Source organism: Ictidomys tridecemlineatus, chromosome 10 (genome assembly GCF_052094955.1).
Source record: "Ictidomys tridecemlineatus isolate mIctTri1 chromosome 10, mIctTri1.hap1, whole genome shotgun sequence".
NCBI classification, from domain to species: Eukaryota; Metazoa; Chordata; class Mammalia; order Rodentia; family Sciuridae; genus Ictidomys; species Ictidomys tridecemlineatus.
Genome location: NC_135486.1, coordinates 12674135 through 12949262, shown reverse-complemented (window position 1 = coordinate 12949262; position 275128 = coordinate 12674135). Strand labels below are relative to the sequence as shown.

The following is a 275128-nucleotide window of genomic DNA, read 5'->3' as shown; positions in this document are numbered from 1 at the left end:
CTGGGCAATTTAGGGAGACCCTGTCTCCAAAAATTGAAAAAAAACAAAGAAACAAAACGTTGTAGTGTTCTTCAAAATGGCCCAATCTCACTTTGTCCCAAGGCGCTATAGGTCTATGAATTGTTTAGATTTGGCAACCAACTGAGGAGCATATCAAATTAATTCTGGGATACCAAACACTAAATAACTCTAACATACACCTAAAATACATTGACAAATAAATTTTTTTAAAAAGAAACTAAAATTAGGTTGCAGATTTTTCCAGTATATTTAAGAGTGTCATGTAACTGACTGTTTTGATATATTAAGGGGAAAGTCACACACAAAAAAGTTAAGCCTAACAGTCAAAGTAATAATAAAAAAGAAAATGACGAGCCAGGCATTGTGGCGCACACCTGTAATCCTAGCTACAGGGGAGGCTGAGGCAGGAGGATGACCAGTTCCAGGTCAGCCTGGGCAACTTAGTGAGACACTGTTTCAAAAAAAAGCACTGAGATGTAGCTCAGTGGTGGGGCACTCTAGGTTCAATACCCAGTACCACAATAAATAATTTTTTTAAGTGAAAAAAAAAACACAATTTTTTTGTAGTTGTAGATGGACAACATGCCTTTATTTTTTATTTTTTTTTATGTGTTGCTGAGGATTGAACCCAGTGCCTCACATATGCGAGGCAAGCACTCTGCCACTGAGTTATAGCCCTAGCCCCAAACCACAATTTTTTAAGTGAAAAAAAAAAAAAAAAAAAACTGAAACAAAAACCAAGGAAATAGCCCACAGTCCACCAGGCTTTCTCATAACTCTCCCACTCTCAGCTCCTAATTACATTTTCCTTTTTCCTGATCAAAATCTGGATTAAGGAGTGTTCCAGCTGGGTGGATGCCCAGGGCATCAATTAATAAGTAGGCAGTGAAACATCAATAGAATACATTGCCTATACGGTGTCAATTAATGCAGGTCTCCACAAGAGAATTTCTTATACAACGGGCTAAGATGTAGCCAGTTGTACTCCCATCAAACTAGATAGTGATCTGATATGTGAATTTGAAATATTCCTCTCCCAATGAATAAATAGTGAATAAATATTTCAAAAGTATTGGTCTAAAGAGGGGCTACCTTATTAGCTTTCCAGACCTGTTTTGGTCGAGTCCTGCCCACCTGTCCCTGTCAGCATCATGGTCCTCAGCTGGCTTTCTCCATGTCCCAGCTATTATCAAAATTCCTCTGAGTTAATCTCTTTTTCATTTGATGTCCTGGTTAATACTCAGGAGGTATTTAAAGTAACAGAACATAATACATGGAATTGGCCTAGTAGAGTTTCCCAGTGCCCCCTCTTGGGGAAGATGGCCACCGTTTTAGAAGGAGGCAAGGCAACTGGTTAGATTTTTCCATTATCTTATGGGACTCAGACAATATAACCTACAAAGGCTGGAGACTTAGAGCACTTTGTAAAAATTTTCAGGCAGGATTCTGCACATGCTGGCTGCTTCTTGAAGCTTTAATAATGTCTTAAAAAGAAATGAACTTTCATTTAAGCTGGACCATCTGAAAGCAGAATGAAAAAACAGACAACTTTAAATTTAGACTTTTTTGCTTAACTAAAAAACCATGCACCTTTCCAGGCCAGTGGTATGCTCCTCTAATCCCAGCAATCTGGGAGGCTGAGACAGGAGAATTGCAAGTTCTCACTGTCAGCAACTTAGCAAGGTCCTAAGCAACTTAATGAGATCCTGTCTCAAAATTAAGAAAAAACAACAACAACGATAACAACAACAAAAAACAGGCTAGGAATGTAACTTAGTGGTAAAGCATTCCTGGGTTTAATCCCACTACAAAAATATAAGATGTATCTTGCAGAATTGTAGCCAAATGGTGGCCAAATCAGCCAAAATTTCTGGTTTAATCTAAATGACTGTGAATAAGGTCAGCAGAGATGCTAGATACAGAAGAACTATAAGACTAAGGTTTGGAAAAGCCAAAGTAATAGAAGGGAAATGGTTGCCTATGCCAATTCTAGGTAGTCACAGGCACCTATATAACATAGTGTCCCTGTTGTGTTAAAATATATGGAGTGGGGCTGGGGATGTGGCTCAAGCGGTAGTGTGCTCGCCTGGCATTCAAGCGGCCTGGGTTCAATCCTCAGCACCACATACAAACAAAGATGTTGTGTCCGCAGAAAACTAAAATAAATAAATAAACATTAAAATTCTCTTAAAATTATATATATATATATATATATATATATATATATATATAGAGAGAGAGAGAGAGAGAGAGAGAGAGAGTGTAATGGCATAACTAAATATTATAGTACCAAATGTTATATATAGTACCAGGGAAAGGGTAGTGAAGCAGACCACTGAGGGTGCAGGCAATAAAAGGGTGCATTGTCAGTAGAGAATTTTAAAATATTAACAGAAATCTATACCAGTTTGACATCATCTATGCTCATATGCTGTAATATAGACTATTACTATAGAAATTGTAAAAGTCAAGGGAAGAGAATTTGAGTTTCTTGAATTTTGTCATTCTATGTAATGTTTTGGGGTGTTTATTTGTGCTTAAAATTGAGAAAATAATGAACCAGAATGAACAGCAAGTGTAATATGATTGTTGACAAGTAAAAAGTTTAGTTCATACATGAAATGTTATAGATTTTGAAAATTTTTAAAACTGAAATTTATAGGAAATATTAGTAGAACATAGTGAATAATAAGTTTTTCTATTTTATTCTGTATTGTTCCTGCAGTGGAAATGAATAATTTTTGTCTATCTGCTTGGTGAGTATTCAAACAAGAAACTGAAGCCAAATTGGAGTATCTTAGCAGTTTTGTCTGTTTAACCTCACCTCCTATATCTTGCCTCATTCTTCTTTCCCTACTCTCTGAATTAATTAGGCAGCATGTAGTTTCAGTTTTAAATAAATCATGTATTTCTACTTTGAAAACATTATTATTACTTTTTGCTCCACAGTTTGCTTTGCTTTGTAGAATTTTGACCTAATTTTTTGTACCTTTCAGAGAAATCACAAATAAAAATGATTTTGGTTTATATGTAAAAAAAAAAACAAAAAAACTGAAATTTATTTTCCATTTTTGATTATTAATTATTTAAAACTGAAAAATAAATCAAGATAATGAAAAATGACATTTTAATGATTTAGCAATTTAATAATTTAGCAATGTCTCAATTAAGCCTTTTGTAAACATTTCAGTTTTATCCATGTATTAGTTACTAGACAATTATGTTCATAAAATATTATTTATCAAAGGATCAAAGTATCCTTTGATAAATAATATCAAAGGATCAAAGTTTAAATTACCAGATAAATATAAACACTTGTACCATTTTATTTTTTGGTACTAACAACATTGTATTTATTCATTCATTTATGAGATGGGGGTTTCACTATGTTGCCCAGGCTGGCTTTAAACTCCTGGATTCAAGAGATCTTCCTACATAAAAGGCAAATGTTTTCTGATAAAAACAAATATTTAGTACAGATTCTTGTCAAAATAATTACAAAATGAGTGTTGTTTGTAAAATAACAAAATAAGCTAGAGAGATAAATTTATCATGTTTTAAATTAGGTTTGTGAGTAGACAGATATAAAGTTCTATTTTAAATACAAAATTTATGAAAATAAATACTTTTGTATCAAAAAGAGAGAGAGAGAGAGAGAGAGATCTTCCTGCCTCAGCCCCCTGAGTAACAGGGACTACAGGTACATGCCACTGTGCTGGCCTCACTTTATTTTACATTTTTACTGGTATGATTACATCTATGGAGTTCAACAAAGAAAAATTTTACTTCCTGCATTTGTCTCCTCCTCCTCCTCCTCCGCCTTCTTTTTGGTACCAGGGAGGGAAACCAGGGACATTTAACCAAGCAGCCAACAAGTACAGAATCCTGCCTGAAATCCTTCATAAAGTGCTCTAAGTCTCCAGCCTTTGTAGGCGTTTTGTCTGAATCCCATAAGACAATGGAAAATCTAACCAGTTATCTTGCCTCCTTCTAAAACAGTGACCATTTAATCACTTAATCAGCCCTTTTAAATTTTTTTTTATTTTGAGACAGGATCTCACAAAATTGCTTAGGACCTAAGTTGCTGAGGCTGACTTTGAACTTGCAATCCTCCTGTCTCAGCCTCCTGAGCCACTGGGATTACAGTTTTGCATCACCGCCCCCAGTTCACTTTCTGCATTTCTATTGTGATTATCATTACTATTTTTTAATTTCACAATATTAATAAAACTAATGTCATTGTATAGAGGACAAGAATGTTTAGAATAATCTGGGCTTCAAATTTAGTTGTGTGTCCAATAAGTTGGTAACATGGAAACTCAGTGATAGGTACATTGGGATTTATTAAACTATGTTCTCTACTTCCCTAGGTTTTTTTCATAGTAAGATTTTTTGTTGTTTTTGTACTGGGGATTGAACCCAGGGGCACTTATCCCCTGAGCCACATTTCCAGCCCTTTTTTGTATTTTATTTAGAGACAGTGTCTTGCTGAGTTGTTTAGTGCCTCACTAATTTGCTGAGGTTGGCTTTGAACTCGTGATCCACCTGCCTCGGCCTCCCAAGCCACTGGGATTACAGGCATGCGCCACCACACCCAGCTCATAATAAAAATTTTAAAAGTGAAATTATAAATGTCTGAAGTGATAGATACACCAATCTCTCTGATCTGATTTTTACACCTTGCATAAGTGTATTGAACTATCACACTGTGTCTCATAAATATGTACAATAATTATTTGTGAATTAAAATATTCTTTAAATAGGAAAAGAAGCTTTAGAAATTGCAGAGCTGGGCTGGGGATGTGGCTCAAGCGGTAGCGCGCCCGCCTGGCATGCGTGCAGCCCAGGTTCGATCCTCAGCACCACATACCAACAAAGATGTTATGTCCGCCGAGAACTAAAAAATAAATATTAAAAATTCTCTCTCTCACTCTCTCTCCTCTCTCACTCTCTCTTTAAAAAAAAAAAGAAATTGCAGAGCTCACATACAAGCCATGAAGGGCATGTATCTGGAGGAGTTTGAGGGCCAGGATTATGAAGGTAGTCAGCAGTGCGATGAAACAGTAAACAGATGAGATCTGAGTAAATTCCTGGAGAGGTGGCATTTAATGGACCTGCTCAAGTGTGAGAATCTGAAGAAAGCTACATTCAGAGGTTCAGGGATGGAACAGACTCAGGGAAATTTGTAGCTGTCAACATGAATTTTAAAATGGCAAAATAGCTCTCAGGTCTTTATTACTATTGTGCATACCCTTAGGGACCCTAGAATAAAAGAATCTAGAATAGAGAATATATTGTGATTTTCCTTTGTGGACTATACCCGAGAAGTTAATTAGGGTAAAGGGAATAGCAAATAACTGAGGCTCACTGATAACAGCAAGAACTAAAGAGTCCTGGTGGTAAATAATCTTCCTCTGGAGCCTGCTTCAGTTAATAAGATCCTTTATTATCCTAGGAATTACCAGGTGCTGGTAAAATAAAATTCCTGGATCCCTAAAATAAAGAACAAAGGACCAGGGCTATAGAGTTCAGAGTAAGGCCAGTCCAGGCAACAGTGATGATTTTTTGCTTCCTCTAAGCGACATTGTGCCATGGTGCAGTAATTTCCATGAACCCCCCTTTGCAGACCTGAGTGCTAAACCCAAGGTTTCCCACCGACAGTTTATAGAAGTGTAGTCATCTTGCTTTGTTTTTTTTTTTTTTTTTTTTTTTTTTTTTTTTAGAAAATAAGCTATGTGTAAGCGCATTTCAAATGAGTGGGTTTCGGAGTCGCTTCCTTATTTAATGTTATCTTTTTTAATGTCACGGTCATCTTCCCCCCATATCGTTTCTGTTCTGCGGTCAGTTGGTTGTCGACCAGGCGCTGGAGGATCTCACCCTGGCTGCCTTTCCTCTACAGAGCTTGGCTTCCACATTATTGGTTAGGCTTTCTCTGCATCTCTCCGGTCTCCCCCACTGTTGTATTGAATAGTAGCATTTTAGAGGCTAAAGTTGCTTTCGAGCTAATTTAATGCAAATCGTTCATTTCATAGATGAGAAACAGAAGTCCCATGAGGTTGGGCAATTTTCCCAAAATAGCTCAGCAAGGCCATAGCAGAGCTGGGCCTAAAAATGAGGTTTTTGCCTCCTAATCTGGGACTCCAGCACAAAACTATGCTGTTGCCATGGTTCTACAGCTAGCAAGTCAGACGGATCTGAGGTGCTTATGGATGGATGAATGCACAGCATCAAACAATAGCTCTCCCGGTGAAAAGAAAACCTGGCTAGTAATTGAGCCCTCAGAACCACAAACGTGAAGAGAAGTAAAAGGCTCTGTAGGCTGCAGCCCTGCTTGGGGTGGGGGCAGGCAGAGTTGAGGGTGGGTGGACCGAGACTTGGGCTCAGCCCTGGCTCCACTATGTCCCAGATGGACCATGTGGGAAGCCCTTTGGCTGCATGACACCGTTGTAGGCACCCTGTGGATTTTACATCACCCAAGGCTATAAATGGTTCTGCATGAGGAAAAAAAAAAAAAAAAAGAATTACAGGTCTCCCATAGCCCACAAAAATATGCTCCACCTAAAAAGAAGCCCATAATTTGGCTGCATCCAGCTGGGTTAAACAAAATCGGAGCCAAGGTTGCCCTGTATTGTCCAGAGAGGTGGCCTAGCATTAGCAGGAATGAAAGAAATGTAAAATTGCTCACAATGGGCTAGCTTTTTTTCACAGGGAAAGCTCTCACTGAGCAAGACCTTGGCGTCAGCCAGGTTAGGTCTACTAGCTCCATTAAAATCACTTCCAAGCTATTATTTATAATTTTATAGCATCTCACATTTGCAAATTGCCTAGCGATGAATTGAAGCAGTTTCTTACAACAATTCTGAGTGGGAGGTTGGGATTTTAACCCTTCCTTTACTAACACAAGGAAATGGAGACAAATAAAGTATATCAACCATGATAAAACCTGGAAGGTTTATTTATTTTGGCCATGGCCAGAGATCTGTGACTTGGCCCACTCAAGGGTGATCAAATGTTCCCATTTGCCTAGGACAGAGGGTTTCCTGGGATGTGGGACTTCCAGTGCTGAAGCCAAGATGATAGTCCTGGGCAAACCCAAGATAGTCACCCCTACCTCCTGTGCATGGAGGAGCTAATTCCTGGCCATGTCTATCTGCATATCTTAAATGAATATGGGCTCCTTTTTGGCTTTTATCCTAATTTTCCTTATCTTGTGTGTTCAGAAGACAGAGTCTAAAACTGAGAGGATGGGAGGGGCTGTTGCCTTTTCATGTAAGAATTCCTTAAAATGGTATTTACCAGCTGATTGTTTGTGGTTGTTCCATTTCAGAGGGTACAGATGCAACCACTGGCCTCTGAAATGTTCCTGGCATTGTGTGTCCAAAAGGTGGCTGAAAGCAAAACACAGTAAGAGAATATGATTTTGTTTTTATATTAAGTAGTCCAACTCAGATAGCACTCTGTCTCCCTAGAATACCTTGGCCAAAGGTCACACTTTGTGTCTGGTTTATTTTCTTTGACAGGAGAACGTTTAAATGTATAAAATTCAGATGGCCGCCAGGATAGATAGAAAGAACTAATTTACCGCTGGCTAAGAAATCCCTTGAGTCAAAATCATTTCCAACTAGCATTGCAGACTATTGTATCACCAGCCAAGAGGATAAGAAAGGGCCATGCATGCCAACATTTTTATAGTGGGATGTCATAAATTGGATAAAGCTTTCATTAGCATTACAGGATTCAGAATCCGGAAGGGTCTAAGTGAGACAATACAACTACTGGCAGGACCTAGTGACGTGACAGGTCAGTAGGCAGGCTGGCTCCAAAAGTACTGAGGGTAACAGTGACAATTGCAGATTAGGCTTTATCTGCAGAATTCTGTTATTAATACATTCCACTGCCTTCTGGTGAGAGATAGCATGACCTATTTACAGAAGGTAGAGAAAGCACACAGGGTGCATAGAAGGAATCCCACCGATGCAGAAACGGAGCAGGGGACAGGCTGGACTGTTGCCTTAGGTACCCCTTTTTTTCCTTTTCTTTCTTTCTTGTTTTTTTTTTTTTCTTTTTGGTACCAGGGATTGAACCCAGAGGTGCTTAACTGCTTAGCCACATCCTCAGCCCTTTTTTAAAATATTTTATTTTAGAGACAGGGTCTTACTAAGTTGCTTAGGACCTTGTGAAGTTGCTGAGGGTGGCCTTGAACTTGCAATCCTCCTGCCTCAGCCTTTTAAGCCACTGGGATTACAGGTGTGTGCCACCATGCCTGGGCTGAGATGCCAATTTCTAAAGAGTAGTTTCCAGAATAAGGTACAAATATGGTGTCAGGTAAATTCAACCCACACCTCTACATAGAACTGGCTGAAGTGTCAATTGGCCTGACTCCCATGAACTGGTTAAATGTCAATTGGTCTCACTCCAGTACACTGTGTCTTCCAGAAAAATTAACACCTTTCCCCACGGCCACCTCCCACCAGCTCAGCCTATTTGAAAGGCACTACACTCTCAGTCCACCAGGGATCCCCCTGTTTCTTGGTCTGTCCTATTTCTAACACCAAGTACATGCTAGTCCAGAGTGCCCCGTCTCCAATTCTGGATATGTTGTCATGGACGAAACTGTAATTTTCTGAAGCCTTCACATAGAAACAGTTGGGATAAACACTGTGGGCCTCAAGAGAGGTACTTAAAAGTTGTGACGGCCTAAGCAAAGTGTAGAAGTAACTTAAGGTCATCCTCTGCCTCTCTCACAGAGCTCCTCCCTGGGGTACATCTCTTAGCCTGGACAAAGGGTAATGCTGGTCTTTGGGGATCTGCTGAAGTCAATCCATGTTCCTTTATATCAAGGATCTTTAGGTCTTGGCACAAAACTTAGGCTTCTAGCCTCAAATCTTTCTTCTTTGCTGGGGAGTTTCTCTTTGAGGGTTGTGCAGGAGAACCAAACTGGTTTTCTCTCCACTCACACTCAACACAGAGGAACACTTCTGAAGCCAGATGTGTGGGATTATTTTTCCCCTCACTAAGCAGCCTCCTACTTCTCAGCAGGCACTGACCAGGCATCCTGTAATTTCACTCATTTTGACACTACCTACCCGGAGTTAGCATCGCATCTCACAAGTGAAGGCTTGGTCTGGCAAGGCCGCTTCAGATCTCATTGCAAATAGTGGGTCCCTAGGTCACCCACAACTTCTGTCTGACCTGGCTACAAATCAGAGTTACCCTGGCTCTTTCCTCAGATTGATCATATGCTCCAACAGCTCATATAACTCAGGGAAACGGCTTATTTATTAGATTACTGGTTTGTTACAAAGGATACATTAAAGGATACTAATGTATAGCTTCATAAAGAAATAGCTAGGGTGAGGTCTGGAGGGATCCTGGGGATAAGAGCCTCTGCTCCTGTAGTATCTGGGGTTATGTCACCCTTCTGGCACATGGATGCATTCTTGTCTGCCATCCTAGAAGCTCTCAAACCCATACTTCAGGCATTTGCATGGAGACTTCATCATGCAGGCATGATTAATATCAACTCAATCTGCTCCTATCCCTTCTCTTTCCTGGAGGATGAGGTGGGGCTGAAAATCCTGTTTCTTATCATGGGAGGTGGTAGGCAGAGATTATTGGTTCATCCCAACCTCAGCAGGTCCAAAAGTATTGCATGAGCTCTGGCTTTGACAGACCTCAGGAGGTTCCATTTTCCTGGAACCCTGACCATGTTCCAGTCAGCATAAGACTGGCTGAGCATCAAGAGTGCAAATGTACCTAGAAGCCAGCCAGGGGTTATTATAGCAGGGAGCTGGGCCAGTGGAAACATGGCTGCAGAGAAAACTAGCTCTGTTGGATTGTGTAGTCCCAGGTTCTGAGTGTCTAATTGACCTACTTGGGCCATTTGCATACCTCACATCTGATGACAATGGTCAGAATGATGAGCTTGATCAACGTGGGTCACCATATTCCCCAGTGGAGCCAGGAGAGGGATAGGATACTGTGATTGACAGCTTCCTAGGGACTTGAGTAGGCAAGGGGGAATGAATTGCCCAAAGAAAACAGAGAGCATATTATCAAACAAAAGGGGAACTAGCAACTCTGGGTGAGCTCCTATTCTTTCCATGCTCTCACTGTCCACACGAATCCATTGTTCTTGCAAGATTCCCATTTCTTGTAGTCAATGGAAGATCGACAAAGAGATAACACATCCCCCCTTGTTCCGTGTAAAAGATCAACGTTATTTCACTACGACCCACTTGGAACACTGCTCTATTGAACTGCTAGTGGGAATACAACTCAGCTTTTCTCTAAAAATAAGATTGAGTCAGAAAATAATATAATGGACTTAAATAGAGGAGAGACTTTTATGCTTCTCAAAAATCAGGTCATTAATGGAAAAGATAACTGAGTAAAATGTACAAAGAAATGGCATAATTCCTGCTACACATAAAGGGACTGGGTGCAAATAACTAGTTTATTAATTCTTAAGAAGCCCAGAGTGGGAAGAGGTAAATGCAGAAGTATGGTGTCTCTCCCTGGCTCTCTCAATACAGTTCAGAAATTCAGGAACCGAGGTTGAGGTGGCACCAAGGTGATCTCATTTACTATGATCATGGTAAGTATCTGACCTTTTTTTCTGAATAGGGCATGAGAGAAAACAGCCATCTTGGATGCCTGGGTCCTGAATGAACTGTAGTCCTCTCGAGTGGTCTCCTACAGGATCCCTCCGAGTGATGTCTGAGAATAGGCCTGGCTGCACCCTCCAGCCACTTGAATTTGTCCAGTAGGTATTTGTTCTCAGCCACATTGTAAAATAGGTAATTTATTAGTCTGTCTTCATCCTCCCTGTGCTGCCTCTGGTTTTCCCCAGCAAGAGAGAGAAGAATGTGGTCTTGGTCTTTTCCTCTTTGGGTGAATGCATGACAGTCACAGCCTAAGAATTTAAACACTGTAAACCAAACTCCAAAGAGGAAAAGAAAGAGGTTTCTTCACTCTTTATCGATCATTTTAGACAGAGAGGAAGGGGAAATCTTCCTGGAGCAGAGGCAGCCTGTCCCGAGCCTTGCACTTTGCACCAAGCCAATTCAGAAAAGTATTGCTCAGAGAACCTCATTTTAGGGCATGTGGACTCTAGGGGAAACAGTAATTGGTTTTTTGGTGGTTTTTTTTTTGTTGTTGTTGTTGTTTGTTTGTTTTTTCCATCCCTACATGTTTTCTGTTTCCAGAGGAAAGGCTAGCAAAAGTCGAGTCCCATGCTGCTGGAAAGAGGCTAGCACATTCCAGGGTGTGCCTAGGGGCACAATGGCCTGGACGCCACCTGCGGGCAGCCGTGTTTTTCTACCATCAGGACCTCTTGCCTCTTTGCCCGGTCTTTGCCCCAGAACGGGTCTGCCTCCTGCCCACGCCCCAGAGTCTAGAAATCAGTTCACCAAAGCGCTTGACCCCTTTGACCCCCGTGCTTTTGCTTCTGGTCCAGGCATCACCATCCCTTATTGCATCCTTTGCCATCAGCTGCTCAATCCCTTTGCTCACAGCCTCACAGCATCAAAAAAAAAATGGTCAGCAACACCTTTATCGGTTTTTTGTTTTTTGTTTTTTGTTTTTTTTGGCAAGAAGGCCAACTTAGTAAAGCAGAGAAAATAATAAACTGCCATATGCCAATCACCCATGTTCAATAATTAACAAGTTTTTGTGTCACTGACTTGATCTGTTTCTCCCTTTTCTGTTTTTTATTTGCCGAGATACTTTAAAGCAAATTCCAGACAACATATTATTTCACCTCTGAAGTCTCAAAATACTGACTTAAAAAAAATCATAACCACAATGCCATTATCCCACCTAACAAAATTAACAACAGTATTTTGGTACCATTGAATACCCAGTCTGTAATTAAGGTTCCCTGATTGTCTCCAAAATGTCTTCTTATGGTTGATTTGTTGGAATCAGGACCCAAACAAAGTCCCCACATTATATTTGTTTAGCATTTATGATTTAAAATTAATTTTCCCACCCCAGAGTAGTTTCACTTTGAGTTAATGTTTTTAAAAGCAACCTAAACAACACACGGTGGCATATTTGATTAGAATGCTTATTTGGGTTTTTTATTGTTGTTGTTTGTTTTTCATTGAGTGGAGACCTGGTGGTGACAGTGATGGCCAGGTGGAAGGTGTTATTAAGACATTGGCATCTGAAGAGACAAATGGCAGTGGCCTCATCACATACCAGAGACAAAAATAATAATTATAACTAGCATACATTCAGTGCTTAATGTATGCCAGGCATTGTTCTGAGAGCTTTATATGTAATGATCTCATTTTCAAAAGATAACCCAGGGAGGTTTTTGGATGCTGGTGAAACAGGAGGAAAGTGCTGCCTGTTTTGGTGAGAGGTACCTAAGTGGGTCACAAAGCTTGTGAGTGAATCAGGAGGCTGGATAAATTGTCCCCTCCACTGCCACTTGTAAATAATGTACAGGAAATGTTTTGTTATCACTGCTCTCAGGAGAGAGAGGAATACTGGTAACACTTTAGTCCTTTGTCCTGGACAGGTCTATATCTTTCTCTCCCCATTGTCATCTTGTGTCTTAAGTCATATGTGCATGGTCTGAAAATGTCACATCCCTGGCGTTGGCCTCTGTGATTCATTACCCACGGTGGCGGCAGGAGTCTGCCTGGAGTTACGTGGCCTGGCAAGGCTTTCTCAATGCTCCCGTGAGTAAGTGGAGTTCTGTTCACTGGCTGCAATGGTTTTGGTTTCTGATCCCTGAAATAGGACTTCAGGGCATATTGCAAAGATTGGAGAGCCCTGTGTTGTCAGACCCTGCTCTTCACACTCAGGGTGGTCCAAAGTCTGACCTTGAAAAGATGAATAGACAGCTTAGCCAGAGTTGCTGCCTATGGACTCCAGGCAGAGGCCCCATGGGAGATGGGACAACATGCAGGGAAACCTCTGCGACTGAGGGGAGGCAGGGTAAGGGGCTTTCTGGGAACCCTAGTTCCTGGGACACTGTGCAGATAAAGTCAGGGGCAGGCCAAGATTAGCGCTGGGAATAGCTGGGTCTGGACACTAGAATCTAGTCTGGAACCAAGGAAGGGTTGAGGCAGTCCAAGTTCTGGTACCTGCTTACATTAGAATCCCAAGTGTAAAATCTAGGGTATATCTGAGAACCAAGTTGGAAGAAAATGTCAAAAAGATAAGACATCAAACTAGAGGCGGCAACAGTCAGACTACAGACCTGCTAGATTCTCTTCAGTTTGGCCCTTGTTGAAAATGACCTGACCCCACAGCAAATTGACATCCACCGTAAAGGTGGATGAACTCCGTGCCGGCCCCACACATCTGCCCATGCAGGGCCTTCCCCACCTCCTCCTGCCATAAGTGTCTACACAGAGCTGAGCATTGCAGTGTGGCCAGGTAGGTGACTGAAGGAAGGAATTCTTATCTTGGACAGTCCCTGGTCATCTTAAATAACTGAGAAATAAAGCAAGGAGTCATTATTCTGGCTCAATATCTGGGTGTGAATTTCCACCACTTGTTGAAGACTCCAAGTCTTCAAGGAAAAAAAAAATACATTTTTAAGATCCATAAATGCCATTATCTTCTTTTCTGCCTCAGGGACAGAAATCTATATAGAGATTCACCACCAAAATAAATAGAAATTTAAGGCCAATGGGCTTGCACCACTAATGACCCCCTTCAGAGGTAGAAACGTTTAATGATAGTTTAGCTTATGGAAACCCCAGCGACCAGGTTCCAAACAGTCTCAGCTGGGAAACCCAAGTCTTTTTCTTTTGGATATTCTCAATGATAGGTTTTCAAAACAGCTGATAAAAAAGTTAATTATAGTGAGGTGTCTGGCTCCCCTGTAACATACACTTTCTCCGACTCTATGATTGGAGCTTCTTGTCATGTACCCTAAATAGGGTTAGTAATGCTACCATCTATTCCCCACCCCTAGTCGCTGCCTTGGGCAAGAGACTCCTTAAATTACAACACAGGTAGAACTTCAGATCAAAATGCAAAATCTAGCTCCAGAACATTCCACTAAGCCTCCGGGAGGGACTTCACCTCCCCTTCACTCCTCTGCTACCTCGGGCTTGTTGCACTCTATGGTCACGTTGGCTTCTTACACAAAAGCTTTCACACAAACCAAGTAGACCTTTGCTCTAGCTTTGAGACGCTCCAATTTTAGGGAACATCATGATCTCCTAAGGGGGCTTGTTAGGCCTCTCAGAATTCTAAATGGGACCTGAAAAAGGTGCATTTCTAAAATATTCCTCACTGATGCTAATGCTGCAGGTCTGGGCGGGACCCCCACCTCACTCCTGCTTCTCCTCATCACTCTGCCCTGCTCTGCTATTTTTCCATAGCGATTACGGCCTCTTAACATTCTATATAATTTATTAATTTTTTGTACTGATTGGTAGTCTTACCCGCTAGAAAGAAACCCCTCAACCTTTTAATTTTTCACCAATGTGTCCCCAGCACCTAGATCAGTGCCTGGCACAAAGAGGTGTTCTGTGACTATTTGCTGCATGAATGATCCAATAGTTACTGTTCCTATAAATTTGCAAAAGCAAGAACCTAGTTTCTTTACAGGCTCTGAAAGATTTTTCTTCCTGCCTCTGTTCCTATTTTCATACTATTTTCCTTATATAAAATGGCTCCCTTCTCTCAAGCTCTTCCTCTTAAATCTATCCTTTAAGCCAGATCATTCTATCTCCTTTCTACTACAGCAGTAGCTCAGCTCTTTCTAACTATTCCCATTAGCTTCCTGGGTGTTATTTTGACGTCCCTGTTTATAAAGCCTCTGAGCACAGAAACCATTGTCTGAACATAGCCGAATAGTAGGATCTGAATAAATGCATGTGGGGGTGATTGAACATTCTTTTCACTGTACAACATAAAGAGTATTTCATAAGACAATAGCTATTATATTCGAATTTATAGGAAATGGCAATTTGCAAAGTCCTTTCACATTAAATTCTTTTAATCCTCATAAGAATTCTTTGGGCTAGGTAGGAAAGATATTATTAAGTTCCTTTTACATTGGGGAAAAGTGAATTTAGGTTAAATTTAGATAACAGCAACTGCTTCATAAATTAAATGATAAAGTCATGGAAATTTCTGATATGAAGCTGAACCTCAAGATTTATCAGACTCCTCTCACCAAGCTATTTTAGAAAAGCTACCGAGATAAACTAATATTTATTGTGTTTCTACAATGTGTCAAGAGCTTAACAAATCCCGAGCTCTGTTTCTCTAAATCTTAAGCTACAATCTTGTGAAATATAGTTTATTCTCATTTGCTGGTGAAATAACAGCCTCTGAAAAATTAAGTAGTTTGCACAAAGTCACCCAGCTAGCAGTAATGGAACCAGAATTTGAACTCATCTCCCAAATCACAATTTTTCCGCTCCTGTAGGTGCAATGCCCAAAGAGGCTGTGAGTCAAAATTTTTACTGTGACAAAATCTCTTTGATAATCCATTCATTTGTTAATCAGCTTGAAAATAGAAAAGGTTATTTTGGCTCCTGGCATCAGATTCAATATTAATGTTCTTGTAAATTACAAAGGCAAGAATCCTAACTTTATAGGTTTCGAAAAGAGAATTTTGTCCTGTCTCTGTTCTGATTTTCATGCTTTTTGTTTACACAAGATGACTCCCCTTGGTTATTTGACCTGGTGGCCTTTGGGTCTGTGACAAGGTGAGATCATGTGGCAGAGTAAGCTGTTCCCTTCCAGGTTGCCTGGAACAACAGAGACCCAGAAGTGAGGAGAGCCCCAAGTGCCCTTCAAGGGCACGTTCCCCCCCTCCTCCTCGCCCCCGCCCCTGCTCCCCTCCCCTTTCCCCTTCCCCCCTCCCATCCTCCTCATCCCCTCCCCCCCCCCACCCTGGACCTAACTTCTTTCTACCAGGCTCAACCCCCTAAAGGTTCCACTACCTCCCAATAATGCCATGGCTGGGGACATTTAGCACAATGGCCTTTGGGAGACAATCAAGATCCAAACTACAGCAGGTGCTTACAACTCATGATGTTTGATTCAGAGTCCAGAGTTTCTCTGTGTAACCAAGCATTCATTGTTATGCTGCCCCGGTACTAAATGTCTGAAAAATATTAACACTGATTCTCTTGGTTCAACTACAGGGCAGTGACTGAATAGCTCCAGCCGGATATAGTTCTCTTTGACTTTTATATACACAGAATCATGAAAAGTTAGAGTTGAAAAGAACATTTAAAGTCATTTGTCCCCCCCCTCACCACACTTTATTTTTTTTTTCAAATAAGGAAGGATAAACGAATTGCTTAAAATCAAGATTAGGGACAGGGGTTGAGGGAGTCAATGTGTGTTCTTCCCTCTGCATACTTTGATGTTGGCAGCATGCCATTTTGAAGGTCTGTGATTCGGGCTGGATGGACACGCGGGTTTGGGTTTGCATGTAAAGCTGACGGCAGTGCTAGTGGTGTGGGGTGGCCCTGCTCTTTCCTCTTTCAGTCACTGCCGTGGCTGCTCTGGCCTCCTGTCACAATTGCTGCGTGATGGTGAGGAGATCCGGATCTGCATCACAGGACAAAGTTCATGCCTGAAGAAATGGTAGATAGAAGCAGCCAAGACCCTCACTGCAGCAGCACCCAAAGGACCATGCTCAGAGGAACGGGAGGCTGCAGAGATGGCTGAACAATGGCTGCTTATAACAGGCAGGTGTGCTAGTACTGTGTGCACACGTAAGATCCCAGGCACAGCCTTCAGACCTCGGAAGACATGTTCATTTGAGATGGAAATCCTAGGACCCTTTAAAATGCCCTCAGGGAAGGTGTTCTTGCCATTCACTAGTAGTTGCGAACACGGAATCCACAACCATCGTGCTGAGGACATTTCTGTTAAGCAGATCACACAGCACAGACCATGACTGAGACTCCCATTGACCTGTATCATCACAGAGACATTGAAATGCAGTTAGTGGGGCATTTCTCAGAGCAGGTTGTGGTGTTGAGAATAGGCAAATGCTTAACTGGCCAAAAGCCTGAGGTGGGGGTTTACCCACCTGCTCTATCCTTAAAAAAAAAAAAAAAAAAAAAAAATTCCTGGGAAGGTTTCCAGCAAATTCCTTAAGTTGTTCTGTAGTGGATTTAAACTGTAACATTGAGTATGATCTTGGGAGCGGTACTAAAAGCAACCCCCACCCAGCCCTACACCCACCAGTACCTTATCTCTTTTGCACTTCTGTATAACTTTGATTATATTATCAATGAATCGGGGACTAAAAGCTACTTATCAACACCGAAATGTATCCATATTTCAATTTGGAGCCTTGAAACTTGTCAAGCATTCCCATGGCACAGAGTAGAAGCTCAGTAAGCCTTTGTTAAATAACCTCTTAAAAAAAACTTCTTTATTTGAAATAGAAGCTTTTCCAAGGCATAAATCTTTTGAACAAATCATTTAGAAAGCTTATTTCTTAGACAAAACTGTGCTCCGTGTTGAGCATGCAGCAGAGAGTCGGCACACCTTGATGACTACCCGGTGAGCCGTGGGAACTGAGGAAGCAGGAATGTTAGCGTATGTACCCTGAACACCTTGTCCTCATGGTCTGCACTCTCAAGCTGGCCCTCCCTCCCCAGCTCAGGAACTTGCCCATGACGTACACCTTCAACACACACCCTCTGCCATCCATCCTGTGCCCTGGCACGAGTGAGGGCCACCTGAGTACTTCTTCTATGTAGATTCATCTGAGGGTAGATCTCTGCCAAATCATTACTTTCCAGGAAGCTTACAACTCTGTTCTGTTTCTGTAATGCAGCCAGAGTGATGTGCCAAAGCGCTCTGTGCAAAGATGGATCTTACTCGTTAATGCCATTGTATCAGAAAAACCCACCATTGGGCTGTTTGCCCATTAATTAAATTGCCTAGCGGAAGGGTGGAGAAGGGATCTAAGCAAGCTGTTTATTCCCATGTTTCAACAAATGTACATTAAACTTTGAAAGGGGATTATGAGTCTTTCATCCCTAGGAGTAAAACCATTTTATGAGTAGAAAGAGGAAAAGAAATGTGATTATGTGATTTCCTTTTTCTATTGAATTATTTTTACCGCTATTTGTCATTTTAATGTCTTCATTAGAAGATGATCTTCCTTCAGAATAAAGGCTGGGTCTGATTTCAGGATGGTTAGAGTGCACTGGCCATAAGGGCAGAGGGCCTGCCGCTTTAGAATCATTTGAGGCTTCAGGTTGGATTTCACCTCTCCAAGCCAAGGTGGCAATTCTATAGAAAGGTGTTCGGCAGGGGTCTTACTCCTGAATGCCCCTTGAAAACTGTGTGAGTGCAACGTATTGTTTTTCAACCTGTTAAATATGTGGTCCTTGGTTTTCTTCTTAAGAAACTGCTGCGATTGGTAATGAACATTCTATTGTAAGAGGGACCAGAAACCAGGTCAACAACTTGAGAATCCTGAGGGGAAGGCAGGCGCGAAGATGACATGGAATGGGATGAAGGCATTAGACTGCCCCCTAGTGGCAACTTGGGCATGACACCTGGAAGGCGGGAGGGGGCGACCACCCTGCTAGCAAGGCCTGCAGAAAAAAAGGAGCAATCTAAAGAGGTCATGGTCGTCTCTCATAAGAACATTTCCATATCATAGAGAAAAGCAGGAAATAATAACATATTTCACGCAAATGGTGCTGCAACTCGCTGACTTCCCTTTTAAGGCCTCCCACTTGATATTCAATTCACTGCTCTGGTGAACACAATGAAGTGTTTAGATTCCATTAAGAAACCTCAAAGAAAACAAACCTCGGGCCTTTAGAGTTAGCAGGAAAGCACTTTAAAAGCTTCACACCAGCTCTCATTTGTGCATCCAGTAAACTATTAAGACTTCCTCCTTTGAAAATATGTGTGATTCTTTAGCTTTTGATTTTAAACATTAATATTTGCTTACAGTGACCCTGATCCTCAAGAGTGAATTTCCCACGCCTCACCAGACAACGCAATCAATTTCTGACATGTGGAGATTGTGGGCCAGACTTCTAATACTAACGTGACCTATCTGACGGGAGGAAAATTGGAGTCAGAGTTGGGATAGTGGAATGCAAATGTACCCTGAATGCGCAGAGATGCAGAGGATGTCCGGGGGCTCTGGAAGAACAAGGTGGCCGGGAAAGGTACCTGCCAGTTAGTGATGGGGATACCTGATGACCAGACTGATCATACTGCAAACATCTCCTTTTCCCTTCTAATGCTCTCAAGAAACAGGACGTGGGCACGTAGTAGCTGCAGAAGCATGTATACACTAGAGCAGACTCCTGGTTTGCACCCCAGCTCTGTCACTGCTCGACTGGCCAGGCATCATAGTACCCTATCTCACATATTAAGGATGAAAATAATAAGCTGCCATTTATTGAGTGCTTACTCTGTGCCAGAGGAAGAATCTGGGGGAGAAAGTTGCCACTTAACTAGTAGGTGGTGGGATTGGCATTTGAACCCGGGCTGGCTGGCTCCGAGGCCCACACTCCTCACATCTACATGAACTTGAGCATCATGGCTGCATAACCTTGAAAAGTAAGAGAGGGGTGTCTGCAATAGTCCTGAGAGAAAAAATTCAATGTAACTCAAATTGAATTCCACAATCTTCTATTTAGCAAGACTCATATCCCCTTCTTTACCCATCAAACCAGGTTTTACTGGAATGTGGCTCAAGCGATAGCGCGCTCGCCTGGCATGCGTGCAGCCCGGGTTCAATCCTCAGCACCACATACAAACAAAGATGTTGTGTCCGCCGAAAACTAAGAAATAAATATTTTTAAAAATTCTCTTTCTCTCTTTTAAAAAACAAAACAAAACAGGTTTTACTGAGTTCACGGATTGGATCAGCCCTGCCTGTTCTCCTTGCAAGGGAGAAAGCAAGTGCATATGTAGATGTGAGGAATATGGGCCTCGGAGCCAGGCTGCCAGGGTCCAAATGCCAATCCCACCACCTACTAGCTAGGTGGCCACTTCCTCCCTCAGATTCTTCCTCTGTACCTGGCACAGAGTAAGCACTCAATAAGTGACAGCTTATTATTTTTATGTTTTATATGTAAGACAGGGTATTATGATGCTGGTCAGTTGAGCAAGATTGGGTTGTCAAAATATCACTTGTCTAAAGGTTTAAATCACAAAGTCTTTCAGCGTATTTGACCTTCATGTCTCCTCTTTTTAAAAAGCAGATTTAGTAGCTTCTATTCCTAATTACAGCAGTGATGCATGAACGCAATATAAAATTTAGATATTTTAGAAAAGAACAAAAATAGCTATTGTAATTATTTGATATATGACAGTTCTTAAATATGTAAATATATGCATGTTTTGAATAAAACTAAACTTCTACTATCAAGTTTTATAATCAGCATTTTTTTTCATTCAACAATATGGTTTGAACATTCTGACATTTATTCTTTTTTTTTTAATATTTATTTTATTTAGTTCTCGGCGGACACAACATCTTTGTTGGTATGTGGTGCTGAGGATCGAACCCGGGCCGCACGCATGCCAGGCGAGCGCACTACCGCTTGAGCCACATCCCCAGCCCCTGACATTTATTCTTTATGAAAATATGATGTTTAATTTCTGTGTACATTCTACTGATGAACATGCAATGATTTAATCAAGGCCATAGCATTGAACATGTAGACTGTTTCTAGTCTTTATCTATTATAAATTATGCTGCATATTTCTTAAGTTTAAAAATCCCAGTAGAGAAAGCTATGATCCTTCTAATTAAGACTTTCGATCATATTGTCTGGTGTCTCACCTGAGAAGTAGGGCCACTTCACATTGCTCTAGTACCATAAAAAAGTGTTCATTTTTCTGAATAATTTAAAAAGTTTATCAATTTGATAAGTGAAAGTGAGATCTCATTCACTATTTTACATTAGATGTGTTTATTGATCACTTGTGTTTCTCTTTTGATGACTTCTCTGTCCATACTTCCTTTCCCAATTCTATCAAAGTGTTCCATTTTTCCTCTTTAACTTGTAAGAGCCCTTATCTATAATAATATTAATCTTTTATCTTTCATGTATGTTGGAAAGTCAGAAAGGAAGTGAAGACTTCCTTTGCCAATTCTCATGGCAAATAAGACTAAGTAGAAAATGAACATAAAATTTTATACATATTATACCAGTTTTATTTTTTAAAACTCCTACAAATGAAGGAAAATACTTTGGGGAGCCCTATGAAAAGTTAAAAGTTTTTTGATACTTTTTTTATCTTCCTCTAATTTTCTACAAGGGACATATTTACATTGCAATTATTATGTACTTTTCCTCCCAATTAGACTATAAGTTCCTAGGGATTCTTCCACAGTGGTCGATAAATATCTGTCAAATAAATCAAGGAAATAATATTTTTATTGTATTTGATCATAAAAGCTTTATTCTATTTGATATCTTCCTGTGGAATTGCCTTTGCAGTATTATTTAGTTGACTAAGGAGGGAAAGAAATTAGCTTAAGAAACTCATTTTAATACCACACCTCAGTGTTTATCCAAAGAATTAAAATCATCTTACTGCAGTGATATGTGCATTCCCATGTAGCAACACAATTCACAATTACCAAACTATGGAACCAGGCTAGGCCTCCGTCAACAGCTGAATAGATAAAGAAAATGTGGCCTATATCCACAGTGGAGTTCTATTCAACCATAAAGAAAAATAAAATCATGTCATTGATAGGAAAATGGATGTAACTAGAGACTATCACATTAAGTGAAAAAAGTCAAAATCACAAGGTCAAGGGTCATATATTTTTCCCTCATGTGGGAGCTAGAAAGGAAAAAGGAAAAGAAAGGTGGGGGTGGATCTCTTAAAAATCAAAGGGAGATCTTAGAGGAAAGGGATCAAAGGGTAGAAGGTAGGGAGAGAGGGGAGAAGTGCTGGGGAGTGATATTGGCCAAATTATATTGTTATATATTGTGTGAATGTACAAATATGTAACAACAAATCCCATCAATATGTATAACTATAATGCACCCATTAAGAAATGTGGAAAAAAAGGCAATTGGTGGTGTTCAGGCTGCATCCAGAGAAGAAATAAGCATCATCAGTTTTGAAGCTTTCAATAGACATCATCAACGAACTCCCTTCTCTCCAAAAAGGTTTATCCAGGCTTGCTCACACCTATGACAATGTGTTGACACAAGCAGGACACAGTCTATAGCTAGGCAAAATCCTGCTCAAATAAAAACTTCCTTCTCTACCTTTTTAAGAGAAAAATCAGTGTCAGAGCCATCACTGGTAATGATAAGACCAGGATTTGTGACTTCTGGTGGGTAAGAGATGCAGCCGCAAGAGATGAGAGAGAGTGTGAGTAGAGAAAGTGGTACTTGAACAACACACGGCCCTCCTGGGTCACATTGCTACTTGGCATTTCCTCCACCACACCCATTTCCTCCACAAGGAATTGGAAGGAAATTTCTGGGGTTACTTTGTTTCTCGAAGGGTTAGGACTATAGCAACTGGGAGCCACAGCTGGGTGATGAGGAACTGGAAAGTTCCACAAAGAGGGGTCAGGACCGGCGTTTCTGCAGATGGGTGAAGGTATTCAAGTAACACTGAAGAGTGTCTGAGAAATAATATTGCATTTAGCAAAACTGGGGCCACAGTTGCAGCTTATTAGAACCAACTAGTGCAGTGTTTTTGCCTCAGGTGGAAATGAGTTAGAAATCGAGCTCTTTGAGGATAAGTTCCAGGTGGGGACAGTGAGCTTTTGGGTATTTCGGGCACATCACGCTTGAGACAGCAAAGCTACTCCTTGGGAGACTGGGGTGTTGTCATTGCTTTGAAGACTTCCTTCTTTTCTTGAGTAACAGATCATGGCCTTCTTAGAAAAGTGCTGTGACATTCTTATCCATCAACCTTCAAAAAAGAGTGGATGGGTGGGTGGGAGAGGTGGGCCAGGCTCCCTCAGTCCTTCCAGCCAGGCTGAAGCCAGACACCTTCCCAGGCTGCGGTAGACTTGCCAAGCACCATACGACTGGCGGGCCTTGTTGATCTGACTACATTTCTGAAGATGCCTCCTATGGTTGCCTGATGCTGCTTCTCCTGGTCTGCTCCTCTCCATCTTCTTTTCTCCTTCTCCTATATCCTCTCCTCCACCCCGCCCTCCATCTGACTTGCTGCAACACCCTCGTTTCCTTGCCTTGTGTGAAAAACATATTATATTGTCAGATAAATCACCAGGCTCACCAAGCACACTGCACTGGAGGTAGAGCCGAGAAAGCCCTTTGTCTCCAGACAGAAGACACTTAGAAAAATCTCACCCCATTATCTTCCAGGTGATTTGTCTTGTAAGTACTTTACTTCAACAGAGAGAATTCCAAATGACAAGGACAAAGAGAAGTAGTTCCTTTGGAAGGCATAGTTAGAGCGTAACAGTATTTTCCTAGGATATTAATTAATGATCATCTAATTGCTGCATTTAAATCACATAAAATGGTAGATATACTGTCACATTTTTTTTTAAAAAGAAGCTTTGTACATCTCTCTTCCCCCACCTCCCCAAATAGTCACCTCTGTGATTCCTTAAAGTGTTCTAGGAAATACTTGTATATACATCCTCAATTTGGTCGTTATGTGTCAAGGCACAATGGGTATTTTCCCCTCATTTTCTAAATGAAGTTGCCAAGACAGGCTAAGGATCTAGTTCAAGGTCGCCCAGCTCCCTGCAGCCCACGTTTGCTCACTACTAGTTCTGGGCAAGTTCACAGGTCCGAGCCGTTTTGTTGTTTAAAACAAAATGGAAACCAGTGTATTAGACTTGGCACTCTTTCGTGGCTAGGTTATACTTGGCTTAGCTTTGCACCTAGGTACCCTTTGAAATATGATTCTGAACTGGGAAAAAGGCTATTTTAATACACCCAAGTGAGGCTTAGTTGAATTTTCCCTAGTATGTGCTTACGACTAAGAGAACACAATGTCTCTAGTCAGTCGCTCTTTCAGTACTCTGATAACATTTGTTTAGCTTTTTATTTTGCTAAAATCATGAAGTGAGGAATAATTGCCTTCCTAAATACTCTGGAAATAGAATGTCCACTTAGGAAAGTTAGGTTATTTTTAAAATAGTTTTAAAAGATATTTTTTTTAAAAGGAGTTTCCTATAACTTTTAAGTTAGAGGCTGCTAGTATTCTTCAATAGAAAGGACTGGGATGACTAGTACATCCTTAATAGAAAATACCAGAAAAGCAAAAATCTCCTATTTCTCTCTTGGAGGTGGCTGACTCAGTGCTGGCTGGGGAGCCTCGCCCGGCAACCTGTCAACTGGCCACCATGAATACCTTTGGAAAGACCAGGCTGCACCCAGAGCAGCCCTCTAATCCTCAGGAAATGCGTCCTAAAACATATTCCACCACAGCTGTGGATGGGAAATGGCTAAGACGTTTGTGTAGCAATGTCACCAGGATTAATTTCCTCATAGAGACCTTTCCTGGCTCCAGATCTCGTGTTCAAGTATTGCAGACTGTGGAAAAGTTTGTGATCAATGATGACGAAGGCAAAATAATTGCTGATGCCACGCTTAGTAATTCAGAAAAGATTTAACCAAGTTATTTTTAGGTCTTCCAAAGGACAGACTCCTGAAACATAGCACTCAATTGACAGAATTCCCAGCAAATGAGGGTGAGAATTTTGTCGGGGTTCAAGTTCACCTTGGGCTCAGGAATTCTCACCTCCTTGGAGTCGCTGACATCACAGGTCTATTTCCTAAATTGAGAATTTGGGTCTCTTGCTTTATTTTTGACATCTTTAAAAAAAGAAAATAATAATAACCTGTTATATGCCTATTATTATGTGGCAGCTGTAGAGTACAGAAAGCCAAGTGAGTGACTCATTGTCCCTTAAACACATCACTCACTTTCTGACCCCCGGAACCTTTGCTTCTGCCGTTTTCCACCTCACCTCTGCTCACCCATCCCCCTCCTGGCCTACAGGCACACCAGCCTCCACGCAGGCCTAAAGTCTCCCTTTTCAGGTCAGGACTGTCTCCCTCCTCTGAACTCCTGGATTCTGTGTCTGCCCAACTTGGTATGTCCTCTGGTTTGGATAATTACCTTTTATGTCCTATCTCCAGGAACAGCCTATAAGTTCCCTTGGTGCAGGCACATCTTTCTTTCCTTCCTTTTTAAAATTTCCCTGACAAGGTGCCTCATACCAAATAGGTGCTCAAAAAAAAATCTGTCGGTTGGTTCATGACTCACAATCTCTGGTGCTTCGAGAGGGGACTGTGCACTAGTTAGGGGTAGAGCTGTGGTTCTCGCTGCTCTCTGGTTAAGGCCTCTGTTGGATTACGGATTGGCCTTGTTACAATGTCTCAGAGCAAGGTCAAGGAGGAGAACCAAGTGTTCATATTGTAGTTCCATTTGAATATCCGCTCCTTCTTATCTGTGGCTGTTATCCCAGCCAGTGGCAAGGACATAATTAAGAATTATGAGACTTCAAGAGGGCTGAGGCTAAATCAGAGTACCAAGCCCAGTTCCAAGAAGGCCAAGGAGATAAGAGGAATAAAATACAGCTTGGGGGTGGGGAGGGGCTCTCCTTCTCTCCCCCGCCACTGGAAGAAATCACCTGTTGTATTCTCTGTGTCCTGTTGCTGCCTTATTGATGGGAACTGATTCACCTGCTTCAAGATGTGGGTGGGACATATGGATGGGGCATACAGATCTTACCGTCTAATATTAAAGAGGATCTTTCCTTAGGAGAGCTGACAAAGCAGAGAAAATGGAGCAGGGGAATAGAGACAGCAGAGAGTTACATAGAAGAGTCAGTGAGACTACTCAGTAGAAAGATCAGAGCGGATATGAAAGTTATCTCAGGGGAGGGAGGGCCATTTTTGCAAATGAGCTCTTGGAGAAAGGATTCAGTTGCATGGGAGAAAATGTTAGGGGAATTTTACCTGACTCCACAGAAAGCTTTGCTGAGATAAGGGTAAGTAAAAGATTAGAATTCTGCTGACCTATGGAATACCAGACTTGGACTATTCAGGGAGGCCACAAGGGAAGCAGCGAGGAGTGCAGGTTTGGAGTAGAAGGAGCTAGGTTCCAACCTCAACTGTGTGCCTCTGGCCAAGTTACTATTTGCAAGACTCAAGTTTCCTCAACTGCAAACTAAGAGTGTCTACCACAAGCAATTGCACAGAGAGGATTAAGTGAGATCATGTAAGCAGTTAGTTCAGACCCCCAGCACTTAATAAATGGCAGTTCCATCTCTATAGAAAAATGGAAGAGTTCTTGATTTCTTTTTAGGCAGCCTGGCTTTGGAGTGCCCTGAGGGGTGCTAAGATGAGACACAGACAGAAATTCCTCCTGAAGGGAATGGCCCTTGAATTTCTAGGAACACTGACGTCTGATCTTGTATTCGAAATTATTTCCTGCCCCAAGCAATAATAGCTCTGTCTGTTCTCATTAGCCTCAACATTTTCCGAAAAGTCTGTTCTGCGCAACTGCTTTGTGTCAGTGGTGTTTTACAGCGGAGATGAGACAGGCTAGGTCTGCTGCAGCTACCTCAACTGGGACGAAAGAGAGCAAGCAGCAAGGAAGGAGCAGCAAGTGGGGTCTCCGAACCAGGGGTGAGACAGGCTCATTAAAGAAGCCAGCAGTGTTTCCAGGGTGAATAGCAGAGACGAGTGGCCTCAGAAGGGAAATGGACTTGGTGACATCCAGGTTGCCTAGCACATTCACAACTGTCATTGGTAGAAGAAATCTGGAATCATGTTTGGTTATTGAATTAATCAATCCAGAGCTGAGAATTGCTAGGAAGGCTTTCTTGGGCCCTCTGCCCAGTGGCAGTTTATCACTTCTGATTACATTAGATGACTCACCTGGAGTTGTTCTAGCACATTCTAATTAGTCTGTCCCCGCTGAGGTTATAAGACCAGCATCACTGAGCGTCAGCTGTGACTCCGTGCATTTTTCCATTTCCCCTATGTGACAGGAAGTTCTCCCCAGGTCGCCAGCCTCAGGTACAGGCTAGATATGAATTAATAATTGCAAAATATGAGTTGGCTCAAATGAGACAAGGCTTCCAGGAGGGCTCACGACTGCTATCCGGTTGCATCCTGGGCTGTGGTGTGTCTCCATGACTGGCTCTTCCAGCACGCACCAGGGAAATCAGTCACAGAATCCCTTGGATGGTGCCACCCTGGCCACTGCCCTCTCTCGAGTCACCTCTAGGCAGTGCCCTTGTACACATAGGCTTCCTCTGCCTGTGCCCAGGGTCTGAATAGGAGATTCAAGCAGGAACAGGGCTCCTGCTCCTCCAGGCTCTGACTTTGTTCCATGTCAGTCTTCCCTTTGCCATGATGTATGTTTTCCTGGAGGCAAGCCACCCTGCCAAGGGCAAGAGCTGAGTGGCTGCCAGTCATCATTTCCTACCTCTTTAAATAAACCTGGGTCACCTCACCAGTGGCTGGGGGCAGGCATCTGTCCAAAGTCTAGAATTTCTCCAGACCATCTCCCCCTTTTCTGCTTATGTTATTCTTAGCCTCCCTCCTCCCCCCTACTCGTGCTCCACCCCGACTTTGATTCCACACTTCAGCTTCTGTCCTTCCTATGGGAACAGATCCCTCTGGCTTTGACCCCAGCACCCCTTTGGACAGAGCTGCAGATTTCCTCCACCTCTAACACCGAGGGCTGGACCAACCTGCAAACTAAGTGGTGAGCAAGAGATGAAATCAAAGCAATTTAAAGCCATGTGATAAATATAAACTTAACAAATTTAATAATCATCTAAGCTTTTTTTTTTTTTTTTTTTAACTGTCAAATGCTCTTCCTGCCCAAATATTTTGGAGGCTCTACTTGCTGGTGCTCATAGCCTCTGGTGGCCGCTAGTAGGGAGGCCGCGTGGCCCTCCCCACTGCATGCTCAACTGAACCCCAGGGGCCTGAGAGGAGGGATTTAGCTTGCCCTGCTGCTTTCAGAGAGTGAGAGATCAGCACAGGCCTTGCTTCCTGCTCCTGTCCCCAGCAAACCCATGTCTTCTCTCCTATCCATGGAAGGCACCATGTATCCATTTTGTCTCTGGCTCCCTCTCATCACTACTCACTTATTTCCCCACAAAGACAATTAAAGCACCTGGTGATAAGACCACTTGGAGGAACAAGCTGACTCTACTGATGTAATGCTCCCAGAGAGAGCAATTTAAAGCTGACCTGTGTAATCCTAGTGACTGGGGAGACAGAGGCAGGAGGATGACAAGTTTGAGGCCAGCCTCGGCAACTTAGTGAGACCCTGTTTCAACATCAAAAATTCAAAAGATTGGGAATATAGTTCAGGGGTAGAAAGCCCCAGTATATAATACTCAATATACCAAAAAGAACTAGGCAAATAAATGAGAGAGAGAGAGAGAGAGAGAGAGAGAGAATGAATTTGAGCAACAGACTGAGACCGTTGTTCTGAACCCAAGCAAATTTGCACGGGTCACCAGAACATCCATCATTTCTCACTGCAAGTGTTCGAATGCCAGTGGAGACTGTTATGCATAATTTATCATCTAATTGATGTGACCAAAGGCCATGAGAGAAATAACAGGCACACACAGATCCCTCTCCCTTCTCCCTGTCCCCCAGTTTCTTTCCTTTTTTGTCAGAGCACATTCGAATGCAGGCTTACTTTGATGCATTTTTCCAAGCCTTTATCTCATGACTTCATTCTCTGTGGCACCATCCTCCCCAACCCCTTCCCAGTGCTTCCTGTCAATCAAGTGGAACTACAGGACTATTTAGGGCTCTGTCTTTAATTATTTCCTCCCAACAGCTTCCTCACAGATAGTCTTGCGAGCACGCAGAGGAAGCGTGTTTGCCAGGAAACTCAGAAATGGTGGATCCTTCCGTACCAGGGTGGGCAGCCCTTCCCAAGCCCTCACGCTGCCAGCCAAGCACTTTTGTGTTCTTGGCACCTTGCCTTATTTCCCCCATGGAGTCTCAATGCCCCAGGTGCTTTTTCTCTAATTTACTCATTTAAGTCACTCATTTTATTTCTTTTAACTAACATTGATACCTTTGAGGCAGTCTCTTTGGAATTTTTGCCTGTTCATTCCTGTCCATTCTGTGGTAGATAAAAGAACTGTGGAAGATAAGAGGAATTATCCAGTCTAATATTTTGAAAGGATTTAGATATTTTACCCAGAAAGATATATTTTTATTGTATCACAATAAGGAGGTTCTCAGATAAACAATGGGGTTGGACCACATAGAGGAAGCAAAACACGTGGACATAAGGAGTGTATCGGTTTCCTATAGCTGCTATAACAAAGTAACACAAATGGAGTGGCTTCAAATAACAGAAGTAAATTGTCTTCACGTTCTGGGGGCTAGAAATGCAAAATAAACTTGTTGGTAGGCTGTTCTCCCTCTGAAACCAGAAGAATGCTTTCTTGTCTCTTCTAGCTACTGGTGGTTTGCTAGCAATCTTTAGCATTCCCTGGCTTGCAACTACAGTCTCTGCCTCATTGTCACATGGTCTTCTGTGTGTCTCTCTTCACATGGCCATTTTCTTATAAGGACACCAGTCATGTTGGGTTAGAACCTTAATGCAGTTTGATCTCATCTTAACTAATTACATCTGCAATGACCCTGTTCCTAAATAAGGTCCTATTTTGAGGCACTGGGGATTAGGACTTCAACATATCTTTCTTGAAGGGACACAATTCAACTCATAGCAAGGAGCATGCCCATTCTCAGAACAGTCAATAATTAAATTTGGCTTGAAAGTTGGTTATCACTGGAGATTGGTAGGAGATGTGCATACTCTAGCAAGTGAAATAATCGGAGAGCAAGACTATGAACTTATCAGCTTAGTTTAACGTGGCAGTCATTACAATTCTCATTCCAGTGCAGTGGCTTACAAGTTTTTGCCATTGGTCAAAAGTAAGACAGAACTACCACAGAGGTGAATCAATAATGTTTCCTCTATCTGTCACTCATTCATTCACTCAATGATATTTATTGAGTACCATGTGCCAGAACTTGTCCCATGCAATAGGAATCAGTGGCAAAAAGACAGACGTGACTTCTGTCCTCCAGGAAAACAACTCTAAATGTTTGCATTCCTAGTCTTCAGTCATGACCTTCCTTATCAAAATGTAACAGTGTCTAGAAGGGACCACAAGCTAGAGAAATTTAAAACAGGTGGAAAAATTGTGAGACAAACCATGAAATATTCTTTTTTATTTTAATAGCTTTATTATTTATTTATTCATTATTTTTATGTGGATTGAACCCAGGGCCTTGCATGTGTGAGGCAAGCACTCCACCGCTGAGCCATAACCCCAGCCCCAGGAAATATTCTTAAAAGCAGAAAATAAGCAGACCCTCAAAGCAAAGCTCTTTCTATGCCCTTTGTGGTATCAACTACCTCCTCCAAACTCCTAAATCAAGCTGCTTGTTCCAATAATGAAAACAGAAAACTCTCAAATGACCCTTCTGGAAGGTGACAATGTAACACATTGCCCAATATTAGCCAGAGCTGGAGTTCAAGAGAGAGTGGGAAACTTGCAGCTACTTCTCTGATGCATTAGGGATAATTAAAACAGGCATGGACATGCAAAATGGGTTGGAAGCAAGCCTTCACCTCTAATCTGGGCCTCAGAATTATTGGTAAATTGCAAAATAGCCTTTGTTTCCATGGAAAAGAGGGTGCTCCTGACAAGTGACTCAGTGCAATTATATTCACTAAAGTTAATATTTTCTATAAACTACAGATGGTCTCTGAATTAGAGGTACATTTACAGAAATTGTGTTTTAGTCCATAAACTATTGCATGGAATAGACTTTCAAGTTAATAAGTAATTTCAAAGTAATAATGTGCATTGGGCAGCTCATTTCTTCTCATTCAGCAAGTGATTCTATCCTGGGAGTTTTCCATTAAATAATAAGTCTATAAATAATAGGTAAGAAGGATGGAATAAGAATAAAATAGCGTGAATGTCATTAGAGATGTCCACAAAGAGTTGGATATGACCTTGTTGACTTACCTTGGCTAATAAAATGTGTGTATGTGTGTGTGTGTGTGTGTGTGTGTGTGTGTGTATGTGTGTGTGTCTTATGTCACTCCTGTGTGAAAGGTTTTCAGTGCATAATTTGCTACATTCTCCTTTATTGCTGTCTTAGAGATTGTGGAAGCAGGTGTGGCAATGTCCAGGGGTAGAGATTTTGGGAATAACTGGATCATGAGAACTCTGATCTAATCTGTGGATGAAGCCGTTGATGGATATAGTTTGAAGGGACTATTGGGAGGTGGGGGAAACTGTAGGAAGTAGGGCCTAGTTGAAAGGATGACCTTGTGGACTCTATCTTGTCCCTGGCCCCTTCTTCTCTCACTCTTTGCTTCTGGCTGCCATGAGGTCAACAGCTATGTTCTGCCACGCCCCTCCTCCATGGCCCTCACCTCAGGCCCAGAAACAGTGAAGCCAAGTGACCATAGGCAGGAAACTCGGAAGCCATGAGCCCAAATAAATTGTTCCTTCAGAAAGCTGACTAACATACACGCACACTGCCAGGTGGGCATGTAAAGGTGGCCAAGATTGAGCTCCAGATAGGGCATAAAGGTTTTAGTAGGAAAGTCCTAGAATACATTTAACGACTCAGTTGTAATAGATACTTTGTGTAACTATGAAATATTTCAATATGATAAAGGTTAAATTAAAATTTTACGTAGTCAATATTCAGCAAGGGGGTCCTAAGGATGTTATGAAGAACCAAGGGATAAAGGAAAAAGAAAGAATGGAAACCAAGTCAAATGAATGTCACTTGAGTAGATTGTAGCCACCAAGTTAAATTAATGTGAAGCTTTATCCATCTTCCTGTGCTCAACTCCTTAAAAACTTGACAGAAAAGGTGAAAGATTTCTATGCTCTGAAGAGAAACCAGAGTGGTGGCTCAGAGGTAGAGCACTTGCCTGGCTTGTGTGAGGCCCTCGGTTCCATCCTCAGCACCACATATAAGTAAATAAATAAATTAATTAAAAGATCCATTGACAACTAAAAAAATATATTTTAAAGAAACCATTATGTCATCACCTGGTATCATCTCACCCTTCTACTTCTAGGCTTCATAATGACTTCCAGGCTCCATTAGCTATGAAAATAATTTTATTGGACAAGGTGGGTACAAATGGAAGCACAGGCCACACCTTTATTCTGGGAAACCTTGAGCTTTACTGGTATGTCTTTATCACTTTGCCCCTGCTTCCTGATCCATTCCTCTTGCCCCAAACCACTGCCTTGCAAGTGTGGCAGAATGGCATTTCTCACAGGGTGTCACTCACCTGCAAAGCCTTCCTTTTCCCTTCTTTCTGTTCAAATATGACCATCTCTCAGGGCTCAGCTCCCATCTCCAGGAAGCATTTTTTCTCACCCCTGATTTTCCTCCATCCTGATTTCCTGGAGCAGTAACAATTCTGAGCACATCCTTTAGTGCTTATTGTGTAATGATTCACCCCTCTTTGGGGTGCATCAGTCCTGTCCCCCAATCACTACGTGGCTGTGCACCACTCAGGAATTCTCTTCCTTTCCCATTCCTCCTTCCCATGGTTTCTTCATGAACAATTCACCCAGCACCCTGTCCTGAAGCAAACCTTACTGTTAGGAACAAAGGAGCCTAACAACTCGACATGCCCAGAATAGCTAAAACGCTGCCTTTGCTTACGATTGATAAAAAAAAAAATTAAAATAAAAAAATAAAATTTGGAAAAAAGCTAAGAAATGGAAAAAACGTAACTATAAATGGCTACATTTGGACAATGGCTATGATATTGGACAGTGCCACCATTTGAGTCTCTTCTCCTTTTAGCCTTAAATATGAGCATGACTCCGGGCTAGTTTTGATTTCCTGCCTTTAAGCTTTCCTTTGAAGCCCATCTGCTGGTTTTTAAATTTTTTGTTTTTGCCTTGTTTTTGTTTCTTTGTTTAGTAATGGGGATTGAACCCATGGGTGTTTTACACTAAGCTAAATCCTCAGCATTTTTTCTTTTTTTTTGTTACTAGGGATTGAACTCAGGGGCACTCAGCCACTGAGCCACATCCCAGCCCTATTTTGTATATATGGAAAGGGTCTGACAGAGTTGCTTAGTGCCTTGCTTTTGCTGAGGATGGCTTGGAACTCTTGATCCTCCTGCCTCAACCTCCTGAGATGCTGGGATTACAGGAGTGGGTCACCTCGCTCAGCTTTTATTTTTAAACAGTGTTTTACAGGGTTGTTAAAATTCTAAATTTCCCAGGCTGCCCTGAAACTTTCAATCTTCCTGCCTCAGCCTTCCCAGTCCCTGGGGCTTAACTTTAGAGAGGTGGGCTGGAATTGCAGGAATGTTGAGCTTCCACATGAGCCTACAAAACCCAGTGTGATGGTGCTTACCTGTAATCACAGAGACTCAGTGTGCTGAGGCAGGAGGGGTCACAGTTTGAGGCCAGCCTCAGCAATTTAGTGAGAACCTTTCTCAAAAAGTATAAAAAAGGTGGGTGATGTAACTCAATGATAGAGCACCTCTGAGCACCCAAATCCTCAGTATTAAAAAAATAATAATAGAGTTGGTAATTGTATTAGGTGGTAATTGGCCCTGCTAAATTTTATTGGTATGAATTTCATAGTCCTAAGGGTAAACATGTCTTAATAAGATAATAGCTACAGATGCTTTTTTGCCAAATAAGCATAATATTACAGGGCAGTGTTCAATACACATTTTTAATAAAATATTTCACAGTATGCTATCTCTATATAAGAAATCGCTACAAATTTTTTGGCTTAAAAAATTGTGCTGAAAAAATTGCGGTCTAGTCAGGAATTGACAGGTGGTGCTTCTCTAGTCACCTGAATTTCATTAGGGAGGGCTTGACTAGAAATGGAATATCTGCTTCCAAGATGGCTGACTCATGGGTAGCACATGATGGTTAGCACATTGGTGCTGCCTGTTACTGGGAGACTGAGACTGTAGACCTGGGATTTTAGTTCTACTCTAGGAGGGCTTTTAAACAGAAATGTTTGGACTTTCTTACATAGTAAGTGTTCCAAGAGACAGCAAGTGGAGGTAGCTACAAACTTAATACCCGGGCCCAGAAATCGACATGATACAGCTTCTACCATATGCTATGGGTCAAAACAGTTAAAGAGACTGTCCAGATAAAGAGAGTTACTTTTTCAACCACTTTTTGATGTGATGAGTATCAAAGAATTCATGTTCTTCTTACTTCACAATAAGCCAGCAAGAAAGATGACTTATGGGTTTGATTCCCAAGAAGTCTTTGGGTGAATATGTCAGCTGTAGAGATTCTGAATTGGAACTATGTTCTGAGACTGAAACAAAATAAAACACCACACAATGCAAAACAACAAAATAACTTAAATGAGCAATAAGACATTTAGAACAAAGGAATCTCAGAGGATACAGAATGAATAGAAGACTAAAGGCCAAGTGACCTTCCCCAACCCTATAAACTCCTAGCTTTTGGCCTGTGTACACTGTAAAAAAACTTAGTTGCTTTACAGAAGATAAAAAAATGAATCAGTTCAGTTGCTTAATATTAGAAGTTCTGTCTCACATAAAGGCATTTCAAAACGCAGCTTGACAAAATCTAGAGATTCCGGCACCAACTACGCTCCCTCCACATACCATGACTAGTGGATCCTATTCAAGACTCGGCCTTGGACATCAGACCCTGTTTCTGGAGACTCCTTTCAGGGAGAAGGAAAGCAGGAGGAGATGTACAAAACCCTTGGATGTGTCACGCTCTCTCCTATGATCCGCCTCCTGTCTGTGCTTCACTGTTCATGAGGCTAAAGTGTGGGTCCTGTTTTGTCACAGGGCACAGATATGCTTTCATGAGTGGTGGGATCCTGGGGCAAATCCCAAAGACAAGCATGTGTAGACACACACAACACACACACACACACACACACACACACACACACACACACACACACAGAGGCACAGTAGGCGCTCAATTAGGCCTCTGGAATAAACAAGAACTCTAAGGCTTGCAGAGTTCTGTGACATGTCCATAGTAACTCAAAGGGTCAGTGGAAGAGAATGGATCTGAATTGAGTCTTCTGACCCCATGGTCAGCCTCGAATCCATATTCAAAGCACAGTCTACACCCCTCTTGTTCTGCTCTGAATCTTCCAAGTCCCCAGAGAGCTCCTAACTTGAAGGCTTGAACCTCAGGGGAGCAGTACTCTCTGTTGGGGTCCTGGGGTAGGTGAATGATCAAAGGCGCTGTAAAAGGCGCTTTGAGTTCACGAATGGATGGAGACATTGGTGACTGTGTGTCTTGGTGGGCTAGGGGTAAATGGTAGAGATATTAGTAGGATGTGGGTCCAGCAGGAGGAGATAGATCACTGAGGACATGATCTCTGGGTGCATGTTTTGTCCAGGGCACCTCCCCTTCTCTACTCTCTCCATCAGGGACCAGCAGGGTCAGAAGGTGCCCCACAGGGTCTGCACTGCTGGCCCCCAGGCAGCTCAAGAGCCTCCCACCTTCCCAAGTACTTGAGAGTTCTTGTTTGCCCAGGGGACCTCCAGAGGACCCAGGAGTCCCTCTTGCCTTGCTCTATTCCCAATACTACAGAACCACCCCTTCGCTCTAATGGATGGTGGCCCAGCCCCAACTCAGAGCAGGATGCGACCCAGACAAATCTCCCTGGTCCCCCTGACAGCATCCAAGCAAGGAGATCCGTGAGGAAGAGAAATTTATTGAGAACCAGCCATGTCTGCCATGGCAGAAACAGGGGACAGAGGAGAGCACAGCGGGGGGAGGGGCATCCCAGGAAAAGGATTCCCCAGTCTTTCTTGCAGACCAGGGAGGGGGTTGGTGGGAGAGCACTTGTCTCCAGGCATCCTGTCCCCAGCAGGCCCTCTGGACTGGAACTCACAGGAAGGAGGTGCCTGCAGGTGGCACGCCTCTATGGAGCACCTGCGCCATGCTGATCAGATCCTTGCCAACTGGCTGAGGGGAAAGACACGGACTGGCCTGAGCCTGAGCGCATCAGGCCCCCTTCTCGGTACCCACCCAGGGACAGTGGGTTATGTCCTGGGGAAGGCCATCAGGGATGGCGCAAGGGCCGCATCAGGCTGCACCCACCCACCTGCTTGGCTGCGCCTCCATCTCAACTGGCCACCGTCTCAGGAACCACTTTGTTTCGCCTTCTGCGTGCCCGCCCTTCTGGGGCCCGAGCCACCCCATTTTCCTGCCTGGGCCCTGTCCTGGGGGCCCCCACGCAGCAACAGCACATTCGTGTGAGGCAGGCGAGGATCCTCCTGGCCACCCTCCGCCAGGCCTTGGTGCCTTCCTGGGAGGAGCCCGCTGTCCCTCCTTGGGCTTGCTGCCTGGGGAGGGCTTGCTCTCCTCTTGACACTCCCTGGGGGCTCCTGCTACCCTCCACCTGTGGCCTGTGGCCTCCAGACCCAGGGCCAGGAGGCAGGGCGGCAAGGTCCTGCTGCGGGGCCCTGCCGGGGGCAGCTGGGCTCTGGGCCTGCAGGCTGGGGAGGGCCAGGGCAGGCAGGCTGCCTCCCTTGCTGCCCCTCTGCCCGGGCCGCAGGTGCTCCCCACGCGGCTGCTGTACAGCTGGCACGACCCGCCTGGAGGGAGAGGTGGGCTTGCTGGCGCTCCTCTGGCGGGGCAGGGTGGCTGGGAGAGAACCTGCAGAGGACCTGGGCGGGAGCCCCGAGTGCACAGACCTCCTCTGGACCGGGAGGCCCACCCCCTGCGTGTGCTGGTGCCTGAGCAGGAGATAGGTAGCCATAGCTGCGTCAAATTTTCGGCCCTTCAGGGACGTCCAGGTGTCAGTGAGGTCAAAACCCAGGTCAAGCATGACCTTCACTGTGGAGGGATCTGGGCAGAAGCGGCGGCGGGACCTCCTGGCAGCAATCTCAAAAGGCCACTGACCCCATTTCAGCCACTGGTGCTTCGCGACTTCGGCCATGCTGGACCTCTCCATGGTGTCCACGGTCAGCATCTCCGCCACCAGGTCCTGAGCATTGAAGGACACGTGGTCCGGTAAGACGCAGGAGCGGTGCAGCACCTGGTCCCTCAGCTCCTGGAGGGTGTCCCCTTCAAAGGGCAGGTGCCCGTCAACATCAGTTAGAGGAGGACACCCAGGCTCCACACGTCCACCTGGGGGCCGTGGTACGGCTGCGGGAGGAACATCTCCGGGGCCCAGTAGGTGATGGTGCCGCACACCGTGTGCAGCAGCTCTCCCCGCCTGAACTGGCCGCTCAGGCCGAAGTCGCACAGCTTGATGCGGCCTCGCGCGTCCAGCAGGATGTTCTCCGCCTTCACGTCCCTGTGCACGATGCCCTTAGCATGGCACGTGCGCAGGGCGCTGGCCACCTGATCGAACAGTCCCCGCACCTCCCGCTCCGGCAGGCCCACCCCCTGTGGGATGTACTGCAGCAGGTCGCCCCGACCAGCGTACTCCATGACCAGGTACACGCGGTCAGCCGTCTCCATCACCTGGAACAGCTGCACCACGCTGGGGTGTTCCACGGCCTTCATGATGGCCACCTCGGCCCGAAGGGAGGCCGGGTCCAGCTTGCCCTTGTGCACGGTTTTCACCGCCACCTCCACCCCCGTCAGGATGTGGCGGGCCAGCCTCACAGTGCCAAAGGCGCCCTGCCCGATGCACCTCAGCACCTCGTACTGGCCCGTCAGGGCATCCTCCGAGGACGAGCTGGCCTCCAGGCCCCGCTGGGGGCTCCTGGGCGCCCTACTCTGACTCTCTCTACTCTCTCTAGGCATTAGGAGCGGCCACGCCACCCGAGGACGCTACCTTAAAACAACACAACAAACAAAACCAACAAACAAAGCAAGACTAAAACAACAAAACAACACAACAACACCCCAAATCAAAGAACCAAGACACAAACCAGAACCGCCAACCACCAACCACCAACCACCAAACGCACTAACTAGCTGGGAGTCCGACAGGTCACCACCAAGAGCTTCCTGCACAATGGACGAAGCCCAGCTGTCTCCGCTGCCTTTTATAGAGCCCCGTGGAATGCCCTGACAATCGGTCACGGCCACAAATGGCCCTGTGCGCCCTGCCTGGCCATGGTGCTCCTCTCCCTGGGGGTTCTGGCCCCCAGGACCTTGGTACTGGTCATGATGTGAAGATCAAAGTCCACAAGCTCACAGATAGGTGCGTCCTGCCCACCCACAGTGTCTTGGGCACCTACCAAAACCTGTAGTGGGCTCCAAGGCCCTGGCGTGTCTGGCCCCAACACCCACAGCTCCTTTGGCCTTCGGCCCATAGCACCTCCACCTTCCTTTGTCTGCCGCCTCAGGGAGGTTGGTGTCCTAATGTGGTGGCCCTTCACTCACATCACCGCACCCTCACACAATGCCCTGTCCCCTAAGACACCCGGGTCTAGCTTCTTCACTCCAACAAGGCTGAGAGCAAACGAGCCTTGGTCCACATTTCCCCCAGAATTTCTGAGATACTTCCCTCTCTAGGAACCCTGGAACCCCCAAGGCAGTGGTTTCAACTAAAAGCGATCCAGGACACACTTGTAGGCCACCAATGGGTCCTGCCTTGGGACAGAGAAACACAGGTGTGCCCAGAGGCCTTGCCCTGTCACACTCCTGCCCCTCGCCATCCTAGGCTAGCTCATCACAATAAATCCATGGGTTCATCTTCTGGGTTTCCCGGGGTCTGATGAATCCAAGGTCAGGTGGCCAGGAGATTTGGTGTGTGCACAGAACTAGCTTCCTTCTCCCTCACTTAGCTTCCTAGCTTTGTCCTCAAGAGGAGGAGAGGAAGAAGGAGTAAACTCAACTCTACCTCCTCCTTCCCCCAGCTTTCCTACTACCACCTTCTTTTTTTTTCTATCTTCCTTACTTTTTTTTTTTATCCCTCTAGTTGTGGACACCGGAGACTAATATACCACACAAGAACTTGACCCCTTAGCTCTACACTGTTCCCCAGATGAACTTCAAAATGGTGCTCCCAAGTCCTCAGTCTCAACATTTGAAGGCATTTCAAGTGAGCACCATCTTACCAGGCTTCATAATTGTGTCTGCATGTGTGTGTGTGTGTGTGTGTGTGTGTGTGTGTGTGTGTGTGAATGCATGGGCACAAGTGATATTGGGCACATGTGATATTGGGGAGCTATCTAGAGTGTGCCTGCTCCCAGAGTGTGCCTGCTCCCCGAGTGTACCAGAAAATGCCATAATTTCTTCCTTAAGGCTGAATAATAGTCCATTGTGTATATATGCCACAGTTTCTTTATCCATACATCTGTTGGAGGGCACCTGGGTTTGTTCCATAGCTTAGTTTTTGTGAACTGAGCTGCTCTAAACATTGGTGTGGTTGTATCAATGTAGTAGGCTGATTTTAAGTCCTTTGGGTATAAACCAAGGTGTGGGATCGCTGTGTCAAATGGTGGTTCCATTCCAAGTTTTCTAAGGAATCTCCATACAGAGTTGTTGGATCAATTTGCAGTCCCACCAGCAATGTATTTAGTGAAACTTTTCCCTGCATCCTTGCCAATATTTGTTGTTATTTGTATTTTTCATAATTGCCTAACTAGAGTGAGATAAAATCTGAGTTAGTTTTAATTTACATTGCTCTAATTGCTAGGGATGTTGAACATTTTTTTTTTACCAGTTTTTGAACAATAGTATTTCTTATTCTGTGAAGTACCTTTTCAGTTCCTTTTCCCATTTAATGATTGAGTTATTTGGGTGGGTTGTTTTCTGGATTGTTTTTGTTTTGTTCTGTTGGTGTTAAAGTTTTTTTGAGTTCTTTATATATACTGGAGAGTAATGCTCTATCTGAGGTGCTGGTGGTAAAGATGTCCCCTTCTGTAGGCTATCTCTTTACACTCTTGTTTCCTATGTTGTGAAGAAGCTTTTTAGTCTGCTATCATCCCATGTATTGATTCTTGGTTTTACTTCTTACACTCCAGGAGTCTCTTGACTCCTAAAGCCAAGATGATAGAGAGTTGGGCCAACTTTTTCTTCTAGTTATGGCAGGGTCTCTGGTCCATTGCTTAGGTCCTTGGTCCACTTTCAGTTGAGTTTTTGCACAAGCCTTTTGGTGCTCACATCATACCACCCTGTGACATAGATGTTGAATATGGACCTACAGGAATTGATGTTGACCCTGGGAGGATCTGGTCTTGCTTTGAACTATTCCTCTTTGTCATTTTCCTACTCCTTCCTTTGGTAATGGGGACATTTATCCTGTGTGTGTGTCTTGGGAATGTGCAACTGTTGGTTTGATTTTTTACAGTGGCTCACATCAAATATTTATCCTGAGTCTTGAGAGAAGACTCTGAACTTAGATGTTTGAGCCATATTGGAACTATTGACTACAGGAACTCTTGGAGATTAACAAATGCAATTCACATTGTTTCACAGACAACAGTTCTGGGAACTGTGGGCAGAATATTATGTTTTGGATCTTACATGTCCTCATTAAGCCCATGTGTTAAAGACTTGGTCCCCAATGCAGGAGAGCTCAGAGATTAGGCCTTGAGCAGAAGACAGGATCATAAAGGCCTCTAAAATGATTCGGGAATTAAAGAATGACCTAAGTGAGCAGATACAGGCAAAAACGGATCACTCCAACAAAGAGATGAGAGCAAATACAAGTTGCAGGAAAAAAGAGAAATAATTGAAGTGAAAGAAACAATAAAAAATATGAGGCATGTAAGATGACTAGCACACAAAAGCTATTTTACGGGTTTGAATTAGAAAAGGACAAACTATTTATTTAGGATATAGTGTCACAACTATATTTCATTCTATCTGCTGGATATTTTTTAACATCTGCTGGATATTTATATTTTATATAAAATATGACTCTTGGAATAATTTAGATAATATGTCAGTTAACAAGAAATTTTGGTATGTTATGTTTTTAGTTGTATGAAGCCCAAGTTACAGGCTTGGTACCTCTGATGCCTCTAAACACACACAGTCTTAGAAGTGGTCATAAGCTCAATTGGTCATAAGATCAATTGTCAGTGAACTTTTGCTGATTATTTTACCTTCCCTACAAAATGATCTGATTTTGACCAAGTCTTTTAGAACTTGAGGCTTTTACATGCTAACTTTCACTCATGCTATTTATACATCCATGTATTTTAGTCTTATATAATCTGAGTGCGGATGTGTATGTGTGTGTGTATATTTTAAAAAAGATTTTTTTGGAAACCTGAGGAAATTTGAATACAAAGCACTGCATACTAGGTGATATTTATTAATTCTCATAGGTATGATAACACATTATGGTTTTATTATGTAATTTCTTTATTTTTAAAAGACATGCTATAGTATTCAGGCTTGACATATTGAGATGCCTGCAATTTATTTTCAAATGGTTAATAAAAAAGAGATTAATTTATAGAGCAAATATGGCAAAATGTAAGTAACTAGTGAATCCAGAAGGTAGATATCTGAGTGTTGATTGACAATTCTGCCAACTTTTATGTACATTTGAAAATGTTCATAATTCGAGCTTGGTTAAAAAAAGAAATTACCAGAAAAAAAAATCAGAAATGAAAACATGAATATTTAGACCAATTAAAGTGACTGGTGTCGTGTTTGTTTATCAGTATATTGGTACAAATGTGCAAAGGAATCTCTTTCTCTCAGGTTTACAGGGCTGTTTTTTCACAGCCATATTTGAGGCACTCAAATAAATGTCACTATTTTCTGACTCATTTGGGGGTTGAGAGAGGAAAGGTTTAATTCGACAGTCAAAATAATGCCTAAAGGCATTCACAGTCATTTGACATTTGAAAAGATGGAAGTTAAAAACTTATAACCAGATGTCAACCAAAAAAAAAATAGGTAATTTAATTTTTAATATAAGACATTTCTGGAAATAAATTACTTTGTTCAAAATAATTTGAATGAGCAGAATACATCAGACACTAGAAAAGCAATATGTCAATCAATGGAAGGGTAACTGATGTGATACAGCAATCTGTATACGGGGTAAAGTTGGGAGTTCATAACCCACTTGAATCAAACTGTGAAAGATGATGTATTAAGAACTGTGTAAGGTTTTGAACAACCAACAATAAAAAAAAATAATAATTTGAATGTTATTTCCCATTTTTAAGTAATACATCTGTTTTCATCTGATTCTGTCTGCCTGACCAGGTTTTCTTGATGATAAAAATCATTCCTGGCTTTTGATTACTAAGGTCTGATCAACTCTTCAAGCATAAATGCCACAAAATTAATGAAAGTCACGTTTTCTTCCAGGATGATTCTCAGCTGTATACATTGAATAGCAACAAAAAAGGGCCATTTTTACATCATGTACAACCAGAAGAATGAGAAGCTATACTCCATTTACATATGAAGTGTCAAAATGCATTCTACTGTTATGTACAACTAATTAGAGCAAATAAAAATTTAAAAACCCATAAAAAAAGAAGGGCCATTTTGATGAATGTAAACTTAAAAATATTTAGCACATAAAAATTCTAATTTTGGTACATATTCATTTGCTGTATTTTAAACTTAATAAACATACATCAAGATACAAATGCTAAACATTTGATCTTTCTGTGTGTGTGGTACTGGGGATTGAGCCCAGAACCTTACACATGCTGGGCAAGTGCTCTGCCACTGAGCTACATCTCTGGCCTTCTTAAATTTTTCCTTTGAGACAAGGTCTAGATTGCCCAGGCTGGCCTCAAACTTGCAACGCTACTGCCTCAGCCTCCCAGATAGTTGGGATTACATACAGGAACCACAATGCCCAGCTAACACTTTATCTTTTTTTAGGTGGTGCTGGGGATTGAAGCCAGGGCCTTGTGCATCCTAGGCAAGCACTCTACCAACTGAGCTATATCCCCAGGCCCCTTAACATTTTATCACTTATTGTGCATTTCAGAATGTCAATTTTTAATTTAAAGTTTCCCAAAATATTTTGGAGAAAAGTGTGAGGTTTAAGGACTTGGAAATGGCTGAAATGTTAATTCACAAATAAGGAAATCTAAACAAAAGCAAAATAACAAACAACAATCAAAAGGTGGTAGTAATGTAGATTCAGAGCTATGTTTATCTCAGTCTACAACATAGAACCCCTATTTATTTTTTTTCAGGGGTGGGGTTACCTGAGATTGAACTCAGGGGCACTCAACCACTGAGCATATCCCCAGCCCTATTTTGTATTTTAGTTAGAGACAGGGTCTCACTGAGTTGCTTAGCGCCTTGCTTTTGCTGAGGCTCGCTTTGAACTTTCGATCTGCCTGCCTTAGCCTCTCAAGCCACTGGGATTACAGGCATGTGCACCAAGCCCGGGTGGGACCTCTATTTCTTATTGTGACATTCAGAACAATAAGTGAACTTATGAGAACATTTTTTTTAACCATGCACATGTTAACAAAGTCTGTTTTCTCCTTTACTCGTCCTTGGGTGATAAGTGTAAAGAAGCAACAAAATTAGAATTTGGATGCTGTTTTAAATAATTATATAGTTATATAAACAATTGTTCCATTCACTGTGCCATATGAAATGCAAGGTCTGTGTTTTTCCTAAACATAAGGACCTAAAGGACAAAGATAATCCAACTAGACCTTCACACTGGCAGAACACAAACATAGCTCTATGTCGCCACCATCTGGCCAATAGATGACAGTATACAGTATATTACATGTTCACTTCACCAGTGCCTGCAAGATGTTCATGTCTGGAATTTTAAACAATCTTAAGAAGGGACTCAAACTCACTGGACTCGTTTTCCATATCAAGAAATTATGTTTTATAAAACAACAATGTATTATTTATTTATTATTTTACTTTATAGTCTTATTCTTCAAAGCAGTAATTCAAACTTGTTTTTTTTTTTTTAGAGAGAGAGAGAGAGAGAATTTTAATATTTATTTTTTAGTTTTCGGCAGACACAACATCTTTGTTTGTATGTGGTGCTGAGGATCGAACCTGGGCCGCACGCATGCCAGGCAAGCACGCTACTGCTTGAGCCACATCCCCAGCCCTCAAACTTGTTAACATGATATAGATAGGTAAGAAAACTTTCAGTTTTTGAGTTTCAAGTTCAGTGATACTTTCTTTAAAGATCTTTACTTTTAATCATCTAAAAATAGCTCAATATTAGTTTCTTCTGATTGTTTAATAGCTTTCTTTCCATTTAATGAATTCTGAGCAGAGTGTGTGTTAGTAGATCTGAACTGTCCAAACTGCTTACAAGAGCTGACAGTTAGATCCACTTGGTCACTCACTTCAATGGAAGGCCTAAAGCAAGTAATTTAACACTTATGGAGTCTCTTCTGGAAAATAATGGAACTCAACAGTTGAATTTTGTGGGAATGATGTCTAGCAAAAAGAACTCCTATCATTACTTGACTTCAGTTTGAACCACAAGATTTACCATTTAATTTTACTCTCCTTTGAGTTTCTAATTGTTTCTTGAGTATTCATCTTGTTTCTCCAACTAAAATTCAGTTACTTAATGGCAAGAGTGATGTTAAACTCCCCACATTGTGTACTTTCTACTGCATTACATTATCTAAAATATGAAGAAATTAGCATTTAATAACTTATTATTTATTAATTCTTAGCAAGTTGAAATGACAATATGAAATTTAAGAATCTTCATATTTACTAAAAATAATATTCAGCACTAGTAACCTACAATAATAACACTATAGTAATAACAACAAAAATGTTGCAAATGTAGGCAGAAGTCAGCTACCACTCTACCCTTGAGTCCAGATTTATGTAGAACAATGGAACTTCTTTAGGACTAATATCAAAGAATAGAGTAGGCTTTATTTTATTTATTTATTTATTTTTGGTGATGCTTGGGATTGAACCCAGGGCCTTGTACATGACAGGCAAGCACTCTACCACCTGAGCTATATCCCCAGCCTTAGAGTGGGCTTTTATCATCTAATCCTATTTTGCTTTGTGGCATACAATTTGCCTCTGTATTTGTATCCATGTAATTATAAACAATGTTACACAAGACACTACTGTGAAGTTAATTTCTAAATTCACAAACCCACTCCTCAGAACACTCTTATTACTCATTTTGAGTTTAGTTGTCATTTGTCATCAAATAGCCTCTAGTAAGGTGGTCTCAAAATTAATCACATTTTTTCTTCTTAATTTGTAGGAAGAAATAGCTATTCTTCAGATCTTGAGATGAATTCTTTTTTTCCATTAAATTTTCCTAATTATACAGATTTCATATGCTCCAAAGTCCTATTCTGATTTTTTGCATAAAATAAGATCTGTAGATTTTTTTATTTCTAGGGGTCATATGAACTTCAAGATTATGCAAATTAACAGGCCAGTTGGCTCACACCTCTAATCCCAGAAACTCCAAAGGCTGAGACGGGAGGATTGAAAAATACAGCCTCAGCAGCTTGGTCAGACCTTAAGCAATTTAACAACACTCTGTCTCAAAATAAAAAATTAAAGAATGGGTTGGGGATGTGGTTCAGCAGTAAAGCCCCCCTGGGTTCAATCCTTAGTGCCAAAGAAAAAAAAGATTATGCAAATTAGACAATAGGTCTAGTATCTCTACCTTCTTATCATCCTATAATGCTAGAGAGTCTTGCTAATGAGCTTAAAGAGTTGGATTAAAGGGCATAATTTCCTAGATTATGTCCTAAGTGAATACTGATAATTGATTTAGTGACATAAAAATAAGCCACTGTTCTATAACAACTCTGTTTTTTTAGATATCTGCAAAAAATAACACAGACTTGGGTAAGCAAGGTTTTTTTGTGTGCTAGTAGTAGGATGACATATGTTCTAAATTTTAGTTTATACTGGGTAAGAGAGGACCAATAGCTAACATCATTTCTGCTGTTCACTCACTGACTCTTACTAGGTGAAAACAAATAGCACTGCTTGTTATTTTTTGTGGCCTTGCCTTTGCCCATCTGACTCGTCTGCCTGAGATGCTGGTCTGCCCACTATTTGCAATATTTCATTCATTTGCTATCTGTAAATCCTTAAGGAACAATGACTGTGTCTTTCATATGTTACATTTATTGATTCCATAAAGTTTAACTATGTGCCCAGCTGTGGGAAATATAGCCATAAGTTTTTAAAAGTCCCTGCCCTCATGGAGCTTATGTAGGTTAGATGTAATAAATGAATAAAATACATCGTATGTTAGTTGGTGATGAGTGCTAAGAACCGGAATAGAGAGTGGGTGGAGGTGGAATTGCAGTTTTCAGAAGGGTGGTCAAGAAGGTTTTGACCAAGGCGACGTTTGGCTGAAGACCTGAAGGAGGTGAGAGCAAACCGTGTGGATATTTGGGAAATAGTGTTCCAGAAAGAGGGCATTGCAAGTGCAAAGACAGTAAAGAATGAGTGTGCTGGGTGCGTTACGTTAGCTGGTTTTGTGGAAGAGCTACAAAGAAATCCATATGGTTGAACAGGAGTAAAAGAGGGAACCGAATAATGTTGTTCATCTTTCTATCCTTAGGTTAGCACCATGTCTGAAACATTAATTCACATACATTTTATGAATTAATGCATATTTTTGTCATAATGGAAAGAATGTCAATATTTCACAAAATCTGAATTGTGCTAAATTCAATCCAGTTAACTTTTGTAACAATGAAAATATTTTGTCTGGTGGCCCTGACTTTAGTTGTGTCACCAAAATAGGTATGATAGTTGTGTTCATTCACGATTTAGATCAGTTCAGGATGTCATGTTGAAAGTATTTCTCAAAACTCATAACTGTTTCTCTTTGTACTTCTGCCAAATTCCTTAGAATTGTAGTGTATAGTGAATACAAACACTGAGAGACTCCAGCAAATACTGTGGTCTCACCTACGACCTGCACTGACCAGAGGAGCTGGGTTTAAAAGAGCAGGCTGCAACATTAAGCTAAGAAAGAAGGCAAAAAAAAATCCCATGACACAGACGGAAGTTTTCAAACTGAGGGAGGGACAGCTCTGCAACCTTATGGATCAGCTTCCACATTGGAAACAACGCTGGAAAAGAGAGCGTGAGCTCAGAATCCCTTTATTTTATAGTGGGGGCATCAGAGGAGGTTAAGGTTTCAAGGGTGGAGTCTTGCTTCCTGATGTCTCTCATGGTCAGCAGATTGATTGACACCTTGGTGAGTCACACCATCTCAGGTGCTGTGTGGGATATTAAGCAGAACTAGAGAGATCACCTGTATCATGAGATCAATCCCTTTACAGGGAGTTTGCAGAGCCTGGCCTGTTGTGGTGTAAACTAATCAATAAAATCAGTGAGACTGTGAGTTACAGGTTATAAATTAGTAAAAAAATATATATATATAGATTATAGATATATTAAGTGAGATAAGACAATTATAAAGCAAGAACTGTTCTAGACAGGCCTTAGATTCCTTCTATAAGAAAACTGTTAAAGAGCTGTTTCTGAGAAACTGAAATGAAAGCTGTTTTCTTATAAAAAAAATTGTTCTTCTGTATTTTGTAACCTGTAAATTGTACCTTACTCAGGATGCCTTTGTGGTCATGGTGAGCTACATCCTGGGTTTGAGTGCTCTTGTGGGTCTACATGACTTTGAAATAGATTCTCACCCCACCAACCCCAGCTCAAACTTAGGATACTGATGTCTAGCACCTGCTTGAATCTGGAAATGTGGTTAACTGAATTGCAAAGCGGATTGCCTTTTTTATAGCTTCTGTACTAGCTTGCTTGCTAACTGGAAAATTCTAGTCCTGCTTAGGGCTTGCAGGTCCCGATTATTACTGTTTTAATTTCTGTGACTGGCTTACTTGCGTGAAGCTAAGGAAAGCCCTTGAGTTGTGATTTTCATCTTTAAGTTCCCTGCTGCAGGTGTCCCTGACTCAGTCAGGCTAGGTGGGGATCCATAGCAACCCCCTAGCAGCCACCAATCAGCATGAGACAGGGAAATACCTAGGATGCCAGATATAGGTTAGGAAGTTGCTGTTCTCCCACAGAGCTTCAGTCTCTGGGGGTGGGTGACAGTCCTGGGCCAGGTAAATAAAGCTCTTTTTTATTTGAATTTGGACTTAGAGTGTTTTCTGAAGCAGCTCCCCATAACAGGCCTATCCCCTCAAGAGGCTACTATGTGCAACATAATCCACACACAACCCACAGATGGCTTGTGACACTGTGGGATAGTGTCTAATAACTACATTCAGATGTAAAAGGTTCAGAGCACTGCTCAGAATCACCTGAGGAAATGGCCAGTTTAAGACTCATTTTGTTTCCCAAGCTTGTTATTTCTTAGAATTTTGTTTTAAATGTACTGTGTGTAAGGTCAGGCAGTGGCAGTGACCAAAAGGAGGCAGATTTAAAAAGGCTGCTGAACAAGGCTTTATTGAGACCCCACTCCCTATCAGACGGACAGAGTGGATAGGAAGAGGGTCTGAGGAGAAACCCTGTGGGGACTCTACCAGACTGGAATTTTATGGGGCTTAGGGCAGGAAGGGAAGGGCTTGGGACAGGAAAAGGTGTTTTTAGAGTCCCTTGTCCCAATGGAGTTGGTTGGGGGAACTGGCTGAGATCCAGATTGGCCAGGAGACCCTGCTGATTGACAGGGGATTCCGTAAGTGCCTGATTTGTTTCTTTTGCCCGAGGGCTTAGGAACAAAGCACTTAGGAACAAAGCCACTTAGGAACAAAGCACCAAGGATATGCACAGACCTGACACAGTGTATATCCTCTTATCAATACTTGTTTTATCTGTAGGAATGACTGATCATTAGATGGGCCATGAACATGGGTCCAATATGGCAGCCATCAAAAATTGGGCCTGTTCCATCTGGACCACTTCTCTCCTGCCTGCTCTTTTTTTTGGTCCACTTTAGACTCCATGAGTTAACATTTCCTGCTACTGCTTTCTACTTGTGGTTTGAATCAGTAACCTCTCTGTTGACTGTTAAGCTTTAATTCTAGCAGGAGAATTATATTTTTTTCTGGCTGTGATGCTCGAATTCAGGACCCCCCAAAGACCACCAGAGACCCAAGATCGATGTAAGCAGCAAAGAGGTGTTTATTGCGAGCTAGCTCCGTCCTCCGCGCGCACACACAGCTACTGGTGACGCTGAGAGGCCCTGAGCCCAGGGTTTGCAGCAGTTTTATACATTCTTTGGAGAAGGCAGGGACTTCACATACATCATAGCATCTCTTAGCAAATCATCACACACCACCGCGGGAAAATCAAATAACAACTCTAAAACATGATTAGCACATTCACTGGCGGGAACAAGTTGGGTAGAGGTGATTGGTCAGTACAAAAGGGGTATTCATTTGAATTGATTGGTTTAAGCCAAGAGGGGTGTACGTGCTGAACTACATGGTTTCCCAACATGTTATCAACCACCATAAACTACTAGGAGGGTCATCTGGAATCCCAGGTATTTCCCTGTCTCATGCTGATTGGTGGCTGCTAGGGGGTTGCTATGGATCCCCACCTCGCCTGACTGAGTCAGGGACACCTGCAGCAGCAGATCTCTCCTGTTATTTATAGATAAACAACTTAGCAGGATGGGAATGTGCCTAGGAGTGCTCTGTGGGTTTTTCCAAGGACAAAGGTGATGTCCCTTCCTTGGACAGGCTTTGCTCTGAGGTAGAGGCTGGTTTTTCATGGCTTCCTTATCTTGGCTAATATTTCTTGGAATTTATAAAAACATTTGCCTCTCCCATGAAATGCCCGATTTGAAACACAAGATCTATCTTCTCAAAGTCACCAGATCCTGATAATTTGGGGGCTTTAACCAAATCTTCAAGAAATAAAACATTCTCATGCATCAGGGCCTTTTAGCCAGAGACCTCCAGGTACCCATATAAAGTTTACCAAGTTGGAATTATTACTGTTACCGCTGTTTACCAGTGACTGAGTCCTTGCTTCTTCGAATGCTAAAATATAACACCAGAGAAGCACTCCGAGACAAGTTTAGAGTAGAAAGTAGAAGCTTTATTAAGGCCAGCAGAAAAGAAGAAGGGGACCCAAGAGGTGGAATCCGTGGAAGGGGGAGGTCTTCCCTCTTTTATAACTAAGGTCTTCTCTCAGCTTTCCCGCATTCCTGTTGCATTTCTGTCCTTAGTTCTGTTATCTTGCAGTGATGGAATGTAGGTGGGGAAGGCCCAAAGGGTTGGGGACAGGTGGGCTGAAGAAGTAATCTAGGCAGGAAGGACGTTTGGATTAGCATCTGCTTGTTTGCTGGGTGCTGCTTCATTAATATTTCGTTGGGATGGGCTCTGGGCCTTGGGGACATTTTCTTTTTCTTTTTTTTTTTTTTCAGAGTAGAAATTAGAAGTTTATTAAAGGAGAGCAAAAAAGACTTCTCCCGGAGGAAGAAGGGGACCCAAGAGGTGGAATCCCCTTGGGGACATTTTCAATTCCCGTTTTCCTGTACTCCATTCTCACTATGGCCTTTGTTTTTGATTTTACTCCATATTAGACCCGATTTACCTAACCACACTAACTACCTACCTGTAAATCTGCCTTCATTACCTATTGCCACAAGTAGGAACGTGGGAGCTCGGGAGCCATGGGCTTGTCTTGATAAGAATGTGTAAAGAAAAAACTTTATGGGATGTGGGCTTTGGTTGGCAATTTGAAGGAGGGTCTAAAGAGGGAGAGATTTGTTCTACATCTGATCTTGTTATAAAGCATTTCTATGCCTGGGAAGTTCAAGCTTGTCTGTAGGAAGAAAAGACTTGCAAGAAAATAAAGCTGTAATTTATAAAAAAGTAGTAGTTACTCATGTTGGCCAGGGGAAAGGTGTTGGTATTTGTAATTACAGACTGACCCTGTTTTTGTCTGTGCTTAGACAAACTTAATGGAGTGCTTTGCTTTGTCTCAGTTTATCAGAGGGACCCAGTCTGAGGTCAGTATTTTGTGAGTTTATTTCTATCTTGTAGGCGAATAATATAGCCTTGCTATAAGTGTCAGGCCAGCTTCTGAATGAGAGATATAAAAGCCCGTACATCTCCCTTTCAATATCTCCTTTTCTGGTTCATTGTCTATTATTACAACACATGCAGGCTAACCTCTGGTTTACAGCTTTAACTTTTTCCTTGTTTGTGCATTTATTGCCTATGCACCCTTGGGCAAGTTGCTTAACCTTGTGTGTTGATTTCCTATGTGTAAAATGGAAATAACAGTAGCTACTTTATGTAGTAAGGGCTAAAACCCTTAAACAGTAAGAGACTCAAGCTGTTATTATTATCATTTTCTCCCAGTACTGGGGTTTGAACCCGGGGATGCTCTACCACTAAGCTACAGCCCCAGTCCTGCTTATTTTAAGCAAAGGTCTTGCTTGAACTTGGGATCCTCCTGCCTCAGCTTCCTTAGCAGCTGGGATTACAGGCATATGCCATCTCTCCCAGTTTTGTTACCACATTTTAATTAAATAATTTGGTCATTAGTCATCCCTTCAGAGTGGCAACTGATAGTGGAATCATTCTCCACACTCAAGGTTTGAATTCTGATGCAAGCTGAATCACCTTCTATTTTTTTCTTATTGTTCCTTATCCTGTTCACTCTTCTGCCTAACTCTTTCTTCATACCATTCTTATGGTTCTCATTCTTACGTTTTGAAGGCTAAATGTGTGTATTTACAACATGTAGGACATAATAATGCCTCATGTTACCCCTTAAAAAATGTTACTTTAAAAAATACACATAGTTTTCTAAGTTCCTTTGGGGGAATGACAACGTGCTTTTCGGTTTCACTCCAAAGTGCCCGCAAAGCACAGAGGGGAGGCCTAGCTCGGTAGACCCTGCTAACGAAGCTCCAGAATCCTCTTCTCAGAGCCCCTGAAGATGCGGGGTCCACAAGTGTGTAAAACAAGCCACAGAGGGGAGTCATTCGACCCATCCGTCATATCGTAGACCAGCGAAGGTCCCATCACCTAGCAATTCACTCAATGCACAAGAGCCAAACTTTCAGGGCCTGGTTGCGCACGCGCGCAGGAGCACGCCTGTCTGGGGGCGCCTGGGGCACACCATCCCGGGTAGGCGAAAGCACGCGGAACCTTTATCCTCGGCTACGTGTTTCCCGCGACTCCGCTCAAATCGTTGCACTACTAAATGGACGGCCTCCATCCCCTACCCCCAGGGGCCTCTCCCGACTGCAGGTTCCCGCTGATTTCAACGAAATGATAAACGGACACCCTGACGACCCAGGACGGCTTCTCCAAGCCACGTCCCGCCTGCGGCCCCAGGAGAACCTGTGCGGGAGGCGTCCGCCGCGGGACCGCCCATGCCGCCCCTACCAGCGCGGAGCAGGCGCACGGCGGCCGCGGCGCAGGCTGTGGCGCGTACCGCGAGCGCGAGCCCGAGCCCAAGCGCGCTCACGCCGCCCGGCGCTCCGCCCTCCCCCCCCCGCCCGCCCGTGGAGCCGACCCCGGAACCCCGCGCCGTTGGAGGGACCCCGAGGGAGCCCGAGCACCCTGTTGGGTTTGAGTGAAGCCTGAGGAGAACGGGGTAACTGGGGAGAGCAGCGGAGGGCAACGGAGCTGGCCCTGCACGCCCGGGCAGTCGTGGTGGCCAGGCGGCGAGTTGGGTGAGCGAGCGCGGAGTGAGCAAGCCGGGGGCGGAGTCGAGCCCGGCTGCGCTCCCAGACCGGTGGGCCCGGGCCCCAGCCGGCCTGACCTCGGGTCTGAGCCGGACGGCCCTGCCACAGAGGGACGCACAGAGCGAGGAGACATGGCCACACCATTCCTGCCCGCGGGGGCCACCACGGGCGACAGCGGTGGAGAGCTGAGCTCAGGCGACGACTCCGGGGATGTGGAATCCCCCCAGAACCCCGAGACCGAGGCGTCCAGGAACCTGGCGGAGCTGTTTGAGAAGGCTGCCGCGCACCTCCAGAGCCTGATTCAGGTGGCCAGCAGAGAGCAGCTCTTATACCTGTATGCCAGGTACAAGCAGGTAAAGTTGGGAAGAGGTGGATGCAAGAGACACAGGGGGTCCTCGTGTTCCTCCCAAAACTGAAAGCCAACATGCATGATTAATGTCTAGGTGAAATGAAGGGTGTGTGTGTGTGTGTGTGTGTGTGTGTGTGTGTGTGTGTGTGTATGTGTGTTTTGATTAACTGCTGTCAGTTAGCATCATTCTGGACGTGGAAAAGATCTGTCTGCCAGGAGGGCTATTTACTTAGCTGGACATAGAATGACAGTTTTTCTGTATCTTCTCTTACTCAGTGACCTTGTACTTTACCAGCCTCGGAACCTTTTCAAAATGAGGATGATAAAATAAGATTTAGCATTCATTTACTCTTGCCAAAGGGACATATTGAAGTAAATATGGTAATGTTATTAAAAATATTTTGAGATCTAAGGGAATAACAGGATTGTAATGAATAAGGTGCTTCAATACAAAGTAAAATAGTACTACATTTATTGTGATTTTTTAAAAAACCTTAAATATAATTTGAATTATGTTTTGGCTGAATGTTTCTGTTAGATAAAATCATAAAAATTTTAGAGCTATAAACACCAGATAATTCCCTTCATTTACCAAAGAGTAGGCTCCTTGCCTAGAGTCATATAGACACATCTGTCAGAACTATATTATAACTCCTAACTCTAAGGTTCTGAACTTTACCTGGAAATATGGAAATGTGTTAGTACTCATATAAGACACATTTAAGCCAGGCATGGTGGTGCATGCCTCTAATACCAGCAACTTGAGAGGCTGACACAGCAGTTTGGTAAGTTTGAGGCCAACCTCAGCAGTTAACAGGACTTCAGCTGTGGAGAGCAGTAAAGAGAATGGATGAGCAGTGACTGAGATTGGGGATCTCTGATGACTTCATGGCTGTGGCACACCTGCAGCCTGGGAATGTTTGTGCAAGGGCACAGGATGCCTAGGTGCTATGGTGATGCCCTGCCCGAGGAGGCTCTGTGCGAAGGCCTTATCAGCTTTCACCTTGATCTCAGGCATATAGCTTCCAGGGATAGAGGAATTCTCATGCTAGACAACCTCAATATTTCACCAACTGTGCTACTCCTGAGCCTGCCTGTTTAACAGTAACTTTAAACAGTGGGCCTCATTGAGCAATACACAAAGCTCCTGACATTGTACATTGTAACTGTGGAAAAGCTGCATAGATGTTTCCAGTTCTGTAACTTTCCTGAGTACAAAGAATAATGCTTGCATAGTCTTTAACCTGATAATGAGACATATATAAATAAAAATTGCTGGCTTAACTCTTAGATCTGCTTCTCCATCAGGGAGCAGCGCTCCACCATCAGGGAGCAGCGCTCCACCTGATCTCAGCTATTTACTTCATATCTGTGTGTGAGTCTTTCTTTCCTAATTTCCCATTGTCCCTCCCTGGTACCACCAGTTTGGCCATGCTGATTGTAGCATCCAGCAATTTAGGGAGATCCTGTCGCAAAAATAAAAATTAAAAAAGGATGGGGATATAGTACAATGGTAAAGTACTCCTGGGTTCAATGCCAGTATAACAACAACAAAAAAAGACATTTAGTTTCTTATTCAAATAAGTCATTGATTGGTTACCAGAAGGAAAATTAATCACTTTCTCATAGTCAACAAATATTAGTTCAGCATCTTTTTGTTTTTGGTACCGGGTATTAAACTCAGGGGCACTCAACCACTGAGCCACATCCCCAGCCCTTTTTTGCATTTTATTTAGAGTCAGGGTCTCACTAAGTTACTTAGTGCCTCATCATTGCTGAGGCTGGCTTTGAACTCATGATCTTCCTTCCTTAGCCTCCCAAGCTGCTGGGATTACAGGTGTGTGCCACTGGGCTGGGGTTTATCTTTTTTAATATATGTGTGTGTGTGTATATATATGTGTATACATTTATTTATATACATATTTTTATATATAATATACACACACGTTGTAGATAGACACAGTACTTTTATTTTATTTATTTATTTTTACGTGGTGCTGAAGATCAAACCCAATGCCTCACATGTGCTAGACAAGCTAGGCAAACGCTCTAGCTACAACCCCAGCCCTTTTCAACATCTTCATGTCATGTCTACAGATAATGCAAAGAAGCAAAAGCATCATGATGCTTGCCCCTAAGAGGCTTACAAAGTACTTGAGGAATCTAGATTTAAACACATGAAAAATGACTGATAATGAGTTAAATTACAGCTCAGGAAAACTCTGGATCTTTGAAACTCTGGATGAAATGAAGTTCTGGATTATAGCCTATTTTATTTTTATTAAAAGCAACTTAATTTTCTTTTTGCATCTTGGTATAATGACATATTTTTCCATGTACCCTATGTATTGTTTTTAATAAAGTAGTTAGTTGTAGAGGGTTCCCCTGTTTTCTTAAACTGAATGTACTGAATAGAGATGAATGATTATGAATGTTTATGGATGATTATGAATGTTAGTTTATGTGACTTGAGAGATATAGGTGCAAATGGTATAAATTATAGTATTGAATGAAAATTGTCCTACAATTGGCCTGCCTTGGAAGTAGCTTTCTTGCAAGAGTTCTGGATATTTATTTTCTTTGGGGGCATTTACTTTATCCTAATAACTTTAGAAAGAAACTATTGAATAAATTTGACAACTATTTACTAAACATTATGCTAGGACCTATATATAGCATGTCTGACAGATGTTTCTCTGGGCAGTGTAAAGCTAATTTTCTCCAGATTCCCTAGGAAACAATCTTTTTCTTTCTTTGGATATATATTTATTGTCATTATTGTTAAGTACTGATTTCTAAGTCATGAGTGAACAATAGACACCTGTTAGTTGGCCACCATTTATCTCTGTTGTATTCAATTCATCCTGATAGTCTGAAGGAATATTGTCCTTCATTCTTCCAAGAATGTAATCTTATAGTCTATGTTTAGGTTATTTTGTATTTAAAATTCTTCATTATTAGAGAATAAGATTATGCATGTTAGATCTGACACTGGACCACATATTTTTAATCAATCTCTCCTAAATTTTATTTCTAGCAGAATTCTGAGACAGTGTTAAAAATGGCATCTTTGGCCCAGTGGCTTGGGAGGCCGAGGCAGGAGAATCAGTGCCAGCCTCAACAAAAGCAAGGTGCTAAGCAACTCATTGAAACCCTCTCTCTGAATAAAATAAAAAATAAAAAAAATAGGGCTGGGGATGTGGCTTAGTGGTTGAATGCTCCTGAGTTCAATTCCCCCATCCCCCCAAAATAGCATCTTTGGTAGAATAATGAAGTTTGAAGTCTGATACAGTGTCTGCAAGATGGATCGAAATTTCTTACAAAGTTTCACTTGGATTAGCATCCTATTTTGGAGGCTAAATGAGGTAAGATTGTTGGCAGGAAGATGATAAAATAAGCTAAGAGATGAACCTTATTTTCTCAGGCAGAGATCTAAATTAACCTAGTTAAAATATTAACTCTTTTAGTCTCAGATTAAACTATGACTTCAAAATTATCTTTTTAATTAGATTTCAAAAAGATCAAATCATTTAACAGTTTTTTGCTTCCTCTGTGTATTAGCCTGCAGTCTCTCAACAGAAGATAACTCATTGATACCTGTGAAATGAAAGGCAATGAAAATTTCAAATTCCTGTTGGATTCATTTGATAAGATTATTTTAGACAACTAGTTCTCTTTTGCGAGTAAAAGATCTGACCAGAACAATTTTAGGGGAGGAAATGTTTATTTGGGTGTTCACAGTTTCAGAGGTCTCAGTCCATGGACAGCAGGCTCCATTCCTGGGGGCTTGAGGTGAGGCAGGACATCTTGGTGGAAGAGTGTGACAGAGGGAAGCAGCTCACATTATGATCAGGAAGAAGAAGAGCTAAAGAGAGATCTCTGCTTGCCATATACAAATATATACCCCATAGCCATGCCCCCTATGAATCACTTCCTCCAGCCACACCCCATCTGCCTCCAGCCTCCACCCATATAATCCCATCAGGGATTAATTCACTGATTAATGTTATACCACAATTATTTCTCCTCTAAACCCTCTTGTATTGTCTCACAGGTGAGCTTTTGGGAGATACCTCATATCAAAATCCCAACAAAGATCCTCCATTACTAGCAGAATTGAAGATACTCTGCATATCCTCCTTTAACTTGAGCATACTCGATTCCCTGGCATTTGTTCTTGGCAACTTTTGTTGAAATATTCTGCTTCAAGGGCACTAAATATATTTTCCTCCTTTCTTTCTTCCTACCTACCTACCTACTTATCTATTTATCTACCCACACACCTACCATACCTACCTACCTATGTTAGAGAACAGAATTTTGATACTCTGTTAAAGTGGTGCATATCCCTGGTTCATAAATGATTCAGAAACTGCTGTTATGTTTTCTCAGTCTTCTAGATCCAGAACTATTCTTTAAACTTGGGAGTTAGAAAAGTTTCCATGTCAGTTAGAATACAGGGTCAATTGCTGAGCCTTTGTTTATCTCAGATAATAATCTAGAGATAGGTGATCTAGAGTTGGTAGGGTGGCTTTCTTTCATGAGATCATCCAAGGACTTCTGCTTATTGTCTTATAGCTCAATCATCCCCTAAGGCAGCAGTTCTCTAATTGTGGTCCATGGACCCCTGTGAATTCCGGAGACATGCTCTGGGTTTCATAAGATCAAAATTATTTTCATAATAATACTAAGACATTGTTGAATTTTTCCTATGCTGTCATGTTGAATAAAACAGCTGATTCCTTAGTATGAATCAAAGCAGTGATAGCAAACTGTTATCAATGGTCATGTGTATTTTTTAACCACCGTATACTCGAGTATATTATTTGTTTTTATTTAATATTAATTCTTGAGGGGCTGGGGCTGTAGCTCAGTGGTAGACCACTTGCCTACCACGTGTGAGGTACTGGATTTGATCATCAGCACCACATAAAAAAATAAATAAAATAAAGGTATGTGTCCACCTATAATTTAAAAAAACATTTAGTCTTTTTAAAAAAAATTAACCCTTGAGTACAAGTCTCTTTGACATTGTGTGTGATGAAATGGGAGGTACACCCAAGGCACCTCTGATGCATCAGAATATGTTGCTGTTTGGAGGAAAAGCACTTATGTGATTTCTGAGTTGCAAACTAAACTACCCACTTTTTACCATGGAAAATCATTTTTACTTAACAGAACAACTGACAGATAAACTGTGTATTCATATTTGGTTATTTGGCATATAGTTTCTTGAAAATGAGAGAAATGAGCCCTTGCCTTTAAGGAAAACAATTGAAAATATTTGTTGCCAATGATAACATTTAAACCCTCTAGAAAATTAGAAGTTTAGAAAATCTGCTGCCATGAGCTTGACAGCATCTAGTACTTAAATTTTTTTATAAGCAATGAGAATAATTAATGTGAACTTTTTTAAAAAAATATTTATACTTTAGTTATAAGTGGACACAATATCTTTATTTAATTTTTATGTGGTGCTGAGCATTGAACTCAGTGCCTCACACATGCTAGGTGAGCGCTTTTCCTCTGAGCCACAACCCCAGCCCTGTGAACTTTTAATGTACAAAGAAATACATCAACATTTGGAAAATCTGCGTAACTCAGTGAACTATATTTTTTAAACATTTCACAGGGCAGTGTTACAAAACACGTGTGGGTAAAAGATCAATTCAAAAAGTGCACATCAGACCAATGGTTTTCAGTGAGACAGTGTGAAAAATTCATTGATGTAAATCCAGATTCCACATTGCAGCTAACCTTAAAGGAATTACTATTGTTGAATTTTGGTGTAATATCAAAAGAACAATATCCACAGTTACCTGAAAATGTGATCAAAATAACTTCTTAGTATTCTAACAACATATCTATGTGAAGTTGAATTTTCTTTATAAACTTCAACCATAGCAACACATAACAATAGATTGGATATAGAAGTAAATATGAAACTACAACTAAGCCAGACTTTAAAGAGATTTACAAAATGTAAAACAGTGCCATTTTTCTCACTTTTTTTAAAATTTAGTAATATGGAGTTATTCTTCATAAAACATTTTTTATTTTGTTGACATACAGTGGGTTTATTGTTATTTTCAAATGAATTAATATATCTTAAGTATTTTAACTTCTAACATGGCAAATATCAATAGATATAATCCACATGAACAAAAGCTCCTTGGGGTCCTTAATTTTTAATAGTGTAAAGGGATCTTAAGACCATAAAGTCTCAAATTAAGATTCCTCTTCCCATGGCCAGAGAGGGTCACCATCACCATATACATGTTCTAATCAAGTCAAAGGGAAAGGGGATAACAAGCCCCTTTTCTTTATAAGGAAGATATTTTTATAATTTTTGTACACATCCAGTTCCCAAAACCTAGACAGAAGTTGCATGGCCACATATACTATTTCAGTTGGATGACTATGTGTCTAGCTGAGACTAATACTGTAGGAGAAAGAAAGAACAGATAACTGGCATTGGTTTCTGTTTCTGGATGACATCTAGACAAAAATGTTAAAATATTAATAATTGTTATTTTTAAGATGTTTTATAGTTTATATAGTTTATCTTATCCATATTTCTGGCAATCCAATAATTCATTTGATTTTAGAGACACCAGAACTGAAGCCTCATTTCTGTAACACCTAAGGCAGAATGATGTAGTGAAGGAATATTGGATTTTGCAGTCCAACAGGCCAGGATTCAAATCCTGACTATTTATTCAGTATTTGCTAACATGTGAATTTAGACAACCCCCCTGAGATTCTTTTTCCTCATTTATCAAATGAGTTTGTAATGTCATTCCTTGCAGGATTATCGTGTGGCTCACTTATAATAACTCAAGTCAAGTGTTTGGTCTATGGTGAGACTGTTCAAGACAGACATTACTTTCTCACCTTTTCTTCCCTCCAGCCTATCATAACAGGGCTGCTTCTATAAAATCATACATTTTAATAACAGCCAGAAGGCCATGAGATTAATTGCTCAGGAAATGAGAGAGGTGATAATTTTTCTGAATTCAGAGGTGGATAAGATCATTGTACACTGAAAAGGTTCTTAGAATCTGAACCTTGAGCAAGACAGAAAGGAGATATAGCATTTTGAAAAACCTAGGGAAGAAGAGAAGGCATTTCAAAAGATTGAAATAATATGAGCAAAACACAGAACTAAAAATCCCTAAGGCAGTGAGTAGATCAGTATGGCTGGGTAAAGGCATCAGTTTAATTTTAGCAAAATGCAACTATGCAAGAATAATAGAAATATCAGGAATGCCTCTGAGAAGTAGATAATTGCTATGGGTGAGTTAAGAATAGTTTCTTAGAGGTTGTGTTCTAATAAAAAGACAAGACTTTATGCAGAACTTCCTAATGCAGTAGAAAATGTCAAAATGCCACAAGAGATATACAGAATAAATGATATTAAGAGTTCATAAGGAAGGGAGATTCTGCAGTGGCAGCCATGGACTGCATGTTGAATTCTGCATTTGTATGAATTTCATTTGTGCATATTTATAATGAAAATAATCTGTAATTTAGCCATTGATGTCATTTGAAGACCAAAAAAATAAGTATTGACAAGATTATTGTGGAATAGATAGAATTTATAGCGTTGTTGTTGAGAACACTTGAAATTTTTTGCATGGCTTTTGGCACTAAATTCATATTGATGAATTTCATAATAGGCCATTTTAAAAGTAGTACACTTTATCCTGGAATTTGGGAGAGATGGGATGCAAGTAGCATTATAAGAATCAGCATAAAGAAACAATATTATGGATTCTTGAAAAACTGAACTTTAAAGTTTGTTAATTTGTTAAAAGTTCTTTATTATAGTGTTGAGAAAGACTATATAATCTATTTTATAATTTGCCTTATAATTGTTCCACTAAGGAATGAAACTCTGTCACCCACAGTTTTTTGTAAATATAGTATTAGATAACAATTTTTTTTATAGTAAGCTAAAGCTATGTGTATTTTTAAGTTTGGTTTGTTGTTTGCTTTTGCAAAGCAAAATTATATATAGATGCATATTTTCTAATCCATAGTTATTAAACAAATTTGAAAAGAAAGTTTTTGACATTTCTTTGAAAAATAAGTTCTTAATTGTTTTTTAATCTCCTCATTTAGGTCAAAGTTGGAAATTGCAATACTCCTAAACCAGGCTTCTTTGATTTTGAAGGAAAGCAAAAATGGTAAGAAATTCTTGGACTCTTTAATGAGGCTGATGGAAATGATTTAGGTGTTTAGGAATTAGAAAGTAGTGAGCAGATTAAAGAATTATTTTTATATTAATCTCTCTCAACTGTAGACTGTGATAATGACAGGCAATTGGGAGAGGGATTAAAAGAATCTTCTTTTAGCTAAGACTTCTAAAGGATTCTTATGCAGTGACGTTGGAATATAAGTAGTTCACAACAAATGTGCTTCTGTCCATAGGAAATGTATGTATGAGAATATCTATCAGAGCTATTGCGTAAGATTTTTTTGCTACTGTACAGCCTCTAAAGGGTCACCACTCTGCCCCTCTGGAGGCATCTTTGAGAGAAAGCCAAGGGGATAGCCTTGAGGAGAATAGTAGGATCAATCCCCATTTTGAACTCTTCTCCCTTGTATCAGTTTTAACCCCTTGGCTCTCTTGGCACTGTTCTCTTCCTTGTCCTACCTATACTTTAGGAAAAAAGTTTTTATCATAATTTTTTTGGAAAGAAGATGGGAATCCAAAGCCAGATCATGACTAACTCCACTTTTCTGAATAAATAAAGATCATACTCATCCCAGGTTTTTGTCCACTTTTTTATTCAGTGGTTTTCTTATATGAGGCCTTATTTTTTCTTCGCTGGTTTATGTGAAAAAAGAGAAGTTGCATATATTAGAGAACCTTAGTTATAGAAGGAAAGGCTTTGGAACATCAGCCCTGGAATTAGAAGAAGCATCAAGGATAGAGTTAGAAAAAAAAAAATAAGATGGAATATAGTTGTAGAAAGAATAAGTGCTCAAAGGTGAATTCTGACTTTATATTCTAACACAGTCCTGCTCAAGACATGGTCCTCTGGACAAGTTGCCTATCTATCAACTGTTTGTTACCCAACTGTAAGCAAATATAGAGCTGAACCTTGAAATAAATCACTAACTATATTCTTCAAATCAAACCTTTTTTTTTTCTGGTAGAATATTTTAGATCGCTTTTTTGGGGTGCAGGGTGAAGGAGGAAATTTACAATAAAGGAAGCAGTGCTTTGATTTACATTCTGGTACAAGTTTTCTTTGCTTATGACAAGCAGTTCCCTGGCAATTTACTACTGTTCTAGGGAATACCTGATAAAACTTTTATTGTGATTTTTTTTGTTTAAATTTGTGAAATTTTGTAACTTCACCATTATTTTTCTCTACATATTGCCTGTTTGACCATTGATTTTAGAATTAAGAACTGTTTATATTTTATAGCTATCCTAATAATTAATTCAGGCAAGAATCATCATTGATGCTAAAACATTATATGGAAAACTATTGAAGAACAATATTTACACAACCTGACCCACAGTTTACTTATTAATTATGAAGGAAAATACTTGTATTTACTAATTATAAGAGAAAGCTTGTGGATATTGCCATTACTAACTCATTAATCTTACTAGTGATGGGACAGGCTAACATCATGTTTTCCCCAAGGGTGATACATTGTAAAGGACATGTCACCTATATATTGCTCTTGCTGAAATACTAAACCTGATTATAATCATGATTAATCATTTTTGTAAAGGAAACAATGAGACAACCCAAACTGAGGGGTATTTTACAAAACAATTGGTTTTAAAAATTTTTTAAATTGGTTCTGAAACATTTTTAATTGGTTTTAACTTTTAGAAAATGGTTTTTAAGAAATGTCAACATCACAAAAGACAAAAAGGTTAAAGTAAATGAAATTCATTGCTCTTTGTGAATCTTGATTGCCTCCTGGTCTGGGTGAAGAAAGTCATAAAGGACATTGTTGAGACAATCAGGGAAGTCTGACTATTTGTTTTCTGTATTATAGTATTGATGAAAAATTTCCTGTGTTTGACATAAGCTGATACTGTTAGGGGTGAAGTGTTTCAATGTAAACAATTAACTCTGAAGAGATTGAGTAGAAATAAACTTAGAAAGCCTCAGAAAGATGTTTCTTCATCATAGGAGCAGGAAGGTCATGACAAAACTGTGGGACTGGATTGTTTTTCAAAGGATCAGGAAAATTAAGAAACCGTGGTTGGATGTAGAAAATTGGAGGGTCAAACCAAGAAGAAGGACTGTCTTAGCAGCCTGCTTAAAAAAAAGAAAGGGTTGACTCAAAAGGATACTCAGGACTAAAATGTTACTCTTGGTGTTTATACTATCAGAAATTCCTTCCTTTCTTATCATTAGTATTCTTAATTCTGCTTCACCTCCCTTCATTTTTGAAATCTCCAACCAAGGCCTCAACATCAGATTGTGGTAGCTTATGGAAAACAGAAGGGGAAGGTGATTTCTTGAATCTTAACTAAGAAGCTTGATGCATTTTCCGAAGAAATATTTTTTCTTTTGTGATGATTTGTTTCTATACTGCCAAATGCCATAAGCATATTAATTCATAAGATGGGAACTACTTCTGTTGGTTTATAGGCCATATGTTCTTAATAAGGGTGAAAATTGTATTTGGAGAAGTGTTTAAAATCTTAGGTTACAATGGTTTGTGATCTTTGAAAATTCAACAGATACTCAGTTTATTTCATGGGAGAAGGCAATTAGGAGAAAAATTTCCAAGAAGTCTCCTTATGTGGAGTGATAAGATTTGTATTGCTGTTGGTCCATATAAATGCAAAAAGAGAGGGCTTCTCCTTTATGCATAGCTTTTTATCTCTATTTACCAGACCCTTGAAATGTGTATGAAATTTTTAATAATAAATAGTAATATGCTTTGCTTTATTCACATATTTAATGATGGGCCATTTTGGATTTTCTGTACCGTAGGGAAGCGTGGAAAGCACTTGGTGACTTGAGCCCCAGTCAAGCAATGCAGGAATATGTCGCAGTGGTTAAAACATTAGATCCAGGTTGGAATCCTCAGGTAAGACTTAATTAGACATCATACTTGGCAAAACCTTATCTTTCTCTCAGATAAAATGTTTAAAAACGAAGCTTTGGGTTAAGTAATGTACTGAAATTTTACTTCCTCAAAAGAGTATAGTTATTGCAGTATTTTCTGAGAAAATTATTGCTTAAATATTAACATAATCAGCTACTGATTCTGACAACTTCTCTGACATAGAATGGAGTTTTGTTTTGTTTTTTATTTATTTATTTGTTGTGGTGCTGGGGATTATCAAACCCAGGGTTTTTATGTGCTATGCATGTAGAGAATTTTTTAAAGTATAATAATTTTAGTCAATCATGTACGAATTCAGTTCATTTTAGAATTTGAAAGTGTTTCTCTTGAGGTCTTCATTATTATCTTGGGGAAAGAAAAATTTCTCTGAGATTGTTTTTTCTTTTTCTTTTTTTTTTTTTTTAGAGAACCCTTCTGTACTCTATATTTTTTGATAGGAATAAAAGACAAATAGGACATGTTTTCTCTTATTATGTAAAGTATAATGGAGACATTAAAACATAAAAAAAGTTTAGTAGTATAGAGAAACAGAAATACAAATGATAGGGAATCCAGTGGAATAAGAGATTGTTTTGAGCTTTGGGGACATTGGATATTCACTATACCCTATCTTTCCAGTGTTCTTATTGGAAAATATCCAGAAAGAATTTAATAAAGATGGATTGCTATTCTATTTTTAAAAAATATTTGTTTATTTATGTAGATATAGTTGGACACAATACCTTTATTTTATTTTTTAATTTATTTTTATGAGGTACTGAGGATCGAACCCAGGGCCTTGCACATGTTGGGCAAAAGCTCTATCACTGAGCCACAACCCCAGCCCTCTATTTTTAAATATATTTTAGGGCTGGGGATGTGGCTCAAGCGGTAGTGCGCTTGCCTGGCATGCGTGTAGCCCGGCTTCGATCCTCATCACCACGTACAAACAAAATTGTTGTGTCCGCCAAAAACTAAAAAATAAATATTAAAAAAAATTTCTCTCTCTCACTCTCTCTTAAAAAAAAATATATATATATATATATATATATTTTTTAAAAACGTGGTTAATGGGTATTAGGCATGATAGAGGTTGCTTGGTAATGAAAACAAGTGCAAATTAATTTTTTAAATGAAAATATTTAGGCCAGACATTTTAGTGGTGGATTAATTCAGTAATTTTCATTGTTTTATAATAATTAAATTCATGGGTATGTAGTTGTTACCTGTATGATGTTTTTGTTCCAGCAGTCATGGAATCTTAAACTCTCAGAGTTGCTAGGAACCTTAAAAGATTAGGTAGTATGACATGTTAAAGTGTATCTTAATTAAGAGTACAAAGAAGGAGCCAGCTTAAGATATCTTGAATGATATGACTGCCTTTTGGAAATAATTAAAATCATCTAATGTTTTTGATATCCATTGAGTGTTTAGTCTTAGAAATTTTTCATTTTATCATAAAATACCACAGATAGTATATATTATAAATGCCCTAAAGACTTCATATCTGAAATTCAGTGGTCAAAATACATGCCCCCTGAGCTGAACTCAGCTTGAACAAATGGGGCATGGTGTTTAAAAAATGAGACAAAAACTTGAATATGAGTGTCTTTAGATAGAATACTTATTAGGTCTAGTCAGTGATCTCAGTTTTTCTTGATTGATTTATGACTTGGTTCTTTCTGATCCTTGGCCTCTGAAAGTATTTGAGTATTTAAATTCTGATAAATGAAAGAAGTTATAATTTCTTACCTTTATTACCTTAATTACTCAGTTAAATCCCATTAACTATGACTCTTACAAATGTTTTCAGATTTCATATGGTCAGGTTGTTCTTCCTTATGGAAATCCAGAAGGTATTAAGGACTCTTTGTAAAAGCATCTAAATCTCACTTATTGAACATATACTTGAGTAAACCACACAAAACCAAAGGCACATTAGCATTCTTTAATGAATTACTTGATTCATTAAGTAAAATAAAAATGAAATTTAAAAATTAATATGTTGTTTAAGGGCCGGGATTGTGGCTCAGTGTACACACACACACACACACACACACACACACACACACACACACACACACACACATATATGTTGGACACAATACCTTTATTTTATTTATTTTTATGTGGTACTGAGGATCGAACTCAGTGCCTCGCATGTGCTAAGTGAGCACTCTACTGCTGAGCCACAACTCCAAGCCAATGTCGAATGTTGTTTTTTTTTTTTTTGATATGAGGAGGCTAATTCATAGTGGGATAGGGAGAGGGAGCATGGAAGGAATAGACGAACTCTAGATAGGGCAGAGGGGTTGGAGGGGAAGGGAGGGGCATGGGGTTATTAATAATGGTGGAATGTGATGATCATTATTATCCAAAGTACAGGTATGAAGACATGAATTGGTGTGAATATACTATGTATACAACCAGAGATATGAAAAATTGTGCTTTATATGTGTAATAAGAATTATAATGCACTCCACTGTCATATATAAATATAAATAAATAAATAGTTTCATAGATACAAAGATCTTCTGTATGGCCTTTACCTACATTCATCAGTTATATTTCCTTTATCATTCTCTCTAAACACATATATACATAATATTTCTAAACTATTCAAGATAAATTGGAAATATCACATTTCTTTACCACTAGATATTTCAGTATTTCCTAAACACAAAGGTCTTCTCTTATATAAATGTCTTTATTGTCAAAATCAGGAATTTTTAAAAAATATTTATTTTTTAGTTGTAGTTGGACACAACGTTTATTTTATTTATTTATTTTTATGTGGTGCTGAGGATTGAACATAGGGCCTCGCACGTGCTAGGCGAGCGCTGTATTGCTGAGCCACAATCCTAGCCCTCTAAATCAGGAATTTTAACTTTGATTCATCATTATTGTGGAATCTAAAGTCCATATTCAAAATTATCATTTACCTTAATAGTGTCCTTCATAGTTATTTCTAAAATTCTGGTCCATGGTTTAACTCACCTGTATTTTTGTTGTCCTGTCTCTTTAGTCTCCTTTAATCTGGAATATTTCTCCTGATTTCCTTTTCCTTTTTGACTGTGATATTTTTGAACAATATAAGCCAATTTTGGACAATGTGTCTCATTTTGGATTTGCCTGATATTTCCTTATAATTAGATCCAGTATATGCATTTTTAGGAAGAATATCAAAGCCTCATGTCCTTAGTACCTGTTTGTCCTAGTATTGGTGATGTTAATTTTGATCACTTGGTTAATAGTGGTGTCCAGGATATCTCTTCTGAAAAGTTCCTTAGTAATTGATGAGTAATTTGTGGGGACACATTTTGAGACTATGTAAGTATCCTTTTTCCCAACAAGATTTCATGTATTTTTTTTTAAGAGAGAATGAGAGGGGGGGGGGGAGAGAGAGAGAGAGAAAAAGAGAGAGAGAATTTTATTATTTATTTTTTAGTTATCGGTAGACATAACATCTTTGTTTGTATGTGGTGCCGAGGATCGAATCCAGCGGCATGCCAGGCGAGCGCGCTACTGCTTGAGCCACATCCCCAGCCCAGATTTCACGTATTAATTCACCTAATATTCACAAATGTTTTTCAAACTCCATTATTTCTTCTGCATTTATTATATAGCATTCAACTGCAAGAGTGACTTTCCCTTTTACCTCATTCATTGTCAAGAACTGTGAAAGTCCGACATTTTACTCTGTTTGTAAGCCTAGTTAGCCTGTTACTGTTTCTTAAATGCTGGCAGAAGGTACATGACTCCTGGGTCCCAGCCAAAGGACTTTATTATTCATGACTTATGGCAAGCTGTGTGAGCTTCATTTGGTTTGCATTGATTTCTCATGTCCCCCAAGTCCTTCAGGGTCTACACAGGTAGGCCTGGTTGGTTTCCTGCATACTCAGCAGTTTATGCTATAGGGAAGGAGCACTGAGTTGTGGAATTCGCCACTTTTAGAGCTGGTGGAAGTAAACCTATGCTTTGTCAGGGGTTGAAGAGGATTACCTCATCCCTGAAGGTGGCATGCTATACACACAATCCTGAGAAATGGCCCCGGTGGTAAGTGGTAAGGGCCTTGTTACTGAATAAGAATGTGAAGGGACAGTCAGGTCCCATGGTGGATTGCCTTACCCAATATTCATGTATTTATGAATTTACAATCATGGATTTCTATTTTATTCAATGGGGTATAATCCATTAAAATAATTTATTTGACCACAGGATACTTTTGAGATGGTTCCTCCCCATCCTTTTGATCAATGTTGACATTCTTGGAGCATTTTTTTTGCTTTCTGACTCAAAATGTGCCAGGCTGTATTAGTTTCCCGCCACAACTGTAACAAAGTACCATAAACTCACAACAGAAATATATTGTCTCACAGATCTGGAAGTCAGAAGTCTAATGGAAGGTATTAGCAGAGCTGTGCTTCCTCTGAAGGTTATAAAGAATGCTTCCTTGCCTCTTCCAGCTTCTGGTGACCCTACATTCCTTGGCTTGTGGTTTAGCTCCAGTCTCTGCCTCTGTCTTCAAATGGTTTTCTTCCCCATGTCTGTGTCCAAATCTCCCTCTCCTTTCTTTTGTAAAGATACCAGTCACTGGATTTGGTGCCCTCCCTAATGAAGTATGACCACATTCTACATCTATTTATATATGTTTCATTATCAGGTTAAAGACTATGCAAGCATTATTCTTTGTTACAGAAAAGTTACAGAACTGGAAACATCTATGCAGCTTTTCCACAGTTACAGTGTACAATGTCAGAAGCTTTGTGTATTGCTCAATGAGGCCCACTGTTTAAAGTTACTGTTAAACAGGCAGGCTCAGGAGTAGCACAGTTGGTGAAATATTGAGGTTGTCTAGCATGAGAATTCCTCTATCCCTAGAAGCTATATGCCTGAGATCAAGGTGAAAGCTGATAAGGCCTTTGCACAGAGCCTCCTCTGGCAGGGCATCACCATAGCAGCTAGGCATCCTGTGCCCTTGCACAAACATTCCCTGGCTGCAGGTGTGCCACAGCCATGAAGTCATCAGAGATCCCCAATTTCAATCACTGCTCTCCCATTCAATGTCACCACTCTCCTAGATAAGCATCCTAGATAACTCTCTCCTAGATAATTCCTAGATAAGCATCCATTGTATTTTATCTGAGTATTGTTCAGGAAAATAAATAGCATGTACAGACACATACTCAGAAACTGTTGCATGTATATTCTATACAAATACTTATATATTAATCTTCTTACTTATTAAAAACCATGTTGATACCTTTAACTTCCAGCCCAATACTGTCAGGTATGTTCTTGCCTTCTTTCTATATTTGTAACTCATTTCTTTAACAAAAACCTGGCCTCCAGTATCCTCAATATATTAACTTATTTGCTCCAGCCTAGAAAAGAAAGTAGTTTCAGAATTGCTAACCTTTACCACTGTGAAAGGCAGATTTACTAACTGAAGTTCTCTGTTTACAAGAGTTTATATAGACTGAAATGCAAAAATCTTAAATGTATAATTTCATGAGTTTTGATGAATATGCAAGGGCAGTTTTGTAAAAACCTTGGTGAAATTGGAAAATAATTGCATCCCAGTCACCTTGTTTTTACTGCTACTTAATTGACTCATTGGTCCCTTGGGAGATTAAGATTCTTTTAATGTGAATGTCTTGAACCATGAAGTAACCCTGTGCTAAAGTGTCAGCCTTGCCTGTAAATAAATAGTATTGACACATACAGTAGGACCACTAAGCTGTAAGCCGTGTAGTAAGTTTAATGTATTTTCTACTCTGGAAAATAATAAATAGCCTGATAAATATAATAACACTCTGGAAGAGGAGAATGTTTTCCAAATTGAAGAATCAGGGGTTTTCCTGTAGTTCCTAGATCATACCTGATAATTTTCATGGCTTTTTTTTTGAGGAGGTTGTTGTTCCATAGTGTGATGACTTCCAGTTTTGGTAGTTGTTGTTTGTTTGTTTTGGTTTTTTTAGTGGTTGTTTTCTGGAGATCTGACTCAGGGTGTTGCAAACACTCTCCACTGAGCTGCACCCCCAGCCTGGTACCATTTTTTTATAAAATTTGATCTTTCCAGATTTGTTTAAAAGACAATATTATGTGTTTTGGATATATAATTAAAATTTATCCCAATCTGTAAAAGATTACTATTTCATGTTGAACCAAATATAAAATGAGACATTTTGCTCTAATTTTTAAAAATATCTTAATTGGCTTTATTTTGCAATTCTAGAATTATTAACACTTGTTCCATAAAATAGATTGTTTCTTTCTTAAAAAAGATTTTAATTGAGATTCATTTTGGTTTCAAGAATTGGGATTCATTCCATAAAACAAAGTAAGTTTTCCCTCTTTTTACTAACACCTGTTAAAGTGTCATTGATATTACTTATTCATTCTACACATTAATTTTACACTTAGTGTGTATTAGTTGTAACTCTAGGGTCTGGAAATACAGCCATTTATAAACACAGCAGAACAATCCTTGCTTTTAGGTAATTTACAGTCTGGCAAAGATAAGTAATAAGAAAAATAAGTATATGTCATATACTTATTTGTAAATATTGTAATGTATTAGAAGGTGATTAATGCTATGGAAAGAATGGAAGAAAGGTAAGGGCTTATAATTTGGAGTTACTGTGTTAAATATGATAATCAAGGAAGGCTCACTGAAACAGTGACAAAAATGTATAAGAACTTTCCATAGACTGTAGAGGGAACAGCCAGGCTGAGTCTCTGTGGTAGGATTATAGCTGGTGTGCTGTAGAACCTGCCTGGGCTAAATTTGGATGGGAATCAAGGGTAGAGAAATAGAAAATAAGGTGGGGTTGGGTACGTGGTATAGTTTATCATAAGGATTATAGCTTTCACTCTGAAGGAGAAGGGAAATAAACACTTATTGAAAACTTGTGAAAAGGTATAGGTATTTCTCACATTGTCCAATAAATAATATTTTAGTGATGCTAATACAGACATATGGAAATAAGCAATATGGACGAGTATAAAATGAAACTTCACGAAGTGCCTTGCTGTACACTCATTCAGTCCTATTCCTTAGAAGTATCTTTCTACTCCTGAGTGTTCTCTGCCTGCATAACCGTCAACTCTAATTTTTTGCTTTTCAAAATGTGATCTTTGTAAGTTGAACATTTGATACAGAGGAAGGTTAATTTCCACAGTTTGTGTTTGGTTTCTCTTTTGACCTCATCTCCATTCCTCACATCCATTCCTCTTCACACCTGTAGTAAAACCTCTTGTGACCACTAGAGGGAGCACAGTACATTGTAAATAAAATGGTTTTATTCTCTGGAGGTTCTAGGGCTTTCTGTGTGTTTCATAGAAACAATACCTTAGTTTTCACTGATTATTCTCTTGCTTTTTCCTTTTAATTTTTTGTCTCTCTTTCCTGAAATTATTTATGTTTACTCAGAATCTTATTGATAACTTCATTTCTTTTTACTTTACAGGTCTGATAACTCCTAGATAAGCATCCATTGTATTTTATCTGAGTATTGTTCAGGGAAATAAATAGCATAAATGGGAGAACTGACATTCTGCTCTTTTTTGTTCTGCTAGCCAAATAAGTGGCTATATAGCTCTCCAGTAGCCACCTATCCTTTTGCAAACCTTGTTAGTTTTTGTAGCATCATCTGCCTGTCTTTTTCCTACAAAATTCATTTAAAGTCAGAGTAGATAAATTCATACATATAGTTTATACTTATAAAGATAATCATCACTTTCAAAATTTATATTTTAAACTATAATTAGCAAATATTATTTTTGTCAAAATTTATATTTTTTCTTGTCATTCATAATCAATTTTTGTTATCAGGTATTAATATTAAATTGGATTTCTTTCCTCTAGTTGCCTTATGCTAAAGAGTAATTCTTTAAATTTTATTTTCTCAGGTATTAGAACTTTCATCTCACAAAGAACTTCAGGCTGAGTGTGGTGCCTTACACCTGTAATCCCAGTGATTAGGGAGGCTGAGGCAGGAGGATCAAAAGATTGAGGCCAACTGCTGCAATTTAGCAAGGCCCTGAGCAACATGGTGAGACCCTGCCTCTAAATAAATAAATAAATAAATAAATAAATAAATAAATAAGGGCTTAGGGATGTGACTCAATGGTAAATCACCCCTGGGTTCAATTCCCAGTACCAAAAAAATCAGGAAAAAAATTTCATCTAACTGTTATTCTTGATAGTATGACATCCAGACCATTGGCTCCTGGGAACCAAGGCCCATGCTGAATTTTTTGTATTCCCACCATACTAAGATTTAGCACTAAAGTTTAGCACAAAGCATGCCTTAAAAGTTACTCAGTACTTAACTCATCTGGAAGTGTGTCAGGTGTTGAGAGGGAGGGTTGAAGAAGAGTTTGAATCCATATAGCCAGAAGTGCAGTTTGGCTAGGTTACCTTAATACCTGAATGTACTACCCTTCTGCTTATTTTTGCTTCATATAGCTATCCCAGTCATAGCTTCAAATTAATAGAAAATTGGATTAAGAACCTATGTAAATTGAATTCTGAATTTACTATCTTTAGTCCTTTTTTGATAGGGGTTTTGTCCATGTTTTCTCAGGTATGTTCTGTGTAAATTAATTTAGATTAACTTTGTTAAATACTGTAATCTTTGTGTAGGAACATGAAAGTTAATGGCATATTTAACTGCAAATTGAGCTTTGTGTGAACCAAAGAGAGGGAGACTTTTATTGAGGTTGAAGAATATTTAAAAGAGATGTTTCTCTAGTATAACCCTGTTTTAGAAGAGAATTTTATAGAGCAGCAGAATTTTGTTCTGGAACAAGGTATGAAAATCCAAATTCCTTGATTGGCTTATATTGATAAAGTTATTTGACTCAATGTCGTCTAAAACAATATCCTATAGAGGGCAGTGTTTCACAGTTTAAAATTACTGATTTTCCTGTGAAAATAAATGCACTTGTATTGCTTATTTTGTGTTTCCTTCATAAACACACCATAAAATAAATGTAAAATTAGAAATAAAAGTTATAAGTTATACTTAACAGAGAAAAATAAAGCATTTTAATGAAAGATTAATGTAATTTTAAGAAATACCTTATTATCTTTACATTAAAAAATATTGTAGACTTGGAATAATACAAGAGAACTAAAAATGATAAAGATGACATTATCCCATTCAATTCATGTAAGTTAAGAAAAATAAATAAAATTAAAAAAATTCACTTGGTAACCTAAATTTTTTTGAGGGGGGTAACCTAAATTTTTTGTACTCAAAGGAGTTTAACCACTGAGCCATATCCCTATCTCTTTTTATTTATTTATTTTAAAAATTTTGAGACACAATTTTGCTAAGTTGCTTAGGTCCTCGTTAAGTTGTTGAGGCTGGCTTTAAACTTGCAGTCCTCCTGCCTCAGCCTCCTGAGTTGCTGGAATTACAGGCATGTACCACTGCATCCAGCCAGGAATCTAAATTTATTAGAAAGTTTGGAGAAAACTAGTATCTTGTGTAACTCATATTTTTCATTTGCAAAAGAATTTTTAAGACTTTCTTGTTTTGTGCTGTAGAATAGGATATATATGCGTATGTATATATATATATGTGTGTGTGTGTGTGTGTATATATATTTTTAAGTAAAACAATTATACATTTGAGTAGACCAGTTGAATTATGATGTTAAAGCCATAGCCAAAAGGTATAATATAGGAATAATTCCACTTCTGATTACTTTAGTAAACTGTTTTTTGATTTATTTTACTAAAGAGGCAACAGTATATTAATTAAGAATTATAACTGCATTTTATCTACTTCCCAAATTATAAAGATTTTTTTTCTCTTCTAAACTACCATTATCCTAATATCATACTTCATTACAACATGTTTTGTTATTAGGAAGACAAATTGAACATATTTGGGGTCAAATTTATTAGCCTTCATATACAGGTAATTTCTGATACAGTAAAAATATAAAATGGTTGGGTAGACTCCTTATAAAGAGTTGCATAGTATTTATGAACTGTAGAATTCTTAATATTCTGTGTGCATTTGCAAATTTAATATAGCAGTTCCTAGTTGTAGTTAAAAATGTAACTATATTTTTACTGCAAATAGATTTCCATCTGATATATTCCTTGGGTATTTTTACTTTCCTTACAGTGCATTTGCTTATCTTGAGTCTTTGAGTTTTTCCTGTTTCATTTGCCCACAATACTCTTGTCATATTTGCCAAGGAAGGGAAGTAGTGTGTTGTCCTGTGTGTATGTGTATGCAAAAATGTTTCAATGACAGCTTCTTTCTTTACTTAAACAAAACTCATAAAAGCTTTCAAAGGCCTCACATTGCATCTTTAAATAACACCATAGTTTTGTATCAGAGATCTTACAGTTTTTGCTTGGGATAAACTTCTAGTGTTTTCATCAATGTTGGTGAGATAAGATTGCATTGGAACTAGATTTTGACTTCAATATGTGATAGTTGTTTGATATTTCTTCTATAATAAATACCTTACTACCTAAACATAATAAGCGGTGTCATCTTTCTGTTTTCCCTTAGCATGAATATTTAGTATGTTTGGAAAAAGTTTTTGAAACTCTTAATGATCTGTAATTTTGATAGATTTAGAAGCAAAATTAAGTTAGAACAGAAGATTTGTTTTTTTTTTTTTTTTTTAAATATTTATTATTTAGTAATCAGCGGGTACAGCATCTTTGTTTGTATGCGGTGCCGAGGATAGAACCCGGGCCGCACGCATGCCAGGCGAGCGCGCTACCGCTTGAGCCACATCCCCAGCCCCAAGATTTGTTTTTTAATGAGATGTGCTTCACCTACTCTCTTTAACATGTAGGTAAGTTTCATCATAACATTTGTCAGTCACCTAACAGTTAAAACACTAGGCTATTTTAAACATAAAGGCTGAAATCTGATGATTTTGATTTGAAATCCAGTGAAAGAAGATAATTTTTTTATTCCCCATTTATTTCTAAAAAAAATGAATTTCTACACAAATCAGTGAAATTATATGTTGCAAACTAATGAATGCATTATTTCTATATTATTCTATACCTGAATAGCATAGATCTTTTATACTGAATTCATTTATATATGTATTTTTCTGTGTATAAAATTTCAAAATATAATATTTCTATATTATTCTATACCTGAATAGCATAGATCTTTTATACTGAATTCATTTATATATGTATTTTTCTGTGTATAAAATTTCAGAATATAAGAATCTATTGTTGTTGTTGTTGTTTGTTTATTTTTTTAGCTTTTTTTGGCATATAATATACTTTATATTCTATTTCCTTAAATATCATGAAATACTTGGTCCAATTTTAATTAGAGCCTGATGCCCTTTTCTAGGACTTCCTTTCTACCCTTTTTAAAGCAAGTATAGATTTCAATTATATTTTAAATTCAGGTATTGTACCTCACATTTCATAACTTCTTAAAAAGAAATATACCATGGATATGTTTCAAGGTGATTTTTAGTTGTGAATGCTACCTTGAGAATATGGTATTATTTGTTCTTGCATTTCTCACTGGATATAAGTGAATATTAGAATCATTAATTAACTTGAAATTATAAACAATAGGAAAGTGGTCTGTTTTATTTTTTATTTGGAAACCAAAGTCTCTGTGTTTTCAATAAGAGTTTATAGTCTTTGAAAGTATTTAGAAGTATTACTATTATATTTAGATTTACTTTGAGAAAAATCTCAATGTGGAATGAATGTTAGCATTTTGTAACTTCAACCTATATGTATATACATGTATAAAGAGATACTGATGTGGATGTCACTTGTCTTTTTTTTTTTTTTTTTGATACTGAGGATTGAACCCAGGGATACTCTACCACTGAGATATAACCTCGGTCCTTTTTATTTTGAGGCAGAGTCTCACTTAGTTGCTTAGATCCTTGCTGAGTTGCTGAGGCTGGCTTTGAAATTAAGACCCTCCTACCTAAACCTTTTGAATCTCAGAGATTGCAGGCATGTGCCACCATATCTGGCTTTGCTTAACTTTAAAAAAATATATATTTTTGTAGTCATTGATAGACATTTATTTATTTATTTATTTTTAAGTTGTAGATGGACACAATGTTCTTTGTTTGTTTGTTTGTTTATTTATTTATGTGGTGCTGCAGATCGAACCCAGGGCCTCATGCATTCGAGGCAAGTGCTCAACCACTGAGCTACAACCCTAGCCCCAAGACCTTTATTTTATTTATTTATAATGGTGCTGAGAATCGAACCCAGTGCCTCACACATGTCAGGCAAGTACACTACTGCTGAGCTCCAGCCCCAGCCCCTGCTTAACTTTTTAATGTCAGCAAAATTATTATTTTTTTTAATTTTCTTTTTTTTTTTAGTTTTCAGCGGACACAACATCTTTGTTTGTATGTGGTGTTGAAGATCGAACCCGGGCCGCACGCATGCCAGGCGAGCGCGCAACCGCTTGAGCCACATCCCCAGCCTAGCAAAATTATTAAAAAGATATTTTAATCAGAGCTGGGAGTGTAGTTCAGTGGTAGAATGCTTACCTAGCATGCTTGAGTTCCTGGGTTCGAGTCCCAGGCCTCTATACCTCCCCCTCACATATACACAAATTTAAGTGAAATCCAGAACTCATATTTTGGGGTGGTGGTGGGTGCATGTGTTAATTTCCCTCATACTACCTGCTGACATGTAGCATTCAGTATCAACTACAGCACAGGATCTTTGATGGTGTTACCAAGAAATTAGGAACCTTAAGACCTAAAATATAGCACAGTTGTGTTTATACATATTATTTACATTGCATTCCAAACACTTTTACCTCTGTTGCTTAAAATTTTGTAATGCTTTGAGAATTTAGTGTATCTCCCTTATAAAAGTTTTTTAAAGAAAATTCTTTATATTTGGGGATATTAAAATTTCATATTATAAACCTAGATGGATAAGTTTTCAGATTGATTTTTCTTCATGTGCTTACCCACTGCCAAATTTGGTTCATGTACACAATTGTATACATTGAGAGACTGAATGTTTTAAATGCCTGATATTTGTACAATATCTGATTAAATCATTTTATCACTATTTTAATCTTTGTGCTCTTTCTTCATATTAATTTTTTATAGTCCATGAATTTTTTTGTGTGTATGTTTTATTCTGTTGAATTATTCTATATTCTTGTTTATTGCTCTTGTACTCTACTGAATTTCTTTACTCCCCAGTGCTATAGTTTGTGTTGTATAATTGAGGGTGACTATGTTAATTCATCCTTTGAGAATCAATTCAGTTAAGATTTATTGAGCCTCTAAAGACTGCATTACTTAGCATAAACTAATGCTGTAATCCTGTTGAAATTTTATAATAATAATGATTAATTATATGTCATCTTCTGAAAATTTTAAAATATTAATGTACTTAGGAATGTAATTTTCTCAGTAAACTCATGGTACCAAATTGCTCAGCTTTTAGCTCCCTCTTCTAGCATTTCTGCTGATGCCTGATCAATATAAAGGCATGCAGTCATCCAATTCATTTATTTTGTCATTGGCCTATAACTTTGAAAAACTGAATTAGAAGATTTTGTGATTTTTTTTTTAAACAGCTATTGGTGAGATCCACATATCCATATACCCCTTTATCTTTGTAGTATCTTCCATGGAAATTTAAATTGGAGACATTTCTCTGTAGACAAATAGCTAATTTCTTTAACTTTATTATCAGGTTTCTCAGGGTGCCTGCTGGGTACTTTAACTGAGTCTGTCCTAAGTCCGGATGCTGCTGTCTTCCAATCCTGAGTCATTCTTGTCTGATAGTAGGGTATGCACCATCTTCCCATAGTCTAGTTTTTTGCCAGGTGTCATTTAAGCATCTAGATCAACTTTGGGTAATAAAGTAATAGAAGAATTAACATAATTGATACCTAAATGGCCCCAGCAGAACATCAATTAAGTTAAAGGAAGGATTTCATACTGTGGCCAGGATAGAGAGAGCAAAGGTATTTTGGAATCCTTCAGGTCAGGACTTTGCTGTGTATGTATTTCTGTTTCTAAAATTTCAGCATGTCAGAAATAATATCATTAAATGCATATCATTAGTAATTAGAGATGTAAACATTTTTCTGTGTTTATAGAGGCATGTGCATGTATGTGTGAGAAACAGGTTTTTGAAGAAGTACATCTGCTGAGACAGAAAATACACATCTTGAATAATTTGTTGTGCCAGCCACACTTGGTTTTTGTTTGATAATTTTTATGCTTAAATAAAATCTGCTGTCTTTTTATTCATTACCTTGTGCTTATTGGAAAAGAGTGAAGTGTTAATCATCTCCTTTCTTTGAAGCTGACAAACATTCAATTATTTCTGTCATTTAGGAACAAGGAAATGTCAACTGCAAAATGCACACAATAACAGATGCTTAATTTGCAAATTTCTATTTAAGTTATACTCACAGATTAATGCAAAAAGTTCTAAAATTTTGGAAAATTTAGACAACTATTCAAATACCACTTCTAAGAAATTGATGTATCGCCACAAAAGAGAGCAGTTAAGTAGTCTTCACACAATGGCATTTGGTTTTAAACGCTATTTTAATCATGCCCTTTAACAATCTATTCAGCTTAACTTTATAAATTTTTTAAAAATACTTCATAGTGATCACAAGCAAAATGACCTCTTAATACCTGGGTGTGATGAGATGTGGATATTGCACTTGTTTGTATGAAAACAGTAAAAACTGTTGTTGTTTTTTTTCTTTGTACACCTTTAAAAAAAATCTGCATGCTGAATTTCTTGTCAGCTGTTCCAGAATCCTGGGAAGCTGGAGCTCTTCTAGGTATTTGAAGTGCCATAATATATACCCTAGTTTGAGTGTGCTGTTTACAGCTCACCCTCATTCCATGCAGAGTCCTGTATTTAAATAACTCATATCATTGTTATTCTGTGTAGTGCTTTTGCAGTCAGACATCTGAAAGGTGATTGACTTTTTTCCCATAGTGCTATAATTTATAAGAAAACATAATTGAAAAGACTAGACCAAGATGATTTTGGTACATGGTTGTAATCTTAATATCAGTGTAGAGAGTGAAGACTAAATCTGTTCAGATTAGACTAGTCAACTAACTGATCAATCAGGATTTTATGTACCAAGTTCTTTTCATTGTTTAATTTGTGGGATTTTGGTTTTGGTTTTCTTTTTTTTCCTCATTTAATTTGCAGGTGTTGAGTGTCTTTGATTTTATGTCTATTGAGAAATTTATGATTGGGTGCTTTATTTATGACATTGTAGTCTCACCGTAGGCAATTGATTGAAATACAATATAGGGAAATTTAGTATGCATTTTTTAAAAGCTTAAATTGGGAAAATGAACCAACAGTGCTAATGTGGATTTGTTTAGAGTAAGAAGGGAATGATAGGTTAATTTCTTTTTATTTCTATTAGTTTTTATTGTTAAAATGTTATTTACAGTATTTGACATGTTTAATAGTGTATTCTCATGTTTTAAAGTTGTGAAGGAAGATTCAAACTCATTGAAATTAGTTAATATACAAAATAGTTTGTAAACTGTAAATGAAAATATAAAACATTATATCAAGTGTGATACTTAAAGAGGCAAAAATTTTATTAGTATGCTACTAATAGTAAATGGGATACAGTGTTAAGCATTACTGGGGATGTTATTTAAGCTGTTTAGAATAAGTGACTAGGTTGAAATTATTGGGGAATTATTCAGAGGGAAAGTTAATACATTTCCTTTGTGTGGCTGGATTCTTATGGGACTGAGTTAAGTCTAAGTCATATTTCTTTTATAGTAAAAATATAGAGTTTTTCTCTGCATTGAATTTGCCAGCTGCATGAGTTAGATTTTATTAACCTACTTAAATATAAATACATTAAATTTTTTTAAAAATAGAGACTAATACAGGCTTAGATTTAAAAAACACTGTCATAATACTGTCTTGTTTTAAAGTATACCATAGAGTATCCCACTTCTGGGGAGGTGCAGTTTTATTCCACAGTGCACACTGAGTATGACTTCCAGGCACTTGATAGTCTTTTTTCCTTCTTCCTTTTTTTTTTTTTAATTGCTTGTGCTGGGGGTTAAACCCAGTCCCACTGGGCTACATCCCCAGCTACTTATAAATTTCATTTATTTATTTATTTGTCTTTGAGGTGGGATCTTGCTTAGTTGCCCAGGCTGGCCTCGAACTTGGATCTTCCTGCCTCATCCTCCTGAGTAGCTGAGATTACAGGTGTGTGCTACAGCACTTGGCCACAATGTATTTATGTGTGTATGTGTGTGTGTGTGTGTATAATATTTTTATTAGTTATTGGTGGACCTTTATTTATTTGTTTGTTTATATGTAATGCTGAGAATCAAACCCACTGCTTTACACATGCTAGGCAAGCTCTCTACCACTGAGCCACAACCCCAACCCTCAAGTTATATTTTGAGACCAAAAATATTACTAACTTTATTGCTTTATAGTCATATCTATCATATTTTTGTAAGACTTTTGGTTTTTAGAGAGTTGGCAAAGATGAAAAGACAAAGAGTTAGGTGATGGGTTGCAGACACTGATTCCAAAAAGCAACCAGGGTAATTCTTGAAAGGAGAAAAGAGAATAATAGGGAAAAGAAAGGTGTTATCCTGAATTTGGTCTGAATTTTTCAGTGCCTATCCTTATGTGGGAAGTTTTTGTATTGTTAAAGATGGATGGTTAAAATCCTATAATGATAAAAGAAATTTGAATTGCACACTAGTAGTGCAGTTTGGTGGCTTATAGAGAAAAGTGATGGCAAAGGTGTGTCATTTTTCTTTTGATAATGAAGGATTCTGATCAAGGACATATAGAAAACTGGGTGGAACTGCAAATATTTTCTTTTATGCCAGAGTTTCTCTAACTGTGGAAAATGTGATTATGGAAACTGAGGTTAAGGCAGTTGTCCTGTTTTTGCCATGTCCTCTTCTGTTACATCTATGGAATTTTTTTTGGGGGGGGGTGCTGGGGATTGAACCCAGGGCCTTGTGCATGCAAGACAAGTACTCTACCAACTGAGCTATATCCCTAGTCCCCTGTAACATCTATGGACAGAATAACCTTCAAAGATTTGGGGCTGCTGGGTTAATGGTGACACCTGTCATCCCAACTACTCCAGAGGCTGAGGCAAGAGGATCACAAGTTTGAGTCCAGCTTGGTAATTTAGCAAGACTCTTTCTCAAAATAGAAATAGACAGGGTTAGGAGTGTAACTCAGCTGTAGAGCACGCCAGGGTTTAATCCCCAGCATCCCCCCCAAAATTTTATGGTACTATATTTAAGCTAATAACCATAATATCTGATTTATAGGTAACCTGAAGAAAATAGGGCAGATCTGAGAATAGCTGACTCTTACAATTCAATTATAGACTTTAAATGGAAGAGTGAGAAATTATGTCTGCAATTTATAAGAATAAATAACAAATGATAGTAAACACAAAACAATGTTCAGTCTCGTTAATAATCAGGAAATATAAGATCAAAGTGTAGATTACTTCTCATCTGAAACATTGAATCAGAGGCTCTTGGCAGAGCTTGAGGAACTAGCACCATCCTGCACCCTTGGAGAAGTGTTAATGGGCAATAGTCTGCCAGGGCATGGTTTTTTCACCATTTTAAACAACATACCCACATAATTTGTTTGGAGGGCCAGCTTTACCAGGACCTTCCTAGTGACTAGACTCATGGGGGCTTTGACTGCTGTACTTCCAGGTTCAGGTGATAGGAAGACGTGTGGCTGAAACTTTAGTCTCAGTGTCTGGTGCCTGGAGGGATTAGGTATAGGCCCAAAAGTTCAGGGGGCAAACTTTGACCAAAGAGAAGGCAGGAGACAGGAAAGAACTGTCAGGCAATTGCTTTTCCCTGCCTTCCTTTCTTGCTGATTCCAAGATACAGTGGTCCATACCCTGACTGAAACGTCCTCTGAGTCCAAAGTCAATAGAGCCAGCTTTGTCAACAGTGCTGTCTTGTGTCTGTTTTTCCTTCTTTGGGGCCTCAGCTCCCTTTCCTTCTCATTGTTTATATTGTGAGATTTTACTTCCCAACAATTTGTGAACTTGGAAAATTTGCCTCAGGTTCTGTTTTGTAGGGAATCTAGGCCAAAAAGCTAACCATCCCATTTCTGAGACTATTCTATAAAAACACCTGCAAGCTCTAGAACTAGATATTTGTTTGCAGATGTACACTACAGCATTGTTTACATTACTAAAAATTAGAATCAATAGGGAGATGGTTAAATAATAATATGTTATGCAATGTAATACTATCCAGCAATAATAAGAGTGATATGAAAAGTTGTCTGTGATATATCGATATAAAGTGCAGGTCAGGGGTTGGAGCTGTGACTCACTGGTAGAGCACTTGCCTAGCATGTGTGAGGCCCTGGGTTCAATTCTCAGCACCACATATCAATCAATCAATAAATAAAAGTTCATCAACATCTAAATATTTTTTAGAAATAAATAAAAATAAAGTGCAGGTCAGTATGATTCCATTTTGAGAAATGAAATCCCTGGACACTCCAGGTATATTTGTGCCCACACATGGTCACAAATACAATATTTAAAGAAATGATATGGGATTGAGGAAAGTAGTAATGAAAGACAAAGATTTTTACTTTATACATTTCTGTAAGATTTTTTTTCCCACATTGAACATCTGATGAAACAGAAAAAAAAAATTTGCTACTTAAATATATAGGCACTAGGATGATTATCAAAATTGGATAGCAGATGTATTTAGAATATAGAAAATACACAAAAGTGCTTAGTTTGTTCAATATTAATCTTTGGAAATTTTGTAGAAGCTGAATCTGTAACTGTATTATTATTTTTGAATAGACATGTACATATATACAGATACACTTACAAATGTGGGTTTACTATAAACCAGGGTATTATCCTAAGTGTTGTATTATTTACCCTGAGGTAGATGTTATTATTCCTGCTTTATAGATGAGGAACTCAAGCCCTGGAGAACTTCAAGAAAAACAAAAAACATAACCACACCTGATATTGTATATATGTAATAATGATGAATATTAATACAGTTAGAATATTAATACAGTTCTACTTGATTCTAGATCCTGAGTTTCTAACCCTACTGCCTCTCATCTAATTAATCCCTGGGACCTAGTTATTAGAGCCTATGTATGAGCTGGTCATAAAACTGCTTGCCTACTCTACAATATACCTAGCCAAGTTTTAGTGACTTTGGTTGGTAGAGTCTTTTTTTTTTTTTCCCCGAAAGAGGAAATAGCTTTTTTTTTTTTCTTTTTCTGATTATTACAGTAATGTTTGTATGTGTGTGTTTGGTGCTGGAGATTGAACCTGGGCCTCACACTTACTAAGTGTTCATCCTACCATTGAGCTATACCCTCAAATAGTTACAATTTTATTTTTCTTCCAAATGTGATCATACTAAGATGATTTTTTTAAAAAAATCCACTTTACTCTGCAGTTAGAATTTTTCTATGTCAGTATACATATATGATTTCTGGGTCTTTTGTTGTATGGATAAACCTTATTTAATTTAGCCAATATTCTCTTTGGGATGTTTACCTGCTTCACTTTCTCTCACATAGGTAACATTGATAAATATATTTCTATTTATATTTTGCACACTTATATAATTATTTCTTCAGGTTGGATTCCAGATAGTCAGTAGCCAAATATTTTAGTTTTGTTATTGATTTATTCATCAACAGTGCACTATTTGTCTAGGAAGAAATACAGTCTCATGTTTTCTGTTAGTCACTTATGACTTTTCATTAGTGGTTAATAATTATTGAGTACTTGCAGTGGATATTGAGCACCCACTGTGAACATGGCACTACATTATTATGTCAGAACTTTCCTGTTGGACAATCTGTGGCTACAAACTGTGAGCCCAGAATGATTCATAGCAAACGGTGGAAAAAATATATGAGAATATTACCCTGTAGGGTTTGGGAGAAAAATAATGAAACTTAACTTTAAAACTATATAGTTGATACTTTTTCTTTAGATGATATTTATCTCCTTGTAATTGACAGTTGACTTGCCTCTTCTCTAGATTTTAATGTTAAGATAAGTATATGTGTCTGGGTCACCACAGTTATTCACAGTTAGGGGACAGTAGCCCTCAGTTGCTACTGAATAAATGGGGAAATACATAACTAAAAATGAAGTATGGTGCCTGTTTCAAAGACGGTTTGTAGAACCACTGTGAACCAGCAGTTTGAATATATTATGACGTTGCTAAAAATGGTATTTTCAAACTACCTAGGGAAAGCCCACATTCTCCATTTATTTAATAAACTATAACTTTTATATGTTTATACCATTTCATAAAGCAAGATGGTGAACATCATTCCATTTCTACACTGTGCAGCCTAATTATATACACAGGGTCAGACCTCTGTACCATGAGGCAACAGTTCAATAAATCAGTATTACAAATGATATGCCCCAAAGGAGTATTTACCGGTTACTTTAGCCAACTTACAAATGAATAGCACCACAAGTAATTAGATGGGGTCAGGAGTGAAGAATACCTATAAAATGAATGGGAAGTTTCTTCCTATTCTGTGAGGGTTGTTACCTCTTTTATGCTGATTTGTGTGCTAAGTTATCATTGGTAGTCTCTGTATGTGTTTCATCTTTGACCTTTCAATAGAAACCTAAATAATCTTGATTATAACTACTAGGAAACAAAAATGAATCACTTAGAAGCAGCAAGTTTTCTGGACAAATTAGGAAGTATTTTTTAAGCTTTTGGCATCCCTGAGCTATTTAATGGGCATTTTGTGCAGGGGTAAATAATTAAAGGTAAATTTTAATAAAGATTGATTATAATTATTTTAATAATAAAACAAAGTATTTTAAAATTTTAAATACACCTAAGATACAGCATTAATTTTCTTCCCCAATAAGGCAAGAAAACCAAGTGTTGGCAAAGTGTTCAGCTCTTGTTGAAAAAGCATTATGAGCAAAGTGCCAAATCAAATACAAATAGTAATACCTAGTAATATCTTATAGAATTATGATTATAAATGGTCTATGTATATATTTTCCTCTCATAACACTATATTTACATTTCATTTTTAAATTTATTGCTTTTAAATTATATATAATTAGAATAAATAATATGCTAAAATTTGATCTTACATTTTGAATTAAAGCTTAATAAATTAAACATTTACCCCCAAATAGTATCTTCATTTACTTATTTATTTATTTTAGTTGTAGGTGGACACAATACCTTTATTTTATTTTTTGTGGTGCTGAGGATCAAACCCAGTGCCTTCCACATGCAAGGTGAGTACTCTACCACTGAGCTACAACCCCAGCCCAAATAGTATCTTTTTAAAAATATATATTTTTAGTTGTAGATGGACACAATGCCTTTATTTTATTAATTTATTTTTTTGTGGTGCTGGGAATCAAACCCAGTGCCTCACACGTGCTAGACAAGTGCTCTACCACTGAGCCCACAACCCTAGCTCCTCAAATAGTATCTTAAATAAAAATATGCACTTTACCAGCTTTAAATATTTTCTTGAGGGTCATAAGTGTTTGATTTTCCCTTTTGTCCTCAGAACTGCAGAAAAAAGAAAAGTATTTAAAATTATGTAGTGTTACATAAATACAACTAGGTGTGTTAGTCCTTTCCCTGTGTAAGTATCCCCATCAGAATTCAGAATAAGAATTTAATGATTTTGTAAAAACTGATGAGGTAAATAACAAATTGATTTTAATTTTTCCTGTTTTTCATGAAACTTGAGAAAGTTGTCATTGCATATATATTGATAGATGATAGAATTCCAAAGTCCTCTTACTCTATGTTTAAACTAAAATGAATGTGAGAACACTTCTTAAAATAAACTAACAGCTATTAGTGAGAGCCTACTCCCTGGTAAACTATATATAAAGACCTTTATATTGGAAATAGAGTAGTCATTAAGAAGCAGTCTTCTCTTTTGCCTACACCAGATGTTTATTAGCTATTTGTGAGCTGTGAGTGCTAATTTAAGCTGGGTCTCCTTAGCTAAGCTAGAATTGGATATTTCAGTTTCTGGTTTTATGAATTGCTGTTCACATGGAATGATACCTTTAACAAATTGTGCAGCTACAACTGGAGGGAAAAGTGAGTAAATAGAACAGTAAGTTGTAGTTCTGGAGAAAGCACCAAGAAAGTTAAATTATTCACTGTTGTTTTGAAAATAAAAATGTTAAGGTGGGCTAGAGCTGCCTTATTGGAGGTTTCTCTCAAATAACTGGAATATTTAAGCTCTCTGTTAGACTACCAGGTTGCCTAATGAACTTGTCACTTTAAGTATTATAATGTTATGAATAATTACAGTTTTTTAATATGAATAATTTTGGGCTTTATAGTACTGAGATCTTAAAAATGTCATTACTTTTATTAGAACTTTAAGTTCTTATAAAACATAATAAAACATTCTAATAAAACTTTAAATCTATATGTTCTTTAAGAATTGGTGCATTGTGTGACTGTGTTATGTACAGTGAAGATTCGGAATACATGGTCTTCTTCACAATGAAGCTTAAGAGGAAGATGGCAAAAATTAGTTTTATACCCAACCTATTAGAAACCATTAACTTAAATCTTAAGTTTTAAATTTTTACTTTCAAGGCCCTCTGTAACCTGTATTATTCTCAACATTATGAATCCAGATTTCCCTCTCTAACTTTATATACTGCAAATTTAGCTTCAGTTGGCATGCCTCCTCACTGTTCCCCATTACTCTTCATAATTAGGAAATTTGTCATGTCTGTGTTTACTCATGCTGTTTTCCTGAGGTGCTTTCTTTACGGTATCTACCTGTGTTTCTTGTTTGTTGGTTAATTCTAGTTTACTCTGTGAAGCCTCTAGTCCACACTGATTTTCTCCCTTCCTGTAAATCAGTTGTATGTAGTATTTACGGTATACAATTTAATATTTCTTAATTTGTCTAATATTGTTTCTTTTCTGTTTTATATGACAACGTATCCTAAATTCCTGGTTACATTAAGTGTTTTGATTAATGTACTCTTTGATGATGAGCTCAATGTTTAAGACCTAAGTGCTTAAAAGTACTTTCTGTGTTAAATTGAGTTGAGAAATAAGTTAGAGATATTTATTAACACAAATTATGCTTCATACTATGGTGTGTATCCTTTCTGAATGTGGTTTTAACAAGTGTGAATATTTTTTCATTGTCTTTTTGAAAACATTTCAGTTGCTGAATTATACTTATTGATTGAAGGGTTATTTTGAGCCATGCTGTAAAAGAGCTATATTAAGCTAAGGTTATATTATCAATAGTGGTAAAAAAAAAAGTTTTTACTGGTGTTACAACAGACTTTAATAGAATAATGAATTTATTGTTGTCTTTGCCTGTGTTTTGTTACATTTTATTATATGAGAGTTCTTTTCTGTTTCATTTCATTTTGCCTCCCTCAAAAGAAGCATTTTGTTCTGATTCTCTCTAGCCTCTTGTTCTTGATTGTAATTTTTCTCTGCCTCTTGATTGTAAGTTTCCTTAGCACTAGATCTAATTATTGAGGTCTTTTAAGCATTAATTAACAGGGAAAGGAGGATGGAGTTTTTTAACTAGTCTGGTGGGCCAGTGAGCTAGCAATCTCTTATCCTTCTACTGGGATTAGATGAGATGGAGTAAAAGAGAAACCTTTCTTTTCTTAGGACTCCAGATGATGCTGAGAAAATGTATGTTCCTCTTCAACATAGAGACAGGTGGCAGTTGAGTCCAGGATGGTTTAGGACTGCCAGAGTAAACAGATCAACCAGGTATGGGAACTATATATAGACTATTACAGGTGTGGCCCCTCTGTACTTGTCAATGGAATCCACCTTCACTAGTTGGTTGAACTCCTGGAGATTCAGATTTTCTGTCAGGGTGAATTTCTGTCCCTACCTTTGGGCTTATGGATCTCTTGCCCTTTTATGCTTTCTTTTTTGGTCTGCCCACGATTTCTGCCATGCTAGTTGGTTGTTGAGCTGCTCTCCGGTGGTAGCTGTACTGGGGACAGTGGGCTGTGGATGTATGTTTAGCTTGCTGTCTTTTGTGGGTACTGTTTTTGGTAAAAGTTTCTTATTTCTGCTGTCTTACTGGTGTTTTTAGGTTTCCAAAGTCTTTTATTGAATATAATATCAATACTGGGTAAGCTTTTGTTTTAGGGTGATGTTATAAAATATAATTTACTTGGACTCTAACTGAAGATCAACATTTAGTCACACTTGTTGTGTCAGTCTTTCTGATATTCTTCATATTTAATTGAAAGGTAAAAGTGTTTAGAATTACATACTAGTGTTCTTATTTCATCTTTTGTCAGTCTTTAATCAAAGGAGTATTCTATATGCCTGCTGTGCCTATAACCAGTGTGTTCACACTTTTCATTGCTTTCTCAGGGTGGAGTTCATGAACCATACTGTATCCTATGTAAAGTTTTGCTGTGGATTCTCTTCAAACTGACTCTCAGTAGAAAATACTGGAGCAATTACTGCACACACAGTAATGGTCTTCTAATCTCCAGCCTTGCATGTAATTGCTGCTGTCAAGTACATTTACTGTCTGCCAAAGTTTCTTTCCCTGGGGGCAATTGTGCCAGGCCTCAATATAGAGTTAGAAATGAGAAGATATGTTCTGAAACTTTTCTGAAGGTTTTGCTTATAAACTTGTATATTTGGAACATTCAAAAATATAAAATTGGCTTTTTTATATTTTTCTGTAAGACCTGAATAAATCTGACAGTAATAAGATGAAAACAAAAAAGATTTGCAGATTTAGCGATTATATTTCTGAAAAATTAATTATGAATACATTTCCTTTATGGATTTGTACCATAATGGTAACAGTTCAGGAAATGTAATTCAAAGTTTGTGTTACCTTTTTAAAATTAAATATATATTAAATCCCCTGTATGATCTAGAATTAATTTCATATTGTAATTATAGTGACAGGACAAATCTTCCTCTAGTGACTCTAGGTTGGGGATAACCCATTACAGTAATGATTACTTTACTTCAGACCTGGTGAATAAATTATAATCATCCCTTACTTAGCAATAGGGATATATTCTGATAATGCATCATTAGGTGATTTTCTCATTGTGTGAACACCATAGGGCATACTTACACAAACTAAGACAACTGTACATCACTAGTTAATGTCAGCTTGCCGGCCAGTCATATGTGCAGTCTGTTGTTGACTGAAATGTTGTGAAATTTATGATTGTATTCTGTGCAAGTGAATTTTGCATCTAACCAAGTTTGCCTTTTTAAAGCCCCTTTTTTCCCTCTATTTTAGGTGTAAATTCTTTTTACTATGATGATATTTCCTAGCTTCTTCAAACATAGTTTACTAAACACAGTTTTTTAATTTATTTAATCTCCCAAGGTCATCATTTTTTAACTAATTATAATAATAATGATGTGATGAGCTGATTAGGCTAGTTAAGGTATAAACTATATATGCCTTCACCTGTTACATTTAAACTTCATATTCTTTTGGGGTACTTTTTAAATTAAGACACATTATAGTTTACTTCTCATATATTTCACCCATTTAAGTGTTCAGTTGGTTGGTTTTTAGCATCTTCACAAAATTGTACAACCATCGTCATGATCTATTTTAAAACATTGTCAAAAAGCAACTCTATACCCTTGACTCTTAGTTTCAGGTTCCTCATTTCTCCAAGTCCTAAGCAAACACTAATCTACTTTTGGTTTCAATAGATGAGCCTATTCTGGACAGTTCAAGTGAAACAGTGTAGTATGTGGTCTTGTGTGACAGGCTTCTTTCATTAGCATGTCTTCAGGGTTCTTCCATGTTAATAGCTTGTACCAATACTTTATTTCTTTTTATGGCTGAATAATCTGTTGTATGGACATAGCACATTTTATTTACCCATTTTTCTATTGTGGGACAGTTGAGTTATTTCCATCATTTGGCTCTTTTGAATAATGCTGCTACAAACTTCATTTGTAAGTTTTTGTGTGGACATTTGCCTACACTTCTTATAAGCATATATTTAGGAGGGGAGTTGCTGGGTCAAACACTGATCATAATTCCAAAAGATATAATCCAAACACCATAATCGTGAATATTGAAATTTTGAAAGATTGAAATCCAAAATCCTTAAAGATCACATTCTAAGAAATGCTAATCCTCAAAGATGTTGAAATCCTGCCAGAAAGCCCAAATCCTGAAAACTGGAATTCCCCTTGAAAAATAAAGTCTGTATAAGAGGGATACTGGATTCTGGAGAAAGGATGAGTGTGTTTCAGTTATGTGCAAGATAACTGTTAAATTTTGCCCCTTCACCCATAGTGCCATGCTTGCCTTCAAATATACCCTGTATCAGAGAATAAAAATAATTCAGGAAGCTCAGTGACCTTTTGAATCAAAGACACTCCGATACAGAGGTTCCTCTGATGTTATAAAACAAACTTTTTTTTTTAAAAAGAGATTTGACTGTCAAAGAAGATAAACTTATATTTACCACTAAATCTAAGAGAAAAATTCATGCATTTTCACTATGGCTGCTGGTTGGCACTTTTTGAAACTCTCCTCACTTTTTTTTTTTTTTGTCAAATATGTACAATTCATGCCCTGGTTAGATCCTAAAATTCTAGAATTTATCTTTTTATGTATGTACTAATGAGTAGAAAAAGTGAAGAAAAAGTGATATTTATAAATACTTATTTGGAGATTTGGTGGACTTTTGCAAAAGAAAATAGATTTTAGTGGGATCCCTAAACCATAATGATGTTTGGAATTAGATGTGACCAGGCTTCTAAAAGTGAATCTCAGAGTATTACCAATAAAGTTTGTTTTTTTCCATTCATCCCAACACATTTGATGGAAAATTCATATGAGTAGGCAGAGCACACAATATGCCATTAACAAAAAATCATATTTAAAATGCATCATTTGTCTGCATTGGCATTCCTTCCAGGCTCATGAAATTCTGGAGCTTTTAATGAATTAAACTGCATTTGTCTGAAGAAGCCAGGAGTTACTGATTGGTTAAAAAATAATTATGTACACAGCAGGATAAAAAGATACCCAGTGTGTAATTGTTCAATCACTAACTGGTACTGTTTCTGCCAAATGTGTGGTCTGTAAATGAGTACGTGTGGAACGGATTTCCACATACCCAAAATAGCACAGAAGCATGGCACAGAAGAGAAGATGATATAAGTTAATAGGGAACAATTATGTTGGTATATTTTGAATCATAAAATAATTTCAAAAAAAGGAGCACCATACAGAAAATGAATATGAACATATTCTTTGAACATAGCCATGCCCTAAAAGGGACACTGGAGGGGCGGGGGTTGTGTATATATTGGTGAAAGGGGTAGAGGCAGCTATTCATTGTAATCCAAGACTTCAAAAATGCAGTAATGATTGTCATAGTCAGCGGGCTCTTATGGATTACCTACACACAATTGCCCATAATCTGTTGCTATAATATACTTTTTGTGTGCTGAATTTTCTTTTCAGTTTTTTGTTTTGTTTTTTAAATTTTTCTCCTTTGTTTTAAATTGTCAGTTTTTTTAATAGACTAAAGTTTAACTTTATTCTTCCACAAATCTAATAAAAATAGACTAGGCATAAACTAAAAAGAAGAAAGTATTCTAATTAAAGTGTCCTGCCATGGGGACCAGCCAGTAGGGGTAATAGGGATTGAACCCAGGGCCTCCTGCATGCTAGGCAGGCAGCTCTACCTCTGAACCACATCCCCAGCCCTTGCCATTTTGTTTTTAGAGAGGTGTCAGAAAATGGAACAAATTAGGAAAACTTTCTAAGACCATCCCAAAGTAGCTAAGTTATATAATATTAAGATTGAAATGACGTTTGAGTTCCTTATATACCCTAGAGATTAGTGCTCTATCTTACGTGTGAGGAGTAAAAATTTGCTCCCAAGATGTAGGTTCTGTATTCACCTCACAGATTGTTTATTTTGCTGAGAAGGAACTTTTTAGTTTGAATTCATCCCATTTATTGATTCTTGATTTTAATTCTTGCGCCACAGGAATCTTATTAAGGAAGTTGGGGCCTAATCCAACATGATGGAGATTAGGGTCTACTTTTTCTTCTACTAGATGCAGGGTCTCTGGTTTTATTCCTTGATCCATTTTGAGTTGAGTTTTGTGGATGGTGAGAAATAGGGGCTGAGTTTCATTTTGTTGCATATGGATTTCCAGTATTCCCAACACCATTTTTGTTGAAGAGGCCATCTTTTCTCCAGTGCACATTTTTGGCGCCTTTGTCTAATATAAGATAATTGTAATTTTGTGGGTTAGTCTCTATGTCCTCTATTGTGTACCATTGGTCTACCAGTCTGTAACGCTAAACATCAAAAAAACAAATAACCCAATCAATAAATGGACCAAGCACTTGAACAGATGCTTCTCAGAAGTATCAGTCAACAAATATATGAAAAAATGCTCTTCATTGCTAGCAGTTAGAGAAATGCAAATCAAAACTACTCTAAGATTTTATTTCACTCCAGTCAGAATGGCAACTATTATGAACACAAACAACAATAAGTGTTGGCGAGGATGTGGGGAAAAAGGTACACTCATACACTACTGGTGGGACTGCAAATTGGTGCAACCAATATGGAAAGCAGTATGGAGATTCCTTGGAAAATTGGGAATGGAACCACCATTTGACCCAGCTATCCCTCAGTCTATACCCAAAGGGCTTAAAAACAGCATACTACAGGGACACAGCCACATCAATGTTTATGGCAGCACAATTCACAATAGCTAAACTATGGAACCAACCTAGATGCCCTTCAGTAGATGAATGGAAAGAAAAAATGTAGCATATATACACAATGGAATATTACTCAGCAATAAAAGAGAATAAAATCATGGCATATGCAGGTAAATGGATGGAGTTAAAGAAGATAATGCTAAATGAAGTTAGCCAATCCCAAAAAACCAAATGCCGAATGTTTTCTCTGATATAAGGAAGCTTATTCATAGTGGGTTTGCGGGGCACATGGAGGAATAGATGAACTCTAGATAGGACAGAAGGGTTGGAGGGGAAGGGATGGGACATGGGGTTAGAAATGATGGTGGAATATGATGGACATCATTATTCAAAGTACATGTATCAAGACACAGATTGGTGTGAATATACTTTGTATACAACCAGAGAGATGAAAAATTGTGCTCTATAATTGTGTAATATGAATTGTAATGCATTTTGTTTTCGTATATAAATAAAAAAATTAATAAAAAATTTTTAAAAATAAATTAAGGGTGATACATCTTTAAAAAAGATTGAAATGACAGAATTAAGTATTATCCCGTTTAATCTACAAATGGAAAAAAGGGAGTCTGAAGTTTATACTGTTTAGTATAAGAATTTTTACATTACATATATAGTGGGGGCTAGGGATGTGGCTCAAGTGGTAGCGCACTCGCCTGGCATGCGTGCGGCCCAGGTTTGATCCTCAGCACCACATACAAACAAAGATGTTGTGTCTGCCGAAAACTAAAAAATAAATATTAAAAAAATTCTCTCTCTCTCTCTCTCTCTCTCTCTCTCTCTCTCTCTCTCTCTCTCATCTCTCTCTTTAAAAAAAAATCAGTCTTAATATGGGCTGAGAAAAAAACTATTAAAAAATAAAGACAGAGCAAGGTTTTTTTTTTAAATATATAGTGATTTGTTTTTCAGAAAGTGATATTGGCAACTTTTGCAAGGAAGAATTTTCCATTATACAATGACTATAAAAGCTCAAATACAGCTAAGCAGCTATGCGATAGCTCACTAAGTACCATTAAAATGTTTGGGCTAGTGTACATTCAACTTTTTTCTAAAACATTTTATGCTTTTTTTTAAAAATTTGACTTTGCATAAGTGTGTTACTACTGTGTTGACCTTGTGCATTAGAATTGTATGTGTAAAAATGTTAGAACTTCCTCAGTAAATGCAGAGATGTCTTTTTTGTACATTTCATTTGTGAAAAAAAAAATTTTCAATACTGTAGCTCTTATGTGGTGATAAACTATTACAAGTCATCTAAAGACTTAGGATGTCCATGAAAGTATTTCAGGTGACAATTGTTATAAAGCTAGGTGCATATGATATGCATTTAGACCTTTCATATTTGGACCTATTTCTTCATAAATATAGTTTACCTGGTGAAAACTTACACCACGTGGCTATTGTTAGCATACCTGAGTGTGTATGCTTGCAAAAGTATATGTTATTATTGACTATGTGTAAAATGACATATGAAGTGCTCTGCTGAGTTTTTTTTTATGCTTCTCAAACAAATTTCCTTTCAACAATGCAAATGTCTTTTAGAGATTCTTGAACTATTTTTCCAGAATTATATTTTTAGGGTATTGGTCTACATTTTCAAGATTTGGGATTATGACATTTGGGATTGTATCTTTCAAGAATATAAGTGCAAACCAGTAAATCTTGTGTTTAACTTTTGGGGAACCATCAGACTATTTTCCAAAATGGCTATAATACTTCACTTTACAGTCCCATCAGTAGTGAGTGAGGGTCCTCGTTTCTCTACGTACTTGCTAATACTTGTTATTTTCTCTTTTTGATTATAGCTAGCTATCCTGTTGGGTCTAAAGAGGTATCTTTTTGTGACTTGGATTTGCATTTCCCTTATGACTAATAATATTGAGCATCTTTTCAAGTGTTTGTTGGCCCTTTAAATAGGTCTTTTAAATTTTTTAAAATTGTATTTCTTCTCTAATTGTAAGGCTGTGATCTTATTGTTAGAAAGAGCTGTAGTGGTTGTCTAGACTGACTTTCTGTCTGTAGATTATTCCAGCATACAATCATCTTTAATCTTCTGTTGAAAACCTCCTAATCATGAAAAATTTACAGAATGGCACTGTTATTAAACAACTATTAGGCCAAAATCTATTTTACTGTTTTTTTTTGTTATTTTTTCTAATTTGTTACATTTTTGCTTTTGAGGCCCATATAAAGTAAATCTACATAAACGGTCTTTCACATGTCTTAAGAGAGCTTTAAGCTTCCTCTTCTTCAGGCCAAATATCCCCAATTTCTAAAATTGTTCTCCACCCTCATTGCTATCAGTCTCACTACCATTCCAGTCATTCTCATGTGAACAAGTATCAGTCTCCTGATTCCACATTTACAGGGTGACTATTGGAATTGAGCAGACTATTGAGACACTGCGTAACTAATATAGGAGAAAACAGTTTTCTTATTTGAATACTATACTTGTGCTGATGTAGCTTAAAACTATCTTCACACTTTTGGCAGCCACATTACAAATTTAATTCATTAATTTTCAGTGGTTTACAATCTCATCTTTTTACATACTCTTTTATGCAGTGTCTCTTCTGTGCTAAATTCAGTACTTTATGTGAACCCATATTAAATTCCATTTTATTTAATTCAATATACTATTCCAATGTTAGCATTTTCTTTTAATCTCAATTGTGTCCTCTCGTGTATGAACTACCTTTCACTGAATTCCATTAGTGTGTTTTATTATTGCATAAGTCAACCACTAATGAAGGTATATAGGATAGGATCAGAGACTGACTTTGCCACTGGAAACTTTGATGAAGGTTCATACTGATCCATGTACACATGTCTTTTGGTTAAGGCACTCAGTGATAGTAAAAATAATTATTAGGCTTATTTACTGAACTCTTTACTATGTGCTATGCATAGTGCTGAGTGTGTTAAGTACTTTATTTACTTCTCACCACCATCCTATGAAACAGATATTATTTTTATTTGCTTAGGAAATTTGGTAATTTAGTCTGAAGTCACACAGCTGACAAGTACAGAGTAGGATCCAAACACAGTGTGTCTCATCATTCTAAAATTCATACTCAATTAAAATTTGTTCTTAAGTAAAAATTCACATTATTTGAAGTTATTTTTCTTTTTTTAGTCACATGCAGTAAATATGTGTGCCAGGCACTTTTATAAGTCCCTAGGATATATTAGCACAAACTGGACTTAAAATTTTACCATTGAGAGTATAAGATGAAATCAGTATTGGTATGTAATTTTAAATTAAGTGGTAAGGGTAGGCTGCATTGAGAAGAGTGACATTGGAATAAGGACTTTTAATTGGCAAAGTATGAACTATTTAGTAAACTGGAAAAAAGGATTCCTGTTTGTTCCCTTCAAAAGTTAAGTATTTATAAGACCAGAAACAGTTCCATAAGATGCTTTTTACTTATTGTAGAGGAACTCAAATATATTGTCTGGGGAAATGTTTTTTTTTTTTAATTTATCTCTCCATGCCCTGTGTATTTCAGTCTTGAGATAAACCTTAGCTTATACCTAAACAAGAGGAAGAATCTTGTGTAGGAATTTTTATTTTGCGCCATTTCTTTGCACTCATGAACTTCCTATTTGGTGAAACATGACTACATCTCTCTTTCAAATGGGAAGCTACAAAATAATAATACATTAGGGGCTGGGGTTGCGGCTTAGCGGTAGAGCACTCACCTAGCTAGTGTGAGGTGCTTGTTTGATCCTCAGCACCACATAAAAATAAATAAAGGTATTGTGTTCAACTACAATTAAAAAAATGTTTAAATAATACATTAAAAGTTAAGAATATTTCTGAATATGTATTCTTAATAAGTTTTTTCTTGAATAGTTTGGAATTCCCAGAAAGGATATAGAGCTTTGAGCTTCCATTTTAAGAAGCCACAAAAAAAGAACAAAAAAGTTAAATTTAAAGAAAAGTCAATGAAATAGGAAACAAATATGTACTTGAAAAAAAATTAAAGCCAAAGTTGCTTTTTTAAAAAGATTAGTAAAATCCTAGCATGACTGTTGAAGAGAGAAAAGACATAACCAAATTACTTTAAAAATCCAAAAATTAATAAGTAAATCTTGTATGTAACTATAGCCAAATAAGTTAGTTGCTTAGGAAAAATGGACAAATTTCTCAGGGAAAAAAATTGCTAAACATCACAGAAAGAAGTGGAAAATCTGAATAGTCCTACATTTATTAAAGAAATTGAATCTTTAATTTAAAAACTTACTGCAGAGGAAACTCAGGTCAGAACAGTTTCATTGGCACATCGCTTCTTCCAGATGTTTAAGGAAGAAATAATGATTGGCAATATTATCCAGTCTTTCTGGATAATGGAAAAAGAGGGAACACTTCCAGATTCTTTTTGTAAGGCTAGAATAAGCTTGACAGCAAAAATCTGTCAAGATGCGACTGGGATTGTGGCTCAGTGGTAGAGTGCTGGCCTCACATGCGTGAGGTACTGGGTTCGATCCTCAGAACCACATAAATGTAAAATAAATATATTGTGTCCACCTAAAACGTAAGAAATAAATATTTTTTAAAAATCTGTCAAGAGGGGCTGGGGTTCTGGCTTAGCAGTAGAGCACTCGCCTAGCACGTGCGAGGCCCTGGGTTCAATCCTCAGCACCACATAAAAATAAATTAATTAAACAAAGATATTGTGTCCAACTACAACTAAAAAATAAATATTTTTTAAAAAATCTGTCAAGAATGGTATTTTTTTTAAAAAAGGAAAACACATGTCAGTTATTCTCATTAAAATAAGTGAAAAAGCTCTTAAAATGTATTAAATCAGCTCCAGCAGCAAATAAAAATAATAACATATCTTGAAGAAATTGAATCAATTCCAGAAATGTAAAGGTAGTTTAACTTTGGAAAAGCAAAGTGATTTGTGATATTAATGAAATAAGGAGAAAAAAATTATATGATTATTTTGAGAAAATAAGATTTGACATGATAAAAATTCTCAACAGTTAATGGAAAGTTTCTTAATCTAATAAAGAATATCTACAAAACACCTACAGCAGACACCCAACTCAGATATTTTTAATCTTTGTATATTTGTTAAATGTTTTAAACCTACAAATTTTCATATCTGATAAAGTCACAAATATATACTTTTAAAGAAGCAATAACAAAGCTATAGATATTATATTTATAGAGCTGTTACTTAGGGCTGGGTCTGTAGCTCAGTGACAGAGTACTTGCCTGGCACCTGTGAGACACTGAATTCGATCCTTAGTTCTGTATAAAAATAAATAAAATAAAGGTATTCTGTCCATCTACAACTACAAAAAAAAAGAGCTATTTGTCAATTGATAATATTCCATTTGTGAATTTTCTGGTGACATTAATATTACTCTCTGTATTTAAATATGAATTCATATAAATTTGATCTAGTTACCTAAGTCTTGCTTGTGACAGATGCTACTTTTTTTTTTTTTTGGCAAAGTAATAGGAATTGAACCCAGGGCTTTGCACATGCTAGGCAAGCAATCTACTGCTAAAGTACATGCCTAGCACTTTTTATTTTTTATTTTGAGACAAAATCTCACTAAGTTGCCCAGACTGGCTTTAAATTTGCAGTCCTTCTGCCTCAGTCTCCTGAGTAGCTTGGATTACAAACATGGACCAGCATGTCTGGGTATATGCCCTGCTTTTGCTAGTGGGACCATATCAACCAAAGTTTGAGTTTTGAATCAAGAAGTGTGACTTGTGGCTCAATGACATGTTGCTTTATTCTATATGTTTGTACTTTAGTTGTTTGAAATCTAAAGTATGGGCTTGCATGTCATAGCTGCAAATAAGTCTGAGAAATGAGGTTTTGGAAATTCTGCTCTGAGAAGTTAGGATTCACAGTATGGGAAGCTATTAAAATGCTGAGATAGTATTCAGAAAACTGGGTAAGCCACAAATTATGTGTTCATTAAACTTGTCTTGCCTTTTCAGTTGTTCTACCTATCTTTCATGAAATCATGTATTCTAGTAATAATTGGATAAAGGCAAAAGTAATGGAAAAGATTAGTTTAGCAATACTAATTTATTTCCCTTAGTATTCCTATTCTCATTTTTAATGCATTCCATCACAAAATTTGTATGGTTTTTGGAATTCTGGCAAGGTGGTAGTAGCTATAGCACAGTTTTTTCAAAGTCCCCAATTTTTTCTTAACAAAATAACTAGGATAGCATAACCAAAAGTTCTTGGTTAATATCTGTAGCACAACAAGTTGATCAGAGGCAACAGAAATAGACCACAAACAGTGATGACTGCTAACGCCATTTCTGTAGGAGGAAGTAGAAGGAAGGAGTAGAACACTTCTTGTCCTAAGTAGAAAACTTATTGTCCAATTATTAGAAGTTGTTCCTAGATAGAGAGTTCCAGAGATCTATGTTTGATCCCTTTGGCTGAATACTAGTCTCTGTGTTTATGAGAAGAAAACTAACAGTCTGGGGAAAGAAACACAGAAAAGCAGTAGGTTGCACAATTCCTGGAACTGATATAGCATATTTTGTTTCTATAAGTCAGAGTGCAAAAAAATATATGGGATGTATGGTAGAGGTCTCAGAAAGGTTTCACCTTAGTAGTAAGTGCTAAATTAAGCCCTACACTAAAGACTGCTCTTCTGCCTTAACAGAGCTTAAAAATGAGATTCCAAAGGATCAGACTGATACCAAGGAATTTATGCCAAAATAAAGACCAATATAATTTAAAGGAACACAGAAAAATCCAGAAAGCATTGTTGAAAATATACAATGCCTGGCTGACAGTCTTTTAAGCAGGAAAGGGGGGGGCCAGGAAAATATGACACAGGAGAACAACCTATTCATAAATGCAGATGCCAGATTGAAAAGATGATGAAATACCAAAGACATGAAGACACTTACGATAAATACATTCTTATTTGTTCTAGAAAGTGGGTGAAAACATGAGCGAAATACAGAGAAGTGGAAGATTAAAAAACCCAAGCTGAAAATTCTGGAGTTGGAAAAATACATTATCTGAAGTGAAAAATATATGAGAGGATTAACAACAGCATTTTGGCCTTGCTTAGAGAAGATCAGTGAACTTGAAGTGAAACTAATCAAAATGAGGTACAGAGCATAAAAAGACTAATCAAGAAATGAAGAAAATCCAGTGAGCTATGGGAAAATATCAAGCAATGTAGCATATATTTGGAATTCCAGAAAGACAGAGGAGAAAACAAAAACTAATAATAATGAATAATATCATAAATTCTAAACATTGCTAAAAACTATACACCAGAGTTTTTCAATCTTGAAACATTGCTATTTTGGGTCAGAAAATTCAATGCTGTAGAGGGCTATTCTTTGCAAAATATGACATTTAGCAGCAACCCTGGTTCTGATTCACTAAATGCCAATAGTGCTGCCTAGTTGTAACAACAAAAACTTCCCTAGATATTGCCAAATGTTTAGGGTGGGGAGGTGGCAGCAATGCTAGAGGGTTGGCAGGGGAGGACTAAAAGTTTCTCCTTGTTGAGAATCCCTGCTAAAATCCCATGGATCCAAGAAGCTTCACTGAACCCCAAGCATAGGGAGAGGGAGCATGGGAGGAGTAGATGAATTCTAGATAGGGCAGAGGTGTTGGAGGGGAAGGGAGGGGGCAGGGGATTATTAATGATGGTGAAACATGATGATCATTATTATCCAAAGTACAGGTATGAAGACACAAATTGGTGTGAATATACTATGTATACAACCAGAGATATGAAAAATTGTGCTCTATATGTATAATAAGAATTGTAATGCATTCCACTGTCATATATAAATAAAAAATTTTAAAAAGAAAGAAACATAATGAAACCATATACCAACACCACATCATCATCATTACATGGGGGAAAACCTGTGAAATAGAGAAAAGCTTGAAAGCAACCAGACCAAAAAAAAAAAAAAAAAACATGAGACAGGAACAAAAGTAGAACTACACCAGATTTCTTTACAGAGGTCTGAGGTCAACAGGTTGACATCATAAGGAAAAGACTATCAGTCTGTTATCTTCTACCCAGTCACAATAGCTTTCAAAAATGAAAGTGAAATTTGTTTAATGTGATAATGGGCCTATATGGAAAACTCAGAGGTGGCATTGTACTCCGTGTTGAAAGATTCAAACCTTTCTACCTAAGATTAGCAATAAGACATGAGTGCTTGGTTTCACCATTGAACCCAATATTTTACTGTAAATTCGAGCTAAGAAAATAATTAAATAGCATCCAAATTGGAAAGGCAAAAGTAAAAACTATCTGTTCGCAGATGACATGATCCTATATATAGAAAATTCAGATAATTCACAAACTACTAGAGTTGATGACTAATTTAGCAAATTTGCAAGATATTAGAACAACATACACAAATTATTGTGTTTTTATATACCAGCAGTGGACTCTCCAGTAATGGAAATGAAGATAAATATTTCCATTTATAGTGGCACAAAAGAATAAAATACTCAAGAATAATTTTAACCAAGGAGGTGAAAGATTGTATAGTGAAAACTATATTGATAACAAAAACCTAAATAAGTGGAAATACATATTGTGTTCATGAATTGAAAGATTTAATTTTGTCAAGATGTTAGTTAAGCCCAAATCTGTGTGGATTCAGTGCTATCAAAATCTACCCATCTTTTTTTTTTTCCAGAAATAGAAAAGCTAATCTTCATATGGAATTACAAAGGGTGTCAAATAGTCAAAACAGTATTGAAAAAAAAAATTGGAAGCTTCGAAGCCACAGTTAAGTAGTGTGGAACTGGCAGGGGGGTAAACATATAGACCAATGGAATAGAATTGAGAGTTTAGAAATATACTCTCAAGTTTATGGTCAGTAAGGGTGGTACCAGAACCATTCATTGGGGAAAGAATAATCTCTTTAACAATGTAGGGACAATTGGATATCCACTTGCAAAAGAATGAAAATGCATTCCTGTCATATAACATACACATAAAATTAGCTCAAAATGGATCCTCAGCTTAATTAATAAAATTACAATTATAAAAGTCTTTGAAGAAATCATATGAGTAGATCTTAATAACCTTGGATTTGATCCTGGCTGCTTAGATATGACGGCATAAACTCAAGCAACAAAAGAAAGAATTAACAAATAAGATTACATATATATTAAAAACTTTTGTTAAGAAGACTCTGTCAAGAAAGTGAAAAGAAATGGGAAGAATATTTGCAGATTGTATATTCAACAAGGATCTAATATCCAGAACATGTAAGTAATTCTTAAAACTCCCCAAAGGCAAGCCAACTAATGACTGGGTAGAGGATGTAAATAGATATTTCTCCAAAAAGAATGGCCCATAATCATATGAAATATTAGTCATTTGAGAGGTGTCTTAAAACCAGAGTGTGATACCATTTCATACCCACTAGGATGACCATAATTTTATAAAAACAACAATAAGTGTTGGTGGGGATGTGAAGAAACCATCTTATATTATTGAAGGGGATGTAAAATGTTCAGTGACTGTGGAAAAGTTTGGTGGTTCCTCAAAAAGTTAGTACCATCTGATCCAGCAGTACTACTCCTAAGATATATACTCAAAAGAATTGAAAACAGGTGCTCTAGGGCTGGGGATGTGGCTCAAGCAGTAGCGCGCTCACCTGGCATGTGTGCGGCCCAGGTTCAACCTCAGCACCACATACAAACAAAGATGTTGTGTCCGCCGAAAACTAAAAAATAAATATTAAAAAATTCTCTCTCTCTCTCTCTCTCTCTCTCTCTCTCTCTCTCTCTCTCACACACACACACACACACTCTCTCTCTCTCTCTCTCTCTCTCTCTCTCTCTTTAAAAAAAAAAAAGCCACAACCTCATTTAAAAAAAAAAAGAAAGAAAACAGGTGCTCTAATACTTGTACAAGATGTTCATGGCAGCACTATTGTAAACAATCCAAATGTTCAGCAACTGAAGAGTGAACAAATAGAATGTGGTAGTAGTATATACGTAGCATAGAATATTGCTCTACCATAAAAAGGAATGAAGAACATGCCATAATATAAATGAACCTTAAAAACATGCTAAGCAAGAGAAGCCAGAGGTAAAAGATCACATTATACATGATTCCATTTATATGAAATATCCAGAATGGATAAATCCATAGAGACAGAAGATAGATTGATGATTCAGTGTTTGGGGGATGGGGTGGGGGAAAACTGCTTATGGGTTCAGAGTTTATTTGGGATGATGAATATCCCACTTAGACAGGGGTGGTGGTTGCACAACATTGTCAATATGATAATGCTACTCATTTATACACTTTCAGGTAGTTGATTTTATGTTATATGAATCTCATGTTAATACAAAAAAAGTGAGGGCAAAATACTTCAGGCAAATCAAAACAGAGATAATGAAGAATAAAATACTCAAGAATAATTGTAACCAAGGAGGTGAAAGATTGTAGAATGAGAACTATATTGAAAACAAAAACCTAAATAAGTGGAAATACAGATTGTTTTCATGAATTAGAAGATTTAACTTTGTCAAGATGTTAGTTACATTGGTGAAAACCTGTGAAATAGAGAAAGCTTGATTTGCAGCACAATAAATGTTAAAAGAACTTTCCTCAGGTGAAAGGAAAATAACTTCAGAATGAAAATTTGGACCTGAGTAAAGGAATAAAAAGTAATAGAAGTTCTGAATAGATGGGTAACTATAAAATCTCTTTTAAAAAAAGATAATGGAGCTTACTGTTCATCCCTGACATGTAAAGAACTAGTAAATCACCATTCTTGTCCTGGATAACAACCTGACCAAACCAGAAATCCAGGGCTGTTCTTGGTTCCATCAGAGATTTGAGTTACCCAGTCCCTGGTCCACTGTGGTAGTAAAGAAGGCCAGGGATGCTAATCATGAGAACATGGATTAAACTTCTGTGTGCTGATTTTAGAAAATGTTTCCATATTAGTTTGCTCTTTTTTTTCTTTTTCTTTTTTTAAAATATATCTGAACCTCTTTTCCTCTTTCTTCTACCTTCTCTACTTTTTTCTTTTTACTTAAAAATATTTTCTTTATGATTGAATTTGAAATTTTACCATAGTTTAGTTTAGTTCTTGTTTGTAAACTTTAATTTTACAAATCTAGATATGATTTTCCTGATCATGTTCATGTCTAGTATTTGTATTTCATTTTCATGCTTTCACATAAACATCCATGTTTTCAACATTGAACGTCATCCCATAGTCACCTAGGGGATTGCTTTTAGGTGGCTCCAAAAAGTGAAACTGAATGACCCTAAATAACCAGTGGGTACCTATTCTGTTGCTAACCGGAGGATCCTGTTGCTTTTCTGGTACCACCTCAAAATTATTCTTACAACTTGAAGAAATGGTTGAGAATAGAAGTTCTGGTATTTCCTTAAGCAAATTAATGTTTTACAACTGGCTTAAATATACTTTGCTTTAATCTGTATACCTTTTTTTCATTTTTTCCCCTCCCACAGATACCAGAGAAGAAAGGAAAAGAGGCAAATAGTGGTTTTGGCGGGCCAGTTGTTAGTTCTCTGTATCATGAAGAAACCATCAGGTAACTTCTCTTGTGACCTTTGATAATACGAATCTACGTATGTGTGGGTATATGTCTGTGTGTATGTGTGTGTTCAAGTTTTTTTTTTTTTAATCTTGAAATCTTTAATTTGTAGAGTACTTTTTTCTTAACATGAAACTGATTTGGTATTATCTCCAGTAGGATAATAAATGGCCGGAAAGAATTCTGTAGTGTATAATTTTTAAAATCAATAAGTTTCTGAACTAGTGCCAAAGTGTCTGAACAGTGAAAATATTATCACTTATCACTTATCATCAGGATCTGAGTCAGTGCCTTTCCCACCTGGTTGGTAAAGCAGGGTTTTGTGTCTCAGACAATCTAAAACTATGAATTTTTGTTGTTAATTTTCCTCAAAATACTATTTCTTATAAAGATTCTAATTCTAATAATTTACTATAATTCTAATTAGACTAATAATTCTAGGTAAAACTCATTTAATTCCCTCCAAAAGTTATCTTGGAGTGTAAAATAATGCAGCCACAATGGAAAACAGGATGTAGTTTCCTCAAAACATAAAAAATAGAATTACTGTATAATCCAGCAAATCCTCTTCTGGATCTATGTCCAAAGGAATTGAAAATAGAATCTCAAAGACTTCTTTGTACCCCCATATACATAGCAGCACTATTTACTATTTTCAAGAAGTGAAAACAACCAGAGTGTCCAATGGCAAATAGATAAACAAAATTTAGTATATACATACAGTGGAGTATCATCCAGCCTTAAAAAGGAAGGAAATTTTGACAGATGCTACAATAGGAACCTTTAGACATTGCACTAAGTGAAATAAGACAGTCACAAAAAAGACTAATACTGTATACTTACTGAGTTACCTATAGTAGTAAAATTTGTAGAAATAGAAAGTAGAAGAGTGGTTTCCAGGAGCTGGAGGGAGTGGGAAATGGGAAGTTATTTAATGGGTCAATTTCAGTTTTTCAAGATGGAGAAGTTCTAGAGATTGCTCAACAATATGAATATATTTCATACTATAGAACTGGACAATTAGTAATGGCTAAAATGGTAAACTTTGCTATATGTTGTTTTTACAACAATTAAAAATTTTTAAATATTATGTTATTAACAAAGCTTTAATTATGTATAGAATTTCATGGATAAATTTTTTTCAGCACTGTATGTAAATCAGAAAGGATTCTACTGCTACTTTAAGGAGTCATGAGACACTTTCTTCTAAGATTGTTACTTTTCAAATTAAACAACTACCAAAAAAAAAAAAGACTTCTTGCTTTGTTACTCTTTTCAAGTTATCAACTGTTCCTTTTCTTATTCATTAACATGTAATAAATGTTTCAAGTAGAAAACTGTCTTCACCTAAATTTATTGAAGGGAAATATCTATCTTTATAGAATGAAGGGGTAATTGTACCAAAAATGTATGCTTCTTGCTTACAGAAAGGAGCTTATCTAACATGAAGAAGCAGCACTATGAACTGCCAAGTAGCATTGTAAGGGGGAGAAGTTACTGGTACCTCTTAAAATCAGAAGCTTGAAATGCTTATGGTTTCCAATTGTTGACCAGGCAGTCAGTTAATGCGAGGGGACCTGTCTTGAATCTACTTGCATAGCAAGCACCCCCTTTTTATTTAGATTAAATGCTTTTTCAGGATAAGATGGGGGGAGGCTGGTGGAGATTTGATGGGGGAATAAAGACATCCTTTAGGATTGCTACTGACCTGGAATGCATTTGCTAATTCCAGTCCCTATGATGGACCCTGAGAACACCGAGGAGTCCATTAAAGATTGAAGGAACATTTTCAGAGTTTAACCCTTCCCTCAATCTTTTTATACCCAGAAAGTGTTTGGGGCTTATTAATTTGCAGATTCTGTCTTTAGAGTCTTATAAAAAATGGCATCTTAGAATCTTAACCTACTAATCAAAGTTTGTTAAATGTTCAAATCAAGCTATGTAAGAGTAGTTTTTCTAGATGTAACAGGAGGTAGTCATTTCTTCTCTATTTTGCTATACTCTTTTGCTTATACATTTGTATAATATTTATCACATTATGCCACACTGAGTTACAGTTTTTTAAAAATAATTAATTCTGACAATTAACTTAGTTTTTGAGAGCAAGGATCATGCCTTTTTCATCTCTGTGTTTCTACTACCTGAAGAAATTCCCAAAACTTAATAAATGCCCTTAGCTTCAGAGGTATGCCCAGACAAAGGCTTTCCTCAAGGAGTTGACCGATGAGTAGCCTAGGGGACATGTCATAAAACAGAGTGCTGCTGGCTTGTTTTCCTGTGGTATGCCTGTCTCAGCTCCTTTCCTACGTAATCCAAAAAATTTAAATAACTAGGAAAGGAAAGGCTGTTTTCCTTCCGTAGTTGTATAAATAAATGAGAGTTTCTTGACTTTGTTTAAAAAAAAACACTAAGCTTAACTTCCTAACAATATAAATCACTTGTGTTTAATAATAATGATCTTTATTTATGTATATGTGTATGCTAATTTTCTTAAGGGCTTCCAGATTCCAGTGTTTCCAAAATGATCTCTCAGTTTCTTTTGAAATGTCTAGTGACATGACTGATCACAGTAGCCCTACAGAATGTGAAGTGTATCAGAACTGAGAGTAGAAATCTGGGTGAGTGTAATCCTGAGGTAAACTGTTTTGAAAGGGTTAATCTTACCCTCATTCCTCACCCACTTCTTAAAGAAATGACTGTTAGTTTACTTCAATATTTAGATTCAGTATTTAGAATCTTGATCATGAAAAATAATGAAGACTACTATAGTTTATTTTTATAGATTTTTTTTTTTTTTTTTGTGTGTGTGTGTGTGTGTGTGATGTGGTGTGTGGGATTGAACCCAGGGCCTTGTGGATGCGAGGCAAGCCCTCTACCAACTGAGCTATATCCATAGCCCTAACGTAGAGATTTTAATTCAGCTCAACACACATTTACTGTGAATCTACAGTGAGACAAAATATTGTGGATATTGTGCTTCTCAGCTTCTTCACTTTAAATTATTATGCCCTAGTAGTTTGGGCATTTTCATGTAAGTCTCTTTAATAAAGATTAATTAATCTAGTGAAATATGAACTTTTGCTACAGGCAAACTGGTTAGAGTTGACTTTGCTTCATTATGTCATCTAGATATTAGTCTTCTTATGTTATCTTCTAAATCCCTATGTTCTGGGACATACTAAGATATAAAACAGTAGGAAACATGCATGTGAGAAAACCATTGAAAGCCTTTTAACTATTGCAAACAGTAATGTTATTATTATTAAAGTAGATCAGAAATCACAATTAGTCATATTATTATTAGTTGAATTCATTTTATTAGTATAATGAAATCCAGTTATAACAAAGTAGATCATAATAAAAATTCTTCTATGTTGAGATGTTGGATTATCCTAGTGAAAGACCATATGTAGTTCTTATGGTTTCTAAAGCAGTCACAGAGTGCAGTTACAACACTGAAGACAGGCTGCTTCCTTAAGTTTATGTGATCAGATTTTGCTTATACTTGGGTGGAATATGGTATCAGGTGTTTTATTTTTCTAAAAGGAAGTTGTGCTTTAATTGATATTAATTGCAAATTCTTGGCAGAATTATGTTCAGCTGAAGTGAAAGCCTACACAATAGGTTTTAAAGTTTTAGAAACATCAAATGGTAAATTTGGATGGAAAAAAAAAAGCTTTTCCTATAGAATCATTGTTTTTTAAAAGGATGTAAAACAATGCATTTTGAAGATCTATTTTGGATAATTTAATACACTAACTCCAAGTTGTTTTCACATTTGAAAAGGTCAGGGAAAGTAGTATCTAATAAATCCATTTGTTTGGGTTTAGGTTCCATTGTTCTGGCAGCTCTCCTGGTTAATATACAGTATAGATGACGAGTTAAGGGTCCAATTGAGTTTTGAGGTTTTTTTTATGTAATTCATTATATTTATTCTGAGATGATTCATAAACATATTAACTCATTAAATGTCTGTTGATACTTTCTCTACGTTGTGCACAGCTTTTAGACTAAATGTCATAACCAGTTGAGTTTTAATATAAACTGGGGCCAATTCTGAGCTTGCTTCTTGATTTGTTTTGGTTCTGATCCTTGTTTCCACTCTTTCAGGATAAGATGTCACAGGTACAGAACTCAGTATTAATATCCCAGAGTCCTGACGCTGATTTCTCATTCTGAAGCTAGCTAATTATTCTGTAATATAATAGAAGAGTACAGTGTGAATCTAATTAAGTACAAAAAATTATGGAGCCAGGTCACCAGCATTTGAATGCTGGTTCTGCCACTCATTAACTGTGACCTTGAGCAATTTTTGGTATCTCTAAAAGAGAATAATAATAGTATTGTCTCAAATTGGTACTTATGTGGATTATATGAATGCATTCTAGAACAGTTTCTTGTACAAAATAAGTTGCTGTGTAACTATAAGTTTTCTTTAGTATTGTTAGTCAGCATAGGAAGTCCTACAGAGGAGACCCCAGGGCTGAACTTAGTAACTGAAATTACAGGTCCATCTGGTTATCCAACTAAATACAAATTGTTTGCTTTTGCAAAAGAAAATAGCTATTAAATCTGTTTTGAACTGTAGAAACTGGTGTAACAAATCTTACACTGAGTGCCGTGGCACATGCCTGTAATCCCAGGTACTCTGGAGGCGGAGGCTGGAAGATTGTTCGTTCAGAGCCAGCCTCAGCAACTAAAGCAGGGCCCTAAGCAATGTGGTGAGACCCTGTCTCTAAAATAAAATACAAAGACAGGCTGGGATGTAGCTCAGTATTAAGCACTTCTGGATTCAATCTCTGGTATCAAAAAACAAACAAACAAAACACATAACTCACATTTACCTTTTCTTTGGGGAAGGGGGGGCGGAGCGGGTGGGCGGTGAGTGGTTGAGGGTACCTGGGATTGAATTTAGGAGTACTCCACCACTAAGCCACATCCCAAGCTCTATTTTGTATTTTATTTAGAAATGGTCTCACTGAGTTGCTTAGCACCTTGCTTTTGCTGAGGCTGGCTTTGAACTCTCTATCCTCCTGTCTCAGTTTACCTAGCTGCTGGGATTACAAGCATGCACCACTGTGCTCAGCGGTTACCTCTTTTTAGATAAGCTGTGGCTCATTTACACTTTGGAGGTGGGCAGGGAAAGCACCATAATAATAAGCATGGGGTTTTGCAAAGAGTCAAATGATTCACCAGTATGTATATATTGACACACTTAAGAATTATCATTTTGGGCAGACAATATAACACAGGCCTATAATCAGAAGGCTGAGGCAGGAGGATCACAAGTTCAAAGCCAGCCTCAGCAACTTAGCAAGGCCCTAAGCAACTTAGTGAGACTCTATCTCAAAATTTAAAAAAAAAAAAAAGGGTCTGGCAATGTGGCTCAGTGGTTAAGCACCTCTGGGTTCAATACCTGGTACCAGAAAAGAAAAAAAGAAAGAAATCATTTTGGGTAAATTACATACTTAGATTTAATCTAGACATTGGTACATATGCTGAGACATTAGGGCAAGAATTAAAAATACAGTAAATGAAGAGCATATAGTACCAACCTGCAATAAGATTTGGTCTTCCCTGTAGTATTTTGTAGTTTGATACATTGTAATCTATCAGAATTTTATTAATTCCACTTACACAGGCAGCCATCTGGACCTTCTCTAAGCAGGACCAGACTAGTATACAACTGAAATGATTGATGGGCTCTGGAATTGATTAGTTGCTCTGTGAGACAAATGAAGTGTTTTGGCAAAAAATACCAGAGGTCACTGCTTGTGGTCAGACACAAAAGCCTGTAGAATTTCAAAGAGATGCTTTCATCATTGCCTTATAAACTTTTAGTTTTTAAATAATAATTGATTTTGGAAAAAATTTTTAAATCTTTCCATTGGTTAATTCATCATGAAGAATGTAATATAAAAAACTAGAATGAAAGTGATTGTTTTATATTTTAATTTTATATTCTTAGTTAAAATATAAGCTAGAATGACAGTAGCATAAAAATTGGTCATTTATACATAAATTGTACTCTAAAATTTTCCTGAAAGAGCTGTGATTAGTTTAAAAGCTGTAACATATATAGTTTTATTGTAACTTAAAAGTTAGATGTTATAATATTCTGCTTAAACAATTTAACTTTGTTAGATAGAAAACTAGTTTTTTCACTTTATTTTTTTATTTACAGTTGTAGGTGGACATAGTACCTTTATATTAATTATGTATTTCTATGTGGTGCTGAGGATCTAACCCAGTGCCTCAGACATGCTAGGCAAGTGCCCTAACCCTGAGCTACAACCCCAGCCCTGAGAAAACTGTTTTTAACAAATGTATTTAAAGAATCTGAAGCTTCGGCAATGTGTGTTAGGGCTGCAAGGCAGCCTAGAAGTAGAGTGCGTTCTGTGAGGCTGTGAGTTCCATCCCCAGTATTGGAAAAAAAAAAGAAAGAAAGAAAGAATATGTGTTTTGGTTTTGAGTGTTTGGATTTTTTTTTTTTTTTAAACAGGTTAAGTTGTTCTGGGACACCACTGTACTGTCCTTAGCACTCAGAGCATCCCTCCATCTGTTTGGTTGGTGGTAATATAATCTTTCCCTATTTCACTGTGTTGCTTATGATCAACATTGTGTTAACACTTTGGTGATAGGTGATAAATTGGATGACATATGTCTTGTTACATTCTGGTTATTCTTTGAGGACTACACAAGTGTGTATAGGCAAGTGGGCAACTCCCCCTCCAGGATCTGACTGCTCAAAATGAACTTGAGTTATGGATTTATTCAGCCTGTAAAACCTCAGCTGGCATAAATAATTGAGAAAGCAAAGGTTTGTCTGTGGTGCATACCTCAGGGACTCATGGCTCCTTTCCTCCTCTCTACCTCCCTTTCTTATGAAAATGATCCCAGTTGCACTTCTAGATAATAACACACCAAGCAATTAAAAGCCATGGGTGGCTGGAGAGAGGAGAAAAGGTTTAGTTAATGAGCTTTTCCTCTTCCAGTGCCCATGAGAGCCTCGGGAATGACAAGGCGATTAAAGCAAAGAGATAATTATAGATTATGTGAAAATGGGTCCCTTGGGACAAGCAGGTCTTGACATAAACAGTAACTGTTGTAAGAGTCTCCTGGCTCTCAGATTCACCCTTTTCTAATGTGCTTCATTGAGCTTCTGTGTGCTCAATGTCATGATGCCAACCAAGCATATAGGCAAATCCACCTGTTTGTAGATCAACAGCCCTTTCTGAACAAGGGGTCATTCATCAACCCAAACCATCATCCACTCCTCTTAGTCCTTTTTTTTCTTCTTTTCCCTTCCCTACATTTTTCTCTCTTGTCTATCCTTCCAGTTTTCCCTTCTCTCTTATGTACTTTATGAATGCAGTACGTGTGAAAAACTAGGCACTTGGACTTGTTCACCAAGTGTGATGTGTGTATGTGTGTGCACATATAAAGGTACATGTAGTTATGAGGCTACTATGTCCCTTGCAATAACAAGAGGTACTGTTACAAATAATATAAAACAGGTCCCTCGCTATCTCATCTTATACTGGTTTTCCTTTTAGCTTTTGTTCACACTTCTCTACTCCCATTGGCTTTTTTTTTTCTTTGAAGATCTAATTAATATTTGATGGATGAATTGATTGACAGTGTTATGTCAAGCTATGAAAATGACTCTAGCTTATAACATATACTAAATTTTTTAAGATAATGACAACTAACATGTTGATTGCTTATTATATTCTAGTAATGATAATATGTTATATGTTATTTCACTTAATCTTCAGAATGACCCTGTTAAATGTAGATTTTTTTTTAATATTCCTGTTATACAGATGAGGAAACAGATTCAGAGAGGTTAGGTTACTTACCCAAGGTCACTTCCCTTAATTGTAATATTGGTTCCTGAGATGTTTAAGGAATCATTGTTAATTTCTAGTTAATGAAATTAGGTTTGATAGTTATTACTGTATTAATATACTGAACATCTTTAATTAAATTTTCAAAATTAAATCTCTTTTCCATTTAGTTTTCTTAAAAATGTGCTTTACAAGCTGGATGTGGTGGTACACATCTGTAATCATAGCTGCATGGGAGGCTGAGACAGGAGGATTCCAAATTTGAGGTCAGCCTGGGCAACTTAGTGAGGCCATGTCTCAAAATAAAATAAAAACAGATGGAGATGTAGCTCAGTAGTAGAGTGCACCTGGGTTCAGTCCCCAGTACTGTTTAACAACAACAACAAAAAAAATGTACTTCACAGGTAAAGTAGAGATTGTTTCATTTATCACTACACTGGCAGTGATGTTTCCTTTGGATTGTTTATCGATTTGAGAGTTACCTTGGTAGTTAAGAATGTAACCCATCTGGGCTGGGGATGTGGCTCAAGCGGTTATGCGCTTGCCTGGCATTCGCGGGGCGCTGGGTTCAATCCTCAGCACCACATAAAATAAAATAAAGATGTTGTGTCCACCGAAAACTGAAAAATAAATATTAGAAAAAATTCTCTCTCTTTCTTTAAAAAAAAAAAAAAAAGAATGTAATCCATCTCTGTAAAGTCCTTTTAGCTCCTTTTAGCAGAGGGTTCCCTTGTCTCTACCTCCTCACCAACACTTGTTTTCATTCATCTTTTTGATAGTAATCCATCTGACAGGCATGAAGTGATATTTCATTGTGAGGAATAGAGATTTTGAGCATTTTTCATGTATCTTTGGCTGTTCATCTCCTTTTTTGAGAAATGTTCAGATCCTTTGCCATTTTTAAATTGGTTTATTTGTTTTCTTGCTCTTGAGTTTTTTGAGTTCTTTATATATTTTAAATATCAACTCCTTATCTATGTATGATTTTCTAAGCATCCTTTTGGAGTAGCCTTCTACTTGCTTTTGGCCTCTACTCTGTAAAATTTTGGGTAAGGACAGTGGCATTCAAAAAATCACTTTGTAGTTCCTAAGAATTTTTAAGATAACATCTAAATTTTTTCATTCAACAGTAAATGATTGCAAACGATGTAATTTCTGGCATTTTATAGATAATGCAATTTTTGAATAAACACATCACTCTAGTGGAATCTAGATAATATAAGGATAATCCATTTTTAAACATGTTATTATTAAGGAAAATAGGGCAAAGAGTACTCAGGATCTCTTTATTATTTCCTCCAATTGAGTGAGTCTTCAATTAACTCAAATAAAAATTGATTCTGATCTTGATTAAAAAGTTGACTTGAGTTCTTCAACAGAAATTTTATATCTCATTTTTTTCATTTCTAGATAATTTTCATTTTGAAGTAATATATTTCTGCATAGTCTTGTGACATTGTCATAATTATTTACAAAAATATGTATGTAAATTGAATTTTCAAAGATTAATTTTCTGTGATCTAAAAGTTTTAAGCATTTATTTTTTATTTGATTGTATAATTCTATATTTACTATTTCTGAACAGTTGATATGTTATGTATTATTAAATGTATGTAAGTTTTGTTTATAAGTTTGTTGTTATGTCATCAAATATAAGTAAAAGATGACAATTAATAAGATGGATGGGACTTTGAAAAAGTTTATTGTAAACAGACCTTTTTTTTGGCCCCCCAGGTGCTGGGGATAACTTAGGGCCTTATACATTCTAGGCATTCGCTGAACCACTGAAGTACACCCAAACCTGAAAATTTTTTTTATTGGAACGATCAGAATTCAGTATCAAGTCTGTTTTTTGTTTTATTTCATCTCTTCCTTCATCAACTCAGTTATAGAAGGCCTTCTTACACCAGATTTTACCAAAAGTGTCACTTGATTTAGTACCCTGGAGCATTTTCTATCTTGGGACACTACATAATAACGAGGTGTATACCTTACTTTTGTAAACCAAGAAGAGAGTGTTGGAGTAGTAAGAATGTGGAAAAGGAGAGTGGTGATGAAATATTTACTACAGGAACTGTTTAAGGTAGATCTGCTTAGGGAAAAAAATTCATTCATTGAGAAGTTGAGGAGCTAGAAACTGCTTCACTTAAATCCATACCTGCATTTCCCTTTAAAAGTCTTTATCCTAGAGCCCTTACTTTGAGGAATTAATGAATTAATTTGTATTTTTTGAAGATATTGACTATATTTTTGTGGATATTTTCTTTAGGTTTCTTTTTTTTATTATTGGTTGTTCACAACATTACAAAGCTCTTGACATCATATTTCATACATTAGATTGAAGTGGGTTATGAACTCCCAATTTTACCCCAAATGCAGATTGCAGAATCACGTCGGTTACACATCCACAATTTTATTTTTCTTTAGGTTTCCATGCATCAGTAAATGCTCATCCAATATCAATTTACTTAAATACTGTTTTGTATCTAATTTCAATTTGGTTGATTAAAAAAATTGAATTGAAATATTTGTTGAATATATCTATTAAATAGTGGTATTTCTGAACTATTCCCATAAATGTGTTTTTTAATTTTATGTAATAGTAGTTAAATGAACTGTATGTGGCTTGCCTTGAGAAACAGTCTATGATAGGAAAATAAGTCTGTGTAGAAAATGGCACAGATAACATCTTTAGGAATGGACAGGGATCTGGACCTTCTATGATGGGGTGGAAATAGCCACACCCAATACCCTCACCTCTTGCTCATGTCTATTCTTATATTTCAAAAGAATTTCATAGAAAACCAGTGATTTTTTTCCCTTAAGGTATGTAAATGTATTTTTGTCAATTTTAAATACTTTGGAGTAATATAAAGAAAGACATTTTGTCTGTGCTAGGAAAAAAATGGGGTATCCCTAAGGCAAGTGGTATTACCAACATAACTCACACTCATCCTAGAGAACATATACTGTTTAGACTCATATTCAACAGAGAAGAATCAAAATAACTTAGTAGGAATCATAAGAGAAATAGTGAGAAGAGTAGAAGGGCATTGACATTTTCATTGTAGCTCTACAATACTTCATAATGCTTGGATTAATTTGTATATATTATTTAAAATAAGTATGGCTATAGAGGAGACTACTGCCTTGAAAGATGGTTTTGAGCTCCAACAAGGAAATGTAGTGGGAGAAAGAACTCAGTTTGTACAATGTGTGTGATTTTGTTGGGGGCAAAAAAGGATGTGTGGAAAGCTTTTGCTCCAGATATTTCTCCATTTGGGCCACTAGGTGGTGACATTGTATAAAGACAGCTTGGTTGCTGGCAAATAAAATAGTCAAAAATTTGGTTTGGAAATGAAAACATATGTTTAACAATTAAGGCTAAGAGTATCCTCTAATTTTTTTATATTAAACACTCAATTTTGTAGCACGTTTGTGGTGATTTTATTAAACTTCTCTTTTTTATATTTAATTTACATATGCACCCTACCCTGAGGTATTTTATACTGCCTGTCATAATCAGTGATAATAAACTACATACTGTAAACAGGCATTTAAATAGACAGGTGCCCCTTGTCCTCCAAAATATTCAAATACAAAGACAAAATAATTGATACAGATGATGTATCTAAGAAATATATTGAAAATATGTGAAGCAAAATAAAATTTTAGTCTGTTTACTCCTTTAGTACTCATAGCATAGATTACATGTACTGAAAGTTAGGATCAGAAGGAGGGACCACTCAGAAGATCCTCTCATCTCTGAATAGTCCTTGCACGTTACTGTATGGGTAGCCCACATCCTTAGGATCCTCCTGCTTTCCTTTGTGTGTCACCATCAATGCCCCATATTTTCAGATTAAACAATTGGTGGGTAATATATATTTGTAATGACTTAAAATAACACTGTCCCTTCTCTCATGCTTGAGGTTGATGTCTTTTGAATTAGAGGGGTCTCTGATATTGGATTAGGACCAGTTTCCAGAGGAAAGTCCCTATTATTCCCAAGTTGGAACTCTAAATGTGCTTTTTAATATAAATAGTGTTTTTTAAATATTTTTTTTTAGTTTTAGATGGACATAATATCTTTATTTTGCTTATTATTTTTATGTGGTGCTGAGGATCAAACTCAGGGCCTCACATATGCTAGGCAAGTGCTCTACCACTGAGCCACAACCTCAGCCCCATGAATAGTGTTTTTGTTGATAATTTAGCTGATTTGGTATTATATGAAGCCCTGATTTTAAAAATCAGACTTCCTTTCTGGAGTGTTGAGTTCAGTCTTCCATATTTTCTTTACAGAATAAATGATCTAGAAGTGCATTTTCACTTCTACAAAACAGGACATTTTCAAATTGAGTATGGCTTCCTCCTTTTTCTCATTTTCTTCAGCTTGAAGTGGGTTGTTTCTCTTTTGTTCTTTTATAGTCCTGTTTAAGACTATGTTCTACTTTATTTTTTAAAAAAAATTTTTAGTTGTTGATAGCCCTTTATTTTATCCATTTATTTATTTGTTTGTTTGTTTATATGTGGTGCTAAGAATCAAACCCAATGCCTCACACATGCCAGGCAAGTGCACTACTGCTGAGTCCCAGCCCCATCCCTAGTTCTAATTCATGTTAATAGTGTATAGATTATTATCCCAATTATAGCTTATTTGTGAAAAAAGCAAACTTTCTTGCTTAGCTTTGTATCTGTTATCAACGGAATCTTATCTAGTGCCTTGTATGTAATAAGTGCTCAATAAAATATCCAGATGCTTAAGAAAGTGTTTAAATGATTGATGCCAACATAATGTGTTTTATGATAATCACCTATGACATAATATAACTTTTTATACCACAAAAGTTGTTTAAATGGACTTTAAGATAGAGGACTCCTAAGACTAGATGTTTTGATATCTGATGAATGGATGTTATAGCCTTGCAACTTATAAAACATAAATAATTTTTGGAGCTCAAAATGCATTCTTTTATATCTATTCATTAAATTCAGACCACATATGAGACAGTTTTGTTGTAATATTCCAAATTTCTGATCCTCCAAGGAATTACTGCTGATCCTTTTGGAAATCTGAATGAAGCTATTCTCTCACTACCCAAAACCCAGAAAAATGCCCATGCAAGGATAATTCTGTATACTATTTTAGAGAGTTCACGGACCTCATATTAAGAACTTCTCTTTTAGATTCTGGAGTAGAATGCAACAATCATGACTAGTCAAGAGCAGAGTTTTAGTTCATTTTACTGTGGATAAATGTGGTGCCGTTTGGAAGGACATGTAACCACTCCTTGCCTCCTTTTGAGTTAAAGATGGAGTGAATTAGCACATGCAATATACTAAGGATAGTGCTTTGTGCAGAGTATGCTTCCCAGTCTTTAATTCTACTCTTACAAAGGATTTCTGAATTTTTAAATACCTCCTTTTGTCTAGTTATCTTTAAGAAAATTACTTTCTTATTAAAACATGATAACACTCAGTATTCTGTCATCCTGCAAGGCAAGTTGTGAGCTATGTCCTGAAGTATGGTTCACACAGCAGTAAATGAGGGACCAAAATCTGCCATCTTATTGCAGTGCTATAATTGAAAATCTGTAGTTAGAAGAAACGTGTGCCTCTCCATTGTAAGAGTAACTGGGGAAAGGGCTCTGAAAAAATATACTTCAAGACATTGAGTAGATATACCAGTGTAATGTGATAAAGCAGATGAAGTTTTCCCCATAATTATAGCTGATAAGAACTTTAGTTTTTTGGAGTGGGGGGTTGGGCATATCATATCTATTATAAATTTTTCTTTTTTAAAATTGTTTTATAAATACAGATTTTATTAATGTGTATGTTAGTAGCAAACAGGTTATGTTAAAAATATGTAACTTTTATATATTATCCGGAGGACAAATAGCTTTTTTTTTTTTTAACTCTAATTAGGGAAGAAGACAAAAACATATTTGATTACTGCAGGGAAAACAACATTGACCATATAACCAAAGCCATCAAATTGAAAAACACGGATGTGAATACGAAAGATGAAGAGGTATGAAAACACCCTCTTTTGGTTTCTGATGAATGGATGCTATAGCCTTGTAAGGTTATAAAACACACTAGTTTAATTTTTTCTTTTGCTTTCTTGTTTTGCCCCAATGCCTTTTTCTAAATGATGGGCCTTTGAACTACAACTCAAAAGTACATTATGGTTAAGAACTTATCAGAATACCTAAATGAGTTGATGTCACCCAGTTAAGATACTTTCTGTGTCTATAGCCAACATATTTCTATCCACATAGCTGAAACTTGTCATAAATAACTTCTGTTTGTTTAAGATAAAAGGAGATACTTTTAGCATGGTAAGTAAAATCTATAGATGATAGCACTCTCATTTATAAATGAGAGCTATTTATAAATAGCTACAACATCTTCTTTCATTTTACCACAAATGGATATATTGTTCTTTGCTCAATAAATATATTTCTCGTAATCTGTGTCAGAATTTTGATAAATCCAATTCTTCAAATGCTGACCCACTAGTTAAAGGGACTCTATGCTAACTTATTTTCAGAATATATTCTTAATTTATTTATTTTATGAATAAAGCTATTCATATATTGAGCTTAAAAAGGTGGTACTAGTTAGGAAGAGGACATGCAGTGATCGTAGATAATCTGTCAGATATACAAAGAACCAGCCTATTATGGTTAAGAACTCCCTCTATAGGTTAGCCCTTAATAATACCTCATTTTTAGGCAACATATTTACTATAATATATTGTCAAGGGCATTTGTAATTGAAAATGTAAAATTATAATACTAGAGTAAAGGAGGACCAATAATACTATTTGTTCTCCACTATATAATAAAAAGGCATGAGAGATGGCCAGAGAAAAGCAGAAGTCAAATTGTGAAAAAATAATTTCAGGTCTTCTAATTCCAATTAGAATTTGCTTTGTGTGCATGTGGGGGGTGGAGGGTGGTGTTTTTTGCCTTAAAAAAAAAAATAAACCTAATATCATTGCTTTTCTTGATTTTATTATTTTTATTTTAATGTTGTGCTTTAAGATTTTTACAAAATTAATACATATAGATAGTTTTTAAAAAATTAATAGTACTATTAGTCTTATAACAAAAAAAGCTCTGTGATTCTAGCTTCCTTAAGGCAAAAGGTTTCAATTCTTATAGTGGTTTATCTTGAAATTTGCATGTATAATTCTAAATAATAAGCTTTTGTCTCTTGATTTTTCCACTTTAGACATTATCAATTTCTTTCTATTTTATTTTTGGATTAAGTTTTTTAATCATCTTTCCCTCTATTTTTTCTTTGACCTCTTAAAAAAGTTGTATCGCAACTTTTAATTTCAGCTTTCTGATTGCATCTGTATTGAATTCATGTTATTGTGACTGTGTAAATGTTATTCATTGCTAAGCTGTGGACTGTACATGTATATCAGTTTGCATTTGCTACAGCAATAAACAGCCCTCAATTTCCAGTGGCTTACACCAACAAATATTTGTTTCACCCATGTCGCCATCTTATTAGATGAGCGACAACATTTCATATACTCTTACTTTAATTCTGCTTTGTTTATCTTACTGATATTTCAAAAGGTTTTGGGATCAGTTGAGACTCTACTGGATTCTGGTAGTCTGGTTTGGGCTCAGTTCATCTTGCTTTCATGTGTCTTCTCAGTCTGAGCTATAACCTTAATGAATACTCACTCTGGGACAGGGACTGAAGGCAGACAGAGCCAGATCCCACAAATGCACTTAAAACTTTGGCTTAGAAGTGACATGTATCAGGCTGGGTTTGTGGCTCAGTGGTAGAACGCTTGCCTAGCACGTGTGAAGCACTAGGTTCGATCCTCAGCACCACATAAAAATAAATAAATAAAAGTATAAAAAAAAAAAAGAAGTGACATGTATCACGTCTACTCACATTCCATGCTTATTAATTTGTTGAATTATTGAATGTTTAAAAGAATAAATAGTGTAACAGTGAAGAGCTAGACTGTATGGATCCAAGTCCTAGCAGTGTCACTTTCTGGCTATGTGACCTTTGTCAAGTTTACTTTGTGTCTCAGTTTCCTAAATGTGTAAAATGGAAATAATTGTACATGACTCAGGATTGTTCTGAGAATCAGTAAGTTAATATATAAGGTACTTGACAGATACATAGTAAGCATGCAATAAATTTAGCTTCTTTGAAATTCCTAATATGAGTGAAGAATATAATGAAGAGCCGGGCACAGTAGTGCACACCTATAATCCCATCGGCTCAAGAGGCTGAGACAGGAGGATCATGAGTTCAAAGCCAGCCTCAGCAACTTAGTGAGGTACTGAGCAACTCAGTGAGACCCTGTCTCTAGATAAAATATAAAAAAGGGGCTGAGGATGTGGCTTAGTAGTTAATTGCTCCTGGGCTCAATCCCCAGTACCAAAAAAAAAAAAAAAAAGAAAAGGATATAATGAAGAAATAAATAAAAGAAACCACTTAACTTTCCAGGTCAGTTTTTTTTTTTTTTTTTAAAGAGAAGTGCAGGTCAGTTTTTTTTATTAGTACATATCATGTGTGTATTGTATAATACTTTATAAAGTGTATATAACAGTTTACAGAACACTTTTACTTATTACTGTGTCATGCTCATAATAATCCTCTAAGATAGATATTATGCTCATTTTGCAGACAGGTACTGCCATACTGTCATTCAGAGATGTACATTTTCCTTCTCAAACACCTATACTTGCCAAGTGGAAATCTGGTCTGAGAGAGTATTCTTCTCACCACTGGATTTACAAAAAAGAAGGATAATCCATTTTCATTTGACCTGTTTTATTTTATGCTCTGATTTGCAAAAACTTTTTTTATAAAATAATATTAAAAGTCAACTCCACATGTGACCTCTGCAAAGATTGTTGGATGGATAGCAGTGATCGTAATGAAATAAGAGTCTAGAACACAAATAGCTCACACTAACAGTCCTTTTGTGAAAATAAAAGGAAAACTTGGAAAATATATGCCATTGACTACTTTGATGTAGTACTGCTTCCCATCTCTTCCAGTTTGTTGCCCATGCAGCCACCTTTACCCCAGCCTGCCAGAGCATTGTGTTCCCATGAACAGATGAAGTGCTTACACATTCATAGACTGAGACGCCAAGAATTCAGTTGGGTTCTCTCATTGCTCCAAGCAGATTTCTGTCCTCTCAGCCATGACAGCTCGGGCTGAGCTTTGAATACTGATGGCAACTCCTTTTATTATTAATCAGGGATTTGTATGAATTAATTTAAGAACATAAGAGATATGGGAGCTTAAAATTAGACTCAAACTAAACATCCTAAATAAAATAAATAGTGCTGCTTTATGACATTTAAAGGTCTAACAGATGAAATAATTTGGTAAACCTTGGTGATGGACGCAATGTATGTGACCTCAGAATAGCCAAATACTTTTAGTCCCTTATCAGTAACAAGATATTTTCTTGTTATAAGTCAGAAGACAATTTCAGTTTTGAAAGGACATCCAGTTCTATGTATTTATCTGATGTTTGAACTTGAGATATTTCCCTCCTGATGGCCTGGGGTTCTTTGAATTGATATGTTTTTACATAAAATATTTATCCAGCAGATTCAACAAATTTTACTCTTGCCCTTTCATGACTAAAAGTTAAATTTAATGCTTTTTAAGTTGTCTGTGAGCACACAAAGAAATTTATTTGTAGTTATAAAATGATAAGAATGCATTCCCATAGATTGAAATAAGCACAATAAATTATTAAATTATTACAATAAATTTGTAATTTATAAATTATTGTGTTACCTGAAATGCAAGTATTTGGGTCTATTGTAGCTTATGAACAAATATATGTGAACTGCCTTTTAAATAAAATGTCTTGTATTTCATAATAAAATTATTATGTATTAGTTTCTCATGTATACCTTTTATTCATATGAGTTTTAATTGCTATGAATATAGTAAAGGCTATGTTTTCTTTCTTTTGCCGCATTATAGATCAAATCCAGGAAGCACTCTACCACTAAGGTACATCCTCAGCTCAAGACATGTATTTCAAATTAGAAATTTGAGAATTTTACATGTTTCCAACTGATATAATAAATAAGACATTGTATATTTTGCATAAGGCCCTGAAGTTTCACAGTTACACTCTCTATTTGGGAAGTTATTAATATATCAGATGTTTCAGGGTCCAAGTGGTATTCTAAGTACTGACTTTTTATTTACATTGCAACTTTTATTATGTTTTTAACCATTTGCAAAATGCTTGGAAATTGAGATAGAGGATATCAAGAGATATTGAGGTAGAAAATATGAAAAGGGCAAAAGAAAATCTTAAAGCTTATTTATTTTTTAAAATCCTGGTTCCATTTTTAACATTAAGCCATATTATTAAGCTTTTCACACATGCCAAGTATTTACAATTCTTCAAAAAAATATATCATTTAAAGGGAGAAAGGATGATAGAAGCAATTTTCAAAGTATATTTAAGATATGAATAGAATATTTCTTATCAAACATCAAGCATAAATTATGTCTGCCTAATTCTTGTCCTACACATTATTTTTCAGATCAGTATCATATATGAGAACGAAATATATGCTTATTGATGATATTTAAATAGTATTTTAAACATTTATGGTAATTTTAAGTTGTTTTAGGACAAATGTAACAATGTATTATTTTAGCAAAATAGATGACATTATTCTGTCATAAGGTGCCCCCCACAAAAGTATTCACAGTTCATTGTTTTTTTTTATAGATTCGAATGCACCCCTTTGATTGAGCTAGCTTTTTTTCCTTTCTTTCTTTTTTATTTTATTTATTATTATTATTATTATTGTTGTTGTGGTAATGGAACCCAGGTGTACTCTACCACCAAGCCTCAAACCCAGTCCTTTTTAAATTATTTTTTTTGGGGGGGGGTAACAGGGATTGACCTCAGGGACACTCGACCACTGAGCCACATCCCCAGCCCTATTTTGTATTTTATTTAGAGACAGGGCCTCACTGAGTTGCTTAGTGCCTCACCATCACTGAGGCTGGCTTTGAAATCAAGATCCTCCTGTCTCAGCCTCCCAAGCCACAGGGATTACAGGTGTGCCTGGCTCATTTTTGAGACAGAATTTCACCAAGCTGCAGAGGCTGAGCTCAAACTTGGAATCCTCCTGCCTCAGCCTCCCCAGTGCACCACATTTCCTGACTGAGCTGCTTCTGTAGTTAAGTTCTTTTATTTCTATCCTTTTGACGGCATACTTGTTATCTTTAGCTATTTTCCATATGTTTGTTGATTCTTTTAAATATTTTGAAGGAGATCACCTTTCTTTTGACTCTCTTTCCTTTTCCTTCATGCTTTAGAAAATATAATTTACCCATTTGGACTTGAGAAACTACTACAAACTCTCATGAAACTCACAATATTCAGTTACAGAGAAACAAAAGATTTAAAAGTCAGGGTCAATATGCAGAGGCTAAATTTCTGCTTTTATTTAAGACATGTAAAAGGAAGGAGAAAACTATCCTCCAGAAACTTTCTATATTAGAGTACATGTTATTTTGCATTATAACTAAAATGTTAATTTGAAGGAAATGTGTTTATTTGCACTCGTGATTGAAAACCACACTACAAACTGTCTATGCTCTTTTGCATTGATGCAGACGACAACATTTAAAAATCAAGCTTATGGTCAGACTTTACATCAGAAACTTGTATTTAGTACAAAATCAGAACATAGTGAATGTAGTTTAAATTTCATGAGCTTTGGTGACTTATTTTTTGTTTTCTTAATTGTAGTAAAATGTATGTGACAAAATCTGCCATTTTAATCATTTGTTAAGTATCCCTGTCTGTGACATTGAGGCTGTTCCCGTACAGCCATTGCCATCATCCAGCTCCAGAACGTTTTCATCTTCCCAGTTGAAACTCTGTACACATTAAATACTAACTCTCCATTTTCTCTTCCCCCAGCCCGTGGAAGCCATCACTGAACTTTCTATTTCTGTGAATTTGACTATTCTATAAGCCTTATCTGAATGGAGTCACACCGTATTTGTTCTTTGTTGACTGGTTTATTGCCCTTAATGTTTTCAAGCTGTATCCCATGTTGTAGCATGTGTCCAATTTTTTTTCCTTTTAAAACTGAATAGTCGGGCTGGGGCTGTAACTCAGCTGTAGAGCGCTTGCCTTGCACCTGTGAGGCTCTGGGTTTGATCCTCATCAACACATAAAAAATAAATAAATTCTGATATTCTGTCCATCTACAACTAAAATAATTTTTTAAAAAACTGAATAGTCTACTTTATGTGTTTGCCACATTTTGTTTATTCAAATATCCATCAGTAGATACTTAATGTGCTTTCACCTTTGTGCTCTTATGAGTAGAAAGTCTATGTAAATAATGGATGTACAAATTTTTGTTCTGTTTCCTCCAATAATTCATTATAAAAACATGTTAAACATACGTTTTCCATTGAACATCTGTACTCCTACCACCTAGATTCTGCCACTAATATTTCACTATGCTGGCTTTATTGATAACTTATGCATCCATCAATCCATCTTATTTTTTGATGCACTTTAGAGTGCACAGATGTGCTTCAGCATGCATATAATTAACTAGAATTCAGGATTAGTTCATTTTTCTCTCTAAAATTATTTACAATGAAATCTTCAAATTTGAAATGCACACTCAATGAATTTTGACAAATGCATATCCTATGTAACTAAAACACCTGTCAAGATCTAGAACTTGGCTGTAACCCAATAAAGTCCCCTCATGTGTCTTCTTAGCCTTTCTTCTAATTCCAAAAAGGAACTCACTGTTCTGTTAGCACAGATTAATTTTACTTATAGCTCTTTCTGAAAATGGAATGATTCATATGTGTTCTTCTGTGTAAGGCTTCTTTCATTCAGCATTAATGATTTTGAGATTCATCCATATTGTTAAAGACCAGTACTGACTTCCTTTTTATTGCAAAGTAATGTTCCATTGTATGAATAGTCCACAACTTATTTATCCATTACAATGGAATATGGCTTTTTTCACTGCCACTTATTATTATTGCTGTTATTACAATTTTAAACAGGACAAAATAATATCTTTCTTGCTTATTCCTTTACATAGCTTAGTAAATTCTTGTGAAGGAATTTTCAAAAGTAGTTTTTAAAAACAACAATTTCCCTGACAGTTTAGGATCACCATTTCTCCTTATTCTACATCACCAGTGTAAGAAATCACATAGTTGTTTGTTTGTTTATCCCAGCATGCAGTGCTGGGGATCAAATCCAAGATCTTAACCACGGAATTTTACCTCTATCCTCTAGTTTTCTTTTTTAATGCTGATAGATAAATTATTCCACAAAGAGTCACTGACTTCTATGCTAGGTATATCTTGAGATGTTATACTTTTTCCTGATCTTCTTCCTAATGTTTTATACAAACACTGGCACTTCACTGTGGAGAGGGACCTGGAAATAGGAGGTATTTGTAGTTTCTGGTTGTTGCAGGTGGAGGATTTCTCAGTGCCAGCTGTTATTACCAGCAGCAGAAGCAAAGAATAGAAGAGAAGGTAGGATAAAGAAGACACAGACATTATAGGTTATTGGTGGTGAAGTCAGTCTTTACTACAAACGTAAATGGAAACCCATAATTTTTTCAGAGAAATTTTCAGAAAAATCTGTTGGCACTATTTAATTTGCTAATTAGGTATCCTACCATATGTCTATTCTCAGAAATTTAAATATGCCACCTTTTCCATGTTTTTATCTATTGCATATATGGTATTTATGCTTTCCATCTGATCTTAAAATACCATAGGAACATGAAAACTCATTTTATAATAGAATCTCTTTTCATTTAATTTTGCAATTTCCAGGAGAAAAATCCAATTTAAAAAATTCTGCATGGTTTAAGGACAAGTAATTAAGGATATCAAAGAAGCATTTAAAATATTAAGACCCACTCTGTATTTTCCAGAAGGCTTGAAAGTAATACCACTTAATAGGTTACTTGCCATTCTGCACTTTCAAAGCACTTTAAAGTCATTCATCTGTCTGAAGTAGGACAGTATTAACACCATTCGTTAATAGATGAGAACTCTCCCCCATTCCTATCCCAGATTTTACTGTATTTGAATTCCAGAATTTATCCAGAGCTCTCCTAATAGTACCTGTTGTCATAGTACCTGACAGACCACCATCTTCTAAATACTTCTGGGATATTTTTTCACAAGAGTTTTAAAATCTAGAAACAAAGAAATATGTTGGGATAGTAGTAAAAATATATTTACTTTGAAAAATGTGTAAGAGATTATATTACACATAGAAAAAGGTGAAACAATTATGTATAATTAGGTAAAATACTTCAAAATGTAGATGAAGTCTTAAAGCAAATACAGCTTTAATGTGTACAGGTTTTCCTCCTGGAGGAGTGATAATGGAATCTTGTACCCAAAATAATTTAATAATTACATTGTATTGTGGTTAACAGAGAGAAAGTTACCACAAGTATATATTTCCTAAGTTTGCCATAATTAGTTACGAGGATAGCAGCTCTGTAAATTACTTCTTATTTTATTACTTGAACAATAGTATTAAATTAGAGCATATTTTTCAGGAATTTTATAATTTAAAGAAATAAAGAGTATGGACAACTTTGTTATGCTGGTCTTTGTTCATTTAAATGTAGAGCATCATGGTGGTAAAAATTTTAAAGCATGATTTATTTTTATTTACAAGCATGTTTAATTTTACTTTTGTTTTTGATCTTTTTTTTGAGCTTTTTAATACTGCAAAAATATTAATCTTAGGTGGCCGTAATGTAGGTATCTTCAGCATTGTACAGAAAGTCATTGTCAGAGAATTCATTCTAATTCAAGGTTAATTAGCGTACCATTAAAATAATGTGTTACAAAAATTAATTACATTATAGGTCAAAATATGTGTTAAAAAGCATGGTATAGATGTCTGAGAGCACCTCATCCTTCTTAAAACATTGCCGTACATGTGTCACCCTTCTGGAAAGTACATCCAAAGTGAAAATCACTGCTGAGGTCCAGTCATAGGTGTTTCCCTAAAGTAAATTTTTGGCACCACATATGGCAAATTTAAAATATAACTCCCATTAACAGTAAAATGTGTTGCTTGTCTTCTTTCCCATTCAAACAGCCAAGGATTTATATTTTAGCATTAGTTGATGTAATCCTTTTGGGTCAAACTTAAAGAAAAATTAAGAACCTGATTGGGAAGTAAAAAATTATATGTACTTCTTGTGGTAAAAGTACTAGGTATATTAATAGTATTTTCTTATTCAACTATTAAGTAGTTCTGGTACATATCCTATGTAAGTGTATCACATGCCATCTTAATTATGTAGTAATTCTTGTTAATAGTTTAACTTGGTAGCCATAATATGTACACTTAAGATTAGAACTAAAAATGATAAGACTTTGAAATTTTATCCAATTCTTTTAATTCGAAAGCTGTGTAACATTTACATTGAACTATAGAATATTTTGTACAATGGTTTTTGTTCAGAGTCTATTAAAATATCCAGCCTCATGTAGAATTTTAAATTAGTTCCCTAATAACAACCAGTCAGTGCACATTAGAACTGTAGAAAATTTCACATAGGAAATGTTGCTCTAGCACTCACCAATTTTTTTTTTAATTTTTAAAAAAATTTTTTTAACTGCACTTTTGGAATTGTTTTCTTTAAAAAAAATTCTTTTGCTACTACAACAAATTGTGAATGGTTTGCCCTTTTTTTTTTCCTTTTTCATATTTTCAATTTTTTTTTACTTACTTCCCTTTTAGCCTAATGGACAACAGTTTTTTACAGGTAAATAAAAGCAGCCCAAGAAAATAAAATTTGGGGGCTGGGGATGTGGCTCAAGCGGTAGCGCGCTCTCCTGGCATGCGTGAGGCCCGGGTTCGATCCTCAGCACCACATACAAACAAAGATGTTGTGTCTGCCGAAAACTAAAAAAATAAATATTAAAAATTCTCTGTCTCTGTCTCTCCTCTCTCACTCTCTTCTAACAAAAAAAAGAAGAAGAAGAAAAGAAAATTTTAAAAAAGGCCCATTTGTAAGGAGGAAGTTTTTTTTTTTTTTTTCCAAGACTAGGTCCTGGTTTAATTAGTTGAACTAATAGGTGCATGAAGGGTGATTGAATGAGAGAAAGAGTGTAGGCAGGTTTACAAAAGTATTCTCGAGGTAATTTTTGCTTTAAAGCCATCCTCATCCCAGCATATATCTATTTAAATCTTTTCTACAATGACATGAAGTAGGGATCTCAATGTGGAAAAACAGTCCATTCTGTGTAAATGAGTACATCATCACCACCCTCAAAAGTGGTTTGTTAGCCATACATCGCTCATTCTTCAGAAAGCCCTGAGCTCTAAGAGTTCTGTTTATTCTTTGAGCCTAGTAGGCTTCTTTCCTCATATAGAGTAAGATTTTCTGACAGAATATAGAAATAACACATTAACAGAAACTGTGATTTTATGAGTTAAAATTAATATGTCATACTTAGAACTTTATACTTATTTATTTACTCTCTTTTAAATTGCCTTTCTCAGTCAACTGTTGATGATAGACACTAGTAGACTATACTAGTATTTTTCAGATATTTCAGAGTATTAATTAAGGGGTAATGGTTAATCTTACTTTGAAGGAATAAACTAAAGGAAATTTACATATGGTAGATTTACATTATAATTTCTACCTAGGTTTAAGTACTCATTGTTTTTTATTCATCAGATTTCTTTCACCAGAAGTGGTGAACATAATAATTTAAGAAAACTATATTACATTAATTTTTAAAACTTGAAAACTTACAAAGCATTTTCTTGCAGTTAATTCATTCAACAAATATTATTGATATAATCATTGTTGTTGTTATTCTTATTTCCATTCTGTAGATGAGGAAACTGATTAGGTTGAAAAAAATCATTGGGATTCCATTTTTGCCATAGTGCATTTTTACATCAGTCATTCTTAAATAAGTAACCTATAGCTTACAAATTTCTTTATCTTTCTTAAACTATTATGTCTTTTACATAACCCCAAAACTGGATTGATTGATTTGTCTTTTTCTGTGTTTTTAGGGCAGAGCTCTACTCCATTGGGCATGTGATCGAGGACATAAGGAATTAGTCACAGTCTTGCTACAGTGTAAAGCTGACATTAATTGTCAGGTAAGAGTGATAAAGAAGGGCCTTTCTTTTAATATTGAAATGAAATTCACAACAAAATTTTGGAGATTAACCACTTTAAATCATGCAATTCGGTGGCACTTCCTATGTTTCACAGTGTTACAGGGTCACTACTATTCAGTTCCATAACATCACCCTCCCTGCAGAAGGAGTCCCGGTGCCCAAGCCTTCCTGTTTTCCCCAGGTCCCAGACTTTGGCAACACTAATCTGCTTTTTTTTCCTATGGATTTGCCTATTCTAGTTATTTCATATAGATGGAATCTTGAACTAGGTGGTCATGAAATATCCTGTCTGGATCTCTCACTTAGCATGACATTTTCAAGTTGTGTACATGTTGTAGCATGTAACAATACATCATTCCTTTTTATGACTGAATTGTATGGATATCACACATTTTGTTTATCTTATTATCAGTTGGAGGAGGACTATTAGGTCATTTCCACGTTTTCACAATTGTGAATAGTGCTGCTATAAACAGTCCTGTATTTTGTTTGTTGTAGCAACTGTGCTCAGTTCTTTTGGTATTTACTCTGTTAATTGTGGGTCATAAGTTAATTTGATGTTTAACTTTTTGAAGAACCTTGAAAGTGTTTTCCGTAGGAGCTGCACCATTTTACATTCCCACCAGCAATGGGTGTGGCTTCCAAGTTCACTACATCCTCACCAAGACTTGTTATTTTCCTCTTAAGTAGTCACCCAAGTGGACATGAAGTTGTATCTCATCATGGTATGATTTTGAATTTCCTTTCCTTGAAGACAAATGGTGCAGTTTTCATGTACTTGTTGACCATTTGTATATTTTTTTGGATAAATGTATATTCCAATTTTTGCCCATTTTTAAAGTGACTCATTTGTCTTTTTGTTGATGAGTTTTAGGCATTCTTGATATACTCTTAGATATTAGACTCTTGTCTGATATATGACTTACAGATATTTTCTACAGATTTTCTCTTCATTTTCTTGATAATCTCCATGAATATACACGTTTTTAATTTTGATAGAATCTAATTTACCAGCTTTTTGTCTTGAGTTTATGGTGTCATACCTTAGAAATCATCACCACATTCAAGATTGTTAAGATTTACTCCATGTTTTCCTTTTTTTCTTATTATAACAAAATATACATAAGATTTACCATTTAATCATTTTTAAGTATACATTCAATAAAGTATATTCACATTGTGTGTAGACATCACCATTATTCATTTTTAGAACTTTTTCTTCTTCCCCAAATGAATCTCTAAATACAAACTCCTCAGGCCCTTTTCCCTCAGCCCCCAGCAGCCACCATTCTACTTTGTAGCTCTGTGAATGTGGACCTCTATGGGTACCTTATATAAGTGACTCTTAGATGATATTTGCCCCATTTTGACTGGCATATTTTACTTAACATCTTCAAGGTTCATCATTGTACCATGTTTTAGAATTTTCTTCCCTTAAAGTTGAATAATGTTTTATTGGATGTATTTATCATATTTTGTTTACTGAAATATCTATCAATGGACACTTGGTTTACTAATGTAAATAATGCTGCTGTGAACATGGGTGTACAAATGTCAGTTGGAGTCCTTTCTTTCACTGTTTTTGAGTTTATGCACAAAAGTAGAATTGCTAGATCCTATAGTAATTCTATGCTTAGTTGTTTGAGGGATTGCATACTGCTCCCCACAGCTACTGCACCATTTTCCGTTCCCAACAATATATTAGTGTTTCAATTTTTCCACATCCTGTAAACACTTATTTTTTGTGTCTTTGGTATTAGCAATCCCAGTGACTGATCTGGATTCCTTTTGTCTTGTTTTTCTGCCTAATTGCTCTGGATAGACCTGCCAGTACTAGGTTGAGTAAAACTGGAAGAAAAAGGACAACCTTGTTTTATTCCAAAAGTTTGCTTTTTAGTTTAGTATGTTGGATATGAAATGCTTTGCTCAGTATTCATTGTCATATATATGCATTCCACTCTAGTCTCCTAGGCTTCATTTGCCTACCTGGATCTTACTAGTTCTGAAATTTTCAGTTCTAACTATTCCTTCAGTTTATTCCAATATGAATCTCTTATTTGACCTTATGGATTTGTCCCGTCCCTTGACCGATGTAGTATTAGTCCTTTTTCCCTTGCTATGACAAAATACCTAAGGCATATTTGGGGGGGGGGGGAGGGAGAGGTTTATTTAGCTTACATTTTTGAAAGCTGAAAAGTCCAAAGAGCATGGAACCAGCTCTGTTGAGGGAGCCCCTGCCTGCCTCACATCGTTGTGGATGGCATCATGGCAGGAGCATGTGTGAGGCAGGAGTCACATGACAAGACAGGAAGCTAGAGAATGATTCAGTGGTCAAGATCACTCCTTTATAACAACTCTCTCAACAGAACTAACCAGGGTCCCACAAGAACAATATCCATTCCTTCTGGGGGCAGCAATCTTAGTAAACTAATTATTTCCCACTAGTTTCACCTCTTAAAGATTGCCTCACCTCTTAACATCCCCACATTGGGGACCAAGCTTCCACATCAACCCTTGGGGAAAACCACTTCCAAACCATAGTATCCCTCTTCTCCCGTTTCAGTTCAGTTTGACCCACAGTTTTCCTGCTGTTAATCTCATTCCATTTTTTAGTTGTCATAGTCACTTAGCAGAACTCTTAATTCTGATTAATGCACTGCTTGTCTTCTTCACATCTACACCTGGTTCTGGACAAAGCTAGAAAACAAATTCACACAACCCTGAGGTCACCACATGTCACACTGTCTGTCGTTAAGTTTGGCAAGCCTTCCAGTTTGTCTTATTTTCAGAATATCTCCAATTTCCCAGAGGAAATAGAAGACATGTTTATCACCAACCCAAATCTCAGCCTGATGCACGTCTTCTTTGATGTCCTTAGACATTTCAGACTCGGTGTTGAACCCTGAGCCTTCCCTCTCTCACTCACCGGTTGCTGCCCCTTCCTGCCTGCCCCTCTTGACTCACTGTATCCAGCCAGTTTCCCAGGAGTCATCCTTGACTTCTTCTCTCATGTTTGCCCTGGTTTAGATCCTTTTGGTTCTGCCTCCTAAGTAACCTTCATCTCCACCCTTTTCTCTGTTTTACCACTGATGGTACACCAATTCAGTTGTCTTCGATTATTTCAGCACCTCTGAACTATATCCTGTCCTACAATATGTTCCCCACATTTCATCTAGAGGGGCTTTTTAAAATGCAAATTTACAAATATTCTCTTGTTTAATTTTCTTTTTCTGAGAGTTAGCAAGTGTTTAGTAATTAAGTACTGAATAAAGTAATATCAGCTAATAAAGATATTGACAAAGTGTTAGAAAATTAGAATAAGAGAACCAGAAAGATCCTAAGCATCTACAAGAACCATTGAGATTTCCTTGTTGTTTTATTAGAAGAAATACCTAGACTTCTATGCCTTCTTCATGGGCCAGTTCCCTAGCTTTGAGTCATAAGGGCAAACCATAGCCTTATAAGGGCAAAGCATAACCTTGCTTTGAAATATATATAGGTCACTAATTTTTTAAACATAAGTATTATGTTCACAAGGGAAAAGATTGTAATTTAAAAAATTTTTCCTTACAACATAGTTTCCCAGACACCCAGTTCTCTTCTCCAGAGGTAGTACCTATGATTAGATTTATATGTATCTTGTCAGTATTTGTTATACATTCAAGCATATAGTGATAGCAGACTACATGCTATTTTATAACGTGCTTTGTTTATTCAACAGTTTATCCTGCAGATTGTTCTGTATTTGGTACATATAGTGCTGCCTTATTCTTTTTAAAGGCTATATAATATGCTTTTATTACAGATTATCATAATTTAGTTAACTAATACCATTTATGCTTTCAGAGAATTCTTACTTCTTCATTCTTATTAGAATAGGTTTGTCATAATACTTTTCATTCTCTGCTTGTTTGCTGCATGACAAAAAATGTAACATTTTAAATTTGTATTTATTTTATTATGAAAACAAGTATCTTATTTGTTTATAGTTTATTTTTGTGAACCATCTGTATGTCTTTTGCCTAGTTTATTTTCAGATTGATGTTTCTTTTTATTAATTTTCAGGAACCTTTTATATATTAAAGAAATGAGTACTTTCTTTGTGATACGTTAAAACTTTTACCCATCTTTTCTTCTAGTACTGTCATCATTTCATGGTTTCTTTGATCCATCTAGAATCATTTTGTATCTTGGTATGTATTTTTGTCCAGTTAATGTCAACTTCATTTTCGTTCATAAAACTAGCTACTGTTTCAATAATGTTCATTGAATAAATCAATATTTTTTCCTCTGTTGATTTGATGTGTCATCTTTATCAAAGTCTCAGTTCCTCCACTTATTTCAGGCTGTTTCTGGCCTTGTTCTTCATTTCTCTGTTTTTCTCTTCGTGTATTTGTGCCATAGTCCTTTAAGGATAATAGCTTCATAATGTTTTAATATCTGGCGGGGCAGATTTCTTCACTACTCATTCAGAATCTTTCCCAGTATTTTTGCTTCATTATTTTTGTGTGCAAACTTTTGAAGTCATCTTACCACCTCTGCTTTCCTGAACCACCATTACTACTAAGTTAAAACAAGCAAAAAGCAAAAACAAAACCTGTTGGTGTATTCATACCTTTTATTTGACTTAAATTGTTTGAGGATATTGTAGATGAAAAGGTCCTCTTGTTAGACACTGCCCAAGGTTTTTGCCTTGCCAATTTCTTGTATTCTGTTTGGATACTATAAGACAAACTGCCTTCTGTCCATGGCTTTATAGAACACTCTTCCCCGAACACCAGCTTTAATGCAGAGGAAAAGTTCCATATGGGTTTTTAAGATGGGTAGGTAGGACAGTGTGTGGGCACTGTGTTTTCTTTGCCCTTTTACACTTATACGACCATTTTATGTTTTTGCAGGCTTGGTTTTCCTTTGTTAGTGACAGTCATAATCTGGACTGTCTAACTTGGGTTAATGGGAGTGCTTTGGGCTTTGTCAGTTTGAGTTGATAACATGCTTCAAGTCACAGGGCTTCTGGAGATTAGCTCTCAGAGTAGCTTTCTCCTTGTGATTTCTTCTTTGGTTTTGTTCCTGAAAAACGCTTTTCAAATATAGACAATACAAATGTAATAAATGGAAAGAAAGGTTCATCTCCCTCATGACTCAATCTTTCTTAAACAACATTATCATTGACTGGCCTATTGGTTGCCAAAAAGGAAAATCAATTTTATTAGAACTGTTTGCTTGGCTGCAGATCTTGGTACTAACCCAGCACAGGCGGGCTGATGTTATCAACTAGCTGAAGAATAATTTTTACCATTAGTCTGAAATGAAGTAGTAATTAGAGATATGTCAAAGTCTTCCCTATGTTATCCTGTCATTTTTACTCTTCAGTATCTCTCATATGTTCTTTTATTGTGTGTTCTGTGACTCTGATGGAATTGGAACCTGTAATTTTATTTTATTTCTAAGAAAGAGCTTTTATAGATTTCATTTGTTATCTGGCATTATTATAGAGGTTGTGCCTCTTCCTCTGCTTGGTATTGATTTGTAGTTTAACTCTGGAAATTAGGGATTTCCCACACTTGGGACTGAGATGTGGCTGAAGCCCACATGCACACCCAAAGCATGTTAAAAAGAATTTGGATGCTGGAGATTTATTGGTAGGTTTCCTCAACTTTGTTGTAAAGTAGCATTAAGGCCATAACTGGGGTGAGAAGAACGGGAGCACCTGTGGTGTGGGTGTCTATGCAGTGTGCTGGGCATTACACAGGTCAAAGAAAAATGTTTGTTTGAGTGGGGTGGAAATGTTTAAGGAATTTTATGATTTATAAATTACATAAGCTAAGGCTTATAAAATAGCACGGGGCCACAGTCCCTCTCAGAGAATATCTTACTCTTGCTGTCAGTATATTTATAAAAGATTTCAAAAACACGAGAAAAGTACAAGGCAGTAAATAAAACCACCTGTAATCCCACTACCTGGTATGTGTGTAGAAGGGGAGAGAGGAGGATAATGCAAACAAGATTTTGTATCTGCTATGGTTCATATTTACAGTGTGCTAAGCATTTTATGTACTTTTGGCAGGGGGGTGGGGGGTTACCAGGGATTGAACTCAAGGGCACTCGACCACTGAGCCACATCCCCAGCCCTATTTTGTATTTTATTTAGAGACAGGGTCTCACTGAGTTGTTGAGCACCTCGCTTTTACTGAGGCTGACTTTGAACTCGCAGTTCTCCTGCCTCAGCCTCCAGAGCCACTGGGATTACAGGCGTGTGCCAGAGTGCCTGGATTTATGTACATTCTTTTGTCATCCCTTCAGTCCCGTAGCATACTTGTTATTGTGTGCATCTTACTGATGAAGAAGCAGGCATTTAGAGTAGTCATAGAGTTAGGAAGTGGTGAAGCCTAGATTTGAATGGATCATTTGACTCCATAGCTCAAGCTCTTAACCTCTCCACTGTAAAATTTGAGCATATTTTATTCTCATCTTTGTTTCTTCTACTTATGGGCCTGTAAATATTTTAAAGCTACATGTATAATATTCTACATGAAGTATTCTTCCTTCATTATTCAAAATTATCAACATATAAAATAAATTCAGTGAAGTACATAGTATACAAGTTAGTAAAATGCTCAGTGTATTACACACACACACACACACACACACATAATTCCTATGTCAAATTAGAACATTTCCTGAACCACTAGGAGACTTATTCCCTTCAGTACTTTCTGTCAAAATCTATACCTCCTGTATGACCCTGAAATGACTGTTACTCTGATTTCTATCACCACTGATTAATTAAAACTTTCCTTGAAATATTTAGAGTAGTGTGTCTTTTGGGTTGGTTGTTTATGTTCATTTGCTGTGTGCCATTTCATTGTGTGCATATGCTTCAAGTGCATTTTCCTGGTAGCTAACATTTACACACACACACCCACTTCAGTTTTTTTTTTTTTTTTGAAAAGTTTGTTTTCCCCATTAAATTATTTGTAGCATCTTTGTCAAAAATCAGTTGACTATATGGCTGGGGATGTAACTCAGAGCTGGAAAACTTGCCTTGCATGCACAAGGCCCTGGGTTCAGTTCCCAGCACTGGGTGGGCGCGGGGGTGGGGGGGAGAATAACCATAAATGTGAAAGTTTATTTCTGGATTATCAGTTTCACTCCACTGATCAATATTTCTATCCTTATCCCAGTACCAGTCTTGCTTGCTATAGCTTTATAATAAATTTTGAAACAGAGAACTATGGATCTTGTAACTTTTTTAAGGGTTATTTTGCCTATTCTGGGCCCCAGTGAGTTTGTCTGGTTTTGTTGTTGTTTTTCAGAGTGGGGGGCAACCTTGATTTTCATAAGGATTACATTGATTCTCTCTTTTTATTTTTGCTGCTGTTGTTTTTGGTGTCAAAGATTGAACACAGGGACACTTAACCGCTAATCACATCCCCATCCCTTTTACTTATTTATTATTTTTGTTTTGAGAAGGGGTCTCACTAAGTTGCTTAGGGCCTCACTAAATTGCTTAGGCCAGCTTTGAACTTGCGATCCTCTTGTCTTAGCCTCCCGAGTCACTGGAATTACAGGTGTGCACCACTGAGCCCAGTGCCTCTGTAGATCAATTTAGGGAGTAGTGCTATCTTAAAATATTAATTATATGAACAGGCCAGGCCCAGTGCCACACACATGCAATTTCAGCAGTTTGGAAAACTGAGACAGGAGGATTGCAAGTTTGAGACCAGCCTGGGCAACTTAGTCTCAAATTAAAAAAATTAAAAGGGCTAGAGATGTAACTTAGTGGGTTCAGTCCCCAGTACTGGGGGTGGGGAAAAAATACATGAACATAAAATGTCTTTCTGTTTACTTAGGTCTTAATTTCTTTTAATGATATTTTTCAATATACAAATCTTACACTTCATTTGTTAAATTTATTGCTAAATATTTTATTCTCTTTGATGCTACTGTAAATGAACTTTTTAAAATTGCCTCTTCTGATTCTTCATTGTTAGTATGTAAAATACAATTAATTTTTTTTATTGATCTTGTATCCTGCATTCTTCTTGAATGCTTTTATTAGTTCTGATAGTTTGCCAGTGAATTAACATTTTCTACATACAAGATTATTTCATCTGCAAGTAGAGATAATTTTATATCTTCCTTCCAATCCATATCCTTTTTATTTTTTTAAATTTTCTTGTTTATGCACTAGCTGAAACCTCCACTAGTGTTTCATACAAGTAATGGTAGCAAATATCCTTGTCTTGCTGCTGATCTTATAAAGAAAGTGTTCAGTTTTTTACCATTAAGTAACATTGTGGTTTGGATATGAGGCGTCCCCCATAAGCTTCTTTGTTAATGCAGGAATGTTCAAAGGAAAATCATTGGATTGTGAGAACTATAACATAATCAATCCTTCCTGGTTTAAATGACTGGGTGATAACTGTAGGTAGGTGGGCTGTGGCTGAAGGAGGTGGGTCAGGTCACTGGAAATGTGCCAAGGAGGGGTCATCTTCTCTGAGGGACACACATACACACACACACACACACACACACACACACACACCTCTCTCTCTCTCCTTCCCTTCTTCCTGGTTGCCATGAACTGACCAGTGCTTCTCCCTCATGCCCTTTGACTTTAATGTTGGCCCAGGGCAATGAAGTTGGCCTTCTGAGGAGTAGGACTATGAATCAAAATAAGCTTCCTCTTCAAAGTTATTTTTGCCAGGTATTTTAGTCACAGTAACCAAAAACTGACAAAAAGAAGTAGAATACCAGGATTGATTCATTTATAGTCATTAAACTTAGCCTTGCTTTCTGGAAATAAATCCCGCTTTCTGGATTCAGTCTGATATTTAGACTTTTTGCTTTTATATTTGTAAGGAATATTAATTTCTAATTTTCTTTTCTTGTGGTAGTCCTAAAAGGTTTTGCTATCAGTTTTATTAGTTTCTTAAAACCAGAAGGGACATATTTCTTCTGTATGCACTGAAAGCCTGTACTTAAAGATTATTAACAGTGCCTTTAATGCTAAGGTAAGAGTCTTGAGTTCGAGATAAGACTCATTTCTCCCTTATTTCCAAACAAGTACAGGTAAAACTCTAGTAAACATAAAAAGACTGAAGGGTAGAAGAGGGCAGATGACTGAGGTCTCAAAACTGAGGAGCTGGTGATTTCTTTGGGTTATCTTTTTGGTTTCTTAGATAGTCTAGATTGGGCTCTGGAGAAGTTCACAGTCCAAAAATGCCAATAGGCCACAGACAAGAAAAGCTTCTACTCTCTGGCCAAAGGACAGGGAAAAGGGCAATCCAACAGAGCTTTTTTCATTCCTTCCCCAGCCACATGCCATGGGGTAAAAACTGTGCCAACCCTCATGTTTGAAGGGAAGCCATAATGTGTGTGCCCTAGGTGGATAACAAAACTGTCCCCTTTTCCCAGTAGGGTGGTATCACCCGAGGCTTTGTGGTGAGCTTAGATGTCTGTTCTCTTCCCACCTGGAAATAAAGGCAGTGAGAGGCAGTACTTTACCCTTTCCAACAGAGAGTGCTAGAGGGGAGGACTTCAGAGACAAGAGAGCTGAAGAGAGGGGCTCTGTAAACACATTACACTCACGAGAATTAACATAACAGAAGGTTTGAGAACTGCAGCATGGAATACTGCCCAGGTTTTCACAATGGCCTGTAGGTAGCACACAAACTAAGCAGACCAGAATAATGCTGTAAGAGCTTTGAAAATGAAATTATTGGAACTACAACTAAGAAACCCAAATGGGGAAGCCTGCTAAAATAGGAGATTGAAATAGGACTCAGACTGTAATCATGTATTCAAACTTGAAGATCACTTATGCCAAAACCCAGGAAAATCACAACCAGCATAAATGCAGAAAGGCAGTTAATCTACACCAAACACTGAGATGAGTTAGATGTTAAAATTATCTGATGAGAAGAAAAAAAATATCTGATGAGGATTTTAGATTAGTCATCAGAAAAATGTGTCTGTAACCATTCTTGAAAAAAATGGAAAATCTTGGCCAAAGAATAGGAGATATAAAAATGAACTAGGTGGAAATTATAGATCAAGAATAATAGCTGAAATAAAAGTTCACTGAGTGATTTCAATACTAGATGGGAATAACAAAGAAAAGGATCAGTGATCTTAAAGACAGAACAATAGAAATTACCTAATTTGAACAATAGAAAGAAGATGGTAAGGAAATCAACACAGACCGTCTGCAGGACTGTGGACGACTCAGAAGACCTAACTTTCTTCTCATTTGAGTCCAGGAGAAGAGAGTGTGGAGCTGCAAAACATGTTCAAAGAAAGAATGGCCGAGCATGCCTCAGTCTTGGTGAAAGGCATAAACCTACAGATTCAGGAAACTGAGCGAACATTAGACAGATAAACCTGAAAAAACCCATACTAAGACACATCAGAATCTAACTTTAGAAGATGAAAGAGGGGAGGGGGGAAAGCACATTGAAAGCAACTATAAAGGGGAGGAATATATATCTATAGGGGGGCAAAGATTCAAATGATAGCAGATTTTTTTGTGTGTGGAATCCAAAAGGAAGTGGATTACTAAAAGAAAAGCTGTCAATTCTTAATTCTAAATCCAGTGAAAATATTGTTAAAGTATTGTTCCAAGTTATGATGTTCTTAATTGATTGAAACTGAGAAGAGAATTTGTTGCCAGCAGAACTATTCAAAAAGAAGGGCTGAAAAACTTCATATAGGAAGGAAGTGAGAACAAAAGACTTGGAATATGAAGAAGAAACAAAAACTTAAAATAGGGACAAATATAATCTGCTATCCTTTCCTCTTGCATTTTTTAAAATTACATATTGACTTGAGTCAAAAATTGAATCATCTTCTGATTTGGTGCTCAATGTATGTACTGAAAATATCTAAGACAATTACATTATAAAATGGGGGCTTCTGGTTCCAGCTTCTTTTTCCACAGAAGCAAACGTTGAACAAATTAAAAAACAACAATTTTGGAACATATTAGATAATTGAGTTCTCACAGGGCAAACTGCCACCTTGACATCTGGAGAGAAAATGAAAACACTCAACAAAGCCAAAAACTGGTTCTTGAAAATATTAACAAAGATGATTGACTTTGGGGAAGAATTATCAGGAAAAAAATTACGATAGTAGAAATTTTTAATTAGGAGTTTTCACTGTGTACCCTAGATAGTAGAAAAGACAGTAATGTTCTGAACAACTTTAAGTCTTCGACAACTTAAGATGAAATGGACAAATTCTTTGAAAAACCCAACTTATTACAACTGACCAAAAAAATAGAAAATGTGAGCATTCCGGTGTCTGTTTAAAAAATTAAACTTGTAATTTAAAGCCTTGAAAGTCAGACAGCTGCATTGACGAATTCAGCTAAGTGTTAATTTATCAATAAGTTTGTTATTATATGTCCTTGTGCAGTTTTTTTAGTGATTCATCTTGGTATTCCTGTGTGTAATTTATTGCTGTCTACTGGTATTGATATTTTATTACTGACAAAATGTAGGTTTCATTTAGGGACCATTACCCTCTTCCCTGTATAATGGTATTTATCCTGCTTAGGGTACTCTGAGCTCCCTGAATTTGGGAAAATGACACCATTCAAATATTTCTTCTGCTTTATTCTCTATTTTTCTTCTTGTGGTATTCCAGTTATACTCCCAAGGAGACACCTACTTCACTCAGAGTCTTACTTGGTACTGAATTATTTAAGCTAAATTGTTTGAGAAAGGGAGAGAAAGAGATAAATCTCATATTTTTTATTGTATACTAGACATTACACATAAAGAACTGTAGAGGCTGAGGTCAGTGTTACTCTAAAAAGAGGTCACAGCTTTTCCTCTCTCAGATGTATGGATTGAGGGGCTGCTCGCCCCAGTCAGTCAGGAATTGAGCCAGGGTGGGACTGGGTTGGGCCCGGTCCACCTCTGCCCTGTATGCCTCAAGGAGAGGAGGTCACGGTTTTTGCTCATGAGCCTACAGGTCCGGGTCTCCCAGAAAGACTGGTGAAGATGCAGTCAGATTTTTTTTTTTTTTCTGCTCTAATCTTTGCTCTCCAACAGGCTTCACACTGCCCAAATTTGGCAAATTGTTGATATTACCAGCCTGCTGGGGTGGCGACCTATGCTGGGTTCGCAAAATCTGAAAGGGCCAAAGAAGCACGAGCAACACGCTGAGATAGATACCTTTCGCCTGCAGGAACGGGACAGCTGTCAGCCCTGAGGGTCTGTTGGGAAGAGAGAGAGCAGCCTGAAGCCCTGTTTATTGAGGGGAAGACACTTGAGAAAGTTCCACCCAAATGAGGCAAGGGATTGGGTTTCCAAGGGGTGAAGCCCCATGGAATGGGGCGACACCCACTCCCAGAGCTTCATTCCCCTGCAGATCGGAGGTGAGGTCCACCTGCCCAAGGTCCACCTGCTCTCCCCTGGGAACTGAAGCCACTTGCACACCTCGGTTGCTCAAGGCTGAATGTCACGCTCGTGGCGCCCCCCAACAGGTGGAGGCTGATATTTGTCGTTTGAGACAGACCCCTTCCGCAAACCTGAAGTACTCTAAAGACTACAGAGGACGGTGGTATCCATTTTAGGAATTCTGGCTTCCCACACAGACTCCGGATTCCGAAAATAAAACCTTCTGGGAGAATAGTCACTTTGTGTTTATATCAGACTTTTTCACCAACCCCACACAACCTTCAGAAGTTTTGCAGATTTAATTTTTTGTAAATGTTGATACTCCTTTTCAGCTGAGCTCAGTCTTGAGCCCTAGCACAGTCAGCAAATGCTCTCAGGTAAGCAGACGCGAAAGCTGCTCTATTTGGAACAACTCTCTGCTTTAGTTCACTCAGTCCCATTTGCTTCCATGACTTTCACTGTCTTTATTAATACATTTTTTTCAGTTAATCCAGCTTTTTAAAAGAATTATTGCAGTAAGAAAGCTACTCGGTTGCATCTTCTGCCATCCTTGGGACCAGAAATAAGCCATAGAGATTTCTTACTGCTTTTCACTTAATATTATATAGTGACCATTTTTCTGTGTCATTCAGTATTTTTCAAAAATTTTTTTTTCTTTTTTAATAGCTTCTCCAACTGAGGGCTCTATTACCCTGGGAAATTAGAGCATATAGTATATGTGAAAATATATGAGAAACCATAGTATACATGAGATACACCTTCCCAAAGAATCCATTTTCCTTAGAGGTTTCAGAATTCAAATACTTTAACTTGAAAGGAGCTCTACAAATCATTTTATGCCTAAACAAACATAGTTGTGGAGTAGGATGCAAAATGCACATAAATTATTAAGGGAAACAAGACCTCAAGGAAATTTCACATTTTCACTAGAGCCATGGAGAAAAGTTTAAAAAATAGTCACTTAGGAGGGGTTGGGGTTGTGGCTCAGTGGGAGAGCACTTGCCTAGCATGTGTGAGGCACTGGCTTTGATCCTTGGCACCACATAAAAATAAAAACAAAATGACTTCTTTAATTAAAAAAAAAAAGAGAGAGATACTTTTCTCATTTTCAATAGTTTTTATTCCAGGAGGTAGTAGTTTTTAATTTAGATTTATCTCTCTTCCTTTTGTATACACATTCATATATGTCACTGAGTACCTTGTTTTCAAACTTTTGAAGACATGTATCATTTTTTTTTTGGAGAGCAAGGAGATAATGGGATCTCCCTTTTAAAAAACCCTCCTGAAGAAATAGAAGAGACTTCTCTTCTCCCTTTCACTGTCTTTTCTCTATTACATATGTATACTTTACCTGGGCAAGCAGTGTTAAGGAAATATGGCTTAGGTGTATATTTTGTAAATTTGTCAAAAAGTTTTTCAAATTCTTAAATTCTTTTACACATTTATAAAAGCAACTTATAAATATATTGTTGACATACTGTAGAGAGGCTATAAATCATAATGTTAAAATTTGAGTCTCAGAATTATTATAGTAATGGAATATTCAAGGCCACGGCATTCTTCTTGTGACAGTGTTAAACTAATTATATCACATTTAATCAATTCTAAGATTTATTTTTATTATTATTTTTTTTACATTTTAACATCTTGAAATTAAGCAGCATCTTACAACCACTAGTAATGTAGTTGTCATGGCCTGTGTTTGAGTGCACTTAGTCCTTAGTTGTTAATTTTGTCACCCATTGAGTGACTTTCATTGTTGTGTATTTAGTTATTTAATTGCCATTTTAAATTTAAATGTTTTCAGAAAGATGACTGCAAGTGCACATTAAATAAAAAAGTTATTGTAAATATAGAAAAGCACAAAAATAGAAGAGAAACTCTGATATTCAGAGTTAAACAAATATTCCTCATTAAAGGAATGACCATTATTACTTACATGGGTTGTGAGGAAGTGAGAGAGACACTGCAAAACCTCTTCAAGGAAAAGCTACTTTCTGTTTGATTCCAACATATTAACACTTTATAATTATTAACAATAAAAACCCTTTTTATTTTGAAATAATTTTAGACTCTACAGAAAATTTGCAAAAAACAGTGCAGAATTCCTGTATACCCTTCATCTAGGTTTCCATAATATTAACTTCAAATATAATCATATGACCGTTGTTAAAATCAGGAAACTAACATTGTTATTTAAACTGTAAACCTTACTTGTATTTCAACAAGTTTTCTGTTAATGTTGAAAACATTTTTTATTCCAGTATCCCAATTATGATTTAGTTTCTGTTACAGTGCCTCAGTCTTTTCTTGTCTTTCATGATCTTGATTGACACTTTCATAGAGAGCTCATCAGTTATTTTCTAGAATATTCCTCAATTTGTATTTATCTAATATTTTCTTTTGATTGGAATTAGGTTATGCATTTTGGGCAAGAATACTACAAAAGTGATGTGTCCTTCTCAGTGCATCATTTTAAGGGGTTCATAATATTAGTCTGTCTTACAATTGGTTGTGTTAATTTCAATTACTGCTATGGTAGTAGATGCTTGGTTTCTCTACTGTCTTTCCTTGGCAAATCCTATTTCTTCTCAAACTTATGCCCACTAAATTTAGCATCCATCAGTGGATCCTGTCTGAAACAGTTGTTATTCTGGTATTTGACTGATGGTGTTTTTCTTCTTCTCTTTTGGAATTCTTCTGTAAAAAGATGGCCATTTTCTGATGGGCGTGGTGGCACATGCCTGTAATTCCAGCAGCTCCGGAGGCTGAGGCAGGAGTATCTCAATTTCAAAGCCAGACCCAGGAAAAAGTGAGGAGCTAAATAACCCAGTGAGACCCTATCTCTAAATAAAATACAGAATAGGGCTGGGGATATGACTTTGTTTATTGGGATGGCATTGCTTCTTGCTTCTCTCAGCAGTCAAAGCTAGGAAATACATGATATGTAGGATACATATGTATGTACTAATAATTATAATGCATACTAATCATTTATATATACATGTTATATTTCTGTACATATATTGAACATCATGTGTTTAGATTGATAGCTTGGATCCCACCCAACATCACACTCCTTATTTGTGACTTTTTCCTCCAATAATGAGAAACACAGCTCTCATTATTTATGATATTTATTTTTTTCAAGTCTGGTATGGACATAAAGTAGTTTCAGAATTGCTAAAGCATAGTTCTGTGTAAGATACATTTACTAACTAGAGTAAAGTATGATATGTATAGTTTATCATTAGCTTTATACTAGCCTGTCAAAATTACGTATTCTAAAGTTAAGTAAGTTAGTTCTTTTCTTGCCTACCCCCTTCAGTACAGTTGTGTTAGTGAGGTCAGGTTCAACTGTTGGTATGATATGCCATTTTAGGTTTCTATCATAAACATGATTGTTTTACATTTTGTTTATTTGGGGAGTTTGTTAAATATTACTATGATTCTGAGTGTCCAAGATATATAAAAGGTTATACACAAAGAATTGCCATTTATTTCTCATCCCTACTACCCCAGTCCCATTCCCTGCCTTCTTTCTATGCACTCTGAACCACTCCTTATATTATAGGTAACCAGTTTCTTTTGTATTTATTTATCCTTCCTTGTATCTCTTTTGCACCAATGAGCAGGTACATGTTCATCTTCCTATCCCCTTCTCTTTTACAGGAAGATATACTATAGGTATTCTTTTGCACTTCACGTTTTTCATCTAACAGTTTGACCTAGATGGTATTCCTTATCATTTCACAGAGACTGTTCTCTCTTATTCACAGCTGTGTGTGTACCATAATTTATTTACTCACTCTCCTGGCTTTAGGTTGTTTCCAGAATTGTATAGTTACTAGCTTTGTGCATATGTATTTTCATATTGTTGGATGTATCCCTTCAGGTGGCAAAATTATTAGGTCAAAAGATAAGGGCAGGGCTGCGGTTGTTCTCAGTGGTAAAGCACTTCCTAGCACCACATAAAAATAAATTAAAAAATAAAAGTACTGTGTCCATCTACAATTTAAAAAAAACAAAGAAGGTAAGTGCATGTGTGGTTTTGTTAGATATTGCCAAATTTTCCTTCAGAGGGTTTACCAGTTTGCATCCCACTAGCAGGATGTGAGAATGCCTGTTCCCTTACAGTCTTGTCAGTAAGTTCATTTCTTTTGGGGAGGGGAGGTTCATACCAGGGATTGAACTCAAGGGCACTCGACCACTGAGCCACATCCTCAGCCCTGTTTTTTGTATTTTATTTAGAGACAGGGTCTCACTGAGTTGTTTAGCACCTCACTTTTTGCTGAGACTGGCTGTGAACTCGAGATCCCCCAGTCTCAGCCTCTCGAGTTGCTGGGATTACAGGCGTGCACCACCAAGCCCAGCAATAAGTTGCACTCTTGTATTTTTAAGTTTTTGCCAATCTGCTACAGTAGCAGTATCTCACTGGGTTTTAATTTTCAAATCTCTAAGTATGTGTGAGTTGTTACCTTTTTCATATGTTTAAGGACCACTTTATGTCCATTTTTCAGTTAATTTTCCCCATTTTTCTATCAGGTTTTTATCCTTTTGTGCCTCAGTTTGTAAGAGTTCTAAATATATGAGGAATATTAGCCTTTGTCTGTGGCATATGAAGCAGATATTTTCCCCCATTTTCTTTGTTCTTGTTAGTTTATGATCTTTTGTTGTATAAGAATTATCTATTTTTATGTATTCAGTTCATCAAACTTTTTATTGCTCTGGATTTTAAACTATAGTTTTATATATAGCCTTTTCTTACCAAGATTAAAGGGGAATCCCATGATTTTTTTCTAGTACTTGCATGGTTTTATATTTTACAGTTCTAGATCTCAAATGTATAGTTTGAAATAGGGATCTAAATTTAACTTCCAAGTGACTACTCAGGTGTCCTGGCACCACATTTTAAAAGTTCATGCCCCAGTGATTTGAGATGACGCCTGTTCTACTGTACTTCCGTGTGTATTTGGGTGTAATTTTGGGCTTTTATGTTTCATGAGTCTCTATTTGGGTGCATTATTTTAATTAAAGGCTTAATAATGGTTATAAAGTCTGAAACAGCTATTCTTTCCTCAGAGTCTTTTTTCCTTTTAAGTATTTTTCTGGCTGTTCTTGCATTTTAAAAATATGAACTTTAATACCACTTTAATGCCATAAAATAGCTTGTTGGTATTTTTTATTGGTATTGTAGTGAATATATAAATAGAACTGACGTCTTTATAATATTGAATCATTCCAAGAATAAAGAATGTCTTTCCACTTCATCATCCACTTTTTGCATATTTCAGGAGCATTTAAAATTTTTTCTCATATAGGTTTTGCACATTGCTTGTTAAATTTATTCTTAAATTTTTAATCTTTGTTGCTATAAAATGTTTACTGCTCATAGGTTTTTTAAATAATGTTTGAGATTTTTTAGACCTCTAATTTTTAGCCTTGATAAGTTCTTGTGGTATTTATGTGATGCTAAGTCATTGCCCATATTTTAAATATTTCATCCATAAATGAAGGTGTCAGTCTGTTAAATTTTCCTGTTTTCCCTTACATTGTGTCCTTTTGACCCTAATTAAGGAGTCATTTGAGAAGTCTGGGCTAATGTGTTAAATCACCTGTATGATTTGCTAGAGAATTGCTTCTGTTCCACTTAAGAGAATTGCAAGTTAATGAAAGGTGTGAAAACACAAGCTTATTGCCAAAATCTTAAATACATTTTGTCATTTGATTATTTTTTTCCTGCTGAGTGAATCACTTTGGAAACAGCCTTCCCCTTCAAATTATTTTCTTAATCCTTGATTCTTTTTTTTAAATATTTTTTTAGTGGTCAATGGACAATTATTTAATGAATTTATTTATATGTAGTGCTGAGAATCTAACCAAATGCCTCACACATGCTAGGTGAGTAATGCTTTACCACTGAGCCACAACCCCAGCCCCTTAATCCTTGATTCTGTCATTCATTATAAAGATTCCAGTCCCAGACTCTTTATAATAATATCATTTTTGCTTTCTTCCTCCATTACTAATGTATTTTTGAGTGCTAAGGAAGAAACATTTATTGGCATTTGAGCATAGTACCTTTCCACAGGAAAATATAAAATTCTTCTCTAAAGTGAATAGAGTTTTACATACTCTGAGAATGCAAATACATGTATATGTGGTGGTGACAGGGGAGAGCAAAGGGTGGAAGTTAACCCAATCACTGTTTTTGTTTTTGTTTTTGTTATGCTGTGCTGAGGATCAGATCCAGGGCCTTGTGCATACTAGGCAAACATTCTACCTCTGAGTTGTATCCCAGCCCAAGAGCTGTATCTTTAAATATGTAACTGCTTTATTTTTCATTACAGAAACTGTTTTCATGCATGTCAGTTTCTTTTCTGAAAGAGAGTTTGATAGGAATACTTCCATTTTTAAAGTCTTGATAAAACACTGATTTGTTACACCGTGCAAGTCTCTCTCTCTCTCTCTCTCTCTCTCTCTCTCTCTCTCTCTCTCTCTCTCTCTCTCTTTAACTAAAAATGTGCCTTCCAAATATACTTGGAATTCTCAGCAATTTGAGGGCAGATTTGTGCTTAAAATTTGCATTATTTTTAATATTGAAATCACTAGTGCACTTAGTTCAATTTTTTGTCAGAAATAAGAATTTCTATAATCAAAGAAATAAGGCATTTTTACTACTTCAAAACTATCAATTCATTGTCTATATGGTAGTTTTGAGATTTTTTTCATATTTTCTAAAAAGGATGCAACTGAAGTATCACATCCAAAACTGTATCCAAGAATGTTTATACTCATATTCTTCTTTTAAAATATTTTTTAGTTGTTGATAGACCTTTATTTTATTTTTTTACATGCAATGCTGAGAATCAAACCCAGTGCCTCTCTCACAACAGGCAAGTGCACTACCGATGAGCCCCAGTCCCAGTCCCTATACTCATATTCTTTACGTTTTATGTCTAGAAGAGTTAAGTCATAAAGTTAGAATAGAACAGTATATTTAGCATATCCTTATCCCTAATTATTATTGATATCAACATGATTTAGAGTTCCCATTGACCAATACGTAATTGTCCCAATGGTTTATGGACTAAAATATATTTGTATATTCTTACTCTTTGTATGTACACTTGGACATTGCCTTTTGAGTTATATTCTATTTATCTACTTTTTAGGCATTAGCCAACTGTATAGGAAAAGTGCATTTTAGCCAGGGACTAATGTTCTTTTCCCTAGGTAGTGGTACTTTTTTTCTTGATGCTCTCAGATTATTAAATGTTTCAAGTTACTTTTTTGCTCTGATCAATTACTCCATTATGATACCCAAAAATATCAGCAGAGTGCTAAAATGACAACTACTTTGATTTCTGTATGCAAAGAACATGTTTAGAAAGCTGAAATAAAAGGAAATTCCAGCGGATGAAATGGAATAAAAAGTAAATGAGGTAACAAAGTCAGAGAAATTGATATTGGCAGGTACTGAATGATGATGTTCCTAGATGAGCAATCTTTCAAAATACTTCTTGTACATTGCTGCTGTTCCTTTATTTATTATTAAAATAACATGATCCATGAGGAGCTTGGGGTGACTCTCGGCCTAGCTAATTCTAATTAATCCAGTCAGGGAGAGCAGTAGGGTAAGTGGAGCAGTCTATCGGATTGAAATTCATAACTTAATTGAGGTCAAAGTCCCGGTCTGGGAGAACAAAAGTCTTTTGCTAGGACCAGGCAGATCAATAGCAATAAATATCTGGCTTGGATACAAGTAGCTTATAGTGACAGATTATCTGACACTGGCCAGAGGTCTTGGTTCTGTTAAGGGCAAAGTCTTGAGCATGTCATGGTTCTTGCTGATGTTCAATCCATACTTGAAAGGAAGTAATATTCTGAAGAACTCTGAAAAGTATTATGGAAGTACTGTGTATGAAATTCCAAGAAACCTCTACTATTATCAGGTGAAGATTCTCTAATGATGCATTTTTATTAAAACACAGAGGGGTTTCTATTACATTGCTAGTAGGATAGAAAGAATTTGCAAAGTTGATTAATGTTAAGTATTGAGCCAGACCTGGTGGTGGACAGTTTTGTGATCCCAGCTACTTGGGAGGCTGAGGCAGGAAGATCACAAGTTCAAGGCTAGCTGTGTAATTTAAATAAAATTAAAAAAAGAAAGAAAGAAAGAAAGAAAAGAAAAGCTCAGTGGTACAGTATTTGGCTCGCATGCTTGAGGCCCTGGGTTCAATCCCCAGTCCTGGAAAAAAAAAAAAGTTGACTTTTCCACTAAATTCATAAAGAATGTGTAGAATTGCTCTCAAGGAGAAATGTAATAAACCCATGTTGTCTTGATTTATATGGGACTGTGTTACATTACCATCCAGTTAGTGTTGGCTCTTTTAGCTGTGATAATAGTATTGTAGTTGTGTAGGAATATATTCTAATTTTTAGGTACATATTAGTGTATTTAGGGAAAAAGGTTGTGATGTCAATAATTTTGTTAATCTACTTAGGCAAAACCAAAAAAAATAAATATGACAAAACGTTGGAAACCATTAAATTCAAGTAATGAGTCTCTGCCTTTCTGTATATATAAATATTTTCATAATAAAAAGTAACAAAATAACTATGTACAATAAACCATTAGGCTAGCATGTTACTAGGAAAGGTCTCCCTCTGTCCCATTCTGTTCTTCTTTTAAAACTACTGAGTTATCAAAAGCATGGATGTTCTTTTATGCATTCTATTGTAGTTTATCCATCACCATTGATGATGGACATGATATCTTTATTTATTTTTTTATGTGGTGCTCGGAACTGAACCCAGTGTCTCACACATGCTAGGCAAGTGTTCTATCACTGAGCCACAGCCACAGCCCTACAATTACATTTTTAAAGGAGAGATGCAGATTTAGGTAAATTTCAGTTATTGCCTGGCACTTGTTATTTTTCAAATAAATGTTTGAAATTTGTCTACATATTTGGCCTCTTTAAAATTGTAATAACCTTGTGAAATGTATTTTCTCCAAAGTCACAGAGTTAATTACTGCAGAATCAACTCAAATTTATGTTTTCTAATATCAAATGATCTCTAATAAATTTTTAGTTAATCTATCAAAGTAAGATGTGGAAAAAGGGCTTTTTAAAGAAGATATTTTTATTTTTAAACAGAACAAAGAAGGCATTCAACATTAGTTCCAGCATGTTTTCTTTTTCAACAGTTACTACTCTTTATTCTTTTTGAGATCCCCACATTTTTTAATAAGCTCACATACACACCAAAATAAGAAGACAACAACTCCTCTCTTGTGGCAAATTGAGGGACCATTGGTAGAATTTTTAAATAGGTCATTTGGAAGCCAAATATAGGTAGTCTATCTACACTGAGTTTTGAGAAAGCATTGTAGAAAATTTCTAATCAGGAAGTAAAAGAAGAAAAATCTCAGATTTGAGGAAAACTCATGTATGTCTTATAATTCTACCAAATAGAATTATTGGGAAACATTTATGTTAGTATTTTACACACTGAAGTACTGCATAGTCAAGACTCGAGTCCATGTTTGAATCTTAGACTCTTCTCTTTTTTGCTCCTGTAATATCCTTTATTTAATCTGTGATGAAATTAATCATTCTTTATTATAATTATCTCTGTGCACTAGATTCTGGGCTCCTTGAGAGTACGGACTTTCATATTTTTCTTATTCTTAACTCTTAACACTTTACTTGGTCTATCACTTAATATATTTGATCTTAAAAACAGTAGAGTTAGAGTAGAAATAATAATGCACCTAAAAATAATGTGTTTTAGAAATTTATGCAAAAGAAATAAAGGAAAGAACCTCAATTAAGAATACTTTATTTTAATATTATTTGAACACTCCCTGGCTGGTCAGTATGCTTACTTGTCCTGTAGAGGATAATTTGAGTGTGGCAGGTCTAAACAAATAGCTGTAACACATATATCAGATAGACATTCTTGAGAGGTGGATGCTAAAGACTTTATTCTAAAGATAAATTAGACATACTCTTAAATGAAGGTTATGCATTATAAGACCACAATGCCCATGTTGAAATGACTTATTGCTCTTGACAGATATCTTGGCAGTGCACTAACTTTGTTTCATGAAGCTGTTACTTGCTTTTTTCAAACAATTCTTTATTTTTTAGGAATGCAATTTCTTATTTTGAAATATCACTATAAATGAGTTGAAGAAAACATAGAGAGTCTCTTTAAAGCTGTGGTGGAGTGACTGGAGTAGGAAGAAAAGTGAGCTGAGGTATACGATAATCATGTCTCTTTGTTTTTTATTTTTCCCTTCCCATATGTAAAAGTATGTACTTTTTAAATCACGTCTTCCACCAGAATTGCAATTGGCTTACATAGAGATGGATCCAAATGGCCCAACTCACTTCTGGGATCCATCAAGGGCAGATCCTGGTGCTAGCATGTGTCTCTAGGCCTGAAGGGTGGCCAAGGGACAAGTGAATGAAAGGTGTAGAATGTATTGAGCTTGGACATATGAGGGGAAGTGTTCACTCACGTCTGTGAGACCTGTTATTGCTGTGAGATGGAGGCAGGGCTGGGCTCTTGCTTTTGTGCTCGTGCCCCAGGCCCACATAAATGTTGACGGACTTACCCAGCAACTGGTCATTCCAGAGTGCTTTGCAAATCCCCACAGAGGTGCGTAAAAGCTTCCTTCCCACTTCAGCTTTTACCTTTTTTCAGATTAGGCCTCTGAATAAGATTTTGTTTTTAAAAGGGGTTCTCATGGGAGTTCATAACCCACTTGATTCTAATGTATGAAATATGAGATGTCAAGAGCTTTGTAATGTTGTGAACAACCAATAAATAAATAAATAAATAAAACCACCCAATCAAAAAAATAAAATAAAATAAAAGGGGTTCTCATAATGGAGTATGAACTCTTTAAGGCTTGAGATTATGAAATAGAGGCTATATCTAGTTTTAATTGTGTAGTAAAACTTTAGTATTATTTAAGTCCCAGAGCTTTGAAGATATTTTATAAATATTTTTCAAATTGACTAATAAAGCAAATTTATTTCCTTATGCAAATATTCCTAATTATACTATCGTAAGCTTGAAAACGAAAGAATTGGTTTTTAATCCCAAGGTAATCCACCTCCTTCACCATAGAGATTTCTAAACATCTTAACTACATACAGCACAATCAAAACACTTTGTAGTCTTTAAAATTAATTGAGAATTGTATGACTTCTATAATGCTGTGACTTTAAAAAGATAGGAAGTGGCCAGGTTGTGATAGTGCACATCTGTAATCCCAGCGGCTCAGGAGGTTGAGACAAGATGATTAAGAGTTCAAAGCCAGCCTCAGCAAAAAGTAAGGCACTAAGCAACTCAGTGAGACCCTGTCCCTAAGTAAAATAGAAAATAGGGCTGGGGATGTGGCTCAGTGTTTGAGTGCCCCTGAGTTCAATCCCCCATACCCCACCCCCCCAAAAAAGACAGGAATTGCCTCCCTGTTGAACTAAGAAATGGATCAATCACCTGCCTTTAAAGAACTAACTTGTTTCAATGTTGACATGGTGGCTCATTGATGATTTCTGAGATTCATTATTTAAATGCATGCATGTTATAAAATACGTTTGGCTGTACTTAGTGCTGCTGAGTTTTAAATGCTTTTCTAGGGTCTGGGGTTATAGCTCAGCAGTAGAGCACTTGTCTCACACTTGTGAGGTACTTGGTTCAATCCTCAGCACCACATAAAAAATATATAAATAAGATAAATAAAGATATTGTGTCCATCTTTAAAAATATATATACCTTTAAAAATACTCTTCTAAATGTTACATTGTTGACAGGAATTAAAGATGAAGGAATTACACTAAATAACAAAAATGCTCCCAACAGAATAAGTGGCTGGAGTATAACTCAGTGATAGAGCATTTGCCTAACATGCACAGACCCCAGTATCAATCCAAAGCACCACACATAAAAAATTTCCTGAAATCAGCAAGCTTACTTTTTTGGTGGTTATATTATATGCTTACAGAGTATTTGTTATTGCTTAAAAGGTAGAAATGAGATAATTAGGGGGGAAGTGACTCTTAAAAGTTTATTTTTCCATAAAATAAGTGCTATAGGATATCTATGGGCCATATTCAAATACACTTATGGGCCATGTTCGTGTGTACAGGTGTAGACATTGTGTGTAATAATCAACAGGAAGTTTGATGGTCATTGTGGAAAAATAGGTGATCAGTGAGACTGCAATGTAATGCTGATCTTGAAAAAGCAAACTTAATAGTAGCTGCCATGATAGTATTAGCAGTATAATTGTAAAAATCAGGGCAAAATACTATTATATACATAGCAACATTAGACTGTAACTAATATAAAATATAAAGCTTAGATCTTTGCATTCTGAAAATCTAGTTGAAGAGCTGGACATGGTGATGCACCACTATAACCCCAGCTACTCAGGAGGCTGAGGCAGGAGGATCACCATGCTTAAAGCCAACCTGGGCAATTTAGAAAGGCCCTGTCTCATAATAAAAAGGACTGGGGATGCAGCTCAATGGTAAAGCACCCTAGTACCACACAGACACATAAAAGGATGTTGATAAAGTCAAAGAATCTAGAAGATTGTTTAAACCAGTAGTTTGGAGGAATATTTGAGGAAAGTCATGGTCATAAACTGCCATGAGTTACATGGCAGGTATATTTTTGTTAGACACCTGTAGTGTTAGCCACAGTTTATTTGTAATTAACTGGCAGTTAATTTCACATAAAAGTACAGATTTTGCTTCTCTTAAAATCTGAAAAGATGGTGCATTCATTCCCATGTCAGCAGTCAACTAGAGCTGAGTAGCTGCTGTCCTCTGTTGGCAGGCCTTGAATTCTCTACTACCCCATGACTCCACCATTGCATCCTTGACCCAGTTAGCCTAAGTCTAGGATTTTCTGTTTGAGGGGTTTATAACCTTGTGTTTAGAACAACTAGGTTTGCAGTCAAGTTACCTGGATTCAGTTTCTATTCTTCCACAAACTATAACCATGAATAAATCACAATGGTAAAAATCTTAAAAGTAGAAAGAAATTTAAAGATCATCTGGTTCAACTTCCCACCTAATGCAGGAATTCTCTCTGCTAAGTTTCCAAAAGTTTGTTAACACAGCTAGCCTCTGTTTGAACATTTCTTATTACTTTACAAAATAGCCTAATTGATTTTAGGAAGTTCTATTTATTAGAAATGTCTCCTAGGGCTGGGATTGTTGCTCAGCGGGGTAGAGCACTTGCCTAGCATGTAGGAGGCCCGGAGTTCAATCCTCAGCACTGCATATAAGCAAATCAATAAATAAAAATAAAGATTCATCAACAGTTATAAACATATTTTTTAAATGTCTTCTACATGTTGAGTATGCCTATCTATAACAAATTCTTTGGTTTTAATTGTGGCTTTTAAAATTATGAAGAAAAATCGAATCTCCCTTTTTGTAACAGCCATTCTGGTATTTGGAGACAGTACTTATTTTCTTCCAAGTATTCTCCAAACTGAATAGTTCTGTTCTCCTAGTTGTTCACAATAATCAATATCCCTTTTAAAACATGTAATACTGGAATGTGATATCAAAGGCAAGTAACGACCTTCACACTTGCTCTTATGTAAAGGTAGTTGGTGAAATTCACAGGGCACCTGGACAAATGCTTTTTGCTTTTATAGCAAAGCATTGTAGAGATGCAGTTATAATATTAGTCTGATATTTTCTAGACCAATTGTGTTGTGGACTTGGTACTCAAGTCTTTATTGTAGGTTGTTTTAAACACTTGCCATCCCTTACAAATAAAGAAAGGTAAAGGAAAGAGGGTGTAGGCACATCTTGCATTCTTATTGGTAAATGGCATTTGTCAGTGTGTTCATACTTTTTAATTTTCCAGGACTTGCAGACTTAATCCCATGAGCTCGATTTTAATATCACTAAAGGGTATGAGCTGTCTGTGTGGTTCAAGCTGCCGCTTGAGGGTTTCTTCTTCCTGTGGGCTTTCTAATGGAATTCAAGGTTCTCTCTAAGGGTGAGTGTTAGTTCCCAGGCTGCTGTGGGAGGAGGAAGTGCACTACAGGTTCAAGGACACTCGAAAGTTTAATGTGCACAAGCATGCTCCGCTCCCACTCCTGCTCCTGCGCTCTCTGATTGGCAAGGTTAACTCTGAGAGGCTGCAGCTTTTTAAAGTGATTTGATTAGATCCACCACTTTATTCCTTTCTCTTCCCCCTCCCTCTACAAGCACCAGCCACCACCTTCTTTGTCTTTGCGGTCTTAGCCTTGCCAGTTACCTTTTCTCTCTCTCTTTTTTTTTTCCTGTTTTGTAACATCTTTTGATATTTTTTAAAACAGAATAAGGAATTCAAAAGTAAAGTAACTTGCCTTATTGAAAACTCTTTGGTGATCTTCATTTTGACTTATCTCATGACTTGAGGGAGTACAGGATTCTCATTTAGCTTAGCAATTTACTTAGATTGATAGGTATGATTCCATAGTCCACCTTCAGGACTTCACTGTTCTACCAACAGTGTAATTTTTTTTCTCCACATTCTCTCCAGCTTTTATTATTTGAATTCTTTTTTTAAATATATTTTTTAGTTATAGTTGGACACAATATCTTTATTTTTTTAAATTTTTATGTGGTACTGAGTATCTAACTCAGTGCCTCAGGCATGCTGGGCGAGCACTCCACCTCTGAGCCACAACCCCAGCCCTATTATTTATATTCTTGATGACTGCCATTCTGACTGGTATGAGAAGAAATCTCAGTGTAGTTTTGATTTGCCAATGTAAGACCTTTTAATGATTAAATATTCATTAAATGTATTTTTTCTTTCCATATTCCCTGCAATGTTCAACTTCTTTTCCCCTTAGATGCTTTTACTTGTTTGTTTGTTTATTTATTGTGGCACTGGGGATTGAACTCAGGGAACTCTACTACTGAGCTACATCCCCAGCCCCTTTACAAAAAAAATTTTTTTTGAGATAGGGTCTCACTAAGTTGCTGAGGTTGGCCTCCAACTTCCAATCCTCCTGTGTCAGCTTCCCAAGTCACTGGGATTACAGGCATGGACCACCATTCCTGGCTTTTTAAATTGATAGTACTTTAATAAATATTGATTGTAAGACTTTAAATATCTCAACTTCAAAAACCTAACAACTCAGAATTTCATCTAGAGCTTCTAAGTTGTCATTGCTAACAGCTAAGAAAGAAAAACTACCTGTGTGTGTGTATGTGTGTGTGTGTGTGTGTGTGTGTGTGTGTGTGTGTGTATAGAATCATGAATAATGAAATGCATTAAGTTGTTAGGAATGTAAGTAGTAAAACTGGAGCTTCCAGAAGACACTAATATTGAAATGCCAATTCTAATTATTAATCAAAGCATACTTAGTGAAAGTGCGAGGACAGCTGATCATACATGACAAAAGGGTAATCTTTCTTTTTCCCAGGCTGTGCCACCACCTTTGTCAGCTGGCACTTTCCTCAGACTCCCTCTTGAACAGCTGTGGTCATACAGTAGACTCAGACACAGGCAGTGAAGTAGCTCAGGCAACCTGAAGGATTCCCCATTGGACTGTCTCGTTGTTGAACTCCATGCTATCTGGCTAATATAAGACAAAAGAATTTTTTAAAAGCAGATAATGAAAAATACTTAATGTAATTTAATTACTATTTCATGTGCATGTATTAGATATATATTGTCTTTTGTCTTTGGCATGGTTTCTTTTCTCTCTTTGAGGTGGGAAGCTAGGGAATAAAGTAAGGTTTATGTCTCTCATTTGTATATGGTTAAAAATATTTCTGTTAAAGGTAATAGCCCTGAGGCTGGGGTTGTGGCTCAGTGGTAAAGCACTTGTCTAGCACGTGTGAAGCACTGGGTTCACTTCTCAGCACCACATATAAATAAATGAATAAAACAAAGGTCTATCAACAACTAAAAAGTACATTAAAAATAAAGGTAATAGCCCCATGTTTATTACAAAGTAGAGTGTAGGGGCTGGAGATATAGCTCAGTTGGTAGAGTGCTTGCCATGCATGCACAAGGCCCTGGGTTCAATCCCCAGTACATCAAAAACAAACTCGAGTGCCTTTTTTTTTTTTTTTTAAGTTTTCCATTCTGGTATTTCCCCTATAACATTTTGTTTTGTAGCTGTAAATACTTTTAGTATTTTATTGAAGGTGGAGAATCAACAGCAGCATCAAAATCCCAGAATGCCTAATGGTTATATCTGTTCATCAAATCCACCAAAATTAATACATGATCACAGAAGGTAAATGGAGGCCACCTAATTATTATGGACCACCTTATTATTATGTTTCTAAAGATAAATGTAATCCATATAACACATGAATTGATCTGTTTTTATTAGTTGGTGTTCCCATAGTATTTTAAAGATTATAAAATATGTGGTTTTCCCCATAGTCAGTATTAAACATTTTTACGTGAGTTGGGAATGCACAGTGTCTTCTTTTGTTGTATGTATCTCTTTCTGTTGGAAGGCTGTTGAGTGTCTAATTGCTATATTTCCTTTGGAATTGGCTTTGTTCAACACCAGTTTCCTTAAGGCACACCACACAGAAGCTTCACTTGTAAAAAAAAAAACTCACCATCACTTTCAATACTTTAAATACATTTTTAAATATTTTCTTTTTTAAAAATGTTCAGATATTTTATAGATTCTGTTATGGTTCATTGATCTGCTATTTGAAATGAAGTTGAGTTCTCTGCTGTCTGAGGGATGCCCTGACCTCCTCTCTATAGAGTCTAAGCACCTGTTTAAAAAAAGAAAGTTGCTTCTAGTGAAAACTATCCCCACCTACAATTTATTAAACCTTGACATACTGCATTACTTAAGAGTTCCCAGAGAAAATTAAAACCCTTTTGACTGGGTTTTGCAATGCAGGGAAATTTTTAGTGACATTTAAAAGGGTTCTCCTGTGTTCCTCTAATGGGATAAATAAAAAAGGCTTGTTTTAGCCCAGCAAATGGGGGGACAATCCAATTTCCTTGATTCCATCAAGACACTCTTAAAGCATTAGCTGTGCAGTAAAAAAAAAAAAAAAAAAAAAAAAAAATTCAACTGACCCCCTTTGCCTGATGGCTTTGAAAAGTGTCCTGATGTGTAGGTATTTGCCCAACACAGCATACTTGGTTATTGCTCTCCCAACACATCCGTTGATGGAAAAGTCTTATGTGAAGCTCCAATAAATGTCAGTTTATGTTATAGAACTATAAAAACAGTGTACTAGACTATAATGGTCTCTCTTTCACTTGAAAATAAAAAGAAATCCTGTCAAATAGGCTTAAATTTAAAAATTAAGGAATAAGATAAATCATTTAAAATAATATTTTAGTAAACTATGTCACATTTAATTGCTTCACTTGGGTTGATATTTATTTCTGTTTGTCCAAAGGATGGTGTTTATTTTACAGAGAATGTAGTAGCATACAGCATTGATTCTCAAATGTTATCTTGCATTAGAGTCACCCAGAGCTTTTTAAAACAAATTACTGGGCACACTCCCAGAGCTTCTGATTCAGTAGGTCTGGGTTGGGACCTGAGAATTTCTATTTTAAACAAGTTCCCAAGTGAAACTGGTTCTGCTGTTCTGGCCCCATGTTGGCAATCTACTGGCTTTGGGGATGTATAAAAAGAGATACACAACTCTGGACCAGGGGTTCAGAATCTGGACCCAGTTATTGAGTCTGAAAGTTATGAACATCTGAGCACACCTGCTGGGTGAAACACTGTGCTGGTAGGGTCGGTGCCATCTTGAGTGGATGACATTTACTTGACATTTGGCTCCTTTGTTAAGACACAGTCTGAAGAGGGATAGGACTTTTGTTGTAGAGACTGGGCAGGAGAGAAAAGAAGGGGTGCCTGTGTGTTATTGAAAAAAGTAAGAACTGAACTTCTTTGCTATGCCCAGTTGTAGACTACTAAAATCAGGCTGTTGCTTGTGATATCCTGATATCAAAAACAAAAAACCTTTCTAATAAGAACTTCTGCCCTTAACCATGTATAGATTCAAAGTACCTTCTTATTTATTTTTTTTAATTAAGTGTACTGATATTCTGTCTTAATTTTAATTTTTTTAAGTATACTGATATTCTGCCTTTGAAAATGGATCATTTTGTGTAGGATATATAGTAATTTTGTTATTATATTCTTAGATTAATTTATTCATGTTTGATACTGGGGATTGGACCCAGAAGTGCTTTGCTACTGAGCTACATCCCCAGCACCCCCATTTTTTTTTTTTTTAATTTGAAACAGAGTCATGCTAAATTGCTGAGGCTGGCCTCAAACTTCCAATCCTCCTGTCTCAGCCTCCTGTGTAGCTGGGATTATACCGTGTGCCACTACACCCAACTCACTTTATATTTTTGAAAGGAGTTTTACATACGTACATTGATTTCATGTTATACTTAAAGCTATTTTTTAATAGTTTTCTTTTTTTAATCATGAAAATACTGATAAATAGAGATATAGAGGCAATAAAAATATCTCATCAAAACTATCACACATTATAAATATTCTTTATTCATTGGCACTGTCACCTTTAAAAATATTTTTTACTTCATGGCCAGCTTTGAGACAAAATTGTTTTTATTTAAAGAGTTATCCTTTGTGTTTCCTTTGAGAGTCAGGGTACTACATCTGCATTACTTAAAACCCAGTTTGAAAATTGCTAAAAGTGACTTTGAAATTGCTTTGTCTTAAATGAATAGACTCAGGGAGTCAGCACTCCTCTGGGTCCTTCAGTATTTCCTAGAGCCCTCTGAGGCCTGCATCTTGTGATTCCCTTCTAGCACCAACCTTCTTGTTTCCTCTCTCCTCAGCTAAGTACGGGTGAGTCAAGTCAGATGATAGCCCTCCACATGCACCAGGTATTTTTAAGCTAGATTTCCCATCTGGGGCAGTGAGCACAGAGGATGGAGTCCAGAGAAGACTGCCCAGAGGAGGTCAGTGCAGAAGTGGTAGCAGTTAATCTCTCTGCTGCTCTGATATCCGACAGCTGGTCTGTCGTGGGCTGGGTGCCAGCAGTGTCTTTACAGGCTTTGTGGCAAAGATTATTTAAAGGAGATTAATCCCTCTAAACCCCTTATATTTTAATTATTTCTGTATGTATTTATAAAACCTGCAGTCTGCTAGTTTCAGGACACAACTGTCCAAGCCCTCATCTTTAACCTTGTTTCCACAACAGACCAGTATATTTCTGTTACTACAGAAGATACACTACTGATTTGATTTTCCTTATTATTAAAGTTGGTTTTGTTTGGGGGTTTTTGTTTGTGTTTTTATTTCCTAAGTGATATTACTAACATTAGTGTTTTTGAAAAAGATAACTAAGTGTTAAAACTCTGGGAGTTTTTGCCTTCTTTTCTTTCTTTTTTACATGATGGGAATCTAAAGTTGTAGATATATAGAATGGAAACATCTCTGTGTATTATTAAAAACAATATGCCTTTTAGGGTACAGTTTTTCAAAGATGGGTTGGTAGACATGCCTGCCATGCTTTCCAACCTTGCCAGGTAGCTTTATGCCCAACCAGAGCATCCAAAGCAAAGATTTCTGCATGCCCAGTGTGTTATTGAGGGCTAGACACATTTTCCTTGAATGTAAGAGTGTGCACGACATGAAGGAACAAAGTTGCGAGAGCTTTTGAAACACTCTGTTGGAAGTAGAGCATCAGGTCTCCAGGCACCAAGGAAGTGCTGCCAAATCTCTGGCACATAGGAAAGCAGTTTGCTTCTCCATGTACTCTGTTGCCCTTTTAGGTGCTGAGAAAAGGAAGGCTTTGGAGTATCTCCTGAAAGGTGTTCCAGCTTCTAGGAACCCTCTGGTAGGACCTATCTTGATTCAGAGTACATTATTTAGAAGATGTTTGTATCTTCTCAACTTTTGTTTTAAATAATTGTATTGTAGTGTGAAGTTTCCTCTCTTCTCTTGGTTGGATTTCTTCATACTTAACCAAAGAATATTGGCAACATATTTGGGTAGGTATGGGAAGGGATCTCTGTTAGCCAAAATACTAGTAGCTAATGTTTTATTATCTGAATTCAATGAAAACTTTTTCTTATGCCCTCTAAGTAGGAGTTAGACATTAATATCTCAAAACTTGCCCATTTGTTTACTTATCCCATTTTTACTGACATAAAAGTTTAAGTCTGACTCTGTAGTTTGCCCTGTTACATTATTTTGGGCAAGTCATTTAACCTTGCTGACCTTGGATTCCATATTCATAAAATACATAAATATAAGTTTTATATATAAATATAAATACTAATACCTACCCTACTTAATTCAAGATTTTGATTTTAAATAAATGATGTTTATAAAAGTGTTCTGTAAAATGATATACAAGTGTAGATTTTTGTTTTTTAATAACATGTCTGAATCAAGAAAGATTGGTGGGAGGTTAGGTAGTGTAGTTAAAGATCTATATTTTGTGCATAGTTTCAAAATTGGTGTTGAGCTCTTTCCTTGTCTATTTCAAGTAATATAATTTTTTCTCCCCTGCAATTGTTAATTTTTTAAAAATATCTTTATATGTAATAGCTGTTTTAGAAGCATAAGAATTAACTTATAATATAACATTAGAATACTTAATATAAGCAATATATATTCCTTATACAATAAATTCTCATATTTAAAATGATCTAAGCTTCCTGTATATCCAGTGTTAATTTGTAAAATCATACAATATGCTAAATTCTAATCAAAGCTAGGAAAATCCATAGTTAAATTTCTTGTCTTACTTTGAAAACAATTGAAATATACTAAAAAGTTTTAAGTAGAAGAGTGTCATATTTAGGACAAAAGGGACAAGATGTCAGATTGATTATTAGGGAGGCTCTAGTGGATCAGGAGGATAGAGCCGGGTTAGAGTTTAGAGTCCATAACTGTGGGAAAAGGAGGAGTCCGAGATACGTACAAAAGGAGAATTCAGTCAACCCCACTTGATGAAGCACAGAAAAGCAATAAAGGGAATAGAAGTTGAATATGATTTCAAAGCCATGGACAAAAAAATTAGAAATTAATAAAAATTAATTTCCTTTTGTTTTTCTTTTGACATGGCTAATTTTCTGGGCTATTCTGAGATCCTTGAAAAAATGTCCTAAAGAAAAGGAGTCAGTACAGGGCTTTCATACACAAGAAGTTTTTCCAAAAGAACAGTGACAGACTCTAAGACTGAATTTTAACACCTTAGAGCACTAAAGAATACCCATATAAATATGAAGATATATAGAGAAACCCATGAAATTCCAGTAGTGTGTAAGAATATAAGCTTTGGAGCCAGAGATGTAATTTAAGTTCAGACTGCCCCCTTGCAAATCATGTGACCCTGGACAAGTTACTTAACCTGAGTGAACTTAAGTTTCTTCATTTATGAAACAAGATAATTTAATATCTACTTCATAAGTTTGTCTCATGGATTAAGCAAAAGAATATATGTAAATTGCCTAGTACAGTAAACAGCATTATCTCTTAACGTCCTCATTTTTACTCAGAACTGATGAAAACCCACCTTTTTTTTGTTTCATTGGCAAATAGTATACAGTATGCAAAAAGGTATACAAAATAAATCATGACATCTTTACTTAACAGCCATACAAGATAGTGCATTTATCTTTATCATAGAATTCTAATTCTTGAGTGGACTTAAATTTAAAAACTATATTAGAAATAAGATCTTTTTATTTGGTTCTTAGTTGTGTAGTCATACACAGAAGTTATTAAATTACAGAAGGGTCGGGAAGTAGAGGAATAAACTCAAGATAATATTTATTGAGAATCTGTTCCCCTTAATACAGTCATTCTCCTTAATAGAATCACTTATGCCAGAAAAAAATAACTCAAAATAATTTTATCTTTGGATGTCTGAATTTTGTTGCTTTACTTTCCAAAGGCCTTGCCCTACTTGATTGGGTCTCTGAAGAAAACAGCTTATTTGAAATCTCTTTAGGAAACCCAGAAAGAATTTAGGCAGCAAACTAATGTGGACAATAAAAATTGAAGTGAAAATCTTTCCTAAGAAAATGAAAGCTTGTAGGTCTTGAGAAAACCTCAATTTTATATTAGTAGGCAAATGGTTCTGAAGAAATTACAGTACTCAAAACTGAAATCATAGCTTCCAGGTACATGGAGGGTTAAATCTCTGAGCTGTAGAAGCAGATTGTGTTTTCCTTTTGTGATCTGGGTTGACAAGACATCAGTATTCTATTCATCTGTTGGGAATTAGGCTGTTAATCCAATCAATGACTCTTGAGTGAGCTGTGGCCTACCTCCCCCACTGGGGAACAATCGGATCAAACTGCAGATTGTTTAAGAGCACAGTGCTGTCCTCATGTCAGGTGGAATTCTCAAATGTTCCCTGGTGAATTGGGGATAGGGAAAGCTGTCTTGGCCCATTTATCCTGCTCCTTAAATAACCAGGTATCTGCCTCATCCATACGAAAGCATTTGGCAGTAATGACAACAGGAATGCAATAGAAATCCATTAACTTTAGCTCACAAAAATGTGGGTGAAAGGAAGGAATGTTTTCAAACACCCCACAAAGCAACTTATATAAAAGTTTTCTACTGTATTCAGAATTTTTCTACTCCTTAAATCATTGAGGAGGGGGCTGAGCCTTTTTTGTTTGTTTTATGTTATTGAATTTTTTAAATCACTATAAGCTCTTTTTGTGTATTTATCCTGCTCTGCATATATTTTCGTAAGTCAGCAGGGTACAAATAAATTTTAATATAGATTATGGGAACACTAATTAAATAAAATTTTAATTTTAAAATATGTTTCTCTGAGGAATGCTAATTAAATAAAATTTTAATTTTAAAATATCTTTGTCTGAGCATACATAATTTTGACATCTTTTGCAGCCTAGCAAAATTTGATTTCTAATTACTGATTTAATAGTCCATTAAGTACATTTGGAAATTATTATTGAACTGATTAGATAGATGTTCAGAGTTTCAGTTATCTTCTATAAAATGCCGTCACAAATTTTTCCTGTTAACCAGTAAGGTGAGATGAGCTATTATAGAGTAAGATATCCAGACTAGCAAAGAAAATAATCACCGAATGTATTTACTATCCCGATCTTAGTGAAGACCAGCTTAAAGAAGCATTTATTTTCCAACTCTATTACATAAGAGTATTCTTTGAGGACTTCCTAGGTCTGCCAGATTTATCCTCTCATTATGTAAGTATCCAGTTACCACCTCTTGTGCTCCCAGGCCTCCTCTGGGCATTGAGATCACCACAGTAAATAAGGCAAGTCCACACTCTTGGGCATACATCCTCGTAAGGAAAACATAACAAAAACAAATAAGTAAATAAATTAGATAATAACAGGTAAGTGCCAAGAAATAAAATGGTTGGTCACTTTGAACATTCACCAGATAAGACATTACTAAGAAGAAAATAAAGCCAAGATTTCAATGAAGAGGTGCCATGCCCTCGATTCCTGCAGCAGGCGGGTGCTTGGCACACCAAGAACACCCGGCTTCTAGTACGCACCTTGTGTACACTGTTCTCCAGGCCGTCAGGTTTCAGGCTGGCAGAGCATCTGTATTTTCTTAGGAACTTCCATGAAAATGAAGGTATGGGACCCTCCATCCCTAGAAATGCTGATTCCACAGAACCAGGTAGGACAGAGCCTGGGTAGGAAGCGCTGTGGACAGTGTCTTCCTCAAACATGTCACATGCTTAGCTGCCTCCACCTTTCCCCATGTTTTTCTTTGCCTGAAATGTTCCCCTTTGTCTTCTCACACACACTTCAATCCCCACTTCTCAGACACCATTCATTCTTCAAGCCCCCTCACTAGGAAGCACAGAGACCCATGAAATACTATTACAAAAAAACAAGTTGAACCTGAATCTAACAAATATCTAATAAAAATACACTTGATAATGAAAATTACGTCAAAGGAAACTTGATGAATATAAACTCTGAGATGAATATTCTGCTAAACAATTGATTTTTTTCTTTACTAAATGAGGGGGTCAGCAGTAGGTAGAAAATGACTTAAGAGACCTAGCAGTCACATGTGATGCATGGACCTTGTCTGGGTCTTTATTCCTCCAAACCAACCATAAAGTATATTCAAAAAATTTTGACATCATGGTTATATAAAAAAATTCTTCTGTTTTTTTAGTTTCATTCTGAAATTACATAAAATCTGAAATTTGAGTTACCTCAGTAAGGAAAAATAGAAGTAAATGAAGTAGATAGCAAAATCTTTATATTTGTTGAATCTGGGAGATGATTGAATATAAATTCATATTCTGTTCCTTTGTGTATAGTTTTTCATAAAATATTTGAAGAGCATGAGATTTTTATGTTTATCTGAAGGAAGCATAAATATTTAAAGGTCGAGAAACAGTGTTACTATTTTGCCTTATCAGATTGATAAAGGATAATTTTTTATACCATAAAAAAGATACTGCTTAAAAAATATTTATCAATCATTGTTGTAATTCTCCAATGTATTTAGAGTGTGGCTTGATATGTTCCTGAATCTTCAGGAATACATCTTTTGTATAAAACGAGATAAAACTCAACTTCCCTAGAACATCACTTAACCTTTTTTTAAAAAATTATTTTATTGTTTGTTTATGGTACTGCAGATTGAACCCAGGGGTGTTCTATCACAGAGCTACATCCCCAGCCCTATGTATTTATTTCTTTATGTATTTTTATTTTGGGTGGGCTTGAACTTGTGATCTTCCTGCCTCAGCCTCCCAAGTTGCTGGGATTACAGGCAAGTGCCATCACACCTAGCCATTTCACAGTTTTAAATAGTGTGTTTCATTGAAGGAAATCACTTAATCATTAGGATTTCTGTAGCACGTAGAATATTCACATCTTTAGAGAAGAACTGGTTGTCTTCTCCATAATACAATGAAGTTTAAAGCAACTTGTACCTTAATGTTTGGTAGAACAGGGAAAAGGGGTATGTGTGTGTGTGTGTGTGTGTGTGTGTGTGTGTGTGTGTCTAAAAGATGGGTATCAATCAGCATCCTATAAGGAAAAAAACTTTGGCTTATTAGGTGGTCCAGAAACACAATAGAGCTAAATATAATTTTAAGTAGAAATATATAGTATTAAATTTATAATAAAATCATTAGTTCTTAGTAATCCAGGTGTGTGTGTGTGTGTGTGTGTGTGTGTGTGTGTGTACACGGGTATGTGGGCCAGAAGGGTGGTGTCATTCTGGGGGAATTATTGAAGCCCATGACTGCATACAGTAATACTGCACTAGTAACGGTTATTATAATGCCTGATTCTTGCTAAGGAACTTCCCCGCTGCCCACCTGTTCCACATCCAGTGTTAACCTTAGACCATTCAGCAATTCTATGTAGCATTCAAAGCTACAGGTAAAGATGGGGCAAGCCTGACCCAAGGGTCAGGGCTAGATTCCAGCCAACAGGAAAGATTGTCGGGAAGATGATGTGGAAGGAGGCTGAGAGCAGAGCCTGAAGGAGGAACCCAGCCTGTAGGCCAGAGGGTTTGCTTTCCTGCCCTGTTGCACAGGGCCTTCATTCAGTCTGCAGGCCAGGGCTTGCCACGGCCAGGGTTAGGGCAGGTAATTAGCACAAAGAAGACCGAAACCTTCTGGCTGTGACCTTCACCTGGGTGGGGAATGACAGAAAAGCACAGGGGATGAGCAGGGTGCCTGCTGTGAGCAGGGTGCCTGCTGCGTGGAGAGGGTGACTGCCATGCAAGGAAAAGCAAACTGTTCCTCCCTCCCGCTCCACAGATGATACTCCGCTTAGGCCACTGGACTTTAATACTGTGGCCCCTCCTGGACACTCTCTTCCTTGGCCCCAGCAGAGCCACTCCTTTGGTTCTTTTGTGTGATTCTTTACCAGACCCATTTTCTTCTGTCTACTCTGTGAACAGCAGTTCCACCCTCACCCCGCCTCCCCAGGTGCACTTTTTAGATGGCCCTGATAACTCCTGTGCTTTCAGTGACTCCCTGGGTCCTGATGCTTTTCAGAGCTTTATCTGCAGTCCATACCTTTCTCCCAAACCCAGGTCTGCATTGCTAATGGCCTGTTGGACATTTTCTTGAGGGTTTGCAGATCACAAAGATGCAAATCAAAATTAGAATTGTTCTGCTTCCTAATAGTGTGCCTCAGGCAAATTACAATACCTCTCTGAGTCTCGTTTCCACTTTTGTACAATTAGGATAATAATACTTCCAAGTTTCTGTGGTAGACCAGATTGTACAGTAAAAATCCTTTGCCTCATTGTTGGCACACATAAAAGGTTCTCTTTCTAAATTTTTTGTCAGTCTCTTCTGCTGATTGTGAACATAAGTAAGCAATAACAAGGGAAGGAAAGGCATAGGAAGTAGCCATACAAATTTAAAACATTACAGGATCGTCTTGGATTTATATTTGTTTATGGTAGTTGTTAGACAGTTTTTATTGTGGTAAGTTATATGAAATATAAAATTCAGCATTTTAACTATTTTTAAGTGAACAGTTCAATGGCATTAAGAATATTCACGTTGTTGTTGAGGCTCCATCATCTTGGGAGAAGTTTAATTATTCAACATGTTTCCACTGACTGAGGAAAATAAGCATGTGGCTCAGTTGTTGCCTGTTCAAGATGTATCTTCAGATATCGTGGTGTAGATTTTCATGCACTGTACAAACTTCTATATGAGATGAAGAAACTGAGGCATAGAGAGGTTCAGCAGCCTGTCCAAGGTTACACAGCTATTAAGTGAGCATGCTAGGACTTGAACAGTCAAGAGTCCAAAGTCTAGGATTTGGAACTATAAGACAGATTTGGATCACAGTTCACTGCTTTCTAGCTTCAGCTTACTCTTCTGTAAGTGGGAGTAAATGATGATAACATCTACCTCACACAATTTGAAGGGACAAAAAAAATTTTTTTGAAAACTGGAAATAGTATGTACACTAGGAAGATTAATAAATACACATATATTCACTTACATACAATGTGGTTTTGTATAACCTTCCTTTTACATTTTTTCAGACACATTATCTGTTATTCAATACATATGGTGTAAGATTCACAGTATGAATTGTGAATTATATATTATTATATATAACTATATATGTTACACGAAGAGACTGTTGCCAACTTTTGTCTCTATCATTTTGTGTAAATGGAAATAGATCACATGATAATTCTGTTTCAGTTTTTGAGAAATTATCATACCATTTCCATGCAGCTGAGACATTTTCATTCCCACCAGCAATGCTTGATAATTCCTCTTTACCCACATCTTTGCCAACACTTGTTATTTTCTGTTTTTGATAATAGCCTTCTTAGTAGGTATGAAGGGGCTTCTCATTGTATTTTCAAAGAAATTAATATCTGGCAGATAATTATCAGAATACTCAATATAAAGTGATATATAACAATGTAAGCTACAAAATGGCATAAAGATGTCTAGATGGAGAATAAGCCTTTATATTATTTTCAGTTTGTATAGGAATAGATATCTATAAATCTTTTATGTTATATTTCATGGAATTCTTTATTATGGTCAAGAAAATAATTACTAGAAATTTAGTACACAAACTATTATAGGAATAAAGTCAACAATATAAACATAGAAAAATAACATTTTTAAGATTATTAAGTTCAGTACATATGTTTTTATTAAATACTTGTTGACTTGGATATAGCAAGACACAAAAGAAGCATAAAAGAAGTAAAAACCGTGGTCCCTGCACTCGGCTCCCTTACTGTCTAGTTGAGAGAGAGAAGCTCATTAAATAATGAAAGAGCAGTTGCAAGCCCAGTCTGAAATCCAGTGCCATAGGGAGAGACATGCTTGGGAGAGGTGGTGGGGATATGGGAGCGATTAACAGAGGCCACAGGAGTCAGGGACATCTTTTAGAGTGACTTGTGGCCTGTTGTAAACTAGAAAGGCAGATGATGGTGTATGGATGCTGGCAGAAGAATGGGGACAGGGAGCAGAAGCAGCTCAGGCACACTGTGGGAACCATGAGTCCCAGATTAAGGAACTGGCTCTGCCCTGTGTGTCCATGTGTTTACAGTGGCATACAGGGTAATGGATTTCTTTGGTGTTTTAAATCTGTTTATGGTATATAATTGCTAGGGAGAAAGCCTATAGGAAGGAATACCAGTGAAGACACACTGTATGGATTCTGATAAGAATTAATAAAGTTTGTATTTGGGTAACAATGACAGGAAACATGGATTGATTTACCAGATACTTGAGTAGAGTGTCTTAGCACATTGAGTTGAGTGCAGGGAGAAATCATTAAAATTAGATGTCACTGAAGAGCACTGAAACATCTTTACTTGTACTACTTTATGTGGCCTGGTTGATTACATCAAAATGCAATTGTTGCAGGGAGGGAATAAGAAGAATGCAAATAGAGAAATATTTTATGTGATTTTATGATATCTTAAAAATTTCAGGAATAAAAATCAATTTTATAGTTACATTCAGAAAAAACTGAAGAGAGAAATTAAAGCAGTAATAAAACCTCTTGAAGGATAGAGAGGAGCTAAGAAGAATAGGAAGTGATTTTATTTCAAGGGAAAGCAAGATTAAAGAGAAAGGCCTACTTGAGAGTGTGACAAAGCCCGTCATTAACTAAAGAATTAAACCTATTTTTTTAAAGCTGACTTCATTAACAAGAAATGAATTAACTAAAATTAGTTGAAGCTAAGTGCAGTGGTGCATGTCTCTTGGAAGGCTGAGACAGGAGGATTGCGAGTTCAAAGCCAGCCTCAGCAATGGCAAGGTGCTAAGCAACTCATTGAGACCCTATCTCCACATAAAATACAAAACAGGGCTGGGGGTGTGGCTCAGTGGTTAAGTGCCCCTGAGTTCAATCCCCAGCACCAAAAAAATTTGAAATTAAACAAGTGATACTGCTTCTGCAATGTCCTAAAGAAGAAAAAAAGAGGGGGGATCTTGCTTTTACATTTATAAATGAAGTGAATGACATTTTTAGTGAATACGGATAATTTTCAAATACATTTTTGTTCTCTAATGATATTTTGTTCTAATAACTAGAGAACTAAAAAAAATTATGGGAGCAAAAGAAAGCTTATCTGGATTTTTTTGTTGTTGATATATTGCCAGCAAGTGTCATAAGTTATAGCAAAAGCAATAGAAGACATTTAGAAAATAAATGTTTAGAAAGCTGTGAATTTAGCTGGCAAGAAATAAGCAACATTTGTATATCAAAAAATATACTATTTAAAATTGATAGCTTTTTGTACTGAATTTTTAATTGATGGAAAGCACAGGCTTGCCATTTCCCTCTGCACTCCATCCTGTGCTGTCTAATTCAGTCACTTTAACATGTGTGCTACCCCTCTTGATCTCCGTTTGTACAGCCCCTCAACCCTGGCTACACGCATTTACACCTCTTTTACCTTTGTAGTTCAGTCTCGTTTCCTTTCAGGACCTCAAATTCCAAAATTTCTCTAGGTCTAACTCTTTTTTGCGGGGAGGGGGCACTGGGGATAAACTCAGGGGTACTTTACTACTGGTGTCCTTGCCCAGCTCTTTTTATTTTTATTTTTTATTTTGGGCCTCACTACGTTGCTGAGGCTTACCTTGGGATTTACCATTTTACTTCAGCCCCCAGAGTCCCTGGGATTCCAGGTGTGCTCCGCCACACCTGGCAAGTTCTTAATTCTTGACATTTCCCATTTCCCTTGACCCTCCTGGGCTTACACCTCTTCTTGCCTTCATGGTCCCAACTCACCCTGAATCCCTGGATTAATCATTTCAGTTCTCTTGTTGTTGTTGTTGTTGTTGTTGTTTTGTTCTTTTTCTTTTTGACCAAGAACAATAGTGCTGGGACTAGAACCCACAGTCCAGAGCTCTTTTCATCTCCTTACTTGCTGGAAAAAAACATGTTTGTTTCTTCTAGAGACAGCTGCTGCCACCCTCATTATCGTTAAGGTTTTGTTTTAAAATTGTTTATTTTTAAAATAAACATTAAAATATAACTAGAACTTTAGCAAATTAACACTCTCATCCTTTTATTCATTTTTTTCTTCTGTGCAACAAATATTTACTGACTGCCTACAAGATTAACAGGTACTATAAATTCTTAAACTGCAAATACAAGGTACATACAGTATTTAAAGAGAAAAACAATATCATAAGAGAGAGTCTTTGAAGATTAGTAATCAGGCCATCTAGAAACACTTCTGTGCTCATTAATACTATGCCTACAAATGAGTCATGCAGCTAAGCTTGAAAACTTTCTGGGAGAGGGAATTCGAGGAATATTAAGGCAGCTGTTTTACACTTGGAAAGATCTGTTTTAAAAACACTCTTCTTACTCTCTATAATTTTATCAGTCTTCCTAGTTCTGTAGTGTGTAGCCACATGGAAGCAAACTTAATTCCTGTTTTCAGATATTTTCTCATTCCTAACATGACATGAGGTTGTTTTACCATACAGCTAGCTCCTATTTTAGTGTCTTATTTAATAATTATTTTTTAGTTGTAGTTGGACACAATACCTTTATTTCATTTATTTATTTTTATTTGGTGCTAAGGATGGAACCCAGGGCCTCGAACGTTCTAGGCGAGCGCTCTACTGCTGAGCCACAACCCCAGCCCTGTATTTTAGGCTCTTAACACGTAACTTTCAGTTTTTTCCACTGAGAGCTCGTTGCTTACTAACGCTGCAGGAAACACCTGACCCAACCAGAAAATGGCGCTGTATCCATTTTTTTATTGCTGTGTGACTATTACCACACATTTAGCATCTTAAAACAACACACGTTTATTTTCTGTCTCTGTGGGTCAGCAGTCAGGGCATGGCTACCTCACTCTTCGGCTCAAGACCCCATAAAGCTGTGTTAGTGTGTGGAGACCTCTCCAGGTTCATCTTGATTGTTGGCAGGATCTGGCTCTTTGTGGTGTAGAACTGAGGCCCTCGGCTCCTAGAGGCCATCTCTCTCCAGGTGCAGTTCGCAGCATGGATTTTTGCTTCTCCACGCCCAGCTCTTTGCATTCCATTGCTGCCCTCCATCATGGAAGTGGAATCCCATCCTTACTTAGTCCACCCATGTGCAAAGCTGCAAAGCGTGGGGATTATATATGGTTGTGTGTCACTGGGGTCACCTTGGAATTGTGCCTGCCACAAGCACTATCATTTTCTTCATTCTACCATTATCCAACTATTAGTGAATTTTAAAGAGTCGCTTTGTTTCTGAGCTTACTGAGCTTACTTTCTACTAAAGTTCCAGAATCTTCTGTTTGATTCTTCTAAGATAACTTCCTCCACGATGTGCTTTATGACTGTTTGGCCGTTGGTACAAGATCTTATATCTATCTCTGTTAAATTTCATTGTTCACCAGATCATAGCCTGTCAACATTTAATACATGTTTCTGTCAATCAATAGAGTTATGCTGATTTATGCTCCTAGCAACAATGAATGAAAGTGCCTATTTCGTAGTGTCTTCTGGGCAGGGGGAATGGTTTGGCATGCCTAGCAGAACATGAACATTTTCATTGTAAAAGTGAAAAGTGAATAGGAACATGGATGGAAAGCATCATTTTCTGGATTTCTCCACTACACTCTGGTTACTTACTATATGAGTTTTTTGTTTCTGTTTTTTGTTTGTTTGTTTGTTTGTTTTTGTTTTCATAGTGGGGATTGAACTCAGGAGCACTCACCCACTAGGCCACATCCCCAGCCCTTTTATGTATTTTATTTAGATACAGGGTCTCAATGAGTTACTGAGTCACTTAGCACCTCACTATTGCTGAGGCTAGCTTTGAACTTGCAATCCTCTTGCTTCAGCCTCCCAAGCTGCTGGGATTACAGGCATGCGCCATTGCACCCAGAGCTACATGACATTTTTAGAATGGATTGTGGCATATTGGAATTTTACTCTATAGTGTTATAGTAACATGAATTAAGTAAAACATTCTCCAAAAAAGAAAATGGTTTGGCTTTGTTTCCTTATATACCCAACTTTGAATGCTAGACTAGCTTAGTAAATTAATAAAATTTATTGTGTAAATATATAGAAAGTCTAAGCTCCAGCTTCTCAAAATATGTCTACTTGAAAAAACAGAAAGAAAAAAGAAAGAAAAAGACTATATCTTGAAGATAAAATACTCACTCTCCAAATACCATCTGTCAATTTTAAAGTTGTAGGAACAGGAATTGCACAACTGTGCTATTTGCAAGTCTGTAAGCAAGGCAAGGTATTGTCTTTAACCTATAAAAATAAGAATTTTAATATCATTTCTCCTTTATATTTGTGTTGACTCCTCTTGCTCATTTTCAGCAGCATGATGCAGTTGAGAAAGCATTGATTTTAGTATCAGAAGGACCTGAGGCCTAGAACAAGAAATAATGTCTGTGAGCCTTATTTCACTCATCTTGAAATTGAAATAGTAATATTTGTAAAATGGGTTATTGTGAGACAAGGAAACAGTATTTGTAAAACTTGCAGCACATAATAGATTTTCAGCCATTGTTTGTTCCTGTTTCTTTCTTTCTCTAGTAAAGTCTCAATTATCTAGTACCTTTTGGAAAGTGAAATATTCTAGATTAGTGTTGGTTTCAAACAGCTTAAGAGTTACATTCTCCCTTTTATTTTTTTTAGGTCATTTCTTTTTATTGTCACATTTTGATCATAACAGTGAGCTTCATTGTTACAAATTCATACATGCTCATAATTTTTCAATAAAATACTTTTTCTAAAATCTATACTTCAAGGCTTTCTTCTTTTCATACCATACCATGAGTATTTATGGATGGTGTGAGACACGAGGCTAAAGCTTCGCTTTCTCTCTTGAGATTGCTAAAATCTACTGGTTGGCAAGCAGCCCAGTCTTCTTTATGGCTGGCTATTCTCTGTCGTCTAAAATGCCTGCGGCTGGCCACCTCTCTGGTAGCTTCTAATTTCTGCCGGCTATCATTGCTGCCCCATTCCTTGTAATTGCCATGAGGCTCTGCAAGCCACCTTACCAATCCTGCCGCTGCACCTGGCTTCCCTCACTCTTCACTGTTGTCTCTTCTGCCTGCTGTTGCATCTCATGTTTTGTAGGCACTGGCTGACCTTGCACTGCTCTCAAGACACCTAGAAGAGTTCTTGTGCAAAGTGAGCAATTAAACACAACATGTTTAATATGGTCCGTAGCAGCATTTCCCCTACACTCTGGACCCTATACCGGGTACTTTATAATATCAGAAATCAAGAAAACCAACTATATTTGGTTTTCCTACAAGTTTTTTTTGTGGGGGAGAAGGAGTACTGGGGGTTGATCTCAGGGTGCTCAACCACTAAGCCATATCCCCAGCCCTTTTTTAATATATTTTTTTTAAAGACAGGGTCTCGCTAAGTTGCTAAGTGCCTCACTAAGTTGTAAGACTGGCTTTGAACTTGAGATCCTCCTGCCTCAGCCTCCCAAACTACTGGGATTACAGGCATGTGCCACTGAGCCCAGCCAAGTTTATTTTTCTTTACTCTTATTTAGCTTTTATTTTAAGCATTTTTTTGTGCTAGATACCAGGGATAAAGGAAATAGAGGTCTATAAAGTTAAATTATGAAATAAGGCTTGCCTTCTAAGGAGGCGAAGAATGTAGATATAATCACAAATAACAAGTAAAAGATGCTGGGGGATCAGGAGGAGGTGGTGCACACCTGTAATCCCAGCAACTCAGCAGGCTGAGGCAAGAAGATCATGAGTTTAAAGCCAGCCTCAGCAACTTAGGCCCTAAACAACTTAGAACCTGTCTCAAAATAAAAAGTGTTGGGGATATGGCTCAGTGGTTAAGCACCTCTAGGTTCAAACCCTGGTACCAAAAAAAAAAAAAAAAAAAAGGACAAAGAGGGATGAAGGAGAGAAAGTGTTAGGGAAGGGTTCAGGATTATAGTTTAAGTTATAAAAAAGAGTGGATGTTTTTGAACCCAGAGTAGTGAGTGTCAAATCCTATGAGAGTCAGTCCAAAGACCAAGCCAGATGGAAGGGCGTTACCATGATTCTCCACCATAGTAAATAATCCATTTAGGAGCACCATGGGTACAGTTTTCCTTTTCTCATTCAGGAGTCTGGGTATTTAAACTTACCATGTTATGTGGCATTCATTTCTGCTCCTTACGGATTTTTATTATTTATGTGAAAATAGAAAGGAAATGGAGGGGCTCCACATTTTTATGCTTCTATAGTTTGAATTTTAAACATTGTTGAATTTTTATACATTTAACTTTATTCTGTTATTTTGTTTATTTTTAATTCAACTGGGTGTTTTTATTTTACCCTAATGTATAATCCCTTACAAAGATTGCAAACATATGACCAATTTTAATTTATTGGAATAGATTTGGCTGTTCTTTATAATAACGCCATATTTATTAAATTTGAACATTTCCTTTAAGCTGAAACAGAAAGGAAAAGCATAAATAATCATGACAAACAACCCTCTTCTGGTGTGGTCATTTGAAATGAAACAAACAAAAAATTTAATCAATTTAAATCTAGAAAAATTAGCTGATATAAGTTGTAAACCAGATGAGTAAAAGCTTTCACTTACTCATTCTTGACATTCAATTCCATTTATTCTTTATAATATATTTTAAAACAGAATGTCTGTAAAGACTAAGGTTTAAGTTCCTATATCCTAACTCTGAGGTTACTGAGAAAAAAATGTTTGAAGTCATCCTCATGTTTAATACAAATTCCATTTTAACACACAAAGAGGAATAAAAGAGGTAGATCTTAAAGATACAAGATGGTGTGTTTTATTAAAGCGTAATTATAATAGTATATCATGATATAATAGTTGATTTAAATAATTATTAATAATTATTAAATAGGCTTTATAGTACTGAGTCATAATCATTCCAAATAAACAAGTTCATTGATTGAACATGTCTGAAGTGCTTATTATTCATTAGGCATACAAAAGAAGAATAATTACATTTGGGTCCCTGAAGACTGCAGTTGAGTTGAAGAGTAATTTAAAATAATTGTCTTTATTTTGTTTCACCCAAACACCTATTCTTTAGACAATCAAGGTGCCTAGACATATAAACAATTTGGAGTTGAAGAAAATTCTTGGTGTCTTTTTAAAGACTGTTCCTTTTCTCTAGTACTCTTGAAAGACAGAAAATACAATTAGAGGATGGCCTGATTCTCCTCCTGTCTTTCTGTTCCCCACCTGCCAATCAATTCTGTGATTGGCGTCATGCTTCGTAAATGCATGCCCCTGCTCTAATTGATTTCGAGGTGAACATGCCTTAAGTGTAAAGTTTCAGAAATCTCAATATTTCACATGAAACACTAGAACACTTCAGTCCACAACATTTGAACACAAAAGCCTCAAATTAGGCATGGTGATCTAAGGAACATGGCAAACAAGAAATGGGTTGGGAGGAGGTAGGTGAGCCTGTCTTGCTTGTAATTGTAAAAGTCATTATAAGTAACTGTGATTTTAGTTGATGTTGGTTATTTTTTAATTGGGAATGCCTGGGTAACAGTTAAATGTTGTCCACATATAGATGGTATTCAACTTCAGACAATACAAATTGATAATAACTTTTTACTATCAAAGTAATACTAATTTCATAAATTTCTACAAATTTCAAAAGAAAGAAATAACTATTATTTCTCCTTATAAAGAAAAAAAAGTTACATTGTCCGTACTCTTACCTCCAAGATAATCCCTATCATTCTCATTCTTTCTTTTCATTAGTAAAGAACTTGCACAAGTTCCACCACCTTATCTACTTACCTATCTGCATCTGTTCATTGGCAGACCACCTTCCCTCCATTAGCATGTGTGGTTACCTGTGCTCCTAGCTAAGGCCAGCCCCTGTGCTCATGTAGTAAGTCCCATCATTCTCAAGGATCTTATTCCATATATGATCTTTTTTTTTTTTAATGACTTTGCCTTCTCTTCTGAGTAGGTTCAATAGGATACAAATATGCTACTGTCTCTCCATCCCACTTAACCATCCTACTACTGTCCTTATTTCTCCTTAAAACAAAATTCCATAAAAGAGTTGTTCCTCCTTTCCCATTACCCTCTGGATTAGTCAGCTCTCCACCGCTATGACAAAATACCTGAGATAATTAGCTTAAAAGAAGAGATATATTTTGGCTTGTGGCTTCCAAGGTTTTAATCCATGATCATTTGGCTCCATTGTTCCGGGCCTGTGGCAAAGCAGAACATCATGGCCAGGAGTGGATGGTGGAGCAGAACTGCTCACTTCATGACTGTCAAGAAAAAAGAAAAAAGCAAGCACCAAAGTCCCCAAATCCCCCTCAAGGGAACATCTGCAGTGACCTCACTTCCTTCCTCTAGGCCCCACCTCCTGAGGTTTTCATCACCTCCAACAGTGCCACAGGCTGGCAACCCAGCCTTCAACACATGGCCTTTGGGGGCCATTTCAGATCTAAACCATAGCACTTTGAACCTACTTGAATCAGGTGGTCACTTATTATTCCTCCTATTCTTCATAGGAAATCCAAGGACCTTCTCTTTGCTAAATCGGCAGCCACTTAGCTTGCCATACCCGACTGCTGATAGGATTTGACACAGCTGATTACCCCTATTGACACCTTATATTCTTATGTTCCAGACTTTACACTCTGCTGGGTTTTCTGTTAACTTACTGGCTTTTGTCCCTTTTACCAGTTCTTCTTCAGTCATTCTTTCTCAGACCCTTTTACTTGCTCCTTTTGCTGACCTCCTGGAATACACAAGATCCCAATCCTTGGATCTCTTCTTTAGCCCAGTGCTTTGATGATCTCAACTACTATCTGATCTTTAAATATATGCTCATAACTCTCAAATTGGCATCTCTAGTCTATACCTCTTTTCTGAAATTCAGACATAGCTAATTGCCCTTTAATATCTCTCCAAGGATGTTTGATCATTCCAAACTTAACATGTCCCAAATCAGGCTCCTGATCTGTGACCACAAAACCTGCTTCCTCCTAAGTCTTCTCCATCTTGCTAATGGCAATTATGGCTTTGTTGCTTCATCCAGATTCTTGGTAGAATCATTAACTTTCCTCTTTTTCTTAAATTTACATCCAGTCTGTTATCAAATTGTATTCCTTCTGCCTTCTTAATATGTCCAGAATCTGACCACTTCTCACCTTGCCCTCTGCTCACATTCTGGTGATTGTTCCTGAAATAAGGAGTGTTGAAATAGCTTCCTGCCTGGTCTTTCTGCTTACCTTTAGTCTATTTCCAACTCAGCAGCCAGCGTGATCCTCCTAACCCATAAGCGAAGTCAAACTACTCTGCTTGGAAACCCGCCAGTAACCTCCCACTGAATTAAAAACGAAAGCCAAAATCCTTAGAGTGGCTTACGGTCTTTACCACCTGGTCCCTCCAAGGCACCGGGCCATCTGGTCCTCCTTTGCCTCTCTCACTTTATCTTCTCACACTAATCTAACTTCTTCTCATTGCTCCGGCCATACTGCCTCCTTCCGTTCCTCAGATGTGCCAAGCCATGCACGTTTCAGGACCTTTGCTCTTGCTCTTCTTGTCCCCTGGTTGCTTCCCCATGGATTCTCATCAGCTTCCCTCACACCTCTCAGGAGGGCCTGCCCTGACGCCCTTGTGTTAAGCTGATGCCCATCCTCCTACCTCCTAGTGTTCCCCATCCTCCTTTCCTGCTTCCAATGTGCCATGTTTCAGTGGATAACAGTGGATACCCTTGCAGATAAATATTTTTAGAAATCCATGATTCATTTATTTATTGACTATTGAAATAATACTTTTGAGTGCAGATGGGTCCCTAAGGTCAAAGCTACTTCATAGTAATTCTAAGAAATTCTTTGCCTTTTTCACCTCATTCCCCTATGAGCATGGCCATGGTGTTTTTTTGGAGGTTACATCACATGTTATCACAGCAGATTGACTGCAGAAATAGATATAAATACGTAATTATTTTCTGTTTAAACAGTGATTGCAAAAAGTGTGAAACTGCCATTCTTCCTCATTGTCTTCTTTTTTTCTCGTTATTAATATGAAATGTTTTATGTAGTGGTTTTTTTGATTCTCAGCTTTAATTTCTAATATGGTATATATTGATAGATTTAAACAAAAGCTCCCTGAGGTCCTCAGTATTTGTTTGTTTGTTTTTGTCTTTTGTACTGGGGATGGAACCCTGGGGCACTCTACCTCTGAGCTATATCCCCAGTCCTTTTTATTTTATTTTTAATTTTGAGACGGGGGTCTCACTATTGCTTAGGGTCTCAAGCTAGGTAGTTTAAAACAATAAAAATTCATCATTGGCAGAACCATTTTCCTTCTCAAACCTGTAGGCAGAATCCTTCCTTGCCTTTTCTAAATTCTGGTGTTTGCAGGCAATTCTTGGCAGTCTTTGGCATGTAGATACCTCTCTTCAGTTTCCATATAAAATCACGTTCTGAGGTACTGGGAGATAGGATTTCAGCATGTCTTTTTTTTTTTTTTTTTACCTTTATTCATTTATTTATTTTTATGTGGTGCTGAGGATCGAACCCAGGGCCCCACGCATGCTACGCGAGCGTGCTACCTCTGCGCCACAATCCCAGCCCCTCAGCATGTCTTTTGAGGGCACACAATTCAACCCATAATAGGTGGTAACAATGAAGAAAAGAAGTAGATAATTAGATATATATTTTTAAGAACCAATAGGAGTTGCTTATAAATTAGATAAAGAGGATTTAAGGGTGGAGCTCTAATTTCTGGCTTGAGCATTTGGGTAAATTGTAGAACCAAGTGCTGCTCCATTTAGGGATGGGGGGAAATCCCAGAAGTGGCATTGTGAGACCCCCATCTTCTTAAGTATCTTCATGCATCTGTTCTTCCAGATATACTTTAGCATTAACAGTATTGCTTCAGTATTACTATAAAAGATCCCCCTGATTAAATAATCAGATGTAGTAAAAGATAATATTGTTGCCGATTCACTTAGGTATACATAGGCAAAAGGGGAAAAAAGAATAAAGAACATGCACCATGGGAGAAATTCTTGTAGCCAGAGTAGGACAGATTTAGTAAGAGTTAGCAAAGTCCATTGATATTGCATATGTGTTTCAGTTAAACTTCTAGATGGAAATTCTGGCAATATAAGATTAATACCATATTATGACATTGACTTTTTCCTACTGGAGGAAATCTGATCTTAGGTAAAAATGTCTAACTTCCCTGATAACCTGTTGAAGGTAAGGGTATCAATTAGATAACTAAGTAACATTATTTATAATAAAAGTGAGTCCTGATTGGTAAATTAATCAGAATGGAGGGAATTGCAAAGGAACGATACATACCTGACACTGCACTTTGGACTGTCCTGAGTTTCTTCTAATTGGCATATCCCTTCTGTATTCCTAAGAATTGCTGGTAAACCATGTAATGGTGCCTATCACAGCAGGGCTCCTAAATCAGGACAGACCCCATACCTGCTGATAGGAATTCTTCTCTTCATACCTAAGTTTTATCTCCTAGGGGGCTGGGTGAGCTGTCACATGAATGACTGCAAGGACCTCAGTCTGGCAACTGCCCTGGTGGCAAATTCTGAATGGTTTCTATCTGAAATCCTTTTAATAACTTCCTGCTAACTGTGCCCTATGTGGACATACGTCTGAATAATTGGAAGAACCTAAGAACATCTTGTGGACACTGTCCATTCTGCAAGTTCAACTGCTCATTCATACTGTGTCCATCTTACCCTAATTCCTTTCTGTCTAGCAATTTCCATGTGATGTTAAAGTTGATGCAGTCATTTTAGCTGCAGTTCCCAAAGCAGACTTGAGGACATCGGTGTAGATGTGAGTCTGCTCAGTTGCCTTAGAAGAGAAAATCAGGGGTGTTGCTTTTGATTGTTTTCCTTTCAGCTTGTCCTGTGAATGTGTGTTTTCCCAGACATTTACTCGGTAGGTAAATTTCATACATTTATCAATTTGCATATCATCTACTTAGTTATCTCGTACTGTTGTAGTCCATAAAGACTTCTTTTCTGTACTAAAGATATAATAGCATAAAGAATAGCTGAAAATACCCAGTTTTTCATTTGTTGATACTTATATGATTGTACATTCAGATGAAGTTCTGATGCTTGATTACTGCTTACCCAGGGAGAAAGATTTTCAGAGAATTAAGTATTTGTATTTTGCTGTATTATTTTAGTGCCTTTTTTGACTATATACTCTTATTTTTTATTCTTTATTCAGAGAACCATTAAGAAAACTAGCAAGTGAACTAGTCAGAAAAATTCCTTGTTATTAATAATCTAGTTCCATATTCTACAATTAGATTAAGTGTCCAGAAACAGAGAGCCATGAGAGAGTGAAATTTTATCCAGAGATTTATTTCTCAGTATCCACAGGCCTAAAAAGTGGTTTTCAAATTGCATTGTGGGGGCCCCTTCAGATGATGCTGTGGGCAACCTGTGGAAAGGTAGGAACTCCACGGGTGCAGGAGCTTGGGTTGCTGCCTTCTGGGCAAGAGCAGTGCCACTCAGATCTGCTTCATTTACTTGTCACTCATGGCATGAATTTTTTTTTTAATTAGAAACCACTGATCACCAGAAAGATTACAAGTTCAAAGCCAGCCTCAGCAACTTAACAAGGCATTAAGCAACTTAGTGAGACCCTGTCTCAAAAAACCAAAAAGGGCTGGGGGTGTGGCTCAGTGGTTAAGCGCCCCTAGGTTCAATCGCAATCCCCAGTACCAAAACAAAACAAAAACACTGATCATGAGTATAGTCTGAGTCCAAGATAAAACTAACATGAGAATAAAATACAGTCTGTGACGAAGCTTACTACAGATGTAGTGAAACAATTACCAAACCATCACTCCAAGACTATTTCCTAATTTGAGATACAAATTAAGGAACTTGCCTTTTAGATTTTTAGCCCTCAACAGATAAGCAATAAAAAAGGTAAAGGGTTCAGGCACACTGACAATAATAAGGATAATTGATAATTTCATGGCTGAGGAACTATTCAAAGAAAAAAGTACTAAAATCAAACTCAACCAGAATAGTCTGTGGCCAGATAGTCTCGTATATCTTATGCCCTGTAAAGGCATCATTTACAATATAGCCTATGCAATAAGTGATACTTGTGTGTGTGCATATTCCCAGACATTTGCTTGGTAGGTATTCTTTTCTTTTAATATATTTATGGTTGTACATGGACACAATGCCTTTATTTTTATTTATTTATTTATATGTGGTGCTGAGGATCAAACCCAGTGCCTCACCCACGCTAGGTGAGCACTCTACCACTGAGCCACAACCCCAGCCCCTTGGTAGATATTCCAAATGGGAATTAGCAGTCAGAATGAGGAGAGATGAGCAAGGCTTGGGCCATAAGATGTATTGCATTTCATGTTAGTCAGGACCTTCGTTTGCCAGTGTCAAAAAGATTACATTTACCCAGGGAGTGTTTGTTGTTATTGGCTCTCTGAATTAAGAAGTCTAGAACACAGCTGGAAGAACAAGAGGCTTTCGTCTCTCACCACTGCTGTGTAATTATGAGTGCTTCATCCTCTCCTGTTGTACAGTTTTTCTCCCCAAAGCAAACTGCCACTGGGTGGTTTTGGGTTCACAACCTTGACTTGTTTTTGATTTTTTTTTTTTTTGGTTGTTGTTGTTGTTTAGTAGTAAGATATACATTTTGTTTTATTACTTACCATTTGAATAATTTTTAAATGCGTCATTCATTGGCATTAGTGCATTCCCACAGCCGTCACCATCTGCTGCTTGCAGAACTTGAACACCCAAACCAGAACTCTGTACCCATTAGACACTAACTTCCCATGCTCCCCAGTCACCCTGCTAACTGCGATTTAACTCTCTTTCCCTGTGAACTACTAAGGGAGCTCACGTAAGTTAGATCATAAAATGTTTGTCCTTTTGAGTCTGACCAGGTGTACTACTACCTTTAGTTTTGAGGAAGGGACCCTCTCTGTGCACATTCTTCCATCCCCTAGCTCCATCTGAATAACTAACCCTGAAAGAAAACTCTCATTGGCTTGAGTAGTGTGCTTGCTTTCAGACCAGGAGGAAGACGGGTGCTGTGACTCACTGGGCTTGGCCACCCTAGACTCTACCCCAATTCTATGTGTGAACACCTTCTCATGGAGTCAAGCCTTCCCTAACTAAAACAGTACCCACGTCACTCTCGTCAGTGTCTTGCTCTGCTTTGTTCTCTTCTTTTCTTTTCAAGCACACATCATTGTCTCTTACTTTAGGTTACTTTTTTGTTTGTTTGTGAAAAGGAAACTTACTCTTTCCCAGGCTTGTCTCTAACTCCCAGACTCAAGTGGCCCTGCGTCAGCCTCCCAGTAGCTGGGTCTGCAGACCTGTCACTGATTTTCTTTTAGACTATAAGACTGATATCATCAGAGGCCTTCTGTGTCTCACTCACTCCGTGTTCCCAGTGTCTAGAACAGTGACTGGGACATACTAGGAACTCAGCACATATTTTTAATTAATTGATTAGAAATTAGGCTGAAGATAACTATTCAGTATTTGCTGGTAAATGTGAGTAAAAAGTAATTATTCTTCCACCTCCCTAGTGAAGATAAAGAACTAGAAATTGAGAGGAACTGAACTTGACTTTATGAACACAGTAGTTAAAATTTTTGCCCAAATAGCAAGAAAACTAAGTTTTAGAAAGATGAATAATGGGGAAAACTTAATCTTGCATAATGGATGCATAAGCAGAGTCCTGAAATTGTAGTAGAACAAGCATTTTCTAAAATTCCTCTCTATTTATGGTCATTTGTGCTTAAACTATAAATTTAAGTATATAAACCCATCAAGTGTGTGCACATACTTTTGCTGATTAACAAATCTACTAGCAAAGTAGATTGGAGTTTTAAGCCAAAATGGGCGGTATTGTCCTTTCAGAATTGCCCTTAGCAAATATGCTGCCTGCATCAACATCACTCAGATCCTGTCATTATAGCCACCTCAGCTCTCTTCCTCTACTTGTAAGACAAAGCAGAGCAAGGGACAGACTGATCTGAAGACAAGAAAAAATAGGCAGAGTGGCCACTTACTTATGCTTCCTGATATTGCTTTCTATCTTTTGCCTTCCTTAGTTTACTTTCCTCACGACCCCAAACTTAGCCACTGTGACACCTCTTCCAAGGTACTCTGTCCACCCCCTCAAAATGACTACTTTCCTATCCCCTCCTGCACCCAGGCACACCTCACCTCTAAATCCAGTTAGAATCCCTGTTCCCTAAGAGGAAAGCAAATCACATTGCGCAGGAATGCTCCCCTGTCCCCACCAGCTGACAACCTCACAAGCTTCTCTAGGTGCCCTAATCCCTTAGGGAAAGACTCTTCTTACTGCCTGTCTTGGCTTTTTTTCTTAATACCTGTCTGAACCAGAAAATAAGTTCCCTGTGGGATCTTCTCGCTATTATTCCTGGAAGGTTAAACAGGGAAACCTTTAACCAGAAGTTTCTGAAGCATCCCCTACCCCCACATTCAGCTCTTAGGAAGTGGAAGACAGATACAGAATAATTAATAATTTGGTTTAAATCATAACATCACCCTCTCCCTTTTGTTCATAATAGTTGAGCATTTATTCTTCACTGATAGAGGCTTAATGGTGGTCATGCATTTTAGGAACTGCATATCAAATTAACTACTAAATTCTACTTTTCACTTGTGCTTTATCTGACTATTCATTACCTTTGTACTAAGATTAGCAGCTCTCACTTTAAGAGGAAGCTGAAACTGCTATTCTGCACTATGAGATTAATATATATTGTTAGAATATCATGATTTTAAAAGAAAAAAACTGAAATGTTGGCATTTCCTGCTTAATCTGTGGGAACTCTTGGTCTTCTTCTGGAAACTTGCATGCTTTGAAATCACTTAGCTTTATGCTATACAAGGTTAGGAAACCTAATATCACTACCCTTGAAATTTAAAAAGGCAAGTCAAATTCTTTAGATTTGGGAACAAGCTTGGAAATAAATGTTCTGTCAGTTTTTCCCACACCAGGTGTAACCACGCTTACTGGTTGGGTAACGGTGCGGGTTTATTGCCCACAGCTCAGTTCAGCCTCTGTCAGTAAGAGAGCTGCTGCAGTGCACGGTTGCCGGTCTCCTCTTTTCCAAGATAGACAGCCCAGCCAGAAGTCCACACTGTGAGGCTCAACAAAATACTGACTTCTTTTCCTGGGGCTGATAAACCTAGGGAACTTTGGTGTGTCCGATTTATTTTATAGTTTATATAGTTTCATGCTTTTGCAATTTCTTAGACTTCTAAAATGTATTATTTCTTTTCTAGGACAATGAAGGTCAAACAGCTCTTCATTATGGTAAGATAATTCAAAATTATTTAAGAACCATATTTGAATATTTTCTCTGTTTATCTCAACTTTGTACAAACTTATGTAATGTTTACAAAAGTACATGGCAGTTATAGCCAAGCTATGACAACTTTTGGTTATTAATCTATTTATTAAATTAATAACCTATAAAGTTGGAGATGTATTAAAATTCTTATGGACACAATCATAGTAAATTATATGTTTCTATACTGTCATCAAAAACAGAAGCTACTCCAACCCCCTATCAAAAATTCATTATTTCATTCCCAGTTCTACTAGTGACAGCTAAGAGGCAAATTATTATCACTGTAGAATCTAGTTTCTCACCTGTAAGAAATTCTTTCTTGATGTACAGTAGCCCCCTCACTTCTGTCTTCGGTTTGCTTTTTGCAGTTTTAGTTACCTTGGTCAGCCACAGTCCAAAAATATTTATTCTAAAAATTACAGAAATAGATAATACATTTTAAATTGTATGCTGTTCTGAGTAGCATGATGAAATCTCATTCCATCCAGGTCCATCAACCCAGGACATGAATCATCTTTTGTCCAACCTATTTATGCTCTGCATACTGCACTACCCATGCACTAGTCACTTAGTAAAGTAGCTACTGATTAGCCTAGCCAGGTAATCTTTACTTCAGTAATCTATAGAGTAAAAGTAATCCATAATAGATAATACTATAGGCCAAGTGCAGTGGCACACACCTGTAATCCCAGCTACTAGGGAAGCAGAGGCAGGAGGATCCAAGTTCAAGGGCAGCCTGGGCAACTTGGACCATGTCTCAAAATAAAATTTAAATAAAGGCTGAGCGGGGCTGAGGGTGCTATGGCTCAGTGGTAGAGCCCTTTCCTACCACATGTGAGGCACTGGATTCTATCCTCAACACCACATAAAAATAAATAAATGAAATAAAGGTATTATGTCCATCTACAACTAAAAAAAAAAATTTAAAGGAGGGCTGGGGGTGTGGTTCAACAATAGTGCACTTGCCTAACATGTGAAGGCCCTAGGTTTGTTCCTCAGTACCTCAGAAAAAAGAAGGAAAGAAGTAAAGAAAGATTGCTCTTAGAGACTATTAGATAAATTCAGTGAAATACAAGAGATTATTTTACAAATTAAAAAGTACGAGTGAATACAACTGAAGGATTCTGTTTGGATGTAAGTATAATTGACTAAAATACAGCCATCAATATTTAATCCAGGGGATAGGGACATAACTCAGTGGTAGAGCATTTTCTTAGTATGCATGAGGTCCTGAGTTTAATCCCCAGCACTGCAAAATAAATTAATTAATTAACCAGATTAAGGATCAACCACCTTCAAATATTTTAGGAAGGAATACTTTAGGCCACTTGGGCAATCTTGGCATCCTAGATTGCCATTTAGTAGCAAGTGGCCCAGATGCTCTTGGATACCTTTGTCTACTCTTTAGGGATTATTTGGATATTAGGAACCTCACTGAATTATCTAGAAGTCTAAACCATTGGACTAGCTATTACGCTACCCACATAAATCAGCCGTGTAATGAAGATTGAAATGTCAATATATGTCTGCCCCAACTCACACATGAGTTAGCCAGTATAACCTTGGGTACTAAAGCAGGAAAAAAGAAAATTGTGAGTCAGTCTCACTGTCGAACATAGATATAAAAATTTTCAGGAAAACATTAGCAAATGAAATTCATCGTTGTATTTTAAAAAGAAAGGTATTATAATCAAGTTGGATTTATCCCAGAAATTCAAGGATGATGTAACATTTAAAACTATTAATGAAATTTTCCACATTTGCAAGTTAGGTGAAAAACCACATGGTGGCATTGACTGCAGAAAAAGCTTTTGAGGAAATTCAACCCACATTCTAAGAAGGAGTATAGAAAAATGCTTGAGATCTTGTGTTTTTAGCCAGACTTTGCATTCAGATTCTGGTTCTACTATTGATTTTGACAGATTATTTAACTTGTACTTTGGTTTATACATGATGAAATAGAGATAATAACCTTAGAGATTTGTTATGAGAATATAATAAACTAATCCATGCAAAGTGCTTAAACAATGTCTGATCCCTGGTATGTATCCAATAAATGTTAGCTGGTTTTATTTCTTATGCTAAAAGCCCCTAATTTATTAGAAGTGTATAATTTTATTTATAACATTAATATATATGCACATATGTGTGTATATGTATATGTGTATGTAAAAATAAATACCACCAGCAAAAAAGGTTCAATGAAAGAGTTACATAGAAGAAGTGTTTTTTCTGTGTATCACTAGAATCAATCTACTTTAAATCTGATACTAATTCTGATTAGTTGAGATGTAAACCCTAGGGGACGAAACAAAAAACTTTTTAAAAAGCCCTGAAAGAATCATTAAAAAAATTAAAATAGTACATTAACAAAGTACTATATTTATTTAACATAAAAGCAAAGTAGTAAAGGAAGAGTAAAGGAACCAAAAAGACATAATACTTCTAGAAAGCAAAATGGAAAATGGGAGATGTTAATTCAACTATAATTAATAATAACAACTCAATCAAAAGGCTAAAGGTCATGATCCAGCTTTGTGTTGTCTATGGGAGACTTTCTTTAGATTCAATGATTCAAGGGCTGGGACTGTAGCTCAGTGGTAGAGTACTAGCCTAGCATGTGTGAGGCATGGATTCAATCCTCAGCACCACGTAAAAATAAATAAAGGTGTTGTGTCCATCTACACCAAAAAAAAAAAAAAAAAAGATTCAAAGGACTGAAAGTAAAATGTAAAAAAAAGAGGTGTCATGTGAACAGAAGCCACAACAAGTAAGAGGAAGCAGGTGGTGTGACCAGGTGACAGAAGATGGCAGAGTAGAGGAAAGCTGCATTCCAAGCTATGCTGTTGCATGGACCCAAAGCAGCAGGTGTACAGCTTCTCAGTAATGTGGGTAAAAGAGGGATTTCACTAAAATTTAATATTGGACACTGAAAGCAGCTTAGGGACTCAGAAATGGGTACAATAAACAAAGAAGAAAGAAAACATCACAGCAAACCCAGTGGCCCCATACGTGTCACCAGTACTTCTTCACCATGGGCAGAGGGAGGGGGATCACAATCTTGGTAAGGAAAAAACTGAGATCAAAAATGCTGCTTAGGGGCCAGGGTTGTGGGTCAATAATAGAGCGCTTGCCTAGCAAGCATGAGGCACTGAGGCATCATATAAAAATAAACAAAATAAAGGTAAAAAAAAAAAAATATATATATATATATATATATATATATATATATATATATATATATATATATATACTGCTTAATCTTAGGTGACCCAGAGGCTGCACTATGCACTGGTGCGTGAAAAGCACGCTTTGTATCTCAATTGCCTGTGGAGAGCTGAGAGAGGACCATCTTGGGATGAGCATGTTGCTTCAGTGACTATGGGACCTGGGAGATCAGGAAAAAACAAAAATAATAAACAGAAACACACAGGCACAATATCCCCTGCAAGCAAATATGGCCTGCCCAAATTGAATCAGGAAGATATGGAAAACATAAACACACCAATTTTTTTTTTTTTTTTGATACAAGGAATTGAACCCAGGGGTATTTAACCACTGAGCCACATCTCTAGCCCTTTTTTAAAATTTTGAGACAGGGTCTCACTAAGTTGCTGAAGCTGGCTTTGAACTTATGATCCTTTTGCCTCAGCCTCCCACGCTTCTGGGATTACAGACTTGTGACACCACACCTGGGTAAACACACCAATGTCAAGTAATGAAATTGAAACAGCAATTAAAAGTCTTCCAAAAAGGAAAAGCCCAGGACCTGATGGATTCTCAACCGAGTTCTACCAGACCTTTACAGAAGAACAAACACCAGTCTTTCTCAAATTATTCCATGATTTTGGAAGAGAGGGAACATTCCCAAATACTTTTTATGAAGCCAGTATAACCCTGATGCCAAAACCAGACAAAGAGGCATCAAGGAAATAAAACTACATACCAGTATCCCTAATGAACATATGCAACAATCTTTAATAAAATTTTAGCAAATCACATTCAAAAACACATCAAGGGGCTGGGGTTGTGGCTCATCAGTAGAGTACTCTCCTGGGTTCGATCCTCAGCACCACATAAAAGTGAATAAATAAAGGTATTGTGTCCAACTGCAACTAAAAAATAAATATATAAACACACACATTCACACACATCAAAAAGATAATACACCATGATCAAGTGCTCTCATTCCAGGGATATAAGGTTGGTTTAACATGCACAGAGCAATAAATGTAATTCAGAAATCATATGATCATCTCAATAGATACAGAAAAGTCTTTTTTAAAACAATTTTTTTATATTTATTTATTTTTAGTTGTAGCTGGACACAATACTTTTTTAATTTTATTTATTTATATGTGGTGCTGAGGATCAAACCCAGGGCCTCACACGTGAGAGGCGAGCACTGTACCGCTGAGCCACAACCCCAGCCCCCAGAAAAGTCTTTAGATAAAATTCAACACCATTGATATTAAAAATGCTGGAGAAGCTAGTGATTTAAGGAATTTACCTCAACATTGTAAAGGCCAGTTATGACAAACCCTGACCCTAACATTATACTGAATGGAGAAAAACTAAAAGCAATTTCCTCTAAGTTCAGGAACAAGACAAGGCTGCCACTCTCACTACTCCTATTTAATTTAGCCCTGAAAACATTCGCCAGAGCAATTAGACAAGAAAAGGAAATCAAAGGGATTACAAATAGGAAAAAAAAGAAGTCAAACTCTCTCTGTTGGCTTACAATATAATCCTATATCTAACAGACCCAAAAATCTCCACCAGAAGACTTCTATTAATTTAGCAAAGTAGCAAGATACAGAATCAACATCCATAAATTAATAGCTTTCCTGTAATCCAACAGTGATTCAACCAAGGAAGAAATCAGGAAACTGTCCCATTCACAGTAAACTCAAAAAAATTTTTTTAAATACTTGGGAATTAATCTGACCAAGGAGGCAAAACAGCTATTTAATGAAAATTCTAGAACACTAAAGAACGAAATTGAAGAAGACCTTAAAAAATGGATAAGCAGTATTAATATTGTCAAAATGGCCATACTACCAAAAGCAATATTCAGATTCAATGCAAAAATCCCCATCAAAATACCAATGTCATTCTCCACAGAATTAGAAAAAACAATTTTTAAATTCATTTGGAAGAACAAAAGGCCCAGAACAGCCAAAGCAATACTAAGCAAGAAAAGCAAAATAGGAGATATCACAATACCTGATCTTAAATTACATACAGAGCTGTAGAAACTAAACAGCATGGTATTGGCATCAAAACAGACATAAAGACCAGTGGAATAGACCAGAAGACACAGAGACAAATACACATACCTGTAGGCATCTAATATTTAACAAAGATGCCAAAAATACATATCTTGGAGGAAAAAAACAACCTTTTTAACAAATGGTACTGGGAAAACTGAATACCTATATGTAGAAAAATGAAATTAGACTCCTATCTCTCACCCTACACAAAACTCAAATCAAAATGGATTAAAGACTTAGGAATTAGACCAGAAATTTTACAACTACTAGAAGAAAACATAGGGTCAACACTTCATCACATAGGTGCTGGCACTGGCTTCTTTAACAAGACCCCTAAACACAAGAAATAAAACCAAGAATCAATGAGTGGGATACCATCAAACTGAAAACCTTCTGCACAGCAAAGGAAACGATTAAGAGTGTAAAGAGAGAGCCTAAAAAGTGGGAGAAGCTCTTGGCCAGCTACTCCTCCAACAGGGGATTACTCCAGAGTATACACAGAACTCAAAAACAACAACAACAAAAAAAATCCCCAATCAATAGCAAAAGAACTAAATAAAAACTTCTCAAAGGAAGAAATACAATAAATGGCCAACAAATATGTGAAAAAATGTTCAACATCTCTAGCAATCAGCGAAATGCAAATCAAAATTGCTCTAAGATTTCAAGAAATGGTTTCTTAACAAAACACAAAAAAAAGCATACCCTATAATTTAAATTATGCAATTCAACTACATTAAAATTTATTTAAGCCAAGCAAAAATAAAAGCTACAAACTGAGATTCTCAAAGATATTTAAAATGCGAATAACCCACACAGGATTAGTACTCAGAATAAACAAAGAACATCTACCCAATCAATAACAAAGAAATGCAATAGAAAAATAGATAAAAAATATAGATAGTTGTTTCACAAATGAGGAGAACCAGATAGCCCACAAACAACAAGAAAAGATGCTTAATGTCACTAGTTATAGTAAAGAACTGTGAATAGCCCTAGATTGTACTCTACTGACTTATAAACTTATAAACAAATTAGTCTGACACAGTTTTATGGTTGATGGCAAAAGACACAAAATTCTCGCATCAGACACAAAAGACTGTTATATAAAGCACAGAAAGCAGCATGAACTTCATGTTTTTTCATTTACTCTTGCCCCCACAGGAGCAATGCAAGAGACACAGGTAGACTGCAAACATAGTGTGTCACAATTTAGGCATCCTAATCTCAGAGAACTCCAGTCTTTTCTGATGAGCTTCAAGCAAACCTACCCAACTTATATCCTGAAGAATATATTTTTTGTATTCTGGACAATAAATAAACCTATGCTCCACTCTAGAAGAAAACACTATCTCTGTTGTGCAAAGCTGTTCACTACATACAGATATCCTTGAAAAGAGTCTGGAACAAAAGCAGTCAGTAGCTCTGCCCATAAGACATGCAGAAATGTGAGAGACCATTTGAAAATTGTTGCCTAACAATTACCAAGAATATTCAGATTAAAATATTTAGGTATAGTTTCACACTGTATTATACAGGTCAGTTGGCAACACGTAAACATCCAGATATTAGAATTGGGATATGGAGCAACAAGAACTCTCATAGATTGCTGATGAGAGTGTCAACTATTGCTACTTTGAGATCACTTTGGCAAGATCTAGTAAAGTTGAAGGTACATACCCAGCAGTTCAACTTCTAGATATATACCCTAGTAAAACTCCCAAACATGTAAATAATGAAGCATGATTTCAAACATTTATTGCAGCATTATTTGCAGTAGCCTAATTTGTTAGTCTCTATCTTCCTCCATTCAGTGTGCTTGAAATATTTGTTACTTCAGATTACATACATATGTTATCAAAAGCTATTGAAAGAACCGTTTAAAATGTGCATATACAATACAGTATAATCTGTAAGCATCTGTGAACAAATAGCTATAAAGTATTATTATTTTCTCCATTTTATAAGTGAGAAAACCAAAACTCTCAGGTTAATAAACTTGCCTAGAAGAACCAGAAATTCACCCCATGTCTCTAGATTCACTAGGAAATGAGTACCTTCCAGAGCACTCACATCTCATTCCTTAAATCTGTTTCTGTGGCATTTCAGTTATGTGGCTTCTCCAGCATCACTGAGAGCTGGCTGCTATAAATCCTAATTTTTGACCCAGAAATAAACATTTTTAGTCATCTCTACAACGGTGATGGCATTTGGGATAATCATGCATAGGCTCAATAGCCACAGAGTCGAAAAAGAAAAGGAAAAGTTTTTCACAGTGACTATGAAGCCCTTCAGCACAACATTCAGGGCTACCCCTTTTTCCTGGTGCTTGCTTCAAGAAGTCAGCTTTCTTTTGCTCCAAAATATTTGCTGTAAGTCTGGAGTTCACTGCTCTGCTTATTAGGAAGACTACCCCTGCCATAGCACCCACAAGCTCTGCTGAAGCAGTTCTTATTTCCATTCCTCCTTCCTTCTTCCATTCATTCATTCAGACATTCGTTAGTGCCTTCTGCCATGTTTTCCCTTTATTTCCCCCTTCTAGAAACTGTAGCAATAGCTAAACCAGACTGTGCCCTTGAGAATCTAGATGAGTCATTCTGTCATTCCAGTTAACCATTAGAGGTAAATGCCTTTATGGATGTGGGAATGTGTCCATTTAAGTTTGATGTATGTAAAATGCACTTATAGATTGCAAAGGGGTAGGGATTTTTAAAAAAAAAAAAAAAACTTTCCCCACTAGCTTCAAAATAAGTTATAATTTCTCTTGTGGTGATCTGGAAAAATCTCTAAGATAATGCTATTGAGTGAACGGATTTAGAACAGTATATATAGTATGCTACCATGAAAAAATATATATATTTACATATAAAAATGTGAACGTATATATATATATATTTGCTAGTAAGTGCGTAAGATATTAGATACACAGAAAGCTAATAACGTTGTTTACCTAAAAGCAAGAGGAGCTGTGAAGCCAGGTGCAGTGGCCCATACCTGTAATCCCATCACCTGTAATCTGATGCAGGAGGATTGATAGTTCAAAGCCAGCCTCAGCAATTTAACGAGGCCCTAAGCAACTCAGTGAGAACCTGTCTCTAAATAAAATACAGAAAAGGGCTGAGAATGTGTCTCAGTGGTTAGGTATCCCTGGGTTTAATACCTAGTACCAAAAAAAAAAAAAAACTTTGAAACTACAGCAACAGGGTAAACTTTTTCTTATAAATTCTTTTCTGTAGCTTCTGGTTTTAGAACATATGCATATGCTACATGTTTAAAATTTAATTAAATATCATAGGCTTTCTTAGTATTGTTACTACACTTAACCTCCTTAATTATATTTAATTCAGCAGATATTTATTGAGTTCCTATTTTCTAGGTAAAATATACCAAACATCCTTTTTTAAAAAATATTTTTAGTGTATGGACATGATATTTTTATTTTTTATTTATCTATTTTTATGAGGTGCTGAGGATTGAACCCAGTGCCTCAGGCGTGTGAGGCAGGCGCTCTACCACTGAGCTATAGCCCAGCCCCCCAAGATAAGAAATGCCCCCAGATTTCTTCACTCCCACCCAATAAAAAAGAATTTAGTAACCATAATGGTAAGAGTGAGAGCTAATATTATAGCTGGGAAAACTCTGAACTTCTGTTTTAATACCTGTCCAGCCTGGAAATAAGCCCTTCTTAAACAGGAGTAATGTGGATTTGGAACTGAGGCCCAGCACATGAGCCAGGACCTTCAAAGGGCTAGATCCTCAGCTTTAAAAAAAAAAAGGGACTGGGGCTGGGGCTCAGCGGACAAGCGTTTGCCTAGCACACGAGTGGCCCTGGGTTCAATCCTCAGCACCACATAAAAATAAGTAAATCAAATAAAGATATTGTGTCCAACTACAACCAAAATATAAATATCTAAAAAAAGAAGGAAGAAAAGGAGTGCAGGGTCAGATGGGATTTAATTAGAAAAAATTGGCCCACCCGTACAAAGAAGGAAGATAAAAATTATTGCTTCAGAACTTTGGGTGGGAATAAAAACACCCAGTTCATACAATTTGGGATTCAACTTTATGCTCTTTGATTTTTGAGAAATCTTTAGATTAAGAAATTATCACAGCTGGGCAAAGCTGTAATCCCAGCAGAACAGGTTGCTGAAGGGAGAAGGATCACAAGTTCAAGACCAACCTGGAAAACTTAGCAAGACCGTATCTCAAAATGAAAAGGACTGGGGAAGAGCTACAATACAGCAATAGCAAAAGCAACCCTGCGATCAATCCTCAGTCAGAAAAAAGAAAGAAGGGCTGGGAATGTGGCTCAAGAGGTAGCACCCTCTGCCCGGGTTCGATCCTCAGCACCACATACAAACAAAGATGTTGTGTCTGCCGAGAACTAAAAAATAAATATTAAAAAAAATTCTCTCTCTCTCTCTCTCTCTCTCTCTCTCTCTCTCTCTCTCTCTCTCTCTCTGTCTCCCTCTCCCTTTCCCTCTCTCTCTCTCTCTCTCTCTCTCTCCCTCCTCTCTCTCTCTCAAAAAAAAAAGAAAAGGAAGAAAGAAAGAAATTGACATAATGAATGTACTGATCCTGTTTATTCCCACCCACCCCACCCCAGGACCTGACAGACAAGTCATGGGTCTACATAATGAAGCCTTGATGAGAATAAACACACAATCCAGGATTATAAAATACGTTTGGGTGAATGTCAGCAGACATGGTAAATCACAGGACTAGACTTTGAGGAACTCAGTAAAATTATTGGATAGAAATTAAAAGAATAAGTCTGTATAAAATCAAGGAATCAATAAGGACAAGATATTTCAAAAAAGAATAGGAAGAATTGAAAGAGGATCAAACAGAATTTGAATAAATGATAAAATGGAAATTTTACAGTGTGTAAGTTAAAGTAGTGTATTGGCACAGTTTTATTTATTTATTTATTTTTATTTAAGATAGAAATGTAAGAGAGACACTTAGAATGGCATGAGAAAATTCAGCATTTTTAATAAGCTTTCTGGAAGGAGAGAATTAATATATATCGGTATAGTTACTGATAATTTCTAGAATTGATAAAACATTGGAATCTTCAGATTCAGGAATCATGAGAACTGATCACAGTAATCTAAAGTATTCATCTAGTGGAAAACCATACAGTATTAAGAATGAACAATAATCACATGCAACAGCATGTAGGAATCTCAGACACACTGTTGTTCTTGGGATGCAGGACACAAAAGAGCAAATACAGTATGCTTCCCATTTACACAGAGGTCAAAATACAGGAAAAACACCACTAGCTTTAATAGGCATGATACTGACTACTTGAAGAAGTGGGCAGGTAGCACTAGAGGGAGTTATCAGAGAACGGGTGCTTCTGAGATTCCAAAAATGATCTGGAGAAGTTCTTCCTAAGAAATTTTATATATGTGACTTTGATACTCTTCTGTATTTAATACTCTACTAAAAAGTTTATACAACTTTCCATTACTGAAACGCAAAATACCTTAGAATCACAACCTTACAGAGGAAAATTTTATTTTGACTCACAGTTTCGGAGGTTTCACTTTACAGTCAGCTGCCTCTATTGTTTCTGTGCCTGTGGTGAAGCAGTGTGTCACGGTGGAAGGGCATGGAAGGGCAGAGCTGCTTCCTCCACCTAAGTCCCACCTCCTATAGTTTCCACCACCTCCCAATAACGCTGTCAAATTATAATCCATCAGTGGGTTAATCCACTGATAAAATTAGAGCCCAATTGATCACTTTCCAAAATCTCCACTGCTGAACATTGCTGCATTGGTCACCACATATTCAACACATGAGCCTTTGGGGGACATTCTATACACAACCTATAACACACACACTCAAAAGTCCAGACCTAGACAGAGATATTGGGGTGGTAGTGTTACTGTTTCTAGGCTATTAATCTTTTCAACAAATGCCCAAACTTAGGTATTGCTCTCTCCCACTTTCAGTTGTAAAACCGAATGCCAGAGAGGTGATATTACCTTAATAGAGTAATACAAGTTGTGGGTTTCAGAGCTAAGGCACTTGTCAGATCTTTTGATCCATCTCCTCTTCTCATAAGTTCACAAATAATCATAGTCATGAATTCTTTTAAAATACACATTATTTTATGGAAGATCATTTTGTTTATTTGTTTGTTTATTTATTTTTTTATTTATTTGCTGGGATCTTCCTTATAATTTGTCACCTTGGTCAGTGAGTCAAGATTTACTTGTGAGATACATATCAGTATCTCTGTCCATCTGTGGGCATTTTCTTATTTCTGTTCATTGAAAAGCTAAACATTAATAAAAATTGTCCTTAATTCCAGAATCTTGTCCAAAATTGATCTGCTGAAACAACCCCTATTTTCATCTCTTAGATTATATTAGACATTGTGAAAAAAAATACCATATATAGTATTATCAAAAAATTAAGCACTAAAATAATATCTTTAGGGGTTTGTGACATTACATATACATAAACAAGAATATTTTGACAACTTGGGAATGTTTCCTAAAAATTAATTTTAATCACTTAGAGTGATATGTGTGTGTGTGTGTGTGTGTGTGTTAGGAATTAAATCCAGGGACACTTTACCACGTAGCTACATCCCCAGCCCTTTTTATTTTTTATTTTGAAACAGGGTCTCCCTGCATTGTTTAGTGGCTATGTTGCTGAGGCTGGCTTTGAACTTGCCTTCCAAGTTGCTAGGATTACAGTCATAATCCTACAACTAGTGCACCTGGCTAGAGTGATTTTTTTTTTATTTATTTTTCTTCATTATGTCACTAGACTTTTGCCAGTTCTAAGGTAGTCAGTCTTATATGTAATGCTAATTACCATTTATTAAGCTCCTATTATATGTCAGGGAATCTTCTGGGCATATTTTATTCATTTAGTCACTTAATATTATTTAACTCTTTTTATTTAGTAGGTACTCAATAGCTATTTGTCGATTTTATTTTATTTTAGAGCCCTTTAACCTACTCTTGGAACTTTCATAAAATTATAAGTATGGTTAAATCCAGCAAGTGCAGACAGTATTGGGGAGTCTTTGGGGGCTTAGCTATTATTTTTTATGAATTACGATTGAGCTTGACAGCTGTCCTTGTGTTGACAGCTCTTCTGATTATAGCAGTTGTCAAACTCCATCCTTAAGCAGGTTGTAAATCCTGGCTTCTTCCGATTAAAACTGGGTCAGAGCCAATCGCAGGTTAACTAGAGGCCAGTATTCTCCTACTGTATGTCCTTACTAGTTCATTCCAAGTGGTCTTGGTGTGGCAGCATATTAAAACCCTTATTGACCTATATTTTTCCTGAGTGTTTTGAATCTTCAGATATTGGTCCTCTTGTTATTTTGTGATTAAACATGGGCCTTGCTGAAGAGTATATTGGTGTAAGTGTGGTCTTCCTTATAAATGGCCTGTTAGCCTTCCCCTCCTCTTCCTCCACTGGGAATACTAATATCATTGCATCTGTGACTCCCGGGGGAAATCAAGGCTTTTCCTTGCACGTGTGGTCATGTGATTGCAAAGTGGGCAGGCTTTGTATCCTCATGAGCCCTGGGTCTTCCACGTAAAGCACCATCTGTTCTCTTCCTTCCACACTGTTACAGGGCAGTGGGAGGAGGCTTTAGAGAGAAAATAAATAAAATAAAAAAGAAAGAAATTCATCATCAAAACCCTGAGGATTAATGGAGTCAGAAGGCTCACTGCTCTGAATGAAAATTCATCTTCACCTGTGCCAGTGTCAGGGCTGCCTCTGTGGCACTTGACAAATAGAGGTTCCCAGGGTACCATAAATTCAGCAATGGTTTTAGTCCCTGTAGACTTGCTCAAGCTTTTCCGAGATGGGCTCACAACTGTTTTTGTATTTCCTAGCTCATTGTGGGCACCAATATACCCCCTCATTAATTTGGTAAAGTGTTAGCACTCTTTTCTCCTCATCCCTCTCACCCCTTTGCCTTTGTTTTGAGGGAACAGGCAACTTATCCATATCTGAAAGACAACTCTATTTTGTGACTTGTGCCTCTGTGAAGACACCATAGGCAGGGAAATCAATTACCTAATGAATTTTGAGTAGATTCTAAGTTCTCAGCACTGCGCTGGATGGAGAGAAGAATAGAAAGGAGCACAGACTCAAGTTGCCCACCATCTAATTGGGGATATACCTACAGTTTTCAACAGCTGTTTATTAGGCACCTGTGTGTGCCAGTTTGCCACAGAGACTGTAGATACCCTCCTCATATCCTAGTAAGAGTCACCTCCGTGGCTTGAAAGGCAGGACCCCTGTTCTTTTAAGTTAGAAGGTCTCTTTTTCTATTACAACTTCCTGATAGTTTATGGTCTCCTGTGAGTCCATCTTTGCATAAATCCTGGGTTCTCGTTAATAAAATTCCTTTTATATGGATGTTATATCCCTTGCTCTGACTACTTTTTTTGTGACTCTTAAACCCCAAATTTAAAACCTCTCTTTACAGTTAGACTTGAGTTAAAATTCCAGGGGGCACTTTCTTAGCTGGTTGACTATAGTCCTCTAGATATGGAACTAAAAAATTTTAAACTTTGTTCCTGGGTCAGTACCCATAGATTATACATATCTCATTGCCAGAAAGATCACTTCATCATACAGAATGCGTGAAATTAATATCCCTTTGTCTGAGATGTTTATCCTTAGTGTCTTTAGCCATAGCACACACTTGTGTGTGGGGTTAGATCTGAACTAAGTGTGATCTGATAGAGCACATTCGTTATTATCCTGAAATACTGGGAAGTTTGAACATTCCAATTTGAGGGGCTGGGAAGTACTGGGGATTTAAACTAGGGGCACTTTACCACTGGACTATATCCCTAGCCCTTTCTGTTTTTTACTTTAAGACAGAGTCTCATTAAGTTGTTTAGGGCCTCACTAAGTTTCTGTGGCTGGCTTTGAACTTCCATTACTCCTGTCTGAGCCTCCCAAGCCACTGGGATTACAGACATGCACCATTGCACCCTGCTGACCCTTGCAATTTTAAGACTTAACCAAGTGTTCCTCTCAGTGCATTGAGACTGATAGCTTTGATATAAAGGTTAAGTGATTATTGCTCAAGTGATTATTGCTCATAGTCTAGATGTTATGTAGCTGCTTCTGTACAAATAAATGCCTTCTCTCACAGCTGCTTGATACCAGGCAGTGTATCTGTAACTTCCTTTGTTGTATAAGAAACTGTCTTCTGTCTTCCATTTGAATCTAATTTGGACTTCAAACTTCCCTACCTTTGCAGTATGCATGTCTCTGCCACAGTCCTTATTCATTTTCTGTGCTAGAGTTGGCTATTTACATATTAAGTTCTCAAGATCAGGAATCTTACCTTGACAGGACTGGTCAGTCTGTGGCCATTCAAATGACCATAGAATCAAGCTCCATTCTCCTACTTCCTTCCCTTTAAAAAAATTAAATTAAATTAAAAAAACTTTGTGTTTCTATTTCTGTGTGATGCATCACGTACAAAATGGCACATAAAATGTATATGATTAATTTAAGATGCAGTTTTTAAAAGTATACCCCCCACCTAGCTTAAGATATAGAACATCGCCAAAAATATATTAAGGTTTTGTGTTCTTCTGCAGTCCCACAGCCCTCCCCAGAGATTACTTCCATCCCAAATTTATGCTAGTGATCCTTTGCAGTTTCACTCCATATTTGTATGTTTGAGCAGTAGGGTTTAGTCTTGTCTATATTTAAATTTTTTGTTTAAATAGAGTCATGCCAAGTGCATTCCTCTGACTTGCTTTTTTTGCTTCAGCATTGTTATGAAGCTAAGACCAGGTCGTGTTTTCAGTGTTATGTGGGATTTTGCTGTGCAAGTGACAGTGTTTTATTTTTAATGTTACTCTCAGTGAATATTTGTATTGTTTACATTCGAGGTCTATTAGGAACAGTGCTGATGTGTCCATTCTTAGAAATAGCTCCTGGAGAACACACGCAGCATTCCTAAATGCATGGAACCAGCAGTGGAATTCTGGGGTGGAGGTGTGTGTGTTTAGGCTTGTCCTGTAGCCAGATTGTGTATGCAGCTCCTCTCAGACACCTAAAGGAGAGTGTCCCCTTTTCTCATCTTGCTCAATGCTTGGTATTGTCAAAGCTTTTAATTTTCACAAATCTCACGGATATAAAATGATATCTTGGTTCTGGATTCCAGTTCTCTGATCACACATGTCGGTGCTCATCTTTTCATGTTTGGTGCCACGTGTTTCATCTTGTGTGAAATGCCAGTTTTTGCCTTGAGTCCAGTGTCTCAGCCCCATGAAATTATTAGACCTTTGTTTCCTCACTAGTCCGTGATACCAGCTTTGTCATACATCAATTTTCCATGTGTGTGAAGAAGAATAGATGTCTCTGTTCCCATCTTTTGGTCTGTCTGTCCATCTTGGGGCATATGTCTTTATAATAAGTCTTGATGTCTACAGGCCCCTTTCCCCTTCTTGTGCCTTGGACTTAGTGATACACACTGGTGCTGTTTTTTGTTTTTTTGTTTTTAATTTCACAGTTTGACTACTAGGCCAGTTTACTTTTCTTTCTCATTTAAAATGTTAAAGCTCAAGTTAGTTATGCACTTAACCACCATTCAAAGACAAAACATTTTCTTTGACACAATACCTAAGCCTTCTGGTCGGTATACCTGTCATTATACTGAATATAAATGACAGTAAAATAGATACTTACACACTGTATTTTTTACTCTTTGCCTTCACCCATTCCTAAAGAATAGGGTAGGACTGGGGATGTAATTCAATGGCAGAGGACTTGCCTGACTTGCATGAGGCCCTGGCTTCCGTCCCCTGCACCACAGCAAAAAGATCACAGTCAAAAAGTCTCGTTATTTAAAACATATTTGTGTGTGTGTGTGCATGTGTGTGTTGTGTGTGTGTTTCTAGGCAACCAAAAAAAGTAAATTTGATTTCCTAAGACTTGAAAATCCAGCGCGAGGCCAGGTTCTCACTGTGAGGCCCGATCATCCTCCAGCCCCTGGCAAGGTGCTCACTGGGCAATGTCCTCGTTGCTCAGCGCTTGCCTTTCCTGCCAGTGGGATAGTTTGGCCCACGGTAAACTCGCTTCCATATTTGTCATTTCCCTCTCAGCTGCTGCCTGTGAGTTTGTGGATATCGTGGAGCTGCTGCTGCAGTCCGGCGCTGATCCCACTCTCCGTGACCAAGACGGCTGTCTGCCAGAAGAGGTGACAGGCTGCAAAGCCGTTTCCTTGGTGCTGCAGCGGCACATGGCTAACAAAGCTTAATCAGAACACTGGAAAACCACAGTCCATAATAGGACAGTGCTTCAGGGATGAAAGAAAACTGCAAAAATAAGATTTCTTTTACCACTCATCTTTGGTATGTATTGGCTAATAAAATCAGTTCTGAAGAACTGGGATTTTGAAGTCTCAGCAGTTCATTCCACATTCATACATTCTGGAAAGTGCAGTTTTGGTGATGAACATGTATACTGTGCATAATATAATCCAATTCTGCCGAACATGCTCTGAAATCTATCACTGCTCTAGAGGGTGGGGAGAAGAGGAGACAGATCATATTTCACAATATTAAACACAGCTGCTCTTTTAAAAAACATACAGAAGCAAAATGTGCCAGACAGCACTACCCTGACAATTAGAGAAAGTTTCATGAAATCCTGATGTGGGGATCTCATAGCCTTTTGCACAGCTGGTCTGAACAGGTACTGAAATCTCTATTCTCATGGTAGACAGAATAGGGAGGATGAGAAAGAAACGGGGGCTGAAAAGAATAAGCCAAAGAGAGGATAGAACTTTCTCAGGTGAAGGATGTCAAAGTCAGAACAAAATCCAAAGGCTCTGAAAACCTCAAAATCTTAGGAATTTTAGAATACTATTTAGCAGTGTCACTCTAGGACTGAAATAGATTCTGGAGAATGCATCCTCAAACTCACTTTGCCAAAATGAGAGGGAAATTTTCCTAGGGCTCTTTAATTGGCTATAGTATCCCTGTTGTATGCAACAGTAGTCTGTAAGAAGCTTAGGCCTGAACTGCTAGGACCACTTAGGTCTAATGTGTTATTGGTGAAGTTATTTCTGGATTCCAGAAGAGCTTCTGTTTTGTGTTAAAAACATAAATCAGTGTTCCACACATTTTTACTTAAAGGACCAACAAAGTGCACCACAGTTGAAATTGGCTTCCCACCTTTTCCCCTTTAATTCATAAGAATTTGCATCTGAAGAATTCCTTGATGTTCTTTTTATTTAAGGAAAATAAACAATTGCCTCACGAATAAAAATAAGAAATGAGTTAAGATGCAAATATAGGTTGGGGTTGTGGTTGAGTGGCAGAGCACTTGCCTCATACAAGTGAGGCCCTGGGTTCCATCCTCAACACCACATAAAAATCAATAAACAAAATAAAATATTGTGTCCATGTATAACTAAAAAAATCTTTTTAAATAAAAAAGATGCAAATATAACCATTTAAAAGATATTTTTCTAACAAATGTTCCTGTTAAGATAACAATAAACTTTCTCAATAGAGCCCCCAACAGTGGGTGAGATTTTCATTAAGCTTGAGCTAACCTGTCCCCGAACAAACCCCCTCCAAAACAGAAATGAAGAGAATTAACACTACTTGCTTTTTTGTTTTTTTATCCTGACTTTTTATTGTCTGAGGTGCAAAGCAAAACCACTCACCAAGACTGCTCATTTTTTAAATAATTTTCTATTATCTGTGGAAGCGATGTGCATATTAGTGCATACTGAGGTGTGATTCTGGTCAGGTGTTTTCTTATTATCTGTTTTTTCACTGCAGTCCTAGCTACATTGTGACCTACTGTTTAGCTAAACTATTTGATGTTCCACATTAATAAACTCTGTTTTCAGAAACTTTACACATTAGTAATAGTGACCAAGATGTTGCATACAGTTTTTAACTAAGTTCACTTTGTAAATTTTTAGGACATCAGCAAATCAAAAAGTATTTATTCATTTCAAATTTACAGAGTACTCATCTGAGCAAGAAACTATCCAGTAACTCCTTTCTTCATCTACTTGTCTTTTGCAATTTGATCTTGAGATTTCTTAGACAAGTTTTTTTGTTTCCCATTTTCCCATATTTTAAACTAAATTTTAAAATATATATATTTTTTCCTTTTGTGGTACTGGGTAATTGAACCCAGAGGTCCTCTACCACTGAGCTACATCATGAGCCTTTTTTTTTTTTTTTTTTTTTTTTTGAGACAAGGTCTTGCTTAGTTGCCCAGGCTGGTCTCAGCCTCCCAGTTGACTGGGATTACAAATGTGTATCACCACACCTGGCTTAGATTATTTTTTAAGTATAGAGTATAACTTGTTTTTTACTAATTTTGTTTTAAAGACTTCAAATTTATGTTCTAAGCTATGACTAAAAATCACCTTAATATTTTTAGAAGTGCATTCTCAAGTCAATTTCAGGGCTGGGGCGCAGCTCTGGATGTGGGAGACCACTTGCCTAGCATGTACAGGGGCCTGGGTTTAATTCTCAGTACTACAAATAAATTAAAGTGAATTTCCAAAATCTCCATTATATTTTGTCACCAGTATCTGAATTTTTGAAAACCTTACTATCGTATAATAATCTGTAGATCATGCCCCATACCTCATGAAGATTTCATCCATAAACATCAGAGTTCACTGGATCTCAGTTTCTTTTCATTCCCTTTAAATTAATAAGTTATTATGCTGGTGCATCACACATTAGCCAGATCCTGAGTTGATTGCCAAAAGCTGCAGTAGATCCTACTAAGCCAAGAGAAGTGTCTTGAAACAAAAAGCCAGCTGACTTCCCCGGATGCAGGTGAAACATGTTTTCATGAAATTCACCAGCAGATAATTTAATTTAGGGTAGGCTTGGTTCTGCTTTGCATAATTTTTTTCCTGGAGGGATTAAGTATGCTCAAGCCAATTAGTATTACAAAATATCTTAGAAAACCTTTTTCTGAAGGTTCGTTTTGAGTTATACGTCAACAAGAACCTCAAAATAATTGTCAGCTTTTTAAAATTTTAATGTTTACTGTGATTGGAATACAGTTTCTTTTATCCTTGGTTCATACTCTGATTTGATATTTTTAGTGCAAAAGAGCAGTTCAAAAACTGAGCTGCATTCTCTACAGGAAACTGTCTGCTTGGAGGATTCCTAAAGTGATGGGTACTAAAGGGCTGTAGTACTGCTGGCAGCGGCAGGCCTGTGTGCAACCCGCCTTTCTACTCAGCCTCATTCTCAGCTCTACGGTTCTTTTGTTACCTGTCCTGACAGCCACCTGTGTAGATCTGTGTCTGTTCATGGAAACATACTTAGCTCCATTTCCCATGTCTTAAAAAAAAAAAGAAAGAAAACAGAAAGGAGATTTATTGCCTTTTCTTTTTTTCTTCCTTTTCTTTCCTGAAGGTATTGTTATCAGAACATCACTGATGACTCTTGGTATTTAATGTTTATTCATGATTGTCATTTATCTTGCCCTCTACCCTCTAATCTCAGAAGCCCTAGTTGCCCTCATAGTAGTCTTGAAGCACACTATAGTGAAAAAGAAGGAATAGAAATAAAATCACATAAGCAAATATCAAAGACGAGGCAAACTATGTGGCTCACTTCATCTTCAGAACCCATGCTGGGGACAAGCTGGAGCCTTGCACAGGCAAGCGCCCTGCTGCTGAGCTGCACCCTAGCCCTGCTTCGGTCGCCTCCAGACTTTGAAAAACTGAACTCCTCCCTTAAAACAGTGTTGTACCTGGAGTTTTGAGGAGTTCACAGATCTCCTGAAGCCTGTCCACAGACATCACAAGAGTCTGTAGGGCTCATTCAGAGCCCCTTTTCCTGTTCCTTGTCACAGCATTTTAAGAATGAGAAGCCTTTTGTTGACTAAACCAAATTTCATACTTTTAAATGTATCTGCCACCACAATACATGTTTTATTTCTATTCCCGTATTATCACTAATCAGTCACTACATCGGGTTCTTGGAAGTGGCACTGGCCAGGAAGTTGGACGCTGAACTAATTCTGTTGCAGAGCAGAAATGAGCCCGTATGTTCAATTCTGTTGACTAGTAATGCCTATCATGTGTTTTAAATTTTTTGACTTTTCAGGATGCTTTCACGGGCATCATTTAATCTCTCATCCCTCCACAGTTGCCCTGTCACATAGCAGGTGTTATCAGGGCTGCTCATGTGAGGAGTCAGAGACACACATGTCGCACACAGGTTAAGTTGCCCAGGACCACAGAGTTGGTAATAAAGCCACACTAGGGCCAAGTCTACTCAAGCCCAGTCCTTCCTGGTGGACCACAAAACTTCCCCAAGTTTTCAAGAGCTTCTTCCATTCAACCCACAGATATTTCTTGGGACTTAACTAAGAGATCATTATTGCTCTAAGCCAGTGGACTCTCTTTCCCATTAGCATGAGTGTTTAGAATTAACTAATTATGTTTCAAAATACTGCATACAATATCTTGAAAAGCCTCAGAAATTCATGAATTACCAATCAAAAACTCAATCTTTAAACTTTGTCTCTAGTAAGGATGGGAGGAGTCAGCTGGCTGCATCCCCTTCTCTGTTATGCTTGTGAGGTTAAAGGGAACAACCAAAGAACAATATCTGGAATTGTATCTATTATATCTCTTTTTGCTGTATCAGCATTTTCCAGCTAACAGGTGGCTATAATCGAGTGAATCTTTCTATTAGATAGGTATTTCTTAGCTTCCTGCCTGGTTTAGCTACTGGGCTGTGGGTTATTATTCCACATACTCAGGATGTCATCCCTGAGATTAATGGAGAGGCCTGTGGCTGTGGCAGAGCTGCGCTTAGGTTGCAGAAAGATTTAGTCTCCAGGCAAACAAATGCCTCAGTTGAACATGAAGACTTACACATCTTTATTTTTTTTTGAAGAAGGAACATGAAGGCTTTTACCAAACTTCAATCCTTAAAAAATCCCCTCATACACTAAACAGGTATGTAACCCTCCAGCTCCAGTTTAGTAATGAAAATACTATATAAGTTGAAATATTTATGAATAAATTCCAAATCCTGAGTCATAGGGTGAAGATTGGATCAAGTGTTTTCATAGTAGTTATAACACTAGATTTGATCAATTCTGAGATGGAGATTTTCACATTAACATATTCAACATTTTTACAGACAATAGCATGTCACAGTTAAATCAACAGTGTTTGGGTGTTTGGGTTCTTAGTGACACATAACTAATATATCTTATAATCAGTGATATCTTTTTTACTACTTATAGCTGTAGATGGACACAATACCTTTATTTTATTTATTTTTACGTAGTGCTGAGAATCAAACCCAGTGTCTCACACGTGCCAGGAAAGTGTATCTACCACTGAGCGTCAAACCCAGCCCCTAATCAGTGATATCTTAGCTTCAATGAAATAAGAGCAATTAAACTTACTTTTGTACAGGAATTTATACACAAGTATTTTAATGGAGCCTCAGAATAATTGTAAAAGTAGAAATAATTGTTTTTTTTTTTTTGTCTCTTTTACAAATGAGGAAATTGAAGCCCAGAACTTGTCTAGGGTCATACAACTAAAATCAATACAACACTCAATATTTTTATAGGCTTTATCATATATAAAACATTGCAATATACATGATTTTATTTACTCAGATCTTGATAACAAGTACAAAAGTTTTCCTTGAACCATGTTATCAGGGTAAGCAAAAGCAGCCACCTTCAGAGGGGCAATATCAGGCCTCTTCTGGGATTTTATGTACAATCACTGGGCTTTCTCTTTATAACGTAGCCCTTAATGCAGTCTTTTGTAATTGAGTGACTTGAAAATTTATGGAGATGTTTTTTAACATTTGGAAGGTAAATTCAGTTGATGGACACTTTGCACAATAGATTCTTTTGAAGTACACATACATGCACACACACAGGATAGAAACTGCCTGTGGCTTTCATGGAGTACATATAGACCACAAATGTATTGAGCATCTGTATTTCTACAATGATTCACAGTTCCTGCACCAAAGAGATTGGGTCAAAGTATAGAGAATATGAGACTCCAGCGGGAAAAAACGTCCTTGTTACACTTACTAGCTAACATTTATTATGCGCCAAGTATGATTCATTTTTTAAATGTACAGTAATTGGTATTACACTAAAGAACCGAACTGGGAATGCTATTTAACCTGATCTTTATTCACTTATTCTTAGAAAATTCTTGTCACGCTCCTCCCTGAAAAGCAGAACTTAATGCCAAGATCCTTGTGCAGATCAACATAGTTATGAGGTGTTGATGGCTTCCTTCTCCCTTAGCATTTTTTTATTTTTATACACTAATTCTTCAAAATTTTCTTTCCTATATTTTCTTATTTCACTTTCTCTTGGCACAATTGCAAAGTAGTCATTTTTCTTTGTGTTTTACTCTCCTCTTTTGGGATGCACATGCCGAGTCATTTCTGAGGGCAGTATTCCTTCCTCCAGCAAAGCTTCCTGACCCCAAATTGGGGTATTCACAAGTTCTGTGCTGGTTTATATTCAGGACAGAATCTTCCTTGGTGGTTTTCTTCATACATGTCAGAGTGAACATGTGTTAGCAATAGAGGTAGAAAACCAGACGGAAGACAGGAGGGGCTGCTCCTCAACATGCTTTTCCTTCATGGTAGAACTCTGGGCCTTTGGTGTGGGTTTGTCTTCTAGATGGAAAAATGACCATTTGAACCTATAACCACTGAATGCAGTAGCTGAACATGTGGGGGTCTGAAGGCATTAAGGAGCGCAGAGGTGACTTGCAATGGGCAGCAGCAACGAATTCATCACCTACACTGCAAGCAGGGTTTATTTTTGCTCTCACTTGTACAGCAATCCTGATTTCCATTTTAATATTTAGAAGGTAAGTTTAGTTGATGGACACTTTGTGTAATAAAAGGCTCTTTTAAAAGTACGTGCACACACACACGCACACAGGATAGAGTGTTCAGCCAGTGCCCATGGCTCTCATGGAGTACATTTGTGGAGCACAAGCTTAGTCCTGGATATGTTTATAGCACTTTAGCTCTGTTTGTGAGTTTGGAACCCTTCCAATAAAAGAAGAGAAAGACATATATTATTGTTTATAATCTGCTTTATTCCGCCAAACCTTGACTGAACAGACTTGTGGATTGCTGTTTAAATCCCTCAGTGCCTTTAACTACCGATACAGAAAGTGGTTAATGTGCATTCTGTACGAAGCTTGGCGTCCACTCCAGGAAATCACTTTAATTGAGAAGCATTAAATGTTAAAATGATTTTTTTTAAAAGCCAGCACATATATTGACTATAAAAGTCCTGGCCCACCATAATATAGTTTCTTGTTTATCGTATGATTCCAGCCTGGTAAGCTTTAAGCCCTGCAGTTGACAGGTGTCGAAAAAGTGACTTTAATTCCCTAGGTCACTATCTGCAGGCAGCCACCCATCAGCTGGCCAGAGAGCAGGCAGCCTTGAAGGACTCCACTTGGGAGGAGGGGAGGAAGCTGTCAACTTTATGGATGTTTGTTTTTCTGCAATAATAAACTAGTCCCAGGTGACTAAAATATGAGATTTAACCCCAAAGTCCTTGCCTGGGCTTTCCATTGCTGTGCAGAAGCCATCTGTTGAAACCTATTTACCATTTTAATGGCCTTAAAAAAAAAAATCCTGCTTATTTCCAACTGCAAGTGTGTGCCAGTACCTCTTTTGGGGGGGGACTATATTTTATCTTTCATAGTTTAGTAGTTTCCAGCTTTACCCAAATCCCCACACCCCTCCCAACCACAGAAGATCCTAGACCAGGTTTGGTAAGCAAGAGGAAGATAAGAAGGGAGGGGAGACAGAAATAGGAAAGACGTGGAGTGAATCTGACTTAACTTTCCTGTGTACATATATAAATGCGCCACCATGGATCTCCACATCATGTACAGCACAAGACTGGGATTCTAATTAGAGTAAGATGTACTCCGTGTTTGTATAAATATGTCAAAATATATTCTACTGTCATGTGCAACTAAAAAGAACAAATAAAAAATGTTTTAAAAAGAAAAGTCTTTTAAACCTGCCTCTAGAGACAACTCAACCTCTATCAGACTATTAAGCTCTGGCTGGTCCAGCAGCCCACTGAGCAGTCCAGAGGGTCAGTCAGGAGAGTCCCGTGGAGACCTTATCTCCTAGGAGTCCCTTCCATGGGGAAATTTGTATCCTGTCAGGTACAGTCTGTAGCTTGTCCCGTTAATCTCAAAGTTAAAAGACAGTTTGCACACTCTATCTGAATTGAATTATTGTATTTGGGGAGATGGCCAAAGGAAAAACCACCAAGAGGAAAGCATTCTGAAGGACAATCCTGACATCTCATTGGCAGAAATAAGAAAATGAAGGAAAAGGTCCTAAAGAGGCAACTGTTACATGCAAAATCCCACAAGTGCTTTCTCTAAAATGACGTGATATATTCTTCCTAGAGCAGGGGCCAATCATTTTTAAAAATCTTTACTTAATAGTTCAGATGGTATATTTTTATGACTCCTTTTAGAAGGATGATAAAAATTTCCCCCTTCCTAATGATTTGGCCCCATTTGATAAACATTGGTTTTCCCCTCCTAACTCAGAGGATTTCTGCAACAGCAATAACTGAACACTTTACCTCCCTGCAGCAGCCATAGTCCAAATAATCATCTAAGCTGAGCTTAATCACCACTGTGGGCACAGGCAGGCAAAGGACTTTATGAAGAAAGGCACCAGGAATCCTGGATGATCAAGCTGAAATGGCATTCTGCTAAGGAAGTGTGGCAAAGGGATTGAACAATTTTCATTTTAGACTGTGAGGGACAGTTTTTAAACCGTATCTCAAGTATCAAAACTAAAGAAATGGATGTTGAGGATCATCTCTTATGGGTAGCAGTCGGTTAAAATTCACAACATTGCTGTGGTCTCTTATTGTTATTTTGTGATTTTAGCAAGTAGAATTGTGGGCCCAAAGAGAAAGAAGGTTGGAGAGCAGTGGAAACTGACTGTCGGCCTCCATTTTTCCCCCAGTGGGTCTTATTTAATGCTTTCTGGCCAGTGACTTCTTTTCTTTATAATTCGTTAAGCAGCTGTTTTTCTAGAAAGCCACTGTCAGAAAGAGAGACTACACAGGAGCTGCTCTCCTGCGACTAAACAAAAAAGAAAAACCCGATCCTGTCCTTTGTGAGCTGAGGATAGTTTTAATAGTTGTGAGGCTGGCATCCTGGTGGGAGCCACGTCCCTACAGCATGAAGTGGAAATGGTCCCATGGCTATGGGCCAGCTGTCCTCAAAACAGTTGACAGTGTGCTGAAAGCAAAGACTCAGTGCAGACAGACTGGTGACGTGGGGTTTGAGAATGGAAGGTGAACTGGTCTGCCCAAGACATGGTGTCTGCTGCATACTCTGACCCAAAGTCTCCCCTCGCCCATTATTAGTATGTCAGGAATACTCAGATAAGTAGCTGAGTGTGAAGCCACAGAACCTTTCACAGACATGTTGAGAATTGCCCTAATGTCCACTCAAAGGACTGGGCAGAGAAGAAAACAGTCTTAGGGCCAGTATCCCAGCCAACCCTTCTCCCACAGTGACCTTGTCTCCTTGCTGCATAACCCAGTGTGGTCTTTTTTACCTTCCTCAACCTAGTAAAGTACTCAGCACACAGGTAAGTTTGGCCAAGGACACCAAATCTTGTTGGCAGAGCTTTGAGTCTCCACTGAAGACTTTGGGGCCCAAAGTGTGTCTGGGACCCCGGTTAAGTCACAGTAATCCCATGGCAGCACTGGTCAGAGAACAGGCACAGAGCGCAGCCTGCTGCAAATACCTAGCAAGTCACTATGGAGTGCTCCCCTCCCCCGCCCTTCTGCCCAAGAAAGAAGGAAAAAACAAAGAGAAGGCGGATGGGGGATGCCCCACACAAAATAAGATGGTGAAGATGTTGCCACTGCCAGCGTTTGAGGAGCCTCAGGGTGCCTCACTCCGGGTCCTCCAGGATAGCCAGGAAGTATACAAGTAATCAGTGAGTTTTGCTGCCCATCCTCCCTAGGCGGACTCTGTCAGCACCTTGCATGCAGAACTTTCTGCAGTGATAGAAATGTTTATGCCTGTGTTGTCCAAATACAGAAGCCACTAGCCACAAATAGCTCTTGAGCAGTTGGAATGCAACTAGTGTGAGGAACTACACTTGTTTGTTTTAATTAAAAAATATTTTCTTTCCATTCCAGCTAAACTTCAGGGCCTGCACATTAACACACCTCATGCAGAGAGGAAACCAGGATGGAGATTTTCCTAAAAAGCATTTGTCTAGGAGCCTTGATGACTCTGATTGAGGTGTTTCTGTCCTGTCCCCTCAGCCAAATACAGAAATGTGCACATCCTTTCTCTAGAGGAAATAATTGTAAGTGTGAAGGACTTTAAAATGTAACAGAACAAGGCCGAGCCTGGTGGGGCACACTGGTAATCCCAGGGGCTCGGGAGGTCTCAGGCAAGAGAATCTCAAGTTCAAAGCAACTTAGCAAGGTCCCAAGCAGCTCAGTGAGACCCTGTCTCTAAGCAAAATACAAAGAAAAAGGGGAAGGGCTGGGGATGTGGCTCAGTGGTTGAGAGCCCCTGGGTTCAACCCCCAGAACCAAAAAAGTAACCAAACAATAACTGAAAGTTATGTGGCCAACATTTTCTTTTTCTTCCAACTCCCTAAATTTAGGGGCAGAAGGAGTTGCTGTTAGATAATCATAGAACCTCCTCTATCAATCCTTTATTGAGTAGTTCTTTATTAAGTGGTTCTGCTTAGAGGGCTGTTAGCAGTCCCAGAGTTCAGAGTTGTCTCTCTGGTTTCCTTCTGGTGATGAAAGTTCCTCCTGTGCCTCAGCTTTCCATTCCATTTATGTCAAGAGGGGAAACGGCCAGAAAACCAAATCAAAATCAAGACACATCAGCTTCTAAAGAATTTCCATGTTTATTTTACACAGTTTTACCGTACACATCTCATGCCAACACACAGGAGGCAATATACAGACAAACGCACCAGCTTCTGCTCTCCAAAGTCACATGGCAATAAATAAGGATGGGTGGGTCCTTTTTTTTTTTTTCTTTTTCTTTTTTATTTTTTCCGGGAAACGAGACTTCATTTCTTTTTAACTGTACAAAATTTACACTGCGAAGGATGAGGGCAACAATCCAGAGCTCAGGGACCTGGGGCTTTGAGGGCTGAATGTGCACTCGGAGCGGCTTCTGGGGTTCTGTGGCCCTGAACCTGCTCCTTAGGCTGAACACAGTCCTCAAGTGGGAAAGTACAATGTGATCCTTGTCTCTAGGTGAGCAACAGGTGAAAGTGGGAGTGTCCTTGCTCCGTCCACCTGTGCTCTGCCTCCCTAAGCAAAGGAATGCTTGGTGCACCTCCAAACCTGCAGCTGTCTCCTCACCAGAGCTAGCAGCATGAAACTGTGCTTTTAGTGTGGTCCTACCAAGCAGAGTGTGGATGGGATGACTTGGCTGAGCTCTCTCTTTTTGGCTCCAGTCACCGTGTTAGAGCAGTTGGAGCAACTACTGCCAAAAGGGCCAACTGACCAATCCAAGAAAAGAGAGAGCCAGTGATGTGCTTTTATTTAGCTTTCAGCATGCCCAGAGCCCTTCAGCAGCAGGCAATAAAACAAAACTCATTTCCGCTTAATTGAATTTCTCTTCATCTCATGGTTTCCAATTTTTAAAGTGCAATGTTTAAAAATGAGCCTCCTCAGGCTATCTGGGCCCTGCTGGCTGAAGAGGTGTGGCCATCGTTCCATGGCTGTAACCTGGGTGTCAGTGGGGCGTGCTGGGAAGGCTGTGTGGTGGTCAGGGGGCAGGTAATGGACTGTCACACAGCACACAGCCTTGGCTCATCAGAAGCCTCGAGCCACCTCCTACAAGGAGGCAGTGGGTTCAGATGAGCAGCTTTGAGCTCCAGATGGGGATTTTTTTTTCTACAGATTCCTTATATTTCTTGCAAAGTGAACTTAATGATGAAGATCTAATGGCCCCCAATTATCTTATTAGATTTTATGTTTTACAGTGGCACAAAAAGCCTTCAAGGACACTGCCAAATGCTTCTCTTAGGTCTTAATTTTGATCTTTTTCCCTGTTTTTCACTATATTAATTTGAAGGAACAATATTATCAGTATGATAGTTGATGTTCATCTTACATTATGCTCATAACTATCAGGGGAAGCAAGAAAGAGCAAGCATATAGACCAGAAAGAGTTGCTTGGGGTTACACAGCAAGTCCTTGAAGAGCCAAGAACCCCACTTCCCAACAACAGGATTTACCCACGGTGAGCCCTTAGATTTGGTACTGCCTCCCTGATTTAATCACTTTTCAGCAAATACAGATTTCTCCGGATCCACTTAGTTCACATTTTGCTTATCCAATTACCACTGGGAACTTGGGGGCGGTCAGTTATCAATTTACTCCGGTGTTCAGAAGCTTCCTGCTCTAAAGTCTGTTGGGGGGCACAGCAGATCATCTTTGTTAACTGCTCTCAAAGACAGGCCCAAATATTGCAAATGCCTCTAGAAGGTCTTGTGTCATTTCTTAAGTTCATCTGTGTCATGTAGGAAGGGGAGAGCAGTTGCCAGGTGGCACCAGGTACTCCAGTAGTAGACAGGTGAGGAGTCTAATAGAGGAGTGCCTCTGGGGGCAGCTAAGTCTCAGAACACAATGCTCACCAGTGACACTGGCCCATCGTCATGCAGCACAATTTGCATGGAGAGCCACTTAAAGTCTGAGACCGGTTGTGACTGTGCTTCTAAATGGGCACCCATGTTTGCTGCTCTCCAGGGAAATGGCTCTGGGAATGCACCTTAAGTACAGCTCTCTTGGACTTGTGGTCAGTGCTCTCTCAGGACCTCTTTTCCAGCACCTCTGAGCTACCACCAACATCTCTGCACTACCCAGATTCCCTCAAGAGACCTCTCGGTGGGAGGACAGCCTCCTATACTTCTACCATTGAACTGGGAGTATGATTAACTCCTTTATAAAAATAAAACAGCTCAACCTAAATTGATCTTTTATAGTGCTATACAGAGGGCAGGACCTCCTTTAAAGATCCTGCTGTCCCACACTAAACTCACCTCTGAACCCATGAGATATTAAGCCCAGTAGGGACCTGGCCGGGCAGCTTTCCACTTGGCTTGCCACACAGCCTCTCCCCTGTGTATTTCGAGAGGCCTGCTGAGAAGCATGTATTCGGGAAGTTGGCCTCCAAACAGACGGTTGTGATCTCCCTCCCTTCACATGCTTGTTATCTTGCATTTGTGTTCATTCCCACCCCGCCTTGTTGGGGACTTCCAGTAGCATAGAATTGGATGGGCTTAACATACCACTATCCACAAACATGGAGCCTCAAGAAAAGAGTCCATATTTGCAGACTCCCCAGGCAAAAATAAGGGCATTTGCAATCCACCAAAAAAAAAAAAGGGTATGCTACAAAACTGATCAGAGGATAGGTGGCCTGAAGGCTGCTCCAGGAATTCATTGACTGTGTCTCTTAAAGATACTTAATGGAACTTACTTTAGCCCTGGAACAGAGCTTTAAAAAGACACTTCCCTTGGTCTGCCTGCAGCATGCCTAAATCTCTGCAGTCTTCACAGGGTGATCAACCAGTCACAGAAGGAAGGGACTTCAGGTCTTTGGCCCCATCACTTCATGTGAAAGAAAGGCAAGGCCTTCTCATTCTTCCTACCCTGCCAATCTCATTTAAGAGAATGGGAGGCCAGAAGAAGCAAACCACAGTTTCCCAAGGGAGTGGAGATACATTGCAGCTGGCTAAATTCCCAGCTTACACATGGAGAGCATCCTGATGGCCAGAAGTGGGGTGCACAGGATGGCAGTTGCAGCTTTGACCTTGCTGCAGTCTTAGTGACATGTTCTGCAAACCTGCAAGCAGGAAGTCCCTGCACTGCCACTAGCTGGGGAGCTCTGCCTTTCTGAGCACAGGACAGGAGCCCAGGGCATGGCACCAGTCCAGCAGGCAACCCAGAGAGATGCAGCCCAAGGACCACTTGAAACCTTTTAGACCCTAGAGTATTCCTCCCAACCAAGGTAAGCCAAAAAAGCATTGCTGTCTTCAGTGGAGTCAGCAAGCACAGCAGAGAAGGCTTTCGTGTTTTAGGGGGAGGAGGGCAGACTTGCAAGCTCACCTAAACCAACGCCCCCAAGGCAGACTTCAGATTTCATTTCACCCCACAAGGAGACCGGCATCTGCCCATGTGGCTTAGCAGACTGCACAGTTGGAACCCAAATGCATCTCCAGGTGCTGTCACTGATTGTCACTCTGCTCTCTCCATGGTTTAGCTTTGATCACTGTGTAGCCCGCAGCCTGTCTTGGGTAGTAACTGATACGAGCAAATCAAAAAAGGCACACTGTGCCAAGGGGACTCATCGGGCAGCTTGTGAAGGTCCAGGCCACTCAGCTCCAGCCTCAGAGTCACCTGCAATGAAAACCACTTCTTGCCGTGAGGGATTCAGTGGTCTAGATGGGATTTCTTAAAAACTAAAACCAGTGATTACTCTCTGGTTTGTACTTTCACAAAGGAAAGAAGTCAAAATTTCACAGCAACAAAAAGGAAAGGAGAGGGGTGTGTTTTTAATATCAAATTGTGGCCATCAACGTTTTCACTGACCTTTAGTAACTGGCTATTTTATTTTGAAAATCAGGGTTCGATCAGCGAGGTCCAGAAACCATCTCATTATACTCAAGGGCCTTGATGCTCTACCTCAGGAATCTCGGCTCTGGTGAGAGCCGGGGTCGGGGAGGCATTGTGTGAGACACACCGGTTGGAGCACAGTTCCCAGAGGCCCAGGTGGCCTGTCACAGTCGCCTTGTGCTACCAAAGCACTGAGCAGCCAAAGCCACCAAGCAGGGCAGGCAGGGAGAGCGCCAGCAAGCCAGCACCTAGAGCTCCAGGCTGTCCCCCTGTGCCGTCTCAGCTGAGGCTGCTCTCCTGCCTCCTCCAAGAAAGCCATGCCCTAGGGAGGCCGCTCAGCCTGCTAGGACCCAGCAGAGCACTTCCATTGAAAATAATGGAAATTCACATTGGCGCACTTTTGATCCTTAAGAGGCAAGTCTCCTTTGATCCTTGAAGATATTCTCTCAAACCAGGAGGACAGGTAGGGTGGGGAGGAGAGAAGTTTAAAAAGCAGGATGATCCATTTCATCAAGCCAAGAGGCTGGGCTAGTTGGAAAGTCGGGGTAGCCTACACTGCTTCCTGTGGAGATGTCAGAGGTGGGTCCCCCAGCCATGGCTCTCAGCGTCTGGCTCACGCCCTGCCCTGCATGCGCAATGATGCCCAAATTACTGTCCACCGTGTAATCCAGCCCATTGAGCAAAGGAGCGTGGGATGGCAGGGACGAGATGGAGGATGGAGACTGGGGGATTCCATAGGGACTCCCATCCCTCAAGTCCTGATAGGATTGTCCTGTCCCGTCCATGGAGAAGTTCCCATTCATTAACTGTCCACCTGTAACGTCCCCCACGTTGCCATAAATCCTATTGGTGTGGCCAAGTTCTGAGAGAATTTGATCTTCTGTGGACAAAAGAATGGAGATTTATTGTCAGCTGCCAGGACTTCAGTGGTCTCTGCTCTTCACAACCTAGGAACCCTTGACTGGGGAAGATACCCAAAGGCAGCAGCTGTCTCTCTGCCAAGCAAGGGTCAGACAGCAGCCAATCCACCTGACCTCCAGGGACCAACCCAGGTCAAGGGGCAAAAATAAGAAACACCTGCAGAGACCAATTCTAGGTCCCAGAAGGCTGGACATATATTTGATGAGCTTGTTGGCCCCGTGTATCTGGTGTACTAAAATATTCAGGCAACACTCAGGAGTATGAACACCCCAGGGTTGGTGGGTGGTGTTATCACAAGTGACAAATATGTGCTGCCAAGATTTACTCTAAAAGCTTTCAATGAGAAAAGTGCTTAGTTTCATTGGCTGGGAAACAAGCAGGCCCGTAGGATAGAACTAAGCTGGGGACCTTGCTTAGACATGTGTACAAAATCCTTCTGGTCTACCCAGAAAGGAGGTTCAGTATCAAAGGACTTGGCTTCTCTCTATTCAATCAGCTCTTCACTGGGGGCAAAAATTATTTAAGGCCACTGGACCCTCTCGTCTCTTGAACCATTTTATTAAGGGGATCTAGTGCAATCTTTACCACATGAAAGAATTCATCTCTCCAACAGAGGCCAGAAATTTTAGCCTTAAGAAATAAAGGATTTTATAAATGCCCAGAGAGACTAATGCTATGTCAGTCTGGGACCCATCTGCACCCAACAGGAATGCTTTAACAATACTGGATTTCAGGCGTGGATCTCAACAGCTCAGATGAGATTAGGTGACTTTCCCAATCCTGCCAAGTGGACAGGTGAGAACGGGGTCCTGGGCCTTCTGACCTGTAGGTCTCAGCAGACCTCCCGGCTCAGCCTCAGTCCTCTCAGACACTGTGCGCCTCTAGGCCACTATTCCACCCTCTGTCCCACAAACTTCTTCCGCTTTTCCACCTGGGCTACACATCAGTTCCTGTAAGAGGCTATTCAAAACCCACCCCTCAGAGACCTCCCATGCCACCCGTGAAAATGTAAAAGCCAGGGGCGAGGGAAGGCTGATGTCCTTCAAAGGGAGCAGGACGCAGAAGGCTCAGCTCCACTCTAAAATGGCCATGATTTGGCCCTTTGGCTATGGGAGCCACTGGCTCCCGTAGGGACAGTCACACCCTCCCTGAGTACAAGTGCTTAGCTTTCCCCCAGGCACGTCGACAGCTGGTGTGTTCACTGAGCCCAGTGACTGAGATGACATGCGGGGGCACTCCCCATTTATAGATGGGAAGACAGCCCCTCATGAAAAATGAGTGACTCTAATAGAGGCACCCTGCCAGCCAGGCTTCTGATCAGTGTCCTTGCCATCCCCAACAGAAGTCCTTCCCCATTTGCGGACTCGGTAACTGAGAGCAGGTAGGGTTATTTGTGAACAACCTGGGGATCCACGTGTGCAGTAATTTGCAATTTTGCTGATGCCCCAATCTGAACAGAGCGCATGCTGCGAAGCTCGTGTGCCGGGTCGGGAGGAAGCAAGTGCCCCGCTCACATGCACTCACAGCAGTGATCTCCAGGAAGAGGCCTGTTGAGCGTGCTTCCTGTCACCAGGATAGGAGGACGGGGTTCCTTTAGGGGACCATAGAAGGTGGCCAGTGTCCCCACAAAAGGGAGAGGTGCAGGAACAGGGCTGGGGCAAGCGCTGAGATGCAGCCCTCTGTTCACAGCTGGGTGGTCTGGTGAGGGCACCCCAGTCAGCAGGAAATGAGGGGGACCTCAGGGCCATGAGTAGGGCCTGGCTGCACCCCACGGACCTGTTCCTCTCCTTTTCTATTCCCTGTCCCGCCCTGAAGGGCCCTAGCACCTTCCCCACCCTTTACTGAGGCCTTGGGAGGGAGTGGCCAAGGCCTGAAGGAAGAGCCGCCTGTGAGCCAGGGCCTACTGTTCCCCATCTCCCGTGGGACCTCGGCCTCGCCCCCCCAGCCCTGCTCACCTCGGAAGCTCAGCTCACTGTCACTAACCCCACAGTCCTCTGCCGAGCTCTCCTTCTCCTGCTTGCTGCCTCCCCGGCTCCTCTTGACGCTCTTATAGAACTGTCCCCAGCGATGCCGCCCTGCGTCCTTCTTCAAGCGTTTCTCCTTGGCCCTCCTGTTCTGAAACCAAACCTGCCACAAAGCACAAGGGACACAGGGGGAGTGCGCTATCAGCCCAAGGCCTCCAGGACCCAAACGCAGGTGGCTGGAGACAGATTAAAACCTATTCTCCCGCCCCTGCTCTCTCCAGCCTGGGCCTCTGAACTCCGCCTGAGATTCTGGCTGACACCCCCAGGGACTCGGGGTCACTGCCCTGAGCCCAACTGCCCATGGGGATGGGTGATGTCACACCAGTTCCTGGCTCTGGACACCACACTCTGTCCCTCCCTGCCAGAGGCCCAGATCCCCAGAGGGCAAAGGAGGGCTGGCCTCTAACCTGAACCACCCTCATGTCCAGGCCTGTCTCCGAGGACAGCTGCTCCCTCACGTGGCGCGCGGGTTTCGGGGAGTTCTTGTAGGCATTCTTTAGCGTCTCCAGCTGCTTGGCTGTGATGGTGGTCCGCGGCCGCTTAGCTCCAGCCTCCGAGTCATCTGCAATGGAAACCACCCCTTACTGGATCAGCAGGTCGGAAGCAGCTGGGCCTCCTCCTTCCTTCCCCCCAGGTAGGAGAACACTTGCTCTGTGGAGGGCTGGGGAAGAGGGCGAGCATCACCACGGCGTGGTCCCCACCCCTGCAGCCTCCACAGCACTGAAAGTGAGGTGCACTGCCCCCATGTCCCTGGCCTCTGGCTCCCCTCCAGAGCCTCCATCTCCCCTGGTCCCACCTCATGGCCTCTGCCGTGGCCTCCCTGGGCTCCCAACTGGGGACAGCCTGCCCCTCACTCGCCGTCCAAGCAGTGTGTATGATCTACGGGTCAGAACCCACTGGTGGCTTATAAAGTCCATCTGGTCAATCAAAACTAAAAGAGGAAACAGGATGAACAGACAGAGCAGTGTTTCATGAAACTGGTTCACTTTCCCTGTTTGAATGTGCGCCCTGAGTTGAAATGTGAAGTGAGCTTCTCACAGTGGATCTTAGTCAATATTTTTTGAAAAGCACTGAGTTCCGGAGTGTTCCAGGTAACGCACTGGTCAACACAGAGTGTTTGATGGGTTTTGAATGGAAGAACCTCGAGTCTCTGTTAGCTAAAGGCTGGTTTGTTCCATTCCCAGTCAGGCACAGAGAGGCAGCGGGTGTGCTCAGTACCACACAGTCGTGCAAACAGCTTGCCGCCTCACCTGGGACGTGGGCACAGCTCTCCCCCTCTGCACAGTGGCCCTGGAGGACACTAAGAATAAAGGCCACTGCAGGCTCCTGGTGGTCTGTGCCCCTCACATTATACTTCAGAGCCTCTGCTACATTCCTGTCCTCTTCCCTGCCTCTTCTCCTTTAAGAACATTCAAGAAAAACCTCTTAGGAACAACAATAATAGGCAACACTTATTAAGCACCTTCTGTGTGCCTGGTTCACTACAAGCTTTGTAGGCAGTCAGTCCCCACAATTCTAAAAGGTTCTCCAAGTAGAAGACCTAGGTGCGGCCTTCTTGGCCCTGGGCAACTGACCTGGCAAGCAGCCTCACCGTCGGAAGCCTGGGGAGCAACACCTGCCCTTGGGGAGCATGCGTTCTAGGGGGTAAGCAGTGGTGCAGCTGGGGCCACAATACATGCACACACACAGCACAGGGTAGAGGCCCATCGTCCTCTCTCCTCCTTGGGCTGTTTCCCAACATAAGCCACTGTCATCCCAGAACCATCCAGAACCACTCTCACCCGTCTCCCTCCCTGGAGTCCAGGACCCAAGGCAGGGGTGCAGGACAGAGCCCCCATGTTTAGAGAGTAAGGCCAACACAGACAACCTCCACAGTTTGTGAAATTCTAGAGTTCAGCATGACGTTGTTTGATGCAAACTTGAATTATGCATATACAAAATAGTGTACTATTTTTTTTTTAAAGAGAGAGAGAACTTTTAATATTTATTTTTTAATTTTCGGCAGACACAACATCTTTGTACGTGGTGCTGAGGGTCGAACCCGGGCCGCACGCATGCCAGGCGAGCGCGCTACCGCTTGAGCCACATCCCCAGCCCCAAAATAGTGTACTATTAAAATAGGTATAGAGTCTTCATGGATAGACTTTTAAATAATAAAACTATGAGAACTATGTGAGCCGGGATGGTGGCATATGCCTCTATATAGGACTAGATATAGTCCCAGCTACTGAGGGCTGAGTGGGAGGATAGCATGGGCCCAGGAGTTCAAGATCAGCCTGGGCAACACAGTGAGAGCCCGTCTCAAAGAAAGAAAAAAGAGTTTAAGTCGGGGGGAATCACTTAATTTCAAAACAGTCTTTCCTAGTGAATTAGAAATCATTTCACCACTGCAGACAGCAGCACCCCTGGGGTTTACGTGTCACCCGCGTTGGTGGCCTTTGGTGGCGCACCATTGCTGTGTGTTCAGGGCTTTCTTCTTGTGATTACGGGGACTATTATGCTGTTATTTTAACATTCACTGTTATTATAATTTAAAATCTTTTTTATATCCTATAACAATGTCATCCAAGTATTCATTAAGTAGTGGCAGCAGTGCTCGTGCTGAAAAATGTACCCGAAAATCAATAACTTTGGTGCGGAAGTTAAATGTGATAAAATGCTATGAGGAAGGCCAAGGGACACCACGATACCCCCGGCTGTTAATTTAGGAGAGAGCCTGGGGCACGGTACTAAAGGTAATGCTGAGAAAATAAAAAGTAACATTAAGGCGGAGATCTCCTTCACAGGCTGTGGATCTGTGTGCTGGCAGGGGCCCCTCCCCCCCAGGTTGCATTAATTCCTAGGGGAAAATTAGTCTCGATGTATGTTAGCGTTGAATTATGCAGGGTCTCCTAGAACTTATCCCTGATATAAAATGCACCCTCATTATTTTGAAAATGCAGATATCCAAGGAGATGGAACAAATGAACAAAATCATTCATACTAAGGTGCAAATAGCTGATATATTAGATCCTTTGTTTAGCTCAAGGTAGGAAATTATAAGCCTAAAAGAAGACTTAGGAAGATAAGGAGAAATCACAACACATTCAAAGGCAGACAAATGTCCTCTGCTGCACCAAGGACCACCTGGCTATCCCAGGATGGAGCGGCTTCGCCTCCCTGACAGCCAGAGGACACCCGGGGAACAGGGCAGAGGTGCCTTCAGCTGCCTAAAACATGCCACACCTACCTGTCTGCATGTCTCACTCTTATTTAACGCTCCAGTTCACAGCCTCTTCCTGCTTAAACCTGGGGAGACAGCCCACAGAGGCAGCTTCTGTCTAGCCCCACGTGTAGCTGAGAAGCCAAGACTCAGCCAGCTACACACCGTCCCAGAGGAGCTCCCAGTTCTTGGGGACGCCCACCCCGCCTCTGATGCCAAAGCCATTGTCCTGCAGAGGAGTGCCCCACAGAGCAAACATTCTCCCATAAAATCACGAGCCCCACACGTCTTTCTTGCCTCCCCAGCTAGATTACGACCAGTCTGTGTTTGTCTCCCTCTTCTCTCGAACCACCTCAGCACCATGAGATGCCGGCCCGGAGGACTCAGGGTCTAACGAAGCAAGTCCCTGACGTGAGAACCGAGGGTGGTGGTGCTTTTATGATCTGTGGTGATGGGCATCAGGGTTCCAAGGGTGTCTCGGTGTCTTCGAGCCCATCTGAATCGGTGGCCTATTCCTGACCGGCCGCCCACTCTCTCGTGACATCCTACTGAACCCCAAAGCAACAGCGTGGAGTTTAAGGAACCAGAGCAGAGACCAGTCTTCAGAGGCTCTGGGTCTGTAGAGGAGGCAGATCAAAGTCCTCTGTCCACCTGGCAAAGCCAGAGGTGTGAGGGTCATGGCAGAGAGGATCCCCAGAGAGACAGGAAACCTCTGCCTTGGGCAACCCTGCCCCTCCCTTCCTCCCACCAAAGCCAAGTTTGTCCCAGCTAGTTCACCCAAGGGCCCCTGTGAGTTCCTCTGTGTCCTCGCTGCCACAAAACCTATTTCATCCTGCATTTATTAAGCAAAAGCCTAATTTCTCCATGTATCGATCAGATCCAGATAACATATGAGCCCAGGAAAGATCTGGAAGGAGATACATGAAACAGTTTTTGCTTTATTTATTTATTTCCATCAAGCGCAGACCTATCAATAGGACTGCTTTCCACTGTGGAACCCTATATTGATAAAAATTCTAGGTAAAGGCAAAAGGCCTTGATGTTCCATGAGTTTGTGCATCTGAGATTCCTAGGTTGGGTGTGACCAAATCCCAAATTCAGATCTGGAGTAAGACACCACCACCCCGTGGGTGCAGCTTGGAATGAGAAGCCAGGGGTGGGGCTGCAAGAAGGATGGAGTCGGGGTGGCCTTCCTGAGGGGAGCCAGTCTGAGCCCTGTCCGGCAGCTGGAGAGCCCTTAGGCTGCCCAAGAACAGGCCAGGGAGGGCAAGAGCAGCCTGGACAGAGGTAAGGCAGGGTTCCCTGCTGATCTCAGCCTCCGCCCCACCGACGGGGCAATGGCCCTGAGGCAAGGGCAGGGGTCAGTTATGTTGTTGAGTCCCAGTTGCGTCATTCAGCCCAATGCCCAGGCACTTGACCAATATCAGGCCTTCAGAAACAGCAGGGGCAGCAGCCCTCAGTCCCTTCCCAAGACAGGAAACACCTGCAACGCAAGCCAGCCCTCAGAGGGGACAGGCCGGTGCTGGTCCCGCTGTCTGCAGCCTTTGAGGCACAGGAGTGCAGAGGTGAGTGCACCCCAAAGCCAACATTCAGGAGAACCCCAGTATCCACCGCAGACCAAGCTCCAAGACTGCCCAGGCAAAGAGGCCACCAAGAGGATGACAGAGGTCCCTGGCTGCTGGAGCCCGCCGTGGAGTAGGGCAACAGCATATCTCCACAGCCACAGCCTGATTCATGCTTCCACAAAGCCAGCGAGTGCAGCAGGTTAAGGGGACCAGAATTAGCTCCTGGGGCTCTGGAGGAGGAGGCCCAGTATTGAAGGGGCCCAGAGGCCGGGCAGGCAGGGCTCAGGGAGGAGGACACCACAGGCCGAGGGAACGGCCTGGCGGAGGCCTGGCGGGGGACAGTGCACAGGGCAGGGACACTTACCGTTCTGCTTGGCCGTCTCGTAGTCCTCCTTGCACACCAGCCGCCCATCCTCCATGAGGTAGAACTCGTCCCCCGTGGCCAGCTGCCGGCTGCAGATGATACAGGCGAAGCAGTGCAGGTGGTAGACAAAGTCCTGGGCCTTGCGGACCACCTGGGTCGGGGGGATGCCCTGCTGGCAGGCCGTGCATTTCGTGCCGAAGCGCCTGTCAGGGCAGCAGAAAAGGATCAGGGGGAAGAGGCATGCCTGTGGGGTATGCCCTCTCCCAGCCCTCTCCTAGCCCACCTCTCCAGTGTCCCTGGGCCCCCAGGGACACCCAGACCTCGTCCTCTGGGCCTCCAACTAGCTTCATCGCTTCAGGCTGGGCTCTTGCACCACCAGTGAAGGGGTTGGACCAGAGCTAGTCACTAATGCCTCTCCTGAGGCCGACATCCCTGGGCTCCACGTTGCCTGACTGACACCATCCATCATGCGGGCAGGGGGTGGGGTTTCTAGGGCCGTTCCTGGGTGGCTGTACCTTCCCCTCCAGGCTTCCTAGTCTTTATGATGTGGTCTAACAGGGAACCACATGTGAAGCCCCCAGAAGCCTCTCCCCAGAGCGAGAGGCCCCAAAAGGCCAGGCAACAGCACAGGTCCACGTTCACACTGGCACTCTGAGAAAACACGCCTTGTCAGCAGAGCAGGCTCCCCATCTCTCCCTCCCCTCCCTCCCTGCCGTGGTCCAAGGCAGGCCTAGCGAGGCACGCTTTAGGACCCTGCAACATCCCAGGGCCAGAGGTCTGCAGATATGTTTGGAAAACCTGCCGAAGGCCTCTCCTGGGTCTCTCCCTTTCTGGACCTACATCAAGGCAAAAGAAAGTCATCCACTGCCACCCTGTGCTGGGACTAGGAAGGGAAGAGAAGTAGACAATTCACAGAAGCATCCAGCGGGGTGCTGGAAGCCTCTTTCCCCATGCTGGCCACAGAGATCCACAAAGCCACGCCAGGGTCACCGAGGCCAGAGGGAAACGGGCCAGCGCCGTGGTGGGCAAGGAAGGGGTGCCTTGCAGCAGGTGAGCCTCCCCTGCTGGAGGAGGGAGGCGGCGGGGCTCGGGAAGCAGGGGCAGAGTTTAAAACAGCAATCAACCTAATTATTCATGACACTTCACACGGCAGAACTTTATCTTCTTCAGGATGAAAGACTTCGCCTAATGGATCTGGGGAAGGTTTGATTTTAATGGTCCTTTTAACTAATGCTTATAGGCAGCCTGATTTCCCCTGAAAGGACAGTACATATTTCATCCACATTAATACCAAATAAATTAATTATGGTCATGGCTATCATGATGAATCCCAGATTAATGCAGAATGATGGGTCTCTTAAGCAGCAATGATACCTGCTGGCGGGGGGCGGGGGCAGGGGCCTGCAACAGGCATGTCCAGCTGCAGCCTTGAACCACCCCCCACGACTCGGCATCCTGGGGGGAAGGGAGGGGTCTCCATGTCTGCATGGTGAACTCCCCAGAGCCAGAATGGTGACTGGAAGACTGCTCTTCTGAGACTGGAACAGAAGGGTGTTAGGGTGTGTCTGCAACAAGGCTTGGGACACCCAGGCTTCTGAATCCCTAGGATGTCCCTTAATTTGGTGGGGGATGTATGGAAGAGGCCTCTCAGAGCCCAAGTGCTCCACCTGAGATTCCGTACAGGCTTCATGAACCACCCTTCCCCAGTTGCTCAGAATCCTGCCTCAGGAGGCCGTCCAGGTGTGTGTCAGAATTTCAAAGGGATTCAGGACCCAAAAAAGTCAGTTCTTATTTGTTGAATAATGAAATCACTGAAGAAAGACCCCTGTCCTTAGAGGATGTACATGGAGTTGGGTGTGGTGCCACTTCCTACAATCCCAGCAACCCGAGAGGCTAAGGCAGGAGGGTAGCAAGTGTCTGAGACCCTCCTCAGCAATTTAGCAAAGCCCTGAGCAACTTAGTGAAACCCCGTCTCAAAATAAATACAAACGACTTGAGATGCAGCACGGAGGTAAAACACTCCCAGGTTCAATTCCTAGTACCAACACCCCCCCCCCAGGAAAAAAATAAAAAGGAAAAGAAAGAAATAGAAGATGCGCAGGGAGAAAGGAGATGGTAGTGGATGGCCCGCTCAGGAGGGCCCTGCCCCTCCCAGAGCACAGGGGAGAAACAGGCCCACCCCGCAGTGCTGGGTAACCGTGCCATCTGGGTCACAGGGAAGTAGCAGGCCATCTGCATGTCTGGGGAACAGAGAGAAAGGAAGCCTGCCTATGCGCTACTGGAGAGTGTTTCCAAAAGCCTGTGCCTTCCTGTCTCATCCAGGTCCATCCCCAAAGCAGGCGTGAGTTACCACGAACAGAAACTCCACCAGGTCTGCCGGAACCCTCCTGAGAAGCCACCCACATCTGCAGGGTGTGTCCAAACCCTTCGCTGAAAAGATGGGGCGGGGAGTGGCTCCAGAGAAGATCTAGACTTTCCCCCAAACAAATCCTCACGTGGAGGCCTGGGCAGAGGAGAGACCCCAGAAGAGAGTGGAGCCCTCCGGAAGCTTCTCCCACCATGGGACCACTCCTCTCCCACCGCTAAAAGCAGAGGGGGCTTCATAGCTGAGCCCAGTCGACACCGGAGCCCAGAGACATGAAAGATAACGGGGTATAAATTCAATCTACAAACCGACAGTGATTCATGCGCAGGGGGCAAGTGCACAAGAAAAATGAAAAACAAATGGACTTTCCCACCAGCGTTTTTTAGCAATTGAAGCAATTTTCCTGATTGTGGGATTTATACCGACGGTTAAGTGGGAGTTGCTCCTCATTACCTTTTCTCCCTGGAGCACAGCCAACGGGCCCTTGCCAAGGGGGCCTCACGTAATCCTTGGCCCCCGGGTCTCCCCTGGCCTGGCCCGGCCCTAGGGCCACCCCACCTCTAGCCAGAACCAGTGGACCCAGACTCCCATGGTGTGGGGTGATGAGGACACTGTCCCCAGGTTTCCAATCTTAGACCAGCCAGAGTCCCAGGGAGAGATGGCAGGCCACACAACTGTCCTGTGATAGGCAATAATGAGACACCAGGGCCTGGTTGGAATTCCCAGGCCCCAAACAAGGTAAAACTGCTTCAGGGAGAACCAGATTCCAAGGATGCTGGGTGAGGGAGGAGGGGCTGGACCAGCCAAGGAAGCCGGCTTCTGGCAATTTCCAATTTCCTAGGCAGCCCACATGCCATACCAAGTACCTACTGTGTGCAGGGCCCTGCCCTGTTGGAGGCTTAGTGAATACTGGCCTTGCTTTCCAGAAAGACATTCCAGCCACCCATCCGCCTGGCCAGCCTCTGGGGACAGCCAGACTCCCAAGAAAGGAGCTGGAGCTGTCCAAAATGATGACAAAAATGCAAAGAAGGGCTTGTGACGCCTCGTGGGGTTATTTCCTCCTCTGACCTACACCACTGGAAACCCTCTCTTATCCCTGCCCAGCACACAGTAGGCAAGCAACAAAGACCAACTGAATCATGGATGCGTGAACTCCTTAGTGCATGTGCCCGGGCAGTCAGGAGGGCCTGGCTCTGCACAGACAGCGGCGCCTTCCAGAGCCTCTGTGACCGGGAGTGAGTGGCAGGTGGAGAGGAGAACAGCAGTTAGTTCATAACACACGGAAGTGTGCATCCCACTTTGCTGTCACCAACGCATTCATTCCACAAATGTCTCCCAAGGGTGATGCGTGAAACAGGTGAGGAACCGAGGCTCGAGAGGCCAGCCGCCGGCCCCAGCCGCACGGCAAGTGGGAGAGGCAGCGTTTGAGCTCGTGCTTCTGCTGTGGCACATGATGGGTGGCAAAGGCAGCCACATCCGCTCTGATGCCCACCCTAGACTGGAACTTGAGTAAAGGACCCTGTGCCCCTCACAGCCCCACCCCCAGCAGCTCTGAGCTCGGAGCATGAGGCCTCAACCCTGAGATGCTGGGGCTGCCATGGGGGCCCTCAGCACTGGGGATGCTGGCCCCAGCTCACCCCGTTCCTACAGCTGGTACAGGCACGAGGGGCTGGGGAAGAGCTGGACATCACAGCCGGCTCTCAGGGGCCCCCTTGACCCTGAGAGGGGCCAGGCCTTGTCTCCTTGTCCACTCTCTTCAGGGCTTGGCCTGAGCCCTGTCTGTTGAGCTGTCCCCCTTTGCTGTCTCTGCAGGCCTGGCTGGGCCGCTCACCAATGCAGGGACAAAGGTGAGGAGGTGGGATCCAGCAGGAAAAGGGCAACCGACAGGCTCCACAGAGCCTCCTAGAACATGGGGCACGTAGACCACCGATGTCTGGCACGTTCCTGATTTGAAGTGCTGTGATCAGACCCTGGTAACCATGTTGTGGTTACTCAACACCAACTAAGGTCCCTGAGCTCTCGCTCACCATGTGCCCACTGTGTGTCCCACCCACTGGGCCCTGTGTGTTCGTCAGCCCTCAGCCCGTCACACTCCACAGCACCACTGTACCAGGTACTGGATGACCTGGCTCCTGACATCCGTCACTCCCGCTGTGACTCTGGGTCCAGTGCCACACAGACCACCCTCCTGCCCTGCCCTCAGTCCTCTGACCTCTTCTTTTGAAGGTCACAGCCTCCGATCTTCACTGGATGGTCCTCCCAAGACCTGGGTAGGACCAAACTCTCCCTGCCACACCTCTGCTGGAACTTGCCCCTCCCACTGCTGACCACTGCCTCCTGCCCACCTCCTCCAGTGCCCTGACCCCAACCACTCAGGGAGACTGCGCTTCCCACCATGGCTGCCCCTGTCCCTCATGCCCGGGGCCTCATTTCCCCCCTTCCCTTGCACCCCTCGGCCCTCCTGCCTACCCTCAACCCCCCACTGCCTCTGCCCCAGCCCTGGGACCACTCCTCACATCTCTGCAAGCTGCACAGAGCTGAGGAAAAGCCTACCTGGCACTGGGCTGCCTGAGCCCATGACAGCGCACCTGGGAGGCCACCTGACTGCTTCCCAGTCCTGTCCCTCTGCTGCCCCCAGACCCCTCCCCTCCAGGCCCATCCTCAGCTCCTGGGCCTCTCAGTTGGCAGCACAGCTTCCTGTTCCCCACAGTCCCCGGGCCCCCCACATGGCAGCTGTGGCTCTGGCTGACCTGGGCTTCCTACAGGGGGACCTCACCCCTGCCCCTGCTCAAGGCCCACCCGTCTGGGCACAGGGTGCCCTCCTCCTGCCTGACCAGCCTCCTCCTATCAGCACCCCGTTACTGCTGCTGCTTAAAGTAACCCTCGGCCCCACATCCCCACCTGCCACCCGCTCTCCTCTCCTTTCAGGGCAGAACCCTTGGAGGACGTCAAGAGGAGGCCTAGACGTGCGGAGATCCTCTTCAATCCATCCACTCGGGGCGCTGCCCACCAGCCAACCCAGCGGCACTTTGACCAGTCAAGAGCCAAGTCCAGTGGTCAGCTTCCATCCTCCCTGGCCTTCCAGTGGGCTCTGTCCCCTTCCCTGGCAGCAGGCTCACCTGGCCTCAGAACCAGCGCCCTGGTTGAGCCCCACTCACCCGCCGACAGGCTCCCCACACCCTGTCTCTTCCTTGCCTGCTCCCTGGGAGTCCTGGGCCCCGACCGGCAGGTCCCACAGCTCCTCAGCACCTTGGATGTCCAAACCCAAGCTCCTGCTCTTGCCCCAGAACCTGCCCATCTCAGATCATGTGATCTCATCCTTCCAGTTGCTCAGACCAAAAGCCTGGGACACTCCATCCGATCTGTCAGCAGATCAGACCCCAAATTCCACCGAGTGTGGGACCACTCCTCACATCTCTGCCAGCACCATGACAACAGGGCTTCATCTGTTCTGCTCACAGCTGAATCCAGGGCCTGGCACAGTGTCTGCCCAGGGTACGTGTCCAGTGAATGGATGGGTGGGCACCCCTCTGGCATGTTTCCATCTATAGATGAAGAAACAAGTTCAGAGAGGGTGAGTAACTGCCTGAGATCTCCCAGCTGAGGGCAGTGGGCCTGAGATTTGAACATAGAATTCTTCCTCGGGGGGCCTCCCTTGCTCTTGGCCACTGGCAGGCAGTTGTGGGGACCAACCTGGACCCCAAACCAGCCTCCCATGGGTTGGAGCTGACACAGTATGGGCGCCATCCGGAGGAAGCCAAACACTACACAACTTGGTTTTATGCTTTAATTGCTTGGTGGTGATTTACTATGGGCCATATATTTTTTCCCAGCTGCCACTTCCCTACATGTATTTCTTTTATCTATCACCACACTTGACAGGTGAGCTGCTGATATTTACTGTTACTGTATGTACCAATATTCCCAGCATATATCACCACCCACTCTGAGGCCACCGCCATGTCATGGGCACATAAAGCTCTGCCCAAGTACGGTCGGCCTTCTCCAGGCGTAGCCTGGGGTCATATCTGGAGAAGGCTGACAGCGAGAAGGCTGCTGGGGGAGGGGGACGCAGCCCCTCCAGTGCACACAGGCTCAGGCCCGCCTCCCTGGCCGACAGGCACTGCCCCAGTGATGTGCTTTTGGGTCTTTTTTAAGTATAAGGTTTTATTTTTAAGGAGCACTTGATATTACTATTTTGAGATGAGTGCCACTACAAAAGCCCTAGAACCTGTGACCAAGTCCAACCTCCTCCTTTAACAAAATGGGTCCCAGAGAGAGGTAGTGACATGCCTAAGATCACACAGCTCACTTAGTGGGAGAGAAGAGGTCAGGACCCAACTCGCCCCTTTCTTCTCCTTTTTTGGGAACATGGATCAAGCACCAGACACTCTCATGCCAATTACCTCATTTAAACCTCACAAACACCGTTCTTACAGCTATGTCTTATTATTACTCTCTTTGCACAGAAGGTGAGGGCTTGGAACAGTCGGGTGGAGGGCCCAAGGCCACTCTCTCCTTCCCTGCTCTTGTCCCCCAGCACCTCACCTGCCCCCTCACTCCTGGTGGTAGCCATTACCAGGTGGGCAGAAGACTCACCTGGGGGGTTGGCACTAAAGCAGAAAAGCCGTCCCTGGCTCCCGATTCTCGGCCCACTTTGAACACCCACGGCCCCTGGCAGCTGTGGCTGGACCATTCTTTGGGGAATCCTGTGTGACTGACGCTCTTCGCCTGCCTGGACCATCTGCAGGTGGCTTGCTATCTCTGAGTCCTAAGGTCCTTCCAGATGGAGGGCTTTATTCTCTACGGTGGCATGGCAGACACCGGCGGGCAGTGGAATGGAGGTCTGGGGACACGGGCCCCAGCCAGTCTCGAGGCAAACCTGCTCTACTCAGCCATTACCCGGCTGCAGAGCCAACCCTAGTCTGTGCTTTCTCCTCGAAGTGGACTTCCAGGGACATGGAAGGTTCCCCAGGCACCAGAATAACCAACTAGACCCCATCTCTGACCACCCTGGCTTGACCTTGGCCTGAGAATCAGCACAAGATGAAGTGGGGCCGGGTCACGGGCCCTTGAATGCCTGGAAGTCTCAGAAGGCAATGGGAGCACGGTGACAGAGCTGGGCCTGGCAGGAGGGGACATCTCGTATTGCCCGGGGGGTGGGGGGGGGACGGTGGCAGGGAAATCTCCCAGGGTGCAGAGGTGCGGAATCAGCGGACTCACAGGACAGAGGCTGGGAATGAACAAGAAGGCCTTTTGGGGGTGGGATCCCCGGGACAATGGCCAGAGGTGAGAGGTGAAGGAGAAAAGGGGTGACCCTGGGCAAGTGAGAGCAGGGGCTGGCCGCAGCTGGCCGCTGCGTTTCCCCCGGGTGGAGGAAGCTGCCCACACCTTCCACCCCCGTGTCAGCCAGACCCCCACCTTACTTGGGGACCCGGTTTCCACAGCCCAGATGCCATCTCTGGAGCGGATTCGCATCTACTTGGTTCCAAACCATTTCCTCCAAGCCAAGAAAGTCCCGGAGACGCAGTTTCCACAGATGTCAGGAGGCCTTCGCCCCAGGCTGGGTTCTGCAGGAGCGGAGCGGGAGCGCCCGGGCAGGCAGACAGATAATCCCGGACTCATCACCGGCTGATGTATGGCCTCCAGTCCCCAGGGGGAACTGCTGGGCTAAGTAATTGCTTCTGCCTTGATTACAGGCCGTCACAAATGACTGTGGGCCTGGTCCCACCAGTGTGTTTGACTCTTACAAATGTCCACAAGCACAGCCACTATCTGGACCATCTGATCGTTACCTTAAAAGGTTTAATTTGCTTAGCGAGGGAATTAGACTATAAACTATTCAGAAATTATGGAAAGCCACACGTCAAAGAGACCCTCCCCCTGTGGGTTCCTTAGCACATTTTGCTAGAGCATTGTGTACGGGTGTGTGTGTGGGGGGGGGGGCCTAACAGTGTGTAGTTTATCAGAAATAAAAAGTGGCTCAGCAAAAGTCTGTCCCCAGGTCGGATCCATAACCAACAGCCAATCCCAGAATTGCAAGAGCCTCTTCCTGGCACAGGTAGAGGCCAGCAGCTCCTGACCGAGCCGGACACTCTGTGAAGGGAAGGTCATGGGCAGCAGTGTCTGCCCCAAAGCTCTGGACCATGCCAGGTGAGGGAAATTCAAAGTCCTTCGCACAGGGACACCCTGTGAGGGGAACTGCTGACAGCTCCTGCCCCACACCCACACTAGGATGTGGCCATGTGCTCCTGCCACTGCCGCTGGACACAGCCTGACCTCCAGCCCCAGACCTGTCTGCCCCAGGCCTTCTGCAGCCACACCACCCCCAGCCTGCGACCCCAAGACTCCTCTCCTACTCTCTCCTATATCCATGCACCTTCACGACCTTGAGGACAACAATGATGATCCCTGAGCACTTACTTCAGGTTACTAGATTCTCATAGTAACTCAAAAAAATTAAAATTTTGAGATGGGAATGTGAGGTTCAAGTTGACACCAAGCCTGGACTCAAACTTTCCACCTACTGCCAAGAGAGTCGATTAAGCCTGACTTCCCCAGGTGACCCCATGTCCTGGGACCTCTGCCCAGAATGGAGGTCCTGGTCACCCAAGGAAGCGGTCAAGGGCCCCAGGGAAGTCCCCTTTGCAGCCAGCAAACCCCACTGTGATGGCTGAGTGGTGAGCGGAGCTGAGACCCGGCGACACCCAGGGGGTGGCCTACCTGCTGCTGACTGAGGCTGCCCGAGACTGACTGGCCACGAGAGGCCTGCAAGCCCCCGGGGAACGACCGCCCCACCCTCCCAGCAGTCCTGTACAGCTCTGGTGACACAGGCCCTCCATTCCACCAGGGACCCAGCAGGACCCATCCCTGTCCACCCAGCGGGGAAAGGGCCTCAGGGGCAGGGAGACACTCCTGAGGACAAGATGCTTCAGACAGACGCCTCCAGGTGACAGCATCCCAGAGCCCTGGCACTTCCCCCACGGCCCCCGGATGGGCTCCTGTGAGTGTGACTCCTGGTGGCCGAGGGCTTGAAGCTCCCCACTGGCCTGGAATGTCCTCGGAGGCTTGCCCTGTACTGCAAAACCTGTATGAGTCCGCCCTCTCTTCACCTCCATAGTGACGCGGTTTGTATCCTAATAATCAATGGTTTCTCTCCCAAATGTTCACATAAATCAACCCATCTTGTTTGTCCTGTGGTTTAGCCCCCCACGCTGCCTGGCTACCCGCCCCCCGGCTCTGAGGACCTCGAAGCAGGTAAGTCATCTCCACAGGAAGCCCTCAGAGCTGGGTGGTGGAGAGTTGGGGGAACAGGGACCAGGAAAGGCTGGAGCAGGCCCAGCTGGGAGGGACCTCGGAAAGCCTGGCCTCCGAGGAGCAGGTCAAGAGACTCACGTCAGGGTCAGATACCCAGAGATATCCATGCAGCGCCTCCACTGGGTTGGCCACGGTCACCCCCCTCTCCATCCCAGCTCTGGGCTCCTGTGAGCCGCTCTTGACAGACAAGGGAAGGCCTGGCTGTTTGTTCACTGACACAAGAGCCTCACTGGGGTTCACCGAGCCTGCCCGCCACTCCTTTTGCAGAGTTCTCCTGTGTGCAGGCCTCTTTTAAAGCTGGCACTTATGAACTCCTGTGTTTCCTGAAGAGGACGCTAAAAGCCAGAGATGATAAGGAACTTGCCCAAGGGCACCCCGTTAGCCACTGGGCAGAGAACCTGTCCTGTCTGCACTGTGCTTTGGAGTTGGGAGCTGCCAGGCTCCTCAGAGAACCTCGTTGGTGAGGAGGAGGAGGAGACCCAGGAGTCCTCTCCCAACCCCTCACTCTCCAGGCCCTCGTCCCTTTGCAGGGAGACATGGGACCTGGGACATGCTGGACACGAGGTCTGGAAAAGACCTGCTTATTGAAAGCAGTGCCAGGAGTTGTCGGCTCTCAGCTGGCGATGCGAACTGCACGGGGCCCGACGTGCCATGAGGGGTGGGCTCTCCTGATGGCTAAAGGCTCCCCCTGCTCAAAGCAAATGACAGCCCCATCAATGCATTAGACCCCGCTCCTCTTGGGTCTCAGAATTGTATTTCCTTCAGAGAAAGGAAGCCAAGGACCCATGAAGCAAAAGCAACAAACAAGAAAAATCAGTTGCTGATACTGAGCAAGACAGAGTGCAACAGCCCCAAAGAAAAATGCAACAACCACAGAGTACCTCCTCCCGGCACCACTTCTCTCTTGGTCTGGCTACACACCAACATCGCCCTCTGCTGCCCGTCACCAGCATCGCTACAGCTCCCTGGCCCAAGACTGGGGGAGTCCTGACCTCTGGCTTCCCCAGGGCCTGGCTCCACCTCTCCACCACCTCCGGGGGTCGCTCTTACCATGGCCCACTTCATTGTAAAGCCACATACAGAATACAAGGGAGGACGCCCCCGGGGCTTGTGCAGGGCAGCCCCCCCCCACTCCTGTGGACAAACGGGTGAAAATACGGACCCTTTGCAGGGAGACAGGGGGCCGCAGTGTGCTGAGCACGTGGCCTGGGAAGGAACCTGCTTAGCAAATGCAACACAGGGAGTCCCTGGCCCCGGCTTGCAGTCCCCGCTGCGCAAGGCCACAGTGCGGAGCCGCAGAGTCAGCCAGCCCTGGCTGGGCCTCTGAGCAGGAACCGGCGGCAGCTCCCAGAAACCCCCGGAGCTTTTCCACCTCTTTTTTCTTTAAGCGGCATTTGCAGAGGATGCTCCCTCTCCCGTGACCAAACCAAGAGCACTCTGAAGTCTGGTGGACAAATTCAGATACACGGCTCCTGCCATTCCCCTGGTGGGACCAGAGCTGACTGTGAGACAGGAGAGGGACCTGAGGTCCAGGACTGCCCCACCTCCTGCTGGCAGTGCCCCCACTGCTGGGTGCCATCTGCACGCAGGTGCCGGCTGGCATTAGTGAGCTGCGGTGAGGAGTGGCTGCAGGGCCTCGTGTCTCAGGGATGGGAGGGTGAGCTGCTCTGACCTGGACAGCTCCCTCCTTCCCTGTCCTCACCTACCACAGGGCCTGCAGCTGTGATTTCCTGTTCCAAACAGTCATGGCGAATCCAAGTGTCCTCGCTGGGGACTTGGGAGGCACCAGTCTTCACCTCTGACTGGCCCTCCATTGGAAGGGGGACAATCACCTCAGCTTTAAGGCCCCGGCCCCTCACAGCACCCACCACAGAGCTAAAGGCTCAGATTCAGCACCAAAACCTGTGGCCAGCTCCCCGGGTGGCCAGCCCAGACCTGGGGCACTCACAGAGCAGAGCAGATCCTGGGGACAAGGGGCAGGAGAGAGCTGAAGGACGGGCCTCTGCCCTCCCCACAGCCTAGGGCTTCCTGACTGGCAAGACAAGACACAGAAGCAACTTGTCACCAAAGCCCTTGAGGCTTGTGATTTACTCCTTGTTCCTCAAACCCAGAGACCAGTGGTGGCCTGTGGTCAAGGCTAAGGCCAAGTGCTTATGTGGGGGACAGAAAAATGAATAGCAGATAGGCCTTTGCTCCAGACAACACAGAGATGACAGAGCAGGAGGACGGGTGGCCCTTAAGAGGGTGGCCATCTTCCCTGGGGAGGGAGCACCCTTCTCCCCACCGCAGACTGGCCCTGGGGCAAAGCTGATGGACGTGGGGGTAGCTGGGCAGCTTCCGCCCCTGCCCTCCTGCAGCACAGGTGATGTGCACAGGGAGGCAGCCATGCGCATTGAACCAGAGTGTGATGGTGACAATGAGCACGACCCTCTGAGCCAGCCAGGGGGTGGCCCAGTGGCTCCAGGACCCATGACAGGCTCTTCCACTCACACCCACTAAAGAGCTTTGAGAATCTTCCAAAACTGAATCCACATATTCCTGTGGCCCAACCTCGGGGAGCACCGGGGGACCCTGTGTGCTGGGCCGGGGGCTGTGCTTTCTCCTGCTCCTCTTCCCTGCTCCTCCCGTCTCAAGAGGGTGCGCACCAGCTCCGGGGGCTGGCCCTTGGCTTTGAATGTTTCAGGCCTTGGGCAGCCTCCCCCACAGCCCCGCTTCACTCCTCTGAGTCACCCAGGGCTCAGTGTCACTGACTGGTGTCACCCCCTCCAGCCCTTGTTCTTGGCTTTGCTGTGATGCGTGGTCCCTGGTGACTAATAGATCCTAGGAGAGAAGTCCCCATCTAAGTGGCACTAAAACCGATCCCAGGAGGCTTCCTCACCCGAACCCAAAGCTCCGCCAGGATTTTTTGGATGGACCCAACCCAAGAATGGAAGACCCCAGACCATCTTAAAAGCCACCACGGGGAGGTCACCAGGTGAACAGAGGGAATGGAGGGAGGAAGGGGGAATGGGAGTAGGAAAGACAGCAGAATGAGTCGGACATCACTCTCCTATGTCATATATGAAAACACGACCAGTGTCACTCCACATCACGCACCACCCACCGCAGGAGTGGGAAGCTACACTCCAAGACCATGAGAGGTCAAAATATGTCCTATTGTCATGTAAAACCAAGAACAACAACAAAAAGCCACCCCTCAGGTGACAGAACTTCACACATGTTGACCTGTTTGAAGCTAATAACAACCTTATGAGGTAGGAACTATTATCAGCAGCCCTGTTTTACAGATAGAACAAAGGAGGAACCAGAGAAGGTAAGTAACTGCCCAAGAATGCACAGCCAATAACTGGGTTCAGGCTCTTCACTGTCACAGGAGAGCGCCTCTTCATCGTGTTTCCATCTACACTGGCAACGCTGTGGGGCCGGGCTTGACTCCCACCAGGGAGATTATCCAAGCCTCTGGGGTCCTTGAACAGCGTGGGGAACACCACGGAGGCTCTTCCAGGAATGGGCAGAACTAAAGCTCCCTCTGAAAGTCTGCAATGACGCAGCCAAGTGCCCTGGGGGCCCAGTCACCAGGACAGAAAGAGCGACTCCTTACGGATTTGCAGAAATCCTCTGCTAGCCCTCCTCCATCTCGAAGCTGGCCCCTGCTCCTGCCAGCTCGGGCGAGGCCTGGCTGGTGATCAGAAGGGGGACCCCAATGAGGGGTATCCTCCCACCAGCAGGATTCACCCACCCCAGCCAGGGGGTCCTCTGCCCCCCACCACCACTGCAGACATCCCCCTCGCTGCATGGGAGGGGCAGGGCCAGGACGAGGGCAGGGGCTGCCAGGGTCCCCACGTACTTGAAGAAGTCCTCCTTGCAGTAGACGCTGCCCGCTCTGGAGAAGCACCGGTCGGCCAGCTGCATCTGGCAGTCCGCACACTTGAGGCAGGAGCTGTGCCAGTGTCTGTCCAGGACCTTCAGGATGAACTTGTCCAGGATATGCTGGTTGCAGCCGGCGCACTGGGGGATCTCTGTGGGGAGAAGGGAGAGGCAGCGTGAGCCTTCACCTAGACCTGGGACCAGCCCAGGCCCGGGGGACGCCTTCCCACCTGTCTGTGCAGGAGCGACAAGACCCAGACCCTCAAGGCTGCCACCTGTTCTCCGTGGGGTGAAGCTGTGCTGAGAACCTGGGCCCCAGTGAGTCCCAGCTTGCCGTGGACTGCAGGAGAGGCCCTCTGGCCGGAGAAGCAAGTCATGGGGGTGGGAGCCGCACAGGGCAGTGAAGAAGGCAGGCCTGAGGTGCTCCTGGAGAGGCAACCTCAGTGTTCGCATGAATTGCAACAGGTACTGTAGATTGGCTCCAACAGTATGCCTCCTGAATGCCTTCCTGCGCCGCGACAGGGGAGTTACACACTGATTTTCCGGATCTCCCTGCAGCTCTGATTCTGAGTTCTAACTCAGGGGACAGCTGCGGGGCAGGCTCCCCTTGCACTGGTGTGGACCATGGCAGAGGTGGTGAGTTGCTATGGTTGAAAAGTCCTGATCGATCATGGCAAAGACACTGACATCCTGGGGGCCTGGGGGCTGTTCCTGGAACCTTGGCCTAGAGCTGTCTCTGCTGAGTTGAAAGCCACCTAATACCTGGTAATGAATCACTTTCCACTTAAACCGTGAAAGTGGAATCTGTTGTCTGCAACTGAACCCTAGCCTCTGCCTCCCGCCGTTCCTGCCTGGCTTCCTATCCAAGGTCTGTTGCTTGGACATCCCATCTCTTTGCTCAGAGAGCTGATAGTATTTTGAGTCATCAACTATTTCAAAATCTACAAAATGGTCAAGCTTCCATGGTTGGGTAAACAAATAATGCTAGTGTCTCTAACCATTTCCCCTGTAAACCCCTCCAAAGGGGAAGGTACCTATAGCATCCTTGTGACCTAGTGCCTCTGAGGTCCCCAATCTGGGGCTTCCCTCCCGCTATAGACAGCACTCTGCTAATGTCTGTCTGCACGCAGTCTGCTCACTAAAAGGGGGATCCTGAAGAGGCAGGAGCTGTCCTCCTCACCGGAAGCAGGCGCCTGGCATGCAAGGGTATCCCCGTGAATGTTGATCTCTGAGTAACAACTGGTGGAATCCTTGGGACCAAAGTGGACCAAGGTGACACCGTTGCTCAATACCTCAGAGACACTCCACAATGTCCCCAAGTTCCTAAAACCAAACCTCACAGGAATCACAAGTGTTTGTCCATTCATATCGTGTTCATGGTTGAAATTAACTCTTAAAATGTTAGTGAATTAGGGAATTCTCAAAGCACTGGGAGAAAAACTTTAACACATGAAAACCTACATAGAGAGGAGGCTTTCTCACGTTAAGACACTTGTATTTAAGATGGGCTATTGGGACACTAAATGCTATCTGTAGCCCTACATGCGCAAGCGCTGGCCTTGGAGCCAGTTAAGTCCAGTCCCACCTGCTCCTGATGACGTCAGCACAAGGAGCATTTGCATAAAAGTCAGACCCACAAGCCAGTGACGTGCCTTCCCCCTGGCTCAGGCCAAGAACCAGGAGCCACTCCGGGGAGTCGCATGCAGGCGTGGACACTGGCGTGGACACTGCCAGCTGTCCCAGTTTTTCATTTCAAAGGGTTTCCTCCTTGGGAAAGAAACTGTTGGATTCATAAGTATTTGTCCAGAAGGTCCGATGTGCCCCACGAAGTGCCAAGCACACAGTGGCTACAAGAATGTCCATGTGATAAGAGGGGACAGGAAGGACCCTGGTGAAGACCATGGACTGTGGAGCCAGGCCTCCCGAGTGGGCGAATCCTCCTCTACGCCTTCACCTTGGACACATTATTGAGCTCCTGGGCTCCAGCTCCACTGTGAGAAGGAGGTGGTGCTGCCCACTGTGCTCAGGGGCCTTTTGTGAAGCGTCCAGGAAGGAAGCCATGAAAGCTCCACGCAGACGTCTTCACGGGGTGCTCCACTAACCCTGAGACCCAGGGAACTCTGGTGGCGCTGGGCAGCAGGCCCCAGATCCTCCCTGGCTCTGGGCCACTAAGGCCACGAGTCCTGCCTGGGTTTGCCATGTAGGGGCCTTGGAGGAAGCCACCCAGAGCAGGAGACGAGGGGTATGCCCACAGATTCATCTCCAGCAAGGTTTGTGCCCAGAGATTAACCCCACTGAGGGTGCCAGAGAGAAGACCTGGGGCCAGCGTTGACTCCCAGACCCCAACACTAAAGCAGACGGACAGTCCTTTCAGCTTGGAGCCATGTTTCTGCCAGGTCACGGTGGGCTGCCCAAAGTAGGGGTCCCCATGCCACCAAAGTGGGCCTCGGGACCAAAGTGGGCCCTGGGGGTTGGCACCAAGGTAGGACATACACTGAGGGTGACTTTGAGTTAAAAAATAAAAACCTTTCCCCCCACTGTATTCCACGGTTGATTGTTTGAGAGATGATTGTTTGTTTGTTTTAAGATAATTTAGAAAGAGCTTCCACAGTAATAACGGGGAAGCTGGGGCTGGGGCTGTGGTAGAATGCTCAGTGGTAGAGCGCTCGCCTAGCATGTGTGAGGCACTGGGTTCCATTCTCCACCACATAAAAATAAATAAAAATAAAGGTTCATTGAAAACTAAATATATATATATATATATATTTTTTTTTTTTTAAAAATAACAGGGAAGCTGGGCACCAAGAGCCTGCTGTGAGCTACGCCAGGGCTTGGATGTCTGTTAACCCGCTGATCCACACAACTCAGTGAGATGGCATCGCCTCCCTATCTCACGGATAAGGAGCAGCCAGGAGGTGAGCAGTGTGCCCAAGGTCCCACAGCCAGGGGACCAAGGTGAACAGACAGAGCTGGTGTTTCCCCTGAGGTGGACTAAGCCCCCTCCCTGCACCCAAGGGTCCTGAACCGTCACCTCACCTGGTTTGACCCTGACACTTCACAGAGGGGAAATGGAGGAGGCAGAGAGGCATCTCGGAACCCCTCCATGTACAGTGACAAGGACATGAGCCACTGGCCTCTTGTGCTCCCTAACTTGTGGGAGGTGGAAATGTCCGAGGCACACATTTAGGTTATCTGTGCAGAACACACAGTATCATGTGGCACGTCCCCCAGTGCCCAGGGGAGGGCTGGAAGCAGGAACCCCATCCCTGCGTCCCTCCACCAGCTCCCAGTGCCAGCTGGTTGTGGCCCCTGGCAAGCTCAGCCCCCTGCCTACCCGTGAGGGGGTAAAGACCTATGAACGCAGGCCGCAGAGTTCAGTCGCGTGGCCCCCACATGATTACAAAGAAAGGCGCATCTCTAGAAATTTTTCAAGAGTAACAATATAAACATTTTTTTGGGGGGGGGTCTACCACACATCATTGTTCTCATCACTTTACAATCCGAAGAGCCTGAACAGGACAGAGGTCAAATGGGTTTCCTATCAGAAATGAAGTTACAACCAAAACTTCCAAAGACAAGAGGATGCCAAATCCCCAGCAAGCTCAACCACTTCACACTTTATTTATATCATGGAATCCCACATTAAAAACTGAAATTTATCGCCAGTTATGGTGGAGCACACCTGTAATCCCAACACCTCGGGAGGCTGAGGCAGGAAGAGCACAAGTTCAAAGCCAGCCTCAGTAACCATCTCTAACCACCTTGGCAAGACCCTATCTCAAAATAAAAAATAAAAATAAAAAGAATATATATATATTATATATGTATATATATATATGTGTGTGTATATATATATATATATATATATTTGGCTGGGAATGTAGCTCAGTGGTTAAGCACACCTGGGGTCAATCCTTGATACAAAACAAACAAAAACTGATTTTTAACCAGATCCTTGAAGTCACTAATGAGCAGATCTTGCTCTATGAACCCAGTTCCCAATAGGAGGGGTCCTTTCATTTAAAATGAAAGTTTTTATCTTAACTGCACGAGTGTTCTGTGGTGATATTCCCTGCTGGGTCTCTGCAGAGGGTAAACTCAGGCATGAAAAGATAGCAAGCTCCTGGAACAGCCCAGGAATGGATGGATGCAGAACCACTCAATCCAGTACCACTCCTCATCAGCAGGGCCTCCCTCCCACCAAAGTCCTGTGCCCTGAGTGACGTGGTTCAAGGCACAGACCTAAGCCCACAGGGAGAGAATCTGCAGACACCCTTTCACACACACATTCAATGCATGGAGATATATATATATATAGATATATAGATATATATATTCCCATACTCAGTCTATGTATTTGTGACATAGAGTCACAAATAAAGATACACCAGGAGACACGTGAACTCATATGTACACAAGCTTTACCTGGCTTGACCCTGTCATTTTAGAGGAGAAATAGAGGCAGAGAGATAAACTCAAAGCTGCTCTGTATACAGTGACCAGGGAAAGATGGGCCACTGGCCACAAAGGCACACACATTACACACTCCTACACACACACACACACACACACACACACATACCTATTCATGAATGCTCAAAGGCACACATATAGCAGACACATACACACGCTCAACCATACACACACTACACACACACACACACGCCACACACACACACACACACACACACATACACACACACCTCCATACTCCTGCTGTCACTCTGACAAAAAGCCAATTCTTCTGAAGTCAAGCCCTAAGGAAAGGAAGCCTTTGGGAGTGCGGGAGCTGTCCAGTCCTGAAGTAGTGGGGAGGGCAGGGAGTGACAGAAATAGGGAGCCAGCAGGAGTGGAAACACCCCTCAAATATGCTTTAGAGAGGGCCAAAGATCCTGGATGAGTTTATAAGTTTTCAGATCTGTGCAGAGTTTGGACTTTCAAATCTTTACATCGGCTAACTTGTTATAGATTGGAGTCAGACCTTAATTTAGACCCTAATTCTACCCTGAACGTGATCTTGGACAAATTACTAAATCTCCTTGAGCTTGGTTTTCTTATCTATAAAATGAGGACAGTGGCACGGGTCAGTTATTGCTGTGTTGTGATCACATAGGCTAATGAGTGTGACACACCCAACTCCACAAGAGATTTGCCAAATCTGTGGCCTAGCTCCCTTCTCCTTTGTCTCATGATCAGTCACCAATAAGATTAATTTATATATTTAATTAGCATCTAAACTATTTCAGGTGCACACAGGCCTGTAATTCCAGCAACTTGGGAGGCTGAGGCAGGATCACAAGTTGGAGGCCAGCCTCAGCAACTTAGCAAGACCTTGTCTCAAAATTAAAAAATGAAAAGGGCTGGGGATGTATCTCAGAATAAAGCACCCCTGAGTTCAACTCCCACTACCAAAATGCAGCTTTTATCCTCCCCCTGCCCCCACCAAAACTCTGGAAACTCCTCTACCCTCTTAAATCTAAAATATCCAGGTGTACACCCTTTCTAATCAACATCACCCAAGTGGATGAACAGCAGATTAATGCAACATTGCAAAGGTGTGTTCTCTTGAGGATAAAGAAATCTGGCAGAGTTCTCTACACATTGAGGGCAAATTTGCCAGACATTGGTCCCCTCCGCACCCTCGAGTGTTGAAAACAGACGCTGAGGTCATCGACTGCCTGATGTCACCCACTGTTGCTGTCATGCATCTAAGTAAGAGGGAAATGGGTTCAAATGAACACTTGAGGCTTCTAGCATTTTTCCTGGAGACATCTAAATGTTCAAAGGAAAAGTAACTCATTCTTGTTTGATAAGAAATGGCCCAGACCCTTTGACGGTAGCCATAATCCACTTCTTCATGGGGAAGCCCATAAAACCCACACAGAGCCCTCAGAGAACCTGAAGTATTGCAGTAGGTTGCACTCAGCGCATTTTTCAGAGTGGCCTGCCAGAAAATGGGTTCTGTTTTTAAGTCCCCAAGTTCCTCCAGTAGAAGTTTTAGAAAGCTGGGACACGGAAGGGATCAAGAGGTCTGATGTGGCCTGCGGCAGACCAGATTGCTCCCACCCCCTGGTGCCATCTAATAAGAACTGTGCGTTTTTATTCCCTGCTCACGTTTCTTCATTTCCAAGAAACTGCTCTTGAGGAACCAGGAGCCACCATGAAACATTTCACAGAGGGTCTGTGTTTATTTGATCGATTTTAATTTTTTTAAAAAAGTGGCATTTTCTATCTCCTTGGCCACCGAAGATCAACAGGGTGAAGGAAAAAAGAATTCCACTAAGGAGCCTCCAGCCAGAATCAACACACCTGACCCCGGTTTCCAAAATGTATTTAAAAGTGTGCACCTCCCTGGGAAAACGGATCTTGGTTTCAGATATTTCCACTGGAATCATGATGCTGGTGCGTTAGTTTACTATTTAAAAAAAAAAAACAGGTTATTTTGTACAGATAGGAATGATGTTTATTTGACTCTGCTCTGAGACTGGAACAATATCTTGTAAAATTTGAACCTTGACGTACCACCAGGACTTGGAGTCCTTTGAGGCATGGCTTCTTAACTGTCTTTTAAAGAAAGAGTTCCTTTTTCTTTGTTGCTTTCTTTTCTTTTTTTAATTTAATTTTATTTTTTAAATTTATTTTGTAATTGAACTTGACAGCCTAATGCTCGGGGGACAAGATTTTCAAAGCTGCTTTCAAGAAAGGGAGCTGGGACAGTGGGCGAAGCTTCCAGGGTTCCCTGTTGGCAGATCCCACTTCCCCTGTTGCTAGGCTGGTCCATCTTCCCAGGACACACAGGAGGGCTCCAGTCCCCTCTGTCTGCACAATGGGAACCCCTGGTGACCCTGGTCCGTACCTTAGGATCACCATCACTTTACAGTCAATACCTTCACATCTCACTCGCTCTTCCCAGTGTCCCGTGCAGCGGGCATTGTCCACAGGTGAAAGTTATGAGGACAAGGGGCTTCCCCAAGGGCACTCAGTTTGGGGCAGAATAGGGGAAAAGAAACTTCCTTTCTCTGGGGCAGTTTCTGGGGCTGACTGAAGACCAGGGTTTCCACGAGTGCTCACCAGAGCCGTCTCTCTCTGGGAGTCTTGCCCCAAATCCTTTTGCAGGTGACTTCGCTCCAGGAGTTAGTGGGTTTTGAGCTTAATTAACACTTGGCCAAAACACTTCATTTTGTTTATTTACATTTCTTTACTGACCACTGACTGTAGGAGAAGCCAAACGGGGCTTTAAGGAAACACGTGTTCAATTGAAATACTGTGTAAATGCTTTCCTTGGAATTTTGGACTCCTTCCTCCCATGTAAGGGGGAGAAAACGGCAGGCAGACCTAGCTGCTGGGTGGCCTCAGCCCCTCAGGAGGAAAGCAGGAGGCTGGTTTTAAAAAGCAGGTTTGGGAAGTACTCTCAGTGGGGACTCAGGCGGTGAATGACTAGCCCTACAGTGGATCAATGGCCCAAGACCCCAGGACAGGTCAAGTCCTAGCACACCTGCCTAAACGCACCCCTGAGTTCTGTATGTCCAAGAATCACCATGGAGGTACAATTAAATTGAAACTAAAGTTCCATCACTAGATAAATATTTCAAAAGTAAAGCTTTCCAACACAAAGGGGACATCACCCCTGACAATAAAATCCTGTTTTCTGGTCACAACTTTCCTTTTGAATCACCTGCTGTGACTGGCTCATCTGTGCACTGCTTACACTGAGGGACAGCCTGAGATCCAAGACTGGGTTTTACCCATGACGAAACCTGACTAGAAGACTTTCTTGGCTCTTTGTCATTAAGGACAGTTCATTTTTAGTGGTTTTTAGTTCATTTTGTGGTTTCCTTTTTTTAAAAACTTTTTGCACTTATTCTAAACTTGGGTGTTTTGAAGAGATCATAAAATAATTTTTCAAAATGTCTTCTAAAATCTCACTTAAGTGATTTTCATAATCTCACAAAAATAAATAACACTGCTTACATATGAAAATCAAATATTAATACTTAAAAACTTAAGGAGAAAACATTCAATTGAACTTTATGGTATTTTGTGATGGTGACCACAGACAGCATTAAGCAAAGAGAGCAGGAAATGTTTGAAAATCCTAATTTTAAAAATTGGTATTACATTTAAGGTCAATCATATTCTCTATCATAATTATATCCACTTACATGCTTAATAAGCATCAATATACACACATCTTGTCTAATTTCTAGGGTCTTTTATTTTTAATTTGTCTTGACAAATGACTAGCATCTAGAAGAAAGTCCTGCTTCACACCTGGAAATGACCATACCTGGGTTGTCATTTTTCTCTGTTGCACTCCCAGAATCTGTCCCACAATAGATCCTATTTGTTTTACTTGCTCTGCTCGTCTGGGGCCCCTCTGAAAATCTCCTTTGTTCTTGTGCTTAGTTCAAAAACAGTAACCTCTTCAATAAAAGAGACAATTCAAAAATGTGATGGAGATCACTTCAACGCTACCATTTCAGGACTGTAATTTGGAGAATGTTTTAATAGAAGGTGTCTGGTGGCAACAGAAATACACAATGTCAATATGTACTTCGAGGGACAGGATTATTTTCCAGATGATAGAATGTCATAGAATTAGTATCCTTCAGCAGGATATCAAATATTCTCAGTAATTGCATATAAAACAGAAGAATCATACTAAGCGAATACATGGGAGTGTATGGAAATACTGTGGGCACATCTCTGTCTCCACTCCATCTTCACATTTAATCATTGCTAAATCTCCACGATGCAGTTTTCTGATGTCTCATGCAGTAGCAATAGCCCATGTGTTTGGCAGCCTCTCCCTCATAAGAAGAAACTTTCAATTAATTTGGCTGCAAGTTTTATCTCTATTAAGCTATTCCCAGAACCAATCCCTTAACCCCCTAACATTATAATTAAAGCAAATTATACTTTAAAGGCATTTGGGGGTGAGGTACCGCAGTAAAACATCTGTGAGGTGTGCCAGACTGCCAGTGCAGGGGGTGGGGAGACCTGAGAAAAGAAACGCACCAAAATAACAGGAGGCATCAGGACCGGGCTCCCAGGAAGATTACCCAGTTGGCCACTAATACAGTTACCCAAAGTACATTTTCTAAGGGAGAATCAATTTCAATTTCGCCAATTAACCTGTCCACCTATCCCCAACAACAGAGCCTCAAAATGGTTGGTTTGTACTCCATTTTGATCAGGGCTCCTATAAAACTGAGGACTGAATATAGGGCAAACCTCACAGCAGCACATACTTGTATTTGATTTTTTTTTCCTTCTGCAAACAATAGAAGCCCTGTTGGTGGGTGGGTACTGTCCCACACCTGCCACACACTTCCCTCCCACAGCTCCTCCACAGAGGGTGAGTGACAGTGACGGGTCTCACCATCCTGCAGCCTGCTGGATGCGTGACCTCCAAAGAAAGGTGCTGTGACTCCTGCCCAACCCCATGTTCCTTCCTACAAAGATTTCACAAAAGGAAGGAAGGGAGAGGAAAGGATGGGGAGAAGGGAAGGAGCAAAGCAGGAAGGAAAAAAGGAAGCCTTTTCAAGCCACCAAGCCAGGTTGGAATTTTACTAACAGCAGTGGACCCCGTTTGCTCCCACGTGTACTATAGTCATCCTTAACCCTCATTCCAGGAAGGCAGAAAAGGCAGAGATCACTACAGAAGTAAAACCCCCACCAGATCCAATTCTCCAAACCCAGCAGTGTATACAGAAACGAATCTGGTGTTGCCACAGTGAAATGCTGCTTCAGCCTTGAGTTGCCCAGAGTGGGCAATATTACTTCTTTCCTCCTCTCATCAGCTAAACTGGTTCCAAGTCTATTCCTTCCAAAGCCTGGCAGTTCTATTCCTGATAAATCTCCCTAATTGAAATAAATGGCACAAGGTCCCTTCATCCAAATTCACCCACCCTCCCCCATCCACAAATTTCCCAGCCAGAGAAATCCACCAGATATCCACCATCCCTGCCCAAAACAAGAAGCTCAACGAGATTAAAAACACACACACACACACACACACACACATAATGGAGGGGGAAAAAAGGTTAATCCCTGTTAAATAATTTTCCATTCCTGCAGGACTGCAAGGGCAACCTCCCTCTCTTTGCCCCACGTCCCCTGCGCATCACCGGGCACTCTCTGGGTCGCCTGCTAATGCGGGTGCTAAGTAATCACTAATTGACTGTAACACAGAGTGAAAGGGCGCTAAAATCCCAGGCAAATGGGAAGTTAGGACAATGCAAATATTTAGGACTCGAGGCTGTCTACACCTGGTCCGCGGGGTCATCAGGTCGCTGTTCAAAATACAAGCCTCCCAGGGGCGGGTGTTTTTGTCCACTCGATGGGAGGAAATTGCTTTGTGCGTTCCCTGCCTCCCCCACCTCCGCCTCACCTGTAGCAGGACTCGATTTTAAAAATTTACCCTGGTATTTGCAGTCAGGTAGGCGGTCTCCAAGGCGTCCTGGGGGCTCCCATTGCCCTAATCCCCGCAGCATTCAGACTACATTCTTGCTTTAGCCCGCTCTGGTTTGGGCAGGTCAAGAGGGGGGCACGCCTAGCTTCCGAGGTCCTTCCTTTAACCTTCTGCCTCCAACAGTTTTATCCTGCCCCAGCTTTCCCTGTGAATCCTTTTCTTCTTCATGATTTTACCCTTTCTTCTTCATTTCCACCTTTCCGTCTCTTAGACCAATTCGTCCTGTTGTCCAAAAGAAAAAGGGGGAAAAAAGTCCCATCCTGGGAAAAAAAACAACCCCTGGTGACATGGAGAGAAGCCCGCGCTGGGTTTTAGGCCGCCGGCGGCTCCAACATCCAGGGTGCAACCCACCGCCTGCGCCGGCTCGCCCGCCGGGCGCACAGGGTCGCCACTGGTGGAATTTAATTTACATCTTCGGCTGCCTGGGCAGAGTCTCTCTTGAGCCGGTCGCGTTTCCAGTGGTCAAGGTCCGCTAAACGGACTGCTGGGAGGCGCACGGAACCGGGCCGATCACTGGGCCGCGCGGATAGTCTGCCGACTAGGAGGAGTCCAGGCTCCCGAACTGGGAGCCTCACTTTCCAAAGGTTAAGAAGTCACGGAAAGGCTCGAGCTGTGGGCGACCAGGTTTACTTTCGTCTTTCCAAACGCTTGGCGCGAAAAGGGAGCGAGAGGTTTCAACCCGGCTGTCTCTTGCGGGGCGTGCAGGGCACACTCGCGCCTGTGGCGCGGCTCCTCGCGGAAATGTGTCTCTGCCACTGCTCTAAAGGTCAGAAAAAAGGTCTCGGTTTGGCCAATCCCAGATCAGCCGAGCCTCAGGGCTACTTGGGAGAATAAGCCCTGAAAAGGAACCCGCATAACGCGCAGACTGGAGACAGGAAAAGGACCTAGGCGCAGAAACGCCAAATGCGGAGCGCGGGGAGTACGCAGGCAGCGCCTCCCTTGCCCACTTCGCCGCGACCTCTGCTCCTGGCCGCGGGCCGCCGGCTGCCCATAGCCGGTGATCCCAGTAAGACATCCTGTCCTCGTCTGTCTCCAGGCGCGAACCTCCTAAAACCCAGGGCGAGCGCCCAGGGCAGTGCACAGCAAACTCTCCCGGAGGAAATTCATCATCTGTCTGTTCCCCGGCCACTCTGGCCAGCGCTTGCCAGAGCACCCGGCTGGAAGCACCCGGCCCCAGTGGCAGGGAGGTCATGCAGGTCGCGCTCCCAGACCCGCGGACTCGGCTCTGGCCCAGCCCCACGCCGCCCCTCCTGGCTCCGGTTATCCGCGAGCCCAGGCCACGCGGTCCAGGGAGGAAACCAACTCTAGTAGGGTCTTGGTTCCTCTTCCCAGTCCCGACTTTCCGAGGTAACTGGGGCCGCTCAGTGCCGCTCTCTCACCCTCTCTACCGTCCAGCTGGGCGTCGGGCTTTGAACGTGCATTCTGCGCGCTCAACGCTCAGACTTCCCTTCTCCCTTCCTGCCTTCTCGGATCGAGGTCACCGACACTGGAGCCCTTGCGCCTGCCAGGCGCTCTCAGCTAGGACGGGCTTTTCCAAATTCTCTGCTGGGTAGTTGGCAGCTTTGACTGCGGGCTGGGGCAGGATCCTGGCGGATAGAGAATCCGAACCCCAACCCACCAGGCTTAAATCGGCCGGCGGGGACAACTAGCCTGGCCTTTAAAACTGGCTTGTGCCCAAGAATATTTGGGTGAGTTGGGGCGGGAGACCTGTGAGGCCCCGGTTGCTGTTTGAAATTGTGTACTGGAATCGGTTCGCCTCTTTATTCACATATACACATGTATTATGTTGTCGCGGGTTTTTTCCTGAACCATGAGACAAGGCATCAGAGAGAAAAGGCTCACCCCAGAGTTTAAGAGAAGCCCTGGCCTGGGAAATTAGTCCCCAAGAAATCCCCAAGCAGGATGATAAACACCGTGGGGGACCAGAACTTGCCAGGCGACCTGCGCTGGTAGGTTTGTCCCCACGCACCCAGAATGAGTCACAGGAAGGGAAAAAGGGGTAGTGCGACGCCCAAGAGAAGTGCCTCACCCAGAGCCTACCAAATACAAAATGAATGAAGTAGCCTTTTCCCAAAGCTTCGGGATTCCTAGGGCTTGCAGGCAGTAGTCATTTTAGGAGACAAACAAGGGGATGGATGGCAGTCACCTGGGGCCGCCTTTCCTTTTACCACCCGGGAGGGACCTGGCAGGTTTCTCCTTTCTCCCACGGAGGTGGCCACACTCCGACCAGCGCTGCTGTGCTGCGGGTGGCAGTTGTTCCTTCTTTGGGTGCCTGGGCAGATGACTGGAAGATGGGTCAAAACTGAGTGCCAAAGGCGCATAAACGCCCCACCTTCCCATACACCCCGAATTTTTCTGAGTCTCCTTAGCGGACAAGAGGGGCCAGCACAAGCCAGATGCAGGAGGGCAACGCTCGGTTCCGAGAAGGCAGCTTCGGAGGTGGCTCGGGAAGCACGCACCCACCGCACCGAGCGCTGACCGACGGCGGGCGCTCTCAGAACTTGGACCTCGGCGTCCCTACAGCCTGAAAGCGGCGACAAGGGCCACCGGGACAGGGGCAGGCTGTGCCCGGAAACAGAGATAAATAAAGAGATCAGAGATAGAGCGCGCTGCGACCACAAGCTGCGACCCCAAATCGTGGGCCAAGAAGTCGGAACCCAGGAGTTTAGGGTCAAGCCCCTTTCCAAACCTACCCACACCGCCCCCAGAAGGACACCGAGCCCTTTCAAAGGGCCCTTGGTGCGTCCTGGAAGTGACCCGTCGGGCTCCTTGGGTCAGAGCGCTCGCCGTCATCCTGCGCAAGGCGGGGAGTTCCTTAGGAGGCGGTGGCGGGACCCGCGAACCAAACCGCCATCTAAGAGGCGCGGCGTGTGGAAGGGGGTGGGGGACCAGCTCCCAGCCTCCTCCGCCCAATTCTTTCTGAGCTCTCGGCTCCGGGACGGGACGATGCCCTTCGAGCGTGAGGAGCTGGAGCTGGTCCGAGCGGTGCGCAGGAGGAGGGACCCCGCTGCTCCAGGATGGGTCCGCGCCACCTCTGGGAAGAGCAGCACCGCGAGGGCGAAGGAGCTAACCAGGAGCCAGCGGTGGCGGGAGGCAGGGGCAGAGTGGGAGGAAGAGGGCGGAATGTGGGCAGAAACTGGCGAAGGGAGAGAAATTATTACATTACTTGGTAACGTTTTCCTGAAGGGAATGAATTTCGCTCATCCTCAAATAAACGAAAGAAAATTCCGACTGTCACAAACTGGATTTTAAATTCTTCCCAAACTCCCTTAGATGTAAGGGCACCAAAGGCGGAGATAAGGGGATCCCTAGACCTGTGCTCTGTTTGTGGTGGCTCAGGTGATGAAGAAGCAGAATCTAAGGGGAGGGGCTCAATACAAACCTTCTGGTTGGCAGGTCGGAGGGACCCCTGGGAGAGTATTTCCTTGTCCTTCCAACCCAGGGTTGAGAGTCCTGGGATTACCTTTCTGTCCCCCTGAGGCCCGTGGGTATGCTCCCCCTAGACACGCTCCCTACCGCACCCCCACACTGAGGTCTTAAGCCCCAGGGCCCAACCCAGGAAAGAGAATAGTTGGGTATACAGGAGTGGGGGACCACACCCCACCTGTCCTCCAGCCCCAGCACCAAGAGTTTAACAGCTAGTGGTCAGGTCTGCTGTAAGGAAAGGAATAATCCACATAAATTTCAAAAGGTGGTGGTGGGGGAGGGAGATAAAAAGAAAGAAAAAGAAAAACATTCCAAGGTCTTTAGGGATTGGGACCCTCAATTTTGACTGGTTTCTCCTCCAGCTGATTACCTTTCTGTCCCCCTGAGGCCCATGGGCCACTGAACTGAGGAAAGACAAAAGAGAGCACTGATCACCCACCCTTGTTATGACATTGCCTTGTGGGCCACCCTGAGATAAGGATTCCTTTCTTTACCTCTTTAGTGTTCCACAGTTTGAACCCAGACCTAGAGCCTTGACAAACTGTAGCTCTGGAGCCAAATTCTGGGCATTTTGAGTGCTTGAGGACCAACACCAAGGTTGTCTCTGAGCAAGACAAGCAAAAATTAAGATAAACCCACACAGCCCAGTATACCCCAAAAGGATAGGGTACTTCGTTGTTCCTGACAGGTCACCTCCTTATCAAAGAATTTGAGCCCAGACCACCGACCGGCTACCAAGGTCACAATCACACATGTGCACCTTTGCCCCACTCTGCACTCCCCTCCTGCACAGCTTCAGGCAGCTTAAGGACTTGGGCACCTTTGCCAAGTTTGTGTTTCTGTTTGTGCAGAGGCTGAAAGCCCACTGCATCTCTTCAAACTGGGGCACCGGGTGTGGGGGGAGGCAACATGAACCTCCAACGCCTCCCACAGAACACCTTAGCAGTAAATTCCCCAAGACACAGCACAGAGTTGAAACTGCCAACAGTTGACGCGAAAAGACTCAAAGAATAACTGTAGGATATAGGGAAGAAACATCTAGATAGGCTTGAATTAAGCTATCCTCTTTTAATCCCTTCCCAAAAACTTCCCAGGGAAGCCCAGGGCACTGGCTTTCCAGCCTGTCCTTTGAGGTATGACCAGGACAGAAATCCTGCGATGGAGAACCGGGGCGCAGGAGGGCGCGCTGGTGCGCCCTAGTTCGTAGGCGGTCACAATCCCCTCGGTGAGCCTGCTCTTAAAAAAAAAATACCGTAGCTACAGCACCACTAAAGAAGTCGCAGGCGGAAGTACAGCCCCTTGGCAAGCAGAGCGAGAAAACCCTTCTTCTCTCCACGATGCCCAGGGGCGCTCTGCTGAACGCACCAGCCAGAGGGGCAGGACTTAGGCTGCACCCGCCACGAGCGCGCGCGACACTTGAGGACCTGTTTTGGTCTCCGCACATATTCAGTCTCTCACGGACTCTTGGTTTCCGAGTGAGAGACGGACAGATTCCCTACGGGAAAATCTCTGCGTGCGCACATTCATACACACAGAAAGACCTAGGGACAAACACGCCCCAAGCTCGCGCCGCCTTGCCAATTTCAGGCGCGGGAAGAAAGCGAGAGGGCTGGCAAAGCGCGCACACACCTCAGCCTCTCCCTCCTCCAAATCCGGGCCACCCTGATGGCCTGCCCTCGCCTGCGCGAAGGCTGAACCCCGAGTTCACAACTTCGTCTCGGCGTCTCTCCCTCCTCTGCATTCCTTGGGTAACTGGAATGTGGTGAGCAGATTCCCTCACAAGAAGCAGTAGGTCCCCCAGGCGGCGAGTGCCGCGGGCAGCAGCGGCTGGGGACGCACCAGACACTCTGGCCCGGGAGCGCGGGCGGCTCAGACTTGTGGCCGGTGCTTCCGCGCCGCCAGCCCCGGGGGGCGGGGGGATGCGCTCTCCAACTTCCCGCCAGCCGGGGTGAAGTTGCACTAGAGGTCCGGCGAGCTTTGACCGCCACCCAGGAATGAGGGACGAGGCAGGGGACCACCCTGGCCCTCAGGCCTGGCCTGCAGCTCGAACCCCACTGATGTCCCCAAACAGCACTCTCCCCGGCATTCCCAGAAAAGCCATGGACTGAAGAGGCGGGTTTCGGTACCCTGGGCCCTCCTGAGTAGGGTCCAGGAAGCTTTCACCTTCGGCCCCTAACAGTAAAGAGCCAGGCCCTTCAAACGCACTCTGGCTGGTGCCCCTGCCCTGTGACCGCCTCTGCGCCCCGGCCACCGGCCCTTCCTGGCCAGGGCCAGGAGCAGCGTCCGGCCCGCCCAGCACCAGCTGAGGCTGTTAGCTGTCTGGTTATCAAATTAAATCAGCGAGAAAGGAGGTTGTCTTACGTTGCATCGGCACACCGAGCATCTCCGGGAGCCCCTTGACAGCCCCCTCCGCGGGGACCGCCGCGCTCTGCATCATCTTGGAGCAAGAGCCAGCGAGTCGCAGTCCACGGAGATCTCTGGCTCTCTCCCTCTAGCTGGGTTCCGAAATTTGAAAATAATGACAAGAAACCCCAGCAGGCCGCTGAAGTCACAGTGGAAGCCGGGCCCTCGGCCTCTCCGGGAGGACTCCACAGGCTGGCCGGTCCCCTCCCCCCGCCAGTCCTCAGTCTGTTTCCAATCCCTTTGATCTCGCTCTCCGGGGTTGGTGCACATCCCGGGTAGAGGAGACGCTGTTGCTGCAGCCCTGGCTCTTTCCCCTCCTCCTTCCCCCGCCCGATCTCTCCCCTTCCCCCTCCACCCTTCGCGTGCCGGCCGCGGGGGAGGCCGCGGTCACCCAGGCATTTTGATTCATTCACACTGCGGGAGCGGCCGTGACGTCGCTTTCCGCAGGGAGGCCCGCCCTGCAGCCAGGGCTCCCACCCGACCGCGGGCAGACGACCCCAGCCGGGGTGGGGGTCCCGGTGCCCCCCGTGAGCCCGGCGGTGCAGAAGGGCGGGGCCGCGTGGAGCGGGGCGGGGCTTCGCCGCCTCCTCCCCCGCCCCCCGTGCGGGCCGGCTCCGGGGTATAAATACCGCTGCGGGCTGGGCCGCGGCAGCAGGTGGCCCAGGACCGGGGCGTCCACGGCCAGCCGGTTTTCCCGGGTTCCCTTGGGGTTCCGGATCGGCGGATCGCGTCCTCCCAGCCTGTCAGTTCTGGCCAAGGGGCGGGGCAGGGCGGGACCCTCCGCCGCCGGGGCCTGGGGACAGTCTGCCCCTCGCGCGTTCTCGGTGCCCAGCTTCTCTCCGCCGGACCGAGCGCGCTCCGGAGCCGGATGACTCCATCCTCCTCCTCCTCCTCTCTGGCCAGTTCCTTTCCCGCCGGCACTTCCAGCCCCTGCTGTCTCTCCCCCGCGTCTGGCTGAGGCTGGGCCAGGGACAGCCCGTACTCGGCCCGGAACGCACGAGTCACGCAGCGGGCCGCGGCGGCAGCCGGCTGGCCGAAGGCAGGCGGCCAGGGACAGAGCACCGAGGGGGGCGCGGGTCCCCAAGCGCGCCCCCCGCACGCCGCGGCCTGCCCCCGGGAGTCCGCACTGCCCAGGCTCTCGATCGAATCCCGGCCGCCGCGACCCTCCGGCCGGGGTTCACCCGGCTGTGTCCTCCTCTGGGTCCCCAGAGACCGCTGTGCCTCGCCGGCTGCCACCGCGGGCGTTTTGAACAATTCTGGACCACGTGTGTGCAGGGCGGTAACGTGCACACGGACACCCGGGCTGACCAGCGGAGGGCTTGTGTGGCCACGGAATTTAACACACGCGCGCGCGCACACACTCGCGCACACACACTCACACACACACACGCACACGCACACACGCACACACACACACACACACACAGAGCTTAAAACACATTATGCCGAATGTGAATTCCTGGCAGACAGAAAGCAAGTCCCAGGGCTGGGACGAGTTCTCCGCAGAAATCCTCTAACCCCTCGACGCCTCCCGACAGCAGGCGCCCGAAGCCCACCCCGCCAACCCCGGGCCCAGTCTTTTTCGGGATCCCAGCCTCGCGACTTCGCCACCTCGAATTTCGTTCTAGAGTTGAAGCTGGGTGTTTCTTTCCAGCCTAGTGGGATCCCGCTTGGGCGGAAAGGGACGCTGCGGGCCCTCCCCGCCTTCCAGAGCGGTCCCTGCCCTTTCCTCTGGCCTGGTCCTCAAACTGGTCACACCTGCCCACCTTTCGGGGCTGGTGAGGGAGGAGCGTCGGGCTGGGGGCGGGGTGACGTGGCCGTCTGCGCCGCTTAGGATTTGTCTCCAGAGGTCACAGTGACTTCTGTGTGTGTTGTCCTGGTGCTGGGCTGGGGTCAGGTCTTCCTCTGTTAACCTGCAAGCTGACTCTAGGGCGTGAGTCAGAATATGTGCAAGGAAAAAAAAAAAAAAGCAGAGACCCTGGTGATAATTTCAGTGCTTACCAAATATTTTCTACAGAAATATTTCCAGTAAACCAACCCGGGGAGATGTCCGCTTCATTAGCAACCAAAGACTTGCAAAGCAAAACAAGAAAGAACACACCTCTTTTTTGTTAAGCGGTCAGAGGGGAAGAAATTGCAGCGTTCAGAGCCGGTGAAGAAGCCTAGAAACTGGTACTCTCACAAATATTGCTGATGTGCTTATAAACTCTTAATATCCGTTTGGAAAGCAATTTGGCAATATGTATCACACCTATAAATTTTTCAAACCTTTTAGCTCATGTAATTTCACTTTTGAGTGACTAGTCCACGACAATAATTTAGAATTTTTTTTAAAAGTTTCATGCATGAAGATGTTTATTACAGTATTAAGTTTTGGAGAAAAATAGCCTAAATGTGTAACAAAGGATAAGTGACTTACATCAGATGTTAAATTTGCTTGACACTATTTTATACACTCATTAAACTAATTGTAAAATCTAGCAACATGGGAATGCTTGTGAAATATTAATTTTTTAAAAATCAGGATGAAATAATGTATGATTCTAAGTGTATGGGGTGTAAAAATCATACATTTAAATAGTTAAGTACACTGAACATAGTTAAATATAAATACATATTGTTTGTTATATGTGGGGAAACTAGAAAAAAATTTTTCCTGGTAGAGATGCAAAGAGGAGAAATACCTTCAAGGGCATTTTGACAATATGTTTTATAGCCTAAAAGTATGACAGATTTGACTCAATCCATATAGGAATGTGTTCAAAGAAAATAATCAAGAACATTTATAAATATGTAGTTACAAGGATGTTTATAACATTTTAAAGAGAATATGCTAGAGATTAGGGGTATAGCTTAGAGGTAGAGCACATGAGAACTCGGGTTCAATTTCCAGCACCAAGAATTAATGAATGAACGACTAATCTAAATATCCAACAAAAGGGATTATTAGATAAATTAAATAGAATATTATAAAGTCATTAGAAATAATATGACTAGGATACTTAATAATGTAGAAAAGTGTTGAAGATATTAAGAAATGGGAAAAACAGTATGAACTTTAAGAACTTAAAAAAAAAGAAAGAAGAAGGAATATATATAGAAAAAGAATGTCCTAATATGTAAAAGTGATACTCTGTACAGTGGATATTTTTATTTTATTTTACTTTTTCAGCTTTTTCAATGAGCATAGTATTTTAAAAAGCAGGAAAAAAATTATTTTTTAAACATTAGGGATAACAGAAAAATATCTCAAAATACTATTCCAAGTATATTTTTAAAAAGCGTATCGGGAAGCATTCTGTTCTACTTTTCTCTATTCCAGGTTTTCTGCGGGGGGGGGGCCTCTTTTTGCAGTGGCATTAGTGAGAGATGACATGCAGTGACATGTACAGCAAATATGGTAATCACTTTTATAATTTAAAATCATATCTAGAACTACTCCCTGCAGTGCCTGTATCAACCTGCTGGGGTCCTGCCCTCTCCTCGTTTGCATGTCAGGAGCCTGTCACCAGGTAAGGAACAGCATCACTGAGGTGGGGATTCTCCTGGGCTGGGGGCTAACCCAGGGGGCCAGTTTCACCTCTACCCCTGGGCAGAGGAGCCTTGGGAAAGCACTTGGCTCTCAGTTCTTGAATCTGTGGGCAGCGGCTCCCCAACCCGCCTTGAGCCCCCCAGGACTACTCAGCTCAGCCAATAAACGCCCCTCCCACCGGCATGTGCCTCCTGGTAGGAGCTGGTCCCATTCCCAAGGTCTTCCCAACAACATCTGCCCCTGTGACGTCCCCTCCCCTCCCCCACGAGGACTCAGTTTTCCCTGTTGTCAACAGGAAAAACCAGTCAAGAAGCTTTCCTTGATGGAGCTCATACTTTTGTGCAGCAGTGCATGATAGTAACAGTACATGGGGGGCGTAATAACAACCACTATTTATTGAAAGTGTTTAACCATACCAAGCGCTGGCCTGGGGACGGAGCTCCACAGGGGAGCCCTTGCCTACAGGCAGCAGGTCCTGGGGTCCACCCCTAGCACTGCAGAAACAAAAACACCAGAGCACCCAGGTAAGTGCTTCTGGGGGCATAATCCCCTAATCCTCAGGGCAGTCCCACAGTGGGTGGACAATGGGTCCACAGGGGGCTAAGCTAGCCCCTTGAGAAGGGGGGTGGTTGAATCCTGTGGATGTCAGAACATCTGTGCTGGTCGGTGGCCTGGAAGGGGACTCAGTTTGGATTTTGATCTCTGAGCTGACTCCCCAAGCCTGCCTCACCAAGCCCATCCAGGGCCACTGGTGACCTTCAGGAACTAGGGTCCTCAGAGCCTGGTCTTTGGGGTAGGATCCACTGATGAGTGGGCACCAGAGGATGGGTCAGTGTGATGTGATGTTCGGACTCTCTGTCAGAGAAGTTGATCAATAGCCAGTGCAAAGAATCCAGCAGACATTTATACATGACGTTTCTGGGAACCAGACCCAACATGTCAGTGGATCCAATTCTGAGGGGAGAAACCCAATTTAGGAAGATGATCATTGCTTACATTTGTCCAGCACTTGATATTTTACGAAGTTCTTCTACATATTTTATCTCATTTGATCTTTATAATTATGCCTGGGATTGGGTAAGATTCTCAGGAAACAGAGAGGTTAAGTGGTTTGCCCAAGGTCACCCAGCTAATAAGTGGCAGAGCTGACTGGAAATTAAATCCAGCCTTCTGATTCCTGATGTACTTTTAACTCTGCACGGAAGACTTGTGTATCTTTTAACCCTTGCATTTTAAGAGCTTCCCAGAGTAGGCAAGTTTACCTTTGGATGCCAGGAATCCTGAACCCCAACTGCCTTCACTGAGGAAAGAATCCCACCCTCCTGCTCTCGTCTCCCCATCTCTAATCATCTCCTCCTTGTCCTCATTCCTCTCAAACCCTCTTTCATCATTTGCATTTTGAAACTGTTTCCTTAATTATTCTCCTGCTGTTGGAAACCTGCTCCCCCCACCCGGCTTCTTGGCATCCTCTGATTTATCTCTGTCTGGATAGCAGCTCCCCGATTCTCCTTGGGGAATTCAATTTTCATTCATTTTTCTGTGGGGCTAGATTGATACAGACCCTCTGCCCCGGTCCATATTACTCATCCCAGCCGCCAGGACCGGGGAGCCCGGCCCCCCGCCCCGCCCCCGGGGAGCTTCTGTCTTGTTCAGGGAGCCACAAGGAGTTCTCCGATAAAAGGACAGGGGCCTTTGCTCTTCCCCATCTGTCCACCCGGTCCCTTCAGTCATTTGTCACAGGCCCCTTTGGTGGACCCACCACTTTGTCATTTGTCTCCTCTTCCCAGAACCTGGCGGGGATGGCTCCCGCCAGGATGCTCCTCCGAAGGCCGTGGGTGCTCCTCTTCAACCTGTGTCCTTGACCCAGGGACGGAGGGGTGTGGAGAGGAGGGGGCTCAGCCCTAGAAGCTCCTGACTCAGAAAGTGGCTGAGAAACGGGACAAGACAGGACACTAAGGTCCTTGGAGGGACCAGGAAAGCGCTGGCCCGACCTCTGCCTCTGTACCGTCTGTGGTAGCCTCAGGTCCCTCCAGGCAAGGGCCGCTCTTACCTCCATTCTGCAGATGAGGAAAGCGAGGCACAGGGGCCAAGTGATGTGGCCCAGGAGCACAGGGGGACGCCAGGGTGTGCCCACAGGCCATTGGCTCTGCCTTGCCAGCACCACCAGCCTCCTCAAGGAACTTCTTTGGTTTTTTTTTTTTGTTGTTGTTCTGGGGATTGAACCCAGGGGCACGCTGCCCCTGAGTTACATCTCCAGTCCTTTTTATCCTTTTTTAAATTGTGAGACAGAGTCTTGCTGAGTTGTCCAGGCTGGCCTCGAGCTCGAAAGCTTCCTGCCTCAGCCTCCTGAGCAGCTGTGTGCCACCCCAGCTGGCTATGGGATAGCTCTTATTTGGAGGTCCCTGGGCATGGCCAGATGGTTGGTCCATGCAGAGCACATGACCCTGCAAAGCCCAGTGCTCTGCGTCCCCTCTGTGCATCCATCTCACCTCTCGGCCCCTGTGCAGTCAGGAGCTAGGGCATGAATCTGAGCATTTGGTTTTGTTCTAATTTCAGAGTTAGTTCTTTTATTTATTTATTTATTTATTTTGGTGCTGGGGATTGAACCCAGGGGCACACGACCACTGAGTCACATCCCCAACCCTATTTTGTATTTTATTTTGAGACAGGGTCTCACTGGTTGCTCAAAGCCTTGCTTTTTTCTTTTTCTTTTCCTTTTTTAAAAAATTTTTTTGCTGAGGCTGTCTTTGAACTCACAATCCTTCTACCTCAGCCTCCCAAGTGCTGGGATTATAGGTGTGCACCACTGTGCCAGGCTCGGAGTTAGTTCTCTTTGAGTTCCATCAAAAATTAAAAATACCAGGACTGGGGTTGTGGCTCAGTGGTAGAGCGCTCGCCTAACACGTGCGAGGCCTTGGGTTCAGTCCTCAGCACCACATAAAAATAAGTAAATAAAATAAAGGTATTGTGTCCAACTACACCTAAGAAATAATTTTTTTTTAAAAAAAATTGAGAATGCCTAGATCATTCCTTAATTTGTCCATTCAAACTATTTATTATATACCAGCCCCTTGACTGGCACTGAAGGCAGTGACCTGGGTGCCAACTGTCACAGTCCACATAGCTCCTTTTGCCCAAGACTGGGGCAGCATTTCTGTTAACGTCTGCAAAGTCCTCCAGGTGCCTCTGCCTCCTTGTGTGGGAGGGAGAACTGGTGAGTGAGGGGCTCAGATGACCTCGTTCAGATCCCGCTAGGATTCGCCCCAAGGGGGCCACTGCGGGGTGTGGGGGGCCCCTCCGCTGCCGGCAAGTTGCTTTTCTGCTTTTCCATTCCACCAGCCAAATGGGACACACGCCAGGCACCCAGCAAGCTCTTCCCCAGGAACGTCACTGGCATGGTGATGGGACCCTCACGATATTTTGCTGTTTTTTTTCTTTCTCTAGTTTATATTACGGGAGAAACAGGGGGACGAGAAACTCTGAATGTTTTTAAGCAAAGACTGGAGTTTGGAAAGCTCATCTCTCCAAAGAATGCGGTTGGGATAGGGGAGACCCAGGGTGGCGGCCCATTCTCTGTGTTTTCCCTTTGGAGATGGAGACCTGTCCTTCCAGCTTGGTCACAAGCAGAGCTCAGTGGACCAGAGGGGCTTCTTGGGTGACATTTTTGCTCTTTTGGGGAAAGCTCCCACTCTGTCATGGGAAGAGGTGACTTGTCCCCTGTGTGCTACAAAGGGACCAGGAAGGTGCACCTGGGCACACACCACCTTGCAGCTGTGTCCTCGGTGACTTGCTTTCTGATTTCACTCATGGCCAAGTTTACGTGAAGGAGGAGTTGGCCTCCAGATGCTGCGTAACTGAGCCTCCCTCCCTTCCCCGTTTCCCTCTTCAACCTCGCAGGCCCCTCACTGCAAGGATGATCCTGGGAGCCCTGGCTCAGAGCTTCCCATCGGCTCCAGCTCCCAACCCTCCTCACCTTCTTGGCCTGGGCCTCCCAAGGCAGGTGGGCCCACCCCATCCCAGAGGTGCAGGAGGATGGAGCCGTCTACACTGCCTGCCGCTGAGCCTAAGGAGGACAGCATGTGGGGAGGGGGAGGGGGCCGTGCAGCCTGGCTCATGTGAAATAGCTGCAGGTGTCAGAGCTGATCTATAAAACAACTCCGTCATCGTCTTGGCGAAGGGTTTCTATGGAGGCGCTTAACTCAGCAGTTTTCTCTCAGGAACTGACTTACAACCAAAAATGTAGATGTGTTAGACGTGGGCAGAGGTGACAGGAGGAAAGCCCAGGAGGTTTGTGGGAGGAGAGGTGGGGAGGCAGGGACAGGCTCCCAGCTCTGGAGCCAGGTGGACTTGGGGGCCAGCCTGCTCTGCTGGCCTCCACTTACCTAGGTGTACAATGGGATCGTTCCGGACAGTGTTGGCACAAGAGGGACAAAGCCGTCAGCACAGAACCCGGCACACAGTAGCTCACCCGCCTACATATGAACCATCCTTAGTGTGCAAGGAAGGGGACTCAGTCCCCCCAGTTCTCACTGCCGGGCCTTCCCTTTTCACAGTCCCGGTTCACTCTGAAGAGCTTGCAACTAACCTTCCACTTGAAAACACTGACCTGAAAAAAAGGGACCAGGACACTGGGACCGTGGCCACTTTCAGGCAAGGATGAAATACTGTTGGGCGCAGTGGTGCCCACCTGGAATCCTGTTGGCTCAGGAGGCTGAGGCAGGAGGATCGCAAGTTCAAAGCCAGCCTCAGCAAAAGCAAGATACCAAGCAATTCAGTGGGACCCTGTCTCTAAATAAAATATACCCAAAGGTGGGGGGAAGACTGGAGATGTGGCTCAGTGGTTAAGCACCCCTGGGTTCAATCCCTGGTACCTCCTCCCCAAAAAAGATGAAATACCGAGAGCTTTTGGGGACAAAGGACTTCCCCAAGAGCTCACCTAAGGAAGCGTTCTGAAGAAGACAGGAATCCCAGCTCTAGTGTACACCTGGGTTTTATGGAGGTGGGAAGTTAAGCTCTGAGCCTCCCTTTGCTGGGTTTGAATGGGGACATTAATACTTTGATAATTCTTCTGGGAACCAACATGAAGAATCCCAAGGCAAACGGACCATAAACGCTTACTCCATCCACAACTCCTCCGACTTGACCACGCATACAGTCAGTCGCCTGAGGATTTTTTCAAACACTATAGATCCTGGCTCAGTAGGTCTGTGGCCTCCCAGCCTGCTTCCTAAAGAGCCGCTGTGACCCCGGGGACGGCACTGGGTGTGGGTGTCTGCTGTCTAGTACGGCTGCCCCCAGCCACATGTGGCCACGGAGCACTGAAATGAGGCTGTTCAGAATGAGATGTGCTTTAAATGTAAATTATACACTGGATTTTGAAGATTTTTAAAGAAAAGAATGTAAAAATATTTCATTAAGTTTTCTTCTTCTTTTTATATTGAAATTATGCTATTTCGGATATACTGGATATTTGGATATATTGGGCTTTTAAGAATCTATTATTAACATGATTTTCACTTTTTTTTTTTTTCCCTTTTTGCCTGGCTACGAGGAGGCTTACAACAGAAAGAAAGTTCTGTTCTTTCCGGGCAGCACTGTTCTGGGCCTTCTGACCTGCCTGATCCTGTGCACACAGGCACACGACAACACACAGGCACACAACAACACACAGGCACAAGGCAGTCCCCTCTCCGCCTAGCGCCTAGCACAGTCTCTGGCACTGAATGAGGCACTAACAAGCGTTGGCTGGATGGGTCAACGGTGTGGATGCCCAAAATGTAGCTCCAGGAGCAAGGGGCCCTGGCCCTGATGGGAGACCTCAGCTGTAGGAGAGAGAGCAGGTGGCTGAGCCTGAGGAATGACCAGCTCCTCTTTCAATTGACCCTGACCTGCCAGCCATCCATTCTCTGTCATCTTCAGCCCCACCGTCTGCTCTCTTAAGGCTCCGATGGCAAAGAAAGAGGAATTCCAGGGATCCCTCCCCAGGGCTGGCCAGATAAAGAGCACAGGGGCAGGACACCAGCTTGCATGAAGTCCGGGGTACACTCTGCACCCTACACGTTCCCTGCCTACCCTGGCTAACCCCACGGGGCTCAGTCCTCTCCTCTGCTCCCCTCACCACAATGTCATCACCCACTCGGCTTCTCTTTGTGTTCTCTATTCCTGCCCTGTCCAGAGCCCCTTGACCACAGGGCTCTGCCCAGACCTCCCTGCACCCTTGCCACCCAGGGGAAGGGGCTGCAGGTGGTCCAAGGGGGTCTCAGAGGAAAAAACAGAACACAGTTTCTGAAGATGCCCTTCTTCCACCCTGACATCAGTGGGAGACTGAGCCCAGATTCCTGCAGTGTCTAAGACTCCCAGGGAGCAAAGTTGGGGTTTCAGGGTGCCACAATCTGAGTCCAGAGGTGGGAGCTGGCTGGGGGGGAAGCCAGGCTCAGGAGAGCTCTGCTGAGTCAGGAGGGTCCCCAGGGTGCGGAGGAGCTGGGCTGTGCCCCAAACCACAGGGCTCTGAGCCAATATCTGCCTGCTGCACCGAGGCCCCGAGCCCTGAGCGGGTGTACACGTGGGCCCACCCACTCCGACCTCCAGGGGCCCCACACAGCTCCCCTGACGATTCCCCCTCCCCAAGCCTCTGACTCTCAGCAGGACAAAGAGAATTCTGGAAGCTTGTGAACTTACCAGAGGCCAGGGGAAGAATCTGCCTTCATGGTGAGCTTTGGGAGGAGGACCTGGCTGTTCTCTGGAGCCAGGCAGCTGGGGCAGAGTCAGGATCTGGGAAGCCACTTCCCCCATCCAGAGAGGGGGCCAGGAAGGGGTGCAGTGGGGTGGGGATGCTCTAAACTGGCCCAGGCTGAGCCCCAAGGAGGCCTTCTCCTCCTTTCTCTGAGAGGAAGGACTCTGCTCCCCCTGGAAGCTGGGGAAAGGAGGTCTGCCGAGCGGGAGGGAAGCTGAGGGGCTGGAGACCGCCCGGAGAAAATTAAATTGCACTTGAGGGCAAATTCTATTAGGGAATAGAGCCTGTCTCTCAACAGCCCGCGTCCATTTAGGTGATTAGCTCAGCCCAGCACCTCCACCCAGGGCCTGGCCAGCTCTGTCCCTTTGCTGTGAGAGTCAGGTCGGTGGCCTCTGGGGTCCCAGCCATCCCACTTCCCGCCCCTGCTCAGCCCGGGAGCACCAGGCCCACCGCTCAGCCCTGCACCCGCCTTTGAAGGTGGCCGGGAGGAAGCGAGCACCACAGGGTCCTCCTGGAACACCATGGGGGCTGGTGTCCTGGCATATGCAGAAACAAGGACAGTCAGCGCCCAAGGGACAGAGATGGGATTTACCCTGCTGAGGTTTGGAGCCAGCATGAGCGAGGTCAGAGGCTGCCAGGCAGAGACTGCTGGGCACCAGGGTGATCAGGACGGCTGCCCGACCTCAGGAATCGGGAAGTCAGGAGGCATCTGGAGAGGTGGGGAAGGTGGCCGGGCAGGGGCAGGAATGAGAGTGGGCAAGAGGCAGAGTCTCAGCAGGGGTTGGAAACGGAAGGATGCAGAGAGATGCACAGGCTGACATTGGGGACGTCAAGCGTGACAGCAAATTAGTGGAGCCTAATAGGGAACGGTAAAGTCAACTCAGCTCTGAAGTGGGCTTCATGGGCACACCCATAATCCCCGTGGCTCGGGAAGCTGAGGCAGGAGAATCTCGAGTTCAAAGCCAGCCTCAGCAACTTAGCCAGACCCTAAGAAACTCAGAGACCAGGTCTCTAAATGAAAAAATATCAAAAGGGGCTGGGGATATGCCTCAGTGGTAAAATGTCCCTGGGCTCAATCCCTGGTGGAAGGAAGGAAGGAAGGAAGGAAGGAAGGAAGGAAGGAAGGAAGGAAGGAAGGAAGGAAGGAGATGGGCTTTCTGATGATCACATGCGCCGTGTGGGCCGCTTTATGCTTCAGGACACGGTCCACACTTCAGCAGACAGGTCTAGGTCTGAAGCCTTCAAGGCCAGTGCTGACCCCCTGTTCCTGAGCATCAGGGGCCTCACATCCCTGACTCACAGGCCAGTCTCAACAGGATGGACCCTCCTCTGGACGCTGCTGGTATCTGACCCTTGAAGAGAGGGTCCCTCTTCTACTCTCCGTATTGACGGGAGACTCTCTTGGTTTCCCTCAGTTTCCAAACACACTCAGCTTAAAGTGAGTCCTGAGAACACAGTGCGTGAAGCACCCCCTGGTCCTGTGTGACCCTGTCCTCAAGGCTCTCCTCAGGCTGCCTTGCACCCTGGTGCACCCTGGGGACGCAGAATTTCAGTCCCTTTCAGCCAAGGGTTAAGTCATGCGTTTCTATTCACCCAAAGAGCAAGGGTTTGTGTTCTCTTGAGGAGGGGAGGGAGGTGCAGAAAGGGAAGACCTGAAGGAGGGATGTAGGGGCAGGGTGTCTCCTGGGCTGGGTTGGGGCCTGTGGGGAGAATCGCAGGCCTGTTCTGCACACACCCTCCGGCCAGGGCCTCTCTCAGTGGGACGGTTCCAACCCTTTAGCAAAAAGAAGACCTGGTCTTGTTTACCATTCTATTTCCTGCTCCTACCACAGGGCCCAGTGTCTTACCGCTTCTTAGTAAATATCTGTTCCGTGAATGGAGAGAGTGAACGAGTTTTTAAATAACCTACTCCTATATCCCCAAAAATCCCAGCACCTCCTCCTTGGGCCAGCGAGGCTGGGAAGTAGCCTCAGTTTTCACTCCGGGGCACAGCGGAGCCGCGGGGTGGCCCATCAGGCCTGGTTAGGTTATTAGGCCTGTTATTGGTGTGGTCAGCGGGCAAGAGAGGCACAGATACACGGCTGTCAGGGCCCCACTCACCTCTCATCTGTAATGGTCTCTGACTCTTTATGTACTTCCAGCGGCTCTCTGTGGACTTCATTATGTCCAGCACGTGGTCTCCTATGACTAGAGCTAAACAGGGAAGAAGCCTGGGAAAATGACCCAGAAACCCAGGCACTAGCCTTCCACTTCCGTCACCAGTGGCTGGAATCAGCCTGGGGCCTCCTGCTGCTGAGGGGCTCCAGCGAGGACTCGTGCCAGGGATGCACGCCCCTGCTGCCCGGCCTACCAGTCCTGGCCACAGCGGTCTCCTCTTAGTGTCACAGGATCACACCTCCGATTTAGAAGGCTTCTTAGAGTCGTCCATTCCACCCCCCGGAATCATGTCTGCAGCCCCTCTGGGTGAGGGTCAGCAGGTGTCAGGAGCTAAGACCATTTCTAGGTGGTTCTACAACAGGACTACTGTTTTTCAAGTAGTTTTGCCTTTGAATAAATTCAGTTGGAAGTTTGATGTTTCCCACTTGGGTGTGTTCCACAGGCTTTAGAGTGAGCACTTAGATCACTGTAAACACTTTCCTAGTTGACTTTAGCATCTGGGGTCACTTGTTTTGTGGCAGTGTGTTACACAGGTGGTTCCGCTCAACCATGTCTTGGATTTGTGTCCTTGTAAAGTCCCCTCCTCAGTCTGGCCCCACCTGTGATTTGCTCTAACTGATAAAATGCAGCAGAAGTGACACTGTGCCACTTCTAGGACTAAGCTTTTAGAAGGCATGGTATGTTGGAGAGCTTTGAGCCCCAGTTCATGTAAGAAGTCCAACTGGTTTACTGGAGAGACCAGATGGAGGAGGCTGGACACACACACACACACACACACACACACACACACACACACACACACCCTCACACACAGGCTGTCTCACTACAGCTAAGCCGCGCCCTCAGCCTGCCCACCAGCTGAACACAGCCACATTAATGACCCTGGCAAGACCTGCAGAAGAGCTGCCTGGCAGAATCGAGCACAGACTGCAGAATCATGAGCAAGAAAATGGGCACGGTTGCAAGTTCTGACATTTGGGATGGCTCCTCAGATAGCAGGGGACAAAGATAGCCAGACCACGGTGCGGCACCCCACCAACCCTGAAATCTCAGAGCAACAGAGGTTGGCAGGAGAATCTGGTGTTTGATGCCGCCTGGAACATGTGGTCTCCTTGGTGGCCAAGACAGGAAGAGAAAGGAGAGCTGGGCCCCTGGATGTGTAGAGAGACCAGGTCACTTCCCGCACGTCTCATTCACTGGCTGCAACTCGTCGCACAGCCCAGACTCCCTGCAGGGGCTGGAATTAGGGGGCAAATGGGCCTTGCCATCATCTTCGATTTAATCAGATTTTCAAATACTTGTGAGTGACATGGAAGTGCTTTGAGGAGTAGTGATTTTGCTGAAGTAGAAATTGTCCCCATGTCATTTATTTATTTGTTTGTTTGTTTATTGGTGCTGAGGATTGAACCCAGGGATGCTTTTCTCTTGAGCTACATCTCCAGTCCTTTTTATTTTTTATTTTGAGACAGGGTCTCACTAAGTTGCTGAGGGCTTCACTAAACTGCTGAGGCTGGCCTTGAACTTGCAATCCTCCTGCCTCAGCCTCTTGAGTCACTGGGATTACAGGCATGCACCTATACCTGAGGTACCTGAGGTACAAGCCAGTCGAGGAGGCCTGGCAGGAGATTCTCCAGGCCCTGATCTGGGAGGGGCAGGGCTCTGAGATGAACAACTGGGGTGACGCTGCAGGTGACTGGCATGCCAGTGCCATCAGCCAGGTTTGAAAGTAATACATCTGCTTTGCAAATAATCCCCCAACACAGATGTACTCTAGCAGCAAATGAATGACACTTGACCCAGGCAGGAGTGTGGTGGCAACAGAGTTCAGGTGTGGAGAAGAACACACAGCCAGGGAGTGACGAAGCCTGAGTCCCCCGAGGCCTACTGGGAGGGAGGTGTCTGCATGGGCGTCCAGAGGGGCAGCTGGAGAAGCAGGCGGAGCTCAGCTGGACAGCCACACCAAGGTCTCACACATTACAGGCTGCGGAGAACTTGGGCCTCAGGCCTGGACCTCTCAGGTGGGGACTCCCTACCTGAGGTGTCCCTGCCTAAGGATCCAGCCTGTGCTTCCGGACTGTTCCTTCAGTCTGGGATCTCCCCTACTGCCTCTTACTGCCTCTGCCCCGCTTCTTCCTCCTCCACCTGCCACTCATGTGACTTTCCTGGTGAACTCCCTGCTCTTCCTACAGGGTCACCCTGTTGTCCCTCCACCTCACCATGAGGAGGAGGTGACTTCTTGGTCCCCCAGCACCTGAAATTTATTTTACACTCATTTTCCAGATGCACAGCAGGGAGCTCTAGGGGTCAGTCTCCTTGAGGGCAGGACACCTCCTAAAAATCTGCCATGAGTGTAGCAGACCCCACCCTCCGTTCCCCATCAGGAGAAGCCCACCCAAGCTCTCCTCTGGAAGGGACAGTTTCGGGAGCAGGGCTTCTCTAGGAGACTGTCCCCAGCAGAAGTATGTGTGACCACGGTATCCTCTAGTGAGTTTTAACACGTCTACACATTCTTTGACACCTCCTCCCAAACACACCCCCAACATCCACTCAGCCTTTTCAGTCACAGAAACAGGAGGGTGGTGACAAGAAGTGTTGCTCAGGCCACAGGCCAGACACAGAAAGGAATTCTTCCAGAGGGAAAGGGAATTGGCCTGCTCTCCCCCTCCAGCCCCGAGGTGACAGCTTCCTTTAGGCTGGTAATCCACCGTGAAGGCCGCGTTTCACACTTGTGCTCTGGAATAGGCCTGCAGGGAATTGCTCCTGGAGAGTGGAAATTGGAACCCATCAGGCTAATTTGTCCCTTTTGCCACACTTTTCAGGGCTGGTACTCAAGGTCTGAGCCGGGGCGGGCTGTGATTGAAAAGGGTCTCAGGGAGAGAGAGAGAGAGCTGGGCCTTGGTTGGGAGAAGGCTTGGCCAGCTGACCAGCAAACCTGGCCGCTGGCCCTGGCGTGCCAGTCACCTGCTGCGTCATCCCCCTTCATCTCCGCGCCCTGCCCCTTGAGACCAGGGCCTGGAGAATCTCCTGCCAGGCTTCCGTGACCAGCTTGTTCTCGGGTGCCCAGAATGACGGCGGCAGCAGTTTAGAGGTTGGGAATATTCCTTCCCAGTCTGCAGCCCCCACCCCCACCCCAGTCACCTACAGACAGGAATCCTCGTTGTGAGACAGCCGGGGACACTCCACCTCAGGGTCGGGCTTTTTGTGTCTTGTTTACAAAGCTCCTTCCCACCACTTCTGTGTTTTCTTTTATTAGCTTTGTCATTTCCATCTTTCCTGTTTCGTTCGGTTTCTCCGCCTGAACCACCCCTCTTTGGTGTACAGCCGACCGTCTTCTTTCTCTCCATATTATGGCCACTTTCTAGGTCAGAGTGGCCAATGCGTTGATTTACGATGCCACTTTTAATATATGCGGTTTCCTCGTTTTTATGGATCTTTATGTTGAACTTTTTCTTATGATCAATGGATCAATTTATTTGTTTCTACAGTAAAATAACTCTTTTTAAAGTTATTAACTATGATCATTTTGTAGTATGTTTTTAATTTCTTGAAGGGCTACTCCTCCCATTTTGCTCTTTTTTTTCTCCAAAACTGACTCGGTGGGATGCTTCTCCCTGAGTACCCAGAGAACTCTTAATGCCCATGTAAATTTCAGAATGATTGTTGAGTTCTACCAAAAAAAAAAATGATGATAAAAATCCATGTGAACTTTGGGTTAGTGTTTGACACTGGATTTTAGAATAATTTGAGAACTCTTTTTTTTTCCCCTTGGGGCTGGGGATTGAACCTTGTGTGGTTGAGCATGCTGCTTACCACTGAGCTCCAGCCCTAGCCCCTATCTTTACAATCTTACACTGTCCAGCCATAACCATAGACCATCTGTCCCTTAGTGAGCTCTTTATGTCCTTTATAAGAATGTCTCTTTTATTTCCTCCTCAGCATTTATCACTGTTAGCCCCTCATTCATTTATTTCTTTACCTGATTATAGTCGTCTCTTCCCTATCATTTTGCCATAGAACTGTAACCAGAGACCTCGTTCCTATTCCCACCCTGTCCCTCAGGCCTTGATCTTACTGGCCCTACTTTACTGGAACAAACAAAACAAAACAAAACAAAACAAAAAAACCAAAAAACCCTGAGGTTCAGAAAAGTTGAACTCCCAAGGCTACAGAGGGAGCCAGCCACGGGGCCATGACTGTCGTGGAAGAGAAGCGAGGAAAAAGCACATTGGTTTCCAACAGTGGAGGGCACAGAGCTAAGACTTGACTGTTATTCCTGTTGGTAAAAAGGTGGTACCAAGACTATGAGCCAGTGTTTAGGGGCTTCCCCATCATGGGGCAGAGAGAGAGAGAGTGGGGTCCAAGGGATGGGGGGAGATAGCAGTCAAAAAAGGGAGTGAGCAGGAGGGCCATCAGAGCAAGGCGAATTCATCAACAGGAAAGGAAAGGAGAGATTCTAGTCCTAGGGGAGAAGGGAGAGAAACTGCTGGGGATGAGGCTGGGCGCTGGACTCAGAGAGCTGGAGAGCTGGAGGAGACTTCCCAGGGAGAGACTAAGTGGCAGCCAAGTTCAGGGGAGGGGTCGGGGAGAGGGGTGAGAATCTGAGAGAGTCTGCTGAGGAGGAAAGGTTGCCCTGAGCACCAAGTGGAACAACCAGGTGCCACTGGTCCGAGCAGAGAACAGGTGTGAGGAGCACAGAGGTCCCTAGCAGATCTGCTTACTCCTGGGGAGGAGAAATGGGTGGCAGGGAGACTGGGCTGGGATGGAGGCCTTTCACTTGGTGTCCTTTCCAAGTTTTTGCATACTTGAGCTTGTGTTACTTATTCAAAGCACTTAATGAAATGAACATTTTTTAAAAAAGAACAAAGGATGAGAAAGGACTTTGGGGAGTATAAAGGACTTTCAAGCCATGAAGTGCTTTTGCCTTTGAAGAATGGTACTGGGCCTCCAGAGAAAAGTCCCCCATGGCATTCCCCAGGCCAAGTGCCCCCCATTCCTGGTGTTCCTCCCCGTAAGAGTGTGTCCAGGATGCTGTGTCACTTCCACATGTGCCCAGCGCCCCCTACAGTGCTCACACTGCTCCTAGGGGTGCTGCCTGGTTGTCCTCTACTGCCTGGTGTCTAAGGTTCATCCCCCATCACAAGCCCTGGCCCACAGTGACAGTAAAGAAGGCCAGGGATGCCAACCATGAGAACACAGAGGAACTCCCTCTCTACGCTCCACCTGGTCGGCCACACCGTCAGTCCTGCTTGGTCTTTTGTGCAGATGAAGAATCTCAGGCTCAGAGAAGCGGCTGCCCAACGTTAGTTACATGGCTAGCAAATGGGACCATCAGGATTTGAGAAAGGTAATATTTCAAAGGAAATAAACATCTTAAAGCTTGATGCCTATCAACATTTATGCATCAAGTCTTCTTGACACTAAAATCACCCTTTTCCCCCAGTGTAGTTAATAACGTTGCTCACTTAACCTTTCTTTGTAAGTACTTTGAGGTTGAAGGCACTGTGCACAGCACTGATAGGGTGTGAACGTGAATGATATGCTTTGAAAGGTGCAGATCCTAGAATGTGTCCCCGTTCATTCATCAGATGGTTACTGAGCACCTGTTGTGGGGCAGGCACTGTGTTAGGCCAGGGACTGCAGTGAACACAAAGACGTCCATCTTGAGTTCCTAGAGTTTAGAGGAGCTGGTGGAGAATACAGTCACCCCACTGCAGTGAGATAAGTACTCTTGTGGGAGCAACCAAGGGTGTTCTCGGTGCTCAGGGAGGGGCACCCAGTTTAGGTTTAGGAGGCCAGGAGGACTTTTCAGAGGGAGTGATATCTCAGCCGAGTCTAACAGGGCACAACTAAAATCTATGGAGCAAGCAACAGAGATAAATATAAGTGCCGTGAGCGAGGTCTCTTCTTAGACAGAGACGTGCTCTTCTGAGTACCCATTTCACCAGCACATTCCTCAGCCCCACACAGATAATGCCCTCTACCAGTTTTCCTGAAACAGGACCTGTATAGTTGGAGACTTAAGTACAGGGGAACTTTTCCCTCTTCTAAATCAACAATGCAAATTATGAATTACCAGTGGAAATGCAGTGGTAACCAGTAACTGCCCCTTGGGATTCATGTTGGAAGGCAAAGGGAGAGGTGAAGAGTATGGCCCTGGGGAGGGAGGGGACTGGTTGACTGTTGCCACGGAGGAAGTAGACCCACATGGGTAGTTCTTCGGGCCGGTGGACTTGTAGTTTATCCCAGGTTTTAGGTAATCTCTAATTATTTCCTCAGGATAGATTTTTGAGCAATTTTGACAATTAAAGGAAATAAATATTTTAAAGGTTGATGCATATTGCTACCTTATTTTCAGAAATGTTCTACAAATTACACTATCACCTTTGCAGCATCAAGTTGCATTATTACATGATATATTAACAATGAGGGCTGGCGTGGTGGTGCATGCCTGTAATCCCAGAGGCTCAGGAGGCTGAGGCAGGAGGATCATGAGTTCAAAGCTAGCCTCAGCCACAGTGAAGCACTAAGCAACTCAGTGAGACCCTGTTTCTAAATTAAAAAAAAAAATAGGGCTTGAGATGTGGCTCAGTGATTGAGTGCCCCTGAATTCAATCCCCAGTACCAAAATAAATAAATAAATAAATAAATAAATGAAAAAAATTAGCAAGCTGGATGCATAGTGGTAACACATATAATCCCAGTAACTTGAGACCCTAAAGTAGGAGAATTACAAGTTCAAGCCAGCCTGGGTAACTTAGACCTCATCTCAAAAAAGGTTCAGTGTGCACATTTTTTTTACTTCTTTGGTTATTAAAGTAGAATATTGTAATATTGTTTAATATGTTTATTGATCTTTGTATTTCTTCTTTTGTGAATTGACAGTTCATGTTCTTGGTTCATTAAAAGTGTTTTTGATTATACAAGTAATATTTAATAAAAAATTGATGGGGGCTGGGGATATGGCTCAGTGGTAGAACACTTGCCTAGTATGTGCAAGGCTCTGAGTTTGATCCCCAGTATTGTTATCAATAAATAAATAAATTAAAATTAAAATTAAAAAAATAAAGAAAAGAGAAGAAGAATATAGATAAGTAGAAAGAAAATGCTCATAACACCACAGACCATTAACCATTATTACCATTTTGGTGTATACATTCCAGGTTTTCACTCATACATTTAATATCTATAAATACATGCGTATGTGTGTTCACATCTTGTTAAAAATAAGAACAAATGATATCAAACCTTTTAAACTTGATTGTTTTTCTTAAGAATGTGGTATAAAAATAATTTCAGTTTAAAAGTATGTATTATAGTCATTTTTTAGTGTCTGCATTGCATTCCATTGTTACGATGTACCAAAATTTAATCAATCTCCCATTTTGGGCTTTAGGTTAATCTAAAATTCTTCGATATTAATTACACATATTTCTCATACAGCAAATCTTAGTAAACATCCTCAATTACTTCCCTAAGATAAATTCCAGAAATAGAATTGCTGGATCAAAGGTTATATATATTTTCTTAAGGCTTTTAAGACATTTTACCAGTTACATTTCATTATGAATTACTATACATATTTCCGAAAAATTGCATCCATTTATGCCTCCACTGACAGTATCTGAG

General features: G+C 40.7%; 2 protein-coding genes across 22 annotated transcripts; one reads left to right on the top strand and one right to left on the bottom strand.

Annotated features, from left to right (window-relative positions):
* The first annotated feature begins 52024 nt into the window (after window positions 1-52024).
* On the top strand, window positions 52025-202872 carry Acbd6 (acyl-CoA binding domain containing 6). 5 transcript variants are annotated; one of them, XM_005319739.5, is made up of 8 exons: window positions 52039-52867; window positions 60988-61052; window positions 63843-63939; window positions 104258-104340; window positions 118125-118230; window positions 129307-129396; window positions 186123-186153; window positions 202584-202872. In XM_005319739.5, exons 1-8 carry the CDS (start codon window positions 52646-52648, stop codon window positions 202736-202738), a joined length of 849 nt encoding a protein of 282 aa, XP_005319796.2. In that variant the 5' UTR covers window positions 52039-52645; the 3' UTR covers window positions 202739-202872. The 5 variants fall into 5 exon arrangements, 2 of the variants coding, with proteins under 2 accessions (XP_077878545.1, XP_005319796.2); XR_013426414.1 differs by lacking the exons at window positions 129307-129396; window positions 186123-186153; window positions 202584-202872 and adding exons at window positions 99704-99884; window positions 101868-102027 and having other exon boundaries at window positions 52025-52867; window positions 118125-118221; XR_002483361.3 differs by lacking the exons at window positions 129307-129396; window positions 186123-186153; window positions 202584-202872 and adding exons at window positions 99704-99884; window positions 101451-102027 and having other exon boundaries at window positions 52025-52867; window positions 118125-118221.
* Window positions 172554-255388, bottom strand: Lhx4 (LIM homeobox 4). Of its 17 annotated transcripts, XR_013426407.1 has the most exons (11): window positions 239008-241295; window positions 238758-238929; window positions 225229-225431; window positions 220505-220659; window positions 220029-220200; window positions 200813-200884; window positions 186493-186599; window positions 177928-178080; window positions 174829-174951; window positions 173975-174195; window positions 172554-173210 (listed from the first exon to the last, which is right to left on the bottom strand). XR_013426407.1 is itself a non-coding variant. In XM_078022416.1 (6 exons), the coding sequence occupies exons 1-6, from the start codon at window positions 239228-239230 to the stop codon at window positions 200775-200777; spliced, it is 1035 nt and encodes a 344-aa protein (XP_077878542.1). In that variant the 5' UTR covers window positions 239231-241298; the 3' UTR covers window positions 200760-200774. The 17 variants fall into 17 exon arrangements, 7 of the variants coding, with proteins under 7 accessions (XP_077878542.1, XP_005319797.1, XP_077878541.1 ...); XR_013426406.1 differs by lacking the exon at window positions 174829-174951; XR_013426409.1 differs by lacking the exon at window positions 174829-174951 and having other exon boundaries at window positions 172554-172919.
* Between the last annotated feature and the right edge of the window lie 19740 nt (window positions 255389-275128).

Bases quoted from the DNA above. Each gene is read 5' to 3' on its own strand.
- Acbd6 (XM_005319739.5), top strand. From the start codon at position 52,646: ATGGCCACACCATTCCTGCCCGCGGGGGCCACCACGGGCGACAGCGGT. The intron at 63,940-104,257 runs GTAAGACTTAAT...CCCCTCCCACAG, and splicing joins ATCCAGGTTGGAATCCTCAG to ATACCAGAGAAGAAAGGAAA. The intron at 186,154-202,583 runs GTAAGATAATTC...TTTCCCTCTCAG, and splicing joins TCAAACAGCTCTTCATTATG to CTGCTGCCTGTGAGTTTGTG.
- Lhx4 (XM_078022414.1), bottom strand. From the start codon at position 239,230: ATGCGAACACTGAGGTTGCCTCTCCAGGAGCACCTCAGGCCTGCCTTC. The intron at 238,930-239,007 runs GTGGGAAGGCGT...TTCTCCCCACAG, and splicing joins TGTCGCTCCTGCACAGACAG to AGATCCCCCAGTGCGCCGGC. The intron at 218,033-220,028 runs GTGAGCAGGGCT...TTTTGTCCACAG, and splicing joins CAGTGAGCTGAGCTTCCGAG to AAGATCAAATTCTCTCAGAA.